Source organism: Somniosus microcephalus, chromosome 16 (genome assembly GCF_052327205.1).
Source record: "Somniosus microcephalus isolate GS21.2 chromosome 16, FLI_Smic_1.0, whole genome shotgun sequence".
Taxonomy (NCBI): Eukaryota; Metazoa; Chordata; class Chondrichthyes; order Squaliformes; family Somniosidae; genus Somniosus; species Somniosus microcephalus.
Window position 1 is genome coordinate 52,229,002 of NC_141002.1, and position 219,968 is coordinate 52,448,969.

General features: G+C 45.7%; 4 protein-coding genes across 7 annotated transcripts; 2 read left to right on the forward strand and 2 right to left on the reverse strand.

The window, feature by feature from the left end:
* The first annotated feature begins 456 nt into the window (after window positions 1-456).
* On the forward strand, window positions 457-56,106 carry LOC147106172 (uncharacterized). Its single transcript, XM_086009792.1, has 6 exons — window positions 457-510; window positions 4,361-4,430; window positions 19,400-20,193; window positions 52,146-52,286; window positions 53,340-53,448; window positions 56,033-56,106. The coding sequence occupies exons 1-6, from the start codon at window positions 457-459 to the stop codon at window positions 56,104-56,106; spliced, it is 1,242 nt and encodes a 413-aa protein (XP_085865918.1).
* A 978-nt stretch (window positions 56,107-57,084) lies between these two features.
* Window positions 57,085-113,533, reverse strand: LOC147106173 (protein mono-ADP-ribosyltransferase PARP12-like). The gene is made up of 12 exons (XM_086009026.1): window positions 113,149-113,533; window positions 99,106-99,241; window positions 93,674-93,938; window positions 91,537-91,638; window positions 88,854-88,977; window positions 85,301-85,469; window positions 74,288-74,390; window positions 72,144-72,240; window positions 68,443-68,539; window positions 64,939-65,069; window positions 62,581-62,735; window positions 57,085-59,685 (listed from the first exon to the last, which is right to left on the reverse strand). The coding sequence occupies exons 1-12, from the start codon at window positions 113,481-113,483 to the stop codon at window positions 59,411-59,413; spliced, it is 1,989 nt and encodes a 662-aa protein (XP_085865152.1). The 5' UTR covers window positions 113,484-113,533; the 3' UTR covers window positions 57,085-59,410.
* A 20,863-nt stretch (window positions 113,534-134,396) lies between these two features.
* On the reverse strand, window positions 134,397-168,703 carry dennd11 (DENN domain containing 11). 3 transcript variants are annotated; one of them, XR_015081377.1, is made up of 10 exons: window positions 168,284-168,703; window positions 156,816-156,915; window positions 150,883-151,041; window positions 148,157-148,319; window positions 146,482-146,620; window positions 142,607-142,735; window positions 142,204-142,354; window positions 141,812-141,880; window positions 140,493-140,831; window positions 134,397-137,125 (listed from the first exon to the last, which is right to left on the reverse strand). XR_015081377.1 is itself a non-coding variant. In XM_086009027.1 (9 exons), the coding sequence occupies exons 1-9, from the start codon at window positions 168,690-168,692 to the stop codon at window positions 140,636-140,638; spliced, it is 1,515 nt and encodes a 504-aa protein (XP_085865153.1). In that variant the 5' UTR covers window positions 168,693-168,703; the 3' UTR covers window positions 134,397-140,635. The 3 variants fall into 3 exon arrangements, 2 of the variants coding, with proteins under 2 accessions (XP_085865153.1, XP_085865154.1); XM_086009027.1 differs by having other exon boundaries at window positions 134,397-140,831; XM_086009028.1 differs by lacking the exon at window positions 168,284-168,703 and adding an exon at window positions 153,581-153,717 and having other exon boundaries at window positions 134,397-140,831; window positions 156,816-156,905.
* A 2,729-nt stretch (window positions 168,704-171,432) lies between these two features.
* On the forward strand, window positions 171,433-180,957 carry stmp1 (short transmembrane mitochondrial protein 1). 2 transcript variants are annotated; one of them, XM_086009030.1, is made up of 3 exons: window positions 171,433-171,563; window positions 178,225-178,278; window positions 180,466-180,957. In XM_086009030.1, the coding sequence occupies exons 1-3, from the start codon at window positions 171,549-171,551 to the stop codon at window positions 180,544-180,546; spliced, it is 150 nt and encodes a 49-aa protein (XP_085865156.1). In that variant the 5' UTR covers window positions 171,433-171,548; the 3' UTR covers window positions 180,547-180,957. The 2 variants fall into 2 exon arrangements, with proteins under 2 accessions (XP_085865156.1, XP_085865155.1); XM_086009029.1 differs by lacking the exon at window positions 171,433-171,563 and adding an exon at window positions 171,600-171,790.
* Window positions 180,958-219,968: the final 39,011 nt, after the last annotated feature.

Genomic DNA, 219,968 nt, shown 5'->3' on the forward strand with positions numbered 1-219,968 from the left:
CATGGGCCAACTGGAGGAAGTCCTCCCAGTGCTGCGCTGGAACTATCTAATGATTCCTTTTGAAAAGCATCCCCTCCTTAACTGTGACGTCCGCTGCCCCGAACGGACCATTCGCCGTTCTCCCTTTTTACAAGGACGGCCTTAAGTACGGGATCCTGCGCTTGAACTTGTGTTAAGTCCGGGGCCAAAGCTACCCCCTGTGTGCCTCCCTTGTCCCAGATTGCTGCTACTGGACCTGCTCTCTACGGATCCCAGAATACTCCCTCCCTGGCCCCCTGTTTGGCCAGCTCGTCTGCCTTTTGGTTGCCCTCCCACCTGGGCTCTGTCTTTGAATGGGTTTTAACCTTGTGTCTGTAGTAATCTCCCCGGGTGCCTGTGACTTTTAAAATTCTCCCTAGCAACGGTGCTGTCACTAGGGGCTTCCCATCTGCGGACTTGAAACCGCGCCTGGCCCAAATGACCAAGTACTCCGTGCATGAATTGCAGGTGAACATGGAATCCGAGCAGATGGTATAGGGGGTGGGGAATTCGTCGGGGTGGGTAACCACGTACGCCACCGCCGACAGTTCGGCATGCTGAGCGCTCAGGGTGCTGGGGAGTTTAATGGCCTTCGCTACCTTAGCTGTGGGGTCATAAATCCCGCACCCGGTGAGACGCTCCCTGTTCACCACCGAACTGGACCCGTCTACGTAGATGTCCCGGCCTGTCGGGTGTATCCCGGCCCGGAATCCCACACCTACGTCCCACACCCCTTCTACAGTACATAGATGGGCAGACCCTGGGTAGATTAAATTGATAGCCAGCTTTGGCTCTGTCAACCCCTGCACTCTCAGATTCATTTGCGAGACCAATAAAGTTCAGCGAGCAATACGGGCACTGCTCACTGTTCCGTCCTTTATCCTCCCGTTTAACAACATCTGAGTGGGGGTGTGGTGAGTTAGTAAAGTTATCAGGGATGATGGAGTGCTTTACGGCCCATTGCGTGGCTAAGAGATGCCTCTCGCAGTTGGAGTATCCCCTTTCTACCTCAGTGAGAACCCTTGAGGAGTAGGCCACGGGTCGTAGCTTGCCGTGCCGTTCCTGGAGCAACACCGCGCTCAAGCTATCCCCGCTGGCTGCAACCTCCAAAAGGAATTCCTCACTACTGTTAATGGCTCCCAACGCGGGTGCCATCTGTAAATTCTCCTTGAGGCAGGTGAACGCTTCCTGGCAGTTCTGGTCCCACTCCCACTCGACTCCCTTGCGGAGGAGCCGAAGCAGAGGGGCTGCCGTGGCTGCGTAACCCTCTATAAAGTCCCTGCAGTGCCCTGTGAGTCCCAGGAAGGATCTTACCCCTGTTATATCCTTGGGGGCTGGTAACTCCAATCACTCGCTCACCAGCCCTCATGGCCAGCCCGAGGAATTTGACTTCCCCCCGACCGATCTGGGCTTTCTTTGGGTTCACTTTAAACCCGCAACAGCCTCAACAGCTCGTCCAGCAGTGGCCCGTGCTCCTCCCCCTCCGCGGAGAACAAAAGCAAGTCGCCCACATACTGGATTAGCTGGTTGGGTCGGCTGTAGCCTTTGAGTGCGTCGGCCATACACTGGTGAAATATGGAGGGGCTGTTGTGGAACCCCTGGGGAAGGCATGTCCAGGTGTACTGTTGCCCTTTAAATGTAAAGGCAAATTTGTGCTGGTCTTCCCATTTGACGGGAACCGACCAGAACCCATTGGAGATATCCAGCACCGTGAACGTGGTTGTGGTCGCTGGAATGCTCCCTATGAGGTCAGCAACAGCCACGACTGTGGGCGTGCAGGCTGGGATATTTTTATTGAGCACCCGATAGTCTACGGTGGCTCTCCACGACTGGTCGGGCTTCTTAACTGGCCAAAATGGTGAGTTTACGTGGGTGGCTATCGGCCTCAACACCCCCTGTTCTACGAGAGATCCCAGTGCCGTCTCTAAGTCGGCTTCTGCCTCTCTGGGGAAACTGTACAGTTTCTGTGGCCGTGACATGGGGTCCCCTTGCAACCTGACATCTACCCCTATCACCCTGCCACAGTCATGCTTGCGAGTGGCGAATGCGGTGAGGTTGTCCCGCACGTTCGCCTGATACTTGGCTGGGGTATTACAGACCAACTGTTCTAGGTCGTAATTCCCCTTCGGCTTCATAGTACACACACTATCCCTTCCTTCCCTATCTCTTGGGATCACTAGCACCTCCTTGGCTTTATCTTCATCGTACGTGAGCGGACACAGGTACTCAGGCTGGGCGCGTTCTAGTCAGGGTGGGGGGCATACAGGTGCGGTAGGTGCTTCACTGCTCACGGCAGCATCTAACTTGCCTTTGTCCTTCCCCATAGCCTTCCGTAGGATGGCCACCAGAAGCTCGAACGACTCGTTGGTTATCCCCTCTGCCTCTGTAACATGTGGCTTTTGCACTGGAGGACCCCCTGGGACTGGTCTCCCCCCTATGGGGAACGGGCAGTCTCGCCTCCAGTGTCCCATCTTCCCACACCCGAAACAAGTCCTAGACTTGTCGGTACTAACCCCTTCCTGTCGCCATTCCTTCCTATTACCCTCACTGGCTTTCATTTCGTGGACCCTTCCCTTTGGTTTGACCTCCTCCCCGGAATCGGCCTTAAAGGCTGAACTCAGCTTTCTGAGCATGCCTGCCTCCGTATTCGCGAGGTCCTCGGGGTCAAACCACGCTTCTGCCCTGACCCTGATCCTTGGCAAGCTGTTTGCCACAAGGACCCTGAGCCAGTGATTCCTGGGGGCCCCAATCAACTGCGCACGGTCGAGTGTCCCTCCAGTTGCCTTTACGTACACAGGCCATAGCCTGTCCGCGAATGCATCTGGTGCCTCACCGGCCAGCTGCCTAGTCCGTTCTACTTGTAAGGGCAGGTTACTCTGGGTATGTTCCATGGCCCTCAGGATTTCGTCTTTCAACCCCTCTGTGGTGCCCCCTCCCAGCTCTGTGGCTGCGGATAAGCTCTGATACAATCCCCCGTCATGGGAGAACAGCATCAGCCTGCTGATCTCGCCCTCACTACATCCGTTGACCCCCCACTATCTGTTCTACTTCCATAAAGTGAACTGAGGGGTCCCCGTCCCGTTTGAGCTTGGGCGTCCCTGATAGCATGGCTTGCAGCTGAGGGTTTGTGTACGGGACCACATAATTGCTCTGCATCGGGCCCTGGTCACCGCTTGGTGCGGGTGGACTGAACTTCTGCTGCTGCAGAGGCCCCATTGGTCTCGGTGGCGCTTCACGCACCGGTCAGACTTCCCTGTCCTGAGCCTTGTCATTAGGCTCCTGACCCTCCTTGTCCCAGTCTACCCCGGTTTCCCCCAGTGACATTAAACAGGCCATACCTCTGGCTCCGGACAAGGCTTGGGTCAATTTTTGGATCCTTTCCTTACATTGTCCATGATCTGCTTCCTCATAGCCTCTACTCCTGGCTACTTTATAAGCTATCTTTATATCCCTTAGCTGGCCCTCCAAGCTGTCAGCTCTCGCTATTAGCCTCGCATTTTCTTCCCATAGGGCCTGCTGGTTTACCTTGGCCTCTGTAACCTGACACTGTAGGTATTCAACCATGTTATGGGAGGTCTCTTCTTGCGCATGTCTTTCCTGCCTTTCCTCATGCAGTTCCTCTAATATTCTACTCCCGACTATCTCCCTCGCGTCTGACCTATCCTCAGACCCTTTAAGTTTGTTCCCTAGCTTTTCAACCCGCTCCCTGAGCAGTTGAACTTGCTTCTGCAGACACAGGAGCCAAATCGCTTTCTCCTTTGACTTCCTATGATCCTTGCTACCTGTCCACTCTGCGGCCCTATCCTGGGGACTCTCAGAACGCAGCATCTCCAGCACCCATGGCTGAGACACGTTAATCTTATTGAACACTTAGAAGGAAATCCTTTCCTCCATTCTGGGTCTCTTGCCCTTAAAACTATCCATGATCTGACACAAAACCTATCGTCCTGCCGCAGTCGCCAATCTCTGTAAGTGGTTTACTCGGGCGCAACGAAAACACACCTCTTACTACAAGTTCTGGATGATAGGGATCATATGGAACAGATCAGACTCGGACACCCATTTGGGCTCAACCGTATTGTGTTTAATAGGATTAACAATAACACTCGTAACAGTACAAAACAATACAACCCTGGCTTGTCCAACAAGCCATATCATGCTAAATTACCATGGTCTAATAAAAGAATCCTCCCATGAAATAAACTATCACAGGACCCCAGCACTGAACCCCTCTAAGGTTTGGTTGGGACTTACAATCACCCCCTCACACAGCTAAATGGCCTTGTGGATGTGTAGGCACAGGCAATATGCTCACCCTGATTGCCCGTTGTCTTGCTTGCAGTTTCTTCCTGTACGTCTCGCTCCTGGTTCCGTACAGCTGACGCAGTATCCAAGTTCCAGTTTGAGTCGAGGTCCGTTGATGAGGGATGAAGAGCAGCGCTCAACTTCTGGCAGTGTTCCATCGAGCTGAGCCCCACTCGGGAGACTCGCTGTAGATTGATGCCGAGGAGAAGAAAGAGCAGCCCCTGAACGGCTCCTGATATACCCAAAACCCATCGCCTTTTCCTGAACCAGCACTCCTCCGGAGTTCTGCTCCTCAGTGGGAAAATCCAGCCAGGGAATCAGCCTAACCTTTCGTTAAACATTGTGCGTGCAGGTGACTTCTGCGTTGATCAATTGAGCACATTCTTTCAGACAGATCAGTTCAGTGTCCCTGCTCCAGCATGAAGATTATGAGACTTCGCCAGCTTGAAAGGTGGGAAACATCTGAGAGATGAACAGCTCAGAGAGTAGACAGTCAAAGAATGGTGACGATTCTTTTTTCCACTCAATAATTACGTGTACCCTGACATAGTTTCAATGTCTATTACTTTTACTTTGCCAGATGCAACTGTCAATGAAATAAATATTTCGCAATGGGTTGAGTTGCCTTTACCCTACATTCCTCGATTTTAAAACTCTCATCCTTGTTTTCAAATCCCTTCCTATCTCTGTAACCTCCTCCAGCCTTACAACCCTCCGAGATCTCTGTGTCCTCCAATTCTGGCCTCTTGAGCGTCCCCGATTTTCTTCACTCCAGCATTGGCCTCCGTACCGTCAGCTGCCTAGGCCCTAAGCTCTGGAATTCCCTCCCTAAACCTCTCTGCCTTGCTACCTGTCTCTCCTCCTTTAAGGCGCTCTTTAAAATCTGCCTCTTTGAGCAAGCTTTTGGTCACTTGTCCTAATATCTCCTTATGTGGCTCGGTGTCAAATTTTGTTTGATAATTGCGCCTGTGAAGCACCTTGGGACATTTTACTACATTAAGGGTGCTATATAAATGCAAGTTGTTGTTGTTGAAGCTCAACACCATCCAGGACAAAGTGGTCCACTTGATGATGTCCCAACTATTGGATGCAATATTGTCCCGCCTCCACCAACAGCATATATGTACTATATATAAAATGCATACCCGTAATTTGCCAAGATTATTTCAACATCATCTCCTACGTAAGAAATAGGAGCAGGAGTAGGGCAAACGGCCCTTCAAGCCTGTTCTAATAATTAGTTGTACAGTCAGCTCCACTCAGTGCTTTACTTTTCCTGAACCAGTCACCCTCATTATATACCTTCTAGTGGCCTGGATTTTCCGCTAGGTTGCAGGGTTTTTTTCAGCGCAATTCGCCCAAAATCGGCCAAGCCAGACAAAAAGATTGTGGCATTTTAAGTGCAAATTCCGTTCAGTGCAAATCGAGTTTCCGCGATCTTTTGCGCTAGTGTATAAAACACCGCACTAGAAGCTGGCCCCGTCCACAAAACTGGCCAGTTTGAATTAATCATCATTGCGTGGTTCCGCTAATTGCGCCCGTTTGCGAGCCTTCGAGGAGGCTCTGAAAATTAAACTGATTCTTTTGGGCACAATGACACTAATAGGCACATTTTAAAAGCTTGTGAATATAATTTGTTTTTAATTTACTAAGAAGCTGACTATTGTACGCCAATATAACTGGCAAATGGTTGTGTATAGTTTCTTAAAGTCATTTTCATTCATTTAAAATTGGGTTACTCACAGGTGGTGGATTGACACTGTGATTAAAAATGCTTATTTTTGTGCTAAACCCACTTTCAGCTGTATTAATCAAACTGCAGAGTTACCACTCTTAAATACATCAAGGAATATTTTTTAAAGCAACATTAAAAAAAAATTATGTTTGAAAACGCTGCCCAATTGCACTGTTTCATGCCAGATTTTACATTCGGCAAAATGGAAATGAGTTTGAGCAGAAGCTTGAGAAATAAAGCTTCTCAAAACTAGTGCAATTTTGGGTGCAATTTGTGCCCGGACCGTCGATTGCACTCAAAGTGAAAACTCTACCCCTCTGTATATCATGTATATAACTACAGTTGACCTGAGACTCTGGTTCATTTCAAAGGAAGTTTAAACACACTTTCACTTTAATAGGTAATGTAATAATTGACAGACACTATAAAATTAAGTAAAAAAAAAGACATCAATGTTAATTGTTTCATCATGTGCTTTCAATGGTTTTTGTGCTGAACAAAACACTTTGTTCTGGGGTTCTGTTTTATATATATAATATATAGTTTCCAACCTAAAACAGTTAATTAGTTACTTATGACTAGAATGGGCAGTGATGACAATCAGCATGGATTTAAACACATTTATTGAACTATATTTCCCTTTATTTGGGGGTCTTTACCTGATCTTAACGTTCACCAGAACCCAATCTTTTGGCTTCATCATATGCACCCAAAAATAATTGACTAACAGGGTAAGGTGGAGAAATAATGCGAGCTTTTATATTACTAACTGAGCCCTGCAGTTATCATACTTCCTTGTTGAATCTTCACCAGCCCCACCTGGTCTTTCTGCTCCAACCAGAAGCTGACAATAACTTACTGGTCAGCAGTGATTTTGACATCAATACTGATCTGACCAATTGTATCTGGTTTCTGCAGTTCCAAAGGGCTGCTGTGTTTGTTATATATATATAATAATAATTGCCACAGCATGAAACGATCATACTGCAGAACTAGAATCAGAGTGGGCAATTCCTGCTTTGCTTCAAAAAAGTAAAATTACTTTGGCATTAACATTAAATCTTTTTCTTTTATTTTAGGCAACGGAAAAGGAATTTTACAGACATGAGGCTGAGGATGGTTTCGCTGCTCACTGCACTGCTCTGCATTGATGCTGCAGGTAGTTTCAATCATATATCATGTTTAGTGCAGTTTATTGCTGTGAAGTGAAGATCCTGGTTTGTCCAAGGCACCTTCCATACATGCTCACATTATTCTTGAACTCTAAAGATCTTACCAAGGTGATCATGACTTGAAAAACTTAAGCCTGCAGTTCTATTTCATAACAAGGTGGCTTCCTTTCAAACTGTCCGCCACTATGTGGGTATGACATCGGACCATAGGCTGCTGAAAGAAAGAAAGAAAGAAAGGAGCCTTGCATTTATATGGCACCTTTCACGACCTCAGTACATCTCAAAGCACTTTACAGTCAATGAAGTACTTTTGAAGTGTAGTCACTATTGTAATGTAGGAAACACAGAAATTTGCGTATAGCAAAGTCCCACAAACAGCAGTGTGATAATGGCCAAATAATCTGTTTTTTAGTGACGTTGAGGGATAAACATTGGCCTGGACACTGGGAAGAACTCCCCTGCTCTTCTTCTTAATGCCGTGGGATCTTTTATGTCCATCTTAGAGGGCAGTCAGGGCCTCAGTTTAACATCTCATTTGAAAGACGGCACTTCCGACGTGGCAGCACTCCCTCAGTACTGCACTGAAGTGTCAGCTTAGATTTTGTGCTCAAGTCTCTGGAGTGGGTTTAAGTCCACAATCTTCAGACCCAGGGGTGAGAATGCTACCACTGAGCCACAGCTGACACCGTAATCCTTATGTCTCACTATGATATATAGACTTGAATTGTTTAGATAGATGGTGTCAAGCAATTTTGGAAAGTAAGTTACAATGTAATGAGAAGGCAACTACAAAACTGAATACCAGGTACGGCAATTTACCCCAAAATATGCTATTCCTATTTACAGGCTGCACTGTTATTTTCATTTGTTGCAAGGTTCGATGGATATCTGAAGAGATGGCCATCGGTTCAGCTATTGAGCTTCACTGGCTGCAGGCTGACAGCTGTGCTGAAGACAGTGAACTCACGTCTATATATAGGACCTACTGACTGTAGAACTATAAGTTCACAGAATTTGCTTGGAGATTCTGGTCTTTGAGCCTATTAAATGTTCAGTCCGACAGCGCCGTTTAGAGAATAGAATAAAAATAGAATGGAGTCACAAAGTTACTAGTAACCCAGCTACCTATTTGAATTAGTGGAGAAGGTTTAATTTAAAAGCGGATATGAAAATATCAGCATGTTATTTGTGTGTATTTCCTTTTTTAACTCTTAATTCTGAATGTGTCATTACACTCACAAGGCAGTAACTGCTCCTTCAAGCTACTCTGTCCTTTGCTGTGTTAGTTTTACCCCAAGAGAGCTTTTATTTCCTCGTACTATTTCTGTTAGTCATTCGCCATAATATTCATTTCTTCATCGAGGTCCAGCTTTTCACTCAAATAGATTTATTTCTCTCTTCATCTTAGGTCAAATCATTTCTTTATATTACCAGTTTTCCACATTTAATTTTTCATTAAAATAAACACATCGGAAAATACATTGCCAAAGGGTTAACAATTCTGAATAATTAAAAGTATTGGAGTATGCCACATATAATAAGAAAAGGTGAATTCTATGTATTGTTTCCAAACTATGTAATTACTCTGGATTTGCTCAGATTAAATGCATACAGTTATATAAAGTTAGACCCCATTTAGAGTACTGCATTCAGTTCTGGGAACCTCACCTCAGGAAGGATATATTGGCCTTGGAGGGGGTGTAGCGCATGGGATTAAAGAGATGGTGGTAACTTGGGTATGTAATTGGCTAAGGGATTGGAGGCAGAGAATAGTGGTGAACGGATGTTTTTCTGATTGGCGTATGCAGTGGGGTCCCCTAGAGCTCGGTATTAGGACCACTGCTTTTCTCATTATATATAAATTACCTGAACTTGGGTATAGGGAGTACAATTTTGAAGTTTGGTGATGATACAAAAGACTTAGGGGTGATCTGAACGAAGTTTGTAACTTGTTGAAGGGAATAGATTGTGCTCCAGTTGACAGTTTGTTCTAATTAAATAAGTTAGGGAGGACCAGGGGTCACAATTTTAAGTCGTATAAGGCCAGATTTAGGTTAGATGTCAGGAGGTGGTTCTATTCCCAGAAAATAGTTGACCTCTGGAACAGGCTGCCATCTTGTGTGGTAGATACCAATTCACTGAATTACTTCAAGCAAGAGCTGAACTTGTTTCTGGCTGTGGCGGACATCACCTTTTACAAAAGGTAGGTACTTCAGGGAATTCAGGGTCAGAGTGATCTCCTGGACTAGTTTTGAACGCCTAGATGGGTCGGAGAGCAATTTCCCAGATTTCTTCCCCCAAATTGGCCTGAGATTTTAGCTGATGTTTCGTCTCTCCCAGGAGATCACATGGTTTTAGCTGGGGTGGACAGGGTACAGAAGAGGTTTACCAGGGTGATACCAGGGATAAGGAACTTCAGTTATGTGGAGAGATTGAAGAAGCTGGAATTGTTCTCCATAGAGCAGTGGAGGTTAAGAGCATAGAACATAAGAATTAGGACCTCGAGCCTGCTCTGCCATTCAATAAGATCATGGCGGATCTTCAACCTCAACTCCACTTTCCCACACGATCCCCATATCCCTTGATTCCTCTAGAGTCCAAAAATCTATCGATCTCAGCCTTAAATATATTCAATGATTCAGCATCCACAGCCCTTTCAGGTAGAGAATTCCAATGATTCACAAACCTCTGAGTGAAAAAATTCCTCCTCATCTCAGTCTTAAAAGGCCGGCCCCTTATCCTGAGACTATGCCCCCTAGTTCTAGACTCTCCAGCCAGGGGAAACAATCTCTCAGCATTTACCTTGTCAATCCCCCTCAGAAACTTATGTTACAATGAGATCACCCCTCATTCTTCTAAACTCCAGAGAGTATAGACCCAATTACTCAATCTCTCCTCATAGGACAACCCTCTCATCCCAGGGATCAATCTAGTGAACCTTCGTTGCACTGCCTCTAAGGCAATTATATCCTTTCTCATATAAGGAGACCAAAACTGTGCACAGTACTCCAGGTGTGGTCTCACCAAGGCCCTGTACAATTGTAGTAAGACTTCCTCACTCTTGTACTCCAACCCCCTTGCAATAAAGGACAACAAGCCATTTGCCTTCCTAATTGCTTGCTGTATCTGCATGCTGACTTTGTACAAGGACACCTAAATCTCTCTGGACACCAACATTTAATAGTTTCTCACCATTTTTAAAAATTCATTCCTGGGATTTGGGCGTCGCTGGCAAGGCCAGCATTTATTGCCCATCCCTAATTGCCCTTGAGAAGGTGGTAGTGAGCTGTCTTCTTGAACCGCTGCAGCCCACGTATTTATTTTTAAAATATTCCGTTTTTCTATTCTTCCTGCCAAAGTGAATAACTTCACATTTCCCCACATTATACTCCATCTGCCACCTTATTGCCCACTCACTTAACCTGTCTATATCCCTTTGCAGGCTCAAGTTTGTGTCCTCCTCACAGCTTACCTTCCCACTTAGCTTTGTATCATTAGCAAACTTGGATGCATCACACTCAGTCCCTTCATCTAAGGCATTAATATAGATTGTAAATAGCTGAGGCCAAAGCACTGATCCTTGCGGCACCCCACTAGTTACAACCTGCCAACCGGAAAATGACCCATTTATCCATACTCTCTGTTTTCTGTCTGTTAACCAATCCTCTATCCAAGCTAATATTGGCCCATAATTTCCGATAGGAGGCTTCCTGCGTGTGGATAAAGATTGCGGATAAACACAGCAACTATAAGCCAGTCAGCCTAATGTCAGTGGTGGGGAAACTTTTAGAGAGAATAATCCGGGACAAAATTATTTTGTATTTGGAAAGGTATGGGCTAATAAATGAAAGTCAGTATGGATTTGTTAAAAGCAAATCATGTTTGACTAACTTGATTGAGTTATTTGATGAAGTAACAGAAAGGGTTGTGGAAATAATCTACTCCCTTACCTGAGGGCTCCCGAGGTCTGGCCATTTCCGATCCTGGGCCTCTTCACGACAAAATGCGCAGGGCCCACGTATCCCAGGGGCACATGCGGTTCGCAAGCGTCCATGGGATCATGTGGGCCAGGCGAGCCAATGGGAGAAGAGAATCCCCCTTCATACTTTTGACAGGTAGACCAGATAGAATGGGGATCACTGAATAAAGACCTCAAAACATTAAATACATTTTTTAAAAACCATCACTTTTTAAAAATGAGTTAAAATTACATTAAATTAAATATTTTAAACAAAAGTTTAATTTTTTGAAAAAAATAATTAAAGTTTTTACGGGGCTAAAAATAAACTTACCTTTTTTTAAAGTATTTTTTAATTATAAATGAGTGAAAAAAAAATTTTTTTTTCTTACTTTTTTCAACTCTTTTGCTGGTAAAAGCAGGCCTTAAGGGATTTCAGCGGGCGGGGGTTCTGCAGAAAGCGGAACTCGCCCCCCGCAGAGGCCCTTCTCCAGGGCAGGCGTCCGATCTGTCGGAAATGCCAGTTTTCAGCGCATGCACTTCGCATGCTTGAAACCAGCATTTGCGAGGTCCCTATGGGTGTGTAGGGATCGGAAAATACGGGCCATTATTACCCCCAACCCTTATCTTGCATAGCAACCTTTTATATGGCATCTTATCGAATGTCTTTTGGAAATCCAAATATACTACATCCACTGGTTCCCCTTTATCTACCATGCTAGTTACATCCTCAAAAAACTCTAATAAATTTATTAACTACGATTTCCCTTCATAAAACCGTGTTGATTCTGCCTAATCATATTATGATTTTATAAATGCTCTGATCCCACTCCCTTAATAATGGATTCCAGCATTTTCCTGACAATTGATGTCAGGCTAACTGGTCTGTAGTTCCCTGCTTTCTCTCTCTCTCCTTTCTTGAATTTACATTTGCTACCTTCCAATCCACTGGGACCCTCTAGGGAAATTTGGAAGATCACAACCAATGCATCCACTATCTCTGCAGCAACCTCATTTAGAACCCTAGGATGTAGGCCATCAGGGCCAAGGGAATTGTCGGCTTTTAGTCCCATTAGTTTCTCTAGTACTTTTCCTCTACTGATATTAATTACCTTAAGTTCCTCACTCTTATTAGTCCTTTGGTTCCCCACTATTTTTGGTATGTTTTTTGGGTCTTCTACTGTGAAGACAGATACAAAATATTTGTTTAAAGTCTCTGCCATTTCCTTATTCCCCATTATAATTTCACCTGTCTCAGCCTCTAAGGGACCAATGCTTACTTTGGCTACTCTCTTCCTTTTTACAGGTTAAAGGGAGACTGAATATAAAGGGGAGAGGGATAAACACAGGAACTATAAGCCAGTCAGCCTAATGTCAGTGGTGGGGAAACTTTTAGAGACAATAATCCAGGACAAAATTATTTGGTATTTGGAAAGGTATGGGCTAATAAATGAAAGTCAGTATGGATTTGTTAAAAGCAAATCGTGTTTGACTAACTTGATTGAGTTATTTGATGAAGTAACGGAAAGAGTTGATGAGGGTAGTGTGGTTGATGTTATGTATATGTATGGACATTCAAAAGGAGTTTGACAAAGTACCACATAATAGACTTGTTAGCAAAATTAAAGTCCATGGGATTAAAGGGACAGTGGCAGCATGGATACAAAATTGGCTAAGGGATAGAAAGTAGTGTTGAACGGTTGTTTTTCAGACCGGAGGGAAGTATATAGTGGTGTTCCCCAGGAGTCGGTATTAGGATCACTGCTCTTTTTGATCTATATTAATGAACTGGATTGGAGTATACAGACCATAATTTTAAAGATTGTAGCTGACACAAAACTCAGAAATGTAGTAAACAGTGAGGTGGATAGTAACAGACTTCAGGAGGACATAGACAGACTGGTGAAATGGGCAGACGAATGGCAGATGAAATTTAATGCAGAAAATTATGAAGTGGTACATGTTAGTAGGAAGAATGAAGAGAGGCAATATGAACTAACTGGTACAATTTTAAAGGGGGTGCAGGAACAGAGGCCGGAATTTTCCGGGGGGGGGGTCAGCGGGCGGGATCGGTGATGGGTTGGGTCGGGACCCCGCTGTCAACCCGCCACCACGAGCCCTTCCCAAAGTCAGGACTGTCAGAGCTGAGCAGACCCGACAGGCAGTGGCGGGCGACCCAATTAATCTCATTAGCATCTAGTTGACAGATCATTAACAGGCTTTTTTAACTTAGCTTTTCACTTTAACTTCATGGCCACAGGAACCACACTGTTCGGGGACCACGTCTGTCAACCTGAGGCGGGTATTCCATGGCCATTGCTCCAGCTGATTACTTGACAGCTTCAAATGTACAGTAAAAGCTCCCACCTGACAGATCATCAGTTTCCTCAGCCACAAGTTGTATTCCAGTCCATTTCCAGCACAGATTCTGTAGGCTTTCCACTTTCCACTCTCTATCCACTCTCACCTCATTGGAAGAAATCTCTCACCCTTGACAGATCGCTTCTGTCATCTGTACTTCACCTGCCATCTATTCCATCAACATGGGTGCCATTTATACTGTCTCACCTTGGTCCTCAGAGTCCGACCACGATCAGCCCCAACACCAGCAGCACCAACAACACCAATCTTCTCCGCAATCACCTGATGCCCCCATAGAGTACAAAAGCAAGGAAGTTATGCTAAAACTTTATAAAATACTGGTTAGGACTCAGCTGGAGTATTGGGCTGGATTTTGCCAGCCCTGGGGAGGCGGGTAGGGTGGTGGGACTGTCGGGAAAATTGCAGAATTTGGGGGCTGGTGTCTAACCCGCCCCCAACCCGCCTCCATGCCATCTTGCCAGGGTAGCCGTCCCGCACTGGGTCCCATCTCCTTGGAGGCGGGAAGGGATTAAAGCCACTTAACTGCCTGTTAGCAGGTAGTTAACAGGCAGAAATTAGGATTTTATCCCCATTTTGCCCACACAAGTGCAGGCTTCCCGAAGCCTCCGAAACCCGCCAGGGTCACCGAGATGAGTAGTGGGTCTGTGGGGGTCTGTGGAGCCCAAAAGTGTGCTGTGAAGGTAAGTGATGGGTGCAAGTGTGGATAGGTGAGTATTTGAGGTAAGTGCAAAGTGTTAGAAAAAGTGTACTTACCTTTGTTTCTTCCTGCAGGCTTCAATCGGTGGGTATGCGGAGAGTCTCGCACCTCCGTGGTAGAGATGACAGATGGCCATTGCATTCTCCAATGCAGCAACCATCTAATTTCTACAAACGAAAGATGTTTGATGAGGTCTTGTATTCAAGACCTCATCAAACTACAGAGAATATCATTGTTTGACAGCTTCACAGAGCAATTCTCTGCAACTGGCTTTCCCACTGGGCGGGCTTAACAAGGTCAATCAAGGAAAAATAGCGTGGGTTGGCCAGAAGTTGATGGAGGCGGAACTGAAACCCGACAAGTGGGATTCCCGCCTCCAAAAGCTCCCCATTGGCAAAATCCAGCCCATTGTGTTCAATTCTGGGCACCACTCTTTAGGAAGGATGACAAGATTTTGGAGAGGGTGCAGAAGAGATTTACTAGAATGGTATCAGGGATGAGGGACTTCAGTTATGTGAAGAAACTGGAGAAGCTCGGGTTGTTCTCCTTAGAGCAGAAATGGTTAAGAGGAGATTTGATAGAGGTGTTCAAAATCAGGAACAGTTTTGATAATAAGGAGAAACTTTTTCCAGTGGCAGAATGATCGGTAACCAGAGGGCACAGATTTAAGGTGATTCGCAAAGGAACCAGAGGCGACATGAGGAAACATTTTTTTATACGAGTCATTGTGATCTGGAATGCACTGCCTGAAAGGGTGGTAGCAGATTCCATAGGAAATTTCAAAAGGCAATTGGACATGTACTTGAACAGGACTAATTTGCAGGGTTGTGGGGGAAAAAGCTGAGATATGGGGCTAAATTGGACAGCTCGTTCAAAGAATCGGCACAGGCATGACAGGTCGAATGGCCTTCTGTGCTGTAACATTCTATGACTCCATCTAGGCCATGTATGATTTCAGCTCAAGTTATTGGAGAATAGCGCCCCGGTAGTGCCTCGGGAGAAAAATTCCCCCACGCGCCCCGCAGCAGCACCGGGCGATGGTACCGACTGCTGCGGGGCTCGCGAACAGTGAGGCCAGCCTCTCGCAGGGCACCATTTAAAGGCTCAGTGGCCGGCCGACATGAAAGAAATCGACAATTAAAAAAAAAATTCTGAGAACCAGACACGGGCTAAATGCTGCGATCAGTCAGCCCGGCACTTAGCTAATCACACTGCACCCCCACACTGCGCTGCTCCTGCAGATGCCAAAAAAAATGCAGAGCTCGCGCCGGGGAACCCATTCCTTTAATTGAGGGAAGAGCCCCTGCAATGCAGCAGGATCGGGACATTCCCCACCTTTTGTACTCCAAAAGGCAAGTGGAGCGCTTGATTTAGCGTGCCATTTCCCTCTTGGAGCAAGAAATGGGAATTTCTCAAATGTTTGCAAAGGTTAGCGCCTGGCACTAACTTTTCAAACATTTTTGACTTAGCACCCCAAATGGCACTCTTGGGGAATTTCTCCCCCATAGTTTCATAGTCAGAAACTATATCAGAGCCTGTGTTCCATTCTAGTAAGCTGCTTTTTACCCTCCCCCCTTCCTTCATCTATTCATATTGTTCTCATTCCTGAAGGTCACAAGTAGCACTGCGGATTTCATCAAGTGCCTCCTGTTGCTTGACCTCCAAGAAGGGCATGTGCATGGAATGAATTCCTTGTTATTTTAGTGTACATGACTGTGACTGGTGAAACGTACTCTGCAGGAAAATTCAGAATCTAATGGCTTGTCAGAACTATAGAATTATGGCAAAAATATAAGACAGGACAGAATGAGAGATGCCCACAATAAGGTGGGAGCAATTGTTAATCACTCAACCATTGGTGGCCATGCCTTCTGTTGCCTAGTCCCTAAGTTCTGAAATTCCCTGCCTAAACCTCTCCGCCTCGCTACCTCTCTTTCCTCCTTTAAGACGCTCCTTAAAACCTACCTCTTTGACCGTTACCTGCCCTAATTTATCCTTATGTGGCTCGGTGTCAAGTTTTTTGTTTTAAAATACTCCTGTGCAGCGCCTTGGGATGTTTTACTACGTTAAAGGCGCTATATAAATACAAGTTGTTGTTGTTGTTGTTAGCTAGTAAATCTGTGGACCAATAATGAGATCTATTCAAAAAGGTATTAGTGAATTAAAAAACAAGTATATATCCCATGAATCACCTGGACCTGATGGCTTACATCCTAGGGTCTTGAGGGAAGTGGCGGTAGGGATTGTGGATGCATTGGTAATCATTTTCCAAAACTCCCTGGACTCAGCAAAGGTCCCGGCAGACTGGAAAACTGCTAATGTAACACCCTTATTTAAAAAGGGCAGTACACAGAAGGCTGGAAACTATAGACCGGCTAGCCTAACATCTGTGGTAGGTAAAATTTTGGAGTCCATTATTAAGGAGACAGTAACAGGACATTTGGATAATCATAATTTAATAGGCCAAAGTCAGCATGGTTTTATGAAGGGGAAGTCATGTTTGTCAAATTTGCTGGAGTTCTTTGAGGAAGTAACATATAGGGTGGATAAAGGTGAACCAGTGGACGTAGTGTATTTAGACTTCCAAAAGGCATTTGACAAGGTGCCACACAAAAGATTATTGCTTAAGATAAAAAATCATGGGATTGGGGGTAATATTCTGGCATGGATAGAGGATTGGCTATCTAACAGAAGGCAGAGAGTTGGGATAAATGGTTCATTCTCAGACTGGCAATCAGTAACTAGTGGTGTTCCGCAGGGGTCAGTGCTGGGTCCCCAACTCTTTACAATCTATATTAACGATTTGGAGGAGGGGACCGAGTGTAACATATCAAAGTTTGCAGATGATACTAAGATGGGAGGGAAAGTAGTGAGTGAGAAGGACATAAAAAACCTGCAAGGGGACATAGACAGGCTAAGTAAGTGGGCAGAGATTTGGCAGATGGAATACAATACTGGAAAGTGTGAGGTTATGCACTTTGGCAGGAAAAATCGTAGAGCAAGTTATTATCTTAATGGCAAGAAACTGGAAAGTACTGAAGTACAAAGGGATCTGGGGGTCCTGGTGCACGAAACTCAAAAGGTTAGTATGCAGGTGCAGCAAGTGATTAAGAAGGCCAATGGAATGTTGGCTTTCATTGCTAGGGGGATAGAATATAAAAATAGGGAGGTATTGCTTCAGTTGTACAAGGTATTGGTGAGACTGCACCTGGAATACTGCGTACAGTTTTGGTGTCCATACTTAAGAAAGGACATACTTGCTCTCGAGTCAGTACAAAGAAGGTTCACTCGGTTAATCCCGGGGATGAGGGGATGGACATATGAGGAGAGGTTGAGTAGATTGGGACTCTACTCATTGAAGTTCAGAAGAATGAGAGGCGATCTTATTGAAACATATAAGATTGTGAAGGGGTTGGATCGGGTGGATGCGGGGAGGATGTTCCCGATGATGGGTGAAACTAGAACTAGGGGGCATAGTCTTAGAATAAGGGGCTGCTCTTTCAAAAGTGAGATGAGGAGGAACTACTTCACTCAGAGGGTGGTAGGTCCATGGAATATGCTGCCCCAAAAAGCTGTAGAAGCTACATCATTACATAAATTTAAAACAGAAATAGACAGTTTCCTAGAAGTAAAGGGAATTAAGGGTTACGGGGAGCGGGCAGGAATTTGGACATGAGTCTAGGTTCGGATCGGTCATGGCCCTGTGGGTAGCGGAGCAGGCCCAGGGGCCGTGTAGCCTGATCCTGCTCCTATTTCGTGTGTCTAATTCTGTTAGATTCAGGAGATGGTTCTGTGATAGTAGATTGGCGGTTAGGATCAGATCAGCCATGATCTTATTGAATGGCGGAGCAGGCTCGAGGGGCCGATTGGCCTACTCCTGCTCCTATTTCTTATGTTCTTATGTTCTTAAACGCAAATGAGGTCATTCTACAGTGATATAACTATTGTGGACTTCTCTCATTTTGTACTTTCTTATATTCTTGGCTATGAGGGTGTTTAGCATCAGTATTAAATAGAAAGAGAGGGCTTATGTAAGGGTGAGGTATAGTCACAAGAATGAGAATTGGAACGATTATAGAAAGCAAAGACCAAAAAGTAATGAGGGCAAAGAGGGAGAATGAAAAGAAATTGCAGATAGTATTAAAGATAATAGCAAAGGGTTTTTATATTTTATATGTATATCAATAAAAAAGAGTAGTAAAGGAGAAGAGGGACCATTATAAATGTATCTGACAGAATGGTCTTCCTGTTTTCTGCAGCCAGAGTGCATCTCCCCTTTAAGAGGGGCCAGCTACCTTTAAGTGATGTCAGAGACACCTGATATTTGGCCAATGAATAATGCGGGTAGTACTAGCTGCATGCCTGACTCATGATAATGAGCAGGCAGCATGAATATTAAATACTGGCTGGGGCAACACTAACAGGCACTCCCTGCACACTCGTTTTTGGGCACGATTGAATTTCTAGGTCTATATATTATCTGTTCTTGTACCATGTCTCCCACATGATGTATTTAGAAATAGTCATTTTTACCTCTATGAAATGACTTGTGCTTTCACCCTACCCTTCGCATTGTCCCTAGTATGCCTCCCGTCTTATGAAATTCCCAATTATTTTCACATTACAATTTCCTGTAGTATCTCTTACTTGCCAAAATAGCTCTCCATTTGCCGGTTCACCTTAACTGGTTGGTCATTAGTAGTTTCCCATTGTTACTTGTTGCTCTTATCAATAATTTCACTACATATTTTTTTTTGCAGCTTACTGTTTTGCTGTTATATTGCTTAAAAATTCTACAGGATATTTCTGCTTTATCATAAATTATATTAAACAATAAAGTATATATTACAGACCTCCTTATTAACTGGTCTGTTACCAGCTTGACCTATGATTTATAACATCTATGTTATAATTTAACTGTTTGGTTTACCCTTTAAATTATACAGCTTGCATAATCTCTGAGGCAGACCATGCCTCTAAATATTTTTAATGGAGCAGTTTAAAGTAACATTGTCATTAACTAGAATTTAGCTTAAGCGCAAAGACTAATGTCTTTAATTAGAAGTAAATAAAAGATTTTTGGGGCTCCTTGTGATTTTTTTTCAACTTGTTTATCTTATTTAATTTAACAGCAACTGTCAGTATTCCGAATATAGCAAATCGATTGAATGAGAAAAAAGTGCAATCTCTTCGTCACCATTTGCCTGACAACAATATTCAAATTAAACTTCGTCCTCGTCCTAATCCTTTTCCTGAGAACAACCCAGATATACCTTATTCCCATCCTATTCCTTTGCCTGAGAACAACCCAGAGGTACCTTTATCCAATTCTATTCCTTTGCCTGAGGGCAACAATGCAATGGTACCTTATCCTCATCCTATTCCTTTGCCTGAGAACAACAACCCAGAGTCACTTTATCACCGTCCTCATCCATCTTATTCTCAGAACAAGCCAACTTTCACCCAAGATTTTGCTCGTCCTTATCTTTTACCCTCTCCCCATAACTATCCTGTGCATGGAAATGCATTTACACCTCAGATCAGACCAAATACCTATCCTTTTCCTTATCCTCGTCCTATTCCCAAGCCTAACAAACAGAAAATAGCACCTTTACCTTATCTTGAACGGGAACCTTATCCCTCTTCAGAGCATGAGCCAGAAGTAGAACCTTCTCATTCTCTAGAGAATGCGACAGAACCGGAATTTTATCCTTCTTCAGAGGAAGAGATAGAAAAGGAACTTGATTCTTCTGCAGAGGATGAGACAGAAAAGGAAACTTCTCCTTCTTCCGAGAACAAGATACGAAATGCTGATATCGTTGGCCACAACGCTCAAGCACCTTGTTTAATTGGGTGGACATACAATAGTCACCTATCTACCTGTTACAACTTCTTCCAAGTTAAAATGACCTGGATACAAGCTGAGGTAAGAGCCTGGATGTGCTCATTTTTTCAGTTTTTAAAACAGCTTAGCAGTTCTTTTAATTAAGAAAATGCAGTAAAATAATTCTTCTTTTTAGTTTATATTTGGATGGTTCAGATTAACAAAGTACACTCTATCGCACATGCAATATTATCTGTGCATTGTGCTATATTTTAGAAATAATGGAGCTCACGTGCAGAGTCGCACTGGTTCTGAAAACCCCACAAAAAATAATCGGCACTGGTGATACATACTGGATCTCTATGGTACAGCATGTTATGACAGAGTGGCTATACCAGGTAAATTGGTAAACGTGCTACTAAGTATGGAACTAAATGATGCAGATCAACAAGATCCCAGGTTCAATCCCCTTTTTTGGACTGGGTTAATCACTGCAGGGACACTACCTTTTGTTGGAGGGAAGGAAATGAGTGAGCCAAATGGTACTTACTGCTTAGGTTCAAACACGAAGAATGATCAATTGAATAAAATATTGGAGTACAGCTGATGCAAGAGGAATCATACTTCTGCACAAGTTGGCACCTTCAGGAGTGGAGGAAAGAAGACTGGAGGGAGCACTGACAAAAGCACAATTGAGTCATTGACAAAGTCAAAGTTTGGATAGTGTTTTTAAATCATTCAAACTTCATTCATTGGGTTGGAGGCCATTTGAACCCCTGAATGAGATTGCTGCTCAGCAAGAACTCCCAGGATTCAATTAACCTATAAATATATACTCCCCTGGTTTTGCATATAGGGCGTCAAGACCAAGGACACTTGAGAGGAGAAGGATAAAGGTAGGAGGGGAGTAAGGGAAGAGAGGAGAAGGAAATGAGAGGCGGATTGAGGGGAGATAAAGGGAAAGAGAAGAGGGGGAGGAGAGGAGAGGAGGGGAGGTGAGGGGAGAAGCTGTGGTTAGGGGAAATTCCCTATTTTGAATAATAATAATAAATATTTTGAATAATATAACAAGGGGGCATAGACTTAGGAAAAGGGGTCAACCATTGAAGACTGAGATGTGGACGAATTTCTTCACTCAGAAGGTTGTGAATCTTTGGAATTCTCTACCCCAGAGGGCTGTGAATGCTGAATCATTGCGTATATTCAAGGCTGAGATCGATAGATTTTTGGACTCTAGGGGAATCAAGGGATATGGGGATTGGGCGGGAAAGTGGAGTTGAGGTCGAAGATCAGCCATGATCTTATTGAATGGCGGAGCAGGCTTGAAGGGCCGTATGGCCTACTCCTGCTCCTAACTCTTATGTTCTTATTATGAATAAGATTGGTGGATACCCACTACAGGTACATCTTGGGCAATTACAATTAAGGATGTTGGGTAATGTGGCCTTCACAGCCATTCATCTTTACACAGCAGCCCCAGTGCCAGTTTCTAATGGGCCTGTCGGCCCCTCTTAAAACGGCCAATCTCTCTTCTTGGATTCCAATTTTCTTCAGGGGCCCAGTCTGACCCATGCCTGGATCCCAGGTCAGGCCCACTTGTGCTGGACAAGTATACCGGCCTAGAAATTAGTTCTCACCAACAAGGAGACGGATAAAGTGAGGGAACAATTCCTGCACCTGAACAGGTAAGCCCAAGGTGCACCCGATATTGGGTCTGGGGCCTCATTTAAGTGAGAGCGGTGAGCTGCAGACACCTCCCCAGGGAGCTAACCAGCAGTGGTTCTCAGATACTTCAGAAAAGGGGAGTGACCGGGAAAGGGAGGGAAATCGGGAGGGGGTGACCGGGAGAGGGCCTATTGGGACATCGGTAGGGGGTGACTGGGAGAGGGTCTATTGGGACATCGGGATGGGGGGTGATCGGGACCTCGGGACAGAGGGTGATTGGGACATCGGGATGGGGGGGTGAGGCAGCAGTTGGGAGCAGCGCTAAAGGCAGTGATTGGGAGATGGGCCAGCGGTGGCCTGCAGTTTAATGTGGGGTTGAGATGAGAACTCCTGCTTATCCTGGCTCCACATTCAGGTAAGTATATTTTTTACAAACTTAACTTTTTTGTGGTGGTCTGCAGTGGTCTCTTTAGGGACCGCCTGTTGGACCACATGGACACCTGGTTTGCCTGAACGCAGCCAGCCATGTGCCAGATGCGGCCCAGTGCCACTTGCATTCAGGGCAACCCAATTTTGCTCAGGAGTCCTCAAATAGGCGTTAGGCCCTTTATTTGCATATGGGAAGGGTCTAACACCTCATTTAGACGCAGGCCCTGGACGGCTATTTTCTTGCCTATACCAATTTGGCGGCTGGCTTGTAATGAGTGTGCGCTTCCTGCTCGCCATATTGGAGCTTTAGGCACCTGTTTAGTGCCCGAAAAATGGGTGTGGTGCCATCGAATTTCTTCCAATTTACCAGAGGGTCCCAGCTGGGACTGTGGAAACTCCAGCCTGGGTCTTATGTTGGGGAACATGTTTGAGGCAGACAGAGGTTCCAGCCCAAACAAGGGTCCATCGACAGTTGCAGTGGAAGCTGGAACCTGGCGCTAGTTCAAAAACTGCACCACATTTGGTGCTGGGTCTATGCTGGGAGCAAAGTTGCCTTCCATTGCTTTGTGTTGCAAGTTTCATTATAATATGTATTACGGCATTCAAGGGGAGTATTCTGGCAGTGCAGGAATTTTAAAAAAGATATCTATTTGCTCTTGGGCTGTATGTGCTTTGAGAAGGTACTGGGGGCATTCTCCTTGAACCTCTATTCAATGTGATGATGGTGCTCCCACAATATTAGAGAGCAAATTCCAGGATTTTCACCCAGTGATGATGAAGGAACAGTGGTATATGTCCAAGTCAGGATGGGCTGTGAGTTGGAGTGGATCTTGGAGGTGATGGTGTTCCCATGATGTTGCTGCTCTTGTCCTTCATATTGGTACAGGTCATGCGGTTGGGAGATGCTGCAAAGTAACCTTAGTGAATTGCTGCAGTGCATCTTATAGATAGTATTTGCTGCAGCCACAGCCACCAGTGGTGGAGGTGGTGTATATTGGAGCTGAGTTTCTTGAATGTTGTGCTGCACCCATCCAGGTGAATGGTGAGTACTCCATCACACTCCTGACTTGAGGATTGCAGATGGTGGAGCGGCATCAAGGGATCAGGAGGTGAGCCACATACTGCAGAATACCCAGCATCTGCCTTGCTCTTGTAGCCATTTTGTTTTTTTTATTCATTCATGGGATGTGGGCATCGCTGGCAAGGCCAGCATTTATTGCCCATCCCTAATTGCCCTTGAGAAGGTGGTGGTAAGCTACCTTCTTGAACCATTGCAGTCTGTGTGGTGAAGGTACTCCTACAGTACTGTTAGGGAGGGAGTTCCAGGATTTTGACCCAGTGATGATGAAGGAATGGCGTTATATTTCCAAGTCAGGATGGTGTGTGACTTGGAGGAGAACTTGGAGGTGATGGTGTTCCCATGGGCCTGCTGCCCTGGTCCTTCTAGGTTGTAGAGGTTGCTGGTTTGGGAGTTGCTGTCGAAGGTGCCTTGGCGAGTTGCTGCAGTGCACCTTGTAGATGGTATACACTGCAGCCACAGTACGCCAGTGGTGGAGGGAGTGAATGTTTAAGGTGGTGGAAGGGGTGCCAATCAAGTGGGCTGCTTTGTCTTAGATGGTGTCGAGCTTCTTGAGTGTTGTTGGAGCTGCACTCATCCAGGCAAGTGGAGAGTATTCCATCACACTCCTGACTTGTGCATTGTAGATGATGGGAAAGCTTTGAGGAGTCAGGAGGTGAGACACTCACCGCAGAATACCCAGCTTCTGATCTTCTCTTGTTGCCACAGTATTTACGTGGCTGGTCCAGTTAAGTTTCTGGTCAATGGTGACCCCCAGGATATTGATGGTGGGGGATTCGGTGATGGTAATGCCGTTGAATGTCAAGGGGCGGTGTTTAAACGCTCACTTGTTGGAGATAGTCATTGCCTGGCACTTGTGTGGCGCGAATGTTACTTGCCACTTATCAGCCCAAGCCTGAATGTCATCCAGATTTTGCTGCACGCGGGCATGGACGGCTTCATTATCTGAGGAGTTGTGAATGGCACTGAACACTGTGCAGTCATCAGCGAACATCCCCATTTCTGACCTTATGATGAAGGGAAGGTCATTGATGAAGCAGCTGAAGATGGTTGGGCCTAGGACACTGCCCTGAGGAACTCCTGCAGCGATGTCCTGGGGCTGTGATGATTGACCACCAACCACCACAACCATCTTCCTTTGTGCTTGGTATGACTCCAGCCAGTGGAGAATTTTCTCCCCGATTCCCATTGACTTCAGTTTTACTAGAGCTCTTTGATGCCACACTCGGTCAAATGCTGCCTTGATGTCAAGGGCAGTCACTCTCACCTCACCTCTGGAATTCAGCTCTTTTGTCCATATTTGGACCAAGGCTGTAATAAGGTCTGGAGCCGAGTGGTCCTGGCAGAATCCAAACTGGGCATCAGTGAGCAGGTTATTGGTGAGTAAGTGCCGCTTGATAGCACTGTCGACGACACCTTCCATCACTTTGCTGATGATTGAGAGTAGACTGATGGGGCGGTAATTGGCCGGATTGAATTTGTCCTGCTTTTTGTGGACAGGACATACCAGGGCAGTTTTCCACATTGTCGGATAGATGCCAGTGTTGTAGCTGTAGCAGAACAGCTTTTGTTGAAAGGGCTTGTCCAGTTAAGCTGCGAGTCAAAGCCATCCAGGATATTGATGATGGAGGATGTTGTCAGGATCCATAGCCCTTGCCTTGTCCAGTTTACTCAGTTGCTTCTTAATGTCACATGGAATGAACTGAATTGGCTGGACTCTGGTGAATGATTGTGAGGACCTTGAAATAAGACCAAGTAGAATTTTTCACTTAGCACTTTAGGTTGAACAGGCTGCAGACACTTCAGGTTTGTCTCTTACACTCATGTTCTGGGCTCCACCATGGTCCAGGATGAAGACGTCGTGAAACCTGCTTCTCATGTTAGTTACCTGACTGTCCATCATCATTCTCGAATGGATATGGTAAGGCTACAGAGCTTTACAAGCTCTACCTCTCCACCACTTCTCTCAACCCCTCCACTGCCTCTGTGTTATCAAACTGTTTGTCTGATATCCAGTCTTGGATGAGCTGCGATTTCCTCCAGCTAAAAATTGGAAGGCAGAAGCCATCACCTTCAACCCCCATCCCAAATTCTGTATCCTTGCTACCTCTTCCATCCTACTACTGGCCACTATCTCAGGCTGAACCAGACTGTAATCTCAGCAGCCTATTCAACCATAAGCTGAGCTACCGACCATATATCCTTTCCACGGTGGGCCCTACCAGAGCTAGGTCGCCTGGTCTCACTATTAATAGCACCGACCTGCTATTAGGGCCGATTAGGTGCAAAGAAACTCTCGGCCTGCGAGTTTCCTTCCCCCCCTCCCCCACCACACTCCTTCTGACGTGTGGAATTACGTTTGGGGTGGGTGGAGGCTGTACCCAATCGAGGCCCTCCAGTGAACTGCTGAGAAGCCTGGAACCTGGCGTATGTGGGTTCTGGCATTATTCACGGCCTCATGCACTGCCGCTGGACTTACAGCGAGTGAGCTGCAAGGGCCACGGGTTTTTGGCTCCTTTTCTTTCAATCTGACTTTCCTGAGCTTGTTACTTGTTCTGTAAGTTTACTTGTTTTTTTGTTTTTCTTGATGAATTTCTTGCGTTTGTGTTTAATTCTATTTAATTTGAAGTAGGGATGCCATGTGTTTATTTTCTGCACTCCAAACCTACAGCCACCATGCCTGTTTTAGCCAGCTGAAGCCATACCATGGGCACTGCTTTCGGGATACCTTTGGCTCGTTGCAAGGTGAGGAATGGCCAAGCAACACCACATGCAGGTACCCAGGTGTACAGGTCCAGGCACAGTTTCTTACAGAACTGTAGCCTTGATTATAACTCAGGGCGCGAACTGTGCAGGCAGAGGGTGGGCGAGCACTAAGCCCCGATGGCATCGCCAGCGTGAGGCCCTGCCAATTTAAACTCCCAGGCCTCATTCTAATATGATTGACGGGCTGCCCACCTGATCGTTTCAGGAAATGAGGTTGCAATCACAGTTTTGAGCTTTCATTGCAACAGCACTGTATTCTGCTACCAAAAATATTTTTCTAATACTTCCCTGGAGGACTCCGTGGAGGTGGACATGGTAAGGAGGGAGGTACTGTTTCCCAGCACCCACAGGAGCATCCTCAGGGCAACTATCCATCAGGCCTGGATAGAGGTGGCTGAGAGGGTCAGTGCGAGCAGCATCACCCCCAGGACCTGGCTAAGTATAGGAAGAGATTCAATGACCGCACGAGAGCAGCAAGGGTAAGTACAGCTCTTCATCTCTCCATCTGGCATGGCTGAGTGCTGCAGGATAAAAGCATCATGACGGCTGCCTGGGCACCTTGCACAAACTTGCATGATCCTTGTAGTGTATGTACCTTTAAGACAGAAGGGCCTAGAAATTCAGTGCCCTTAGCACCGATTTAGCGGCGCTAGAGGGCCTAGCGCTGCAATTGGCGCCGGTTCCTAAATTGCCTGGGGCCCTTCCGCGGCGGTAGACCGGTAGCGCTGCGCCGGCACCGATGACGTCATCGGTGTGCGCAGCGTCCCGGTTGCCGTGGTAACCCGGCCCCAAGCCGAAATTCAGTTGCGCCCGCCTCGCCCGTGGCAGGCGCAACTAAGACTCTGGCAACAGAGTCTTCCCCCAGTGTGCGCCGGCGCATAAAGGTGGAGCGGCGGCCGGCCGCGTTCCCGGCGGCCGCCTGCCCGCACCTCCCTTCCCGGGCTCCTGCATTCCCCCCCCGCGGCCCTGATCAGTGTCTCATGCGAGCCCGGCACTTCCCCGAGGTGCTGGGCTCAGATGTCGGGTCAATCCGCCGGACAGTTGTCGGCTGCAGGCAGCTCCTCCTTAACAGGAGGAGGAGGGCTGCAGTTCCCCCGCCTGCCGCACCGCATCGGGTGCCGCAGTGGGGGATTAGCGCCGGGAAACCCAAGTTCACGCCCGTTTTGAGGCGCTAAAGGAGGGTTTTAGCGCCCGCCGCCGTCTGGGCCCGGCGCACCCGAATTTTCGTCGGGCGCTGCCGCATTACCGCTGGCGCAAACTTTCTGGCGCTACAGCCCTGGCAAGACCAGAACCCAATTTCTAGGCCAACTACTTTTACAGCTCCTGTATACTGTAGTACCGGCAGTGACCACACCTGTATATAAGCCTTGCGCATGCCTCTGTACCCCCAGCCTTGAGACTACCCTCCTCCAGTAAATACCTGTTTATTGTTAAGTTACAGCATCCGTGTGGTTATTGAAAAACATCATACTCTCAGAATCACGGATCTAACAATCCTGATTGTGTGATCGGAGACTAGCCAAACATTATGGAGTGGCAGCCCTCCTGCTGCTGGCTGCTGTTCTGGTGCCCTAATGGTAACATGTATGCAATCAATGACACCCTGCATGTGAGGGAAGCTCTGCAACTCCCGCGGAGACTCAGTAGGGAGGCTGTGGGAGATGGAAAGGTTGGGGAACATAAAAACATAAGAAATAGGAGCAGGAGTAGGCCATTTGACCCCTCGAGCCTGCTCTGCCATTCAATAAGATCATGGCTGATCTTCTACCTCAACTCCACTTTCCTGCACTATCCCCATATTCCTTGATTCCCTTAATATCCAAGGAGAGCTGTTAGGCTCAGGTTGGTAATGGGTTGCAGCACTTAGATAACTGTGAGCTTTTGCTGTCTGCAGGCATTCTGATGACTTGAAAGGCCTCCAGCAATTGCTCAGTTACACCTTCTGATACACAAGTCAGAGAGAACCCTCTTAAAATGAATGTCCATTGTGTCCCTCACTGGTGCTGAAAGCTTACAGAAAGATTTATCTGACCAGCAGCCTGGCACCTCCAGAGGGACCCTTTCTCCACTTTATTCACCCTATCATGACACCTCACCTTATTCAATCACCAACCCAGACACACCCACTTGGCACAACAGCATTGATGAGAAATTGGAGATATCACTGGGTGAATCACAGAGCCCCAGTGAGCAGTAGGAGCTGAGAGAGAATTATGAGAAAACAGCTATCTCTCTTTGGAGCGGCCAGAAATAACTGATCTCGGCTGAACAGGGACCTATAAAGTATGTGTCTATACTTAATCCAATAATGAAGAGACAGCTTGGAAGATTCAACGTAGGTCTTTACTTAATACCAACAGGCGGGAACTGAGGGGAGATCAGTACCCACAGTACTATTTATACCCCTATGGCCAGGAGTGGTACTACGGTATCACTACGCCCTACAAAGTAGTGCTGCCCTGGCCATAGGTTTAAAGTAACATACCTATTACATACACAACATTCCTCCCCTTTTAATTAAAACGTACCCGTGCAATTAAATCAATAGATGCCCCATAACTAGGGCTAATAACATTTGGTAACACAATATACATAACATATTTACATCAAGAGTTGTCTACTTATATATATATAAACAGAAACATGTTATAGATTCAGTCTCTGAGGAGGCCTCCTATCTCGACTAGGATAACGTCTTTCTCTAGTCGGTCTCGGTGTAGGCGGCGGTACTTCCGTCACCCCTTCATCGCTGGACTCGTCGGTGTCTGATGGCACATCCTGTGCCGTGGAGATCACTGGAGTGCTGAACTCCTCGCAATCCTGAGACCTCTGTAACGACGAGCTGGGCCGTGATTCCGCTGTAACAATGTGCTGAGACGTTTGAGGTAGTGAATCAGTTGGGTTTCTGGACTCCACAAGTTGATCAGCATGTCGTCTGATTATGCCTTCCCCTGTCTCAACTGTGTACATCAAGGGTCCCTGGCGGGCCTTTATCGTACCAGACCGCCACTTTTCATTCCGATAATCACGGGCCAACACTTGCTGCCCCACCTCGAAGCTCCGTGTCTGTCTGTCAGGAGCCCTACAAAATACTCGGTTTTCCACATCTCTCCGAATATTTGGTCTGAGCAATTCAAGGCGAGACCTTAACCTTCTATTAAAGAACATGACGGCGGGGGCCTGGTTGGTCACCGTATGTGCAGCATTACGGTATGCGAATAGGAAGTTGTCCACCTTGTGTTGTAGTGGCAACCTTTCCTCCCCCATCGCCTTGATGGCCTTTTTAAAAGTCTGTACAAAGCGCTCTGCCAGCCCATTTGTAGCCGGATGATATGGTGCGGACGTATAATGTCGCACTCCATTCCTTTTTAGGAATGCTTGAAATTCTTCTGCCACAAATTGTGGCCCATTGTCCGAACAGACTTGCTCGGGCACCCCGTTTCGGGCAAAAATGGTCCTTAAGGCTGCGACCGTCTTTTCGGCTGTCGTTGATGACATCTTTATGACCTCCGGCCATTTTGAATGGGCGTCCACTACAATAAGGAACATCGCATCCAGGAAGGGGCCAGCGAAGTCCACGTGGATCCTTTGCCACGGCATTGAGGGCCACTCCCACGGATGTAGTGGGGCTTGTGGTGGTACGTTCTGTACCATCTGGCACCCTTGGCATGTTTTTGCTACTTCCTCAATGTCCCTGTCAATGCCGGGCCACCAGACGTAGGCTCTGGCGAGGCTTTTCATTTTGACACCCCCCAGATGACCTTCGTGTAAGTCCTGCAACACTTTATGTTGTAATTTTTGAGGGACCACCACCCTGGCTCCGCACATCAATGTGCCCCGGCAGACGGACAACTGGTCCTTCCTTGCCGAAAACGCCGGCAATGATGCGTCACCCTGTGCCGGCCAGCCTTTCACGGTTAACTCGTAAACCCTTGCCAATGTCGGGTCGTTCCGTGTTTCCCACTCGATACATTGGCTGGTGATGGGCAAGTGTTCCATAACAGCCGTATGATATATTTCCACGGGGTCCTGTACTATCTCTTCGATCTCGGCAGGCAAGGGTAGGTGCGACAGGCCATCCGCATTGCCATGCTGTTTGGTACCCTTATATTCGATAAGGTACTGGTGTGCTCCTAAGAACAGTGACCATCTCTGTAGCCTTTGGGCCGTCATCAGGGGCACCCCTTTTGTTGGATTAAATATCGACACCAACGGTTGATGATCCGTCAGTAGTGTGAAACGTTGCCCATGCAGGTAGTGGTGGAATTTTTTTACACCCCACACCAGACTGAGGGCCTCCCTGTCGATTTGTGCATAGTTTCTTTCGGCTGTAGTTAACGACCTTGAGGCAAATGCTATTGGCCTCTCCGTCCCGTTGGGAAATTTGTGTGACAACACTGCCCCTATACCGTATGGGGAGGCGTCACATGCCAACCTCATTGGCATTTTTGGGTCAAAGTGTGCGAGCACTTCCTTTGACGTAATGAGTTGTTTACCCTTTTTAAAAGCAGCCTCACACGCTTCGTCCCAATTCCAGGAGACTCCCTTTTGCAGCAAGGAATTTAGTGGATGTAAAATGGACGATAAATTCGGGAGGAACTTATGGTAATAGTTTATAAGGCCTAAGAATGATCGTAACTGAGATACATTCTCAGGGGGCGGGGCCTTCACTACTGCCTCGATCTTTTCCGGGGACTTATGCAGGCCTTCCTTATCTATAATGTGACCACAGTATGAGATACGTTCCTGGAAAAACTCACATTTCTGCTTGTTCGCCCTGAGTCCGTATTGTTGCAACCGCAGAAGTACTCGCTCCAGGTTAGCGAGGTGGTCGTTATCCGTTTGTCCTGTCACCAGGGTGTGATCCAGGTAGCACTGCGTTCCTGGAATGCCCTGTAGGACCTGTTCCATGGTCCTCTGCCATATTGCCGGGGCGGACGCCACACCAAATACCAGGCGATTGTACTGGTACAATCCCTTGTGTGTGTTAATCGTTAGGAGCTTTTTCGAGTCCTGTTCCACCTCCATCTGTAAATAAGCTTGACAAAGGTCAATCTTCGTAAAGTGTCTACCCCCAGCTAACGATGCGACTATGTCCTCTATCCGCGGCAGCGGATACTGTACCGTGTGCAGGACTGGGTTAATAGTTATCTTAAAATCCCCGCAAATGCGAACCTTCTTTGGTTCCCCCGGTGTGTTATTTGCAGATTTCTTTATAACTGGGATGATGGGCGTGGCCCACTCACTCCACTCAATCTTTGTAAGGACACCTGCACTCTCTAAGGCATCCAGTTCTGCTTCGACAGCTGGCCGAATGGCGTAAGGCACCGGTCTGGCCTTACAAAACTTGGGGTTTGCGTCTTGAGCAATAGTTATTTTTGCTCTAATGTCCTTTAAGGTCCCCAGCCCTTGTTGGAACACCTCTGGCGTTTTTGCCAATATTTTCGACAGCCTGCTTGTAATGGTTGTATCATCCTTGGTGGTCTCTACTTTTAACTCGTGTATCGACTTCCAGTCAAAATGGATTTTTCTTATCCATTCCCTACCCAAAAGTGGTGGTCCACCGTTTGGTAGGACGTATAAATAAAGTCCTGGCACTTTCCTGCCGTTGTATTTAACTGTTACTTGCATTTTTCCCTTCGGGTAAACTTTTTGTCCCGTATGTGTTTTTAATTTAATTTCCGTATCCTTTAAGGGAATGCGTTTGAACAGCCTGTTATAATCTTGTTCATTAATTACTGATAGGGCCAAACCCGTGTCCAGCTCCATATTAACTTCGACGCCTGCTACCTTCATTTTAACCCACATTGTGCTGTGGTCCTCCGTTTTGTCTACGCCATATAACTTGAGACATCCCAGACCTTTAGGCTCTGCTTTTGTGCCTTCCTGTGACTCGTCTGAGCTACTGTCAGACATCTTATGTATTTTTGTCCTTGCCTTGGTACTGCTCGGACTGCCCCCACTATTGGGTTTCGTACCCGACCGACAAACTTTCGCTATATGCCCCTTTTTTCCACACTGCCGGCATATTTTATCACGAAACCAACAATTACTTTGGTCGTGGGTGGTTTTGCCACAACGGTAGCATTTACCTTTGTGAAATGTCACCTCATGGGTGTCATAGCAGGTTGTGTTTGGTCGCATTTGAGCAGCACCCTGTGCTGCTGCTTCGTGGATCGATGCTATTTCAATCGCCTGATCTAGGCTGAGCTGTTTCTTGGCTAGCAACTGTTTTTGTGTACTCTCATTTAACATGCCACAGACAAATCTGTCTCTGATCGCGTCCGCCAAAAAGGCTCCAAACTGGCAATGTTTGGACAACCTTCTGAGCTCAGCTAAATAGGCTGCCTGCGACTCATCATTCCTTTGGTCGCGTCTGTAAAAGCGGTACCTTTCCGCTATAAATGGTGGCTTAGGGTTTAAATGTTCCTTTAACGTATCAACAATTTGGGCATACATTTTGTCTGCTGGCTTTTTTGGAGTAAGAAGATTCCTCAGCAGACCGTATGTTTTTGCCCCCATACAATTTAATAAGGTTGCTACCTTTTTGTCATCTTCCACCTTGTTTACTATGCAATAAAGTTCATGCCTTTCGATATAGGCACCCCACTCTTCTGTGTCCTCAACAAATGCTGACAACCAGCCTTCTTTAGACATTTTAAACTGCTGAAGAGCTTTTCCCGCCTTTCTCCACTAGATGGCGTTTTTATTTTTTTTATTTTAAACTGCTGAAGAGAAGAAAAAAAACTTTTCCCCTTTGTCCACTAGATGGCGTTTTTCCCACCTTTTCTCCTGCTGCGGCTAACGACCTCTCTCCAGCTTCGTTATTTTTGGCCCTTGCAGCTCCCGTTATTGCCACCGCCGCTATTAACAAAGACCTTCCCCTCTTGTGGCTTGCTAGTCCTCGTGGCTCCGTTTGTTCCCCAGATCGCCTGCCCGTTCTGGCCCTTGCAGCTCCCATTCCCCGGGAAGGATTTCAGTTTACCTGGCCCTGGGTGGACTTTTGCCCCGTGGCTCGAGCGCCCGTTCAGCCTCTTCTCTCAGCTGCTGCAGCCTCCGCTGGAAACCTCTCTCTCTCGCTCCGTTGCTGCCGCTCCTCCCGAACCCGGAGTGCTGGGCGGCCTCCTTCGGTCGACGCTGGACTCTGCAGGCTGGCTGGTAAGAAGCCTCTCTCCTTCTCTCTCCGTACTGCTGCCGTTCCTTTGTTGCACCGTGTACTGGTGAGTTCGAACCTTACTCGTCGCCAGTATAAAGTATGTGTCTATACTTAATCCAATAATGAAGAGACAGCTTGGAAGATTCAACGTAGGTCTTTACTTAATACCAACAGGCGGGAACTGAGGGGAGATCAGTACCCACAGTACTATTTATACCCCTATGGCCAGGAGTGGTACTACGGTATCACTACGCCCTACAAAGTAGTGCTGCCCTGGCCATAGGTTTAAAGTAACATACCTATTACATACACAACAGGACCAAGATCTCATTGGCCCAGTTTTTAAAAGATCTATTATTCAGGAGCCTAGATCTCATGTGCAGGCAGAGCAGACAGTTTTCTCTCTTGTGCTACAGATGGTGGAAAAGTTGGAGAAGTCCACACGTCCCATCTACAACACAATGCAGGAGGTATGGCATGGTGTGAGGCTCACCCTCGTGACCATGGCAGACCAGGAGACCAATGCAGACACAAGAAGAGGCCCTAAGGGCAATTGTTACTTCCACAGTGGCAGCATTGACTACTTCCATAGAATACCTAAAGACCATCCTAGGTCAGGGCTTTCAAGACTTAATTGGGACTGTTCAACCTGAACCCGTGCCCAGCACTAGAAGGAGTGGGTGCATATGCCACTGCTTCTCATGGCAGTGACAATGCCTCTGCATCAATGCAGCCCCATACAATGCCAGCACAGAAGGCAGCTTCTGGTCTGTGACTTAGTGCACACAAATGACATAACAGTGGAAGCAGGTTCTACAAGGACATTGGCAACACTGAAACAAATGCCACCTCACTCCCAGCCACAAACATCACAACCTCCTGACATTGAGCTAGCACTAAGGAGGAGGGAGAGGTTAGGGTCATGAGTGAAAAGAGTTTTAGGCACAAAGGATAGTCATGGTGACAAGAGATATAATGAAGGGACAAAATTATCATAAAAATGTGCAATTTCTGGCAATTTGTAGTGTTTCTGTATTTTTTCAAGGGAACCCTCTTACATGCTGATTAATCTTTGTAACTGTTCTCTCCCAGAGATGATATTAAAAATATTACAGATTAGTGAATGGTTCTCGGACAGCGAGGCAAGAATTATGAGGTCCCTTCAGTGCCCCAGCGATGCAAACTATTCAAATTGCGCCTACACTGGTAATGCACTAGGAGCACAATTTCAGGCCCTAAAAGCCTCTTTGCCAGTTCTGTGCTGGGAAACTGGTTTATAGTTCTTGTAAAGCAGCAAGTTTGAGGTATGGCGTATGGTGCATGGGGGTGAAAGGAATGGATGGGGGGATAGAGGATGTAGGCAGTAATGGGGGTGGGCATACAGGTAACTGGGTGGGACGAACACAGTAGAGGCAAGCAGGAGTCACGGTGGATGAGGGAGATCAGGTTACGGTATGAAAGAAGGTAGTGGTTAAGGACTACAGTGAAGATGTTTGGGTAACTGGGGAAGTGTGCAAGTGTCAATGTGCTGCAAATGGTGGAGGGATAAAATAATGCAGCTAAATTATCGTGAACAACGGCTTTCGAGATATATATTACAGTGAGAGGGAGTTAGAGGAGCAAATCTGCAGGGAAATCGCAGAGGTATGCAAGAGCTATAGAGTGGTGATATTGGGGGACTTTAATTACCCGAATATCGATTGGGATAATGCTAGGGTAAAGGGAAAGGACGGGGAGGAATTTCTGAAATGTGTTCAGGAGAATTTCCTTCACCAGTATGTTCTTGGCCCAACTAGAAAGGAGGCATTGCTGGATCTGGTGCTGGGGAATGAGGTGGGCCAGGTCGATCAAGTGTCTGTGGGAGAACACTTGGGTACGAGTGATCATCGTATCATAGAGTCATAAAGTTATATAGCACAGAAAGAGGTCCTTCAGCCCATCGTGTTCGCGCTGGCCATCAAGCCCTATCTATTCTAATCCCATTTTCCAGCACTTGGTCCGTAGCCTTGTATGCTATGGCGTTTCAAGTGCTCATCTAAATGCTTCTTGAATGTTGTGAGGGTTCCTGCCTCTACCACCCTTTCAGGCAGTGAGTTCCAGATTCCAACCACCCTCTGGGTCAAAAAGTTTTTCTTCAAATCCCCTCTAAATATAAGAACATAAGAACATAAGAAATAGGAGCAGGAGTAGGCCAATCGGCCCCTCGAGCCTGCTCCACCATTCAATAAGATCATGGCTGATCTGATCCTAACTTCAAATCTACTATCACTCTCCATCCCACCCGAACCCATGTGATCTCCCGGGAGAGGCAAAAAACCAGATTTTAAAAACCCAATGGCCAATTTGGGAGAAAAAATCTGGGAAATTCCTCTCTGACCCATCTAGGCGATCGAAACTCGTCCAGGAGATCACTCTGTCCCTATATTTTCTACAGTACTTAGCTTCTGTAAAGGCAATCTCCACCCCAGCCAGGAACAGGAATCAAACCATCTCCTGAAATCTAACAGAATTAGAACACAAGAAGTAGGAGCAGAACCAGGCTACACGGCCCCTGGGCCCGCTCCACTACCCACAGGGCCACGAACATTCCGAACCTAGACTCATGTCCAATTTCCTGCCCGCTCCCCGTAACCCTTAATTCCCTTTACTTCTAGGAAATTATCTATTTATGTTTTAATTTATTTAATGATGTAGCTTCCACAGCTTTCTGGGGCAGCAAATTCCACAAACCTACCACCCTCTGAGTGAAGAAGTTTCTCCTCATCTCAGTTTTGAAGGAGCAGCCCCTTATTCTAAGATTATGCCCCCTAGTTCTAGTTTCACCCAGCATTGGGAACAGCCTCACCGCATCCACCCGATCAAGCCCCTTCACAATCTTATATGTTTCAATAAGATCGCCTCTCATTCTTCTGAACTCCAATGAGTAGAGTCCCAATCTACTCAACCTCTCATCATATGTCCACCCCCTCATCCCCGGAATTAACCGAGTGAACCTTCTTTGTACTGACTTGAGCGCAAGTATGTCTTATCTTAAGTATGGACACCAAAACTGTATGCAGTATTCCAGGTGCGGTCTCACCAATACCTTGTACAACTGCAGCAATAGCTCCCTCTTTTTATATTCTATCCCCCTAGCAATAAAAGCCAACATTCCATTGGCCTTCTTGATCACTTGCTGCACCTGCATACTAACTTTTTGAGTTTTGTGCACCAGGACCCCCAGATCCCTTTGTACTACAGTACTTTCCAGTTTCTTGCCATTAAGATAATAACTTGCTCTACGATTTTTCCTGCCAAAGTGCATAACCTCACACTTTCCAGTATTGTATTCCATCTGCCAAATCTCTGCCCACTTACTTAGCCTGTCTATGTCCCCTTGCAGGTTTTTTATGTCCTTCTCACTCACTACTTTCCCTCCCATCTTAGTATCATCTGCAAACTTTGATATGTTACACTCGGTCCCCTCCTCCAAATCGTTAATATAGATTGTAAAGAGTTGGGGACCCAGCACTGACCCCTGCGGAACACCACTAGTTACTGATTGCCAGTCTGAGAATGAACCATTTATCCCAACTCTCTGCTTTCTGTTAGAGAGCCAATCCTCCACCCACGCCAGAATATTACCCCCAATCCCGTGATTTTTTATCTTGAGCAATAATCTTTTGTGTGGCACCTTGTCAAATGCCTTTTGGAAGTCTAAATACACTATGTCCACTGGTTCCCCTTTATCCACCCTATATGTTACTTCCTCAAAGAACTCAAGCAAATTTGTCAAACATGACTTCCCCTTCATGAAACCATGCTGAGTTTGTCCTATTAAATTATGTTTATCCAAATGTCCTGTTACTGTCTCCATAATAATGGACTCTAAAATTTTACCAACCACAGATGTTAGGCAAACAGGTCTATAGTTTCCAGCCTTCTGCCTACTGCCCTTTTTAAATAAGGGTGTTACATTAGCAGTTTTCCAATCTGCCGGGACCTTTGCTGAGTCCAGGGAGTTTTGGAAAATTATTACCAAAGCATCCACAATCCCTACCGCCACTTCCCTCAAGACCCTAGGATGTAAGCCATCAGGTCCAGGGGATTTATCCGCCTTGAGTCCCATTTCCTTAGTGATTTTAATCGTATTTAGCTCCTCCCCCCCTAGAGCCCCATGTTTGTCCAGTGTTGGGATATTCTTAGTATCCTCTACCGTAAAGACTGATACAAAATATTTGTTCAGCGTTTTTGCCATCTCCATGTTTCCCACCATTAATTTCCCGGTCTCGTCCTCTAAGGGACCAACATTTACTTTAGCCACCCTTTTTCTTTTTATATAACTATAGCAACTTTAGCTATCTGTTTTTATATTTTTTGCAAATTTACTTTCATAATCTATCTTCCCTTTCTTAATCAATCTTTTAGTTATTTTTTGCTGTCTTTTAAAGACATCCCAATCTTCTATCCTCCCACTAGATTTGGCTACCTTATATGCCCTTGTTTTTAGTTGGATACTATCCTTAATTACTTTACTTAGCCACGGATGGCTATCTTTTCTTTTACACCCTTTTTTCCTCAGTGGAATATTTTTTTTTTGGAAGTTGTAAAATAACTCCTTAAATGTACACCACTGATCATGTACCGTCTTACCCTTTAATCTATTTTCCCAGTCCACTCAAATCAATTCCGCTCTCATACCTTCATAGTCTCCTTTATTCAAGCTCAGCACGCTTGTTTGAGATCCAATAAGAACATAAGAACATAAGAAATAGGAGCAGGAGTAGGCCAATCGGCCCCTCGAGCCTGCTCCGCCATTCAATAAGATCATGGCTGATCTGGTCCTAACCGCCAATCCACTATCACAGAACCATCTCCTGAATCTAACAGAATTAGACACACGAAATAGGAGCAGGATCAGGCTACACGGCCCCTGGGCCTGCTCCGTTACCCACAGGGCCATGACCGATCCGAACCTAGACTCATGTCCAAATTCCTGCCCGCTCCCCGTAACCCTTAATTCCCTTTACTTCTAGGAAACTGTCTATTTCTGTTTTAAATTTATGTAATGATGTAGCTTCTACAGCTTTTTGGGGCAGCATATTCCATGGACCTACCACCCTCTGAGTGAAGTAGTTCCTCCTCATCTCAGTTTTGAAAGAGCAGCCCCTTATTCTAAGACTATGCCCCCTAGTTCTAGTTTCACCCATCATCGGGAACATCTTCCCCGCATCCACCCAATCCAACCCCTTCACAATCTTATATATTTCAATAAGATCGCCTCTCATTCTTCTGAACTCCAATGAGTAGAGTCCCAATCTACTCAACCTCTCATCATATGTCCATCCCCTCATCCCCGGGATTAACTGAGTGAACCTTCTTTGTACTGACTCGAGAGCAAGTATGCCCTTTCTTAAGTATGGACACCAAAACTGTACGCAGTATTCCAGGTGCGGTCTCACCAATACCTTGTACAACTGAAGCAATACCTCCCTATTTTTATATTCTATCCCCCTAGCAATGAAAGCCAACATTCCATTGGCCTTCTTAATCACTTGCTGCACCTGCATACTAACCTTTTGAGTTTCGTGCACCAGGACCCCCAGATCCCTTTGTACTTCAGTACTTTCCAGTTTCTTGCCATTAAGATAATAACTTGCTCTACGATTTTTCCTGCCAAAGTGCATAACCTCACACTTTCCAGTATTGTATTCCATCTGCCAAATCTCTGCCCACTTACTTAGCCTGTCGATGTCCCCTTCCAGGTTTTTTATGTCCTCCTCACTCACTACTTTCCCTCCCATCTTAGTATCATCTGCAAACTTTGATATGTTACACTCGGTCCCCTCCTCCAAATCGTTAATATAGATTGTAAAGAGTTGGGGACCCAGTACTGACCCCTGCGGAACACCACTAGTTACTGATTGCCAGTCTGAGAATGAACCATTTATCCCAACTCTCTGCCTTCTGTTAGATAGCCAATCCTCTATCCATGCCAGAATATTACCCCCAATCCCGTGATTTTTTATCTTAAGGAATAATCTTTTGTGTGGCACCTTGTCAAATGCCTTTTGGAAGTCTAAATACACTACATCCACTGGTTCCCCTTTATCCACCCTATACGTTACTTCCTCAAGAACTCCAGCAAATTTGTCAAACATGACTTCCCCTTCATAAAACCATGCTGACTTTGTCCTATTAAATTATGATTATCCAAATGTCCTGTTACTGTCTCCTTAATAATGGACTCCAAAATTTTACCTACCACAGATGTTAGGCTAACCGATCTATAGTTTCCAGCCTTCTGTCTACTGCCCTTTTTAAATAAGGGTGTTACATTAGCAGTTTTCCAGTCTGCCGGGACCTTTGCCGAGTCCAGGGAGTTTTGGAAAATTATTACCAATGCATCCACAATCCCTACCGCCACTTCCCTCAAGACCCTAGGATGTAAGCCATCAGGTCCAGGTGATTTATCCGCCTTGAGTCCCATTATTTTACCGAGTAGCACTTCCTTAGTAATTTTGATCGTGTTTAGCTCCTCCCCCCTTTAGCCCCCTGTTTGTCCAGTGTTGGGATGTTCTTAGTGTCTTCTACTGTAAAGACTGTTGTAAAATATTCATTCAGTGTTTTTGCCATCTCCATATTTCCCACCATTAATTTCCCGGTCTCATCCTCTAAGGGACCAACATTTACTTTAGCCACCCTTTTTCTTTTTATATAACTATAAAAACTCTTACTATCTGTTTTTATATTTTTTGCTAATTTACTTTCATAATCTATCTTCCCTTTCTTAATCAATCTTTTTGTTATTTTTTGCTGTCTTTTAAAGTTTTCCCAATCCTCTATCCTCCCACTAGATTTGGCTACCTTATATGCCCTTGTTTTTAGTCGAATACTATCCTTAATTTCTTTACTTAGCCACGGATGGCTGTCTTTTCTTTTATACCCTTTTCTTCTCAGTGGAATATATTTTTTTTGGAAGTTGTAAAATAACTCCTTAAATGTACACCACTGATCATGTATCGTCTTACCCTTTAATCTATTTTCCCAATCCACTCTACTCAATTCCGCTCTCATACCTTCATAGTCTCCTTTATTCAAGCTTAGCACGCTTGTTTGAGATCCAACCTTCTCACCCTCTAATTGAATATGGAATTCAACCATGTTATGGTCACCCATTCCAAGGGGATCCTTTACTAGGACATTTTTAATTAATCCCATTTCATTACACAGGACCAGATCTAAGGTTGCTTGCCCCCTGGTCGGTTCAGTTACATACTGCTCAAGAAACCCATCCCTAATACACTCAATGAACTCATCCTCAAGGCAGCCCTGCCCAATTTGATTTGTCCAATTAATATGATAGTTAAAATCCCCCATAATTATAGATGTTCCCTTATTACAAGCCTCAACTATTTCCTGATTGACACTCCGTCCAACAGTGTTGCCACTGTTCGGAGGCCTATAGACTACGCCCACTAGTGTTTTTTTCCCCTTATTATTCCTTACCTCCACCCAAACTGTTTCATTATCCTGATCTTTTGACCCAATATCATTTCTCTGTATTACAGTGATTCCTTCCTTTATTAACATACCCACCCCACCTCCCCTTCCTTCCTGCCTGTCCTTCCTGATCGTTAAATAACCTGGTATGTTTAATTCCCAGGCATTGTCACCCTGCAGCCATGTTTCTGTAATGGCCACAAGATCATACCCATATGTAGTTATTTGTGCCATTAACTCGTCTATTTTGTTACGAATGCTACGTGCATTCAGATAGAGAACTTTCAAAGATGTTTTGTGACACTTAGTTCCTGCTTTTGCCCTTTTTATTACTGTACCTTTTACTCCATACCTTCTGCCCCTTCCTGACACGCTCTGGTTTTTAATTTCCCCACTGCTACCTAAGTCTATGACCTTCTCTATTGTCATTTTTATTATTTGCTCTCTAGGAACCTCCCCCGCACTAGTTAGTTTAAAGCCCTCTCTACAGCCCTAGTTATATGATCCGCCAGGACTCTAGTCCCAGCACTGGCCAAGTGAAGCCCGTCCCAATGGAACAGCTCCCTCTTGCCCCAGTACTGGTGCCAGTGTCCCAGGAAGCAAAACCCATTTCTCCCACACCAATCTTTGAGCCACGCATTTAACTCTCTAATTTTATTTGTCCTAGCCAAATTCGCTCGTGGCTCAGGCAATAATCCAGAGATTATTACCCATGTGGTTCTGCTTTTTAATTTGGCCCCTAGCTGCTCAAACTCCCTCAGCAGAACCTCCTTCCTTGTCCTATCTATGTCGTTGGTACCATCATGGACCACGACAACTGGATCCTCCCCCTCCCACTCCAAGTTTCTCTCCAGTCCAGAGGAGATGTCCTTAACCCTGGCACCGGGCAGGCAACACAGCCTTCGGGACTCTCGCTCTCGGCTGCAAAGAACCCTATCTATCCCCCTAACGATACTATCCCCTACCACTACAACATTTCTTTTAACGACCCCCACTTGAATGGCCCCCTGCTCCACGGTGCTGTGGCCAGGTTGCTCATCCTCCCTGCAGTCCCTTCTCCTGTCCCCACAGGGAGTAAGAGCCTCGAACCTGTTGGACAAGTGCAAGGGCTGCGGCTCCTCCAACACTACCTCCTGGATCCCCATACCTGCCTCACTTCTAGTCACACCATCCTGACCCTGGCCACGGACTACATCTGAATTAATTAATCTAATTGGTGTGACTACCCCGTGATACACAGAGTCCAGGTAACTCTCCCCCTCCCTGATGTGTCTCAGTGTTTGAAGCTCGGACTCCAGCTCTTCAACACGGAGCCGGAGTTCCTCGAGCAGCCAACACTTACTGCAAATGTGATCACTGTGAGCATCAATGGTGTTCACCAGCTCCCACATATTGCAGCAGCAACACATCGCCTGATCTCCCATTCTATGTAATTAATTAAAATTTATTAATTTTATTCTTAAATATCCTCTGCCCCTATTCTAGATGGTGAATATCACACCTTAGAAACTATAAACCAAAGAGATTTAAGCTTAAAAGGGAGAAACACTTACCAACCAATCACTTACCCGCTTTCTGGTGACGTCACACTGGATTACTTTTTACCTCTCTCCTTCCAGACTGGAGACTGGTACGCCTTACCTGGTCTCTGGGACTTTTATAGCCCCGCTCTGCCGCTCAGGATTCCCGCCGACGCTGTGAGGCCTTACCTGGTCTCTGGGACTTTTATAGCCCCGCTCTGCCGCTCAGGATTCCCGCCGACGCTGTGAGGCCTTACCTGATCTCTGGGACTTTTATAGCCCCGCTCTGCCGCTCAGGATTCCCGCCGACGCTGTGAGGCCTTACCTGGGTCTCTGGGACTTTTATAGCTCCGCTCTGCCGCTCAGGATTCCCGCCGACGCTGTGAGGCCTTACCTGGTCTCTGGGACTTTTATAGCCCCGCTCTGCCGCTCAGGATTCCCGCCGACGCACTGAGGCCTTACCTGGTCTCTGGGGCCTTTTATAGCCCCGCTCTGCCGCTCAGGATACCCGCCGACGCTGTGAGGCCTTACCTGGGTCTCTGGGACTTTTATAGCCCCGCTGCTGCCGCTCAGGATTCCCGCCGACGCACTGAGGCCTTACCTGGTCTCTGGGGCCTTTTATAGCCCCGCTCTGCTGCTCGGGATTCCCGCCGACGCACTGAGGCCTTACCTGGTCTCTGGGGCCTTTTATAGCCCCGCTCTGCCGCTCAGGATTCCCGCCAACGCACTGAGGCCTTACCTGGTCTCTGGGGCCTTTTATAGCCCCGCTCTGCCGCTCATGATTCCCGCCGACGCACTGAGGCCTTACCTGGTCTCTGGGACTTTTATAGCACCGCTCTGCCGCTCAGGATTCCCGCCGATGCTGTGAGGCCTTACCTGGTCTCTGGGACTTTTATAGCCCCGATCTGCCGCTCAGGATTCCTGCCGACGCTGTCAATCTTCTCACCCTCTAATTGAATATGGAATTCAACTATGTTATGGTCACTCATTCCAAGGGGATCCTTTACTAGGACATTTTTAATTAATCCTGTCTCATTACACAGGACCAAATCTAAGGTTGCTTGCCCCCTGGTCGGTTTAGTTACATACTGCTCAAGAAACCCATCCCTAATACACTCAATGGACTCATCCTCAAGGCTGCCCTGCCCAATTTGATTTGTCCAGTTAATATGATAGTTAAAATCCCCCATAATTATAGCTGTTCCCTTATTACAAGCCTCAACTATTTCCTGATTAATACTCCGTCCACCAGAGTTGCAACTGTTCGGAGGCCTATAGACTACGCCCACTAGTGTTTTTTTCCCCTTATTATTCCTTATCTCCACCCAAACTGTTTCACTATCCTGCTCCTTTGAACCAATACCATTTCTCTGTATGATAGTGATTCCTTCCTTTATTAACATAGCCACCCCACCTCCCCTTCCTTCTTGCCTGTCCTTTCTGATCGTTAAATAACCTGGTATGTTTAATTCCCAGTCATGGTCACCCTGCAGCCATGTTTCTGTAATGGCCACAAGATCATACCCATATGTAGTTATTTGTGCCGTTAACTCATTCATTTTGTTACGAATGCTACGTGCATTCAGATAAAGAACTTTCAAATATGTTTTGTGACACTTAGTTCCTGTTTTTTCCCTTTTTACTACTTTACTTTTTACTCCATACCTTCTATCCCTTCCTGACACATTCTGTTTTTTAATTCCCTCACTGCTACCTAAGTCTATGACCTTCTCCTTTGTCATTTTTATTATTTGCTCTCTAGAAACCTCCCCCCCACTAATTAGTTTAAAGCCCTCTCTACAGCCCTAGTTATATGATTCGCCAGGACTCTAGTCCCAGCACTGGCCAAGTGAAGTCCGTCCCAACGGAACAGTTCCCTCCTGTCCCAGTACTGGTGCCAGTGTCCCAAGAAGCAAAACCCATTTTTCCCACACCAGTCTTTGAGCCACGCATTTAACTCTTTAATTTTATTTATCCAAGCCAAATTCGCTCGTGGCTCAGATTATTACCCTTGAGGTTCTGTTTTTTAATTTGACCCCTAGCTGCTCATACTCCTTTAACAGAACCTTCTTCGTTGTCCTATCTACGTCGTTTGTACCAACATGGACCACGACAACTGGATCCTCCCCCTCCCACTCCAAGTTTCTTTCCAGCCCAGAAGAGATGTCCTTAACCCTGGCACCGGGCAGGCAACACAGCCTTCGGGACTCCTGCTCTTGACTGCAGAGAACCCTATCTATCCCCCTAATGATACTATCCCCTACCACTGCAACATTTCTTTTTACTCCCTCCACTTGAATGGCCCCCTATTCCATGGTGCTGTGGCCAGGTTGCTCATCCTCCCTGCAGTCCCCGCTCCCGCCCTCACAGGGAGTAAGAACCTCGAACCTGCTTGACAAGAGCAAGGCTGCATCTCCTTCAATACTACCTCCTGGATCCCCATACCTGCCTCACTCATAGTCACACTGTCCTGTCCCTGACCACAGACTACATCTGCATTAATTAATTTCATAGGTGTGACTACCTCCTGAAACATAGAGTCCAGGAACTTCTCCCCCTCCCTGATGTGTCGCAGTGTCTGAAGCTCGGTCTCAAGCTCTTTAACACGGAGCCTGAGTTCCTCTAGCAGCAAACACTTATCGCAAATGTAATGACCGTGAGCCTCAATGGGGTCCACCAGCTCCCACATTTCGCAACACATCACCTGTTCACCCATATCTATGTAATTAATTAAATTTCTTATTATTAGTTATGAAGGCCCTCTGCCCCGATATAGATGATAATATTACACCACTATTTAATAGGACATACCAACTTAAAGGTACAGAAGAGAAGGAAAAGGACCTACCAACCAGCTGATTACCAACCTCCCTTTTGAATGCTGTCTGTGGGGCCATCCAGTTGAATTGTCTCGCTGCTCTGCTTCCGCAGTGCTGGATTAGCCTGAGAGTGGAAAGCAAAACAGAGCAAAAACACCCCTTCACCTCCCACTTGCCCGAACTCTGCCACTTACCAAACTCTGCTTACACTCAATGCACCACACTCAGCGCTGCCGCACTAAGCCCGCCCCTTTTTATACCCGGATTCTACTTCCGTTTAAAACTCCCCAACAGCTTAATTTACTCTAAAAAAATTAAACTTACATCAAATAATTAACTTTTTCACTCACTAAAATTCAGTAAATACACTTAAATGACTTTTTCTGCAACTTACCAAACTCTGCTTACACTCAATGCACCGCACTCAGAGCTGCCGCACTAAGCCCGCCCCTTTTTATACCCGGATTCTACTTCCGGTTTAAACTCCCCAACAGCTTAATTTACTCTAAAAAAATTAAACTTACATCAAATAATTAACTTTTTCACTCACTAAAATTCAGTAAATACACTTAAATGACTTTTTCTGCCACTTACCAAACTCTGCTTACACTCAATGCACCGCACTCAGAGCTGCCGCACTAAGCCCGCCCCTTTTTATACCCGGATTCTACTTCCGGTTTAAACTCCCCAACAGCTTAATTTACTCTAAAAAAATTAAACTTACATCAAATAATTAACTTTTTCACTCACTAAAATTCAGTAAATACACTTAAATGACTTTTTCTGCCACTTACCAAACTCTGCTTACACTCAATGCACCGCACTCAGAGCTGCCGCACTAAGCCCGCCCCTTTTTATACCCGGATTCTACTTCCGGTTTAAACTCCCCAACAGCTTAATTTACTCTAAAAAAATTAAACTTACATCAAATAATTAACTTTTTCACTCACTAAAATTCAGTAAATACACTTAAATGACTTTTTCTGCCACTTACCAAACTCTGCTTACACTCAATGCCCCTTACCTTGAAACTATGCCGCCTAGTTATTGATCCCTCTACTAAGGGGAAAAGATCCTTTCTATCTACCCTATCTATGCCCCTCATAATTTTGTACACCTCAATCAGGTCCCCCCTCAGCCTTTTCTGCTCTAAGGAAAACAACCCCAGCCTGTCCAGTGTGTTTTCATAGCTGAAGCGCTCCAGCCCAGGTAACATCCTGGTGAATCTCCTCTGCACCCTCTCCAATGCAATCACATCCTTCCTATAGTGTGGTGACCAGAACTGCACACAGTATTCCAGCTGTGGCCTAACTAGCGTTTTGTACAGCTCCATCATAACCTCCCTGCTCTTATATTCTATGCTTCGGCTAATGAAGGCAAGTATCCCATATGCCTTTTTAACCACCTTATCTACCTGTCCTGCTGCCTTCAGGGTCTATGTACATGCACACCAAGGTCCCTCTGTTCCTCTGTCCTTCCTAGGATCCTACCATTCATTGTGTATTCCCTTGCCTTGTTAGTCCTCCCAAAATGCATCACTTCACACTTTTCAGGGTTAAATTCCATTTGCCACTGTTCTGCCCATCTGCACAACTCATCTATATCGTCCTGTATCCTGAGGCTTCCCTCCTCGTTACTTACCACTCCACCAATTTTCGTGTCATCTGCGAACTTACTGATCATACCTCCTACATTCATATCTAAATCATTAATGTACACTACAAACAGCAAAGGACCCAGCACCGCTCCCTGCAGTACACTACTGGACACAGGCTTCCAGTCACAAAAACAACCTTTGACCATCACCCTCTGCCTCCTGCCACTAAGCCAATTTTGGATCCAATGTGCCAAATTGCCCTGGATCCCATGGGCTCTTACCTTCTTGACCAGTCTCTCATGCGGGGTATTGTCAAAAGCCTCACTGAAGTCCATGTAGACTACATCAACTGCACTACCCTCATCCACACACCTAGTCACCCCCTCTAAAAATTCAATCAAATTGGTTAGACATGATCTCCTCCTGACTAGGCCATGATGACTTTCCTTGATTAATCCTTGCCTCTCCAAGTGGAGACTAATTCTGTCCCTCAGAATTTTTTCCAATAATTTCCCTACCACTGATGTTAGGCTCACTGGCCTGTAATTCCCTGGTCTATCCCTACTACCCTTCTTGAATATTGGTACTATGTTAACTGTCCTCCGGTCCTCTGGCACCTCCCCTGTGGTCAGAGAGGTTCTGAAAATTTGTGTCAGAGCCCCTGCAATCTCCTCCCTTGCCTCACACTGCAGCCTGGGATACATCTCGTCTGGGCCTGGGGATTTATCCACTTTTAAGCCCACTAAAACCGCGAGTACCTCCTCCCTCTCAATACTAATTTGTTGAAGTATATCACAATCCCCCTGCCTGATTTCTATGTCCACATCGTCCTTCTCCATAGTGAACACAGATGCAAAATATTCATTTAAAACCTCACACACATCTTCCGGTTCTACACACAGATTGCCACTTTGGTCCCTAATGGGCCCTACTCTTTCCCTGGATATCCTCTTGCCCTTAATATACTTATAAAACACCTTGGGATTTTCCTTTATTTTGCCCGTCAGTGTTTTTTCATGCCCCCTCTTCGCTCTCCTAATTTCTTTTTTAAGTACCCCCCTGCACTTTCTATACTCCTCTTAGGCTTCCATTGTTTTTCACAGAAATCACAGAAACCCCACAGTGCAGATAGAGGCCATTTCGGCCCATCGAGCCTGCACTGACACATATCCCACCCGATCCCCGTAACCCCTACACCAACACATATCCCACCCTATCCCCATAGTCCTTTGTATCTGCCAAAAGCCTCGCTTTTTTTCCTAATCCATTCTTGTATATCCCTTGACATCCAGGGTTCCCTGGGCTTGTTGGTCCCACCCTTGACCTTTACGGGAACATTTTGGCGTTGTACTCTCTCTATTTCCTTTCTGAAAGACTCCCACTGTTCTGATGTGGATTTTCCTACAAGTAGCTTATCCAAATCCACTTTGGCCAGATCCTGCCTTATCATATTAAAATCGGCCTTCCCCCAATTTAGAACCTTTAGTTCCGGTCCACCTTTGTCCTTTTCCATGACTGCATTAAATCTCACCAAATTATGGTCACTGTCACCAAAATGCTCTCCTACTGACACTTCTACCACTTACCCGGCTACATTCCCTAGAATTAGGTCCAGTACCGCCCCCTCTCTTGTAGGACTTTCTACATGCTGGCTCAAAAAGCTCTCCTGGATGCACTTTAAGTCTTTAAGTCCCCTAAGTCTTTCACACTCTGACTATCCCAGTTAATACTGGGGAAGTTGAAATCCCCTAATATTATTACCCTATTATTTCTATACTTCTCTGAGATTTGCCTACATATCTGTTCCTCTATCTCCCCCTGACTGGTTGGGGGCCTATAGTACACTCCCAGCAAAGTGCTTGCCCCCTTTTTGTTTTTAAGTTCTATCCATATGGCCTCATTAGAGGAACCTGCTAAGATATCATCCCTCCTTACAGCAGTAATTGACTCCTTGATTAATATTGCGACACTGGCTCTTTTACACCCCCCCTCTGTGTCGCCTGAAGATTCTATACCCCGGAATATTGAGCTGCCAGTCCTGCCCCTCCCTCAACCATGTCCCTGTGATAGCAACAATATCACACTCCCATGTGTTCATCAACACCTTCAATTCATCTGCCTTACTTGGAAGACTCCTTGCATTAAAATAAATGCCATCCAGCCTTGCCATACTCCCTTGTGCCGTTACATATTTGCTCATCATAAGATTTAGATTAGCAATGGAGAGGAGCAAGGAACAATCTAGAGTAGAACATCTAAATTGGAATAGGGCTAACTTCAATGGGATGCGAAAGGATCTAGCCAGGGTAAAATGGAACCAAAGACTGACAGGAAAAACTGTAACAGAACAATGGGTGATCTTTAAGGAGGAGACGTTCCAAGTACAGGCTAGGTACATTCCAACAAAAGGGAAAGGTAAGGGAACCAAAGCAAGGGCTCCTTGGATGACGAGGGAGATAGAGAACATGATAAAACAAAAAAAGAGGGTGTATAATGCATGTCAGGTGAATTCTTCAAGGGAGAACCAGACCAAATACAATAAGTTGAGAGGGGAAGTGAAGATAAAAATAAGATTGGCAAAGAGAGAATATGAGAGTAGAATGGCGGTTAACATAAACACATGAGGGAACCCAAAAATCTTCTACTGGCATGTAAACAGTAAGCGGGTAGTAAGAGGCGGGGTGGGGCCTATTAGGGACAAAGAAGGTGATATATGTTTAGAGGCGCAAGGCAAGGCTAGAATGAGTACTTTGTATCGGTGTTTACTAAGGAGGTGGATGCTGCCAAAATATCGGTAGAAGTGGAAAAGTTAGAAGCATTGGAAGGGGTGAAAATTGATAGACAGGATGTACTAGAAAGGCTTAGAGTGGATAGGTCACCTGGTCCATATGGCTTGCATCCCAGGTTGCTAAGGGAATTAGGGGAAAAGATAGCGGAAGGGCTTGCCATAATTTTCCAATCTTCCCTAGATGTGGGGGAGGTGCCTGAGGATTGGAAAATGGCAAATGTGACACCATTGTTCAAGAAAGGGTGTAAGGAGAATCCTAGTAACTACAGGCCGGTCAGTTTAACATCAGTGGTAGGTAAAGTTTTAGAAACAATAATACAGGAAAAAATTAACGGGCACTTGGAGAGGTTTAAGCTAATTAAGGAGAGCCAACATGGATTTGTAAAAGGCAGATCATGTTCGACTAATCTAATTGAATTTTTTGATGAAGTAACAGGGAGGATTGATGAAGGGAATACAATGGATGTTGTCTACATGGATTTTCAGAAGGCGTTTGACAAAGTATCACATAGAAGGCTTGTTAACAAAATTGAGGCTCATGGAATAGGTGGGTCAGTGCCAGCTTGGATAAGGAATTGGCTTAAGGACAGAAAACAGCGAGTTGTGGTAAATGGCTGTTTTTCAGACTGGAGGATGGTAGACAGTGGTGTTCCCCAAGGGTCAGTGCTGGGGCAACTGCTTTTTTTGATATATATGAATGACCTGGATATTGGAATAGAGAGTAGAATTTCTAAATTTGCAGATAACACCAAACTTGGGGGTATGGCAAACAGTGAGGATGATACCAATCGACTGCAACAGGACATAGAAAGGCTAGCAGAATGGGCAGACAAGTGGCAGATGGAATTTAATACAGAGAAGTATGAGGTGATCAATTTTGGCAGAAGGAACAGGGAGAGGCAATATACACTTAATGGCACAGTATTAAAGAGTGTGCAGGGACAGAGGGACCTGGGAATTAATGTGCATAGGTCCCTGATGGTGGCAGGACATATTGAGAGAGTGGTTCGCAAAGCATATGGGATCTTGAGCTTCATAAATAGAGGTATTGAGTACAAAAGTAGAGAAGTTATGCTGAACCTTTATAAAGCGCTGGTTAGGCCACAACTGGAGTATTGCGTCCAGTTCTAGTTACCACACTTTAGGAAGGACGTGAAGACCCTTGAGAGGGTGCAGAGGAGATTTACCAGAATAGTTCCAGGGCTGGGGGATCTTAGTTACAAGGGCAGGTTGGAGAAGCTGGGTTTGTTTTCATTAGAGCAAAGGAGGTTGAGGGGTGATTTGATAGAGGTGTACAAGATTATGACAGGTTTGGATAGGCTAGACAGGGAAAACTGTTCCCACTAGTTGATGGTACAAGGACTAGGGGACACAGATTTAAGGTTTTGGGCAAGAGATACAGGGGGGGATGTGAGGAAAAACTTTTTTACGCAGCGAGTGGTGAGGACCTGGAACTTGCTGCTGGCGGAAGTGGCGGAAGCGGAGACACTCAATGTTTTCAAGGGGAGACTGGATAGGCACTTGAGGGAAATAAACTTGCAGGGCTACGGGGATAGAGCAGGGGAATGGGACTGACTGGATTGCTCTACAGAGAGCCGGCACGGACTCGATGGGCCGAATGGCCTCCTTCTTTGTCGTTATGACTTATGTTATGACTCTATGGGCTAAAAATTCACTTTGGGGCGCCCAGCTCGCCTGGGCGCCGGAATTACCGCTGCGCGCGGAGCCACTTGCGCCATCGGGATATTCAGTTTCAGCGCCCCAAACGGAAGCCGGCCGCTATACAAGGCTTCCCGCGCCCCGCTTGGGGCGCTGAAACTGAACATTGGCGTGCAAAGTGCCGCAGCGCCTCCCGCTGCGGCACGGCACGCTGCGGTACTGCAGGCCTTCCTCCCACTGTTAAGGGGGAGGTGCCTGCAACAGCGCGATCCACGCTCGCGAGTGCCGGCAAATGAGCCCGGCACCAAGGAGAAGTGCCGGGCTCTCGGGAAACAGCCGGCAATGCCGCGGGGGGGGGGGTGTGGGAGGCCGGGGACGGAGGTGCGGGGCCGCACCTCCACCTTAACTCGCGCCACTACCACCACAGGTAGGCCCCTGTGTACCGGTCGCTATTTGTGGCCAGCGCGGAAGAGGCGGCCGCGACCTAATATGGCGTTCGGGGTGGTAGCGGGGAGTTGCGCACACCTATGACGTCATCGGTGGCGGCGCAGCGCTACAGGCTAACGTCGCCATTAGCGCCCCGCTAAATATCGCGGTGGTTGCGGCCAGTGGCGCTAAAGCCTCTGAGTGGCCTCTTTGGGCGCAAACTGGTGGCGCAAGCAACTGAATTTCTCGGCCTATGTCTGTATCTAGGAGAGGTATGTCACACTCTTGACATCACACTTTGTTCCTGATATAAAAAAACTGTTTAAAAAAATGGCAGCCATTGACTTGGAGACTGAAATTTTCAAGCAATTTACTGGTGTTTAATCGACCTCTGCTGCAATCAGCCAAAATTACAAATTGCCTGGATTCTCACAGGGAGTACTTGAGCAGTGGTCTTAAAGGGATAGCCCAGGATAGCAGCTAAACATCAGAGCAAACCTCCAGACCCCAGACTATTTGTGAGCAATTCTACTGGAGGTCTGTTTGTTTAATATTAGTTGTGTCTTTATTGAAAATGTCTGGGAAACTATAATCATATTAAAGAGTGATGGAACTGAGCATAATCAATGGGGAAAAAAGTAACTGAAACTATCTTATTTTAATTTCAAGACGTCTTGCCAAATGTACGCACCAGGTGGTCATCTTACCTCCATACACTGGGAAGAAAACAATCAGTTCATTCAGGATTTGATAAAACGTAACAACCCAGCACAACCCAGCACTTGGATTGGTCTGAGTGATTGTCACAAGGTAAAGCTGACTGAGTGATTGTAGCCTGGACATTTACTGTTTCAGCAAATATTCACAGGTTAACTGAACATCGCTTAATGTTTCTGAGAGTTTCACTGTTTTCTAGAGCTGTGGTAAAATCTGCCTTTTAATGCTTGCCCATTGACCATCAATAAAGCAGCAGAATTAATAATCCAGACTATCAGGTCACCCCACCACTGCCCCCCCAACCCGCATGCATCCCCCTCAAGAAACCCACCCTCCATTATCCAGCTCGATGGGACTGCCCCTTCTTGCTTCCATTCTTACTTATCTGAAGATAGCTAGAGAATTTTTAACAATGGCTTCTTTTCCTACCCAATTTTCTCTGGAGTCCCCAAGCATCCACCCTTGGACCTCTCCTCTTACTCATCTACATGTTGCCCCTTAGTCATATCATTCAAACATACATTGACAACACCCAGGTCTACCTCTCCACTACCTTTCTCAACCGTTCCACTGATTCTGTGTTGTCAGACTGCTTGTACAGTTTCTTCCAGTGAAACACTGCAAAGACGAAGCTATCATCTTTGGTCCCCACCACAAACTCTGTAACCTTGCCAAAGACTCCATCCCTCTCCCTGGCCTCTTCTCAGGCTCAACAAGGCCCAAACTGAACTTCGGACTCCATATCCTCTCCATCACCAAGATTCTGTTCCTATTAGCTCTTCCAGCCCTACAACCATCCCCACTCCCAAACTCTACCTTTCTCTGACTCTGGCATCTAGTGTTTCCCTTCACTTTCTTTGCCCCACCATTGGCAGCAGTACCTTCAGGACCCTAAAGCCGATGCTCTGGGATTCTCTCCTTAAACCTCTTCACCTCCTTTATTTCCTTTAAAATTGTCCTTATATCCTCTTTGACCAAGCTATAAATGCATGTTGTTGTTGTATTTGTAGTAGTAGTTATAATAGAATGGCTGCTCTGTGATCCTCCAAGAGTGCAGTCTTCACAGCTGATGCTGACTGTATTTTCCAGTTTTATATTATGTGATTGATATTTTGGTAGATATTAATGACATTATTTCTCACGAAGGAGGGTATTTACCTGTGGACTGATGGATCTGCAACAGACTTCACAAAATGGAATCAAGACCAACCTGGTGATAAAGAGAGTGAAAACTGTGTGAACATTAATTCTAAAGGTACATTGAGATTGTAAACTGTATTGCGATGTATGTACCTGCAAGTGAATTTCAGAAGCATGGAAAGGCTGACTGATGTACTGAGACAATGGGGTAAATTCTCACCCATTACTAGCCACTGCAGAGCTTTGCACTCCAGGAACATAAAGGTGAATATTTATCCCAGCATTACAATAAGAACCGAACTGAACTGAATATGGAGAATGCTTCACTTGAAGAATGAAGATGACACTACCAAATCTATCTTCATTCTCCAACCACTGCAGGCACATGCTACTGGGTACGGTAGCATAATGGTTCTGTTACTAGAAGCCAGAGGCCTGGATTAATGATCCGGTAGAACTGAGTTCAAATCCCACCACAGGCAGGGAATTTAAATTCAATTAAATCTGGAATGGTGACCATGAAACTACCGGATTGTCGTAAAAACCGATCTAGTTCACTAATGTCCTTTAGGGAAGGAAATCTGCCATCTTTACCCGGTCTGGCCTATATGTGACTCCAGACCCACAGCAATGTGGTTAACTCTTAACTGCCCGCCGCAGTTCAAGGCGGCGGCTCGGCTCACCACCACCTTCTCAAGGGCAATTAGGGATGGGCAATAAATGCTGGCCTTGCCAGTGATGCCCACATCCCATGAAAGAATTAAAAAAAGTAGTAAAGTAACAAAGAAGACACTGCAATGAGGTAGAGCACTGATTCAGAGAATAGATCTGCTGAAGATCAGGGCTGGGAATTACCTTGGAACTCCTCCTGTTCACCCACTGTAACTTCACTGAAAGTTCGAATGGAAACCTTGTTTACAAGTTAGAGTTAGGGTTTACAGGGAGCAGTTTCAAGGAAATGTGAGGGGATTCTTCCATATAATGGCTTACAAGTAAGTTCAATTAGCAAATTAAACAAAGCCCAGGATGAGCCCATAGAACAGGTGGAATGGGTTCATTATCTGCTAGGCTGCAATAGTGGCGAATACAGTCAACTTTACATTGTTTGTTTATTGGCTTGTCCATGGTTTTGGTTCTATAAATGTAAATATAAATGCTGATGACATGTACACTGACGACACCCAGCTCTACCTCTCTCAACCACTCCACTGTCTCTAATTTGTCACATTGCTTGTCTGACATCCAGTACTGAATAAGCAGAAATTTCCTCCAACTAAATATTGAGAAGACCGTATCCCCACCACAAACTCCGTTCCCTAGCCACCAACTCCATCCCTCTCCCTGGCAACTATCTGAGGCTGAACCAGACTTTTCGCAACCTCGGTGTTGTATTTGACCCCAAGATGAGCTTCCGACCGCATATCCGCTCATCACCAAGCCTGCCTACTTCCACCTCTGTAACATCGCACGACTCCGCCCCTGCCTCAGCTCATCTGCAGCTGAAACCCTTATTCATGCCTTTGTTACCTCTAAACTCGACTATTCCAATGCTCTCCTGGCCTGCCTCCCATCTTCCACCCTCCATAAACATGAGTTAATCCAAAACTCTGCTGCTTGTATCCTAACTCACACCAAGTCCCGTTCACCCATCACCCCTGCGCTTGCTGACCTACATTGGCTCCCAGTTGAGCAACGCCTCGATCTTAAAATTCTCATCCTTGTTTTCAAATCCCTCCATGACCTCACCACTCCCTATCTCTGTAACCTCCTCCAGCACCACAACCCTCTGAGATCTCTGCGCTCCTCTAATTCCAGCCTCTTCTGCATCCCCGATTTTAATCGCTCCACTATTGGCGGCCGTGCCTTCAGCTGCCTAGGCCTAAAGCTCTGGAATTCCCTCCCTAAATCCTCTGCCTCTCTATCCTCCTTTACAGCGCTCCTTAAAACCTACCTTTTTGCCCCAATTTCTCCTCATGTGGCTCGGTGTCAAAAACATTTTCATAACACTCCTGTGACGCGCCTTGGAACGTTTTACTATGTTAACAGCACTATAGAAATGTAAGTTGTTGAATAACTGTCATGACTACACAAAGACTTTGTGCAGTTGATGTAAATTTAAAAGAATTCTACAGGCATCATGGAAAAGAGCCAGTTGTGAGATTTTACTTTGTTAGGTGAGGATAAAATAAAGAAATAATGCTCTCCTGACCTAAGTGAAAATGAGAGATTATTTTAATAAAGATGAGTTTTGAGAATCACCTGATCAAGAAACCAGAGCAAATAGAGCTGAGTATAAGGCTGGCTTGCAACTCATGACTATGTGCACTGTAACTGATGGTAAGTTCCAAGAAAGGAACTTTAAATCACATGAATACATGGGTTCAAATGAGGTATTCATTAATTTTGTGAAAGAGATTCACTAAGTTGATGAGACTTTAGTTATGAGGATAGATTAGAGAAACTGTTACCTTTTTTGAAATTAGAGCAGAAAAGGTCGAATGTATTTTGAGGAAAAAAACCATGGTTCCAAAATTCCAAGGAGGGGGAAAGGGCTAATCTAGTATTCATGCACAACAGGTGACAAATATTTGCATCTAAATAGAAGAAAAAAGGAATATACTTGCATAAAGCAATCAGAGTCACTGAAGGACCATGTTTGTGACAGAAATTGTTCATCTTAACAATTACTATTTTTTCAGGTGTTGGAGGCATATGGGATGACAGGGACTGTTCCAAAGAGCTTCCATTTATTTGTTCCTACAAGTTCTACTGAAGTCAAAAACCTCCACAATGCTTCAAGACTCTGTTTGATTTGCGTCATAGTGCTGGCACTACAGTTTGTAGTCATTCTAATGGCTTAGCCCAGTAGCAAATAATAAAAACTGCAATATAATCTGTTTTGTTTTAGTTTATTTTCTGAGACAGACCTGCAACCAGCTCTTTCCCCAAAAATTGAATTAGTAATAATATGCTTGTCACATTTTGGGATTTTTTTGGACAATTTTTCCACATGAAGGATTTGGTAAAAGAGTTTACTTTTATGTTTTGTGTTATAAAGCATAGTGTATTCACATAAGTTTAAAGAAAGGCACGATATGTGATTAAAATACTAATGAGCTACCTTTGATGTTGTTTCCCCATAGACTGTAAATAATAGTTCAGCAGCCTGTCCCAGAAATGGATAAGCACCTTGAACCCATTGTGTTGGGAAGTCTCTCATCTTTTTTGGCTGTGAACAGAGGAAGATAAAACATGGAGACACAGGCAGTCAATTGGAACATTTTAAACAAAATACTATGAATCATTGGGAATTGGATATATACTTGAAAAGGAAACATTTGGAGGGCTGTGGGGAAAGAGCAGGGGAGTTGGGCTAATTGGATAGCTCTTTCAAAGAGCCAGCACTGGTACAATTGGCTGAATGGCCTTCTTCTGTGCTGTATGATTCTATGATTGAGCAGTCAGGCTCAGTAAAGGCTGTGAGAAGGTTCGAGTGCAGTGGAGTAGTTAGGGATTATTTTGTTTAAGTCAAGCAAGATGATGTGGGGAGGTGTAATGTTTCATTATTTTGTATTATTATGCAAAGATGAATTGTATAGATTGAAATAAATGAATCTGATCATAACCGTTGCTCTGTATGCTCACTCGCTGTGAAATAAAACAGCTTAAAGATTCATTGCTGGTCTCATCTTACCAAGAGCTTGCTGGTTCCACCTCCTGAGAGATTGAAGGAGCACACGTACAAACAACATAAATATCTCCCTCAGGCTTTAAATGTTTTATTGTTACCCTCCTGAGTCACACAATTGCATAGTTAGATATTGAGCAGTATGGGCACCACTGTAACTAAGAGGATAACTGAGACAAGACCCTAAGCACTTAACAATGGTCCAAAAGTACATGCAATAGTATCAAATATTCAATAAAGCTAACTTTGAATATATCTCTCTTTTTGCTTTTATTTACCAAATTAAATTTTATTCATGTTTTACTTCAAAGCATTTATAGAGCTAAGCATTGGAAAGTGAAAGCCAAAAATGTACAAGAATGTAGTTGTGTCTGATATCCAGACAAGTCTGCTGGTGTTAATCCATGAACACTTTCCAACTTCTTTAATGCTAAAAGCATATTTTAACAAACATTCAGAACCAAACTAGATTCCTTAAAGCACTACAATGAAGAGCTGAGATGAATGCACTGCATGAACTACACAGCTGAATTGTACAGACTTCAATATGTTTAATAACAGTAAAATCTAAATAATATGAAAACAGATATGGAGAGTTTTGCCATTAAAATGATATAATAGGCCTCTTTATTAGCACTCTGTCTCCATCTGATGCTCTCACAGCTACAATCACCATTCAAGAAATTAGATGATCAAAGTTTTCTATCTATAGAAAGAAAAGATTATCAATCCAAGATTTAGGATCTTAAATAAGACATGGTCACTCAGACTATCCTAATATTCTAAACATATTTAAATACCAGTAGAATTTTCTAGCAAATAACATAATTTTTTATGTTTAAATCATAATTACAATGAAAATAGGTGAGGAGGAAACACTCATTTACACCTAGCCTATTCAGATCAGGTCAGTAAAAAGTGGTAACTCCCACTCCCTAAATTGAAACCCTAATAGCACAGTCACTAAAGATATGTGGTTAAAATTAATGCCTCGTTTGTTAAGTTTTGCTCCCCGGAGTACATTCTATCTGATTAGAGAAATTAATGTTTCTTTTAATTAGCTAAAGCTACCCTCTTTGATGAGAGAGTGTAGAATGACCTAGATAATCCTGTTACAAAGGAGAAGTAGGAGTGATAGAACTATGCGGACCATGCCAGTGGGTAAGTTCCCTGATATGGGCAATATACTTATAAAATACAGCAGTCATTTGCAAAGTGCTCCTATTAGCTATCAGGGGACAATGATGAAAGAGAGGAAAACAGCTTCAAAGCCTCAATTATGTTCACTCTAACCTTTAAACTGAGCAGAGACACCCACAAATAACACATCTTTTAAACAAAGACCATTAAATCCTAATGAAAGTGCAACCTCCAGGCTGAGGAAGCTAACCCATTCAGATTAGGCTAGTTTTGTTGGCATATTGTGTGAAAATAAAGGCTCTCCAAGTATCACAGTCTGTAATGGAAAGTCAGTTAGGGCCCTTTTATTAGCACGTGTGAATAAATACTGATTAATTCCCAACATAAACTGTGCAAAGGTAAATGGAGTTGGCCCAGTTGGTGTACCTACCAATACAATTTAATGGAACATGATATAGTTTAGAACAGCAAAATGATATTGAGGTCCAATAAACCTATCACTTCATAGTTGATTTCAACCCTACCCTCCTGCCTTCTCGCAATATCCCCCGTTAAAAAGCATTAAAGGCTGAACTGACATCTACAGAGGAGTTATAAGGATGATCTTGGGAGTCAAAGGATCTTACAAATGATTTTTAAAATCTCATCAAGGAGATTGAGTAGCAGATTAGGAACACTTCTGTAACTAGATCTGCAATCCAGATCGATCTGATAGAATGAAAGTAACTTCACTCTGCTACTTGTATGGATCCAAAATTACATGAGTTTTGGGCATTTACAACCCATAGATTCAGAACAACACTGCCTGCAATCCAGCATAAGCTATCACTAAGCTGTCATCCTTGTTCAGGCAGGCCATAAGAAGTGAGTGGAGAAGAAGACGGTGCTCTTCTGTGAAGGTTGGAGTGAGGCATATTTTTGAAGCAACTTGACTCTTTCTAGGGACCGTGTTACACCTACCCTTGGAGCAATTTGTGCCGATACTAAGGACTAAATTTTGAGGCCCCACACCACCAGCAGGGCCTTGCATGCAGTGAGCACATATTAGAAAATTGTAGGCACTTTTCTGTAGCACCGGCTGGATGTGAGGCTCCGCTGATGGTGCACGCCCTCGCAAAACCCACCCTTAATTGGTATAAATAGAAAGTATTGAATTCCCAAGTGTTTGAACCAAAGAAAAATGCTGCTTTTATCATATCTCACCATTAGATATCATTAACAGACAAAGGTTGTCAGAAACATTTGATTTCTACATTAAATGATTACTATATTCTATAACATATTCTGGGTAAATCTGATATTTCTCAAATATGACAAACACAGATGGATCATTGATGCAGTCAGCACAGCTGTCATAGAGATTGAGGCTTGTGCCATCTATGGATGGCGGATGATGATAACTTGGGTGTCCTTCAGTAAACAGTCCTACCAACACCCGTGCCAAGAACATGACGTTGTGGTTTGTTGCAGAATCTGAGTACGAGTCAAAGATGGAGCAGGATGCTTTCTTGGCAAAGTACCTCCCTGCAGATGAGAATAAATTAATTGATTTGTTGTCAAATTCTACAAATGGAAAAGAAACAATTTCTTCTCAAGGCCTCTCCCAGCAGGAATTGCCATTTAAAAGCTAAAGCATCACCATGTAAGAAAGTTTGGAATGAGAAAATTGAATCTTCAAGCCCCCTCCTTCCTTAGAGCATTTATAATGTACCCCACCAAAGATCTCTATCCCACCTTTTTAATTTCCTGAAGGGAAGTTTGGCATAAACACATTGATTCCTGAGGGCAATCAAGTAAAACTCCAGAATATTCATTCATCCTCACATCTTTACTCTTCAATACTGGACTGTTGCCTTCCACAAATAGCACTATCCTCCTCCTACCCCAATGGTCCCAGGATCTGAGGAACCATTATGCCCCATGGATTTAGGCCATACTAATTTGTACAGATCTTGAAGTGTTGGTAATGCTCATTTTTCCAAAATGTGCTATACTATACTGAAAGATTTTATTTGTATATGTGGAATGTTAGGTATACAAAGGTGTCAGCCATGGCATTTATTGGTCATTTATTGCATTGCTGTTTGTGGGGCCTTCCTGTGTGCATATTGGCTGCCGTGTTTCCTACATTACAGCAGTCACTGCACTTCAAAAAACACACTTCATTGGCTTTAGAACCATTTTGGAACATCCTGGCCTAGAAATTGGGTTTTGGCTTAGCCAGGGCTTTAGCGCCGGAAGTTAGTGCCGGCGCTAAGTCCCCCTGCGCGCGCCAAAAATTCAGTAGCGCCGCGCCCAAACGGCTGCCGGCGCTACTGAAGGGTCTTAGCGCCTGGAAAAGGGCGCTAACTGACGTTTAGCGCTGCAATTCCGGCGCTGCGGCACCCGATGCGGTGCGGCAGGCTGGGGAAGTGCAGGCCTCCTCCTTCCGTTAAGGAGGAGCTGCCTGCACCCGGCCGCGGCCCGCGCAAATCTGTTTAAAAATGAGCCCGGCACCTCGGACAAGTGCCGGGCTTGCATCTGTTCCGGGGGGGGGGGGGGGGGGGGGGAGAAGTCCGGGGAGGGAGCTGCGGGCAGGCGGCCGGCGGGAAAGCGGCCGGCCACCGCGGGGCCTTTAATGCGCCGGCGCAAACACATGTTGGACTCTGTTGCCAGAGTCTTAGTTGCGGCTGCCACGGGCGAGGCGGCCGCAACTGAATTTCGGCGCTGGGGCCCGTCGGCATGGCAACCGGGACGCTGCGCACAACCGATGACGTCATCGGTGCCGGCGCAGCACTACCGGTGCAACGCCGCTTTAGGACCCCAGGGAATTTTTCAACTGGCCATACCTCTGGCGCTAGTCCCTCTAGCGCCTCAAAAGCGGCGCTAAGGCTAGTGAATTTCTAGGCCCCTGACATCATAAAAAACACTGGCCTAGAAATTGGGTTTTGGCTTAGCCAGGGCTTTAGCGCCGGAAGTTAGTGCCGGCGCTAAGTCCCCCTGCGCGCGCCAAAAATTCAGTAGCGCCGCGCCCAAACGGCTGCCGGCGCTACTGAAGGGTCTTAGCGCCTGGAAAAGGGCGCTAACTGACGTTTAGCGCCGCAATTCCGGCGCTGCGGCACCCGATGCGGTGCGGCAGGCTGGGGAAGTGCAGGCCTCCTCCTTCCGTTAAGGAGGAGCTGCCTGCACCCAGCCGCGGCCCGCGCAAATCTGTTTAAAAATGAGCCCGGCACCTCGGACAAGTGCCGGGCTTGCATCTGTTCCGGGGGGGGGGGGGGGGAGAAGTCCGGGGAGGGAGCTGCGGGCAGGCGGCCGGCGGGGAAAGCGGCCAGCCGCCGCGGGGCCTTTAATGCGCCGGCGCAAACACATGTTGGACTCTGTTGCCAGAGTCTTAGTTGCGGCTGCCACGGGCGAGGCGGCCGCAACTGAATTTCGGCGCTGGGGCCCGTCGGCATGGCAACCGGGACGCTGCGCACACCGATGACGTCATCGGTGCCGGCGCAGCGCTACCGGTGCAACGCCGCTTTAGGGCCCCAGGGAATTTTTCAACTGGCCATAACTCTGGCGCTAGTCCCTCTAGCGCCTCAAAAGCGGCGCTAAGGCTAGTGAATTTCTAGGCCACTGTATTTTATAAAATATTCTTTCTTTCTTTCTTATTTACACAACAGCTGTACCTACCTGAGAGACAGCAAATATTCACTATGATAATTACATATAACTTTTACTGCTATTAAATGTGTCAAACCTACAATACTGCATGGATAGTGGGTTAGCACTTACCCCTAGTACACTTGGATTACACTATTCTTCCTGTTTGCAATTCAGTGATAACTTTACTGATTTCCTTTTTTTGTCCTCATTATTGTGTTCATCAAGGTTAGTGCTGGGGAATGGAATGCATCACATTTCTGGCAGCCACTGGCAGCATCAAGCACTCCCAGGTCAGGTATAGCACAAATAAGTGCACAGCAAAGTTCCTTCTTTGCCAATGAAACTCAGAAGAACACCTCCTACTACACCACCAGAGAGTGATTCTGTCCTTATGTGCAACTTCCTGCTGGTGATTAGGAGTGGGAACCCGAGCTAAACTGTTCTTTCCCCAGTCCAAAAATGATAAAATCAACTGTAGCGCCCCAACAGGTATTAGCTTACTCATTACAGAGCAGGCATTGAACCAGGAACCTGCCTATATTGCTCAGTACCTCATCATTTACTCATTGAGCCATGGGGCTTTCTCATATCATTTTGATACCTTCACACAATTTCCTCTTTTTTGTTTTCTACTTCACTTGGAAGCTAAGTAGGCTCGTAAAGCAACCACAAAGATGATGATTAAATTACAATTTGGTTGGGGCCTGGACTCTGAATTTGCTGTATCTAGTGCATTTTTTGCAGGTTGCTTCTTGAAACTTAATGCTAAAGTAAAGCTACAGTACCTACCTTTTCCATATAAACTTCCATCCTGTGCGAAGCTTCCCCAATCAAAGTTCTGGTGGCAAATGGCATTAACAATCGAATGATCAGTGATTCCATGAAAAAGGAATTGTTCATTCACATTATGCGTACCATTCTTTTTCCTCATCTGTTCTTTCTTCCTAAGAACCGATACACACACAAAGACCAGTAAATGCATTGAAAAAGCAGCCAACAAGAACCAATAAATCATAAATTTCCAAAATGTTCATTCTATCTTACTGCGTGATTGATTTTCATTTCCTTAAAGACCTACAATTAATTTTGAGTTTCTCACCAAAGGTATGTAGGACACTGTTTTACCAGTTTTCTCTTGTCCTTATCTGAAGTAGGATACTTATACTGAGGTACAATTCCACTGGTGCTAGCAGTCCTCTAGTAACTGACCCAAGTGGTCATTGTTCATGTGTGAGTCAAGACAGTGAAAGGTCAGCACCTTATTCAACAGTGGGTGCATCACAGTCAAGCCCAATCCTGTCCTTAAGCAGTGTCCATATACACTTGAATTTCCCACTGGGGTGAAGAAATCACTCGATAGCAATTGAAATTGGGAACACCGATTGATTATTCCTCTCCATGTCCCAGGAGCACTGAAGCCAAATCAAATATGGAACTTCTAGTGTAGCTCCAGTTAACTCAGAAGAGACTGGAGATCGAAACTGGGACCTCCCATATTGGACAGTGCATTTATCCGCCAAGCCATTGGGGGAGCCCTACCTGTGCAAGCACTATTGAAACTCTGCATCAAGTCACAGGCACTTTCAATTCCAATGGAATGCAAAATTACCTCTGATTAATAAATGTGGTTTTGTGAATATATAAGGATTTTCAGTATGAGAAATAGTAACTAATATAAGTTGATCAGTAAATGACCAACACAAAAGTACTGGGTGTGAGTTACAAGGTGTAACTTTTTTCTCTCAATGCATGGTGCCACTTGAGCCCCTCAATTGAATTTCTGCTTTGTAAATTACTTTCTGGTGTTCATTTCCCCTATAGATTAAATAATCAATTTTACCAAGACTGTTTCAGAACTGTATACAGTTCATTTGAATTTTTTAATCTTTAAGATTAATGACACTGGCTATGTGATACTGAGCCTTACATTACAGTAAGTTTAAAATGATCTGGAAGTCAAACTATCTAAGGTCAGGTGTCAGCTACAAAACTTTAAAAGTGGTGTATTCAATGAAATGAGGGAGCAGCTAAAACAAATAAACTAGAGGAGATTGTTCAATAAAACGTTGTAGAAGACAAGTGGAACATCTTTAAAGGCATAATGCTAAGCATGTAGGATAAATACATTCCCAAAGCTAACAAGCACAGACTAAGCAAACATGATCCTAAATGAATTAACAAACAAATTGAAAGTGAGATAAAAAGGAAACACGACATGTAGAAACACTGCATGGAGAAATGAGAAGGGGCTCACTGGGATGCATATGAGAAAATGCAGAAATACTTTAAAAGGTCGAACAGAGGAACAAAGAGAGACCTTGAAAAAAGTGTAGCAACTGAGGCTAAGAATCTCAGTAAAAAATTGTTTCGGTACCACAACAGCAAGAGGACAGTCAGAGAGCAGGTGAAAACCATAAAAGACACAATTGGGTTTGAAACTAGGGTTGAGCACAAAATAGTAAATATTCTGAATGAGTACATCCAAGTATTCACAAGAGAAGACATGAGCAACATATTCACTCCATCAAAGATATCCAATGGAAATTCATAAAATCCACCCAGAAAAGTTTACCTACAGCTAAAGTAAGACTAACTGGTCTATAATTTCCTGAATTATCCCTTTCCTATTTCTTGAACCATAATGTAATATTAGCCACTCTCCAGTCATTTGCCAGAAATGACAGTTCCAAAGATTTGGGGGGAATTTTGGGTCGAACCTCCGCTATCTTTTTCAGTATTCTGGAATGCATAGCCTCTGAGCCTGGTGACTTTTCTACTTTTAGTTCCGTTATCTTTTTTAATACAGTTTCCTTTTGAATATTCCTACAGTCCCATTTTCACCTTGCTCTGTAAAAGCTGAGATAAAATACTGGTTAAGTTTCTATCTCCATCCTTATCTCACATACACGATGGCTTCCTCCAAGTGCTACCACCATTTCTTTGATCAACCTTTCACTTCTTATTTGTTTATGAAAGTCTTTGCTATTTCCATTTGACTGCCAGCTTCTTTCATACTTCCCTTTTAACCTTCTTAATTTCCCTTTTTGCTATCTCCTATATCATTACATATGTCATAGATTTCTAATATGAGAGCATTGCAAGTAGATAGATATTACTAATTGCCACATCTAATAGTGTTTTACAAACCACTGAAATATTTCCCAAAGTCCAACGTTTTGGACTCTGTCAATTTTCTGGATTTTGCTGTACTGCATGCTCCCGTGGAAGAGGGATTGGATTTTCTTATACTCTTCGGAGAACTGTGAGACCTGAATACGCTGCAAAAAGAAACCAGAACATCAGGACAGTAAAATAAAGATGAATTCTGTAGAGGTCATTCTGCGATTGAACATTCCCAGCAAAGAAGTTTATCTGGGGAAATGGCAGGTTTCCAGCCCTTTATTTTCTTCCCATTAAATCATTGACTGTGGTTCCTTCCTGGCTTGTACTACAATATCAGCTAATGTACTAGCCACATATGGATCAAACAGGTGACAGATGTGTTGGTCAACATGGCCAGCATTTTTATCTCCTTCCACAAAGAACAGCATGACACAGCTGCCCAATCATAATCATAATCAACTTTATTGTCATTGTTAGTGCACAAGTGCAGTACAACGAAATGTAGGCTTGCGGCTCCCGAGAGTGTACATTTACATTAAGACATTTAAACATTCAACATACATTTGGCTTGTAATACATTAACATAAACATAACCATAATAAAGTGCATTGGCAGATGTGCAGGCTTTAGAGTTTATTTGTGGAGTTCAGTAGGATGACAGCCCTGGGAAAGAAGCTGTTCCTAAATCTGGTCGTACGGGTGCGAATGCATCTGTAGCGTCTCCCAGATGGCAGGAGGGCGAACAGACTGTGGCTGGGGTGGGTAGGGTCTTTGATGATGGTCCGTGACCTCCATAAACAGTGTTTCTGGTATATGTGCTCTATGGTCGGTAGCCGGGTGCCGGTAATGCGTTGGGCAGTTTTGACTACCCGCTGCAGGGCTTTCCGGTCATAGTAGCTACAGCTGCCATACCATACTGTGATACAGTTCGTCAGGATGCTCTCTATTGTGCAGCGGTAAAAGTTAGAGAGGATCAGGGGTGACAGGTTACATCCCTTCAGCCTCCTTAGGAAATATAGGCGCTGCTGGGCCTTCTTCACCAGTTGCAGTCCGTGTGGTGATGGTACTCCCACAGTGCTGTTAGTTGGGACTTCCAGTGTATTGACCAAAGTACAGGGGGAGGGTCACTGATGTCTGCCATGTGCACATCCTGGATGCCAGTAAATGACCAGTTTGTGTTCCAATACTTTGATGTGTGAAACACATAGAAGATGCATGAGATACTATGACAAATTTATATGGTTGTGTGAGGGCTTGGCATGAGCAAGCAGTAAATGAGCAACAGGTTGACAGGCAATACTTTATAGCATAGAATTATCTTATGATTACCTGGTAAAAAAAATGTATTCGTTTTTATGGGATGTGGCAAGACCAGCATTTATTGCCCATCCCTAATTGCCCTTGAGAAGGTGGTGGTGAGCCGCCTTCTTGAACTGTTGCAGTCCGTGTAGTGATGGTACTCCTACAGTGCTGTTAGTTGGGACTTCCAGGATTTTGACCCAGTGACAATGAAGGATCGGCGATATACTTCTAAGTCAGGATGGTGTGTGACTTGGAGGGGAACTTGGAGGTGGTGGTGTTCCCATGCTCCTGCTGCCCTTGTCCTTCGAGGTGGAAGAGGTCGCGGGTTTGGGAGGTGCTGCCGAAGAAGCCTTGCTGCAGGGCATCTTGTAGATGGTACACACTGCAGACACGGTATGCCAGTGGTAGAGGGAGTGAATGTTTAAGGTGGTGGATGGGGTGCCAATCAAGCGGGCTGCTTTGTCTTGGATGGTGTCAAACTTCTTGAGTGTTGTTGGAGCTGCACTCATCCAGGCAAGTGGAGAGTATTCCATCACACTCCTTACTTGTGCCTTGTAGATGGTGGAAAGGCTTTGGGAAGTCAGGAGGTGAGACACTCGCCGCAGAATACTTAGCCTCTGAGCTGCTCTTGTTGCCACAGTATTTATGTGGCTGGTCCGGTTAAGTTTCTGGCAATGGTGACCCCCATAATGTTGATGGTGGGGGATTCGGCGATGGTAATACCGTTGAATCTCAAGGGGCGGTGGTTAGACTCTCGCTTGTTGGAGATAGTCATTGCCTGGCACTTGTGTGGTGCGAATGTTACCTGCCACTTATTAACCCAAGCCTAAATGCCGTCCAGGTCTTGTTGCTAGCGGGCATGGACTGCTTCATTATCTGAGGAGTTGTGAATGGCACTGAACACTATGCAGTCATCAGCTAACATCCCCATTTCTGACCTTAAGTTGGAGGGAAGGTCATTGATGAAGCAGCTGAAGATGGTTGCACCTAAGATACTGCCCTGAGGAACTCCTGCAGCGATGTCCTGGGGCTGTGATGATTGACCATCAACCACCACAACCATCTTCCTTTGTGTTAGATATGACTCCAGACAGTGGAGAGTTTTCCCCCTGATTCCCATTGACTTCAGTTTTACTAGGGCTCCTTGATGCCACACTCGGTCAAATGCTGCCTTGATGTCTAGGGCAGTCACTCTCACCTCACCTCTGGAATTCAGCTCCTTTGTCCATATTTGGACCAAGGCTGTAATGAGGTCAGGAGCCGAGTGGTCTTGGTGGAACCCAAACTGGGCATCAGTGAGCAGGTTATTGGTGAGTAAGTGCTGCTTGATAGCACTGTCAATGACACCTTCCATCACTTTGCTGATGATTATGAGTAGACTGATGGGGCGGTAATTGGCCGGATTGGATTTGTCCTGCTTTTTGTGGACAGGACATACCTGGGCAGTTTTCCACATTGTCAGATAGATGCATGTGTTGTAGCTGTACTGGAACTGCTTGGCTAGAGGCGTGGCTAGTTCTGGAGCACAAGTCTTCAGCACGACAGCCGGGCTGTTGTCGGGGCCCATAGCTTAATGGTACCAATATATTGTGTTACCCTACCAGATTCCTTAAAGTGTGCTGTCTCCTGCATCTGTTGTTATGTCCAGCAGATGTTGTGCACAGCATTGAGCCTAGCCACTTCCTGCCAAGCATGATGCAGGCAGGTGTCCTGGAGTTCCAAACAGAAAAGTCCTGCTTGTAAACAACTCACGTAGCACCACATCCACTTTGCCAGCCATCAAGCCAGAAAATCAGTGCAACATTGGTCTGCCACTTGCCTACAAACTCAGTGTTGTCCCTATGTGTTTGGTTTACATCCCATTTGTTTTTGGCTGTCATTTCTTCCTCTCATGATCCTCTAAAAAGGTTGAAAGCTTTACAAAATCGTTTTAAAGTCATTAAAAAAACTCCAACATTTTCCCCCATATGCCTTTAAGTAACCATATCCCTTTAATGGTGAGCTGCAGACCTAATTCTGGGGGCCCCCTTCATCTCATTCCCTTATGCAAGACCCAAGCCATGGGAAGTGCATGATAATAATCTCATTATTCCAGCAGCACACATTGTGCAGCAGTGCCTTTTTAGCAGGGATTGGTAAATTGGTCCTCAAATGGTTTAAGTGAGAACCTGTTGCTGCAGTGTCTCTGTAACACTACTGCGTAATGTAGCAAATAAAAGCTTTTACCTTGTATCCCATGTCTGGCAAAGCTGATTTGTCCCAATTTTCTGGAATGTTTTTTCGTTCACAGGCACTGTCTTGCCCTTTTGCCAATTGGACTTTGCTGCAAAAGTAAAGAATGTTAAATATTTAAAACCATTTTATATTACACAACAGAGAATTATCCAGGACATTTGCAACATTTATGTATTTGGCCATCAGTGGAATAGATGTCAGAGATGAAGAAGTAAAAACAAAATTATTTTTGGCATCAGTTTCATCAAGCACTCCCAGGCTAGATACAGTATAGGAGAGATGCAGAGTGAAGGTCCCTCTGCATTTTCCCATCACACACTCCCAGAGCAAGTACAAAGCTGGTTAAATACAGAGTAAAGCTCCTTCTACACAATCTCAACCTTGAACACCACTTACTGCACCAATTTTCCACAACAGTCATTCTTCTGACCTCCCAGAATGAGACCCAAAAAATTAGAGGGTAATTTTCATCCACTGGCCAGATATATCAGAATATTCCAGGTGCACTAATCATAATTTTCCAACCATTCATTTTAATTAATACATCTCAAGGCAGATTAAGTCATCCCATGGCATGAATCCTAGACTATGGAACAAATCCAGAAAGGAGATAGCAGAGAATCTGACCACAATTTTCCATTCCTCCTTAGATATGCAAAATGCCAGGGGGTTGGAGGGTAGTCAATATAACATTTCTGTTTAAGAAGAGACAGAAGGATAAACTATGGACCATTTTGTCCAACATCAGTTGTGGGAACACTCTTAGAATCCATAACCAAAATTTGAGATCAAATTAGTGAGCATTTAGAAACGCATGGAATACTCGAGGGCAAACTATAGTTATAAGGAGAAACTTGAAATACAACATGGTCTATTTCCACTGCAGCAGAGAAGGCTAGGAGGAGGCTTAAAGAGGGGTTTGAAATTAACTCCATCATATTATCCTGTTTGTGTAAATGATATGCTAGAGTGAATAGAGAGGGACTATTTCCTCTGGCTGATGAATCAGTGATGAGGGGTTAGCAATTTAAAATTGTTATTGAGGAGGGAGAATAGGTGAAATTCTTCACACAGAGTGTTGCAGCATGGAATGCTTTGCCACAGAGAGTAGTTGTAGCAGAGACCATTGTATCTTTTAAAGAAAAGGTGGATAAATATTTGAAGAAGAGAAAGATACAACGGGGGAGAGGATGGCACATTGGGATTAGTTTGGGATTGGTCTTGTGAAGAGCCTCCTCTGTGGTGTACATTTCTATGGTTTTACATGCCAGACCATTGGGAGAGACTCCCTGCTAGTAACGCACAATCAATGTAAATTAGTGTAAATTTAGCTGGAGTAATATATAGTGGGCTCACTCCCTCTAGTAGCTGAGTTGAGAGTTCATTAAACTGATTTCACCCTATGGACCCTCACAGCAAAGTATCTCCTATGACTGGTTTCAATTTCAACCCAAGTCTTAAAGTTTCAATTTCCTGGTCTCAGAGCACATCAATCAACTTCCTGCTGGGATGACCTGCTGGTATTTTTTGGAGTTGGCCCTAATTAATTATTTGGAGAGAGCCCCTGACCCATATTGTACCTGGCAGTGGGAGCTTGCCAAAGGAGGAGGAGGAGGAGGAGGAGGAGGGGGGGGCAGGAGACAGAAAATTTCTAAATATTGGTGGCAAAAACTATTGCAACATTTAAAAAGGCTGCCACTGGCAGTATTGTTCCTGTGTTAGAGATTGCAGCTGTGGCAAAGCTGTATAACTACCTCCGAGCTGACCAATAGTAGAAAAGTACAGTATGTTCTTTCAATTCCTTCCTCCCCTCCCACCCACCCCCCCGTCTCTGCACCTGCTTAATATGTTACATCTCCCGCTTTTTCCAGTTCTGATGAAGGGTCCCAGACCTGAAACGTTAACTCGGTTTCTCTCTCCATGGATGATGCCTGGCCTGCTGAGTATTTCCAGCATTTTCTGTTGTTATTTCAGATTTCCAGCATCCACAGTATTTTGCTATTGTGTTTGAGTCTAAAGGGCCTGTTGTTCTTGTGACTGTCTAGTAGATGTTCCAGGGCCTGCAGGTAGAAGGGTTAATCATGGGTAGTGTAGGCCTGAATTTCCAACATGTATTTCTCATGGATGAGATCCCTCCCCCAACACCACGTACATATAAAATTACCCTGATAGTTGATGTGGTAATAGTGGGTGTAGGCAGTCCAGCTTCTACTGCTTGTTGATCTCCCTGACAGGCCTTCTTTCATTTTGTACCACTTCATCCATTAAAATTATGCAGTGTTCAGGGGCCAGGGGTAAATGTAAATCAGTTAGGACAGGGTGATAGCTGAGTGAGACTGTGGGTAGCAGAGTTTTAAATAGGCTAAAGTTTACGGAGGATGGAGGATGTGAGGCTAGCCAGGAGAGCATTGGAATAGTTGAGTCTGGAGGTAACAAAGGCATGAATGAGGGTTTCAGCAACAGACGGACTGAGGTGGGGTAAAGGTAAAGATGTTACAAGGGTAAAAGTAGACAGTCTTTGTGACAGAGATTATATGGGGTCGGAAGCTCAGCTCGGGGTCGAATAGGATGTTGAAGTGGCAAACAGTCTGGTTCTGTCTCAGACAGTGGCTGGGGAGAGGAATTGAACTGGTGGCAAAGTTACGAAATTTGTAGCGGGGACCAAAGACAATGGGTTTGGTATTCAACTGGAGGAAATTGCAGCTCATCTTAGACTGGATGTCAGACAAGCAATCTGATAGCACAGAGGCAGTGAAGTGATCAAGAGAGGTGGTGAAGTAGAGCGTGTGTCATTAGTGTATATTGGCTGTAAAACGCTTTGGGACACCTTGAGCTCATGTAAGGTGCTATATAAATGCAAGTTCTTATTTCTTTCTTACATGTGGAAGGTGACCTTATGTCTGCAGATGATGTCATCAAGGAGCAGCACCTACACGAGGAAGAGGAGGGGGCAAGGATAGATCCATGGGGGACTCCAGAGGTTACGGTACAGGGGCAGGAAGAGAAACCATTGCTGGAGATGCTCTGGCTATGATTTGATAGGTAAGAGTGGAACCAAGCGAGGGAAGTCCCACTGTGCTAAACAATGGCAAGGAAATGCGTTGGAGGAGGATGGTGTGATCAACCATGCCAAAGGCTGCAAAGAGGTCAAGGAGAGATACTGCACCACGGCCACAAGTACAGAGGATGTCATTTGTGACTTTGATTAAGGCCATTGTGGTGCTATGGCAGGGGCGGAAGCCTGGTTGGAGAAATTCAAACATGGAGTTGCAGGAAAAATGGGCACGAATTTGCGAGGCAACAACATGCTCAAAGACTTTAGATGTGTAGGTGTGTTCCTAGAGAAACACACCAACTATATTGGGAATATTGTACTAAATATATTGTACTATATATTGTACACCTACTATATCCAAATATTGCGAAAAGCTGGAAAACCTGGGATAAAGGCACATTGCTAGAAGCGAGTACAAGAAACTTCAGGCTGCCTTTAACTCTGCCTCCAATACATGCCCTGGGGTGCTTGATGCTGACACTAGTTGCCTGAGCTAGAAAGCATTCTATTCACCAGCTCTACAGCCGCTCACCTTGGTGAACACTAAAACTCACAAAAGAAACAGAAGCCGAATTGCCAAAAGTACAAACTATGAAGAATTCTTGCTAATCTTAGGGGTTAATTTTGTTTTCAATACCTCTGTATCTTTCTTTCCATATCTTGTTTAGAGATAAATCTTGGCCTTCTCCGAACTTCGTTTGTTCTTTCTGAAAGTTTGTCTTTCTGAATCATTTCTGAGAGAAGGAAAACATTAGCACTTCAAATATAGCCAACTAACAAACAAACAAATAAGGCATTCAAAGTCTAGCTTTGAAACTGAGTCCAAAAAGACTTGCAAAGAGTGTGTCCCCAGACAATCTGGGAACTCCTCCTCTATCTGTGATATACTCAGCACTACCCCACCATAAATTCATTAAGTATTTTTGCAGCACCAGCTTTTAAATGGTTGCTGCACCAAACAGGGGGAGCAACCAGTTTTGGTGGAAGATAACTTGATGAAAGATAATGACTGGAGGAGCTGCAAGAACTGCTGCTTCACCGTAGAGAGCTGGAGATCGTGCTCGAGGACGTGATGCTGAAGCAAGTGGCCATGTTGAGGGCTGAGGGAAACCTTTCTAATAGAGTACACGTGTAGTTGGCATGGAAGGAAGCCTACACATAAGATTCTGATCTCTTCTCCACAACAGACAGCCTAAAACAACTGTATTCATTGGTGCCACCCATTATGGTGGAGCACAGCCCTTCCCACAACAAATACCTTTAGGACATATGGCAATTGGAGCAAGGGATTCTGTTTCCACCTGGAACTGGGCAAATACCAAGTAATCTGAGGTTTTCTTATCAGACAAACACTGGAGAGGAAATTAAAGGACCTTTTATCATACAGCTCTTTAATTTGGGTTACAGGAGAGTGATGGTCAAACAAACACTTGTTCCTCTTTCTACATTTGCTGAGCTCCATTAAATGATTTTTCTCATCCATGGATATGCAAAAGAACCAACATTCTCAATTCTTTATTTGCTTTTTAAGATCTGAAAATCAAATCATTGAAAAATCTGCTCATCCTTTTGTGTAGAATTTTTAGATATGACTGAAATTCGGGAAATGAAAAAAGAGCATTTAATGGCTCAGAGACTGTAGCTGAGCCAGTTCTTTGCTTCGACACATTTGTATCATGATGCTTGTATTATGCTGGGAGCACGTAGCTGTGCAGGACTGGCTTGGCTTGTTTAGTGAGTTGCAGGAGGAGGCAGTTGTTCAAACAGGAACATTTATCTCTACTACTGCCAGCTGTATAGAAGACAGTTTGTTTAAGGTAAAGAGTGTCATTAGCAGCTTGAGAATTGTGCATCAGCAGCTTATGGCATTGCATCAAGGTAAAAGCATTGAGGTCAACAGCAGTATCCTGCTGAAGCAAGGCAAGAACGTCACCCCCAACCAGCAGGACCATCAGTTAATGTATGCTTGGATTTCTCATTTCCCCTCCATCCAGCGCAATGAAATTCCAGGAACTGAGCTAAGTGAGGCGGGGTGGGAGTGGGGAAGGTTTGTAGCGTCTGGGAAATTCGGAAACGCGGGTAACGTGGAGGTCCTGCCGAATTTTATGGCAGGGCCTCATTTGAACTTTTTGTCCCTGTATCCTGGCCGGGCGCCAGCCAGATTGAGAGGCTGGCTGGCTGTCGGGCAGGAAGGCCTGTGGCACAAGGCCACAGCCGGGGAGCGGAGAGTCGGGCGGGAGAAATCGTGGGGGAGGGGATGAGATCGCGGGTCGGGCTTCAGATCGCAGGGAGGGAAGGTTAGCTTGAGGGGCCGTGGGGGGAGGAAGCTCCTGTTTATCTGTTGGATCCGGCCGTTCATCCCTCTCTCCAGTTGCCAGGTTTCCTAATCCCTGGGAATCCCGGCCCGCAGCATTTAAATGTAAAACTCTGGTAAAATTTGAGCCACACAGCCTCATTAAAATATTTAAATTGCAGACTCGCCTCTCGAGAGCAGGTTAGTTGCCTACCCCCAACCGACCTCCAGTAAAACTGAAAGTTGGGGGCGGGTTTCACATTTTTGAAATTTTAACTGCCCCCTCCCCCCATCATAGGGGGTTAAAATTCCCCCATTGCATACCAGAATATACACAGCCCTCAAAGTGTCCCAATGTACTCTTCTGCAGACATGAAATCAAACTGCACAATGGCTTCACATGATATTTTTCTGTATATAAACTTAGGAAAAAACTGACTATGACTAAAATGTAACACAGATGTCGGTGTTACATGAACTGACTTTACCTTTAAAGCTTAGTCTTTCATTGAATTCTCCAATAGACACTTCATCACTGCTATTGGCCAAGTAGACATTCTCCAGGTCTGCGGATGTAACATGCACTTGATCCTGTCAAATATGCCAACCTGATGATTAGACTTTCTGTTCATGATGGCTTTATTCTTCTGCAAAGATTACTAACACACCAGTTACTCTTTTTTCCCTTAAGATGGTACAGAAGTGAGCAAACATGGCAACTCTGGTGTCTAAAATTTAAGTTATGAGAGAAGGTTAAGGAAGCTAGCTGTGTTTTCTTTGGAAAACATGACCTGATAATGTTTTCAAGTATATGAGGGGATTGACGAGGATGATCCAAGATAATTGTTCATTGTGGTAAAGGGTTCAAATATCCATAGAAGCAATTTAAACAGCAAGATGTTGAGAATAAGAAAGGAAGCCAGGCAGAATCCTTTTCACACATAGGGTGATAGACAGTGACACAAGTTAATAACAGCAATCATTGAAGCAGACAGTGTAAATGGGTTCAAGAAGCAATTAGATACAACCCTGGAGAAAGTACAAATTGAGGGGTATGGTGAGAAGTTTAGCATTGAGATCAGTGAAGAAGGCCAGTGCTTGTTGGGCCTAATGAGCTTTTCTTGTTCCTAAAAATCCTGATGTTCTCATCATCTGAAAAGGCTGAGCCCTGGCAACACAGGCTTCTCTCTATATACATATATTTATATGTTTATTAAGGACAAAGGTATACACAGCACTGACCCGTGGGATTATAATTATACATAGATGATTTAGCCTCAGACATAGGAAGAACAATATTGAAATTTGTTGATGGCACAAACGTAGGAGTTTGCAAAACAAAAGTGAAAAGGACTGTAAAAGACTTCAGGTGGATATAGACAGGATAGTGGAATGGGCATACAATTTAATGCAGAGAAGTATGAGGTTGTAGGAATGTCTAGTTCCTATTCAAAGACTGAGGTCCACTCAGGCGCTCAAACAAAACGAAGTTTAATGGAAACTAACAGGTTTAAACAGGTAACTGCAGGAGAACATCGAGTGTAGGTCTGTTCTGTTCGGAGGCTCCACGAGGACTGCTGGCTGGTCCCGTGGATGACGTCATGACGTTCTTCCCACCAGTGGGGGATCACGTGATGTACGGCGTGATGTCATCGCGTTTACCCGCGCTGTTAAAGTAATCACGCTCTGTACAAGTAAACAGTATAAATAAAGATACAGACTCAGGCTGTAGCTAACATGTTGTTAAAGGGAATTATATACAAAAGATCTGAGTCCTTTAGTGGCTCCGCCACATGCGCCCCCCCCAGAATTGTCTTTAACAGCAAAAGTGAGACGGCGAGGAGGCCTGACAAGCCTGTCCGAGCGACTTCTGTAACCCTGAAGTGGAAGCTGATGGACGGTGGTCGAGCTGGCGGGCGGTTGTGGTGGATCTGGCACGGCGACTGTGGGCGGTCGGCCCCGTTTTGGTGGTTGAGCGAGTTCGACTGGGCGGTCCAGGTCTAAGTGTGCCGGCTTCAGCCGGTCAACCGATATGTGGTCCGGTTTACCTCCGATATCGACCGAAAAGGTTTTGTCTCCTGGCTCTATGCCGCGGAAGGGACTGGTGTAAGGAGGCTTGAGCGGGTCCCGGTGAGCGTCGTGGCGGATAAACACGTACTCGGCGCTTTTCAGCTCAGTCGTGACGTGGGAGCTCTGTAAGCCGTGATGCAACGTAAGCGCTGGTGCGAAACATCTGGCCGCTTCCTGGTGGCTAACGAGTTGCTGGGATGCAGACCATGGCCCTGTTGGAGATGGGAGGAAATCCCCTGGTACTTGTAGTGGCTGGCCATATACGAGTTCCGCCGAGGACGATTGTAAATCTTCTTTGGGCGCCGTACGAAGACCCAAAAGGACCCAGGGAAGTCTGTCCACCCATCCCGCACCTTGAAGACTGGCCCGCAGAGCGGCTTTAAGCGACCTGTGGAATCGCTCGCACAGGCCGTTCGCCTGTGGATGATAGGCGGTGGTGCGATGTAGTTTGGTGCCGAGCCCCTGAGCCACAGCGTTCCAGAGCTCAGAGGAAAACTGCGGTCCACGATCGGAAGAGATGTCCGCTGGTACCCCAAAACGAGCAACCCAAGAGGAGATGAAAGCTCTGGCCACGTCTGCCGAAGTGGTGGAAACCAAAGGAACTGCCTCTGGCCATCTAGTGGTGCGGTCTACCATTGTGAGGATGTGTGTAAAACCTTGAGAAGGTGGAAGTGGCCCCACGAGGTCCACATTCACGTGGTCGAATCGACGCTCCGGAACAGCGAAAGTGGCCAATGGGGCTTTTACATGACGGTGTACCTTGGCCTTTTGGCAGACCACGCAGGTGTTGGCCCAGTCGCGGACATCCAGGTGCATACCCCTCCAGACGAATTTTGACGACATCAGCCTTTGCGAGGCCCTCATGCCAGGGTGTGACAACCCGAGTATGGCGTCGAACACTTTCCGGCGCCAGGCGACTGGAATGTAGGGGCGGGGAACTCCCATGGAGACGTCGCAAAGTAGCGTGATGCCTGCGGCATGGAATTTGACGTCGGCCGCTTGGAAGCTAGAGGGGCTGGTCCTGTATGCTTGGACCTCTGGGTCCGAGGCTTGATCCGCAGCCATGAGGGCATAGTCGATTCCGAGTTGGACTGCGTGCACAGTCGCGCGGGAGAGGCAATCCGCCACCAGGTTGTCTTTGCCGGACAAATGCTGAATGTCCGTGGTGAATTCTGAAATGAACGTCAGGTGATGTTGTTGCCGAGCTGACCATGGTTTGGCAATCTTGGCCATAGCGTACGTTAGTGGCTTGTGGTCCACATAAGCCGTGAACAGGCATCCCTCTAGTAAGAACTGGAAATAGCGGATGGCTAGAAAAAGGGCCAGCAACTCCCGGTCGAAAGTGCTGTACTTTCTTTCGTTTCGCCGTAGTTGACGGCTGAAAAACGCCAGCGGTTGCCACGTCCCATTCACCCACTTTTCCTGCACTGCGCCGATTGCGTAGTCCGACACGTCGGTGGTAAGGGCAATGGCGGCACATGGAAGCGGGTGCGCCAGCATGGTCGCATTGGCCAAGGTGCCTTTGGTGTCGACGAACGCCCGGTCCATCTCGGCCGTCCAGCTGATCGGATCCTTGAGGGCCTCGTACAAGGGCTGCATAAGCAGAGCCGCCTTAGGGACGAACCGATGATAAAAATTGACCATCCCGAGGCACTCCTGTAGGGCCTTGATGGTCTGCGGGCGCGGGAAAGATGTAACCGCCTCGACCTTCGTCTGTAAGGGAATTGCGCCGTCTGATGTGATGCGGTGGCCCAAGAAATCAATCCGCTGCAGGCCGAACTAGCACTTGGCCGGGTTGATAATCAAACCGTGCTGACTGAGGCGTGTGAAGAGGGTGCGCAAATGGCAGAAGTGCTCCTCTTTGCTAGGGCTGGCGATGAGGATGTCGTCGAGGTAGATGAAGAGGAATTTTAGGTCCCGAAGCACAGAGTCCATCAAGCACTGGAAATCCTGTGCAGCGTTCTTCAACCAAACGGCATCCGCAGAAATTCGAACAGGCCGAATGGGGTGATGACTGCGGTTTTCAGACGTCTTGCGGGTGCACGGGGACCTGGTGGTAACCACGGACGATGTCCACTTTTGAAAAAAAAGTATTTCCCGCCAAATGGGCCGAGAAATCTTGGATATGCGGGATCGGGTACCGATCAGGAGTAGTGGCGTCATTCAGGCGTCGGTAGTCGCCGCATGGCCGCCATCCGCCGCCGGGTTTCGGAACAATGTGCAGAGGTGAAGACCAGGGACTATTCGACCAGCGAATAATCCCCAGCCGCTCCATCGTGTCGAACTCCGCTTTCGCAGCCGCGAGCTTGCCGGGTTCGAGTCGTCGGGCCCGTGCGTAAACCAGGGGGCCAGTAGTGGTGATGTGATGTTCTACACCATGTTTAGTGGCCGTGGAGGAGAAAGTGGGCCTGGTCAGATCTGGGAACTTTCCGAGGAGCCGAGTGAAGTCGTCTGGAGGTGGGAACGCACAGAAGACAGTGCGTGGCATGGCGTTACCGCGGTGCACGGGATGGAATGGAACGTGGCCGCACTGATCAACTGGCGGTGCCTGACATCGACCAGGAGGCCGTTGGCGCACAAAAAATCTGCCCCAAGGATGGCCTGCGTGACTTTGGCCGTGATGAATTCCCAGTGGAAACGCTGGCCACCGAAACACACCTGGACCGGCCGCCTTCCGAAGGTCCGAACGGCCGCGCCATTAACCGCCGCGAGGGCGGGGCCGTGGCCCCCAGCTAGTATAATGAGATTTGACGCAGGTAGGATGCTACACTGCGCCCCGGTGTCGCAAAGGAAATGTCGACCAGATAGGGAGTCGGTGATGGAGAAGCTTCCCTGAATCTCCGATGGCCATCGCAGCCGCGGGGCGCTCATTAGACCCGGTCCTCTTTCGTCAGGGTGGCTGTAGATGTTTTTTGTTTTTGTGCAAAAAACTGCAGGGAGGGCGGCAGCATCTTGCTTTCGCGCCAAAACGGGCGTGGTAAAAGCACAACCCCACTGATTGAGGAGCTGGAGGAGTGTCTGTGGGGGGATGGGCGCCTCGTGGCTGCGCAGTGTTGCTGTGTCACCGCGAAAATCTTGTCCGCTTCGGCAGCAAGCTCCACGCAGTCTGTGACTTCGGACCTGGCTAGGGTGGCCTGAACTTGCTCCGGGAGTAGGCTGAGGAATAGCTCCCTGAAGAGGAAACATTCCGGCTCAGAACCGAGGAGCGTGAGCATCTGGCTCATGAGCTCGGACGGCTTGGAGTCCCCGAGGCCGGGCATAGCGAGCAGTCGGCGGGCGTGCTCCGACTTCGTGAGCCCGAAAACCTGCAGCAACCGCGCCTTTAACGTGTCATACTTGCAATCAGTAGGCGGACTACCGAGTAGGCTGACGATCCGCGAGGCTGTGGCGCTGTCGAGGGCAGAGACCACATAATAATAACGGGTCTGATCCGCAACGATGTCCCTGATGACGATCTGGGCTTCAGCCTGGATGAACCACGCGGCTGGTTGTTGCTCCCAGAACTGCGGTAGCTTCAAGGTAACGGCATTCGTTTCCATGTTGATTATCTTCTGCGAAAACCGTTCGCAAAAGTCGGGGTCACCAATGTAGGAATGTCTAGTTCCTATCCAAAGACTGAGGTCCACTCAGGCGCTCCAACAAAACGAAGTTTAATGGAAACTAACAGGTTTAAACAGGTGACTGCAGGAGAACATCGAGTGTAGGTCTGTTCAGTTCGGAGGCTCCACGAGGACTGCTGGCTGGTCCCGTGGTTGACGTCATGACGTCATCACGTTCTTCCCGCCAGTGGGGGATCACATGATGTACAGCGTGACATCATCGCATTTACCTGCGCTGTTAAAGTAATCACGCTCTGTACAAGTAAACAGTATAAATAAAGATACAGACTCAGGCTGTAGCTAACATGTTGTTAAAGGGAATTATATACAAACGAGCTGGGTCCTTTAGTGGCTCCGCCACAAGGTCATGCATTTTGGAAGGAAAAACAAGGAATGGGAGTATGCATACAAGCAAAAGGGTGTGAAGGAACAGAGAGACCTAAGGGCGCAAAAACATAGGGCTAGAAATTTGGCTGCTTTGTGCCTCCCATTAGTGCCTGCGGGGGGCAGTAATGGGGTGCTAAGGGGTTACCAACCGGGCCTGACGAAATCAGCGATGCCCGCAAACCTCCCTGGTGGTTTTGAGCTGGTGCTAACACTTACCACCTTGGTCTCTAGCGCCCCATAGATCGTGACGTCATGAAGTGCACAGCGCCCTGTTACTGCCCCGGATGTAAACTTGCCTTTCGCCCAATGCATTATCGCCTCGCACTGACAACGCCAGCAAGAGGAGGCGTTCTGAAGTCGGATGGTCGCTTCGGGAGCGGTGATTAAAGGGAATGCTTTTCAGATCGCTGAAACATTATTATTTGCACCAGGTGCCTGCGCAAAGTTTTCACTCTTTCATTGTTGCAGGATGTCCAAACCCTCCACTTGGTGACAGTGTTTGGGGCTGTATTGGCAGTCGCCTTGCAAGACTGCAGTGCTGACAAATAGCTTCTGGGGCAGTATTGTCCCTTCCCTTTAAGCGAAGGAAGCAGCTTCTGTGATTGAAGAGTGCAGTCTGGAATGAGCTGCAACTTGACTCGCGGTCTGCCTTGGGCGAAAGCCAATTTCACCTCTGGGGTCTTAAAAGAAGTGGCTGCAGAGATAGTGGATGCGTTGGTTGTAATCTACCAAAATTCCCTGGATTCTGGAGAGGTCCCAGCGGATTGGAAAACCGCAAATGTAACGCCACTATTCAAGAAAGGAGGGAGAGAGAAAGCAGGAAACTATAGGCCAGTTAGCCTAACATCTGTCATTAGGAAAATGCTGGAATCCATTATTAAGGAGGTAATAGCAGGACATTTAGAAAATCATAAGACAAGCAGAATCAACATGGTTTTATGAAAGGGAAATCATGTATGAAAAATTTGCTAGAGTTCTTTGAGGATGTAACAAACAGGGTGGATAAAGGGGAACCAGTAGATGTCGTATATTTGGATTTCCAGAAAGCATTCGATAAGGTGCCACATAAAAGGTTACTGCACAAGATAAGAGTGCACGGGGTTAGGGGTAATATATTGGCATGGATAGGGGATTGGCTAACTAACAGAAAACAGAGAGTCGGGATAAATGGGTCATTTTCCGGTTGGCAATCAATAACTAGTGGGGTGCCACAGGGATCAGTGCTGGGGCCTCAACTATTTACAATCTATATTAATGACTTGGATGAAGGGACCGAGTGTACTGTAGCCAAATTTGCTGATGATACAAAGATAGGTGGGTTAGCAAGTTGTGAGGAGGACACAAAGAGTCTGCAAAGGGATATAGAGAGGTTAAGTGAGTGGGCAAAAAATTGGCAGATGGAGTACAATGTGGGAAAATGTGAGGTTATCCACTTTGGGAGGAAGAATGAAAAAGCAAATTATTATTTAAATGGAGTGAGACTACAAAATGCTGCGGTACAAAGGGATTTGGGGGACCTAGTACATGAAACACAAACAGTTAGCATGCAGGTACAGCAAGTAATTAGGAAGGCTAATGGAGTGTTGGCCTTTATTGCAAGGGGGATGGAGTATAAAAGTAGGGAAGTTTTGATACAACTTTACAGGGCGCTGGTGAGACCGCACCTGGAGTACTGCGTACAGTTTTGGTCTCCATATTTAAGGAAGGATCTATTTGCATTGGAGGCAGTGCAGAGAAGGTTCACTAGGTTGATTCCTGGGATGAAGGGGTTGATGTATGGCAAAAAGTTGAGCAGGTTGGGCCTATACTCATTGGACTTTAAAAGAATGAGCGGTGACCTTATTGAAACATATAAGATTCTGAGGGGGATTAACAGGGTGGATGCTGAGAGGATGTTTCCCCTCATTGGAGAATCTAGAATTAGGGGGCATAGTTTCAGAATAAGGGGTCGCCCATTTAAGACAGAGATGAGGAGGAATTTCTTCTCTCAGAGGGTCGTGAATCTTTGGAATTCTCTACCCCAGAGAGCTGTGGAGGCGAAGTCATTGAATATATTCAAGGCAGAGATTGAAAGACACTTGAACTACAAGGGAGTCAAGGGGTATGGGGAGAGCGCGGGAAAGTGGTGTTGAGGCCAAGATTGGATCAGCCATGATCTTATTGAATGGCGGAGCAGGCTAGTCAGAGAGTCATAGATTTATACAGCACAGAAAGAGGCCCTTCGGCCCATCGTGTCCGCACCGGCCATCAAGCCCTATCTATTCTAATCCCATTTTCCAGCACTTGGTCCATAGCCTTGTATGCTATGGCATTTCAAGTGCTCATCTAAATGCTTCTTGAATGTTGTGAGGGTTCCTGCCTCTACCACCCTTTCAGGCAGTGAGTTCCAGATTCCAACCACCCTCTGGGTGAAAAAGTTTTTCCTCAAATCCCCTCTAAACATCCTGCCTCTTACCTTGAAACTGTGCCCCCTGGTTATTGACACCTCTACTAAGAGGAACAGTTCCTTTCTATCTACCCTATCTATGCCCCTCATAATTTTGTACACCTCAATCAGGTCCTCCCTCAGCCTTCTCTGCTCTAAGGAAAACAACCCCAGCCTGTCCAGTCTCTCTTCATAGCTGAAGCTCTCCAACCCAGGTAACATCCTGGTGAATCTCCTCTGCACCCTCTCCAATGCAATCACATCCTTCCTATAGTGTGACGACCAGAACTGCACACAGTATTCCAGCTGTAGCCTAACTAGCATTTTGTACAGCTCCATCATAACCTCCCTGCTCTTATATTCTATGCCTCGGCTAATGAAGGCAAGTATCCCATATGCCTTTTTAACCACCTTATCTACCTGTCCTGCTGCATTCAGGGATCTATGTACATGCACACCAAGGTCCCTCTGATCCTCTGTCCTTCCGAGGATCCTACCATTCATTGTGTATTCCCTTGCCTTGTTAGTCCTCCCAAAATGCATCACCTCACACTTTTCAGGGTTAAATTCCATTTGCCACTGTTCTGCCCATCTGACCAACCCGTCTATATCGTCCTGTAGCCTGAGGCTTCCCTCCTCACTATTTACCACTCCACTAATTTTCGTGTCATCTGCGAACTTACTGATCATACCTCCTACATTCATATCTAAATCATTAATGTACACTACAAACAGCAAAGGACCCAGCACCGATCCCTGCGGTACACCACTGGACACAGGCTTCCAGTCACAAAAACAAATTTCGACCATCACCCTCTGCCTCCTGCCACTAAGCCAATTTTGGATCCAACGTGCCAAATTGCCCTGGATCCCATGGACTCTTACCTTCTTGACCAGTCTCCCATGCGGGATTTTATCAGAAGCCTTACTGAAGTCCATGTAGACTACATCAACTGCACTACCCTCATCCACACACCTAGTCGCCCCCTCGAAAAATTCAATCAAATTGGTTAGACATGATCCCCCCCTGACAAAGCTATGCTGACTATCCTTGATTAATCCTTGCCTCTCCAAGTGGAGACCAATTCTGTCCCTCAGAATTTTTTCCAATAATTTCCCCACCACTGATGTTAGGCTCACTGGCCTATAATTGCCTGGTTTATCCCTAGTACCCTTCTTGAATAATGGTACTACGTTAGCTGTCCTCCAGTCCTCTGGCACATCCCCTGTGGCCAGAGAGGTTCTGAAAATTTGTGTCAGAGCCCTTGCAATCTCCTCCCTTGCCTCACACAGCAGCCTGGGATACATCTCGTCTGGGCCTGGGGATTTATCCACTTTTAAGCCCGCTAAAACCGCGAGTACCTCATCCCTCTCAATACTAATTTGTTCAAGTATATCACAATCCCCCTGCCTGATTTCTATGCCTACATCGTCCTTCTCCATAGTGAACACAGATGCAAAATATTCATTTAAAACCTCACCCACATCTTTTGGCTCTACACACAGATTGCCACTTTGGTCCCTAATGGGCCCTACTCTTTCCCTGGTTATCCTCTTGCCCTTACTATATACTTATAAAACACCTTGGGAGTTTCCTTTTCCACATAAAAGGGCATTAAAGCCCTAGAGAGTGTTTGCCGTAGATACCAGGGCTGAGAACCTATAGTTTTGCGAAGAGAGGACTAAGAGATTTAATCAAGGGGCCGATTGGCCTACTCCTGCTCCTGTTTCTTATGTTCTTATGTTCTGCTGGTACCGCCCTGCTCTCCGACTTTAGCGCCCTAAGAGAAGTGGTTAGCGCTTGAATTAGCGCTCCACTTCCCTCTTGGAGTGCTACATCTGAATTTCACGGGTGCCTATCATCATTAGCGCCTGGTGCTAATTTTTCAGCTTTCGAAGTTTTAGCGCCTCAAACGGGTCTATAAAGAATTTCTCCCCCTTAGTTCCTTGAGCTGGGTGCCATCAACATTTATGTGGAAAATGACAATGTGTCTGTGAAGGATGTCTCCATGAGACAGTATAAAATGAGGATGAGAAGGGGGTCAAGAATAAAACAAATGGTTAGAATAATGGTATAGTTTTGGGCACAATATTATAGAAAGGGCATTAAAGCCATAGAGAGTGTTTGCCATAGATACCAGGGATGAGAACCTATAGTTTTGAGAAGAGACTTGAGATACTGATGATATTTCCACCAGAGTAGAGAGGACTCAGAGATTTAATCAAGGTTTTTAAAATTGTGATGGATTTTGATGGGATGAATATGGATGGCCTATTTCTTCCCATTGGAGTCAGTGACAGGAGGTCATCATTTTAAAATTGTTACCGAGAGAGTGGAGATGGGAGGTTAGAAGAAATCTGTGCACACAGTTGTTGGATCATCGAATGCTTTATCACAGGGAGCAATTGAGGTAGAGACTACTGCATCTTTTAAGGGAAGAGTAGGTAAACATTTGAAGCAGAGAAATATATAGGGCTATAGGGAGAGGCTAGAGCAGTGGGATTATTTTCCAATTGCTCTAACAAAGAGCGGACACAGACCCAATGATTCAAATGGCCTCCTTCTGTGCTCTAAACAACTTTGGCTCCATAAATAGTAATGCATTCCATTGCCCTTCCTAGTGATGTGCACTGACTGATAAATACACAGGTCTATTGTTTCTGCATTAACTATAGAAAAGATGAAAAAGTTATACAAAGAAAAGGAAACCTATGTTATCCATCACTTCACACTTCATTATTGAAAGCAAACTTAACAAGGTTTCAAATTGCGTCAGATATTTTCTTAAAGATTAACATTTTTAAACAGTATTTATTCTCTCCTTCTCTGGTTTTCTTTCCTCCTCACCTGAAATAGCTTACTCTTGATACAATGTCAGTATTATGCCTGGGCAGCAAATTGAAAATCTGTCCCAAAGTTACAACTTTCACTGACTAGGCTGTGGACGCGTTACGCAGAATTCCTGGAATTGTTCTGTGCTGGCCAGGATCCAAGGAAGGGAAAGGAACAAGAAACTTACTTGACTTCCATATTCAGTCCATTTTCCAAAAACATTCTTCATGTACCACAGCCATTCAGTAGTCAGGATATAGTGTGGGGGTTTAGTAACCGAGGATGCAGTAGACAGACGCCTCACCTGGTGAGACTCACACATCATTGTCTCAAAGTTAATGGGAGTAGGTCCTGAGCTGTTAAAATAAATTGGAGAAGAGAACTTGAAGAGAAACACTATCCATGTCTTTAAAATGCTGGCAGTCATAAACAGGAACACTGTTTGAGCACAGAAATGAATGGCACAGGTTTAAAATTAATAATCCTCAAATGAGACTGGAAATTAGAATATATTTTTCCTGACAGTAATGGATCTGGTCATCTTCCAGAACTCGATAGACTCTGGAACAGTACCCATGGATTGGAGGGTAGCTAATGTTACCCCACTATTCAAAAAAGGTGGTAGAGAAAAAGCGGGGAATTATAGACCGGTAAGCCTGACATCGGTAGTGGGGAAAATGCTGGAGTCCATTATTATAAAAGATGTAATAGCAGAGCACTTAGAAAACAGTGACAGAATCGGACAAAGTCAACATGGATTTACAAAAGGTAAATCGTACTTGACTAATCTACTGGAATTTTTTGAGGATGTAACTGATAAAATAGATAAGGGAGAACCAGTGGATGTGGTGTATTTGGACTTTCAGAAGGCTTTCGATAAGGTCCCGCATAAGAGATTAGCGTGCAAAATTAAGGCACATGGGATTGGGGGCAAGGTATTGACTTGGATAGAGAACTGGTTGGCGGACAGAAAGCAAAGAGTTGGAATAAACGGGTTGTTTTCCGAGTGGCAGGCAGTGACTAGTGGGGTACTGCAAGGATCGGTCCTAGGACCCCAGCTGTTCACAATATATATTAATGATCTGGACGAGGGAATTGGATGTAATATCTCCAAATTTGCAGACGACACAAAGCTGGGTGGGAGGGTATGCTGTGAGGAGGATGTCGTGAAACTCCAGTACGATTTGGACAGGTTGGGTGATTGGGCAGAAACATGGCAAATGCACTATAATGTGGATAAATGTGAGGTTATCCACTTTGGTGGCAAAAACAGGAAGGCAGATTATTTTTTGAATGGCAATAGATTGGGAGAAGGGGAAGTGCAAAGAGACCTGGGTGTTCTTGTACACCAGTCGCTGAAGGTAAGCATGCAGGTGCAGCAGGCGGTAAGAAGGCAAATGGTATGTTGGCCTTCGTAGCAAGAGGATTCGAGTACAGGAACAAGGATGTCTTGCTGCAGTTGTACAGGGCCTTGGTGAGACTGCACCTTGAGTATTGTGTGCAGTTTTGGTCGCCTTATCTGAGGAAGGACGTTCTTGCCATGGAAGGAGTGCAGCGAAGATTCACCAGGCTGATACCTGGGATGGCAGGAATGACGTATGAGGAGAGATTGTGTCGATTGGGCTTATACTCACTGGAGTTTAGAAGATTGAGAGGGGATCTCATCGAAACCTATAAAATTCTGTCAGGCCTGGACAGACTGGATGCAGGAAGGATGTTTCTGATGGCCGGGGAGTCCAGAACCAGGGGTCATAGTCTAAGGATAAGGGGTAAGCCATTTAGGACTGAAATGAGGAGGAATTTCTTCACCCAGAGAGTGGTGAACCTGTGGAATTCTCTGCCACAGAGGGCGGTGGAGGCCAGTTCATTAAATATATTCAAGAAGGAGTTGGATATATTTCTTAAGGCTAAAGGGATCAAGGGATATGGGGAGAAGGCAGGGACAGGGTACTGAATTTGGATGATCAGCTATGATCTCATTGAATGGCGGAGCAGGCTCGAAGGGCCGAATGGCCTACTCCTGCTCCTATCTTCTATGTTTCTATGTTTCTATGTAACAGAGTTCCAGCAAAAGTACTTGATGTTGCGTAAATAGATATCTGTTTTTTTGAGAGGACTGGTGGGTACAGGGATAAACAGACAGAGATTATGAAATACGCCATGCTTACGATTGCTGTGCTCTTGATGTGGGGAAATGCTGCTTGTGGAGGGCAGCAGGCCTGAGGTTGAATTGTAAAGTTGACTAAGATTTCTGGAGATTTTTTAGATTACTTTTAGAGTTCAGGGAGTATTTATATAGAACTTTTAGGAGATTAAATTTGTGGGGTAGAGTCTATAATAGGATCAATTATATATGAGCTGGGAAGGAAGTGAGCTGAGCAGCCTTTTCTCTCTCCATACTTTATGTTCTTAACATCTTTTTCTGAATTAAAATTAAACAAAAACCAACATTTCAGAATGTATCAGAATACTTTGTAACAATAAGGTTTCACTGCCATTTCGCCCTTCATCGAGAAACAATGATTTGAATTAGTTACAATGTTTTTCTTTAATTATACGGAGACACATTGAGAATAAATAAAATATTATAAAAACTTTGGGGTAGATTTTCAACTTGCCGCCCAGGCGTAATACTGGCATTGCATGATCGGCAGCCTATTACAGAAACCACCCGATTTTCTGTTCAAAAATGGAGGCTGATCCATAACTTCAGCTTTATGCTCGGGCATCAAGTTGAAAATCTAACCCAATATTGCCTAGTAATAAATAATCAACTGGGAGAATATGATCAGAGAATCCCGTTTCCCATTTAGGCCAAATACAGGTAGACTATCCTTTATCCGAAAACCTCGGGACCAGCCGAGTTTCGGATAAAGGAGAATTTCGGATTTCGGAAGGTGGGTCGGCAGGGGTCCGCGGGGGGGGTCGGAGGGGGTCCGCGGGGGGGGTCGTGCGCACGACTTACGCTGACGCTCAGCGTAAGTCAGTCGGGGTCGGCGGGGGTCGGGGCCGGCGGGGGGGGTCGGCGGTTGTCGGGGCCGGCGGGGGGGTCGGCGGTTGTCGGGGCCGGCGGGGGGGTCGGCGGTTGTCGGGGCTGGCGGGGTCGGCGGTTGTCGGGGCCGGCGGGGTCCACGGGGGGGGGGGGGGGTCGGCGGGGGGTCGTGCGCACGACTTACCCTTTATCCGAACTTCCGAAACCGGAACCCTCTAAAAACCGAAGGTTTTTTCGTTCGTACGCACGATTTACGCTGAACGAAAAAACCTTCGGTTTTTAGAGGGTTTCGGTTTTCGGAAGTCCGGATAAAGGGTAGTCTACCTGTAGCTTAAACGAGATGGTCCCAATTGAAATGATGAAATCCATAGTTAACCTTTGCTGTATGGTCTATTTGAGACATGTTGGGATTGGTTGTCTTAGAGATCTGTCTGACAAGAGTTCCAGTAGATTGAGGATTACATAGGAACATAGGATCAGGAGTAGGCCATTCAGTCCCTCAAGCGTGTTCAAGTAATTTTCAGGACAATTTGAATAAGGATTTGGAATTATCCTTAAATTTAAGACGGTTGATCTTGAGATTAAACTGGTTCATGGGATACAGGAATGCATCAAGGAAAGCCACTGCATGCAAATCTGGAATGCAGTGATTTACTGTGCTCTGTAATCTCAATCATTCTATTTTAAGTCCACCAGCACTGGGGATGATTTATTTTTTAGTACAAAATTCACTACATCAGAAAGATACCTGGTGATATTGTCTGGGTCACAGAAATCCATTTCAATCTCTTCCATGTTTGGAAAATCCTGCCATGTTCCCTTGCATATCTGCCACCTGTAGGGAAGGCTGAAGTGAACCCGAATGCACATGTCTGTACAAAGCAATAATATGAAAGTGGTTATTAACCCTTCGACTGGGTTGATACTGGAAAATTCCTATCTTCCTGAGTGAATTTTAAAAAAAGTTTTGCTGAAATGCAAATTTTACAGTATTACAGTAATAAAGGTACTCAAATATCACTGTGACAAAAAAGTCAGCTTTGTCTGAATTACATTATTGATTTTAAATCTGTACTACTAGTGGCTTCAATGGAAATAAAAATTTCTATGGACTTCAATGGAAATCCCACAAACAGCAATGAGATAATGACCAGATAATCTGCTTTAGTGCTATTGGTTTAGGGATAAATATTGGCCAACAGACCAGAAAGAACTTCCCTCTTCTTCAAAGAGTGCCATGGGATCTTTTACATCCATCTGAGAGGGCAGATGGGGCCTCAGTTTGATATCTCATATGAAAGATGGCACCTCTGACAATGCAGCACTCTCTCAGTACTGCACTGCAGGGTCATCCTAGGTAACATGCTCAAGTCTCTGGAGTGGAATTCACTACTTTCAGAGGCGAGTGCGATCACTGAGCCAAGGCTAACACAGACATAGTCGTGTAAGCAAAATCCCTGAAACCATGTAAGAAATAACAGGATGCTACAATGCGGGGGAATGTTAGGATCTCTCTAGATAGATGAAATACGATGGGCTGAATGGCTTTCTTTAAACGTAATTATCCGGTGATCTTGTGATTAGTGAGTGAGCTGAAAACAAAATTGGTTAGCTTGAGGGAGACTGGAATTAGTCTGAGGAGTAAGCCAGCCAAACAGGTTCCAGATTTTTACATACCCGCTGTCAATTTGAGTTACCTCAAAACACAATGGGGCAGTAATTCCTCCCCAAACGCGTGAGTACGGAAGGGGTACTCACGCGTCTGGCCGGAGGAAATGCCGGTTTTCAGCATGCACAGCGCATGCGCTGAAAACCGGCATTTCCTCTCCTCTAACCCAAGAGGTGAAGAGGCTAGTGCGTGCGCTGTAGGGGGCAGCGCGTGCGTCTTGGATTTCCTCTGTTTTGGGGGATTTGCGCATGTCTAAAGGCCTCCGGTTTTTACGCTTGTAAAAAGCACACGTAAGTATTTATTTTTACAGGTAAGTGGTGTTTTAGTGTAATTTAGAAAAAAAATTTCCACAGGTTTATTATTTTAAAGAATCTACAATAAGGTAAGTTTAGTTTTAGACCCTTTTTATTAAAAATTAATTTTTTTCAACAAAAAAAAATTCTTGTTTAAATTATTTTTTTTTAACTTATTTCTACTTAATTTAATGATTGGGATGTTTTTTAAATTTTTATTTAAAGTTAAAATAGTGTTTTGGGCCCCTGTAGTTTTCATGAGTTTGACAGTTCTTACTCTCAAACTCATGAATGAACCTTCCCCTCCCCTGATTGGTTGTACAGTGCTCACCTGATCCCAGCCGGCACATCGCACTAACTACGCCGCTGGATCAGGTAAGCACTGCGCGCTGACATCTGAACCGGGCCTGTGACAGGAAATGCAAGCAGGCCCAGGCTTCAGATGTCAGCGCGCAGGGTGAGTGCAGATCGGGGGCTTGCACGCGCGGCAAGCCCCCGACACCAAGTTCTGGGCCAATGAACCGAATGACACCTAATAATGTTTTATTTCCTTATCAAAGAACAAGCATATTTCTGGGTTGATGAAATCTGAATTAACTTATAAGTCAGATATTAAATTTGTAATGCACGGATTTGACATTGGCTTATGCAGGAGTGAGATTGTACCTGTAGCATACTCGGTTATTGCATAATCAGTTCATCTCGCTCCACAGAGAAACCTAACAGCCAAACTCAATTGACATTTAAATATTGTATCCAACGCACATACCAAGGTCAATATTTTGTGACATCCACTGGGCCCTAATGTTCTTCTGACATTTCCTCCACTAATGGAGACATCAGTCTCCAGCCTGTTTTATTTTATATGTACTGTATTGCTTTATGCTGTGTTCAGATTACAGAATTGTTTGAACAACAAGTTTTATATTATAGGCCGAGGCTGTCAGATCTGTGGAAACTGTCTCATTCATATTGCAGGACAGGTTCCACAGCACCAGCACAATAGACAAACAACTGCACTTCCATGACTTTTTGAAAATTTCAATTTGTGATTTTATTTTTGGTTGGTCTTTCCTAATGGGTGGAAAATGTAAATAGAGGGAATTAAATGAATCATTCACTTCCCTCAATGTCTGGACTAGATCAGAAGAGATACACTGAACCTCCGGAGGCAACATTTCAATTTGACACCAGTGTGCTGCAGGCTCCAGAGCTAATGGGGGAAACCACTCTCTAGGTTGATCTTGGCGCCTCCATGGAAGCAATACCACCTCATTTACCTTGTAAGTTGGAGCTGCTATCTGTGACAGAACTATAAGGCAAAATGGAACATGAGTGCAAAGCAAATGGTACAAAAGTGCCATGACTGTGTAATTAAAAGCTAGTGTAAGAAAAAAAAAATATCATCACTAAAACTGCCTAGCAGAAAATTGTCATCCGTGACAGAACTTGAGTACTTTTACAGATACCTTTGAAGCTGCAGTGTTTTCTGATGAAGTACAGACAGATCTCCTCCGTGTCCGTATTTCTCTGGGCACTTGTGAAACAAGACTGGGAAGCAGCATTCATTCCTGCAAAAACACAGCAAAGAATTGTAACCCCTGGTACGTCCTGTTAAAGAGGTAACCATTTGGATAAAGAAAAGTTTGCTGAACTGATTTGCACCTGCAAAGGTAATAGGGCCTGACAAGCCATGGGTTACTTTAGTTGCAGATGATGAAATGATAGTTTGAGGTGTTTGAAAATAGATGAGCCACACGTACGGCGGGGGGGCGGGCTCCAGCTTGAATCACTGGCCTGTGCTGAATTAGCTACTCACCTACATTACAACAACAGTACTCGGTATCAAAACTCATGCCAGTACTTGCCAACTAGGTGAGGTGGCAAAGAGCAAGGAGGCTGCAGGTGGGGAAGGGAGGGGAAACAAATGACAAGAAAACTATTATTTAAAAAAAAAGCAAGCCAAAAAAGGTTTGCTAAATATTTTCTCATGAACACAGCAACCTAGGTTACTGGGTAACATAATGAACTAGACATTGTCCTTCACCTCTAGGACCTAAGTTTGAATCCAGTCTGGACCGATGGGCTGAATGTTTAACCGTGTGATATCTGTAAGGGTCTTCTGTGATGATGTGTCTCAATCCAGTTCCAAGTTGGCATGGACCATGAAACAAAACTTCCTTAATTTGATATTAATTGAGGCAACCTCTCTTAGACAGACCGCTGAATGATTGGTGGGGAAAATGTAGAAATGTTGCACTGGTGCTCTAGAAGTGCTTTAATGATGTAGGGATATTGCTGGGGCAAGATAATCTATCAATATAATAATTGCCCAGTGTCTGATAGACTCCCAGCACCAACAACAAGCTGCAGCCATGCAAGCAGTGAACAGAGACAAAGACATGAGGATTGAATTTGGAACCTTCTTGGTCTGTACAGCTCAATGCCACACTGTATTCAGTTATCAGGAAGAACTCCTGCATCAATGTTTATAATGCCTTTAGTGACCATGTGCTTTACTGCTGGTCACTCAGCATCAAGTGTAAACCACTGGTTCAGGGATCATAGCATTGTATGAAAGAATTTACCGACTATGTTTGGGTGGGACGTTAGCACAGTGAGAAGGAAATTACTGCTTTCAATTGGTTGTGCTGGAATAATCTGTTTATACAAATCTGGCATCTTGGCCCACTTGTGCTAAAACATGAACATGGATAAATGTGTCAATCTGCACCTGTCGCATCAACTCTTCTCTCATTCTTCTTTTCCCTATCTTTCACGGCTCTTTCTCTTATTCTCTCTTTCTGAATAATCGATTCTCCCATACCACTGAGTTACTGACCTTGGTTGACCAGCAGCACTGTAAAGCGGCACCACGCTGAGATCAGTGTTTCCTCTATACAGCTCAGGGGAATTGGGAAGAGAGTAACTTCAAGCTTTGTAACCTGTTTCCTAATGCCAGTTCAGAATGGCAGAAGCCTGTGAGCAGGGAACATCTAGCCACACAGCTGCAATAATTCATGCCTGGGAAAACCAGGAATACATAGGAACATAGGTACCCTGTATTGCTAGATGAAAGGAGACCAAGGTCCATCTTGTTCACCTTCTACCATCCTGGTAGTCACATGATACAATGCCAATTGAGTCGTTGACAAGTCCTAACAATCAATCTCTATCAATTAGTCTACAACAGACCGAGACATGAGGTGAGGGAAACCCCAGTGGTGGAGAGCTTTGGGAACTATAGGTTCCCTTCAATTCATTTAAACTACATATTGGATTTTCTGATACAATATTTCGTACCTATAGTGCGGGATTACCTAGTGTTCGCATATCCTACATTCACCAGGCTGTTCAACTACAAGGAACTTCACAGTCAAGCTCAATCCTGTCCTCAACTGACATCCACACTGTCACACTCACCAGCAGGGACTCCGAGGCCAATTGTAGCATCTCTACTGCCACCCTGTCTGAGATCAATTAACTCAGTATTGACCCAGGACTGAATCTGGCACCATCGAGGCCTGGAGTACTGCTAGGACGCATGGAAGTGTAATCCAATGTAAATGCGAAAAGATTAGAAATAAGCTGCGATCATATCCTCACCGTCAGTGCTGAATGCTTGTTTAATGTGGTTCCTGTTCTGATATATCAGTAGCAGATTGTGCATCACGTTCTCGTCCAAACAATATTTCTTAAGAAGGGCACTGATGTCATTGTCACGGAAACTGTGGGAACGTCGACACTCAGCCCCAAATCTACAGTTTCCTGAAATGAAGTACGAGCAAATGTGCAGCTTATTGCAAGTGTCTTTATGGGAACAACTTCCAAATCGCAGATTCCCACTTCCCCTGTTGTAATGCAGGCAGACCTAGAAAAGGAGAGGTTTCAAGTTCAAAGTTAAAAGTGAACTGAAGCAGAGGAAAACATTGTGTGTATTTTGAGGGCTTTTTTTGTACTCCTTAATTGAAGGAAGTGAAATTAAATTGCTTTAAGTACAGGCTCCTACACCTTGCAACATCAATTACTCCTATATCAGGAATAGCATGGGTTAGATGCAGGGTAGAGCTAGGGCAAACTAGAGCTAGTATCCACTGTTTGCTTTGTTACTAACCCATACAGACGACAGAAGGTCCTTGATTTATTTCTTTGATTAGACAAGGTGAGCTGATCTCAGCTAGAATGATGGTGGGACCACGACAATTGGTTTCAGTGTTCCTGAGCTAATGAGGGTAAATCAGTCAAGGTTCCTACTCCTGGCTAATGACTCCTGCTGGAAAGTGCATGCGTGTGGATATCAAAAGATGACTGAAATGGATATGATGCCCTTGTGGTTGAATAGCCTGCCAACAACTGCAGTGCTTGGTCACTTAGAAAGAAAAGCCACTTGAGTGCTGCCAGTACCCCATCACGAGCCAGTGCCTGCAGTGGATGAAGTAAGATTTAAAAATGAGCGTAACAGGGCACGTTTAGTAGAACGCAATTGCGCAGCAAAATGTTTAAAGATGAAATGTACTAATTACTCGTATGTTTAATTGCAGAAATGACCATACCAGTTTAGAGAGATGAAACTTACAAAAAGAGACAATGACATAACCCTTTTCTGGAAAAACGAAACTCAGTAGTGGTCAAGAGAGAGAGGGTCTCGTTTCTCAGAAATCACATGACCTGATGACTCATTTCCAAGAAATCAGAGGGGCCACAGGCCCATACAGTGAAAAGTGAAACTTATGTTATTGGTTACCTTGTAGAAGTTAGGCACACCTAATTAGTGATTAATGTATAGACTTTTAAATCGATTGGACCTCTGGAGTAGGAGGTCTCGGAATATGTGTATAACTGTGTAAACCTCAAGAGATTCGGTGGAGTTGGAGCCTTGTGTTGGGACGCAAGAGCCATAGCTCCCCAGGCCTGAATAAACCGTTTTTACTTCAATTATTGGGTCTGTCTTTCTTACAACAAGCCAGTGTTGTCGACTGTGTATATCACTCAGTCCACACTTTGGGGGCTTACATCAGTGGAGATGGGGCAATAATTAGTGGTGGGAATAATTTATATTACACACTGGAAGATGTCCATTGTACGAATATTAATAGTATAAATCCATGAATATTTGGCAAAGTCATTAAAACATTTTTTTTTGCCTTTTTATAAGTCTGCTATGTTCTTTCATAAATATTTTACTTAAAATCCTGGCACTTTCTCAATAGCGATCTACCATTGGCTTATAATGTAGATTAGTTTGTGATTAGGCATCACTGTCAGAGTTCACAACTGCCATCTAACTTTTGGAACCGTTGTGTTGCATTCTTTTTTTTAAATGATTTTCTCCCCTCTTCTCACCTCCTAAAGCAGTTAAGTCTTGGGTGAGATATCAGAGGCCATCCAATTCTGGAAAGTGGTCGCTATTTATGTGTGAGCCTTGACAATGAGCATTGACCACAGGGGCAACTTGAGCCAAGGCGTGTCCTCGTTTAACACACACACACATGCACTTTCAACTTGGGAGGGGGAGGTGGACGGGCGGGCGGGTGTTGGAAATCAAACAAAGACATAACCCAGCCAGATTTTCCTCTCCCTTACCACAGCTAAGGCCAATTAATTCAGCACGGATCAACAATGGAACCAGAGACCTCTCAGATCAGCGTAGTTCAGCTGCTCACGGGGCAAACTCACTGAACCACCAGGTGGGTGTAGGCTGCATATTCCAATTTTAAGCTTAGAATCGCTGATGTATGTAAGTGGCTGTCACCTTCTGTAGTGGGCCCTGGTTCAGCATTGGGAACTGGATTAATTCCTAATACTGCAAGCAGTAGATATGGAATCGGAGTAGGATTACAACCTGTTTTGTGAAGGGGCTGCCGGAAATTTCTAAAATGTAGACCAGACCAGGCAAAAAACAGAATAGGTATAGGCAACATGACTCGAGTTCTGAATGGTAACTTCATGAGATTGCTGCTGCTGTGGACCTTCACTAGATGGGAGTGTGGTTCAGAGATGTAGCTATAACTATAGGCCTGATCCTGCAACTTGTATTTTCATCAGTAGCAAAATAAAAAATGAAAGCAGTAATTTCATAAAACGCCACTGATGGCGGTGAGTGCAGGCCGGAGGATTGGGGCTATAGTGTTATAGCTCTATCTCTGAGCTGTGCTCGCTTCTAGCACAGCTCCACTGCTGGTGCAGGGCCTTGCTGCTGGCAAGTAAGCTCAGAGGATCAGGGCTATAATGTTACAGCACTGACCCACAATCCCTTCTAGTGAAGCTCTGTGCTGACCTCTTACAACTCAAACCATGTTTGATCCTGAGTCTCATAAATATTCTGCTTCCGGTCTGGTTTTAGAAAAGGCACAACCCCATATTTGAGGGATAAAAAGATAAACTGTGGTCAGATAGGTTCTGAAACAGGAACTTGAGAATTCAGCAAAGTTTAACTTCAGTGGTCCTGCCTAATTTTTACTTCCTTATAAATCACAAGGCCCAGAAATTCCAGAACGGGGCTTGCAGCGCGTGCAAGCCCCGTATTTACACTTACTCCGCGCTACTGACGATCAGCTCCAGGGACACCTGGACTTGGTGAATGAAAAAGAAGAATCCCGGGCAGCGTATGACGTCACGCCGCCCAGGAGTGCAGCCAGCGCGAAGCCAGGAGCGTGCAGTGTAAGTGAGACACGCCCCTTGAGGTCTCAGTTTCACTGGACACGCCCCCAATGTTTCTGTCAAGCTGCTAAGCATTTTTACATGCAAAGCAGCAGTTTAAATAGGTTTTTGGAAGTTTTTTGAAGATTTTGGTAACTTTTATAAACTTTTTAAAATGTTTACATTATTTTGAGTAATCTGAAGTAGTTTTAAAGAGAATTAAAGCAATTTAAAGACTTTTAAAAGCCCTAAAAGAATTGTTTTAATTCCATTTATTTATTTAGCAATATCGTCGTCATACGTGTCTTCACACTGTTCCCTTTGGGGAACTGTATGAAGTGGTGGAAGGATTTATGGCCGTGATTAACGCTCATTCCGTGACCGTAACCATCTTTGAACCAGCCATTAGGGCGGTTAGTCCTATGGCGGGAGGGTTTTATGGGCTCCCACAAGCTATACAAGGAGGGGGGGCCACCCACGCCCACGGACGCAAATATCCCACTGGATGTCAACCCAGAATTTAGAGCCGGAGCTCCGACTCCACTTGCCGGGACTGTCTGGAGCGGGGTTCGAAACCCTACCCTGATCTGGCCCAGCGGTGGGGATCCTACCGCTATGACAAAGGCCCAATCCGATTAGCAACGTGAAATGGCAGCATAGGGCTCCAGTCACGGGGAAGGAAAAGGCGCAGGAAACGTATGGGTATCATCTTTTGTGCGGAGTGGGCCTTTTGCGTAGCAGTAAGCATCCCCGCCGCTGGGCCAGAAGGAGTAGGGTTTTGAACCCCACTCCAGACAGTCCCGGCAAGTGGAGTCGGAGTTCCAACTTTAAATTCTGGGTGGACATCCAGCGGGATACTTGCGTCCGTGGGTGTTGGTGGCCCCCCCCCCCCCTCAGATGGGTTGTGGGAGCCCGTAAAACCCTCCCGCCATAGGACTAACCACCCTAATGGCTGGTTCAAAGATGGTTACGGTCACGGAATGAGCGTTAATCACGGCCATAAATCCTTCCACCACTTCATACAGTTCCCCAAAGGGAACAGTGTGAGGATACGTACGATGATGACCTCTTGCGCAATGCACCTCCTTGGACCCTCAGTCGCAGATGCGAGGGGGCAAGTCGTGCAATTGTTAAATTTTTCATTTTATTGACATGTAAAATGTTGGCCCAGTAATTCCCTTCCAACTGCGCGAGTACGGTCGGGGTACTTACGCATCTGGCCGGATGAAATGCCGGTTTTCAGCATGCACAGTGCTTTTGGGGAAAACTGGCATTTCCTGTCCTCTGAACGAAGGGGTTCAGAGGCAGAACGCGTGCGACTGCACAGGCAGCGCGTGCGCAGTATAATTCGCCGCTTTCATTACTGCTTTCAGTGAGGTCAAGTCCTTACAACTTACACATGAAAAAAGCATGGGTACAGTTGCTCCAGAGGCTGCGGAGGAAGATATTTCTTATCGTGGAGCTTCTGAAAGTATGTATGTCTGTATATATTCCTTTGCGTGTTATGTATATATTCCTTTACTTATGTGTATGAATGTATTATTTAATTATGACTTTCAGAGAAAGTAACTTATTTGAAAATCATAATTAAAAACATACATTCATACACATTAGTAAAGGAATATAAAACATACATACATATACGTAAAGGAATATATGTGGACATACATACATAACTCATTCTCACATTCCATTCACACAGCCACAATTGCTCCTTCTACCTACCGTTCTGAAAACCCTTTAAAAAAAAAAAAAAAAAAAAAAATTTTTAACTTTAAAACTTACTTAAAATTTCTTAAAATAACTTCCCTCCCTTTCCCAAACAAAAATATTGCATTTCAGAAGCTCCACGATAAAATGTTTCTTCCTCCGCAGCCAATGAACCACTTTACACTTGCTTTTTTCAAGTGTAACTTCTGAGGACTTACCCTCACGGATTTCATGAATGAAATCTACGAAGTTCACTGCGCAAGCGCTGCCTGTGCAGTCGCACGCGCTCGAGGTCTGGAAATGCCGGCGTTCCCCGCATGCGCTGTTCATGCTGAACGCCGGCATTTCCAACGGCCAGATGCGTGAGTACCCCGAGCGCACTCACGCCTTTGGCCGCGAATTTCTGGCCCAAGGTTGTAATGGTTACTGTAACTCTAGCCTGCACCATTATCTGAGTTGACTGTCTGTTTTATAACTCCCTCTCCTACACCCCTCTCTCTCACAAACATACATATATCCATGCAAATAAATTAAACAAAATTTCATACCATCAAACTTTGCATCCAGTTAATTCTCCACAGATATTTTCATATCAGCATATTTAGTAAATACAGGTGTTTTTTTTACCAGCTGTTGATTGTTCCATTGATCAAGGACAGGAAGTGTTGAAAAGAATTTAGAATACAGACCTCAGGCAGTAGTGATGGATCATTCTGAAGCAGGAGGAAGCGCAGCTCATTCACGTTCAGTTCCTGGAGCTTGTTAACGCGGATGATTTTCCAGTTGTGAGAGTCATGGACGTCATGGGAATGTTTGCAAGTATTGCTGAAAGGAATAAGAAACAACGGCCTAGAAATTGGAAGTGTTAGCATGGCCGTTAAGGCCCATTTTAGGAAAATAAATGGCGGCTGCCTCACTTCCATCCACACTCGCTAGGGATATATAGATTATGCAGATCGTGACGTCAGTGAGTGTGCAACGTTCACCTGATGCCCGATCTGCCATTTTTGCATTCGCTACTCCACTTACCGGCCTGTGTTAATTCCGACCAGCTGAGCAAGCGCTCACAAGCAGGAAGGAGCCTCCAGCAGTGTTATTTAAAGAGATCATCAACAACAACTTGCAGCTGACATGGTTTTTCAGTTTGACTGGCTCTGTGTAACTTTCTGCAACCCTTGCAGCTTTCTAAACTTCTAAGTTCCCTAGGTGACAGTGAGAGTTGGGGCAAGTGGAGAATGCCTTCATTTTTATGTAATGGCTTCTGCTCACAACATTTGCTCACTGTCATGGGGGGCTGTACTGGCAGTCCCCCTCGCGCTCGAATATCTTCAGGAGAGGGTGCGGAGGCAGCAAAGAGGAGAAGATGCGCTCAGAGAGAGGACGAGGAGGAGGGCCAGGAGGGCTCTCAACAGGAGGCCTTACCCAGCTAGAGGCTTCCGAGAGCACTTCTCTTGTATCAACTTAAGCGAGGAGCTGTGTATTAGGAGGCTCCGCTTCACCAAGGAGGTGGTCGCAGAACACTGCCATCTCCTGGAACCAGACCTGCAGCCTCAGAGCAGGGCAACCACAGCTCTCCCAGTGGCCCTCAAGGTCACCGTGACCATCAATTTCTTCATCAGCGGATCCTTCCAGTCTGCAACAGGAGATATAGCTAACATTTCCCAGTTCACCGTCCATCGCTACATCCGGGAGGTCACAGAGGCTCCCTACACCAGGAAAAGGGACTACATTGTCTTCTCTCTGAACAGAAAGAAGTAGGAGAAGTGCACATGTGACTTTGCCAGGAGAGCAGGCTTCCCCAAGGCACAGGGCATCATCGACTGCAGCGTATACCAATCCTGTGATCTTCCATAACCACAAAGGCTACCACTCACTTAACGTGCAGTTGTTGTGCAACCACGCCCATCACATCCTGATGGTGAATGCCCGCTATCCTGGCAGCAGTCACAATGCCTTCATCCTGCATCAGTGCGGCATGCCAGAAATCTTCCAGCGACCATGTGAAACCTGAGGGTAGCTGCTCGGAGACAAGGGCTATCCCTCTACACCTGGTTAATGACTTCCCTTCGCAACACCACCACTCGTGCCCAACACGCATATGCACTTGAGGTGCCATAAACTGCAAGGCTATGGACCAAGAGCTGGAAAGTAGGATTAGGCTGGATAGCTCTTTTTCGACTGGCGCAGACATGATGGGCCGAATGGCCTCCTTCTGTGCCATAAATTTCAATGATTCTATGATATAATGAGAGCCATGCTGCCACCGGGAACATCATCGAGCAGATCATCGGGGAGCTGAAGCAACGGTTCTGCTGCCTTGACCACTCGGGAGGAGCCCTCCAGTACTCGCCGGAGTGGGTGACCCATTTCCTGGTGGTCAGCTGCATCCTCCACAACTTGACCATTATGAGGGCGATGGAGAAGGACGATGGAGAGGAGGAGGATGAAGAGGAAGGGAGGAGGCAGGCAGCAATTCCCCATTCGGGATGGGCTGCCCGTGAACGCCTCATCAGACTCTGATTCCAATGAATGAAACCCCAGATCCCCGTTGCTCACCACATCCCCATCATACCAGCCCTCTGTCACGGAACATCATAGCGTTCTCCTGGGCACAAAGCTGAAATTGGAGCCGCCACAAAACAAACATTCCAAACAAAATTAATAAATTTATAAGTATTCAATTAACAGTATCATATCAACTAATCACCCTTGTGCAATCTCTTAGTGCCTGTCGTTCGGGTGCCCTTTCTTACACTCGTGCTCCTACGCAGTGCTCTCCCAGTGACTACAACATGACTGGTGGAAGGCTGCTGAGTTTCCGTGGGGAAGGTTGCAGAGGGCCTTGTAGGACAACCTCAACCACCTGTGGACCTAGATGGCCCCGCTGTAGACTGCACCACCTCGGCATGGCAGCAGCAGTCTGGGCTGGCTGGCTGACAGGCAGCGGCAAGGGCAATGGCCGAATGGCAGTGGTGGGAGTAGTAATGCTGTCATCCTGAGAGAGGACAGCAGGTTCCTGCTCCACGGAGCCACTGTCACTCCCCCAGGGTGGCACCTCAGCATTCCTAGCAATCTGTTGGAGGACAGATTGCTGGCCTGCTGCGACACCCTGCAAGCCCCTTTTGAGACTTGTAAACCCAGCCATGATGGCAGCAGTCTGAGCTTCCACTGCAGCAGTGAGACGTTGGGTCACTTCCGCCTATGCTGCAATGGAAGCCGTGACATCGCCCATCACATGCAGCATCATGGCTGAGTCCAAAGGTCTCTCCTGGAGATGTCCATCATTTCTAGCCTGGAAATCATGGGCTCTAAGCTCTGTGCAAAGTCCTGTCCAATGTTGGAGCCGGACTTCTGCATGCTCCTTGATACTGACAAGAGGCTCTCTGGCAGGCTTGCCATTGCACCTAGGATTTCCGTGTGCATGCCCATCACCCTTCTTCTGAAGGCCGCCCCATCAAGGTCATCATCTGAGCCGTGTGCAGCAGAACTCGTGTGTGAACTCGCCCTCTGGGGAGCTGGCCCCTGAGCTACCCTTTCCCCCAGCCTTGCTGCAGCCCACTCGTGCCCGGTGCCTCACCCTGTGCAGATCCTGCATCTATACTACCCTCTACATTCAGCGCAGTGCCTGTTTCTGAGCTGGTGTCTGCGAGTGTCAGATGCAGTGATGGTGCGCCTTCTTCATCATCTCCACTCTCCTCCATGACCTCGGGGACAGGCTGTGCTGGTGGCAGTTCTCAGTCATCTGAAAGCAGAAAGGCACAAGAGTTGGGTTGTGGTGAGGGGAGGGGGGCTAAACAAGATATCTGTGTTTATACCATCAGCAGCTTGTAAGTGAGAAGAGATTCTGGGATGAATGGGGAAGTGGGATGTGAGAAGAAGGATTAGGAATGACCATACTGTTATTGTCCCCAAGGGCTTCAACTTTGCCCGTTGCCGTGGCCTCAGTGACTTCCCCTCCAATGATGTTGAGCATCGTCTCCTCCAGTTGGCTCAAGGCCTGTAAAGCGGCTTAGCCGCCTCCCGTCTGCCGCTGCTCGCGGCGGTTGTGAGCCACCTTGGCCTGCAAGAGAAAGGGAAGTGTGTGAGTGAGTGTGGTGCAATGTGTTTGGGTGATGTGCCTGCCATAGATGAATAGCTGTCATTGTGTGCAAGTTGTGAGATGTGAGTGTGAGTATTGCGGCAGTGGTAAGGTTGTAAGGGTGAAGTGAAGCTATGATCGTGAGATATTAGTGGTGATAGGTAGAAATTGTTGGTAGGTGAGTGATGGGGGTGTGGTGCATTGAGCCGTGTGTGAGGCTTGTGGTGCAGATGGTGGGATGTGGCATTTGCTGAAGCCTTCATTCACGTAGACCTGCTGTGTGAGGTCATTAAAGTTCTTTCAGCACTGGACCCATGTCCGCAGTACAACACTGTTGGCCATGACGTACCCAGCTATCTCTTGCCGGAGCCTTCTCGAAGTGTGCTTTGATGGCTTCCTGCCAGCCTGCAGGAACAGGACACCCCACCTTCTTTCCACTGCCACAACCAATGCCTCGAGAGCTACATCCGAGAAACTTCTGGCTCGTTCTCTGTGCTGTTGCTGAGCCATGTGTTCAATGACAATGAGGTGCTGCTGCATCAAAGCACCTCCCCTTTAAGTAGTGGAGAGAGACGAGACCAAAGATTACTGGCCATTAGATTGTACCCGATATTGGCCCACCTTTTGAGTGCTAAGCCAATCAGCAGCGTGTTTAGTGCTGAGATCAGCACTCCAATCATGTAAATGAGCAAGTTAAAATTAATTTTGCGTGCTGCCTACACCACTTTGAACAGACACAGCCAAATAGCGCTGGCCCTTGACACCGCCCATTTTCAGGCCATATCCAATTTCTGCTAGAGCTGAGGCAGTATGGGTTTGCCGCCCGTATATCTAGCCCAGGTAGCATGACCTTGGTATTTTTTTTGGATCAGCCTTATTAGAATATCTTTGGTGGACTCATTGTAGCATTCACACAGCTGTGCCGAGCAGCCTATCTTGAGGGGTGGAGAGTGTAGAATATGGCTGTTGCAGCCAGCCTCAGGTACCTACAATAGCAGAGGGGGACTGGCTGCCCCTCAACAACTGAAGAGGAGAACCTCTTCATTTAAATTTTTGATCTTTGCATGGCTTGGGACCGTAAAGAGGGGATTTAAACTTTAAAACCACTCCTGCCTGTTATAGCGACACTGGGCACCAGAAACATCCTGGCACACCTGGCATTTAGTGTCACTATGGAAGCAATAACAAAGAATGGGATTGTTGCTTTCTGGTTGTGCATGGCTCATTTGTGTGGGGTGGCTGGAGGAAATGGAGGGAGAGTGCCAAAAGAGACAGCTCCCTTATATGTGCTGATTCCTGCCACGCCCTTACTGCTGGACCCTCGCTTAGCATGTCTTGCTAACCACGTGGGCCCACTGCAAGGCTGCAATGGAGTGATGCTGAGACCTCACATTCGGGTACTGTCCAGATGAATCCCCAGAATGGCGAACCCAAACAGAACTAAATCATGGATATCAGCGTGCAAGGCCTCTATCGCATGAGCTATGGCGTTCCCTAGAGAATTCACGACTGTGCTTAGGATCTCTGAAGGGGGAAAAATCACTGCAGGTGTCACTGGAGGTGTCACATGCTCCAAGGTAGACTGCAATTCCGTGAAGCAGTCATATATGTGGTTTACTGGGCTCTTCCATACTAGCTGTCATAGTTGGCTGAATGTTTTGCACACTCTTAAATAATTCAATAAATAGACTGGGCTCAGACAGTTGTATTCTTCAATAGGTAGGTCCTAGATAGCACCAATGCCCACCACTCAGCATCTGAGGGTGGTCTGGCATTACCCCTCCAGCCAATCCCTTCCTGTTCCTCTTCTGCCACCTCCACTTGCTTATCCTCACTTGTGTGCTCCACCCAATGCACTCTGCTCTAATTCTGTTTCTACATCTGATTCCACTGGACTGGATATCCTGATGCCTGCTGAGTGAGCGACACAGTGTGGTGTGAACCAGATGCCCCCACAGCCACAGGCCTTGTAATCCACTACAACACAGGACAACATGCATGCTAAACAGCAGAACCAGCACACTATACTCAGAGCTAAGCGATCCCACAACCAATGGATCAGATCAAAGCTCTGCAGTCCTGCCATATCCTGTCATGAATGGGGGTGAACAATTAAACAACTAATTGGAGGAGGCTCCATGAACATCCCCATTCTCAGTGATGGTGGAGACCAGCATGTGAGTTCAAAAGACAAGGCTGAAGCATTCGCAACCATCTTCAGCCAGAAGTGCATGAGTGGATGATCCATCTTGGCCTTCTCATGAGGTCCCCACCATCACAGAAGCCAGTCTTCAGCCAATTCGATTCACTCCACGTGATATCAAGAAACAGCTGAGCACACTGGATACAGCAAAGGCTATGGGCCCCAACAACATCCGTCTGTAGTGCTGAAGACGTGTGCTCCAGAACTAGCTGTACCTCTAGCCAAGCTGTTCCAGTACAGTTACAACACTGGTATCTACCCAACAAAGTGGAAAATTACCCAGGTATGTCCTGTCCACAAAAGGCAGGACAAATCCAACCCGGCCAATTACCGCCCCACCAGCTTACTCTCAATCATCAGCAAAGTGATGGAAGGTGTCATCGACAGTGCTATCAAGTGGCACGTACTCACAAATAACTTGCTCACTGATGCTCAGTTTGGGTTCCACCAGGATCACTTGGCTCCAGACCACATTACAGCCTTGGTCCAAACATGGATAAATTTCAGAAGTGAGGTGAGAGTGGCTGCCCTTGACATCAAGGCATCATTTGACCAAGTGTGACACCAAGGAGCCCTAGTAAAACTGAAGTAACTGGTGATCAAGGGGAAAACTCTTCACTGGCTGGAGTCATACCTAGCACAAAGGAAGATGGTTCGGTTGTTGGATGTCATCTCAACCCCAGGATATCACTGCGCCATGTCCTAGGCCCAACCATCTTCAGCTGCTTCATCAATGACCTTCCCTCCATCATTAAGTCAGAATTGGGGATGTTCGCTAATGATTACACAATGTTCAGTTCCATTCGCAATTCCTCAGATTACGAAGCAGTCCATGCCCACATGCAGGGAATGGTAGCATAGTAGTTATGTAACTGGACTAGTAATCCAGAGGCCTGTATTAATGATCCAGAGATATGAGTTCAAATCACACCATGGCAGCTGGGAAATTTAAATTCAATTAAATAAATCTGGAATATATGTGGGAGTACCTTCACCACTCGGACTGCAGCGGTTCAAGAAGGTGGCTCACTACCACCTTCTCAAGGGCAACTACGAATGGGCAATAAATGCTGTCCTTGCAAGCGACGCCCACAACCCATGAATAAAACAAAAAATAAAGTTATCATCATAATGGTGACCATGAAACTACTGGATTGTCATTAAAAACCCATCTGGTTCACTAATGTACTTTAGGGAAGGAAATCTGCCGTCCTTACCCAGTCTGCCCTATATGTAACTCCAGACCCACAGCAATATGGTTGACTCTTAATTACCCTCTGAGATGGACTAGCAAGCCGTTCAGTTGAATTCAAGAAGGCGGTTCACCACCACCTTCTCGAGAGCAATTAGGGATGGGCAATAAATGAGCAGGTTAGCGTGACTCACCTCCTGAATCCTCAAAGGCTTTCCACCACCTACAAGGCACAAGTCAGGAGTGTGATGGAATAATCTCCACTTGCCTGGACGAGTGCAGCTCCTGTAACATTCAAGAAGCTCGACTCCATCCAGGACAAAGCAGCCCACTTGATCGGCGCTCCTTGTAACACATTTCACTAAGGCAAAATATGCATGTTATGAGACTGCGGGACCTGCTAGCTCGCTAAATAAATGACAGAATGCCCGAGTGTGAGAAAAGTTCATAAGATGGTAGAAAGAGCAACAATAAGGAATAGTAGCCTGGCAATGCAGAGTGGTCACCTGCATGCTTTTCTGAAATAGGTTTAACGGAGTGTCACTGTACAATTTCCAGGGTTCGTTCTTCCAAAGGAGTTCAGAATTTCAGGTTAGGTGAGCCCTGTGCACTTGTTAGCCTCCTCCTTTGGTTATGTGCTTCTTTTTCCAGCAATCAGAGTGTTGAAGTGTTGGCCGTTTACTCAGCTAGGCAACTGGCCATTGTGCCTCCCAAAATAACAGTGTGAAAACATGCAGCACGCCAGCATTGTTGAAAGATTTGCCTAGAATGTGAAAGCTGTGCTATGCATGAATATGGATTGCTTAGGTACACTGATAATGTTAGAAAGAACAAACGGTTCCCTACAGGAAAGCAGACGTCCCATGTGAGGATGAGGTGAATATGCTTTTTGCTGCCATGCCATCCCAGAACTGCGGAAGAAGATAATTTCAGCAGACAAATACTGAGCTTAGCAATTTTTTTTTAAAGGTGTTAAACTTTTAGATTGCCACCCTCCTGAATATAGGCACCACATTGATCTGCTCTGCCACCTGGTCAGTTGCCTTTAGAGGTGGGTACCCTTCTGAGCCTAAGATGGTGACCCTCCTTTGACTCACCACCCTCGGTATTCCCTCTGGTCAGAAAAGGAAGCGGTCGTCGCTCCTCCCATGATCTTTCTCGACTGCTCTGGCATTCTGAAATATCAAGCTACAAAGGTTTGCTGAACAGGAAATACAGGGGACCTTTACAGGCACAGCGGCTGCTGTTCCAGGATGCTGCCCTAGTAGCACTGCTGCCAGCAGCCCCAAAGAACTTTCTAGTAGTGCCACCCCCTTCCCATCCCCCGTCCCATCCCACTCTATGATGTCACTGGCTTCCGCCGCAGAGAAACCTCAGGCTCGGTGATGTCATCTTCCTCCCCACCCTCCGTCAGAGAGCCAGTCTTTTACAATCCATGTACATTCCTTTTATCCCTACTTTCTGTTTCCTATCTCCCAACCAATTACTGACCCATGCCACGAGATGACCTTGAATTCAGTGCACTCTCACTTGTATTAATAATCTCTTGTGTGGAACCTTGTCAAATGCCTTCTGGAAGTCCATATAGACAACATCCATTTGTTAATTCTTTGTATTAACTTTAGCTTTTAAGTGAGTTTGTTAGAAGAGTGGAAATGTCAGTTTCATAAGGACATAAGAACATAAGACGTAGGAGCAGGAGTAGGTCATTTGGCCCTCGAGCCTGCTCTGCCATTTAATAAGGTCATGGCTGATCTGATCTTGGCCTCAACTCCACTTTCCCGCTTGCTCCCCATAACTATTGACTCCCTTATCGTTCAAAAATCTGTCTATCTCCACCTTAAGTATATTCAATGACCCAGCCTTCACAGCTCTCTGGGGAAGAGAACTCCAAAGATTCACGACCCTCTGAGAGAAGAAATTCCTCCGCATTTCTGATTTAAAAGGGTTTCCCCTTATTCTGAAATTATGTCCCCTAGTTCTATATTCCCCCATGAGGGGAAACATCCTCTCTGCACCTACCCTGTCAAGCCCCTTCAGAATCTTATGGGGAAAAAGTTTGGTTGCTTTGCGCCTCCCGTTAGTGCCCTAAGAGGGGGCAAAAAGCAACTAGCGCCCGGGCGCGGCGATGTTTGCACCACTCGGAAAATTGAACAGACATTTTGCGGCGGCGCTAAACACTACTGCCACGCTCTCCTGCGCCCGCAGATCGTGACATCAGTCGAGCGTGCAACGCCCCAGTAGCGCCCCGGACCGGATATTGAGTGGCGCCCCCTGCCATTCCGCCTGCCACTAGCAACAACAGGTAGAGGGGAACGTTTTGTAGTTGGGTAGGGACTGGGGGAGCGCAATTTAAAGGTGGCTGCTTCCTGCATTTTTTTGTAAGCGACATTTTTGCACCACGCATTCTGAGAGAGAGAGACTCCTGGAAAGATTCAACGCTGTGTGAAGGAGTTTTGGGTACTGAGCAGCACTTTGCAGGTTCATTTTGATTTGACCTTCCTTGCATCGATTTAGAAGAGACTATGGGGGCTGCACTCTGAGCTCTTTCCCTAGTCCTCTCCATTATTCTTTCCAGCAGAATTGATGTACAGGTCTCTCCAGGCCGAGATTCAAAGTTGCAATGAGCAGGGTGTGGATGGAGAGCAAGATCGACCTTCCCCTTTAAGAACTGGCCGGCGCCAGTGTGTCTGTGTTCCATTGCTGACTGACGTCACATGAGCTTCGTCAGCGCGCTGAGGTAGCACCTCGCTCCTCGGCCTTTGCGCCTTAAGAGAGGTGTGTAGCGGCTGATTTAGCGCTCCAATCACCTCCAGGGGCGATAGAAGCCAAGTTTGCAGTCGGAGGCGATAATTAGTGCCAGGCGCTAAACTTTGCACCCGACTGATAATTGCACCCCAAACAGGCGATACTAAATTTCTCTCCATATATGTTTCAATAAGATCCCCTCTCATTCTTCTAAACTCCAATGAGTATAGGCCCAACCTGCTCAACCTTTCTTCATAAGACAACCCCTTCTTCTCTGGAATCAACCTAGTGAACCTTCTCTGAACTGTCTCCAATGCAAATATATCCTTCCTTAAATAAGGAGACCAAAACTGTACGCAGTACTCCAGGTGTGGTCTCACCAACGCCCTGTACAGTTGTACCAGGACTTCCCTACTTTTATACTCCATTCCCTTTGCAATAAAGGCCAACATTCCATTTCCCTTCCTAATTACTTGCTGTACCTGCATGCTAACTTTTTGTGACTCATGTACAAGGACTCCCAGATCCCTCTGTAACTCAGCATTTTGTAATTTCTCCCCATTTAAATAATAATTTGCTTTCTTATTTTTCCTACATTAAACTACATCTGCCAGATTTTTGCCCATTCACTTAGCCTATCTATATCCCTTTGGAGAATTTTTGCATCCTCCACACAATTTGCTTTCCTACCTATCTTTGTATCATCAGCAAATTTGGCTACATTACACTCAGTCCCTTCATCCAAGTCATTAATATAGATAGTAAATAGTTGAGGCCCCAGCACTGATTCCTGCGGTACCCCACTAGTTACAGTTTGCCAACCTGAAAATGACCCATTTATCCCGACTCTCTGTTTTCTGTTAGTTAGCCAATCCTTTATCCATGCTAATATATTGCCCCCAACCCTGTGAGCTCGTATCTTGTGTAGTAATCTTTTATGTGGCACCTTATCAAATGCCTTCTGGATATCCAAATACTGGTTCCCCTTTATCCACCCTATTCGTTACATCCTCAAAGAACTCCAGCAAATTTATCAAACATGGTTTCCCTTTCATAAAACCATGCTGACTCTGCTTGACTATATTATTTTTTTCTAAATGTCCTGCTATCACTTCCTTAATTATGGACTCCAGCATTTTCCCAATGACAGATGTTAGGTTAACTGGTCGATAGTTGCCTGCTTTCTGTCTCCCTCCTTTCTTAAATAGAGGCATTGCATTTGCAGTTTTTCAGTCTGCTGGGACCTCTCCAGAATCCAAGGAATTTTGGTAGATTACAACCAATGCATCCGCTATCTCTACAGCCACCCCTTTTAAGACTCTAGGATGCAGGCCATCGGGTCCAGGGGACTTGTCCGCCTTTATTCCCATTAGTTTGCCTAGTACTTTCTTTCTAGTGATAGTGATTGTTTTAAGTGCCCCCCTGCCACCCCAATAGCCCCTTGATTATCCATTATTGGGATGCTTTTAGTGTCTTCTACCGTGAAGACCGATACAAAATATTTGTTCAAAGTCTCCGCCATTTCCCTGTTTCCCATTATTAATTCCCCAGACTCATCCTCTAGGGGACCAATGTTTACTTTAGCTACTCTTTTCCTTTTTATATACTTGTAGAAGCTCTTACTGTCTGTTTTTATATTTCTCGCTAGCTTACTCTCATAAGCTATCTTCTCTCTATCATTATTTTAGTCGTCCTTTGCTGTTTTTAAAAAAATTCCCAATCCTCTGGCCTTTCACTATTCTTTGCAATATTGTATGCTTTTGTTTTCAATTTGATACCGTCCTTTACTTCCTTAGTTAGCCACGGATGGTTCATCCTTCTCTTAGAGTCTTTCTTTCTCACTGAAATATATCTTTGCTGAGAGTTATGAAATATCTCCTTAAATGTTTGCCACTGCTTTTCTACAGTCTTACCTGTAATATTTTTTCCCAGTCCACTTTAACCAAGTCTGCCTTCACACCTTTGTAATTACCTTTGTTTAAGTTCAGGACATTCGTTTGAGATCTAGCTTTCTCATCCTCAAACTGCATTTGAAATTCTACCATGTTTTGATCACTCTTCCCAAGAGGATACTTCACTTTGAGATCATTAATTAATCCAGCCTCGTTACACATTATTACCAAATCTAAAATAGTCTTCTTTCTGGTTGATTCCGCAACATATTTTTCCAAGAAACCATCCCATATACACTCTAAGAACTCTTCCTCAAGTCTATCTTTGTCAATTTGCTTTGTCCAATCAATATGAAGATTAAAATCTTCCATGATTATAGCCGTACCTTTTTTACAAGCCTCTATTATTTCTTGATTTATTCTCTGTCCTACAGTGTGCCTACTGTTTGGGGGCCTGTAGACCACTCCCACTAGTGACTTTTTACCCTTATTATTTCTTATCTCCAGCCAAACTGATTCTACATCTTGATCTTCTAGGCCAATATCGGCCCAGAAATTCGGGTCTCCACGGGTGAGTACGTGCTGGGTACTCATGCATAGGCCCAACGAAAGTGCCGGTTTCGTGCATGCACTGCGCATGCGCGGGAAACCGGAACTTCCATTCCCTTGAAAGAAGGGGTTGACAGGTGGAACGCATACGCCAGAGAGGCAGAGCGAGCACATCGAACTTACGTTTTTTTTGCAGGTTTCTCCGGGAGAGTAAGTCTTCAGCAGTTACACTTTTAAAAAGCAGGCACACGGCCTGCTTTTAACAAGGTAAGTGGTGAATTAATTAAAATTAAAACATTTTTTCCACAGGTTTATTATTTTTAAATACTTTAAAGAAGGGTAAGTTTATTTTTAGCCCCGTTAGAAAATGTAATTAATTTTTTCAAAATTTTAAATTATTGTTTAAAATAGTTATTTCATGTAATTTATAGTTATTTTAAAAACGTGATTTAAAAAAAAAATGTATTTGAAGTTTTAGTTATGTTTTGGGGCTTATAGTATTTATAGGTTTGACAGCTCTTCCTGTCAAATTTATGAACGACGCATTCCCTGCTACCATTGGCTCTCCATGGCCCACGTGATCCCAGGGGACGCTTCGAACTATCCCCTGGGATACGCAAGCACTGCGCGCCGGCAGTTGCAGCAGGCCCAGGATCGGAATCCCACGCGGGCCCACAGCTCAATGGCCGGCATGCAAGCTAAGTGCAGGTCGGAGGCTTGCACCCTCGGGAAGCCTCCGACCCGAATTTCTGGGCCATTATTTCTCATTACTGCACTGATCTCATCCCTTATTAACAGAGCTACACCACCTCCTTTTCCTCTCTGCCTATCCTTACGAAATGGCAAATACCCCTGAATATTCAGTTCCCAGCCTTGGTCACCTTGCAACCACGTCTCTGTAATGGCTATCAGATCATACCCATTTATTTCTATTTGTGCTGTTAACTCATCTATCTTGTTACGAATGCTGCGTGCATTCAGATATAGAGCTTTTAATTTTGTCTTTTTACCATTTTTCCCTACTCTGACCCCTCTTTCTGATGCACTCTTATGTGTAAACATTCTGTCCCTTCCTGTCACACTCTCGTTATCATCACCTCTATCGCTACCCTGCACTTTTGCCTTCTCATTTTTCTTTGACTTGTTAAATTTCCGCTCAGCGTATCCCTCCCCCCCCACTATTCAGCTTGAAGCCCTATCTACAGCCCTAGTTATTCGATTTGCCAGGACATTGGTCCCAGCATGGTTCAAATGAAGCCCGTCCCGACTGAACAGCTCCCTATTATCCCAGTACAGGTGCCAGTACCCCAGGAATTGAAACCCATTTCTCCCACACCAATCTTTGAGCCACTCATTCATCTCTCTGATCTTATTTACCCTATGCCAATTTGCACATGGCTCAGGTAGTAACTTATAAACTTATAAGAAAATCCATTCCCTAACACATAGATGCTTATCTGTCCACCATGTTAGTGACCTCCTCAAATAATTCGGCTACATTAGTCAGATATGACCTACCCTTCACAAATCCATGCTGACTCTCATAGATCAGCTCATACATGTTCAAATGCTCAGCCATGTTATCCCTCATGATAAATTTCATGTAACTTCCCCACAACTGACGTTAAACTGACAGGTCTGTAGTTCCTGGTTTCTCCCTCCCTCCTGTCTTAAATAGTGGAGTGTCATTTGCAATTTTGCAATCCAAAGGCACAATTGACAAATTTAAAGAGCTGTGGCTCAGTTGGTAGCACACTCGCCTCTGAGTCAGAAGGTTTTGGGTTCAAGTCAAGTCCCACTCGAGGGACTTGAACACATAAATCTAGGCTGACACTCCAGTGCAGTACTGAGGCAGCGCTGCACTGACGGAGGTGCCGTCTTTCAGATGAGACTTTAAACTGAGGCCCCGTCTGCCCTCTCCATGTAAAAGATCCCATGACACTAATTTGAAGAAGAGCAGGGGAGTTAACCCCCATTTCCTGGCCAATATTTATCCCTCAACCAACATAATAAAAACAGATTATCTGGTTCAGTACCTTTCTGTTATTAGAACACTGATCTGCTGATTACCTTTCTTCTGCGTATTTGCAGTTGCCAAACGTAAAGAACCTGCACAGGTGAAGCGTTCCACAATCTTGACATTTCTTGTTTGGGTAGTCCTTACAGAGCCTGATGACGGTGGTGGCAATGATTCGACTGTCCAAGGTCAGCTGAGATTCAGATATTTTGCTCCCTGTTCCTCGGACAATAGTAAAAAGCTGATTGTTTCTCAACATCATTGTTAGCTTCAAGTCAGACACTGCATCACTGTCGGAGATTTTTCTGCGGAGCTCCTCATAATACAGAGATCCATTATTAGAACAGAGGATCTTGAAGATATTCTGAGGGAGCTTAGACAAAGACATCTTGTCCTAACTTTTCTAGCAATCCACAGTAAAAAAAATCTTTCTTAATGTGTAAGCTGGGAATCTAGGAAATGAAAGTGAAACTTCAACTTACGTGTTCTCTTTTCCAGAACAGAATAGCATGACTACAACCAATTGGAACTAGAGTTACAATCACCATGGAGATAGATAAGGGCTGATTTAGTCATGACTGTGTGTTCATTTTAAAGCTTCTTTCCTCCCTTAACGTCATCGTCTCATGTTGTGGCGTGTTTCTATGGACACCATCAGCCCTTCCATGTCTTACCCAAACTACCATTCTTCATGCCAGTCTAGGCATTGAATATGGCCAAGGTATTTCCTGCAAACACCTCCATATAAACAGTTATATAAACAAACAGGTAAAAGATCCCACAGCACTATTCGAAAAAGGGCTGGGGAATTCTCCTAGAAAAAAAATATATGTCCCTCAATCAACATCAATAAAACAGATTATCTGATCATTATCACACTGCTGTTTATGGAACCTTGCTGTGTGTAAATTGGCTGCCGCGTTTCCTACATTACAACAGTGACTACACTTCAAAAGTACTTCATTGGCTGTTAAGCATTTTGGGATGTCCTGAGGTCGTGAAAGGCGCTATATAAATGCAGGTTCTTTCTAACTCAGGACAGGGTTTTGCTGCGCTATGAATGCCAGGCCCGGCTGTGGAGCTTTTGAAATATTATACAGTTGCATAACAGGAAAAAAAGTAATAGCTGAAATGGCAGGGAACTTTCCAGAAGGAGAAATACACATTTTAGTATTCTTCTTTAAGTTTACCTGCCTTCCCATTTTCAGATGTGAAGCTCTGTTTGGAAGGTGTGTCAGGTCAAGGTCACGATAGCTGTAGGCAAAATTCTTTTACCACATTGGGGAGGAGCGATTCTCTTTGGTATTTGTACAGAAATCGTAAACAAATTCATTAGAAATAATTAGCAAAGAAAACCTGTAATTCAGGTTAACAACAGAAAATGCTGGAAAAACTCAGCAGGTCAGGCAACATCCGTGGAGAGAAATTTGAGTTGACGTTTCGGGTTTGACCCTTCTTCAAAACTGATCTTGCTTGTGGACTAAAGCCAAAGCTTCACTCCCTCGTGACATCATGGTTCAATGGGTTCTTTTTCTGACTGTAATCCCAAGACCTGGATTTCAATCTAGCCCAAACTGATGGGGTAAAAGTCTCCTCTCTACTTGCGTTTGGGGTCCTACGTGGAATTAATCTGGGCCCATTTCAACACTGTTCTAAGTGGATGTCGATCCAAGTCAGACTCTACAAAGAAGTGGGAGATTTGTAAAATTGTCACTCTTCTTCAGATAATTCATAAGTAGTGTTGATGTGGGAAATGGTGCAGTTGGAGGTACTCTGCTGAAGTTGGGGTTAATGTACACTGAAGGAAAATTCTGCCTGTGTTAGCAAATTGAAAAGGAATTCTCGGACGTGCTTTTATTTTTGCTAGAAATAGCGATACGAGGAAATCTTCCCACTTATTATGATGTTACTGATACACAGTGACAAGAGAAAATCTTCCGCCATTGATGGGTAGGGGGTGGGCTTTGAAGTTAGCCATTGAACCTGAGATTACGTGACGCAAACATTAGGTTCCGGAAATGGGAAGTGTTTCATTCCCAGAACCAACATCCTTCACCTTGATGAGCACAAGAAGTCACACAAAAAACCCACACCTCTCAAGGAGCACAGTACCTATTATATTAAAATTGCATGCAGTCTTGTTGTGTAACACTTTTTTTTAGTCAGCCAAACTTGCAGCACACTATTTCGATCATGCTTGCCTTCAAAATTGTTTTTCTACTGATTTTACTTACCTCGAGTCCAACATCACTTGATCTGCAAGCTAGGTAATGCTAATCCATTTTGACACTTCCCAGGTCCCTTCCAGCGAGATGGTGAGGTGGAGACCAGCTTCAGACCTTTCACGCCTTCCAGCTAAGTTATATATATACTAGCTGGGGAGCCCCGCGTTGCAAGGGCAATTTTGGGGCGCGAGGGCAATTTTGGGGCGTTTGGTCTCCCTGCCCCTGTGTGTCCCCCCTCTCCCTGTCATGTCCACTCCCTGTCATGTCCACTCCCTGTCCTATCCCTCCCTCCCCTCTCTCCCTCCCTCCCCTCCTCTCTCTCTCCCTCCCTCCCCTCTCTCTCCCTCCCTCCCCTCTCTCTCTCCCTCCCGCTCCCCTCCCCCCACCCCGCTCCCCTCCCCCCCGCTCCGCTCCCCACCCCTCCCCTCCCCCCCCACCCACCGCTACCCTCCCCCCCCACCCACCGCTCCCATCACCCCCCACCCCGCTCCCATCCCCCCGCCCCATCCCCATCCCCCCCACCTCGCTCCCATCCCCCCCCGCCCCATCCCCCCCCATCCCCACCCCACCCCCCCACCCCGCTCCCATCCCCCCCCACCCCGCTCCCATCCCCCACCCCGCCCCGCCCCCATACCCCCCACCCCGCTCCCAACCCATCCCCCCCCACCCCGCTCCCAACCCATCCCCCCCCACCCCGCTCCCATCCCCCCCGACCCCGCTCCCATCCCCCCCCGACCCCGCTCCCATCCCCCCCACCCCACTCCCATCCCCCCACCCCGCTCCCATCCCCACCCCCCCCGCTCCCACCCCCCCCACCCCGCTCCCATCCCACCCCCCCCGCTCCCATCCCCACCCCACCCCCGCTCCCATCCCCACCACTCCACTCCACTCCACTCCCCTCCTGTCCCTCTCTCCGGCCCCTCCCCCTGCCTAGCGCCTGAGGTCCGGTGCCGTTGCTGAGGTCCCCCGCGTATCGCGCGGCTGATGGACGGCCGCTGCGGGCGGGCGGCCGGCGCATGCGCGGTGAGTGCGAGCGGCCCGCGGGAGCCGGCAAGGCCGTTAGCGAGCGGGAAACTTTGGGCGGCGCGCCCGCGCTCCATCCGCGACACCTGAGAGGGGGAAGTAGAGAGAGACAGAGAGGGAAGAGGAGAAAGAGGGGGAAGTAGAGAGAGACAGAGAGGGAAGAGGAGTAGGAGAGAGAGGGAAGAGGAGAGAGGGAAGAGGAGAAGGAAAGAGAGAGAGGGAAGAAAGAGAGAGAGAGAGAGAAATTTTTTCAGCTTCAGGCCCCGAGTCCCCCCTGCGCGAGGGTGAGGAGGAGGGGGGGGGGTTGCTAAACACAATATAAAACTCAAATAAATTGTTAAATTAATTGCCTAACACATAATTGAAATATTTACCTTAGTTCCCTAACACACAGAAAGTGTGGGGGAAAAAAATCGTGGAAAATCAAGATGGCGGCCACTCACCTCGGTTCAGAAGGATAAGGCCCGCCCACACACGCACCGATTGGTCGACCGGTCAGGTCACCGAAGCGTAGGATTGGTCAATTGTCGAGTCACTCGACACTCAACTGTAGGAAGACCTCGACGTCAGACGGTCGCTAATGAGAGCGGAACGCTGAACGTTTTTGGGATACCGCGGGCGGGATTTTTGTCCGGCCGAAACGTAAATAGGCCTATAACCGGTCCAGAATCGCAAGCTTTCTTTTGAGGCGACGCGCGCGTCGGTACGCTCTGTAACTTCCAAACGCATAGAGACCAGGCGGACAGACAGACAGACATCGGGACAGACAGAAGAGCCGCTTTATATATATAGATATATATTTTAATTAAATGTGAACGTTTTGAAACACTGTTTCCCTCCCTGTCGGGGCCCCTATTAGTTCCCACTGCTGCCATCAACCTTCTACTGGCCCACTCCTGCCTCCATCAGCCATTCTTCTCTGATCTCTCAGCAGTGCCTCAAGGTTGAGCCAGTTTGATTACTCTGCAGCATTAGAGCCTCGGCCATTGTAGTTACCCAACCCCCAACCCGCCTTCCCTTTTCCCCTGTTGAGTCATGTGACAAAAAAGCATGCCAAATGGTGCAGTGCAGAGGAGGGCATGGGGCTGAGGGAGAAGTGAGGGAATAGGTGGAGGCAGGTGGGAGGGTATCAGGGATGAGGATGATATCGGGGATGAATGGGTGGTGGGAAAGGGAAGCAGTGGGAGCAAAGGGGTGGCAGTAAGAGGATGTGGTAGTGGTGGGGTGGGGGGAGATGGAGTGTGACTTCTCGTTGGATTCCCAGTACTGAGGTGACAAGTGGCATGAAGTGTTTACAAGTGATAATACTTTACATTTTTATAGTATAAACAACTTAAGAGCCTTGAACTAAAAGCCTTTCAGCTCAGTGCTTAGAAACTTGCTTTTAGTTTAAAAAAAACACTTTCATGAGTGTGGGTGACAAAATCGCTGGTCACAGGGAAGTGCAACAGAACAGCAAAAAGGAGAAAGCAGTATTTTCTGGACAACCAGGAAGGTCTAGATGAACAAAACATGTGATTCAATAATTGTTTCATTGCTTTAAAAAAACAAAAGCATATTTTAGTACTGCTAAATAGCCATTTGGGATTTTTGAAGCTGGAAGTTTGGGGTAGGGAGATGGTGAGGGAGGACAATGGGGAAGGGGTAAAGGTAGGAGGGAGGAAGGGGTGGTGGAAGGGCATAGGAAGGGGAGAGAGGCAATGCATGTCATGAGTGTGTTTAGGGTTAGTGTGTGAAGGCAAGAATGAGGTGGCAGTGGAGGGTGAAGGGTGGGATGAGGGGTAGGGGAGAGAGTAGCAGGACTGACAGGAAGCATATGGATGTTGGTGGGGAGGATAGTACTGGATGATCATGTGCTATACTCCTGTGTCCCCCAGTGTTTATGTTTTTCAGTCACATCCCCGATGTTTGTGGTTTTAATCCTAATTCTAGATGTTTGTGTGCTTTAGGCTTGCTCCCAGTGTTATTGTTTTTAAATACATTTAAATGTTATTTTTTTTGCCAAGCCCACAATGTTCAATGTTTCTTTCTGTCTCACTCATGCTCTGGTGATTTTTTTTCTTAAATTCTTGCACCTGAAAGTTCCACAGGGATTCGCCAGTGGAAGGTCGGCGGAACTCCTGGAGAAATGGCGTAAATGCTCAAAGACAAAGACAGTCATTTTCGCCGTTTCTCCATGGTTTGTGCTGACCTCCAACCGGGAGATCAGGCGAACCTGTGGCAATACGCCTGTGTACGCACTCAAATCCCCATAGTCCTAACTCCAGGAATACTTTCCCCAGTGCTTATACTGCAGATATATTTACCTTCTTTTCCACACCCTTTCCCTCACTAATGAATTCATTGTAACTGTACTAACTTTCTGTCTCCCACTCAGACCTTGTCCTGCCAACCTCTTCCATAATCGACACTTCCCACTACTAAACTCTTGAAAACTACTAACTTTCCTCATTCTTAAATAAAAACAGAAAATGCTGGCAACACTCAGCAGGTCAGGCAGCATCTGTGGAGAAGAAACAGAGTGCCACCAACTCTTCTAATGAAGCTCAACGCAAGCTCGAGGAACAGCAACTCATCTTTGTACTAGGCACTTTACAACCTTTCAGCCTTAGCATTGAGTTTAACAACTTTAGACCTTAACCACCTATCGGACAGCGGGTGCTGGTAATGGAGGATGGCTGCAGCAGACCCACTGACCATGGAGGAGATGTGGGCTGGAGTTTGGGGTGGGGACCCCCTATCGGTAGACACGCAGTGGGGTGGTCCGCACCCCTGGGGTCTGTCTTCCTTTTTTCCGCCACAGTCCCGAAGCATGAGGCCGTCTCCTCTTTGCCAGATTTTCTATGCTTTCCTTTGGTTCTGGTATTCTGCTGTAACCATTTACACCTCCTCTGGATCTATCTTTTGTTTCTATACTTGTATCATTTTAACCTCCATTTGCCTTTCACCAACACCCTTTTGTAATTTAATCACTCCTGCCCTCCACCCAATCACAGACCTCATCCTTTTGTTCCTTTCCTGCCCCCTGTTCTCTGGCTCTTAGAATCGTAGAATGATGCAGCATAGGAGGAGGCCATTCAGCCCATCGTGCCTGTGCCAGCTCTGTACTTGCTTAAAAGCTGCTCATTTCAATCATCTTCCAGTTCTGAAAGGTCATCGACCTGAAACGTTAACTCTGTTTCTCTTTCCACAGTTGTTGCCAGGCCTGCTGAGTGTTTCCAGCATTTTGTGTTTTTATTTCAGATTTCCAGCATGTGTAATATTTTGTTTTTGTTTCTTCATTCTTATTTCCTTCCCAAATCTTTCACCACTTCCCGCCACTAAACTTTTACCACTCACTTGCTACCACCAACCTCTTCTTTGCCAAATTCTTTCCTCCTTTAATGTTTTATACCTCCTCACCACTCAGCTCAAACTCCACAACCTACTTTCACATCTCCAACTTCACACTTAGATTTCAACCAGCATAGAAACTGACACTCATACAAATATTAAATCCTCTAAATAGTTTACTGTACTAATCACTCTCTTGTGGGGTTGCGGGGAGTCAAGACCAAGTGTAGATGATAGCAAAATACTGCGGATGCTGGAAATCCGAAATAACAGAAAATGCTGGAAAAACTCAGCAGGCCAGGCAACATCCATGGAGAGAGAAACAGAATTAACGTTTCAGGTCGAAACCCTTCTTCAGAACGGAGAAAAAAGCAGGAAATGAAATAGATTCAAAGGCCAGTTTGGGGGCTGGGAAATGGGGGAGGGGATGAAAGAACAAAAGGGAAGGTCTGAGAGGTGAAGAGACATTAAGAGATATTCAAGGCAAGACGAGATGGTAATAGGACAGGTAAAGAGACAAAAGATGGCTCTAGATGAAGTGTGAAATGCGCTGGCAGAGTGAAAGACAGCTGCAATGTGGGAAAAAAAGGAAAAGGCACAAACCAAAAGTGTGATAAAAAATATATAAAAATATAATAGGGGCCGAGGTTATGATCTGATATTGTTGAACTCGATATTAAGTCCGGAAGGCTGTAAAGTACCTAATCGGAAGATGAGGTGCTGTTCCTCGAGCTTAAACTGAGCTTCCGTGGAAAAATGCAAGAGGCCGGTGAGGTCTGAGTGGGAATGGAGCAGTGAATTGAAATGACAGGTGACCGGAAGCTCGGGGTCACCCTTACGGACTGAACGGAGGTGTTCTGCAAAGCGGTCACCCAATCTGCGTTTGGTCTCCATAATGTAGAGGAGACCACATCGTGAGCAGCGAATACAGTATACTAAATTGCAAGAAGTACAAGTTGTTTCACCTGGAAGGGGTGTTTGGGGCCCTGGATGAAGTTGGGTTCACCACCATTTGGAAACAAAATAATCAGGAGAGATGTAAAACAGGCTCTCAATTGGTTATCACCCACTTTACACTATCGCACAGTCAAAATTATCCCAAATTAGTCACCACAGATTGGTAGCCCTGATAATACATTGTGGGTTACATGGCACAAAACCCCTGTTGTTGCCAAGTTACCATGAGAAAGGCCACAGGAGATCTGCTAGCAATATAGTAAAAGTCTTGCGTACACATTCATCTTACTACTTGTGTCATGATTTTCAGTTGCTCCTATATCCTGTCAAGACTATATGTCAACAGCAGTTGAGTTGAATCTATATAAAATAAAACAGATATATTATATAGTCAAACTTCACTACCACAAATCCCTCAGGAATGGCAGAAAGGATTATATCAGGGTGTTCACTATATATAGTAGGGTTTGCCGATTTGTTGCATCAGAAAAATGAAGAAACGACCAATTGATATTGAACGTTTTATTCTGTTTAATAAAACTATACAGCGTTGATTTGTTCATATTATTTGTGCACTCAGTACATGCTGTTTCTATCTTGTTAACCAGTCCAAAAAGATCCTCAGTTCCAGGTAATGACTGTGTGAAGTGTCACAATTGCTTTCCTAGACTTATTCAGTGAAGGGATAACAGGTTCTGTGCTTTCCACGTCACCAAGTTTCCTCATCCTCTCTCATCCTCAATGATTCAGTAAAGTCCTCATCGCTCATAACTGCTTGGGTAGTGGCACCTGTTTCTTTTAAATCGCTGTCCATGCATTCTGTAAGATTTGAATCACAGGTCACACACACATTACCCAAAGGGTCTTTGGAGTTGTAAGGCTTTTTAATCAGAGAGCTACAGTTTAAGCATAATCAGGTATTACTACAGTACATGCAATTGAAATAGATACAGTAGACATACAACCCGTGACAGATGAGGGCGATCTACGGCCCTGGAATGGAACGAAATGGACGGTGAGGCAGTATGGTGGTCTCGGATTGGGTGGATTCCTGCAGTCTGCTGCAGCGGTCACTTCCGTTGAATCATCCCTCAAGCTGTTAGGCCGCAGCCACCTCGGGGAAGCCTTCCCCCTTAACTACCTGTTTTCCTCTCTCGGTCATCTGTTTTTATACCTTTTTTTCGATGACAGCCCCCTCCCAGCCTCATGAGGTCATTTTCCTCCTTATTTCTGTTCTAAAGGTCTTGTTGCCCTCTTGTAGACAGCTTGTTTATCCTACAGCTCCTTGCTGCATCCCTTATCAGGCCTAGCTATGCCCACTCGAAGGCTTGTTTTTGTGTTCTGACCTCATAATTCAGCTCTCTGTACAGCTGTTTTTCTGACATAACTGGAATCTTTCTGTGTCATCAACGTAGGCAAACTGCTGCTCTAGGGAACCCGTAACAGACTATTATTTCTTTTAATCCACGATTTCTTACAATTTGTATCATCTCTTTTAGTTAGAATGAATGCATACGTCATGCCTGATTTGCACAATAGGTTATCTTTTAATTAACTTCAGCTCCTTTGTTGCATTCATGGTCGATCTGGGTAGATCCTGCTTAAATGTTCATTCTAGTCAGGCTGATTACCTGAAAAAAAATCAGGTTTTGCCGTTAGGATCATTAAAACCGGGGGTTCATTATAGTGAAGATAAACTGTATTTGCTATTAACTTTGTCTATCATTCTATCCAACACTAGGTGGCACTGCTGTTCCTCTAAACTCCACTGTCCACATCAAAAGCAAAAGCAAAATACTGCAAAATCTGAAATAAAAACAGAAAATGCTGGAAATACTCAGGTTAGGCATCATCTGTGGAGAGATAAACAGAGTCAACGTTTCAGGTCGATGACCCTTTGTCAGAAAAAGTTCAAGATATTACAAAATAACAACAGAAAATGCTGGAAAAAACTCAGCAGGTCAGGCAACATCCGTGGAGAGAAATTTGAGTTGACGTTTCGGGTCGAAACCCTTTTTCAAAACTGGAAAGAAAAGAAAATAGATCGAAGGCAGGGCTGCGATCGAACAAAAGAAGTGAAAGAGACAATAAAAGGTATTCGAAACCAGACGAGATGGTAATAGGCCGGTGGAGACAAAAGACAGCTGAGATTAGGTGTGAAGTGTACTGGCAGGTAAGAGACAGCTGCCAGGTGGGAGAGAGAAACAAAAGGAAAGGGGGGGGGGGGGGGGGAAAAGGAAGACCCGAAACAAAGGGATGGAAAAGTAAAAAAGTAATAGGGGCCGAGGTTATGATCTGAAATTGTTGAACTCGATATTGAGTCCGGGAGGCTGCAAAGTGCCTAATCGGAAGATGAGGTGCTGTTCCTCAAGTTTACGTTTCACAGTACTACACTTCACACCTAATCTCAGCTGTCGTTTGTCTCCACCGGCCTATTACCATCTCATCTGGTTGCGAATACCTTTTATTGTCTCTTTCACTTCTTTTGTTCGATCGCAGCCCTGCCTTCGATCTATTTTATTTTATTTCCAGTTTTGAAAAAGGGTTTCGACCCGAAACGTCAACTCAAATTTCTCTCCACGGATGTTGCCTGACCTGCTGAGTTTTTCCAGCATTTTCGGATTTCCAACATCTGCAGTATTTTGCTATCGAGATATTACAAGTTTTGAGCAAGTGCAGAGGCAGGGGGCGAGAGGGGAGGAAAGAACAAAAGGGAAGGTCTGTGATTGGGTGGAAGGCAGGAGAGAGTGAATGACAAAAGGGATGATAGTACAAAGCAAAAGGAGGTGATAATGGGACAAGTAAAGAAACAAAAGATAGGTCTAGAAGAGGTGTAAATGGGAATAGCAGAATCATCAACAGCTGCCGAGCAAAAAAATGGGGACAGAGGTTCTGATCTGAAATTGTTGAACTCGATGTGAGTTAGGGGGAGAAATTGAAGGCTTACAGCTGAGATTCCACTTCCATATTCTATGCACAAGAACATCTACTTCCACTTCAGTTAACGGCGACCAGTGCACCTACCCCATCTGACACTAAAACCCTCGTGTGTCTAATGTTTATCACCTCCAGCATCTATTACTCCAAAATAACAACAGAAAACGCTGGAAAAACTCAGCAGGCCGAGCAACATCCGTGGAGAGGGAAACAGAGTCAACGTTTCGGGTCGAAACCCTTCAACAGAACTGTAGGGGGTTTTGCACAGGCGTGTTCGGGTCAGTCAGCTTTGCCTGACTACCTTCCTTGAGCAGTTTGAATCACTCGCCCCCTGGGTTCTGGACACTGGACTTAGATACAGGCAGCGATACAGAGAAGACTCGAGTAGACAGGTGGTTCGGTGCAAACAAAACCAAGATTTTTATTGAAGAGGAAAACTTGATACAATCTTATGGAAAAATTTTAGTGTACACTTCTACAGGCAAAAATTACAAGAGTCATAATAATACTATACTTATACAGGGAATGGGGAACACACGGCACATCGAGGGAAAACAACTATCTTAACAATCCCCTTATCTTTATCCCACCCCCTATACCTAACTAGGTTAAGCTATGAGGGGTCAGAATTCATGCTCACCAATCAAAAGGTTTTTTTTAGACTCAAAATAGCGGTTGGGTTCGGGGTTCGCTCTTGGGTGCTCTCTGGAGCCTGCCGTCGTCACGTGGGCTCCGGGTGCTGCAAGGGCGTTGTCCAGGTTCGAGTACCCCAAAGTTAAAGTCTCTACTTGGGTACTTTACCTTGCAGGGATGGTCCTTCGTCGACAGCTTGAGTTTGCATGAAGGTAGTCGCAGGTCGGCTGAGGCTGAAGGCCCGATGATTCGAAGCCTACCTTCAGTTGGCCTTCCCTCCTCGTTGCGTCTCGCTTCGCCTGGCCTGAATTGCCCGTGTTCGCCCGACCCGGTGTCGGGGCGAGCCCAGATAGAGTGAGAGAGGGCACAGGCAAAGGCCAGGGGGTAAGCACGGGACAGGGGAAGACCAGCAGCCACGAGGGCGAGGGGCCGAAGAGCCGGGGAGCGGCAGTACCGACACCAGCACAGCAGCAGAGCAGAGCAGGAGTTCACCGATTGCTACCTGGGGGCCTTCAATTATACCTTCGTCGAAAAACCCTTATCTGCGCGCCAAATCAGGTTAGTTCTTTATTTTAACTAGCCCGCCAAAATTAAAACAATGGTAGCAATCTATACTGACGGTTTTTAGATGGCCGGTAATTGCATCTACCGGCCCGATAATTGACTCGTATTGTCCTGAAAGTCCTTGATGGGCTTGATGGATGTGCTTAATCTGTTTCCGATTATGTATGCAGACTGTTTGATGGCTTTAACTGTAGGCCTCATTGAATTTAGATCTGTCTCCAATTCGGTCTAATACGTAATTCACAGTTCTGTCTGGGTCCCAAAACACAAACTTCTTTTCACAGGAAACCTGCAGCCTTAGTTTCGATTTCCCCCAAACTGTCTGTGCTGCAGAATCCATTTTGGAGACCCGTAGGCTTTCTGCCATGAGGCACGGACGCTGTTGAATCCGTGATTCTTAAAGTATGATGTTTTCCAATAACTACACGGAGGCTGTAACTTAACAATCAACAGGTGTTTACTGGAGGAGGGTAGTCTAAAGACTGACAGTACAGAGGCATGCTCAAGGCTTATATACAGGTGTGGTCACTGCTGGTACTACAGTATACAGGAGCTGTAAAAGTAGTTCTCTCTTAAAGGTACATACACTACAATACCTCCCCTTTTAGATTAGCAGTACCCATAATGTTCAAATAACAATTAACACTTTAACATGCACATTAAACTGAAATAGTCCATTTATAGATTCAGGCTTTGGGGCGGCTTCCTGATCCTTTTTGGATAGCGCCTTTCCTGAGGTTCTTGTTCTTGTTGCGGAGGCGATTCTGGTCCCTTTTCGTCGGTTATTTAATCAGTTTCCACTGCTACTGTTTCTGAGGTAGATGCTACCGGTATGTCGGGTTCATCCCCAGGGACGCGAGACATGGGGTTGACTCGTTCCTGTGACGCTAAGATCTGGTCGACGTGGCGTCTCACAATGTTAACCCCGACATCCACTGTGTACATTAATAGCCCCTGCCGTGTGCATATCGTTCCGGGTTGCCATTTCTCTGTTCGGTAGTCACGGGCCAAGACTGGTTGTCCTACATTGAAGCTCCTTGTCGGCTTCTCATTGATGTGCTGGAATTGTTTATCCTCAACATTTCTTTGCACATTTGGTCTGAGCAAATCCAGACGAGATCTCAACCTTCGGTTAAAGAACATCATGGCCGGGGTCTGGTTGGTAACTGCATGTGTCGCATTTCTGTAGGCCAACAGGAAATTGTCCACTTTATGCTGTAGTGGAATTTCATCATCGCACATAGCCTTTATTGCCTTTTTAAAGGTTTGTACGAACCTCTCAGCCAATCCATTTGTGGCTGGATGATACGGGGCGGATGTGCAATGCCTTACCCCATTCCTTCTCATAAATTTCCAAAACACTTCGGACACAAACTGTGGTCCATTATCAGAGCAAATCTGCTCTGGCAAGCCGTTCCTGGCAAATATGGTCCGTAGGACTGCAATCGTTTTCTCTGTAGTGGTTGAGGACATTTTTATCATCTCAGGCCATTTCGAGTGAGCATCCACTGCTATTAAGAACATTGAGTCCATGAATGGACCAGCAAAATCAATATGCACCCGTTGCCATGGAGAGGAGGGCCACTCCCATGGGTGTAGAGGGGCATGTGGTGGTGCATTTTGGACCTTCTGGCATCCTGAGCAGCTCTTGGTTAGGTCCTCGATTTGTTGATCGATCCCCGGCCACCACACATAAGCCCTAGCAAGGCTTTTCATTTTCACCCCTCCCAGATGACCTTCGTGAAGCTCATTGAGCACTCTCTCCCTTAACTTGGGTGGAATTACCACTTGGGATCCACACATCACTGTCCCCTGGCATACTGACAGCTGTTCTCTTCTGGATGAGAATGCTGGCAACAGTGAGTCGCCATGTGTTGGCCATCCCCTCACCGTCAAATCATATACCTGAGACAGTGTCGGATCATTGCGGGTCTCCTTCTCTATAGCCACGTTAGTTACTGGCAATCGTTCAATTATTGACGAATAAAATATCTCGATAGGGTCCACTGCTGGTGCTTCCTGCACAGTCGGCAGTGGCAGGCGTGACAGCCCATCAACGTTTCCATGCTGTTTCGTGCCTTTATATTCTATTTCATATTGGTTCGCCCCTAGAAAAAGGGACCATCTTTGTAACCGTTGTGCAGTCATCACCGGAACACCCTTCTTTGGATTGAAGATGGAGACAAGTGGTTGGTGGTCAGTCAGCAAGGTGAACTTCTGCCCATGCAGATAGTGGTTGAATTTTTTTACTCCCCATACTAGGCTGAGGGCCTCCCTGTCAATCTGGGTGTAGTTGCGCTCGGCTGAGGTTAGTGACCGAGACGCAAAGGCTACTGGCCTCTCCAACCCGTCTGGGAATTTGTGCGACAGCACCGCTCCAATACCATAGGGTGATGCATCATATGCCAACCGAATTGGTAGTGCTGGGTTGAAATGGGCCAGCACCTCTTTTGATGTGATCAATTCTTTGCACTTCTGGAAAGCTCGTTTACATTCGTCATTCCACTTCCATGGTACCCCCGTTTGCAGTAGGGTGTTCAGTGGGTGTAATACTGTAGACAAATTTGGTAAGAACTTATGGTAGTAGTTTACCAGCCTGAGGAACGACCTCAGTTGTGACACATTTTCCAGTGCTGGAGCCTTGACTACTGCCTCAATCTTCTCTGGGGACTTATGTAACCCCTCTTCATCAATAATGTGGCCACAATACGAGATCTGCTTCTGGAAAAACTCGCACTTGTGGCGATTAGCTCATAGCCCATATTCCTTTAATCTAGTGAGCACCTTCTCCAGGTTGGCGAGGTGATCACTGTCATTTTCGCCCGTGACCAGGGTGTCGTCCAATTAACACTGGGTCCCTGGAATCCCTTGCAGGACTTGATCCATTGCCCTTTGCCAAATAGCCGGAGCCGATGCTACCCCGAACACCAGCCGGTTGTATTGGTAGAGACCTTTGAGTGTTGATCGTGAGGTATTGTTTCGAGGCTTCTTCTACCTCCATTTGCAAGTACGCCTGGGCCAGATCAATTTTGGTGAAGCGTTTACCTCCAGATAGCGAGGCGAAAATATCCTCAATCCGTGGAAGCGGATATTGTACCGTGTGAAGGACTGGGTTCACTGTCACCTTAAAATCCCCACAGATGCGGACCTTCTTTGGTTCCCCAGGCGTATTACTCAACGACCTCTTCATTACAGGAACGATGGGTGTAGCCCACTCGCTCCAGTCTACTTTGAACAGTACTCCTGAACGTTCCAACCCTCCCAGCTCTGCTTCGACGGCTGATCGGATTGCATAAGGCACCGTCTGGCCTTGAAAAACTTTGGGCTTGCATTTTCCTCTACTTTAATCGTTGCTGTTATGCCTTTTACTGTTCCGAGTCCCTCCTGGAACACTTCTTGTGCGTCAGTTAGCATTTTTGACAGTCGTCCAGGTGTGACATCGTCATCCTTTTTGGCCTCAACCTTCAGTGCCTGTATGGAATGCCAATCTAATTGTATCTTCCGGACCCATTCACATCCTCGTAGTGGTGGTCCTCCATCTGGCAATACATATAGGTCCATTTTAGGTATTTCCTGGCCTTTATATATCACTTTCACCCTTACTTTTCCTTTGGGGTAGACTTTTTGCCCCGTGTAAGTCTTCAAGACAATCTCTGTAGCTTTCAAGGGTATATGTGAAAATAGCCGCTTGTAGTCCCTTTGGTTTATGACTGTTTGGGCTGATCCTGTGTCCAATTCCATTTTCACTTGGACTCCGTCTATCTTGAGTGTGACCCAGATAGTCTGGTGATCCTCCATTTTGGTTACCTTATGTAGTTTCAGACAACCCAGCTCCTTGCTTCTGGAGTCTGTATCGCTTTTCTGTTCGTCTGAACTACTGTCCATCACCTTATGTACCTTTTTGTACTTCTCCTGTGGAGATTTCTTGCTGTTGGTTTTCTTCCCTGACCTGCAGACTCTTGCTATGTGTCCTGCTTTTCCACACTGTCTGCACACTTGGTCCTTGAACCAACAATCCTTCTGGTCGTGTGTTGTTCTGCCGCAGCGAGAACACTTCCCTGCTCCATATGACATTTCATTGGTGCCACATTCTTGCGGTCTCCATTGTATCTCTGCAGCGCCCCGTGCGGCTGCTTCGTGTGATACTGCTATGCTGAAAGCCTTGTCCAGCTTAAGATCCTTTTCTGATAGAAGCCGTTTCTGGGTTCCTTCACTTTGAAGCCCACACACAAACTTGTCCCTTAACGTATCTGCTAGTCCCACTCCAAACTGGCAGTGTTTCGATAGCTTGCGCAGTTCCGTTAAGTACTCAGCATTACTTTCGTCTTTATGCTGGTTCCTTTTGTGGAACTTAAATCTTTCTGCTATCAGCAGCGGTGTGGGGTTTAAGTGGTCCTGTAGGATTTCTACTATGCCTTTGAAATTCTTATCCACGGGCTTCTCTGGGGTTATTAGGTTTCGCAGTAAACCATAAGTTTTTGCACCCATGGAATTTAACAAAACCAGTGCTTTCCTAGCATCTGGCACTTCATTCGCCCTGCAGTACACCTCAATGCGTTCCACATATGTCGCCCAATCTTCGGCTTCATTGTCAAACGCAGTGATACTGCCACTCTTCGGGATCCCTGGGTGTGATTTAACTGTCTAAAATGGCGTCTCCCGTGCTCTCCCTTCTTCTCCGCTGGCACAAAATGGCGTCTCCCGCGCTTTCCTTTCTTCCCGCGCTCGCCCTTCTTCTCCGCTGCGGCTTCTAAAAATGGCGTCTCCCACGCTCTCCCTTCTTCTCCGCGGCTCAATGGCGTCTCCCGCGCTCTCCCTTCGGATGCTGTTCAGCCCTTGAGCCCTGGCTGTGCTCTGCGCATTCTCCTGTGCGCCTTTCCCATTGCCGCCGCTCGGTCCTGAACCCGGCTGCTGCTTTACCCTCTCTCTCCGTTTTGTTTTTCCTCGACGCCGCTCGGTTTTCAACCCCCGGCTGCGCCCTGTGCGCTTCACCCTCTCTCTTACCCCGTCGACACTGCCGTCAGTCGGCTCCAGCCGCCGCTGTCCGGGAATGGTCTGCGCTGTACCTGTTGCCAGTCTGTTGCTGGATCGTCGTGGCTGGGGAACCAAGCCTGGCTCTCAACGCCTCCCCTGCGATGTTCACTCTGCCGGATGATTGGGTGGTTGCTCGTGGTCGACGCCCGTGCTTCTGGCCTCGACTTTCTTCCACCGCCCTCCCGGAGCGAATCCTTGAAGGGAAATGCAGAGTTGCAGGTAGATTCGAATCGACCTCGTCGCCACTGTTGAATCCGTGATTCTTAAAGTATGACGTTTTCCAATAACTGCACGGAGGCTGTAACTTAACAATCAACAGGTGTTTACTGGAGGAGGGTAGTCTAAAGACTGACAGTACAGAGGCATACTCAAGGCTTATATACAGGTGTGGTCACTGCCGGTACTACAGTATACAGGAGTTGTAAAAGTAGTTCTCTCTTAAAGGTACATACACTACAGACGCCATCTTGGGTACCCTTTTTAATTTCAAAATGTCCACGCAGGGTCCCTTTTATCGATAATAACCTTCGGGGAGATGCACAAGTTTTGCAAATCTTACAGAACTGAGAAAAAAAGGCAGAAAATGAAAGATCAAAAGGCAGTTTGGGGGCTGGGAAATGGGGGAGGGGATGAAAGAAGAGACATTAAGAGATATTCAAGGCGAGATAGTAATAGGACAGGTAAACAAAGGCTCCATATGAAGTGTGAAATGCGCTGGCAGAGTGAGACAGCTGCCATGTGGGAAAGAGAAAAAAGGAAAAGGCACAAACCAAAAGTGTGGATAAAAAATGTAAAAATATAATAATAGGGGCCGAGGTTATGATCTGAAATTGTTGAACACGATATTGAGTCCGGAAGTCTGTAAAGTGCCTAATCGGAAGATGAGGTGCTGTTCCTCGAGTATACACTGAGCTTCCGTGGAACAATGCAAGAGGCCGAGGATGGTGAGGTCCGAGTGGGAATGGGGCAGTGAATTAAAATGACAGGCGACCGGAAGTTCATGGTCAGCCTTACGTTCTGAACGGAGGTGTTGCGCAAAGCGGTCATCCAATCTGCATTTGGTCTCTCCAATGTAGAGGAGACCACATCGTGAGCAGCGAATACAGTATGCTAGATTGCAAGTACAACAAGTCAGTCGCTGTTTCACCTGGAAGGGGTGTTTGGGGCCCTGGACAGTGGGAAGGGGGGGGAGGTATATGGGTAGGTGTTGCATCTCCTCTGCTTGCACGGGAAGGTGCCGGGTGAAGGGGTGATAGAGGAGTGGACTATGGTGTCTCGGAGGGAGCGGTCCCTACGGAATGCTGAAAGGGGAGGGGAAGATGCGTTGGAGGTGCCTCCAATTTCCACCCTTCCCTCACCTTCACATGGTCCATCTCCGACTCTTCCCTTCCCTTCCTCGACTTCTCCATCTCCATGGATAGGTTATTGACCAACATTCACTACACGCCCACTGACTCCCACAGCTACCTGGACTACACTTCCTCCCACCCCGCCTCCTGTAAGGACTCTATTCCATTCTCCCAGTTTCTCTGTCTCTGCCGCATCTGCTCCGACGATGCCACCTTCCACACCAGTGCTTCCGACATGTCTTCCTTTTTCCTCAACCGAGGATTGCACTCTACCGTGGTTGACACGGCCCTCGACCGGGTCCGTTCTATTTCCCGCACTTCTGCCCTCACCCTGGCCCCTCCCTCCCGGAACCACGATAGGGTTCCCCTTGTCCTCACCTTTCACCCTGCCAGCCTCCACATTCAACGGATCATCCTCCACCATTTCCGCCACCTCCAACATGATCCCACCACCAAACGCATCTTCCCCCTCCCCTTTCAGCATTCCGTAGGGACCGCTCCCTCCGAGACACCCTAGTCCACTCCTCTATCACTCCCAGCATCCCTTCCCCTTCGCCCAGCACCTTCCTGTGCAAGCGCAGGAGATGCAACATCTGCTCATATACCTCCCCTCTTCCCACTGTCCAGGGCCCCAAGCACCCCGTCCAGGTGAAACAGCGATTTACTTGTACTTTTTGCAATCTAGTATACTGTATTCGCTGCTCACGATGTGGTCTCCTCTACATTGGGGAGACCAAACGCAGATTGGGTGACCGCTTTGCGGAACACCTCCTTTCAGTCCGTAAGGCTGACCCTGAGCTTCCCGTCGCCTGTCATTTCAATTCACCGTTCCATTCCCACTCAGACCTCGCCGTCTGCGGCCTCTTGCATTGTTCCACGGAAGCTCAGTGTATACTCGAGGAACAGCACCTCATATTCCGATTAGGCACTTTACAGCCTTCCGGACTCAATATCGAGTTCAACAATTTCAGATCATAACCTCGGCCACTATTATATTTTTTATCCACACTTTTGGTTTGTGCCTTTTCCTTTTTTTTTCTCTCTCCCACATGGCAGCTGTCTTTCACTCTGCCAGCGCATTTCACACTTCATCTAGAGCCATTGTTTGTTTGTTTACCTGTCCTATTACCATCTCGTCTCACCTTGAATATCTCTTCTTTCATCCCCTCCATTTCCCAGCCCCCAAACTGCCTTTTAATCTGTTTAATTTCCTGCCTTTTCTTCTCAGTTCTGTAGAAGGGTTTCGACCCGAAACGTTGACTCTTTCTCTCTCCATGGATATTGCCTGGCCTGCTGAGTTTTTCCAGCATTTTCTGTTATTTCAGATTTCCAGCATACGCAGTATTTTGCTATTTTTCCAATGCTGTTTGACTGACTCCCATCCTTCACCCTCCGTAAACTTCAGCTCGTCATAAATTCTGCTGCCTGTGCACTATTCCCACCTTCCTATCGCTCCTGTCTTCACTGACCTACATTAGCTATTGGTCCCCATATACTTCAAATTTTTATTCTTATCCTTGTAATTAAAGAAAAGCCTTGCACTTATATAGCGCCTTTCACAACCTCAGGGCGTTCCAAAGTGCTTCACAGCCAATGAATTACTTTTGAAGTGTAGTCACTGTTGTAATGTAGGAATCCCTCTATAGCCTCACCCTTCCCCATCTCCGTAATTGCCAATACTTCATGCTTATCCTCCAATTCGAGCTCGTTATTGTTCGCACCTCATCTCTAACTGCCCTCTTACTGTTGAAGTACTGAAAAGTATTTCGGCCCATTATTTAGCACCTGCAGATTTGTTTTTTTCCATGTCTCTCTTTGCCCCTCTAATCACCCTTGTAATAGTATGTTTCTACATGTACCAGTGCTCATCCCAGTGAACCCCATCCTTTTTCTCCCTGCAGGCTCACCCATCACCTTGTCTTTGCTGATGATCATCTCCCATGATTACATCCCTCCATGGAGTCACTCGCCCCCTCTCTCTAACCTTCTCCAGCCCGTCACCCCACGGTCAGCTGTTTTCAGGCTCCACACTCTACAATTCACTCCTTCGACACTTCTTAAGACCCTAGTTAATACCCCAGTCTTTAACCAAGTTTTTGGTTATGTCTAATCTCTTCGCCTTTTGGTCGGCATCCATTTTTTCTCGTGTCTTTAAGCACCTTCGGATTTTTTTCCAACATTAATGGCGCTATACAAATGCAAGTTGTTGTTGAAACATATGGTAGTAGTAACAACAGTCTGGGGGAGGATTAAATAGGTAGGAGCAGCAGGTTAAGCTTCACTAGTAGCATTCCTTGCAGACGCAGTAATGTTGACGTGCAGCTCAAATTTCCAGAATGAACGTGGAGGTCATAATCTTGAGTTTGCTTGATCTCCTTTAGTGTTCAAATGGGTAAATTCTGGTATAGCGTAAGTCATCCACATGAACCCTATTGATCTGCATAGCTTGGCTATATCGAGTCCAGGAGCAAGAAACTGATTTTCTGTACAGCCTTACACACATGCTTACTTTGTAAAAAAACTTGCATTTATAGAGCACTTTTCATGACCACCAGACGTCCCAAAGCGCTTTACAACCAATGAAGTACTTTTTGAAGTGAAGTCACTGTTGCAATGTAAGAAACGCAGCAGCTAATTTGCGCACAGCAAGCTCCCACAAGCAGCAATGTGATAATGAGCAGATAATCTATTTTAGATGTTGATTGAGGGATAACTATTGGCTGGGACACCGGGGATATCTCCCCTGCTCTTCATCAAAATAGTGCCATACGATCTTTTACGTTCACATGAGAGCAGTAGGGGCCTTGGTTTAACGCCTCATCCGAAAGACAGCACCTCAGACAGTGCAGCACACCCTCAGCACTGCACTGGAGTGTCAGCCTAGATTTTTGTGCTGAAGTCTCTGGAGTGGGACTTGAACCCACACCTCGGACTCGGAGGCGAGTGTGCTCCCCCCACGGAGCCACAGCTGGCAAAGCACTGAAGCAGCCTAATAGAAACAAACTTTTGAAGATTCCCAATCTCCCACCAGTTGTCCTAACCATCCTCACCACTTGCTTCTAATGTAGATTAGGTGCAATCACTGTCGAATGGGTTAAAGCTGCAGTAAATTTTTAATATGATGCTCTAGGTGCACAGCATGTTGTAACAGGCCCAATTAAAACAGATGCTCTTTTACAAGTACATAATCTGGCTTAAACATGAATATCAGCATGACAGGAATAGATCACACCTGACACAAAAACACAAGATTTGCTGCAGATAACTTTTAATTAGAAAATATATTAGGCACATCATCTATCCAGATTTACAGAGTACAAAATTATCCACAGAAAACAGTGAGAAATTTACATCCCTTCACATATACTTTTTATTTAAAAAAAATCAAGTCCCTTTTAGTAATCTTGACAGCAGTTATTTTTTTAAAAATCCAAATTTTCTATCCTCTCTCTCATGTTCGCCTAACCCCATCATCAGCAAAGTACATACAAGTTTCACACAGTGCCTCACAAAACATTTCTTTAAGGCCATCTCTGCAACAGCATTTCTTAACCTCTGGCATAATTAGAACTTCAAATCCAGAGTCTTAAGCAAATGAATAAAAGTCCTTCAAAACAGTATGCACAATTTCATAACACGATGGTTAAGAGCCTTGGTTTCCACCAAGATCCTACAGACTAGTGGTAGGGGGGCAGTATAGATTTTTCCCCATCCCACTCCTCTTTACTATGTTCCATTTGCACTTTGATTAATGTCAACATAAACTAATACTGGTGCACCTTAACAGATAACTAACATTTCAGGGCCTGCTGAGCAGGTTATGGCCATTAACATTTTTTTTGTTGTAAAGCCAAGAATGTGTCAAAAAACGTGGAGGCAAGAGTGAAAAAAGGTCATTCAGCTATCTTCCTAATACGTTCAAAAATAAATACCAATTACCAACATCATCTTTTCCTTTCTCCATCGTCATACCTAGAAAAGTTAGATTAATGTCTGCCATCATAAACCTAAAGCGATATCCTGGGACAGTCACTTACCATCTCTCCATAGGACACTGGCTGAAGACTGTTAGCTTCTCCAGCAGAGGAGGAAGAGTGATTACAAGGTGCCAGCACAGAATGGAGCACCCATTCTGAATGCCACTACCCTACTAAGTGCATTAGTGATGGACAGAAACACACTTTACAAAAAGTCACAAAACAATTTACTGGACTCAGCTTTCTGAATTTATTAAAATCAGATCGAAGCAACTTAAAGTATTCTATCAAACTTTTTAATATCATGTGGTAAAAGGCAAAAAAAAAGTATTCTAGGAATGAGATATGCTAGATGTTGGTGCCTACATATTCCCTTCCATGTTTGGAAATGATTGGATTACAGTATCACTTCAGTTAAAATGGAGTTGAAAGCGGATCTCTGTAGGGCAGTGTCTGAGACAGACTCAGTGCTCTTGAGGATTCGCCATAGCTAGACACATCGATTCAGGTGGACATGCATCATACCAGAGCAATCGAGTGGAAAACACTTCCAAATGCTGCCAAGGTAGTTATTTTACATCTACAGACCAAAAGGGACTGTCTATTTTATAGCCATAAATAAAAGGCCCCTTGTTGGAACAAAAAATGTACTCCATTCTCTTCTCAGGAAGTTTAGGGAACTGCATCGAAATAAAAAAGGACACATTAAGATGTGGTGGTTTACAATGATAGGATAAATGAACACAAACTCTATGCCCAGATTGTTGGATCATGTTTTGTAAACCTGCTATCCACCTCATGCCCATGTAACCTTGTTAAATGTTTCTAAATGTACAGGTGAAAGAGACCAGGAACACCATACAAAAGACTACGAAGGCTGGTTGCATGTTCAATACTTGGACATACTGTGCGAGAGCACTGTTGGTTTAGGTCATATACATAGCATCAGCACTTGTTCCAGTACAGGCTATACAATTACAATTGGAGTATTTCAGTCGTAATTATACACCCACCCCTACATCCATCAATCAGACTATTCATTGTTCCTGTTAACATAAGTTAGTTATTGCTGCTTAACTGCACCTTAACATTAAGGAATGTTAGTATGTGCTGAATGCAGCAAAGGAATAAAAAAAGTCAATGCTTTACTGTCTGAAAATGCTACTGATGTTAGTAGCACTGGGAGACATAGGTGTCAAGATATCCTTAAAACAGCTTACAAATACAGCCAAAAAAAATCAGAATACACCACTACTCATAGAAATGACTGAATAGATAAAATGTATTGTGATAAGTGTCGATATCACCACTTGTACCAATAAAGACATGGATGGGCAGGTATAGCTCTGGTATGTGCAGAGTAGTAATTTAACAACAGCGTGGCTAAGGAAATACCCACTCTACTTTGGCTGAGAGGCAGAGATAGGGAACTCATTCAGTGCCCATTCTCTACCACAAAATGTTCCTGGGCCAGCTGGCAGGCACACACACAGACACACACACATTGGGTAACTATATACTTCCTGAAATTTAACACTGCAATACACATAAACCGAGAGCAACAGACTGACTATGAAAGTAACTAAACAAAAAGATCACACAGATTAGCTACATAATGGGGTGTAGGCCCCGCACGCATGGTAGTTAAAGCACAGCACAACTAAATTCAATGTATCAACATCAGTCCAGCATTAAGTAACCCCACCACCCCATTACTGTTCCACAGATAGGAATGTAGAGAGTGCAACTCGCCATTAAAACAGATCTGTAATGAACTGGATCTTTGCCCTTTTGGGTATTGATCCTCACAGCTTCAAAAATAGAACATAATCTCAGTCACACAACACCTGAAGCAAAATTTCACCTTTTAAACACAACATAAAATTATTGGATAATAGAAGCATTTCTAAAATCTAAATTAGGAAAAAATGTATGCAAGTCTTGCCTTCAGAGAAAGGATTGGTGAAAAATTGTACTAGACGCTCCATACTACAGCACCTGTGGTAAAACATTAAAAATTAAATTTATCACTTCACATAAAATTCTAGATTTATTATAAAGACAGCGGCATGTGTGGCAGTACAGCTCTATGTTTACTGAAGCTTTAGTGCCAATATTCCCCAGCAAACTAACTAAGTTCTGAGTTGAGTAAAAGGGTTAAATCAGAAGGGCCAATTTTATTCCTAGAAGTTAGGATACTGAAAGCTGACAATATTTTAGATATGATCTCAACAAGTTATACAAATGCCCTTGAGAAGTCTCTTGTACTTCGAGCTCTGTTGACAACAGTTTCACATCGATTGGCTAATTGAAGCAAGGTCAATAATTACACAAAAATCTTTTGCTAATGCACATTTATTGTGTAGACATGTTCCAATGTGCATTACTTTATCGACAATAAAATCAGTGACATTCATTACCCCATTTACTTAATTTGTTTAGATCCCTTTGGATGCTTTAATTCTGACATTAGTAACCTGACCACATTGTTTTGAGAAATTGAATTACTATAGCTCCCTCTTCCATACTGTTTCTGATGACTCGATAAGGGCACCACACTGCCCTCTACCAGAACATTTTTCATTTGTCTGCACCTTCTTTCGCTGCCAATTTTCAATCAATTTAGCAAATTTGCTATTAATTCCATGAGCCTTAACAGTCCTTAAAAGATACAGAAAATTCAAACTGGTAATATCTATTACATAGTTCCTGTTCAATAATTCAGTCACCGCCTCAAAGTTTCAGATAATTTGAGACAGAACCTATTGCTTATTGTGAAAGTGCATGTAGAAAAATACCACTAAAAAATAAACAAGAATCTGGGTTTTATACATAGCAGCATTGACTATAAAAGCAAGGAAGTGTATATTTGTACAAACCAGTCATCAGGCCAAAGCTAAAGCTCAGGACACTCCCATTAAAAAGGATATTAGAGCCATGGCAAGGTTACAGTGAAGATTCACTAGAATTACATCAGTAAATGAGAGATTATACTGATTAAGACAGTCTTGAAAAATGGGGACTTTTTTCAGTGGAACAGTGAAGTTAAGACACCCACTGGATTGAAGAGAGGTTTTCAAAATTCTGAAAGGTTGAGAGTAGTGAAAGAGTAAATTGTTTCTACAGGTTGGCAAATGGTAATAAGGGGTCATCACAAGAGTGGCAATGGAAAACTTAGAAGAATTCTACCCACCCTCACATAGTGGGTGATTTACAACATGGAATGCTTTACAAGTGCTTATTGAGGCGAGATTATCATTTGAAGGAAACTGAACAAGTAGTTTCAAATGAATATAAAAAGATAGGAAAATTAGATAACTAGTTGAAACTGAATAGCCTTTGTTGCTGTAATTTATATTATAGTATAGTACTTTTAAAGGATGAGGATATCCATGTCTGCAGCAAGTAGTCAAATATTCTTCCTCATTCAATCTCCATATTAAATTTAAATTTTACAGCACAGAAGGAAGCCATTCCCATCGTCCCAGTCCTGGTTATCTATGCACTTCGTCCCATTCCCCTAGCCTTTCAAATATTTATCCATTTCCCCGTTTAAAATTATTTTTGATTCTGATAGGGGATTCTATGTATTAACAACACTCTGCGTAAAAAGTGTGTCCAGACTTTCCTTCATAACCTTTAGTTACGGACTCACTGAGCAGCGGAAATAGTTGCCCCCAAGTTACCAGATCAAAACCCCTCATAATTGCTCTTAACCTTCTTTGCTTTAATGAGAAAAATAAGAGTCCTAGTTTCTCTAGTCTCTCATAACAAATCTTATATTCCTGGTATCACTTTAGCACCCTCTACGTGCGCATGACATCCGTCTTAAAATAAGGCACCCAAACTGGGCTATAATCTAACTAAATGAATAATTTTAACTCGTATTATGGCTTTTGAAACTTACCAACATTCAATGCTAGCCCGACTGGTCTAAAATTACCTGGTTTATTTTTGAGATTCATCAATTTTTCCTAGTCGTAGTTCCTTATCTACAGTTGTCCCCTCCAATGCTTCACCACTTCCTCCTCTTACCCTTTCATTCCTTCTAAAACACTTGTGAAAAGAGAGACAGAGTACTCATTCAGTATCTCCACCATGCCTTCGTACCTCATAAGATTTCTTTTACACCAGGCCTTACCCTTTCTTCAACTATAATATCCTTTACAATTTCCCTTGGTTATCTGATAGTCTTCAAAACTTTCCTTCACCATCCTATTTTCTGCTTTCCTTCTATGCACCACTTACATTTTCTTTTGTCAAATGCTGCTTTCATTTGAATTTCTCTACTCATCAAATGAATATCAAAGCAGCACAAATATCGCAAACAACTCTAAACCAAGGCACTCAAAGCACTTCTCATCCTGAACCGTTAGATCAAGATGCTGACACGTGGTAAAAAGTATGCAACTTATTCCTTGTAATTGCCTTGCAGGTAGCATTGAGATAAACATTTCTCCAACTTGACCAATTAAGTGATCATTACACAAATAGGCTCCAACATTCCCTTATAGTTTCTGTTCAGCAACAAAATACAGTCAGACCTATAAACCAATTGCTGAATTTGTGTTTAGCAGCAAGTTTGCTGAAGTTTCTGTCACCAGATAAAACAAACTATTCTGGATTAGCAAATGCCTTTTATTCCTTGCATCTGAAATGCTAAGGCTCCAATCAAATCACTAACAGTACTTTCTAATGTTGGGATATGTAGTCGATGGTGAAACTCGTTTTGCACATGGGACATCACAAAGGCATCTGCAACAGGCCAAGTAACGAGGACTAAGTCTTGGAGGCTGTGCGCAGGGACAGTTTCCAGTTTGATGGTATAGTATCATTTCAATATGGCAGGTCAAGGAAAAACGAAGAGGATTCCTTTCCTATGGTCACATTTCAGTATCTGAAGGGAAACCTGATCAAAAATGAGTGGACCATTGTCAATGCCACAAAACCCATTCAGTGGCGCTTTAAAGAGGTGCTCATGAAATCAAACTGCGCACTGCCTGAAAAGTAGAATCCAATCTTGGTTGAAAATGTATATACACAGAAGGCTCTCTGCAGTTCACAGTGGAGTAGTATGGAGTCTCTGATATACTGGAAATGTATTCACGCATATGCATACACGTGCATGTACTAATTCACAACTGCTATTTATACAACACATTCACAAATGGCAACAAAAAAAAAAAATCACAATAACCTTTATCAGCAGGAGGTGAAAAATCAAGAACACTTCGTTATAAATAAAAAAATCCTTCAAATTAGTGTTTCTTCCAGTGAAACTGTCCTGACTTCTCCCATTGGGTTAAGTCTCCAAAAATATACAGACAACTGAAGAGGCAGGAAAACAAGTGACCCGTGAACTGACCTGGGCACAACTCAAGAAATGGTGGCATGCCATGGTACAAGTGCACTTGGTTTCTATTTATTCTAAACCCTATGCATCCATTCATCCCTCCTGTCTTGGTCCTGCCCAGTTCATATAGCAGTTCACTAGTCGCACTCCTCGGATCACGGGCAACAGGGATTGTCAATAACCAGCATCACGTCAATCCCATAAACTTCAAGCAGGTCCATCAGGAAGGTGCGATCCCCCTGGGGGTCCAACCCCATACTCCTTACATGGTCAGCTGTCAGCGTTTTATCTTGGCACGCTGAAACTTCCAGCAACATCTGGAAGATGCGATTGTTCTGTTCCATGAAAAACCTGCAAGCAAAAGAAACCATCGGGGACAATATTAGCCAGCTTACTGGTCAAACAGCCTCAAGGCACAATGCAGGAGCAAGTCATTAAGGGGATGCCAGTTACAGAAAAATAAGGCTCAGAACTGACTTCTTTGTTGTGAGACAAATGCTCTGATTAGAGCCCTTCCAAGGTCTGTAAGAGAAACATTAAAGAGTTACAGACTAGACTAAGCAAATCCCTCTACATCAGCAAATAGAGCAGGAATGAATTACAGGAAACTTTCAATTTACCAGCACCTAAATAACCGTAAATCTCAGTTAACCGGCAAAATTCAGGAGTAGGTTCGGGTAAGTTTTATTACTTGCCTTCCTTGATCTGTTGCTGTGCAAGGGTGTGGCTGCAGCTGTTGCTAAGCTACAGAGATGCTTGGAACTTATGGCCATTGTTCTGAACCTGTGCAACAGGGTTTGTTGCTTTATACGGAGCTCTCAGCTCCGTATCTTTTACTACAGCTTTCGGTTATCTGGAATTTTTGATGAACCGGCACGTCGGTCCCAGATAAAAAAAAAGTTTCCTGTACAGATATTGATTCGTAGAAACCTCCTTCAATCCCTGAAAGAGGACCTTCCTCATCCCTCCAAGATTTGTGCATTTTTATTTTACCGTACAGCCATATGCTGCAATTGGAGCATAAATGCAGAATCCTGATCTAATTATAACATTCCCAATCATATCCACACCAATTCCATCAATCCTTTGTCTAATTTCCCTGAAGGCACCACATCTTCCCGAACCCAATTTTGCACGTCATCACAAGTTTTTTCTTAAACAGCGGCTTCAATTTATTAGTTGAAATGGTCTGAGATTGGTCAATTTTATTTGACGTCCTATGTGCTGTGTTAGAATTCATTTGTGCTGGAGTTCTGTCTTTCCTGACACACTGAAGTCTCAAACTTCTTTCTCCCCTCTCACCCAACAAGTGAACATTGTTAGCTACTTACATAATGAACAGGTCCTCTTCATTGGAACTGCAGTCTCCCCCCACCTCCTGAGAATAAAGTAGCATTTGCCTGTCGGAAAGATTTACATGGCAAGTAAATGGCAGGCCTCACTTCAGCAGACCTGCATACAAAATTCAGCCTGCCAAATCAGAGTAATAAAAAGTATTCATGGGGCAAAGGCACTCCATTGGCTGAGTGAATTATAGAACCATGTGAAGCAATACACTGAGCAATACAGACCAGGAGTGTCCATGCTCAATCCCTGGTCTGTGCTGAAGCAGCAGTAGGGGTGCGACAATTGCCCAAAGTATCCCTGGATTTGAGGAAAATGGGGAAAGGGGGGAAATGGTGGAGGACAAAAAACTGAGGGAAAAAAAGGGATTTCTGCTTACCTCTGGTCATTGAGCTTGCGATACTTGTCCTTATCTGTACTGTTTACCTTCAGCAGTTGCTGCAGGTGCTCACGGTCTGTTTTCACATTTTGGTTATCGACGTAAACATCATACAAATCTTTCTTTTCCTCAAATATCTTTTCTGTTGTGCCTTAAAACATTAAATGCAATTTGTTATTCACTTGCTCAAAATGGGGCTCTTGAAGACCCAACTTACGTTTAAATGTAAAAATTCTGCCTCAAATTGTGTAAAAATCTTATGGACATGTGCTGAGATTTTGCAATCAAATAGAACAAAGTGGATGTTGTAATGTAAAATATGTAAGAATGCTGCCCTCAGTTAGGTCTTCAAAAGGTGATTACAGATATGTTAGGAGGTAATGTGAGAATTTCTCATACTTACAGGCCACGTAAGACAACTCAGTCTCCAGGGTTTCTATATCTGCAACACTGATGTAAAAGTAAGGCTTGGATTCAGGGACTCCTCCAATCCCAGGCAGTGAAACATTCGCCAGACAGCAACAGCAGTAAACTAGAATTGGGGGGGGGGGGGGGGGGGCAGGAAACAGACACAGAAACATGAGATAATTCAGTCTGGTGTTGGGTTGGAATCAGGGGGCGCACAAAACATTGGTTCATGCTCATCTGGGTAACAAAAGGGTCACTGGACAGCCATCAGGAATGTGAAGATTTAACTCCCAACACAGGAACATTGGAGTTAATTTCAACAACTTCACCTAGGCAGGACTGGCAGCTCAATATTCCAGGGTATAGAATCTTCAGGCGAGACAGAGGGAGGTGTAAAAGAGGAGGGGGTGTCGCAATGTTAATCAAGGAGTCAATTACTGCAGTAAGGAGGGATGATATCTTAGCAGGTTCCTCTAATGAGGCCATATGGGTAAAACGTAAAAACAAAAAGGGGGCAAGCACTTTGCTGGGAGTGTACTATAGGCCCCCAAACAGTCAGGGGGAGATAGAGGAACAGATATGTAGGCAAATCTCAGAAGTGTAGAAATAATAGGGTAATAATAATAGGGGATTTCAACTTCCCCAATATTAACTGGGATAGTCAGAGTGTGAAAGGCTTAGAGGGTGCGGAATTCTTAAAGTGCATCCAGGAGAGCTTTTTGAGCCAGTATGTAGAAAGTCCTACAAGAGAGGGGGCGGTACTGGACCTAATTCTAGGGAATGTAGCTGGGCAAGTGATAGAAGTGTCAGCAGGAGAGCATTTTGGTCACAGTGACCATAATTCGGTGAGATTTAAGGTAGTCATGGAAAAGGACAAGGATGGACCGGAAATAAAGGTTCTAAATTGGGGGAAGGCCGATTTAAATATGATAAGGCAGGATCTGGCCAAAGTGGACTGGGAGCAGCTACTGGTAGGAAAATCCACATCAGAGCACTGGGAGTCATTCAGAAAGGAAATAGAGAGTACAGCGCCAACATGTACCCGTAAAGGTCAAGGGTGGGACCAACAAGTCCAGGGAACCCTGGATGTCAAGGGATATACAAGAATGGATTTGGAAAAAAAGGGAGGCTTTTGGCAGATACAAAGGACTAAAAACAGTGGAAGCCCTAGAGGAGTATAGAAAGTGCAGGGGGGTACTTAAAAAAGAAATTAAGAGAGCGAAGAGAGGGCATGAAAAAACACTGGCGGGCAAAATAAAAGGAAAATCCCAAGGTGTTTTATATAAGTATATTAAGGGCAAGGGGATAACCAGTGAAAGAGTAGGGCCCATTAAGGACCAAAGTGGCAATCTGTGTGTAGAGCCAGAAGACGTAGGTGAGATTTTAAATGAATATTTTGCATCTGTGTTCACTATGGAGAAGGACGATATAGGCATAGAAATCAGGCAGGGGGATTGTGATATACTTGAACAAATTAGCATTGAGAAGGAGGAGGTACTAGCGGTTTTAGTGGGCTTAAAAGTGGATAAATCCCCAGGCCCAGACGAGATGTATCCCAGGCTGCTGTGTGAGGCAAGGGAGGAGATTGCAGGGGCTCTGACACAAATTTTCAGAACCTCTCTGGCCACAGGGGCGGTGCCAGAGGACTGGAGGACAGCTAACGTAGTACCATTATTCAAGAAAGGTACAGGAAACTTTCGTTTAACCGGAGGTTAAATGTCCGGAAAGCTCTACCCACCGGAAAAATTCAAGAGTCGGTTCAGATAAGTTTTTTTACTTCTCGTTGCTTTTTTTCTCCAGTCGTGGCTCTGCAAGGTCTAGCTGAAGCTGTTGCTTAGCTACAGAGATGCTTGCAAGCTATGCCAACTGTTTTGAAGCTGTTGTTAAACAACAGGGTTTGTTGCTTCACACGGAGCTCAGAAGCTCCATATGTTTTAACATTAGCGCTGGTTTCTCCGGCAGTTTTGATGGAACGGCAACAGCTCGGTCCCGTCAGTGCCGGATACCAGAAAGTTTCCTGTAGCAGGGATAAACCAGGGAATTACAGGCCAGTGAGCCTAACATCAGTGGTAGGGAAATTACTGGAAAAAATTCTGAAGGACAGAATTAGTCTCCACTTGGAGGGGCAAGGATTAATCAAGGATAGTCAGCATGGCTTTGTCAGGGGGAGATCATGTCTAACCAATTTGACTGAATTTTGAGGGGGTGACTAGGTGTGTGGATGGGGGTAGTGCAGTTGATGTAGTCTACATGGACTTCAGTAAGGCTTTTGACAAAGTCCCGCATGGGAGACTAGTCAAGAAGGTAAGAGCCCATGGGATCCAGGGCAATTTGGCACATTGGATCCAAAATTGGCTTAGTGGCAGGAGGCAGAGGATGATGGTCGAAGGTTGTTTTTGTGACTGGAAGCCTGTGTCCAGTGGTGTACCGCAGAGATCGGTGCTGAGTCCCTTGCTGTTTGTAGCGTACATTAATGATTTAGATATGAATGTAGGAGGTATGATCAGTAAGTTCACAGATGACACGAAAATTGGTGGAGTGGTAAATAGCGTGGAGGGAAGCCTCAGGCTACAGGATGATATAGATGGATTGGTCAGATGGGCAGAACAGTGGCAAATGGAATTTAACCCTGAAAAGTGTGAGGTGATGCATTTTTGGGAGGACTAACAAGGCAAGGGAATACACAATGAACGATAGGACCCTAGGAAGGACAGAGGACCAGAGGGACCTTGGTGTGCATGTACATAGATCCCTGAAGGCAGCAGGCCATGTAGATAAGGTGGTTAAAAAGGCATATGGGATATTTGCCTTCATTAGCCGAGGCATAGAATATAAGAGCAGGGAGGTTATGATGGAGCTGTACAAAATGCTAGTTAGGCCACAGCTGGAATACTGCGTGCAGTTCTGGTCGCCACACTATAGGAAAGATGTGATTGCATTGGAGATTCACCAGGATGTTACCTGGGCTGGAGCGCTTCAGCAATGAGGAGACTGGACAGGCCGGGGTTGTTTTCCTTAGAGCAGAGACGGCTGAGGGGGGGGGGGGGGGGGTCTGATTGAGGTGTATAGCTAGGATAGATAGAAAGGAACTTTTCCCCTTAGTAGAGAGGTCAATAACCAGGGGGCATAGTTTCAAGGTAAGGGGCAGGAGGTTTAGAGGGGATTTGAGGAAAACCTTTTCACCCAAAAGGGTGGTTGGAATCTGGAACTCACTGCCTGAAAAGGGTGGTAGAGGCAGGAACCCTCAACATTCAAGAAGCATTTAAATGAGCACTTGAAATGCCATAGGATACAAGGCTACGGACCAAGTGCTGGAAAATGGGATTAGAATAGATAGGGCTTGATGGCTGGCGCGGACACGATGGGCCTCTTTCTGTGCTGTATAACTCTATGACTATGACTCATTGCTGGGCTGATGTGAGCACAGACCATGGGACAAATGTTGAACCATTCTGGTCTGTATGACCTCAACAACTGCAAATTTAGCCACTGTGCTATCAAGACCCAGGAATACCCATTTATGGTTCTCTACAATATTGCATGTTTCACATATCTTTAAATTTAATGAATACTTTTATTTCTACAGAAGCAAAAATAAAACAAAAGTGACTCCACTCAATTTAGTTGCGGTTATGAATAGTGCCACCCATGCTTAAACATGCCACTTAAGTTTGCGAAGTTTCTGCCGGATGACTTCAGCAGGCACCTTGCAATAACAAAGTGACTCATGTCAATAACTGGCATTGGGCAATTATGGAGCGAACAGTCACTATTACAAGTGGTAAAATGCTTCATCTGCTCATTTCTTAGCAGTACAAAGACTATGAAGTATGAGCTAAGTTAAAAGACAAAATCATTCAAAATACACACCTCTATAGCAGACCACTCCAACTGGAGGAGGAGAGAAAATCAAAATCCGCTTCCTTAAAAGTGCAAACTTCCAAAGAACCATTATCTGTTCCCCGAAAAACTTGATGAACTGCGACATGCATCCTGCAGGATGAGTGATCTGTTTCCAAGACAAGAATTTCAGCAACATTTCAATAAAATTACTTGCTAGTTTATGAATTGAATAAAGCTTCTGGCAGAAAATTCTCAAACAGTGACTAATCCAATCCTGTGACATATCACGAGGCATGTTTTAAGCAGGAGTTGGTGTTCATATCCGAAGGTCTGGTTTACTGTAAATTCCCTCCATGGACAGGAGCCGATCCTGGATATGCCACAGTGTGTCCGGGAAGCTAGGTCAATTATCCGAAACACAATAGAATGCGGGACAAGGAAAGTGAAATTAGCCAATCGCAGGCAAAACCCTTGCTGTGTGAAAAGTTGACCTAACCTGGATTCTACCATGTTGACTGAACGCAGAGGCAATTTCACACATGCTCACTCCCCCTTTATATCGGAATTCTATCCATTCTGAAAAGCAGACAGAATGCTACAAAAGGGCAATGGTGTTTGCCCTTCATAATGAATAGAATTCAGATGTGGAGGGAAGCTAGACTGACAGATGTAAAGTAATGTTTGAATCTTATTCCTAATTGGGATATGTTCTTTTTGACACATCAGTATAGCATTTAGCCACCATAGGCTATTCATCCTCAGTACTGGATTATGCTGCGAGTTGCCTGTGCCAAACCTTTTATTAAAAAAAGACAGCATTCTACATGTGAGGGAATTTTCAGAAAGGACCTCCTCTGACACTGGCTTCTTATGCACCCTCCTTTCCCTTTACTCTATTGGAGGCTATGCTTTCAGCTGCCTAGGCCTAATTTCTGGAAGTCCTTCCATAAACCCTTCCTCTCCCCACCACCTTTTTTAAGACACTCCTTAAAACCCACCTCTTTGACCAAGCTTTTGGTCACCTTGCTTACTAACCCCTTCTTTGTCTTTTTTTTGATTATGCTTCAGCGAAGTGTCTTGGGATGTTTTTCTACATTAATGGCACTATATAAATACAAGTTGTTGTCATTTTTAATCAACACTGTCTTTTAAAAGGTGCTCCACATGTAGTCTATGGAGAAATGAACTCGGTTCCCATAGGGCGCGCTATACAATCTGCTGTGCGTACAAAAGAAGTTTTTTGTTTAAAAATGATGTGGAAACCTGAGGCTGCAACTTACACGCTACATTTGCCAATTAGCCTAAATATCCCCAAGTTATTATATTCTGCTTAGCACATTCAAAATTTTCTTCCTTCGAAAATGTCAGTGGAGAATGGAAATCTCCACTTGTATTGTACACAATTGTAGCAATTTTAAAAGTAGGAGCTTAATACAAAAGTAATTTGTGGATAGAATCGTGCTTAGAAAGGCAAGATACTTAGTTCGAGAGTGATTTCAAATGATTAAAAATGGCATCCTCCCATCTTGTGCCAAATTAGTATACTGTTCAGATTCAGCATGGCAGATGACGCCTCACACAGGCAGTACTACATTAACATTTTGAGTTTGTATAACCTCTGAACAACTGCATTGCTTTTCCTATGCCTGCTCACAATGACAGAGTCTACCTAAATGCTTTATACAACTGTGTTCCTCGTTACCTTCATCTCTGGATACATGTACTTGTTAACAGGTGGCAACCAGTGAAGGGGCTGAAGAGATGTAGGGGTTCCTTTGTTATTCATTCCAGCAGGTAAAACACCTTTCTTGTCTTCATAAAAGGCTTCTAACTGTGCATAATGCCCGGGGAGTTCAAGTTGATGTCTGCAAAAACATAATACATTCTGTGAGTTATTCAGGGATTCTGTCAATTTGGAAATCTCACCTCTCAATTCATTTGCTGGATTGTTAAAACTTTGTCTATTCTAACAATGAGGATTAACACCCAATTCATTTAATACTGTTCTAACTAATCTGCATATCCTAGATTGGTTAGGATTTTAACCAGAATGTATAGGGGAGGAAAGGTTTGCAATATTCCTTTCTTGGATATAGCTTTCAGAAGCTTGTTGTTGCTGTCTGTCTGGCAATAACCAAGTGTCTCCACCAAAATGGATCAGAGCACAAGGCCGGAATTGTTCAGTGGTTACGTGTTCCTTTTGCCTCTGGATCGAAATCAGGCGGAGATATGATGAAAGTCTCTTATCTCTGCACAAGTTATAATGGTCAAGATTTTGGTTCAGTTTCACTCCAATTCCTAGCCCTGAGATCATAGCACCAAACTGCACATTTTATCTAATTTGCCAAGCTAACATTGAGACCCACCATAGATAATAATTATTCAATACAGCAAGAGAGATATGAGGAGGGGTGAAGAGAATGCCAACAAGACCCTTTGTTTTTTAGGCCACAGGATCAATAATATCGAAGTATGGGCTGATGAATGATAAGGTGTTATTTATTTTTCTTCTTTCTAACTCAGGAAGTACAGAAATAAAGAAAAATACAAAAATATGAGACAGAAATCTAACAATCGTGTAGACTCCCTGGTGTCCAGAGAACCCAGTTTGAAAGCCTCTCGTATACCTGGTGGCAGTATAATGCCGAAGGGCACAGATGACAATTCAGTTCAGTAAGGATTAATAAAACAGTATGTAAAAGACAGAATGTTAGATTACATTGCAACAGTGGCTCTCTTAATTCAGTAAGATACAAAGATTGTCGGCTACTGATACCAAGGAAGGTCCCAGGTTTGAACTCTGGTCTATGCAGAGTTAGCTTTAGTATTAGAGGGCGGGGGGGGGGGGGGGGGGGGGGGAAACGAAGGCTCCAGATATTTTTCTGTAAGCACTGCTAGAAAGTATCCATATGGACCTCAGGCAAGCACAGGATTAACTGCAATGTCCTCGGGGTTTCAGCACACTATTCAACTGTACGATAGCAAAATACTGCGGATGCTGGAAATCCGAAATAACAACAGGAAATGCTGGAAAAACTCAGCAGGCCAGGCAACATCTGTGGAGAGAGAAATAGAATCACGTTTCAGGTCGAAACCCTTCGTCAGGACTGAGAGAAAACACAGGAAATTAAACAGATTAAAAGGCCAGTTTGGGGGCTGGGAAATGGGGATGAAAGAACAAAAGAGAAGTGAAGAGACATTAAGAGGTATTCAAGACGAGACAAGATGGTGATAGGACTAGTGGAGAGACAAAAGACGGCTCTAGATTAGGTGTGAAATGCGCGGGCAGAATGAGAGACAGCTGCCAAGTGGGAGAGAAAACAAGGGGGAAGGGCACAAAACAAAGGTGTGGATAAAAAAATATATAAAAATGTAATAGGGGCCGAGGTTATGATCTGAAATTGTTGAACTCGATATTGAGTCCGGAAGGCTGTAAAGTGCCTAATCGGAAGAGGAGGCGCTGTTCCTCGAGCTTACGCTGGGTTTCTGTGGAACAATGCAAGAGCCCGAGTACAGTGAGGTCTGAATGGGAATGGGGCGGTGAATTAAAATGACAGGCGACCAGAAGCTCAGGGTCACCCTTACGGACTATTCAACTGTGTTTGGCTCACACAAGATATGGCAAGGTGTTGGAAGGGTGCCTACATCTACGAAATTATATCCAAGCACAAGTTTGAAATCAAAATAGAAATTGATGAAACTACACAGCTGATATCTCAGCATCTGAAGAGAGAAAAGACAGGTTATCGTTCTGGGTGTATATACTTCATCAGAACTGAAAACTGCAAGAGTTTCATAATAAAAAGTAGAAATCAAGAATCAGGAATGCAGAGTCCTATCACAGAGAGGAGTTAATGGGTTAAATGACCAACTACTGTAACAGGTTTTGTAATTCAGGTTAAGAGGTGAAACTGATGGGTGAGATACCAAGAATGCATTAAAACAAAAGGGTGTGAGGTAGTTAATAGTGGATGAAAAGGCACAGGATAAACAAAACTCTCCAAAAGCATTAGCGAATGAGTCAATACCAAGCACAAGTCAGTGCATTCAGGGGATAAAGAAGAAAGATAAAACTAAGGTGAAAATCCACTAATCGTCACTTTGAAAGTGTACATCAGCACAGTAAGTTAGTTGCAAGACACTTCCCCCTTTAACGCATCAGTACAGCAAATCCATTAGTGTCTGTTAGAATCTCCATTACAACATCAGGAAGCATATTCAGTTAGCAGCGCGGAGTCCCTGAGGCTGATTCCTAACATGCACTGTGTTGATAGTCAGTGGGAGGATCGTTATGCCTGTTACCAGTGCTGTTATTTAGTAAGACAACTGCTTAAAGTGCAAATGATTTTTTTAAATGTGTGAATGTTTACACCATTCTTATGAAACGATTCACCACATATTAAGGGCCACTAGCATGAGAGCCCTCACCTGACCTGATTCTCCAGAAAATGCATGTATCTGTACAGAAGTGTATACGATGGAGACAGGATTCCAACAGACTTCATTCGAGCGCCTCGTTCCAGTTCACTCTCCACGGGCATGTTGGCAAAGCACGCCATACCAAAGTAGTTACCTTTCCGAAAGTAGCTGAAAACATAAATGACAGCTGTCTGATCAGGAATATATACTAAATCACAATCAACACCAATAGTTCACCTGGAAACAGTCTCCTCAGTTAAGTTTTCTGAACATTATTAGAAAAATATACAATGCGTGTAATGATCAGATCAATCCTTCCCAGTCTCAGGATAGGCTGATATTAGCACCCATGTGCTACAGCCAGAAACAGACAAGGATTTACATACTCAACATTTCAAAGCCAGATACACTGCAAGACAGAATGGAATTGAAGTGCACTTTCCCAACAGACTGAAGCCCAAAGAGTACATGTAGATCGGGTGCCCCTGGGCAGCATGCTGAAAGCTGAACTGAAGCATGGGGCACAGGTTCAATGAATTCAAGAAAATTGGTAAACAGTTTTTCAGCAATGTTTCTTTTAAAATTAAATTTTTTTACAAAAAAAAAATCATCTACCAAACTGAAGTTACGATCATCATTTTCTTCCATCTTCACCATAATGGGTAGATTAGGGGCTAGAAATTGCATAGCGCCCCGTTTGGGGCGCTATCTTTTCAGGGAGCGCAAAAGTATCACCGGGCAAAAAAGATTTGCTGCTTTAGCGCTTAAGAGGGAAGTGGAGTGCTAAATCAAGCGTTAAAGGGACCGAGAGTCTTTACAGGCTCCTTCCCTCCCTTAAAGGGAAGGGCCAATGCTGCGTTGAATGAATCTTCAGGCTGTGTCTGTTGGACACCTCTAAGAGAGTGCAGGGCTGAACAATCACGGGGGCAAAAGAAAGCAGGAGGCACCAGAAAGGGGACATAAATAAATTTTGCCCTACCTGACCACCACTGCCTTTAAACAGCGCCCCCAAGTGGCCAGCAGAGGTGACAACGCATCCTGCAGCTGCCGTTGACGACGCCTGGCGATGCTGCAGGAGCGAACATCACTTCTGGGACGCTAAGCACCGGATGACGACATGATCTTCGGGGTGCAAGAGAGTGGTGCGCCAAGTCTTAGCGCTAGCGCAAATCTACCAGGTGAATTCGCCGCGCTTGGTTGGTAACCCCTTAGCGCCCCGTTACCGTTCCCCGCAGGCGCTAACGGGAGGCGCAAACCAGGGGAATTTCTCCCCCTAGGTTTTTACATTAGATATTTCTCCTCGAGTTCTGCATCTCAGTCCACTCCCATACACAAGCCCTTGTTCTCCGTGGCCCACAGCTTGCCTTTACTTGCCCAATATAATTTGTAGCCAGGGCAATCAGAAAACTCTGGTTATGGTGTTTAAGTTATTGGTCATACAATTTGCCCTTGTGAGCTTTCTCAACTTCCAAAAGGCGGTAGAATAAACATTTTACTCAAAACTTGGCTTAGGTTACAAACTGCCAAACATATTTGTTAAAGAGTGAATAGATAAGTGAACAGAAGCAATGATGCACTGCAAATTTTCAAAAGTTACACACTTAACTATCCCTCCCCAGCAGAACAAAAATGACCAGTCGGGTCTGCAGTGGTAAACTGTGATGTAAACTAGACTGGGCACACAGTCCTCTGTGGCAGTTTGCTGCTGTCTATCTGTTGGGGCCAATTTCCACAGGTGGATCTGCTTTTTAATCCCATATGTACAGTGGCCAAAATCAATACAATGATCCATTATAGACACAGATGCTTCATTTTTGTCACACTGATATGAGGGCTTATCATAGAATCCTAGAATGTTTCAGCACAGAAGGCGGCCATTTGGCCCATCGTGCCTGTGCTGGCTCTTTGATAGAGCTATCCAATTAGTTCCACTCCCCTGCTCTTTCCCCATAGCCCTGTAATTTTTTTTCCCCCTTCAAGTATTTATCCAATTTCCTTTTGAATGTTACTATCGAATCTGCTTCCACCACCTTTCAGGCAGTGCATTCCAGATCACAACAACTCGCTGCGGAAAAAAATGTTTCCTCGTGTCGCCTCTGGTTCTTTTGCCAATCTCCTTAAATCTGTGTCCTCTGGTTACCGACCCTTCTGCCACTGGAATCAGTTTCTCCTTATTTACTCTATCAAAACCCTTCATGATTTTGAACACCTCTATCAAATCTCCTCTTAACCTTCTCCGGTCTAAGGATAACACCCCCAGCTTCTCCAGTCTCTCCACATAACTGAAGTCTCTCATTCCTGGTACCATTCTAGTAAATCTCTTCTGCACCCTCGCCAAGGCCTTGACATCCTTCCTAAAGTGTGGTGTCCAGAATTGAACACAATACTCCAGCTGAGGCCTAACCAGTGTTTTATAAAATGTTTAGCATAACTTCCTTGCTTTTGTACTCTATTGTGCAACTTTGGGGTGATATCTGCCTTTCAGCTGACCCAAACCAATAAGAGGGCAGGCCATATTAGTTTTAGTATGAGTAATGAGCTAGACTTAGTAAACAATCTAACAGTAAGTCAACATTTATCTAACAGTGATCATAATATGACTGAATTCAATGTTAGGTTTGAAAAGGTGAAACGTAACAGTTACTAAGATTCTAGATTCTGGCAAGGCTAACTGAGAGAAAGAGACTGATGAAAGTTGGTAAGTCACCTGGTCCAGATGGAATGCATCCTAGGTTGTTGAAAGAAGCAAAGGTAGAAATAGCAGAGGGATTGGTCACAATCTTTCAATCCTCATTGGATACAGGAGTAGCGCCGGACGACTGGAGGGTTGCTAACGTTATACCACTATTCAAGAAAGAGGAGAGGAATCAACCAGGAAACTACAGGCCATTCAGCCCAACATCCGTGGTGGGAAGTTATTGGAAACTATTTTCAGGGGCAAAATAAATTTATTTGGAAAGGCATGAGTTAATCAAGGAGAGCCAGCATGGATTTGTTTATATAGACTTTTGGAAGGCATTCGACAAAGTGCTTTGGAGGCTTATCAAGAAGATGCGAGCCCATAGAATAAAATAGAAAGTGGCGGTATGGATACGAAATTGGCTCAGTGGCAGGAAGTGATGGTGGATGGATGTTTTTCAGACTGGGAGGTGGTTTGCAGTGGTGTTCCCCAAGGATCAGTTTTGGGTCCATTACTTTTTTCAAATTTTATAAATGACCTAGACGCGGGTGTAGGGAGCATTATAAAGTTTGCAGATGATACGAAACTTGGCAAAGTAGTGGGTAGTGATGAGGATAGTTAGACTTCAGGATGACAGACAGGATGGCGAAATGGGCAGCAGCATGGCAGATGGAGTTCAATGCAGAGAAGTGTGAAGTGATAAACTTTGGGAGGACTAATATGGAAAGACTGTATACTATAATTGGCACGATTCTGAAAAGTATAGATGAGCAGAGACCTTGGTGCCCAAATACACAAATCCTTAAAGGGCAAGTTGATAAGGTGGTTAAAAAAATGGGTTACTTGGGTTTATAATTAGATGCATAGAATATAAAAACCAAGGATCATGTTAGAACTTTATAAATCACTGGTTAGGCCTCAGCTGGAATGTGAACAATTCTGGGTATCACATTTCAGGAATGATGCAAGGCCTCAGAAAAGGGTCCAGAGGAGGTTTATCAGGATGTCACCAGGGATGAGGGAATTCAGTTATGAGGAGCTGTTGGAAAAGTTAAGACTGTTCTCCTTGAAAGAGACGGTTAAGAGGTGGCCTAATGGAGGATTTCAAGATGGCGAGAGGTTTTGATCAGAGAAAAACCATTCCCTCTGGTGAGTGGGTCAATAACCAGAGGTCACAGATTTAAAATCATTGCCAAAAGATCTAGAGGAGAGATGAGGAGAAATTTTTTCACTCAGAATTGTAGGGATCTGGAACGCTCTACTGAAATGGTGGTGGACGCAGATTCCATAAATTTTTTAAAAGGGAGTCTTTGAGGATGAGGAACTTACAGGGTTACGGACAAAAAGCGGGGATGTGGGAAATAGCACGAGTGCTCCTTCAAAGAGCCAGCACAAGCCCGACGGGCCGAATGGCCTCCTTCTGTGCTTTAAGATTCTATGATTCAAAAAGGAAAAAAGAAAAGAAAGGAACTTTTGTATTGTAGTCACTGTTTAACATAGGAAACATGGTGCAGGAACAGGAATAGGCCATTCAGGCCCTCGAGCCTGTTCTGCAATTCAATTAGATCACGGCTGATTTGCATCTTAACTCCATTTACCTGACTTGGTTCCGTTACCTTTAATACCATTGCCTAACAAAAATCTATCAATCTTAGTTTTGAAATTTTCAATTGACCTAGCCTCAACAGTGCTTTGGCAGAGAGAGTTCCAGATTTCCATTACCCTGTGTGTGAAGAAATGTTTTCTGACATCAACCTTAAACATGCCAGCTCTAATTTTAAGGTTATGCCCCCTTGTTCTGGACTTTCCTACCAGAGGATATAGTTTCTCTCTCTTTACCCTATGAATCCTTTAATCATCTTAAATACTTCAATTAAATCACCGCTTAATCTTTGATATTAAAGGGAATACAAGCCTAGTCTATCAACCAGTCCGTATATTTAACCCTTTCGGTTCCAGTATCATTCTGCGCTGCACCCCCAAGAGCAGTAAATCCTTCCTACGGTGCAGTGCCCATAATTGAATACAGTACTCCAGATGGGGTCTAACTAGAGCTCTGTACAGCTGCAACATAACTTCCACCCCTCTGTATTCCAGCCCTCTTGATATAAGGCCAACATTCCATTAGCCTTTTAATTATTAATTTGTGCACAGCAAGGTACCACAAACACCAATGTGATAATAACCAGATAAAATAAATCTGTTTCAGTGGTATTGGTTGAGGGATAGTTGTTAGCCAGGAAAGGGAGAACTCCCCTGCTCTTCTTCGAAATAATGAAATGGAATCTTTTACGCCCACCCGAGAGGCTGATAGGATTTAAACATTTCATCCGAAAGACGGCACCTCCGACAGTGCAACAACTCCCTCGGTGCTGCACTGGAGTGTCACGCATGAACAATGGCCGCTTCTACAAAGTACCCCAGCAACCTTAAACCAACAGTCATCTTCTTTGGGAGAAGAGCAAAGATTAATGATAAAAGCAATTATAACATCTAGACTGCAAGTTAATCACCTATTCTGCTGTTGTACAACCAAGAATAAGTGAAGGTTTGTCTTATTGTGTATTGGTACAAATGTACTGGAAGAAACATTGCACTTCAGGCAATGCCTTAATGTTGTGCCATCACATTTTCTTGTGTAACCCTCAACGTATCACCTCAAATTGCTCCCACTACCAATGACAGACCGGTTTCTTTATTCACTTGTGAAGTGGGCGCTGCTGGCAAGGCCAATATTTAATGCCCATCACCAGTTAAGTCAACCACATTGGTGTGGGTCTAGAGGCACATTTAGGCCATGACCTGGTAAGGACAGCAGGTTTCCTTCTCAAGATCATTAGTGAACCAGCTGGCTTAATACACAATCTGGCAGCTTCATGGTCACTTTTATTTCAGAATCTTTTATAAACTGAATTGAAATCCTCAAACTGCCATGGTGGGATTTTAACTCATGTTTTCTGGACTGTTAGTCCAGTAACATAACTATAGCAGCATACCCCTATTAACAACCAGTAACTAACCCTAATGCTACTGTATATAGTCCAAAATGCTCTCTCCAGCTGTAACTCAAAAGTTAATGGCAGAAATCCAGAACGCTTCCTGCTGGGGGTTTTTAAGCATTCACACACCTACCATTACACTTTACTGCAGTCCAAGTGACGGCATTGCACAATTTAGAACCAGTCCCACACGGATGCTCACACACATTCATACAGGTTGATGTTAGAAGAGATTTGAGAAAACCATCTAGAAAACTACTTACACAAAATCAGAGGTTATTCTGTGAGATCCACTGGCCATGGATTTAAATTCCACCCCCTCCAAATCCACTTCTTGTGGCAGACACCATTCAACAATGTTACCTGTGGAGAAAGATGTCAATTGTTATGAGGGTAGGGCATGTTGGTCAAGTCACACTGCAGGTCCACAGCACATGATTGGACACAGGTGCAAGCTGGCAATGGTCACACTTCACAATTTCCAAGAGATGGTTTTGCTGCCTATTCAGTCAAAATCCTAAACAGAGTCCGGAATAAATGGAAGAGATTTCGAACTCAGATGCATGGCTTGTTGATTAACAGTTTGCACATTGGATGATTACTCAAATCCGTGAGAGGAACTTCAGAATCTCTCTGTTGGGACTGTATCACAACTCCACTTCCCCACCACCACCCTTTTGCTCACTTGTAGGTTTGTAGCACAGAGGAATTAAATCCCCTGGGTGACAATGTGACTTCAACTTCAGAACCCACCCAGCCGTTCAGCTTAGTTTTGGGCCTCACTTGCACTTTTTTTTATTTTTAATTTTTACTTGGACCACTGTCATTAATTGAACATTAGCTACAGTACATACAGTATGCAGAATGCACAATTGTGGACAACTAAAGAATTCAACCCTTTTCTCTGCTCCCCAATTTCCTCCACTCCTCCAGACAGCAAATAGTGCTGGGGTATAGTTCTAGGACACTGGCAACCCTTCAGTACCCCATCCATATCGCCATTCTTCCTGTGCGAGTATCCATAGCAAGTCCCAACAGATTGTTCAACCACCAAGCTCTGTCCAATCTTTACCCGATAACCACCTACATATGCTTTTCCACAGGCAATTATAGGATTGTAATCAGAAAGGGAAACAGACTCCACAGCCCTATTAGTAGCCCCTACTACATTACTTGCCTTGGAGGGGGGTGCAACAAAGGTTCACTAGATTGATCCCTGGAATGAGGGGGCTGTTAATATGAGGAGAGATTGAGTAGAATCGCCTATATTCTCTGGTCTTTAGGAGGAGAGGCGATCTCATTGAAACACACAACATTCTTAGAGGGCTTGACAGGATAGATGCCGAGAAGCTGTTTCCTGTGGCTGTAAAGTCTAGAACTAGGAGTCATAGGCTCAGGATAAGGGGTCAGCCGTTTAGGACTGAGCGGAGGAGAAATTTCTTCACTCAGAGGGTTGTGAATCTTTGGAATTCTCTACCCCAGAAGCCTATGGATGCTCAATGAGTATATTCAAGACGGAGATCGATAGATTTTTGTGCACCAAGGGAATCAAGAGATAGAGCGGGAAAGTGGAGTTGATGTAGAAGTTCAACCGTGATCTTATTGAATGGCGGAGCAGTCTCAAGGGGTCTTACGGCCTACCCCTGCTTCTATTTCTTATGTTGTTATAACAGCTTGCATTTATATAGCACCTTTAATGTACTAAAACGTCCCAAGGGGCTTCACAGGAGTGTAATCAGACAAAAATTGACCCCGAACCAAGAGGAGGAGTTAATATTAGGACAGGTGACCAAAAGCTTAGTCACAGAGGTAGATTTTAAGGAGCCTCTTAAAGGAGGAGAGAGAGGTGGCGAGGCGCAGAGGTTTGGGGCAGGATTTCCAGAGCTTAGGGCTAGAGAGCTGAAGGCACGCTCACCAATGGTGGGGCAAAGGAAGTGGGGTATACACAATGTGCCAGAGTTGGAGGAATGCAAAGTTCTCGGGTTGTAGGGCTGAACAAGGTTACAGAGATAGGAAGGGGCAAGGCCAAGAAGGGATTTAAACACGAGGATGAGAATTTTAAAATTGAGGCGTTGGTGGACCGGGAGCCAAAACAGGTCAGCGAACACAAAGGTGATGGGTGACTGGGACTTGGTGCGAGTTAGGAGACGGGGGTGATGGGTGAATGGGACTTGGTGCGAGTTAGGAGACGGGGGTGATGGGTGAATGGGACTTGGTGCGAGTTAGGAGACGGGGGTGATGGGTGAATGGGACTTGGTGCGAGTTAGGAGACGGGGGTGATGGGTGAATGGGACTTGGTGCGAGTTAGGAGACGGGGGTGATGGGTGAATGGGACTTGGTGCGAGTTAGGAGACGGGGGTGATGGGTGAATGGGACTTGGTGCGAGTTAGGAGACGGGGGTGATGGGTGAATGGGACTTGGTGCGAGTTAGGAGACGGGGGTGATGGGTGAATGGGACTTGGTGCGAGTTAGGAGACGGGGGTGATGGGTGAATGGGACTTGGTGCGAGTTAGGAGACGGGGGTGATGGGTGAATGGGACTTGGTGCGAGTTAGGAGACGGGGGTGACGGGTGAATGGGACTTGGTGCGAGTTAGGAGACGGACAGCAGAGTTTCAGACGAGCTCAAGTTTATTGAGTGGAAGATGAGAGGCAGGCCAAGAGAGTATTGGAATAGTCAAGTCTGGAGGTAACAAAAGCATGGATGAGGGTTTCAGCAGCAGATGGGCTGATGCAGGGGTGGAAACAGGCGGTATTACGGATATGGATATAGGTGGTCCTGGTGATGGAGAGGATATATGGTCGGAAGCATAGCTTGAGATTGCGAACTGTCTGGTTCAGCCTGAGACAGCGAGGGGAATGGAATCGATGGTGAGGGAACAGCGTTGATGGCTGGGGCCAAAGACAATGGCTTCAGTCTTCCCAATGTTTAATTGGAGGAAATGTTGCCTCATCCAAGACTGGATGTCAACAGAGACGGTTGAGAGAGGTGGTAGTGAGGTAGAGTTGAGTATCGTCTTTGTACATTGTGTTTTGGGATGATGTCGCCAAGGGGCAGCATGTAGATGAGAAATAAGAGGGGGCCAAGGGTAGATCCTTGGGGGACACCAGAGGTAATGATGTGGGAGCGGGAAGAGAAGCCGTTGCAGGTGATTCTCTGGCTACGATTAGATAGATAAGAATGGAACCAGGTGAGTGCAGTCCCACCCAGCTGGACGACATGGAGGCGTTGGAGAAGGATGGAGTAGTCAGCCGTGTCAAAGGCTGCAGACAAGTCAAGAAGGACAAGGAGGGATAGTTTACGTTTGTCACAGTCACAAAGGATAGCATTTGTGACTTTGATGAGAGCCGTTTTGGTACTGTGGCAAGGGCGGAAACCTGATTGGAGGGATTCAAACATGGAATTGCGGGAAACATGGGCACGGATTTGGGAGGCGACAACACATTCAAGGACTTGAGAGGAAAGGGAGGTTGGAGATGGGGCGGTAGTTTGCAAGGACGGAGGGATTAAGCGTTGGTTTTTTGAGGAGCGGGGTGACGATGGCAGATTTGAGGGAGATGGGGGACAGTACCTGAGGAGAGAGAACTGTTAACAATGTCAGCTAACATGGGAGCCAGAAAAGGAAATTAAATGGCATTTTAATTAATTTTAAATATGTAAAAAATGGTTTAATTTGATGTGTACATGTATTTTTTTGGGTGTCCCTATTCATGCTTATGGGGATTTTGCATATAGAATCCCCACAAGCATGAATGCGGAACCCCTTCTTTCATTTGTTGGGCCAGCCCACGTGATCCCAGGGGCGCTTGCCTGTGCCCCTGGGATACGTGGACCTCTACCTGCGGGTACCCGGAGAGGCCCAGGAGCACGAGTCTCCAGACCTCCTGGTACTTGGGCATTTTATTTGCGGATCGGAGGCATTTCCCCCCGGGAAGCCTCTGACCGCAAATTCAGGGCCATTAAATAAATGCAAGATTCTGTTAACTAACCTTTGATAAAGACCCTTTGAAAATCTAATCATTATGAAGAATTAACTTTTAAGTGAAAAAGTACTTTAAAAAAATTACAAAACCAGCTCCCACCATTTCACAAGGCAGATTACAAAAACCATTTCCTTCCATCTCCACAGCAGTAAGTAGTAGATAATAAAATCAGCCTGTGACTCAAGAATGAATAAACCTGTATTTAAAATTGCATTTTTCATATCCTCAGAACATCCAAAAGTGCTTCACAGCCAGTGAATTGCTTTGAAAGTGGAGTCACTGGTGGTTTGTAGGCAAATGCTGCAGACAATTGGCACACAGCAAGGTCCTTCAAACAGCAAATGAGGGATAAATGTTGGAGAGCTCCCTGCTCTTCAAGTAGTGCCACAAACATCTCATCCGAAAGATAGTGCTTCCACCAATGCAGCATTCTCAGTACTGCACTGAAATGTCAACTGAGATTATGTGCTCGAGGCCTAGAATGGAGATTCAACCCTGACCTTCTGACTCAGAAGCAAAAGTACGACCAACTCAGCCAAGCTGACACTTAAATTAACTGTTCATTGGAATAGTTGATGTAGGAGTTAAGATTTTCAGAGGAATGGATTGGACAATTTGAGCACGCCAAGTCAAGACAGTTATGGTGCCAGTATCCAGAGAGCTGTGCTCCAGCACTAGTAACTGTCTGCAGGCAGGGAGAAAACTAGGAGCAGAAAAGGGTTGAATCTCATTATGGTGTCTAGAACTGTGCATTATTACACGCTGTACCCAACATAGATCTGTCTCCAGAAATGAAAAAACTGACCCCAGCTGTTCCGGTCCAGGTGCCCATAGACCTAACCCATGGCTGATACCAACTATGAAAGCATCAGAGACACCACCAGACTCGAAGTGACAGCTCTCTTCAAATAGATGCAACTGTGTAAATTGATTCTTTCCTCCAGGTGTGCTACTTGCATAATCCCAGCAGCTCAGGAACTATTATATTATCAGTTGCATTGGGTCATTTCTGTCTGTACTTATCCTCCTAACCCCGAATCCTGTTCCTGAACATTTATTTACAAACAAAATGCAAAAAGAAATGGCTGGAAATCTGCTCAGCAGGTCAGGCAGCATCTGTGGAGAGAACAGAGAAATTAAGTTTTGGGTGGGCACCCCTGTCAAAACTGAAAAACGGTCTGCACCCAAAAAAATTAATTATCTGATGGTGCCTGACCGGAGTGTTTCCAGATATTTACAAGCATTACTTTTTTGAAGGTGTTCAATGGCACAGCATTGTCCTATAGCCTGTTCCACGCATTCACAAATTCCTTTGCATCAAGTTCTCACAAGACTGTTCATTTGACAAGAATTTGCATTTATATAATGCCTACAATGTAAAATACCCCAAAGGCATTCGATAAGGTGCCACATAAAAGGTTATTACACAAGATTAGGGCTCATGGGGTTGGGGTAATATAGTAGCATGGATAGAGGATTGGTTAACGGGCAGAAAACAGAGAGAAGGGATAAATGGATCTTTTTCCGGTTGGCAGGCTGTAACTAGTGGGGTGCCGCAAGGGTCAGTGTTGGAGCCTCAGCTATTTACAATCTATATTAATGACCTAGATGAAGAGACTGAGTGTAATGTATCCAAGTTTGCTGATGATACAAAGCTAGGTGGGACAGTAAGCTGTGAGGAGAACACAGAGTCTGCAAAGGGATAGAGATAGACTAAGTGAGTGGGCAGTAAGGTGGCAGATGGAGTATAATGTAGGGAAATGTGAGGTTATTCACTTTGGTAGAAAGAATAGAAAAAAATGTTTTAAATGGTGAGAAACTTTCAAATGTTGGTGTCCAGAGAGATTTGGGTGTCCTCGTGCAAGAAACACAGAAAGCTAGCATGCAGGTACAGCAAGCAATAAAGGAAGGCAAATGGCATGTTGGCCTCTATTGCAAGGGGATTGGAGTACAAGAGTAAGGAAGTCTTGCTACAACTGTACAGGGCATTGGTGAGACCACACCTGGAGTACTGTGCACAGTTCTGGTCTCCTTATCTAAGGAAGGATATACATGCCTTAGAGGCGGTGCAACGAAGGTTCGCTAGATTGATTCCTGGGATGAGAGGACTGTCCTATGATGAGCGATTGTGTAGAATGGGCCTATACTCTCTAAAGTTCAGAAGAATGAGAAGTGATCCCATTGAAACATACAAGATTCTGAAGGGGAATGACAGGGTAGATGCTGAGAGGTTGTTTCCCCCTGGCTGAAGAGTCTAGAACTAGGGGGCATAGTCTCAGGATAAGGGGTAGGCCATTTAAGACTGAGATGAGGAGGAATTTCTTCACTCAGAGGGTTGTGAATCTTTGGAATTCTCTGCCCCAGAGGGCTGTGCATGCTGAGTCTTTGAGTATATTCAAGGCTGAGATCGATAGATTTTTGCACTCTAGGGGAAATCGAGGGATATGGAGATCAGGCAGGAAAGCGGAGTTGAGGTCAATGATCAGCCATAATCTTACTGATTGGCGGAGCAGGCTCAAGGGGCCGTATGACCTACTCCTGCTCTTATTTCTTATGTTCTTAAGTACTCACAGAGCAGTCAGTGAGTCTTTGTAGGAGGGATAGTAGAGATAAACAAGAGCGGTGTTTTGAGAAGGCGTTAAAAGAATGGAAAGAAAGCTAGAAGTGGAAGAGTATGGGAAGGGAGTTCCAAAAGAAGACAGCTGAAATCTCTGCCACTGAAGGTGCAGTAGAGAGGGGGGTGATGCGCAGGAGGCCAGAGTCAGACTCAGAGGACCAGATGATACAGGAGGCGATACAAGGCTGGAGAAGGTTGCAGAGAAAGGGTATGGAAAGGCTGGAAGGATTTGTAGATAAAGATTTTAAATTAAATCCATTTAATCAAGGTTAAATAAACTGCCTCCACATTATCCATTCCTCTGCATTAAAGTCTGAATTATGTCTTATCTGAAACTTCTTTTCCCTAATGAAAACAGTTCCAAAGACTCAGGTTCACAATTCCTAGAATTATCCTCGATTTAACAGGATTGAAGTGGAAATAAACCTCCAGTTTATTAAACAAAAGATGGAGACTGATTGGAGCAGGTCCAGGTAAGAAAAATAACTAACGGTGAAGGAATTGCAGAACAGATTACCAGGAGTAGTGGAACAGAAAACCATAGCAAGGTTTAATACTTCTTTTGTTTCTTTTACTTCTTTTGTCCAATCGCAGCCCTGCCTTCAATCTATTTTATTTTCTTTCCAGTTTTGAAGAAGGGTTTGACCCGAAACGTCAACTCAAATTTCTCTCCACGGATGTTGCCTGGCCTGCTGAGTTTTTCCAGCATTTTCTGTTGTTATTTTTTAAAATGGCTCGATGAATTCCTATTAGGAAAGTGGATACAGGGATATAGTTCTAGAATCACAGTAAAGAAACTGATGGCAGATTTGGAAGAGTAGGCTAGATGGAGCAATGGTCGTCTTTACTGTGTTACAACCATAGTTCAAGCACCTCTAGTCTTGTATTCCTAACCTGATGCTGCAAATGTGATAATGCGGTCCTCTTACTCCAGTATCATCTTCACTCCTACACACTCCCTATATGCACAGTACAGTACTTCTTACATAATGAAACTGACACTTTCAAGGCAACCACTACCACAACCATGCAACAGAATTTGCAATTTTCTTCACTACAAAGGATGGTAGCAATATCCCTTCCCGTCTAGTCCTCCGTGAACACTAGGTTGATTCACTGATCCGAGCAGTATGTACAGAGCAGATGCCACTGCCCAACATAGAAGTGTATCCAAGCCAAATCCAACTGGTTTGCATTCCTATTGTTTTAGCTAAGCTGGAACGGAATAAACATGTCTCTTCTGATGCCATACTGTATCGGTCAGTGTGACCAAATTCACAGAAAGGAACAATAAGCTGCACCCCAGCAACAGAAGTGCTGGGACCCCAGTGAACACTGGTACTGTATCCATATTGCAATACAACTCAATACAGGAAACTTTCGATTTACCGGCACCTAAATAACCGGAAATCTCGGTTAACCGGCAAAATTCAGGAGTAGGTTCAGGTAACTGTTATTACTTGCCTTCCTCCATCTGTTGCTGTGCAAGGGTGTGGCTGCAGCTGTTGCTAAGCTACAGAGACGCTTGGAACTTGTGGCCATTGTTCTGAACTTGTTGCTAAGCAACAGGGTTTGTTGCTGTATCTTTTACTATAGCTTTTGGTCATCCTGAATTTTTGATGAACTGGCACGTCGGTCCCGTCCGTGCCGGATAAAAAATAGTTTCCTGTACCATAAAAGGCACATCAAACCGACATCCTTTTATAAAATCACTCATTGTGGCCAGAAGTAGAGTAGAATACGCCCCTCCCGAGTACCCCAGGGTGAGCCCTCCTCTCTCAGATGCCACAGATACCCTCCTCCTCCCTTGAGTGCCAGATCTCCTCCTCCTCCTTCCCCCCCCCCGCGCGCCACAGATACCCTCCTCCCCTCGAGCGCCAGACGCCCCCCTCCTCCCCTCGAGCGCCAGACGCCCCCCTCCTCCCCTCGAGCGCCAGACGCCCCCCTCCTCCCCTCGAGCGCCAGACGCCCCCCTCCTCCCCTCGAGCGCCAGACGCCCCCCTCCTCCCCCCGAGCGCCAGACGCCCCCCTCCTCCCCCCGAGCGCCAGACGCCCCCCTCCTCCCCCCGAGCGCCAGACGCCCCCCTCCTCCCCCCGAGCGCCAGACGCCCCCCTCCTCCCCCCGAGCGCCAGACGCCCCCCTCCTCCCCCCGAGCGCCAGACGCCCCCCTCCTCCCCTCGAGCGCCAGACGCCCCCCTCCTCCCCTCGAGCGCCAGACGCCCCCCTCCTCCCCCCGAGCGCCAGACGCCCCCCTCCTCCCCCCGAGCGCCAGACGCCCCCCTCCTCCCCCCGAGCGCCAGACGCCCCCCTCCTCCCCCCGAGCGCCAGACGCCCCCCTCCTCCCCTCGAGCGCCAGACGCCCCCCTCCTCCCCTCGAGCGCCAGACGCCCCCCTCCTCCCCCCGAGCGCCAGACGCCCCCCTCCTCCCCCCGAGCGCCAGACGCCCCCCTCCTCCCCCCGAGCGCCAGACGCCCCCCTCCTCCCCTCGAGCGCCAGACGCCCCCCTCCTCCCCTCGAGCGCCAGACGCCCCCCTCCTCCCCTCGAGCGCCAGACGCCCCCCTCCTCCCCCCGAGCGCCAGACGCCCCCCTCCTCCCCCCGAGCGCCAGACGCCCCCCTCCTCCCCCCGAGCGCCAGACGCCCCCCTCCTCCCCCCGAGCGCCAGACGCCCCCCTCCTCCCCCCGAGCGCCAGACGCCCCCCTCCTCCCCCCGAGCGCCAGACGTCCCCCTCCTCCCCCCGAGCGCCAGACGCCCCCCTCCTCCCCCCGAGCGCCAGACGCCCCCCTCCTCCCCCCGAGCGCCAGACGCCCCCCTCCTCCCCCCGAGCGCCAGACGCCCCCCTCCTCCCCCCGAGCGCCAGACGCCCCCCTCCTCCCCCCGAGCGCCAGACGCCCCCCTCCTCCCCCCGAGCGCCAGACGCCCCCCTCCTCCCCCCGAGCGCCAGACGCCCCCCTCCTCCCCCCGAGCGCCAGACGCCCCCCTCCTCCCCCCGAGCGCCAGACGCCCCCCTCCTCCCCCCGAGCGCCAGACGCCCCCCTCCTCCCCCCGAGCGCCAGACGCCCCCCTCCTCCCCCCGAGCGCCAGACGCCCCCCTCCTCCCCCCGAGCGCCAGACGCCCCCCTCCTCCCCCCGAGCGCCAGACGCCCCCCTCCTCCCCCCGAGCGCCAGACGCCCCCCTCCTCCCCCCGAGCGCCAGACGCCCCCCTCCTCCCCCCGAGCGCCAGACGTCCCCCTCCTCCCCCCGAGCGCCAGACGCCCCCCTCCTCCCCCCGAGCGCCAGGCGCCCCCCTCCTCCCCCCGAGCGCCAGACGCCCCCCTCCTCCCCCCGAGCGCCAGACGCCCCCCTCCTCCCCCCGAGCGCCAGACGCCCCCCTCCTCCCCCCGAGCGCCAGACGCCCCCCTCCTCCCCCCGAGCGCCAGACGCCCCCCTCCTCCCCCCGAGCGCCAGACGCCCCCCTCCTCCCCCCGAGCGCCAGACGCCCCCCTCCTCCCCCCGAGCGCCAGACGCCCCCCTCCTCCCCCCGAGCGCCAGACGCCCCCCTCCTCCCCTCGAGCGCCAGACGCCCCCCTCCTCCCCTCGAGCGCCAGACGCCCCCCTCCTCCCCCCGAGCGCCAGACGCCCCCCTCCTCCCCTCGAGCGCCAGACGCCCCCCTCCTCCCCTCGAGCGCCAGACGCCCCCCTCCTCCCCTCGAGCGCCAGACGCCCCCCGCCTCCCCTCGAGCGCCAGACGCCCCCCTCCTCCCCTCGAGCGCCAGACGCCCCCCTCCTCCCCTCGAGCGCCAGACGCCCCCCTCCTCCCCTCGAGCGCCAGACGCCCCCCTCCTCCCCTCGAGTATCAGACGCCCCCCTCCTCCCCCCGAGTGCCACAGATACCCTCCTCCCGAGTGCCACAGACACCCTCCTCCTCCCCTCGAGTGCCACAGATACCCTCCTCCCGAGTGCCAGACACCCTCCTCCTCCCCCCGAGTATCAGACACCCTCCTCCTCCCCCCGAGTGCCACAGATACCCTCCTCCCGAGTGCCACAGATACCCTCCTCCCGAGTGCCACAGACACCCTCCTCCTCCCCTCGAGTGCCACAGATACCCTCCTCCCGAGTGCCAGACACCCTCCTCCTCCCCCCGAGTATCAGACACCCTCCTCCTCCCCCCGAGTGCCACAGATACCCTCCTCCCGAGTGCCACAGATACCCTCCTCCCGAGTGCCACAGACACCCTCCTCCTCCCCTCGAGTGCCACAGATACCCTCCTCCCGAGTGCCAGACACCCTCCTCCTCCCCCCGAGCGCCAGACGCCCCCCTCCTCCCCCCGAGCGCCAGACGCCCCCCTCCTCCCCCCGAGCGCCAGACGCCCCCCCCCGAGCGCCAGACACCCTCCTCCTCCCGAGTGCCCGACACCCTCCTCCTCCCCCCGAGTACCACCCTCCTCCTCCCCCCGAGTACCACCCTCCTCCTCCCCCCGAGTACCACCCTCCTCCTCCCCCCCGAGTACCACCCTCCTCCTCCCCCCGAGTATCAGACACCCTCCTCCTCCCCCCGAGTATCAGACACCCTCCTCCTCCCCCCGAGTGCCACAGATACCCTCCTCCCGAGTGCCACAGACACCCTCCTCCTCCCCTCGAGTGCCACAGATACCCTCCTCCCGAGTGCCAGACACCCTCCTCCTCCCCTCGAGTGCCACAGATACCCTCCTCCTCCCCTCGAGTGCCAGGTATCCTCCTTCTCCCCTCGAGTGCCAGGCACCCTCCTCCTCCCCTCCTCGAGTGCCAGGCACCCTCCTCCTCCCCTCGAGTGCCACAGATACCCTCCTCTCGCGTACCAGATACCTTTACCTCCTCCACCTCCCTAGTGCTACAGGTAACTCCCTCCCTCCTCCTCTCGAGTGCCACAGATACCCTCCTCCTCCCAAGTGCCACAGATACCCTCCACCTCCCCTCGAGTGCCACAGATACCCTCCTCTCCTCTCCTCTCGCGTACCAGATACCTCCTCCTCCACCTCCCTAGTGCTACAGGTAACTCCCTCCTCCCCTCCAGTGCCACGGATACCCCGCGGCCATCTTCCCGTTGACTGCAGCCATTTTAATTGTGGAGCCCGTGTACCGGGACGGGCGGCTGTTGTGAGACCGGCCTCACCTGCTCTGGTGTCGAAAGTCACCACAAACACCGCCACCACCTGCTCCTCCTCTTCCTGCTGCTGCCCTCCCTGTGCCGCCGACCCCGCCGCCCACGGGCTGCTCGGGCTCGGGCTCCATCGCTCCGCCGAGCCGTCGGTGATGCTGCGCGGTCCAGGCGCTGATCCTGACCCGGCGGCGGTCCCGGGACCCGAGCCGGACCCATCCCAGGGAGGGAATGTGACAGCAGGACCTTCCTCGTACTCCAGGAGCGGGGCGCGGTCCGCCATCGCGGCAGCACTCGGCTCGGGACCCCGGTAACACTTGGCCGCTGTTTCAACACTGAGAGCAACGGCTTGCCCCCCAGCACCCGGAAACTGCTGCTGTGAACCGGACATGGCGGAAAGCCGGCGGCACCAGTGCAGCGCCATCTTGGGAAGGTCTCACAATCGCCATCCTGGGAAGGTCACATAATGACCTTCTGTTCCTAATGAGGTTGATATAGATGACATCATGAGCGAGTGACTTTTTATTTTCCGTTGAAAGAGGCCAAAACAAAGTCTAGTTCCTTGACATCGCCAATACGCCATCTGCCATGAAAAGACCCAGCACCTTCAGGGAGGTGGAGGAGGAGATAATTATCTGAATGGCAATAGATTGGGAGAAGGGGATGCGCAACGAGACCTGGGTGTCCTTGTGCACCAGTCGCTGAAGGTAAGCATGCAGGCGCAGCAGGCGGTTAAGAAGGCAAATGGTATGTTGGCCTTCATAGCGAGAGGGTTCGAGTACAGGAACAAGGATGTCTTGCTGCAGTTGTACAGGGCTTGGTGAGACCACACCTTCAGTATTGTGTGCAGTTTTGGTCGCCTTATCTGAGGAAGGATGTTCTTGCCATGGAGGGAGTGCAGTGAAGATTCACTAGACTGATACCTGGGATGGCAGGAATGACGTATGAGGAGAGATTGGGTCGACTGGGCTTATACTCGCTGGAGTTTAGAAGATTGAGAGGGGATCTCATTGAAACTTATAAAATTCTAACAGGACTAGACAGACTAGATGCAGGAAGGATGTTCCCAATGGGCGGGGAGTCCAGAGCCAGGGGTCACAGTCTAAAGATAAGGGGTAAGCCATTTAGGACAGAGATGAGGAGGAATTTCTTCACCCAGAGTGGTGAACATGTGGAATTCTCTACCACAGAAGGCAGTTGAGGCCAATTCATTAAATATATTCAAGAAGGAGTTAGATATATTTCTTAAGGCTAAAGGGATCAAGGGATATGGGGAGAAGGCAGGGACAGGGTACTGAGTTTGGATGATCAGCCATGATCCCATTGAATGGCGGAGCAGGCTCGAGGGGCCGAATGGCCTACTTTTGCTCCTATCTTCTATGTTTCTAAGCAACGACGCCATTTACCGACCTCACCATCTGACTAACGCTACTCCTTGCTCCCATTCACCAAAAATGGAATGCACAACTGCTGAGGTGGCCATTTTGTTATTGATAGTACTTTGTTTCAGAGCTAGAGATTTGGCCGGATCTGGGCCCAATCTGTCATGCTCTGTTCGGCAGTTATTGCAGCCCACACTTCCATTCTTGCTGACTGGAGTATATTGGCGGTGTGTCCACAGTGATGGGACAAGCAGTCAGATTCTGCATTCAGTATTGTGGAGAGACACCTAAACTTCAAGTTTTTGGAAACGGGGTCTGGATTCCACTGGCACTGTGTCTGTAGTTTGAGAAGAGGTGACCCAACTCCACAGTTGAAGGACATTTGATCAACCCTGTGCCCGTATTTTGGGGGTTAAAATAGGCTGGACCACATTGTAATAAAGCTGAGAGGAAAACATTTATCAACATAATGAAAATTCAAATGATTGTGTGTGTTTGAACAGTTGGTTGAAGTTTTTTAGTTACATTGTCACTGTAAATCCATTTGGAAGTTTGGGCATGGTCAATTCCAGGAACAACCTGTTCTGAAAACTTAGCTTGAACGCTGGCATGTGGGACATTTCTGCAATCGTGAAACTGCAGCACTCCCTGTTTATTCACCTGATTAAACTATCAACAATTTCCGTTCAATTGTCAGATAATCATAATTTTTACAATGTTCACAAACTAGCCCACGAATAACTTTACAGTCACCATTTAAAAATTTACTTTTTTTCATAATTTTGATAATTGTCCCCATCCTGACAATTGCCTTTTTTGCAACCTGTTTGTCATTATTTGTTAAATTGATAAGTTTCCATTGTCTTTTTATGATTTGGGTTTTATTAGTTGCGCCCCTCTTAAAAAGGGGGCATTTTTGTTTGATCTTTGGTTGTCGACACTGGGGCAACCCAGTGTCCTTGGGGTTAGTTAAAAGAGGCACCTGTTTGCTGGCATCGCGTTTGACAATGCTACTCTGTAATTGGCCACTAGGAGGTGTGTGAAAGTAGCCCATGGCGACTTTTCCTCTAATTTTAACTTTTCAATCTACTTTCTTCAGCAGTGGAACTACCACGTTGGCAGCAACATATAGATTGAGGGAGCCAAGCAGATCTGCCAATCATCCACAAAGTGAGATATCATAACAAAGCAGAGGACGCGGGGAACTGACAAACTGGTTCTTGCTAAACGTTCAGCAGGATGTTCTGCGAGATGGTCGGGCCAATGGGCTATAGCGTCCCCCGTTCCGGCTGCAATCAGACAATCAAGCATGGCTGAGTTGCATGGTTGAGTACTACACCATGCAGGGCATTTACTGCGTCGTGAGGGGAGCACTATGCTGTTTCAATACTCTCCATTGCCCTGGAACCTCCAGGAATTGAAGATTAATCTCTTGGAGACTGCTGCAAACAATCCAGGAGAAAAATAATAGAGGCATCTAAAAAAATGTTTGTTTCGTTGTAACACTTTTATTTATTAGTTATAGAAATATTGGAAATGGAGGAAAAAGGCTATTTGATCATACAGGGCTGTAGGAGATGGGAGGTCTTTTGATGAAAACGTCTAACAAGAGTTGACAACCCTATCTATCGCCATATTATGAAAAGCAACGACATCCCACTTAATGAAAAGAAGGAAAATGTTTCCCCCACCCCATCACACTGGCAAACGCCCTTTGTTGCTCCAGGAGTAGAAAGGCGCCTTTGTCTGTAGCCTGGGTTTGTTGCAGCAGACACACTGTGACCTTCTCAAGATGGCGGCGCTGCGGATTGAGGAAGGGCGCATGCGCACTGCGGTGCCGGGCGTGTGACTGTGGCGGCGTCGGCGCAGTGAGAGCGGGGCCCAGGTCCAGGGCGAGGATGTTTCAGTTCCTGGTGAGTGAGTGAGCCTGGGGCTCGGGCTGGTGTGTTTGCTGAGCTGAAGCCGCCGTGAGAGGGTGTCCGGGTTGGGGCTCGGTGCTGCCGGCTTTGGAGCTGCGTGCGGCCTCCACTAAGTTTCACAAGAGTTTCGCCCCCCAATTCCCCGAGTGGAGGAGCTGAGCCATGGGCGTCGGTCGCTCTCTGGTGTCTCACCCATGGTGTTGTCTCTGTGCCTTCCACAGGTTCGAAGTTTATGGCCTTCACTGTGTTTATTATCGTCCAAGGCAGCTGCTGCTTTAAAATGCCAAGTGTCTGCTTGGTTCACTTGGTTTCATTGTTGCCTATGAATCAGAAGGTTGTAAACCCAAACACGACTGTAGGATTTGAGTATATCATCAAGACTCCATACTGAGGCAGAGTTACATTGTCAGAAGTTTGTCTTTTGGATGAGGCGTTAAACCCTGTCCGTCTGTTTGGTGGCTCAGATGGATGTTAATTAATCTTACATTATTCAAAAAAGAGCAATAAGTTCTTCTGTTGACCTGCCAGCATTCTTACCTCAACCAAAAGCAGATTCATCATTCATACTACAGGAGTAGGCCATTCAGACCCTCAAGCCTGCTCTGCCATTCAATTAGAACATGGCTGATCTGTACCTCAACTCGATTTACCTGCCATAGCTCCATATCTCTTGATCCCCTTACCTAACAACAACAACTTGCATTTGTAAAGCACCTTTTAATGTAAAATAACCCAAGGTGTTTCACAGGAGCGTTGTGATCCACGTGAGCTCCTAGGACAGCTGACCAAAAGCCTGGTCAAAGGAGTAAGTTTTAAGGATCGTCTTAGTGGAGAGAGTGGCGGAGAGGTTTAGGGAGGGAATTCCAGAGCTTAGGGCCTAGGCAGCTGACGGTATGGCCATCAATGGTGGAGTGATTAAAGTCGGGATGTGCGAGAGGCTAAAATAGGAAGATAACAGAGATCCTGGAGAGTTGTACTGCTGGAGGAGGTTTCGGAGATAAGGAGGATGTTACAGCATCGGAATAGGCCATTTGGCCCATAAAGTCTGTGCTTTTGTTTTTCTTTACACTCCTGCTTGCTCCCCATATATTCTTTAATAAAAAAAGACTGGAATTTATATAGTGCCTTTCTGGACCTTGGGACGTTCCAAAGTGCTTTGCAGTCATTGAAGTACTTTTGAAGTGTAGTCACTGTTGTAATGTAGGAAACGCAGCAGCCAATTTGCGCACAGCAAGCTTCCACAAACAGCAATGTGATAATGACCAGGTAATTTTTTTAAGTGATGTTGTTTGAGGGATAAATATTGGCCAGGACACGAGGGATAACTCCCACGAGCGTCTTCGAAAGTGTAGTGGGATCTTTTACGTCCACCTGAGAGAGCAGACGGGGCCTCGGTTTAACATCTCGTCCAAAAGATGGCACCTCAGACAGTGCAGCACTCCCTCAGTACCTCACTGAAGTGTCAGCCTAGATTTTGGTGCTCAAGTCTCTGGAATTAGATTTGAACCCACAACCTTCTGACTTAGAGGCAAGAGTGCGGCCAACTGAGGCACAGCTGACAACCTATTCACAACATTGTTGCTTATGGGAACTTGACATGTGAAAAATGGATGCAGTATTTGTTTACATACAATTAAAGTGCAGTCACTATTGTATGTGAAATGCTTTGGGAGGTTTCTGATAGACATCATAAGCTGCTATAGTATAAATGCAAGTTTCTTTCATTTTATTTCTCTTTCCAGCCAGGTATTCTACCAAAGGCCCATTGCCAGAGGTAGCAGCCCTAGATAATTGCAGCTGATGATTTCTTTATAATGCATTTGTGTGCATTTCCAGAGAGCATTCTGTTGAAGCATTCATACTGAGTGTGTGCGCTCTGCAATGCTGGACTGATGTTAGTGCGATTCAGCTGCAATTTATCAAATATCTAACAGGTTAAAAAAAAAAGTCTCATTCCTTTGATGACAACTTGCATTTATATAGGGCCTTTAATATAGAAAAACATCCCAAGGTGCTTCATGGAGGCCATGCCTAAGAGAGAAGAGGTGGGTTTTAAGGCGGTTCCTAAAGGAGAAAAGCGAGGCAGAGGAGTTTAGGAAAGAAGGTACGAGTTCGTTGGACTTAGCTGGTTAAAGTTTTAGCCCCATGGTGGGCTGAACGGAGGGTGGACGGACAAGAGGCAGGAGGAGGGGGCGGCAGGAGGAGGGGGTGGCAGGAGGAGGGGCCTTAGGGAACTGGGTTCCCATATAGGTTTTTGAGGGTTGAGGTGATGGACAAATAGAAACATAGAAGATAGGAGCAGGAGTAGGCCATTTGGCCCCTCGAGCCTGTTCCGCCATTCAATGAGATCATGGCTGATCATCTAAATTCAGTACCCTGTCCTCTTCCCCATATCCCTTGATCCCTTTAGCCTTAAGAAATATATCCAACTCTTTCTTGAATATATTTAATAAACCACCCTCTGTGGCAGAGAATTCCACAGGTTCACCACTCTCTGGGTGAAGAAATTCCTCCTCATTTCAGTCCTAAATGGCTTACCCCTTATCCTTAGACTATGACCCCTGGTTCTGGACTCCCTGGCCATCAGAAACATCCTTTCTGCATCTAGTCTGTCCAGGCCTGACAGAATTTTATAGGTTTCGATGAGATCCCCTCTCAATCTTCTAAACTCCAGTGAGTATAAGCCCAGTCGACACAATCTCTCCTCATACATCATTCCTGCCATCCCAGGTATCAGCCTAGTGAATCTTCGCTGCACTCCCTCCATGGCAAGAACGTCCTTCCTCAGGTAAGGCGACCAAAACTGCACACAATACTCAAGGTGCGGTCTCACCAAGGCCCTGTACAACTGTAGCAAGACATCCTTGCTCCTGTACTCGAACCCTCTTGCTACGAAGGCCAACATACCATTTGTCTTCTTAACCGCCTGCTACACCTGCATGCTTACCTTCAGCGATTGGTGCACAAGAACACCCAGGTCTCTTTGCATTTCCCCTTCACCCAATCTATTGCCATTCAAATAATCTGCCTTCCTGTTTTTGCCACCAAAGTGGATAACCTCACATTTATCCACATTATAGTGCATTTGCCATGTTTCTGCCCAATCGCCCAACCTGTCCAAATCGTACTGGAGTTTCACGACATCCTCCTCACAGCTTACCCTCCCACCCAGCTTTGTGTCATCTGCAAATTTGGAGATATTACATCCAATTCCCTCGTCCAGATCATTAATATATATCGTGAACAGCTGGGGTCCTAGGACCGATCCCTGCGGTACCCCACTAGTCACTGCCTGCCACTCGGAAAATGACCCGTTTATTTCAACTCTTTGCTTTCTGTCTGCCAACCAGTTCTCTATCCAAGTCAATACCTTGCCCCCAATCCCATGTGCTTTAACTTTGCACGCTAATCTCTTATGCGGGACCTTATCGAAAGCCTTCTGAAAGTCCAAATACACCACATCCACTGGTTCTCCCTTATCTATAAGACTTGATGTGGGATAGTATATGAGCAGCAGAGTTTTGGACGAGATGGAGCATCAAAGGCCATCAAGGAGAGCAGAGAGTAATTCAATCTGGAAGTAAATAAAATGTGTATAGATAGGCTCAGGTAGGGGTGAAGGCAAGCAATGTTAAAGGTGGAAGTAGACAGCCTTTGTGACAGGATTTTAATTGTTGAGAAAATAGGTTGCTGTGGATCCCCTGGCTTGTGTCACACCTGATGAACCTAAGACTTTACAGGGGGTCAGGAAATAGAATTACTGCAATAAATTTGCTCTTCAGACAGTCACTATATTATAACATGTACATGCATATTCTCTTGCGTCACTTCCCTAGTTGGTCTTTGTAAGCTGAGTTGACTTGAAAGTTTAAGAAATGTTTTCCAATGCAGCTTGTGATCCACCCAACATAACTGTGACTCAGCACACAGCTCTGAGGCGCAACCAAGCTGTGTTTATCATGGGTGTGTTACAGAGACCTACTAATCAAAAACTGCTGTTAGTCAGTTGTATTGGGGGAAGAAGGATTTTTAAACAGTTGCCTTCTCACCTCTGCAGGCTTTTACTTTGACAACAACTTGCATTTATATAGCGTATTTAACATAAAGCATCCCAAGGTGCTTCACAGGAGCGTTATGAAAGAAAATTTGACAGCGAGCCACATGAGATATTAGAACAAGTGACCAAAAGCTTGGTCAAAGAGGTAGGTTTTAAGGAGTGTCTTAAATGAGGAGAGAGGGGTTTATGGAGGGAATTCCTGTGCTTGGGGCCTAGATAGCTGAAGGCACGGAGGCCCATGGTGGGGCGAAGGAAATGGAGGATGCATTGGAGGAACACCAAGTTGTAGGACTGGAGGAGGTTACAGCGATGGGGAGGGGCCTGACATTTAACTGGCGCTCTTAAGAATTCTTTTCCTGGGCTGATAAGTTTTCAAAGTTTCAGCTCAAATGTGAAGATTACAGCAATAAAGCTATTGAAACATCAGGAAAAGCTGTATTACTTTAAATGCTCGAAATATGCAGCAGATCAGCTAGCATATGTAAAGGGAAAATACAAATCAGCATTTTGGATGTATACTACAGGTATTAAGATATACACCTGAAATGTTAACCTGTGTTTTCTCTTTACAGATTTAGCAACTTGCTATTATATAGTACTTAATAATGTTGAAAAATATCCCAAGGCATTTCACAGAGGTGTAATCAGCCAAAAATGGATGGTGAACCAAAGAAAGATATTAAGTGGGGTGACCAAAAGCTTAGTCAAAGTATTTATTTTTAAGGAGGTTGTTGAAGGAGAAGAGGAGTTTAGTCAGGGAATTCCAGAGCATGCGACCAAGACTGTTGAAGGCATGGGCTACCAATGATGGCACAATGGAAGGGAGAGATACACAAGAGGACAGAGTTGGTGGAACAGAGGGTTTTGGGAGGCAATTGTAAGTTGCAATGATAGGGAGGGTTGAGGCGCTGAAAGGATTTAAACACAAGGATGATAATTTAAAATTAGAGGTGTTGGAGGACCGGGAACCAATGTAGGCCAGCAAGGACGGTGGTGGTGGATGGTATCAGTGGCAAGGGTACGGAGTTTGTGGCAGGGACCAAAGACGATAGACGATGGACTCAGTCTCCCCAGTGTTTAACAGCTCGACCCAGATATCGGACAAGCAGTCCGACAATACAGAGACAGTGAAGGGGGTCAAGAGAAGTGCTGGTGAGGTAGAGCTGGATGTCGTGAGTGTACATATGGAAGCTGATCCAATGTTTTGGAATGATGTCACCAAGGGACAGCATGTAGATGAGGAAGCGGAGGGGGTCAAGAATTGGGGCAATCAGAGGTAATAGTGTGGGGTCGTAAAGAGAAACCATTAGAGTGGAACATAGGAACAGGAGCCCCTTGAACTTGTTCTACTGTTCAGTTAGCTCATGGTTGAACTATACCTCAACTCCATTTACCCTCCTGTGTTCCATATCCCTTGGTACCCTTACCAACAAAAGTATATCGATCTCTGTATTGACAATTTTAATTGACTTAGCATTCACAGCTTTTGGGGAATGAGTTTCAGACTTTCACAACTCTTTGTGGATTGGGCATAGGAGAGTCTGGGGGGAGGTTTGGCTTGGTGGAGTGGTGGGGAGAAAGCAACAAAGACAGCTGAATTAATAGTCTCAGTCTTAGTGACAGATAAGTCCATGATCTCCTTGCACTTGGTGGAGGAGAAGGGTGTACTGAGACAGTCGTGGAGAAAAGAAGCCAGGAATTATCTTTGCTCTCCAGGATAATCCTGGAATAGTGGGTGTTATTGACAGAGGAGAGCGAGGCCCAATAGCACTTGATGTGGTCCAGCAGATCTAGTGATAGATGGCTAAACCAGTTATGTGCCAGATACACTCACCCCTTGTACTTGAGAGAGTGAAGACAGGGGCTATAGTAGGGGAATCGACCAGGGTGGGTGCGAGAGAATAAAGGTTTTACTGAGCACATGGCATCAAAGATGGCGGTGAGGGAGTGGTTGAGATCCTAATGAGCCTGCTGTGCAATTCCAGAATTTTCTGTTTTTACTTCAGATTTCCTTGCTTTTAATATTTGCATAGCTTTATTGGTGTGCTGGCTAGAGGCATTGCAAAGCTTTGCTACCTCAGGAAAGCACACTACAAGCTGATTGCCCCACAAATGTGAGTGGAGCTGCTTCAGAGGAGGTCACTGATGTCACCAGAGCTCGGAGGGTAGAAAACTTGCCATGATGTCGTCGCCACTGCTGCAACAACGCACACAAGGTGCGAGCAGCTGCTGCGCTCTGAAGTGCGAAGAACTGCTCAACTGCTTTAATGTCATTAGCCACTGTAGCAAGTGCAGCACCAGCTGAACCTTCAGTACTGGCCACTACAGAACAAACAGCGCAGCTCCATTTTTATAACCCCGCACCTCTATTTACAGGGCCATCAAAAGTCAACCCCAGTTCCCACTAATTTCAATCCTAGATGTATAAAGTGTTCCAGTAGCTATGTATTTAGGTATATGCACGCACATGCTCCGAGATGATTAGTTGTCCTGTCTTATAGAAAGTGTTATGTATGAGCATAATTGCACTGTCCCACTAACAGGGAGTGTGTGTGTGGTCACTCTGTCCTAGTAACTTGTGTGTGTTTTCTGTTTCAGGTAGGATTTACTTTTGGAAACCTAGTGGGAATGTATCTGGCCCAAAATTATCAGGTAAGTTTATGAAAATTAATTACTGTGTTTCAGGGATAATTCTGTATAAGTCCAGATATTTCATCCAAAAATAGAATATTAATGTTTTATAGTTCTAGTATTTCTATAATCTTGCAATCCAGTATTGTTAGAAATGTATTAAATCACTTGTGCAGGCGTTATGTGACTGGTTTGTCTCATTTGCTATTTCCACCTTTTTCGGTTTCCTTGTACCACGCTCTATTCCGAGGCAAGGGAGAAAATATGCGACCTGCTCTTGAGTATCTTCAATACTGTGCTCTTGAGTGTGCCAGAGTGGCGATGGTAGTTTCTACCCCCACCGCCACAGCCGAAAGTGGCTCCGTTCTTATCACCTTTAACCAGGATTGACTGGTTATGTATAATCTCCGGAGGCCTTTTTTAACCTAATTTCTGTGATGAGTGCAGTGGTGCAGCGGTTACGGTACTGAACTCGCAACTGCAGTGGTCGTGAGTTCAAATCGAACCCCTCTCCCCAGCAGGTTACTAAGGATTCAGGTTTACATTTGTCCACAATTGGCTACAAATCAGTGAGACAGTGGCAAGAGTACTTACTAGTGCCTTCAGGGCAACTCTCTTGCTTATGTGGATAACCTATTCAGGCTGCAAAACTTACAAAAATCTACACTTGGTGCCCTTGCTGAAGGTGGGCAGCCTGTAATTCATGAAATCTTGTTCCACAGGCATGCCAGACTGAGAAGTTCAGATTTCCCATTAGAACTGCAGGCATATATCAAGAGTTTCTTTCAAAGGAAAATGCCTCTTTGGAGGAAGTGAAACTGGTGAATTTCAAGAAATGTTGCTTAAAGTTGGAAAACTGTCAAAGAACTTTGCTTCCTAAATTCACTAAAACTTAGATTCAGGGATTTAACCTTCTCCTGTAATCAGTAATACTTGAATGAAGGAACTTTTGACCCACGAGGTACAGAAGCTTACAGTTAGTCCCATAGAGAATAAAATTTGGTTTTACTCCCACTATATTAAGGATACATCTTTACACAGGGAAAGGAATTGCACAGAAAATACTTGAGGTTTAACACAGAGGGCATTAGCTAAAAATACAAAGTTCTCCCTATTGGTCTAAGATCAGCACCTAGACCATTCACAAGGTGATAAACTTCCATTGACTAGCATCTTCACCTTTGCCTTAGAAAGCTGCAATTGTCTATTTACAGAGGAAGCTTTAACAGCAGTCCAGCAGATCCTTGGTACATTGGGGAGTTGGGATACCTTATCAATACCTCACCACCTCAAAGGCAATTAGGGATGGGCAATAAATGTTAGCCTTGCCAGCGGCACCCACATCCCATAAACGAAAAAAAATAAAAATAAAAAGCAGCCCCAGCTAGACAGTGTGGGATCTGCCTTTCATAGGTACATTATCCAAACTGCTCTGGATGTAGTCTGCCACTAGACAGCTTCAGGCCATGTGCACAAATGCTCTGCCCTCTTAGTGGGGTGCAGGATTCATTTACATGAAGCTCTTAAGGTTGGTGGCAGTTAGCAGCTTTGATTTCCAGATGCAAGACTCATTGTGAACTGAATATACCTGTGCTGGAAATTGTCCCATAGCATTGAGATCAATGACGAAGCAGCCAGTACCTTGAGCTCGGGATCTTGAGACAAATGTATGAAGTGGGCTGCACCATCCCTGCCACTGACTGCTTCCCTAGAGCATGGACACTCATCCAAAAGGTGGGATTTGAGCTGTGTGTTTTCTGCCACAGGCTTGAGCTTCAAACAGTGTGATTTTCCCTGGATGAGAGTTTGAAAACACATTACCAGCAGTGAGGTGCAGGAACATGTGTGTGGAAAAGCTCTTGAGCTCTGATCAGATGCTTAGAGTTGAAACTTTGTTGCCACTAAAGTAATTGTGCACCCAACTTATCAGGTTTAGCAATGTTTATTACTGTAACTTAAATGCTAACATTCCACAGCAGAAACCCACAATATGATTAGCTGATATGCTTCACTACAATTACATGGTTATGCCAAAATTTTCATCGGTAGCGACTCACTAAAGCCAGGATCTGCCATCCACCCTCCTTAGAGGGAATCTCTATAGGCTAAACCAATTAAGTTTGTTTTTAAGGTTTCCCTTCCATGTTTTGAAGAGTACATTTACTGAGAACAGCAGAAAGTTTATCTCCAGATCTTTTGGCTTTTCAGATTCCAAATATCTATAAGAAGCTTGAAGAATTCAAGAAGGACGCGGAAGCCCGAAAAAAGCCTCCAGATGATCGATCATGAGGTGTACAGCCCACGGATAAGATTGGGACATTGGCATTCAGTTACAAGTGCTAAATTGGCTGTATGCATGGAGTACCAAACTGTACTGGGGCCATCTCTGCAGTTCTATTAATTTAGCACTACAGTATTAAGAAGTCATCAATTACTCTAGTTCATTACCCGTGACCTATTGTTTTACCATCTTTGCTCCTGTTGGCATTTGATTCTGCTTGTATTGGTGGAGCCCATTTAATTTTTGATGGGTTGTCAATTTTGGTTAGTGAAATCAAATCTTGACCCCAGATGTGTGCTTATAGGCTAGTGATGACATTATAAAATCTATGTCGACTCTTATTTGCTGCTCTTTGTATTGTGCGAACAGTGTATTGCAATTAATTACATTTCTAATATCAAATATACTGTAACAAAATATGTGTCTGCATTTGTTTTTTTACTTTCCATTATATAAAGGGTAATTGATGGGTTTCTTGTGTGTGAGTTTCATAGAAAATTCCATCAGTATTTTGGGAAATGCAGTATTCAAATTAGCTGAGTACAATGCCAAAACGCGGAGGACAATCCAGTGATACTTGGGGTACTTTTAGGAAACGCTGTTAATGTGGCAACAGCAAGTGGTGTACTACGTTTCATGCTCTGAGTCTGGACAATGTTTTTATAATATTTTAAGAGCACCACAAAATGGTGATGAACTGCATCTATAATGGGCAGGATTACACTGGCACATAGAATGGTAGGCCCATTAAAGCCTTAAGCTAGGGTCTCGGTCTTCCAAATCAACATATCTGTCCTCCATTTCCTGGTATACATTACTGAGTACAATCTCAAGGAAGTGAGTTACAAGATTCACCCTAGTTGAATCATTCTGTTAACTTTTATATATAAATGTTAGCTATATATGAGAGATCTAGCTAAGGACCAACTCCAACCCAGATGTCTGAACTTTCATGGAAAAACACATTTCACCAAAGCAGTAAACATTCTAATGTTGGCTGTTGGACTGATGCTTTTTTTTGCTGTGTGTGAGCCAGATCTTATCAATGGAATTGTTTGTCTATCTCAAAGGGGTGCCTGCAATGTGTGTATTACGTGTTAATGGGTATGTGGCTCTCACAGCTATCTGTAGTGAGTAGGTGCTTATGCTGAGTGTTGGGGTTGAGTGTTTTCCCCAGAGGGGTGTCACAACTCTTTCTCAATACTTTTCCTAATGAGATAATGACCCCTCTGATGTTCATGTTCATCTGAGTAACAGTATCAATGGCTTTAATATACATTCTGCAAATGCTTTCAGCCTGTGACCTTACTCTTTAAACCTGTGTGCAAATCCATTTTGTTTTAAACCCAATATTTAACATAACTTTTTTTTCTAAATCTTTTCTGAGGAAAAATGGTGAAAAAAAAAAATCCCACAGCGTTTTATGTGAATATGCAACAGGGTGAGTTGAAAGTGTGTACAGGTGCCATACTATACCAGACGTTATAAAGAGGTAGTATCAGTAGACACTTACCTTGGGTCGACTAGGCCTCTATTTACCAGAGTTTAGAAGAATGAGAGGGGATCTCATTGAAACGTATAAAATTCTGACAGGGCTAGACAGACTGGATGCAGAGAGGATGTTTCCCCTGGCTGGGGGGACTAGAACGAGAGGTCACAGTCTCAGGATACGGGGTAGGACATTTAGGACTGAGATGAGAAATTTCTTCACTCGGTGGTGAACCTGTGGAATTCTGTACCACAGAAGGCTGTGGAGGCCAAGTCACTGAATATATTTAAGAAGGAGATAGATTTCTAGACACAAAAGGCATCAAGGGGTTATGGGGAGAGAGCGGGAATATGGTGTGGCGATAGAGGATCAGCCATGATCATATTGAATGGCGGAGCAGGCTCGAAGGGCCGAATGGCCTACTCCTGTTCCTATTTTTCCTGTGTTTCTAAAAGGTGTTGAACTTTTTGGTCATCTAGGAAGATAAGGGAAGGGGTAAGTCATTTAGGACTGAAATGAGGAGGAATTTCTTCACCCAGAGAGTGGTGAACCTGTGGAATTCTCTGCCACAGAGGGCGGTGGAGGCCAGTTCATTAAATATATTCAAGAAAGAGTTGGATATATTTCTCGAGGCTAAAGGGATCAAGGGAAATGGGGAGAAGGCAGGGACAGGGTACTGAAATTGGATGGTCAGCCATGATCTCATTGAATGGCAGAGCAGGCTCGAAGGGCCAAATGGCCTACTCCTGCTCCTATCTTCTATGAATCTATAGGAAGACCCCCCCTCCCACCCCCCAACAAATAACAGAGCATTAACCTGCTCTGCCACCCCTTGTGCAGCCTTGGCAGATGCCTTTTCAGAAAGGTGCCCCTTGTAGCCATAAAAAGGCAACCCTCCTTTGCACAACCTATGCCAGCATTACTTCCAAGACTTCCAAAAAAGCAAGCCATTCTGCCTCCTCCCTGTACACCTAGAATCTCTTTGGTCATATTCCAAACATGCAGTAGAAAAAAACAATACCACAGTTTTCATTCTCCTCCACAGGCAGTGCAGGTCACTCTTTAAGGAGCTGCAGCAACAGGTTCACCTTCCTCAGATTTCCCAGCAGTCCCCCTACTAGAAAGAAAGACTGGCATTTATATAGCGCCTTTCACAGCCACCAGACCTCTCAAAGCGCTTTACAGCCAATGAAGTACTTTTTGGCGTGTAGTCACTGTTGTAGGAAACACAGCAGCCAATTTGCGCACAGCAAGCTCCCACAAACGGATAATGACCAGATAATCTGTTTTAGATGTTGATTGAGGGATAACTATTGGCCAGGACACCGGGGATAACTCACCTGCTCTTCAAAATAGTGCCACAGGATCTTTTATGGCCACCTGAGAGAGCAGACAGGCCCTGGGTTTAACATCTCATCCGAAAGACGGCACCTCTGACAGTGCAGCACTCCCTCAGTACTACTAGGCCTTCATGCTCTCCACTTTTGATCCAATCAATGCTGGGAATGTGCCATCATTATTTGAATGAGAGGACAGTGGAAATTCTCAGGAAGACCCTCCCTTTGTCGCAAAATGGTCTGATGCACTCTGCGCATCCCCAGCAGTAAATCAGCCATGTAGATATTTAAAGGTTGGAATAGAGGTAGAAAAGGGCATGAAAAGGCAAATTGAATTCCTAGTTTTATCCATAGGGACATTGAATATAAAAGCCAGGAAGTGATGTTGAATTTGTACAATTAATCGGTTATGCCACTGTGGTATTACGTCGAGTTCTGGCTACTTTATTTTAGGAAGACTCTTAGAACCATGGAAAGAGTACTGTAAAGATTTACTAGAATGTTTAATAGAAGGTTACAGTTATGAAGAAAGAATTGGAAAAATTGTCTGTCTTCACTCAAAGGAGAAGGTTATGGGCCAATCAAGAGGTTTTTGAACATTAGGAAAGGTTTTGAATTGGTAAAGAATGTTTCCACCAGTTGGCAAATTAGGCCATAGACTGCGGATTATCACTAGAAGACAGGAAGTTAAAAGTATATTTTGAGAGCTATACGAACATAAAATACTATCACAAGTAGTTACTGAGCAGAGACTGTAACATCATTTAAGAGTATTGGATAAGTATTTGAAAACAAATATAAAAGCATATGTGGAAAAGGCAGCGAACCAGGATTTCAGTAGACAACTCCAGCTGAAGAGCCAGCACTGGCATTGTCAAGCGAGCTTCATGGCTCTTCATCTCTGAATCTAGCAAGTAAATGTCAGCAGGCTGTTCAACCGCAAGGACTATCTCAGTTGAGCATAATTCTCTCCTCACCTGACACCCACGCACGTTCACTTCAATCTGGATGTTAATCATGAACAGAAACCCCATCCATTTTTTCTTCCATAGCCAAGGGCACTGAGGCCTATTCTGGCATCCTATGAGTGCCAAAGTGTTTGATTGCCACACACTTTGACTTCATAAAAAGTCACGTGATTAAAAACACAAATACTGTCAACTTAACCTGGTGTAGCACTACCAAACTCGTGCAAAGTGAACTATTACCTTGTTGCAGCTGCCAGGTTGAACAAGAAGCACAAATTCAAGGCTGTGAAATCAGGAACGATTATATCAACAAAAAGTTTTTGCACCTGAAAGAAAAATGCAAAATCTGCTGGTGATGGGCATTTCCCACTTCCATATTTTTACAGGAAAGCATTATTCATCTGATAGTGAGAGATACTGTAATCCACCAGAGGGCAGCAGCTCCTGCCATCACTGGCGATGTTGAACAGCTGGCGATTTCGTATTCACCAGTGTTCTCACTGTTCAATTTCTGTTTGATAACGCTCCTGTGAAGAGCCTTGAGATGTTTTACTGTTAAAGGTGCTATGTAAATATAAGCTGTTGTTCATTTCTACAAATTCACAGCATTCATCGGATTGAGCTCTGAACCTCTTTCCTTTCTTAAATGGACTCTGCTGTAATGAACTCTCCAATAGGTTTGGCTGCTTCTATGTGCTTTGCAGGGATGAATCTGAGATGCTAATTTTAGGATTAGAAGTAGGCCTCTCAAGCCTGCCCTACTACGTTTGAAGCCATTTCAGCTGTAGATTTCTAATTCCAATTCCTTGCCTTTCTTCCATACCCCTTAATTCCCAAGTAAATATTTACCATCATCCCTGTTAATTCAGTTGGTTTTTTTGCACCAAAAGAATTATTTATCTAGTAATTTGTATTAAGCATAACATAGGAAAGTAGGAATTTAGTGCTAACAAATTAAATGATCAGGTAATTTGAATTAAATGACTGAGGAAGAGGGGTAGATTATGTCTCACTTTTAAACATTTCAGGGGAGAAATTCAGTTGGTTGCGCCACCCGTTAGCGCCTTAAGAGGGCGATAAGTGGGGCGCGAGCCAGCTAGCGCCTGGCCGCGGCGAGACCTGCGCCTCTCGCGAAATTGAGCGGACATTTAGCGGTGGTGCTAAACCACAACGCCCGCTCAGCTGCGCATGCAGATCCTGATGTCATTTCAGAGTGCAACGCCCTTGGGGCGCCCCGAACCGGAAATTCAGTGGCGCCCTCCTCCTTTCCGCCTGTCGCTCCTAGCGACTGGTTGACTGGAACGGTTCCTAGTCGTGGTGGGGCTGGGGGGGCGCTATTTAAAGGGGGCTCTTCCTGGCTTCTTTGTGGTAGCCATTTTTGGACCACTCCTACTGAGAGAGAGAGAGAGAGAGATTTGCAGAGAGACAAAGGGAGAGAGATTTCTGCATTGAGTCAGCGCTCACAGAGGTACTTCTGGCTTCTGACCAGAACTTTGTAGTTGGTTTGCTTTTTCACCGGCATAACCTTGAGTGGCCACATACTATGGGGGCTGCAATGGATGGGAACGTCAGGCTTCTCCATTAAATTGAGAGGGCACAGAGAGGCAGAGAGAGAGTGCCAATCATGGCCAGACAGAGGAGGGCCAACAGGCGTTGGCACACGAGACCTTACCTTCCCAGGGTTTTCCGCCAACAGTTCTCATACCTCAATATGTCTGAGGAGCAGTGTTTTCGGAGACTGCGATTCAGCAAGGAGGTGGTGACTGAGCTCTGCCACCTGCTTCAGCCAGATCTGCAGCCTCAACTGAGGAGCAGGATGTCTCTGTCAGTGGCAGTGAAGGTCACAGTGGCTCTCAACTTCTATGCCACCAACTCCTTTCAATCCGCTATTGGGGACATTGCCAATATCTCCCAGTTCGTGGTGCATTGCTGCATCCGTCAAGTCACAAATGCCCTCTTTAAAAGGAGACGTCAGTACATCTCCTTCCCCATGACCCCGGACAAGCAGCAAGAGCGCGCAATGGGCTTTGCAAGAATAGCGGGCTTCCCCATGGTCCAGGGCGCCATTGACTGCACGAATGTGGCTTTGCGGGCGCCGCAAGAGAATGCCGAGGTTCACCGCAACCGGAAGGGGTTCCATTCATTGAACGTCCAGTTGGTCTGTGACCACAGACAGCTGATAGTCACTGTCAATGCCCGCTTTCCAGGCAGCAGTCACGACGCCTTCATCCTGCGCCAGACTTCTGTGGCAGGCCTTTTCGAGGCCCCGGCTCACCCAGGAGGCTGGCTTCTCAGGGACAAAGGCTATCCTCTGTGCACCTGGCTTATAGAAAGTCGGTTCTAGGCCCCCTCTGAGGGAATGGCTTCTGCCATTCAAAGAACATGAATGGAACCGTGCTGCAACCCCTAAGCCGGTCAAGGCAACAAATAGTTCAAAGAGCAAACATGCACATTCTGAATAAAGACACTTCTTCATTTAACAAACTGTGTGCCCTTCCCGCATGACAAAGAAATAGAGAGAAACCCCCAAAAAAGCAGTCAGTCACATTACTGGCTCTCACAACCTGGAGACAATGAACAAAACAGTAACCAAAAAATGACCATGATCCTCGGCCTTCAATGAGACATTTAACAGCATTTTTCCACACCTCCTGCTTTTTGCCCTTCGAGGGTGATCTGCTTCGCTTGCAAGATTCGCCCCTTCCCACCCTGCAGCTCCTCTGCAATGGGACCCCAGTGGCTGCAGCAAGGCTGGGGGAAGGCTGCTGAGTGTCAGAAACTGAGACTGCAGATGCCCCTGAGGGACAGCCTGGACCAGCTCTGGGCCTGGAGGGCCCGGCTGCTGACTGCTCCAACTCTGCATGGGCGGCAGCAGTCTGTCCTACAGGTGGTGGCAGCTGCAGTGGAGAAGTGACAGTGTTGGCAGCAGGAATGCTGTCATCCTGAGAGAGGACAGCAACTCCCTGTTCGGATGACACATTGGCACTCCCACGGGGCAGCACTGCAGCATGCGGAGCAATCTGCTGAAGCACAGACTGCTGGCCTGCTGCGAGGGCCCCGGCGATTCGTGCCCGATCCAGCGAGGGTGGCAGCAGTCAGTGCTCGTGTGGCCTCAATCTGCGTCTGCATGAGACCAGCCACTGACTGCATTGCAGCACTAAGCACTTGCGTGGCAGCCGCCTGTGCTGCGCCAAAGTCCTGGAGACTCCTTGCCTGCGCTGCGCTGACATCCTGGACAATCGTTGCCTGTGCTGCGCTGAAGTCCTGGAGACTCCTTGCCTGTGCTGCGCCGAAGTCCTGCACAGACTCCTTGCCAGTGACTCAATGGAATCTGGCATCCTTGCCACTGCAGCCATGAGCTCAGTGTGCCTGTGCTCCGCCTGGGCGCTCATTTCAGCGAGGAGCCGTACCTCTTCTGCGCTCACTGTAGCAGGACTCGAGGCCAGACTCTCCCTCTGGGGAGAAGGCCGCCGAGCTTCCCTACCCCCCTCGCGTTGCTGCAGCCCGCTGGGCCCCGGAGCTTCACCCTTCTCAGACCATTCCCCCTGCTCCCCTCCAGGGAAGACGTGTCCCCATTATGGCCATGGGCTGCCTCGGCTGAGGGTGGCACTGATGGTCCAGCTTCCTCCTCCTCCTCACCTTCAGAGTCACTCACAGTGGCAGCTTGAGGGCCCGCCTCCTCACCTGGTGAATCAGCATCTGAAAGCAGGGAGGTACAAGAGTGGCTTTAGCGTGAGGACAGGGTGGCAGCGAGGGAGGCATGAGTGCTGCAATGTACTGTATTGGTTCGATAGTGGCAAAGGATGCTGGTGTGAGGCACAAGTGGAAGGAGAGTGATCAAAAAGGTGATGACCTTACCATTGCTGTCCATAACGGGGTTGGCATCTCCAGTGGCGACGGGGCCAATCATCCGGCCTGCCATAATCCGCTGGACTCGCTGCTCCAGATCAGTGAGGGCTTGAAGGTGAGGCCGGCCTCCCCCGGTTCATTGCTGCTGCCTCCTGTTATGCGCCAACTTGCCCTGCAAGAGAAAGGACGGGCTCTGAGTACAGTGTGAAGCCCTGATCTTGGCTGCACTGCCTCCCAAGGTGGAATGGCCCTTACAGTGTGAAGCCCTGATCTTGGCTGCACTGCCTCCGATGGTGGAATAGCCCTTACAGTGTGAAGCCCTGATCTTGGCTGCACTGCCTCCCAAGGTGGAATGGCCCTTACAGTGTGAAGCCCTGATCTTGGCTGCACTGCCTCCGATGGTGGAATAGCCCTTACAGTGTGAAGCCCTGATCTTGGCTGCACTGCCTCCCATGGTGGAATAGCCCTTACAGTGTGTAAAGTGCTGAATGTGCGTGTGAGTTTCCTGAAAGGGCCATAGGTGTTGGATGAGGGCTGGGCATTGGGGCTTTCAGGACCCTTTGGCCATAAAGTGAGGTCGACATGCAGGGATGAAGAGGATTCTGAAAAGGGCACTCACCATGACGACATGAGTGAGGTCGTTGAACTTCTTCCTGCATTGCACAGGGGTCCTAGGCACCATGCTGCTGGAGGTCACTCTGAGCCACCTCCCTCCAAGCTTTGCGATAGTCGTTGGGCAGCAGCCTCCTGCCACTGTCCGGGAACAGGATAGATCGCCTGCGCTCCACCGCGCCAACCAGAATCTCCAAGGCTCCCTCGCTGAACCGCTGTGCTCGCTCCCTGGCCCTCTCCATGGTCCTAGGCTTAAGAATGTGGCAGCAGGTCTGTCCAGGCCGAGAATCAGGGCTCCGATGCGCAGGGTGTGGCTGCAATCCAAGATCGAACCTCCCCTTTAAGAGCTGACCGGCGCCAGTGTGTCTGCATGCAATCGCTAACTGGCCGCACCTGCGCTGCGCCTGCCCTCGGTGGTAGCGCCTCGCTTCTCCGGCTTAGCGCCTTAAGACAGTCGTGCAGCGCCTGTTTTAGCGCTCCAATCACCTCCTGGGGCGAAGGAAGCCAATTTACCAGTAGGTGGCGATAATTTGCGCCAGGCGCAAAATTTCGCACCCGGCCGATACTTACACCCCAAATGGGGCGAAACTGAATTTCTCCCCCTTCAATTTGTTTTGCATCTACGGCTTTCTGACACAATGGGGTAATTTCAGTCTTCACTGCATGGATGGTACTCTGGCAGTTATAGAGCCGCCTGACTTTCATTCCACTGAAATCAATGAAATGCAATGAAAATCAGACAGGTTCTATAACAGGCTGGTGATATGCTCTGTCAGATTACTGCCCATGTGATGAACACAAATTTACCCGGTTGTGTTCCATATTCTCACATGTTTGATGTGAAGAAGTATTTCCTGAATTTGCCTTTAACTAGCTTAGCTTGAATTCTTAAATAATGTCCCTTGGTTCTGTATTCCTCAACAATAGGGTTTTCCCTATCCATGCTGTCAATTCCTTTAATTATTCTAAATATCTCTGTTAGATTACCCCTTCACCTCATCCTCTCTAAGGAATATAGCCCACGTTTTTTCAGTCTTTCATCATGACTGTCCCTTCAACCAGGTAAGCTCCTGGTGAGTCTTCCCTGGACTTTCTCCAATGTGGAGTGCCCAAAACTGAAACAAATATTCCAAATGATGTCTGACCAGAACTTTGTATAATTGCAGTACAACCTCCTTGTTTTTATATTCTAAAATTCGTGATGAAGCCCAGTATCCCATTAGACTTTTTGATCACTTTTGCACGAGTGAGCTAGCCTTTAATGACTGTACCTGGACCCCTAAATCTTTTTATTCACCTACTTACCATTTAGATTATACTCCCACTACCATTCTTGCAGCTAAAAGTGTACTACCTCACACTTTGGGGTAGAAATTGGACCACGTTTTATGGGCATAAAATGGGTGCTACGAAGCTCAATTTCGTGGACGAATGTCCTGCTCCCCAAGGAGGCCTGAAAATGTTCAACCCAAAATTGGTTGGGGCATTGCTATGGTGTTCCTGATGGCTGCCTAAAACAGGTGTTGGGTCCTTTAAATATATATAAATTGTTCACAATTTATATTAAAGATTTAGGCCTGGAAATTTGTGAAAATGGCCACAGCGCTAAGGAGAATAAATTCGTCTGAGGGCTGGAGATTGATGGTGCAGCTCTAACCTTACGTGCAACGCCCTCCTGGTGGCATTAGTGGAGACCTCAGAGGCGAAGATCCTGTCCTGAAGTGGCATTCGAGCTTCTTACAGCCTCTGGGAGCGAGGCTGTGGAGCGCGCAAGGAATTATGGACAATGCACTCAGAACTAATACAAATTAAAATGCAGTGAAAAAAATGCAGTTTTCAACCCTTACAGCCATTCAAAGAAAAATGTAACATTATAAAGAAGTCCCAAATGTGATTATTCAGCTCTTAAAGCTGAATTCCCTTCCAAACCTCAAAAAATGGGGAAAGTCAGCACTAACGCAAATGGCTCAGCAAGCCAGGGCAGGGGCACCCAGGGTCTTGCACACAGCACTCTAGCATTGTACAGGGGGTCAACACTGCAAGACAGGTCCTCTACCCACAAGGGACCAGGAGGCCCTCCAGAAAGAATGATGTGGGACTACATCACTGAGGCCGTCACTGCCAGCAGTGTCACCCCCACCCTTTGGCTCCAGTGCCCAAAGAAGCTTCATGGCCTCAGACCACTGGTGAAAGTCAGTGAATGCATCTTCAAAAGCCGTCTCCTACCAACTGCACCACTAGCCTCGCACACTGCTCAATGCATGACCATCACCCCCAATGACTCACCTGCCAACAATTTGTACCAATCACGAGGCACATCTCCCATTCCTAGCCTCATGGAGGAGATGGTGCTGGCAGGGGCATGGCTGACCCCTTGGCCAGTGGCGGGGCAGAAAGGATACAAGATGTTGGTATCCTCATACAATATCCTCCTCACATGCAGCACTTGTTTTCCCGCCCTCCTGTCACCACAACTCCACCTCATTTGACACACCCAAGAAATGCAGCCTGCCCAGCCAGTGGTTGACCAGGAAGAGAGAGAGGAGAGTGAAGAAGAAGAAGAAACACCGTCACTTGATTTGACACTCCCAGCCACCAACTCCTAAAGGGAGACCAGCAAGGCTATTTGCAGTGTCTCCCACTGAAAGTCAGCAGCTTTCCACTAGCCATGCTGCAACCACTGGGGTAGCACTGTGTGACATCAGTAGGATAGGCAAAGGTGCACACAACACAGTCACTAAGAGAATGCCTAAGGGTGATAAGTTGATTTCTTGATGTCATATTGGATGGATAGATGTATAAAGTTGGATTGGAAGGTTTGCTTTGTGGTGGCTTTTATTTCAGCATCATGGCCAAGAGGACGCTGTGATGGTCAGTAACAAAGGGAAGGTAAGGTGTGGGACAAATGTGGAAAGGGGAATTGGGGTTGTGGTCACTGGTACTGCAGGCGGATGATTTCATCCCAGATATCCAGGAAATCCTGGCCAGAAAGGGGCTGTATGCTTTGCATCCTTCTTACTGCTTCCTCCTCTTCGGTTTCTTCCTCTTCTGTGTCTTCCTCTTCCCTCTGCGAGCGGATGCTGTAAATCTGAAATTAAAGCATAAAATGCTTGAAATACTGAGCTGGTCAGGCAGCATCTTGACCTGAGACGTGAATTCTGTTGCTCTGTCCACGGATGTTGCCTGAGCTGCTGAGTATTTGCAGCATTTTCTGTCTTCTCAGAGACCTTCCTTTACCAACCGAGGCCTCGCAAGTATCAAGCAGCACTCCCTACACACTTAAAAAACTTATAACATCTATTGCAGCAAGCCATTACTTCCATAAAATCAATAAAACCCAGTCCAAAAGCTTAAATCCAAACTTACATGAAAAATGTGTGTGCCACTTTAAGAGGTGCAGACATCGCCACTGTCAGCCTGCTTGCACACCAGGTTTACCTGGCATGCTTAGGACCCAGTGCTGTATTCAGCATGTTTTTGGATTTTCCCGCTTCTGGGTCAGGTTTCCCGACGTCCAGACACCATGCCAGGTAAGTGTGGTGTGTTGTGAGTCTGGTCTGATGTTTGTGAAAAGATGACAGCTGCAAAAGTGGTGTGAAGGATCCAATGTTGCACATGGTGAGTTTCAGAGCAAAGAAAATGTTGGTTACTGCATTTTTAAAACATTTACAGATTTCTTTAGCTTACAAGTTTTTAGATCCAACTATATGTCCAGTGCCACCTCATTGGGAGAACCTCTCTCACCAGTGACAGATCGCTTCTGTCACCTCACCTGCAGCTGCCATCTATTCCAGCATATGGAGGGAGTCATTGGAGAGCCTGGGTGCAAAAGGCCACCTTTGTGCAGTGATTGTCAGTGTTTTCAGCACCTCAATGCTGTCAAAAACTGAGAAATCAATTGTCTAAATAAAATTGTGTGTGGTCCCTTTAAGGAAGCCGGCAGATGACACGTCATCAAATGACGTCATCAGACCCGCTTCCTGTTAATTGGCCAGCAAGCCCGCAAGGTCAATCAAGGGAAAATCACGTCTGTGGAGCGGAGGCAGCTGGAGGCAGGACTGGAAGCCGGAAACCAGCTGACCCGCACCCATCCCGACACAGCTGACAAAATTGTGGTTAGAAAGTGTATGTTTCTACTTGTGGGGAAAAGCAAAACTAGAGGCCATCAATATAAGATAGTCACCAAGATATCAAATAGGGAATTCAGAAGAAACTTCTTTACCCAGAGAATGGTGAGAATGTGGAATTTGCTACCGCAGAGAGTAGTTGAGGCGAATAGTATAGATGCATTTAAGGGGAGGCTAGATAAGCATATGAGGGAGAAGGGAATAGAGGGTTATGCTGACAGAGTTAGATGAGGAAGGATGGGAGCAGACTCGAGTGGAGCATAAATGCCAGCATGGACTGGTTGGGCTGAATGGCCTGTTCCTATGCTGTATATTCTATGTAATTCTATGTAAATGAGGGACCTAAAGCTTGTTTTATATCCCTTCACACAATCTGCGCAATCAAAGTTCTCTCCACAGGTGTTGACTGACCTGTTGAGTATTTCCAATATTTTTTTTTCGATTTCCAACATCCACAGTTTTCTTGCACTTTGTTTAGGATGTAATCTCAACTGGCACTTCAATGCTGTGGTGAAGGAGTGCTGCATTGTTGGATGTAATGTTTTATTGTCTGAAATGTTAAACTAAGGCTTCATCTGCTCACACAAGTGGGCACGAAAAATCCCATGCCGCTTTTTTGAAGACCATGGGGTTTTCTCGGTATCTGGGCCAACATTCATTGGTCAACCAACAACACCAAAAGCTGATTAATTGGTCATTTGTCTCATTTGCTGTTTGCGGAACAAATTGGCTGCTGTGCTTCTGTACAAAACAACAGTAACTATACTGCAAAAGAAATTTATTGGCTCTAAAGCACTTTTGGCTATTCTAAGGCCATGATAAGGTGCTCTATAAACAGAAGCTCTTTTCATGCTCACAGTGGATCTTCATACCTACGCTTCCTGACCTGGAACTCGCTGCCGACGGAAGTGGTGGAAGCGGAGACACTCAATGTTTTCAAGGGTAGACTAGGCACTTGAGGGAAATAAACTTGCATGGCTACGGGATAGAGCGGGGGAATGGGACTGACTGAATTGCTCTACAGAGAGCTGGCACGGACTCGATGGGCCGCATGGCCTCCTTCTGTGCCATTATGATTCTTATAATTGACAATCACCCACTGCTCCTCCTCTGCTTCACCCTTTTTATCTGAGGGAATATACATTCCAGAATTTCTTCCTCCTCACAAATGTTACTGGTTTAAGTCCTCCTGGAGACTTGTGATTATAGCACAGTTTAAGCATACTGATAAGATTGGCAATTTAAAAAAATGTGTTCTTGGGATGTGGGCGACACTGACAAAGCAGTACTTCTTGCCCATCCTTAGTTGCCCTGCGGGTATTAAAGGTCAGCTAAGTAGTGTGGGCCTGGATTCACAGGTTGGCTGGACCAGATAGGGGTACCAGGTTCCTTCTCTGATGGACATTCGTGAACCTATTGGATTATTTAATTACAATCCAATGGCTTTCATGGTCATTTTCTGTTGATAGACCAAAAATTACCAGACTCATGGGTTCAATTTCACAACTTGATATGGTGGTGTTTGAACCTCTGGTTTACCAGCCCAGGGCCATAACCACTGGGCTAACCATATCCTATAACAATTAATGATTGCATAAAAATAACTTAATATAAGCTGTATTTTAGGTCTTTTCTTGTCACTTGTTTTCAAAATATATATTTTTAAATAGTGAGTATTGGTATTGATATCACCAGGAACTGGTCTCAATGAGTTAATCTTTAAATAACTGCAAGAGGCTTAGCAACCATAGTTGCCTGTGCTTGGGGTGGGACGCAGGGAGAAAGGGATTGTAGTGGGAAGACACAGAGCAAATGGTAACGAGCACAAATAAGAACTCAAACTTCAAATGAATCCTGAGTGTAATGAGTGACTGAACAGTGGCAAGCAACATACTGGCAAGGTTACGCTTTGTTACTTTGTGGCACTCAGCCTAAACTGCATTGACATGACTAATGTACAGGGAGCTTTATTTTGCATCAATCCTGCACTGTCTATGATCTGGGAGTCTGATGCCTACCTCAAACCATTTGAACAGCTTTGACAGTACAGGAAAATTATGGAGCAGCCACTTGACATCCAGCTTTTTAAAATATCTTCACTGTTTTTAGGCACAACTAATCTCTGATTTGTGATAGATCTACTCCATGTTTTGGGACAAATGCAGCACCAAAGAGAATAAAGGTGGCAAGACTTGCTTCTGTTTAAAAACAGTTCCAATATTTTCTGCATGATTTTAATTATACCATATTCCTCAGCCACGCACTCCCAGCACATACATCTTCTGAATGATTTTTGCACCAATCATCTCCCTAGATACATTTGCCACTCAAAGAGACCAACGGCTGGACCACGGGAAATCATTCCACTGACCTCATTTGTTTATTACCAGCAGCTGTGGGTGGCAGTGGTAACCCCAGAGGCAGCTTGACTGTTCTGAGGGAGCGAGATCAGCTGATTGGGATAAGAACATAAGAACATAAGCAATAGGAGCAGGAGTAGGCCATTCGGCCCCTCGAGCCTGCTCCGCCATTCAATAAGATCATGGCTGATCTTCTACCTCAACTCCACTTTCCTGCACTATCCCCATATCCCTTGATTCCCTTAATATTCAAAAATCTATCGATCTCTGTCTTGAATATGCTCAACGACTGAGCCTCCACAGCCCTCTGGGGTAGAGAATTCCAAAGATTCACCACCCTCTGAGTGAAGAAATTTCTCCTCATCTCAGTCCTAAATGACCAACCCATTATCCTGAGACTGTGACCCCTGGTTCTAGACTCCCCAGCCAGGGGAAACATCCTCCCTGCATCTACCCTGTCAAGCACTGTAAGAATTTTGTATCTTTCAATAAGATCACCTCTCACTCTTCTAAACTCCAGAGAATAGGCCTAGTCTACTCAACCTCTCCTCATAGGACAATCCCCCCATCCCAGGAATCAGTCTGGTGAACCTTCGTTGCACTCCCTCTATGGCAAGTATATCCTTCCTTAGGTAAGGAGACCAAAACTATACATAATACTCCAGGTGTGATCTCACCAGGGCTCTATATAATTGCAGTCAGACATCTTTACTCTTATACTCAAATCCTCTTGTAATAAAGGCCAACTTACCATTTGCTTTCCTAATTGCTTGCTGTACCTGCATGTTAACTTTCTGTGATTTGTGTAATTATATAATTTACAGCACAGAAACAGGCCATTCGGCCCAACAGGTCCATGCTGGTGCTTATGCTACACACAAACCTCCTCCCACCCCTCTTCTTCTAACCACATCAACATAACCTTCTATTCCGTTCTCCCTCATGTGGTTTCCCTTAAATGCACCTATGCTATTTGCCTCAACTACTCCCTGTGGTAGCGAGTTCCACGTTCTAACCACTCTCTGGGTAAAGAAGTTTCTCCTGAATTCCCTGTTGGAACTATTAGTGACAATCTTATATTTATGGTCTCTAGTTCTGGACTCCCCCCACAACAACAACAACAACAACGTGTATTTATATAGCGCCTTTAACGTAGTAAAACGTCCCAAGGTGCTTCACAGGAGTGTGTACAAGAACACCCAGGTCCCTCTGAACACCAACATTTCCAAATCTCTCACCATTTAAAAAAACTCTGCTTTTCTATTTTTCCTACCAAAGTGGATAACTTCACATTTCTCCACATTATATTCCATTTGCCATGTTCTTGCCCTCTCACAGCCTGCTATATCCCCCTGAAGCCTCTTTGCATCCTCCTCACAACTTACATTCCCACCCAGCTTTGTATCATCAGCAAACTTGGATATATTACATTTGGTCCCCTCATCCAAATCATTGATGTAGATTGTGAATAGCTGAGGCCCAAGCATTGATCCTTGCAGTACCCCACTAGTTACAGCCTGCCAACCCGAAAATGAACCGTTTATTCCTACTCTCTGTTTTCTGTCCATTAACCAATCCTCAATCCATGCTAGTATATTACCCCAATCCCACGAGCCCTAATTTTGTTTAATAACCTCTTGTGTGGCACCTTATCGAATGCCTTCTGAAAATCCAAATACACCACACCCACTGGTTCCCCCTTATCTATTCTGCTAGTTACAACCTCAAAACACTCTAACAGATTCATCAAACATGATTTCCCTTTCATAAATCCGTGTTGACTCTGCCCTATCCTATTATTATTTTTGAAGTGCCCTGTTACCACATCCTTAATAATAGATTCTAGCATTTTCCCGACTATTGATATCAGGCTAACTGGTCAGTAGTTCCCAATTTTCTCTCTCCCTCCTTTCTTAAATAGTGGGGTTACATTTGCTACCTTCCAATCTGTGGGAACCATTCTAGAATCAATGGAATTTTGGAAGATGACAACGAATGCATCCACTATCTCTATAGCCACCTCCTTCAAAACCCTAGGATATAGGCCATCAGGTCCTGGGGATTTATTGGCTTTCAGTCGCATTCATTTCTCCAGTACTTTTTTTTTACTAATTCTAATTTCTTTCCGTTCCTTATTCTTGCTAGGCCCTTGGTTCTCCACTATTTCCGGGAGGTTTTTTGCGTCTTCTTCCATGAAGACAGACACAAAGGGGGTGATTTTATCAATGGGACGTGATGGAGGCGAGACTGCTGCTTGTCGGGTTTTAGTCCCTCCTCCATCAACGTCTGGCCAACCCACGCTATTTTCCCTTGATTGGCCTGCCCAGCGGGCTTAACCGGCCAATTAAGGGAAAGCCAGTGACAGATGACATCAGCTAATGATGTTTGATCTGTCAAGATTTTTTGACAGATGAATTGTCATCGTTTGACAATTTTGAGAAGCTGTCAAACACTGGCAATCTGGCTTCTAAGTTGAGTCCTTTACTCAAGACTCACTTAGAAAGCTTTCCTGAGCAGAAAGCAGAAGAATGCAGTGGCCATTCTGCTTTCTGTGCTGGTGAGATGAGGCAGCTCCACAGCCTAAAGGGTTGAAGCCTGGAGGAAGAAGCAAAGGTAAGTAATCTTAATAAAACACTTTAGACTCACCTCACACACTTACCTCTCCACACTTGCACTCATCACTCACCTGCACACCAAACATTTCAGCCCCTCTGACTCCCTCAGACCCACCGCTCGCCTCGCTGACCCATGTGAGGTTCGGAGCCATCGGGAAGCCCACACTTTAGGTCGCAAAATAGGGATTGCCAAAAAACTGCCTGTTAACTACCTGTTAACAGGCAGTTAATTGGCACTAATCCTCTTCCCGCCTCGAGAAGACGGGGCCCGGTGCAGGTCGGGTACCCGCCTCCTGGGAAGATGGCACGGAGGCGGGTTGGGGGCGGGATGGGTACCCGCCCCCAGATTCTGCCATTTTCCCCGGCAGTCCCACCTGCATACCCGCCCCCCCAGGGCTGGCAAAATTACCCTCAAAGTATTTGTTTAATTTCTCTGCCATTTCCTTATTCCCCATTATAATTTCTCCTGTCTCAGCCTGTAAGGAACCCACATTTATTTTCGCTAAACTTTTCCTTTTTACATACCTATAGAAGCTTTTACAGTCTGTTTTTATGTCACTCTCTAGTTTCCTCTCATATTCTACTTTCCCTTTCTTTATCAATTTCTTGGTCCTCCTTTGCTGAATTCTAAAATCCTCCCAATCTTCAGGCTTACTACTCTTTTTGGCAAAATTATAAGCCTCTTCCTTTGATTGAATACTATCTTTAACTTTTCTTGTTAGCCATGGTTGGACCACTTTTCCTGTGGGGTTTTTGTGCCTTAAAGGAATGTATATTTGTTGTAAATTATGTATTAATTCTTTAAATGCTAGCCATTGCTTCTCTACCATTATACCTTTTAATGTAGTTTCCCAATCTACCTTAGCCAACTCGCTCCTCATACCTACGTGGTTTGCTTTGTTTAGATTTAAGACCTTAGTTTCGGATTTAACTAAATCACTTTCAAACTTAATATAAAATTCTATTATATTATGGTCACTCTTCCCGAAGGGTCCCTTTACTACAAGGTTATTAATTAACCCTTTCTCATTGCACAGTACTAGATCTAAAATAGGCTGTTCCCTAGTTGGTTCCTCAACATATTGATTTAGAAAACTATCTTGTATACATTCCACGAATTCGTCCTCCACACTATTACTGAAAATTTGTTTTGCTCAGTCTATATGTAGATTAAAGTCCCCCATGATTACTGTATTATCCTTGTTACATGCATCTCTTATTTCCTGATTTATACTCTGCCCTACATCACGACTGTTTGGGGGCCTATAACCAACTCCCACCAATGTTTTCTGCTCCTTGCTGTTTCATAGACATAGAAATATAGAAACATAGAAGATAGGAGCAGGAGTAGGCCATTCGGCCCTTCGAGCCTGCTCCGCCATTCAATGAGATCATGGCTGATCATCCCAATTCAGTACCCGGTCCCTGCCTTCTCCCCATATCCCTTGATCCCTTTAGCCTTAAGAAATATATCCAACTCTTTCTTGAATATACTTAATGAACTGGCCTCCACCGCCCTCTGTGGCAGAGAATTCCACAGGTTCACCACTCTCTGGGTGAAGAAATTCCTCCTCATTTCAGTCCTAAATGGCTTACCCCTTATCCTTAGACTATGACCCCTGGTTCTAGACTCCCCGACCATCAGAAACATCCTTCCTGCATCTAGTCTGTCCAGGCCTGACAGAATTTTATAGGTTTCGATGAGATCCCCTCTCAATCTTCTAAACTCCAGTGAGTATAAGCCCAATCAACACAATCTCTCCTCATACGTCATTCCTGCCATCCCAGGTATCAGCCTGGTGAATCTTCGCTGCACTCCTTCCATGGCAAGAACATCCTTCCTCAGGTAAGGCAACCAAAACTGCACACAATACTCAAGGTGTGGTCTCACCAAGGCCCTGTACAACTGCAGCAAGACATCCTTGTTCTTGTACTCGAACCCTCTTGCTACAAAGGCCAACATACCATTTGCCTTCTTAACTGCCTGCTGCACCTGCATGCTTACCTTCAGCGACTGGTGTACAAGAACACCCAGGTCTCTTTGCACTTCCCCTTCTCCCAATCTATTGCCATTCAAAAAATAATCTGCCTTCCTGTTTTTGCCACCAAAGTGGATAACCTCACATTTATCCACATTATAGTGCATTTGCCATGTTTCTGCCCAATCACCCAACCTGTCCAAATCGTGCTGGAGTTTCCCAACATCCTCCTCACAGCATACCCTCCCACCCAGCTTTGTGTCGTCTGCAGATTTGGAGATATTACATCCAATTCCCTCGTCCAGGTCATTAATATATATTGTGAACAGCTGGGGTCCTAGGATCGATCCTTGCGGTACCCCACTAGTCACTGCCTGCCACTCGGAAAACGACCCGTTTATTCCAACTCTTTGCTTTCTGTCCGCCAACCAGTTCTCTATCCAAGTCAATACCTTGCCCCAATCCCATGTGCCTTAATTTTGCACGCTAATCTCTTATGCGGGACCTTAGCGAAAGCCTTCTGAAAGTCCAAATACACCACATCCACTGGTTCTCCCTTATCTATTTCACCAGTTACATCCTCAAAAAATTCCAGTAGATTAGTCAAGCATGATTTACCTTTTGTAAATCCATGTTGACTTTGTCCGATCCGGGCACATTTTTCCAAGAGCTCTGCTATTACATCCTTTATAATGGACTCTAGCATTTTCCCCACTACCGATGTCAAGCTTACCGGTCTGTAATTCCCCGCCTTTTCTCTACCACCTTTTTTGAATAGTGGGGTAACATTAGCTACCCGCCAATCCATGGGTACCGTTCCAGAGTCTATCTAATTCTGGAAGATGACCAGCAATGCACCTACTATTTCTAGGGCCACTTCCTTAAGTACCCTGGGATGTAGATTATCAGGCCCTTGTTAGCCACGGTTGGGTCACCTTTTTTGTTTTATTTTTATGCCAAACTGGGATGAACAAATTCTGTAGTTCATCCATTCGGTCTTTGAATGTTTGCCATTGCCTATCCACCGTCAACCCTTTGAGTGCCATTCCCCAATCAATCCTACCCAACTCGCTCCTCAGACCATCGTAGTTTCCTTTATTTAAATTGAGGACCCTAGTCTCCGAGTCAACTACTTCATTCTCCATCTTAATGAAGAATTCGATGATATTAAGATCATTCTGACCCAAGGGGCCTCGTACAACAAGATTGCTAATTAATCCTTTCTCGTTACATAATACCCAGTCTAAGATGGCCTGATCTCTGGTTGGTTCCTCGAAATATTGGTCCAGGAAACCATCCCGTAAACACTCCAGGAATTCCTCCTCCATAGTATTGTTACTCATTTGGTTGGCCCAATCTATATGTAGATTAAAGTCACCCATGATGACTGCTGTGCCCTTATTGCACACTTCTTTAATTTCTCTTTTAATGCCATCCCCAACCTCCGCCTTACTGTTTGGAGGTCTATAAACCACTCCCACTAACGTTTTTTTCCCCTTAGTATTTCTCAATTCTACCCATACAGATTCCACCTCATCAGAGCTAATATCCTTCATTACAATTGTGTTAATCCCTTCTTTAACCAGTAATGCTACCCCACCTCCCTTTCCTTTTTGCCTATCTTTCCTGAATATCGAATACCCCTGGATGTTGAGTTCCCAGTCCTGGCCTTCCTTGAGCCACGTTTCCGTAATCCCAACCAAATCGTATTTGTTTACTTCTATTTGCGCAGCCAATTCATCCACCTTATTACAAATAAGCTCCAACCAAACTGATTCTACTTCTTGATTTTCGGTACTAAGATCCATTCTCTCTAATGCCTTTATCACATCCTTTATTATCCATTTTGCCTATCTCTTCTAAAGGGATTAGGAGAGAAGTCAAAAAAACAATTAGGAAGGCAAAAAGGAACTGTGAAATTAAATTATCAAATAACATAAAATAAAATAGTAAAATATTTTACAGGCACATCAGTAAAAAAAGGAAGGTGGGGATGGGAAGAGGGCCATTAAGGGATGGCCAGGACAATACTACAGGTAATATTAGGGAGATGGCAGAAATATTAAATCATTATTTCACTTCAGTATTTACTAGGGAGATAGAACAGGTGGACATGACATTGGATGATGAGGTGAGTAATGAGATAAGTGCATTTAAAATAAAAAAGGTGATATATTAAGTAAGTTAATCAAACTCAAATGGATAAAACCCCTGGTCCAGATGGATTGCATCTATGCATTTTAAAAGAATCTAGGGAAGAGATAGCAGAGGCATTACTACACATATTTAATAATTCGTTAGAAAAAGGTGTCGTGCCAGAGGGCTGGTGGATAGCTAACGTAATACCTATCTTTAAGAAGGGGGATAGAACATGTCCAGGGAATTATAGACCAGTCAGCTTAACATCGGTGGTAGGAAAAATAATGGAATCACTACTAAAGGAGAGAATAGAAGAAGATCTAAAAACAAAAAGTATAATAATGAATAGTCAGCATGGATTTCAAAAGGGAAAATCTTGTTTGACCAACCTTATTGAATTTTTTGAAGAGGTAACAGAGAGAGTAGACAATGGTAATGCAGTAGATGTAACGTCAGAGAATGTGGAGTCAGGGGACAAGTAACAAAATGGATTGCTGGCTGGCTTCAAGACAGAAAGCAGAGAGTGGGAGTAAAGGGTAGTTATTCACAGTGGCAGAAGGTGGGTAGTGGTGTTCCACAAGGATCAGTGCTGGGACCACTGCTGTTCTCAATTTACATTAACGATTTAGACTTTGGAATCAAAAACACAATTTCTAAATTTGCAGATGATACCAAATTGGGGGTAATCAATACTGAGGAGGACTGCAACAAATTACAGGAGGACATTAATAAACTTGTAGAATGGGCAAATAATTGCCAAATTAAGTTTAACACAGACAAATATGAGATATTACATTTTGGTAAGTAGAATAGGGAAGTCACTTATCACTTGGAGGGTGGGAGTCTAGGTGGGGTAGAGGAACAAGGGATCTCAGAGAACAAACATGCAAATCACTAAAAGTTGTGCCACAGGTTAGCAAGGCCATTAAAAATGCAAACCAAGCACTAGGGTTTATTTCTAGTGGGATAGAATTGAAAAGTAGGGAAGTTATGCTAAACCTGTATCGAAACTTGGTTAGACCACACTTAGAGTACTGCGTACAGTTCTGGTTGCCATATTATAAAAAGGATATAGAGGGTGCAGAGAAGGTTTACAAGAATGATACCAGAAATGCAAGGGTATACATATCAGGAAAGAATGAACAGGCTGTGTCTCTTTTCTCTTGAAAAAAAGAAGGCTGAGGGGTGACCTAATAGAGGTCTTTAAAATTATGAAAGGTTTTGATAGAGTGGATAGAGAGAGAATGTTTCCACTTGTGGGGAAGAGCATAACTAGAGGCAATCAATATAAGATAGTCACCAAGAAATCCAATAGGGAATTCAGAAGAAACTTCTTTACTCAGGGAGTGGTTGAAGCGAATACAGTAAACTCTTTCGTATCCGGGATGGTGCCGGTTGATTAAAAATTCCGGAAAACAGAGAGGTAGGCAATTTTTAACACAAAAGAAATTGAAACCAGTGACTAACTCAGCCACTGTGGGAAACTCGGACTCAGGATAAACAAAAAATGGATGGATTCGGCAAGATTACCGGCTATCTATTTTGCTGGTTATTAAAGAATTCCGGTTGATTAGGTGCCGCTTAAACAAGAGTTTACTGTAGTATAGCTGCATTTAAAGGGAGGCTGGACAAAGATATGAAGGAGAAGGGAATAGAGGGTTGTCCTGATAGATTTAGATGAGGAAAGACAGGAGGAGGCTCGAGTGGAGCATAAACACCGGCATAGACTGGTTGGGTCGAATGGCCGGTTTCTGTGCCGTATATCCGATGTAATCTTATGTAAAAGTTAAGTGTCCTGGAATATTTAGTTCTCAACCTCGGTCACTTTGCAACCACATCTCTGTAATGGCTATTAGATCAAACTTCTTAATTTCTATCTCCGCTATTAATTCATCTATTTTGTTGCGAATGCTTAGTGCATTCAAATATAGTGCCTTTAGTTTTTTGACTTTTTTCTATTTTTCCTTGATATCACCTTCGTCACTGATGCTCTTTATTTTTGTTACTTTCTCTGTCCCTTCCTGACCCATTCTGCCTATTTTTACCCAAAACTCTGCTCTGCTCTATAGCTTTGATATTTCTCTTGCTGCTTTTAAATTTACTCTTTCCTGAATCCTCCCACACCCCCTTCATTAGATTAAAGCCCTGTCTACTGCCCTAGTTATTTGATTCGCCTGGACATTGGTTCCAGCCCGGTTTAAGTGGAGCCTGGCCAAACGGAACAGCTCCTTTTTTCCCCAGTACTGGTGTCAGTGACCCATGAAGCAAAACCCCTGCCTCCCACACCACTCTTTGAGCCACGCATTTAACCTTCTAATCTGCTTATCCTTATGCCAATTGTCACGTGGCTCAGGTAACAATCGAGAGATTATTACCTTTGAGGTTCTGCTTTTTAATTTGGACCCTAACTCCTCAAACTCTTCAGCAGAACCTCATTCCTAGTTCTACCTATGCTGTTTGTTCCTACGTGGACCACGGCAACTGGATCCTCTCCTTCCCACTCTAAGTTCTCCTCCAGCTGTCTTTAACCCTGGCAGGCAATACAACCTTCGGAATGCCTGGTCGCAGCTGCAGAGAACAGTATCTATCCCTCTGACTATACTGTCCCCTACCACAGCTACATTCCCTTTCACTCCCTGCACTTGAATGGCCTCCTGCACCATGGTGCCATGGTCAGCCTGCTCATCCATCTTGCAGGCTTTTCCCTCATCCACACAGGCAGCAAGAACCTCATATCTGTTGGACAAGGGCAAAGGTTGAGGCTCCTTCAGCACTGCACCTGGGGTCCCCTTACCTGCCTGAGTTGCAGTCACAACCTCTTGTCCCTGACCACTAACCAGACCTGGACCACTACCTAACCTAAGGGTGTGACTGCCTCCTGGATCAAAGTGTTCAGCTAACCCTTCCCCTCCCTGATGCCCTGCAATGTTTGCACCTCAGACTCCAGCTCAACAACTCTGAGCTGAAGTTCCTCAAGATGCAAGTACTTACTGCAAACATGGTTTTCCAGGATCACAATGCTCTCTACAAACTCCCACATGCTGCAGTTGAGACACGCCACCTGCACTGCCATCCCTATATGTCATAGAGTCATAGAGTCATAGAGTTTTACAGCACAGAAAGAGGCCCTTCGGCCCATCGTGTCTGCGCCGCCCATCCATCCCTGTCCAGTCTAATCCCATTTTCCAGCATTTGGTCCATAGCCTTGTATGCAATGGCATTTCAAGTGCTCATCCAAATGCTTCTTGAATGTTGTGAGGGTTCCTGCCTCCACCACCCTTTCAGGCATTGAGTTCCACATTCCAACCACCCTCTGGGTGAAAAAGTTCCTCCTCAAATCCCCTCTAAATCTCCTGCCCCTTACCCTGAATCTATGCCCCCTTGTTATTGACCCCCCCACTAAGGGGAAAAGTTCCTCTTTATCTACCCTATCTATGCCCCTCATTATTTTGTACACCTCAATCAGGTCCCCCCTCAGCCTTCTCTGCTCCAAGGAAAACAACTCCAGCCTGTCCAGCCTCTCTCCATAGCTGAGGCGCTCCATCCCAGGTAACATCCTGGTGAATCTTCTCTGCACCCTCTCCAAAGCAATAACATCCTTCCTATAGTGAGGCGACCAGAACTGCACACAGTACTCCAGCTGTGGACTCACCAGCGTTTTGTACAGCTCCATCATAACCTCCCTGCTCTTATATTCTATGCCTCGGCTAATGAAGGCAAGTATCCCATATGCCTTTTTAACCACCTTATCTACCTGCTCCGCTGCCTTCAGGGATCTATGTACATGTACACCAAGGTCCCTCTGACCCTCTGTACTTCCTAGGGTCCTACCACTCATTGTGTATTCCCTTGCCTTATTTGTCCGTCCAAAATGCATCACCTCGCACTTTTCAGGGTTAAATTCCATTTGCCACTTTTCCGCCCATCTGACCAACCCGTTTATATCGTCCTGTAGCCGGAGGCTTTCCTCCTCGCAATTTACCACCCCACCAATTTTCGTGTCATCTGCGAACTTACTGATCATACCTTTTACATTCTCATCCAAATCATTTATGTAGATCACAAACAATAAAGGACCCAGCACCGATCCCTGAGGTACCCCACTGGACACAGGCTTCCAGTCACAAAAGCAACCTTCGACCATCACCCTCTGCCTCCTGCCACTCAGCCAGTTTAGGATCCAACGCGCCAAGGCACCCTGGATCCCATGGGCTCTTACCTTCTTGACCAGTCTCCTATGCGGGACTTTGTCAAAAGCTTTACTGAAGTCCATGTAAACCACATCCACAGCATTTCCCTCATCCACCCCACTAGTCACCCCCTCAAAAAATTCGATCAGATTTGTTAGACATGATTTACCCTTGACAAAGCCATGCTGACTATCCCCGATTAATCCTTGCCTCTCCAAGTGGAGATTAATTTTGTCCCTCAGAATTTTTTCCAATAATTTCCCCACCACAGATGTTAGACTCACTGGCCTGTAATTCCCTGGTTTATCCCTGCTACCCTTCTTGAATAATGGTACTACGTTAGCTGTTCTCCAGTCCTCTGGTACATCCCCTGTGGCCAGAGAGGTTCTGAAAATTAGTGTCAGAGCCCCTGCAATCTCCTCCCTTGCCTCCCACAGCAGCCTGGGATACATCTCGTCCGGGCCTGGGGATTTATCCACTTTTTGGCCTGCTAAAACCGCTAGCACCTCCTCCCTCTCGATGCTAATATGTTCAAGTATGTCACAGTCCCCTTGCCCGATTTCTATGTCTGCATCGTCTTTCTCCATAGTGAACACAGATGCAAAAAATTCATTTAAAACCCCGCCTACATCCTCTGGCTCTACACACAGATTGCCACTTTGGTCCCTAATGGGCCCTACCCTTTCCCTGGTTATCCTCTTGCCCTTAATATACTTATAAAACATCTTAGGATTTTCCTTTATTTTGCTCGCCAGTGTTATTTCATGGCCCCTCCTCGCCCTCCTAATTTCTTTTTTAAGTATGCCCCTGCACTTTTTATACTCCTCTAGGGCTTCTTCTGTCTTTAGTCTTTTGTAACTGCCAAAAGCCCCCCTTTTATTTCTAATGCATTTTTGTATATCCCTTGTCATCCAAGGTTCCCTTTGCTTGTTGGTCCCACCCTTGACCTTTACAGGAACATGTTGGCGTTGTACTCTCTCTATTTCCCTTCTGAAAGTCTCCCACTGTTTTGATGTGGATTTTCCTATAAGCAGCTGCTCCCAGTCCACTTTGGCCAGATCCTGCCTTATCATATTAAAATCGGCCTTCCCCCAATTTAGAACCCTTATTTCCGGGCCGTCTTTGTCTTTTTCCATGACCACCTTAAATCTCACCGAATTATGGTCACTGTCGCCAAAATGCTCTCCTACTGACACTTCCACCACTTGCCCGGCTACATTCCCCAGAATTAGGTCCAGTACCGCCCCCTCTCTTGTAGGACTTTCTACATGTTGGCTCAAAAAGCTCTCCTGGATGCACTTTAAGAATTCTGCACCCTCTAAGCCTTTCACACTCTGACTGTCCCAATTTATATTGGGGAAGTTGAAATCCCCCACTATTATTACCCTATTATTTTCGCACTTCTCTGAGATTTGCCTACATATCTGTTCCTCTATCTCCCCCTGACTGCTTGGGGGCCTATAGTACACTCCCAGCAAAGTGCTTGCCCCCTTTTTGTTTTTAAGTTCTACCCATATGGCCTCATTAGAGGAACCCGCTAATATATCATCCCTCCTTACAGCAGTAATTGACTCCTTAATTAATATTGCAACACCCCCTCCCCTTTTACACCCCCCTCTGTCTCGCCTGAAGATTCTATACCCCAGAATATTGAGCTGCCAGTCCTGACCCTCCCTCAACCATGTCTCCGTGATAGCAACAATATCGTACTCCCATGTGTTCAACAACAACTTCAGTTCATCCACCTTATTTGCAAGACTCCTTGCATTAAAATAAATGCCTTCCAGCCCTGCCATATTCTCTTTTGCCTTCACATATTTGCTCTGCCTTCCCAGCTGACTTGTTTTTCCCTCTGTATTTGGCCGTAAATCACCCCCTACTATAGCTCCACTCTGTACCCCAACCCCCTGCCAAGTTAGTTTAAACCCTCCCCAGCAGTGCTAGCAAACCTCCCCGCAAGGATATTGGTTCCCCCCTGGTTCAGGTGTAAACCATCCGACTTGTACAAGTCCCACCTTTCCCAGAAGCAGACCCAGTGATCCAGGAAACTAAAGCCCTCCCCCCTGCACCATCCCTTTAGCCACGCATTCATCTGTTCTATCTTCCTATTCCTATACTTACTAGCACGTGGCACCGGGAGTAATCCAGAGATTACAACCTTTGAGGTCCTGCTCCTTAATCCTTCACCTAGCTCCCTAAATTCTTGCTGCAGGACCTCATCCCTCTTTTTACCTATGTCGTTGGTACCAATGTGGACCACGACCACTGGCTGTTCTCCCTCCCCCTCCAGAATGCCCTGCAGCCGCTCAGTGACATCCTTGACCCTGGCACCAGGGAGGCAACAAACCATCCTGGATTCACGTCTACGGCCACAGAAACGCCTATCTGTTCCCCTTACTATAGAATCCCCTACCACTATTGCTCTCCCACTCTTTTTCCCCCCTTCCTGGGCAGCAGGAGCACCCCCAGTGCCAGGAAGTTGGCCGCTGCTGCCTTCCCCTGGTGAGTCATCCCCCTCAACAGTATCCAAAGCGGTATACTTGTTTGAAAGGGGGATGTCCGCAGGGGTTCCCTGCACTACCTGCCTGCCTTTGTTGCTCCGCCTGATGGTCACCCCCTGTGCTGCCCTACCCTGAGGCGTGCACAACTCGCTAAACGTGTTATCCACGAGCCTTTCAGCATCGCGCATGCTCCAAAATTCATCCACCCGCAGCTCGAGCGCCGCAATGCGGTCTACAAGTAGCTGCAGCTGGATGCATTTCCCGCACACATGGTCATCAGGGACACTGGCAGCATCCCTGACTTCCCACATAGAGCAGGAGGAGCAGAGCACGGGTCTGAACTCTCCTGCCATGACTTACCCCTTTAATTACTTTAAAAATTTATTCAATACCCCAGTTACAGGTATGCTCTAGGGCGCTTTATTTACCAACTATCCCCACTACACCACAGAAATTTAACACCACAGAATTCAAGCTTGTATTGAAAAAAGAGAAATACTCACCAACCAATCACCTACCTGCTCCCTGGTGACGTCACACACTGATTACTTTTTACCTCTCTCCCCGCTGCTGAGTTGGTATGCCTCGCCTCTCTCCGGTTTTTATACCAGTCTCACCACACTGCTCCCGACTGGTCTCGGGCCTCGCTGGTCGCCGGGTTTTCTCCCGAGCTCCTCCTCGCTGCTCCCGCTGGTCCCGACTGGTCTCGGGCCTCGCCTCTCTCCGGTTTTTATACCGGTCTCACCACACTGCTCCCGACTGGTCTCGGGCCTCGCTGGTCGCCGGGTTTTCTCCCGAGCTCCTCCTCGCTGCTCCCGCTGGTCCCGACTGGTCTCGGGCCTCGCCTCTCTCCGGTTTTTATACCGGTCTCACCACACTGCTCCCGACTGGTCTCGGGCCTCGCTGGTCGCCGGGTTTTCTCCCGAGCTCCTCCTCGCTGCTCCCGCTGGTCCCGACTGGTCTCGGGCCTCGCCTCTCTCCGGTTTTTATACCGGTCTCACCACACTGCTCCCGACTGGTCTCGGGCCTCGCTGGTCGCCGGGTTTTCTCCCGAGCTCCTCCTCGCTGCTCCCGCTGGTCCCGACTGGTCTCGGGCCTCGCCTCTCTCCGGTTTTTATACCGGTCTCACCACACTGCTCCCGACTGGCCTCGGGCCTCGCTGGTCGCCGGGTTTTCTCCCGAGCTCCTCCTCGCTGCTCCCGCTGGTCCCGACTGGTCTCGGGCCTCGCCTCTCTCCGGTTTTTATACCGGTCTCACCACACTGCTCCCGACTGGTCTCGGGCCTCGCTGGTCGCCGGGTTTTCTCCCGAGCTCCTCCTCGCTGCTCCCGCTGGTCCCGACTGGTCTCGTTCTATTTAATTAAATTTGTATTTAAGTAACTTAGTTTACAGTTTCGTTTCTTGACTACATAATTGATCTAGATTAAGTTATGGGTAATGAAATTAAATATCTACCTGTAACACAAAGCACTACAAGTAGTGTAGGCAAAAAGCAGCAACACTTTCCCCCTCTTCACCGAATTCCCACTCTTTCCAAATTCCCAAATGACACACTGTTTAGGTGCAGTCTGTATAATTTAGCTCTGTGCAGACTGCTATATGCTCTGCGGAACTATTGACTTTTATACTCTCGGAGCCTCACTCAATTTACAAGTGTTGACCCAGTTCCCCTGCTCTCTGTGATTAGCACCTATTCAAGACAAACACTTACAACTGGACAGTAAACTGCCACTGGCAGGCAGCTTCTGTTAACTACAGTTTTTAAAGTTCTAGGCCTAAATCAAAATGTTAAACTAAATTTCACTATTTACAGCTTCTACTTACCCAATACTTACAAAAAAATTCCCACTCTTTCCAAATTCCCAAATGAAACACTATGTTTAAGTGCACGCTGTTGAAGTATGAAGAGAGATTGGGTCGATTAGGCTTATATTCGCTGGAGTTTAGAAGAATGAGAGGGGGTCTCATTGAAACTTATAAAATTCTAACAGGACTAGGCAGACTAGATGCAGGAAGGCTGTTCCTGATGGCGGGGGTGTCCAGAACCAGGGGTCACAGTCTAAGGATAAGGGGTAAGCCATTTAGGACTGAGATGAGGAGGAATTTCTTCACCCAGAGAGTGGTGAACCTGTGGAATTCTCTACCACAGAAGGCAGTTGGATATATTTCTTAAGGCTAAAGGGTTCAAGGGATATGGGGAGAAAGCAGGGACAGGGTACTGAATTTGGATGATCAGCCATGATCTCATTAAATGGCGGAACAGGCTTGAGGGGCCGAATGGCCTACTCCTGCTCCTATCTTCTATGTTTCCATATTTCTATGTTTAATTCTGCTCTGTGCAGACTGCCAGCAAAGGCAGCAGATAAGCCCGGGGGAAATGAGACAATCGGGAGAGATGGTCAGGGGTGGGGGTAGATGGGTGGTGAGTTTTAATATAGAGCTAGGAGGACCACTTCTGCACTTCCTGGCTCCACAATCAATTAAGTATTAAATTTTGAACTGGCCGACTATAGGGCACCCGAACCAATATGGCATGCAGTGCACTTCTGCAATGGACTGAGCGTGTGTATGCCGAGAGCCATATTGGACCATTCAGCACCTGTTTCGCACCCGAAAAATGGGCACTGTGCAATTGAATTTCTAGGCCCAAGGGTAATCTTTAAATGAAGCAGGGTTAAAGGGTTGGGTGGGGGGGTGGGGGTGGGGGTGTAATTAGATCAAGGCTTGCAAACAGAATTCACTCCCTATTTTAAAGTCATACATTCTGTTGCTATTTTTATATAATACTTTGATTTAATATTATTAAATTAAATAGCAAAATTTATGGCATTTGGGAAGTAGAGAAGGAGAGTTGGTTGGGACATAGTAGCTTCTCTGTGGTACAGGCTGAAGGAGCTGGGAGACACAGAACTGAGCTGCTACAGCAGCACCCCTGTAATTACAGTGTGAGAAGCTTAGAGTTTCTATTATAAATGTGGATGTAGGAATTTAGAATGGAAAAAAATGACAGGAAGAGTGTGCAGATATTTTTAATATATTATCTATAATTTATATCTCTATTATTATAGATATAATTTATTATATTGTTTTAAGGATTAAAATTGAGGCCATTTGCTTCCTTGGTATGTGCATTGGAAACAACAGAAGTGTGACTGGGCTGAAGCCCCAGTAACCTTTAGTTAATCAAATTAGGTCATTCAAATTTCTTTGATTTTTATTCATTCTTGGGATATGGACATACTTTGTGCTCTTTGATATACATTGTGTACTTTACATTCTTTTGTATTTGCTGTGTACTTTGGGCTCTTTGCTTCTGCTGTGTGTTTGGTCCTCTATGTTGTATGCTGTGTGCTTTGCACACTTTGCACTTTGCTGTTTGTTTTGTGCTCTTTACTGTGCACACTTTGCCTTGTGCTCTTTGTACTTTCTGTGAGCCTTCAGTGCTTTTCATTGTGCACTTTGCTCTTTACTTGATTGTTTTCCTGTATCTCAGGGCAGTGTTCAACCCATTCAGTTGGACATGTAAGTAGAAATGACATTCAATTATACAGCAATCACAATACAGTGTGGCTGAAGAACAGCGTGCATGGAAAAATACATCAGCAACATGGGATTGTTGAGTGACAAGCAGCTCTAAAAGTTAGTCATTCTTTTATTTATCAGTGAGGAAATACTTTTGTTAGGTTAAAGAAGACAGAACTCACATTTGTGTAGCACCCTTCATGTCCTCAGGATATCCAGAGCACTTTATAGCCAATTAATTGCTTTTGTCGTGAAGCCAATGTTGTTATGTAGGTAAATGGGGCACAGTAAGGTCCCACAAACGGCAGTGAGGAAAATAACCAGTTCTGGCGGGGTTGTTTGAGGGATAAATGTTGGCCAGGACACCTCTCATAGGAACATAGGAACAGCAGTAGCCCATTCAGCCCCTTGAGCCTCTTCTGCCATTCACTTAGATCATGGCTGTTCTGTATCTTAACTCCATCTACCCGCCTTGGTTCCGTAATCCTTAATACCATTGCCTAACAAAAATCTATCAATCTCTCCTTTGAAATTGTGCCACAGGATCTTTTAAATCCATCTCAGGCCTGGACATTTCATCTGAGAGATGGTGCTTTCAGTAGTGCAGTACTCCCTCAGTACTGGAATAAAGTATCAGCCTAGCTTATGTGCTCAAATCCTAGTGTGAGGCTTGAACCATGACCTTCTTAAATCAGAGTACTGCCACTGTGCAATGGGTATGTTTACATCACACCTTCAGCCATGGATACAGAGTGCAGCTCTGTTCTCCTATAGAAACATAGAAGATAGGAGCAGGAGCAAGCCATTCAGCCCGTTTGGGTCTAAGTCCCACCAACTGAAGTGGTTTGGGAAGTTTTGCTATATTAAAGGTACTACATAAGTGCAGTTTTTGTGCATACAGTCAGTGATATACAAGCCTTGATTTTACTAGGCCTCACCAATGGCAGGCTGCCGATAAGGTACCGGGGCGCCTGATTATCCAATAGGCAATTTGGGATGAAAAGTTGAGGCTTTGCTATCGGCATGTATGGCCTCATTTTATTATTAAAATTTCCTTATCAAAGATCCCTTGTCATGGTTCACAGCTTTGGTAAGATCCTCCTACAGCACGAGGCCTGCCCATAGAAACAGGATACAGGGGAAGTTCTGGGCATCGGCTCTTCATGTCAACCCCATTTCCTTCGATCACGTTTCTGGTGGTGTCTGACCACAGGAACACCATGATGCACATCAGTAGCCTTTATCCAGGAAACAGCCATGCTGCCCATTGTACAGCATGCAACGATGCCCACATTATTTTAAGAGAAGAAACACAAGTGGTTGATCAGCCTTGATCTCATTAAATGGTGGAACAGGCTCGAGGGGCTGAATGGCCTACTCCTGCTCCTATCTTCTATGTTTCTATAGGAGAACAGAGCTGCACTCTGTATCCATGGCTGATGATCCCACTGAGAAATCCCCTAATAGTGGAGAATTGCCTTGTCCTGGATGCCTCAGAATCTGTTCCTCATCTGCCACCTCCACCTTCAAAAATAAGGTGCCATGTAAGAATGTAAAGGCCTAGAAATTCATTAAGGCGCTGCCAGCTTTGCGCCCAGTTAACGCCTAAAGAGTGATTTTGCGCCAAAAATGAGTTAGCGCAGATATTCAGCGCAGCGGTATTGGCGGCGGTAGCCGTTAGCGCTGCGGCGGCACCGATGACGTCATCAGTGTGCGCAGTGCCCCGGTACCGCCCCGAAACCGGCCCGATCCCCATATTTAGTTGCGGCCGCCTCCTCCGAAGCGGCCGCAAACAGCGACCAGAAAACGGGGCCGTGCTGAATCCTTAGTGGGGCGCTTTAAAGGGGAAGGTGCGGCCGGCCGCTTTTTCGGCGGCCGCCTGCCCGCACCTCCTTCCCCGGCCTCCTCCACCCCCCCCCCGCGGCATTGCCGGCTGGTTTGCGGGAGCCCGGCACTTCTCCGTTGTGCCGGGCTCTTTTGCCGGCACTCGCGATCGGGGCTCCGGCTGTTGCAGGCACCTCCCCCTTAAGAGAAGGAGGAGGCCTGCAGTACCGCAGCCTGCCGCTCCGCAGCGGCTGGCGCAGCAGCGCCAAGAGCGCTGATATTCAGTGTCAGCGCCCCAAGCGGAGGCGGGCACACCCTGGTATAGCGCCCGCTTCCGAATTGGGGCGCTAACAATGAATATCTGATGATCGCTATAGGCTTCCCGCCCAGCGCTAACTTCTGGGCGCTAGCCAGCTGGCGGGGCCATAGTGAATTTCTAGGCCAAAGAGTTAATGCCTATAAGCTTTTGCAGAACTCAGCTATTTTGTCAAATAAGTCATTATGGCAGAAGTAATTGTTAAACCGGCAGCTGCATTCTGTTATCGATTAAAACCTTTGCAAAGCCTGAGTCTCAGAAAGGTCAAGAGGATAAAAAATGAGGGGCGCTGGAGCATAGTTGTTCAAGATGTTGGATGAAATAAAGAAGTTAAGGAAGTGACTCATGCACTGAACTCAAGATGTGCAGACTTGCTTGTTATGCAAATAAACAATAGTTTAAACTTACAGGGACAAAAATGATTGGACTTATTCAGATGATGATTGGAGCTTTGAAGGATAAGAAAGAGGGATTGTGAACATTCAAACACAGAGATAGAAGACCCAAGAAGGAAGTCAAGCTTGTGTAGGTAGACGTAAATGTTGGCTGGAGCCTAACATCTACCGAGCTAATGTCCAGTGACTGAACAGGTAATAACCATTCAGGAATTGTAAATTACTGCCGTGAGATATGAAAGGTATTGATTTCTGCTGTGTGTACTAATAAAAGATTTACTGTAACCAATTGGTATCAAGTCCGAATCCTTACAAATGGCGACCACCACAAGACTTGATAAACGGTGATCTTTTGTTGGATTAAACAGTAGGATCCTAGTTTATGTTAGTCAGGCCAACTATGAATGTAGGAGGGACAACCTAATGGAAGTGCTAGAGATTTAATCACTTGCCAGTAATAAAAGGTGCGACAAAATGCCCAAAAAGGGAAATGTGAAAGAAGTATTAGAGGATAAGTTAAGTGAGTTAAGTACTAAGGACACTCAAACATTGGTGTCAGAGTGTCTGACTAGTGAGATATCGTCTTATGAAGAGGCAGTGAACTATATTACAAAAAGAATAAAGTAGATAAGGGAAGAAGATTAATTATCTATGCTGCTTACCTTTGTGTGCAGAAAAACAATGAGAGAATATAGAAACGGTTAGAGATTAAACGAATGGGAGAAGCTTGCACAGAAGCACTAAAAGTTTCTGTAGGAAAGGGCTGTCTCAGAATGGATGAGATTTTCAGTGAAAAACTAAAATGTGAGCGTTATAAGCATGGTCTAAAGGGATACGGTATGAAAGTTGGAATGTTGAAAACGTTGAGAAAGGCAGTTATAACACTTCCAAAGTGTGAACTGAGAAAAGGATTGGATGTCTCGACTGAATCTTCAGCATTCCCTTCACCCTTTACTCTATGTCGTTACACCCCTCCCATAGAGTCATAGAGTTATACAGCACAGAAAGAAGCCCTTCAGCCCATCGTGTCTGCGCCGGCCATCAAGCCCCATTTTCCAGCACTTGGTCCATAGCCTTGTATCAAGTTTCAAGTGCTCATCTAAATGATTCTTGAATGTTGTGAGGGTTCCTGCCTCTACCACCCTTTCAGGCAGTGAGTTCCAGATTCCAACCACCTGCTGGATGAAAAAGTTTTTCCTCAAATCCCCTCTAAACCTCCTGCCCCTTACCTTGAAACTATGCCCCCTGGTTATTGACCTCTCTACTAAGGGGAAAAGTTCCTTTCTATCTACCCTATCTATGCCCCTCATAATTTTGTACACCTCAATTAGGTCCCCCCTCAGCCTTCTCTGCTCTAAGGAAAACAACCCCAGCCTGTCCAGTCTCTCTTCATAGCTGAAGCGATCCAGCCCAGGTAACATCCTGGTGAATCTCCTCTGCACCCTCTCCAATGCAATCCCATCCTTCCTATAGTGTGGCGACCAGAACTGCACACAGTATTCCAGCTGTGGCCTAACTAGCATTTTGTACAGCTCCATCATAACCTCCCTGCTCTTATATTCTATGCCTCGGCTAATGAAGGCAAGTATCCCATATGCCTTCTTAACCACCTTATCTACCTGTCCTGCTGCCTTCAGGGATCTATGTACATGCACACTAAGGTCCCTCTGATCCTCTGTCCTTCCTAGGGTCCTACCATTCATTGTGTATTCCCTTGCCTTGTTAGTCCTCCCAAAATGCATCACCTCACACTTTTCAGGGTTAAATTCCATTTGCCACTGTTCTGCCCATCTGACCAACCCGTCTATATCGTCCTGTAGCCTGAGGCTTCCCTCCTCGCTATTTACCACTCCACCAATTTTCGTGTCATCTGCGAACTTACTGATCATACCTCCTACATTCATATCTAAATCATTAATGTACACTACAAACAGCAAGGGACCCAGCACCGATCCCTGCAGTACACCACTGGACACAGGCTTCCAGTCACATAAACAACCTCTGACCATCACCCTCTGCCTCCTGCCACTAAGCCAATTTTGGATCCAATGTGCCAAATTGCCTTGGATCCCATGGGCTCTTACCTTCTTGACTAGTCTCCCATGCGGGACTTTGGCAAAAGCCTTACTGAAGTCCATGTAGACTACATCAACTGCACTACCCTCATCCACACACCTAGTCACCCCCCTCGAAAAATTCAATCAAATATACCAGAGAAAAGTGTTAAGAATTGTGCAGGAGATAAGAGGCTTAGGTGAGGACACGAACCATGAGCTTGAGATTTTGAATCAGTACAGAATGGGTTTCAATAGAAAACATCAGAAATTGAAAATTGGTTTAAGGGGAATAGGATAAAAGTGGAATAAACAAGAAAAGGGAAGCTCATGTCTCTTTTCTACTGCTTCACAGTTTTTGTCTTCAGTGTGAATGTTAATGTCTTTTTAAACAAAAAGCATGTGTGAATATTACTGTGGCTGTGGCTCCTCCCTCTTTTTCAGGCTTGAATGTGTGTTGAGTTTAAGATATTGATTTGAATTAAGTTGGCGCTATTGAGGTTAACTTACCTATCAAATTGTGAAAACCAGATTTTTATTGTGGCCCTGGTGAAATTCTTGTTGTTGTAAATTGTGTGAACGCCTCTGGTTCCGGACATGAGTCATTCACATCAATAATTGGTATTTTTAAAATTTCAGTACTCAATACTTTGAGGTGATTTTTATTCATTTCAGTGATACTGGAATGTGTGACCGGAAGAGAGAAAAGGGGGAAATGCTATTGCTGTGTGTATGGTATCGGGCAAGGTTTTAAAATTTATTTGAAAGCTGCAAGAAGTTGTGTAACACAAGCTGACATTGATTGATGATGTGTGGGTTTGTCTTCTTTTCAAATGAAAAAAAATAAGTTAACTCTTTTCGCAAGCACCTGTGTGTTTTTTTGTTATTTTCTGGTGTCAGATTAACTCTGTTTTAATTCACTAAGCAACAACTTTTGCATTACTGACTGTAAGCATTTTGGATATAAAGTATTTTAATTGGAGTGGATGTTTCCCCACACTGACAGAAGGGAATCAGAAATTGACAAATGATGAATTAACCCATTGGGCTCACAGGAAAGCCACAATGGATTTTCTGTTTTTTTCTTTTAAGCCATATGAGTTTTGATGGTGCAGGATTACCAAGAGAGGTTCTTTGATATAGAAATGACTTCAATGTGTGACAAAAAATTTGAACTTAAGACAGTGCCTTTCCAATTGTAATCTTCCAAGGCACATTGCTCGAGGGAGAAGATAAACGACTTGCACCCAAACACAATTGCTATTTTTGTCTCCAATGTAAAATCACGAACCTGGACATAAATTGTTTTTGAAATTAAAATTGATTAGATAAATTGATACGAGTTGTTGTTCAAGCACTTGGGAAGGGAAATTTTATCTGAAATTTAATGGGATAATCAAATTTAAATTTTGGAAAGGTCCAGTCTGCATGGTTCCCTCCAAACTGTGTCTTAAAAAGAAGTTTTTTGGGGGAGACGGACTGTTGTGTTAAAGGTAACTAACATCCCTCATCCGCAGACTGAGTTGCTCTCTGGTATATTTTGGGGAATAAAAGTTTAATTAGAATGAACAAAAGTGTGTTTATAACTTGGATTGATTTGGGAACTTTTGTTAAACGGTAATGAACATATTGGCCCTGAATTTGCAGTCAGAGGCTACCCGCGGGGAAATGCCTCCGATCCGCAAATAAAATGCCCGCGTACCTGGTGGTCCAGGAGGTATGGAGTCTCGCGGTCCTGGGCCTCTCTGGGTACTCGCGGGTAGAGGCCCACATATCCCGGGGGCGCAGGTGGTTCGCAAGCGCCCCTGAGATCACATGGGCCGGCTCAACGAATGAAAGAAGGGAGATCCCCATTTATGCTTATCGGGGATTCCATATGTATGTAAACTCCATAAGTATGAATGGGAATACCCCCAAAAAACACATGCACACATCAAATACATTTTAAAAAGCGTAACATATTTATAATTAATTAAAATGCCAATATGTCAAACAAAAATTTAATTTTTTGAAAAATAAATAATTTTTTTTTAAAGGGGCTTATCTTACCTTATTGCGCAGGTTTTTTAGTGCATAAATGATTGAAAAAAAAATATTTTTATGTTCATTTGAACTCTTACACTGGTAAAAGCAGGCCATACGCCTGTTTTTACTAGGTGTAAGAATTTCACGGGCATTCGCTGGGCAGTAGTTGGGCAAATAGCCCAACTCTCCGCCCGCGGATGCCCTTTTCCTGGGGATGCGTTGGATTCTTGACAGATTGCAAGTTCCAGGTTTTCGCGCATGCGCTTCGTGCACAAAAACCCGGAACTTGCGTAGCCATTACGGGCACATACGCACCTTGTACTCACCCGTAGGGGCTGCAAAATACGGGCCATTGTATTGGACATTAAAGTTTCTCCAGGGCTCCTGAATGAGATGAAGCAGTAATATAATGGGAATTTTTCTAAAATCATTTTCCTAGGTGATTATGTGTGAATTGCAAGAACTCGAACAGGGGTTAGGAAAACACGTGCGAGTGCATCCCTGAGTAACATAAAACACATGATTCATGAAAGAATTTTCAATTTGGTTTCAATGTAAATTCTAGTGAAAGTCAGGAAAGTGTAGCTGAGAATCATTGATTGATAGGTTTCTCCTGGAGACGTTTGTGTCTTTGCCTATACTGAACAATGAGGAAAATGTATTTGTTAGTCTGGCCACTATCCTAGACATTGGGACCATGCAGAGAAAGATGAGAAATGACCACCGATCTTTTCACAAGATAACTTAAAAGCCCAGGAATGGCTTGTATCTGCTGTCAACTGTGGTGTGATATTGGGCAAATGTGATACGTTGCCTGGTGAAGGTGCGCTGAAGAACGGGTCTCAGACATGCTCAGTTATTTGGCAACAGCACGACATGAAATGGGTAATGTGGCTCAGGGAGTGAGACAACTTTTATTCAAGGCACTGACATATTTTTAATGAAATAATATAGAGCTAAATGCACTGGTACCTATCCGAGGGATTGAAATTAAAGTAAAGAGGGACATAGAATTTGGATTTCTAAAGATTTACTGTAACCAATTGGTATCAAGTCCGAATCCTTCAGCCATGCAGCTTAGGCACACTGAAAGAGAGTAAACAAAAAGGAATGCCTGTGCACAGTTTCA

What these genes read in the sequence shown, in the direction of transcription:
- stmp1 (XM_086009029.1), top strand. Translation starts at nt 171,764, where the DNA reads ATGGTGTTGTCTCTGTGCCTTCCACAG. An exon ending in TGTCTCTGTGCCTTCCACAG is followed by an intron (nt 171,791 to 178,224) that starts GTTCGAAGTTTA and finishes TTTCTGTTTCAG; the next exon opens with GTAGGATTTACTTTTGGAAA. An exon ending in ATCTGGCCCAAAATTATCAG is followed by an intron (nt 178,279 to 180,465) that starts GTAAGTTTATGA and finishes TTGGCTTTTCAG; the next exon opens with ATTCCAAATATCTATAAGAA.
- LOC147106173 (XM_086009026.1), bottom strand. Translation starts at nt 113,483, where the DNA reads ATGTCTTTGTCTAAGCTCCCTCAGAATATCTTCAAGATCCTCTGTTCT. An exon ending in ATCCATCACTACTGCCTGAG is followed by an intron (nt 93,939 to 99,105) that starts GTCTGTATTCTA and finishes CTCCTTTTCTAG; the next exon opens with GTCTGCCTGCATTACAACAG. An exon ending in ATGGAAAGAAAGATACAGAG is followed by an intron (nt 68,540 to 72,143) that starts GTATTGAAAACA and finishes TTACTTTTGCAG; the next exon opens with CAAAGTCCAATTGGCAAAAG.
- dennd11 (XM_086009027.1), bottom strand. Translation starts at nt 168,692, where the DNA reads ATGGCGCTGCACTGGTGCCGCCGGCTTTCCGCCATGTCCGGTTCACAG. An exon ending in TTTCTGGAGAATCAGGTCAG is followed by an intron (nt 148,320 to 150,882) that starts GTGAGGGCTCTC and finishes ATGTTTTTGCAG; the next exon opens with ACATCAACTTGAACTCCCCG. An exon ending in GAAGAGGACCTGTTCATTAT is followed by an intron (nt 140,832 to 141,811) that starts GTAAGTAGCTAA and finishes TTTTGCTTGCAG; the next exon opens with GTTTTTCATGGAACAGAACA.
- LOC147106172 (XM_086009792.1), top strand. Translation starts at nt 457, where the DNA reads ATGACCAAGTACTCCGTGCATGAATTGCAGGTGAACATGGAATCCGAG. An exon ending in TGACCTGGATACAAGCTGAG is followed by an intron (nt 20,194 to 52,145) that starts GTAAGAGCCTGG and finishes TTTAATTTCAAG; the next exon opens with ACGTCTTGCCAAATGTACGC. An exon ending in TGTGAACATTAATTCTAAAG is followed by an intron (nt 53,449 to 56,032) that starts GTACATTGAGAT and finishes CTATTTTTTCAG; the next exon opens with GTGTTGGAGGCATATGGGAT.